This window comes from Cavia porcellus, unplaced genomic scaffold (assembly GCF_034190915.1).
Source record: "Cavia porcellus strain 051 isolate PalLab524CR breed Dunkin Hartley unplaced genomic scaffold, mCavPor4.1 scaffold_38, whole genome shotgun sequence".
Lineage (NCBI taxonomy): Eukaryota > Metazoa > Chordata > Mammalia > Rodentia > Caviidae > Cavia > Cavia porcellus.
Genome location: NW_026947521.1, coordinates 10,214,163 through 10,426,949, shown reverse-complemented (window position 1 = coordinate 10,426,949; position 212,787 = coordinate 10,214,163). Strand labels below are relative to the sequence as shown.

Here is a 212,787-nt window from a genome sequence, read left to right as displayed (position 1 = left end):
CAACAGATTTTTTTTTTCTTTTTGAGACAGGTTCTCACTATGCAGTTCAGGCTGGCCTTGGGCTCACTTTGTAGCCCAGGCTGGTCTGGAACTTTCAAATGATCCTCCTGCCTCAGCCTCCTGAGAGCTGGGATTATAGGAGTATACCACCACACCTGGCTGGTTTTTTTTTTTAACCTTTAAAAATCACAAATTATTTAGTAGAACAAATTTTCCTGTAAGTTCAGCACAAAATAACAAATATGATTTTTTAAAAAATAATTCTTCCAGGCATCTGTCCGAGAACAGCAAGGTGCACACTCAGAGGTGGTCAGGGGGCATTGTCCATGGGGCAGGCTGGTACTGGCTCTGTCATTACAGGTCAGGATGTCCTGGGGTCACAAGGTGGGGAGCTGGGTGGGCCCAGTTCCAGCCAAGACCATGCGTGGCTGGGGCAAGTACCTCTCTGCTTGTCTCCACTTCCCACCTACGAAGCTAAGGTGCTGGACTTGGGAGCCGCTGACTGCTGCAGGGCTAGAGCTCCTGGTTGCATTTCATAGGCAGCCATTTTCCTGTTCTGCCAGTGTCACGACGTGTTTGTGCTTTTTAACTTTCTGAATGACTGAATTGGGTCACTGATCCACAAATCGAAGGCGATCTGTCAGCTGTGGCACTGACTGGGAATACGGGACTGTCCATGCCGAGAACAGCCTTTAGGAGACTCCTGTATGTCACTGGCCTTTCTCCTCCGGGGATGTGCTAAGTGTGGCCCATCGATCCCGCCAGTCACGCGTGACAGCGGAGAGGTGCAGAGCCCCTATCCTCTTCCTGTTAGCACTGTTGACTGCTGAAGTTCATTTTCTTCTGAAATTGGATTTTAACATTTCTCCTTTCTTTTAAGAACCAGCAAATGCTATTTCAAAGAACATTGGTCCATGAGAACCAATATGAGACATTATTATTCTCTTTCCTCACCACAGATTAAAACAACTTTTCTGATTCTGACTAGGCGATGATTAGACTTTCAGTTGTGAACATCAAGCATAGTTCCATTTTCTCAGACCCACAGTACATGGGAGATGCTGTGCAATTGAAATATCAAGGAGCAGCGTCCATCTGGCTAGAGTTTGTCAGTGTTCAATTTAATTTGCTTTTTTGCCATCTAACCTAGTATTTCGGGGCTTTCTCGTAACCGTTCATAATTTTAAACAATGCAATATTTGATTACAAAATCTTGAGAATTTCTAAAAGTATTTGTTTCTAAAAGTATAACTAGAACTTTGACAGCAAAGACACCAGGCTCATGAAAAGCACAAAGTCCTGTGCTCCATTCCATACCTGCCCCCCAGAAGGGGCTGAGATCTGGTGATCCAAATGTGGGACAAATTTCCCCCTTCTAAATGATTTTTATGTGCTTTAAAATTGGAAGGCCTTCCTCACAGGTTTTGTCTTCTCGTTGGTCATCTCTCTTTCCAGTTTCCCATCCTAATTCCCAGGGCTAGTCTTTGAAATAGTTCCCACAATTAATCCTCCCTCTCTTCCTCCTGGAAACGGACTCCTAATGTTCTGTGTGTTTTACACATGAACACACACACGTGTGTGTATCTAGCTTTATGCAGGCAAACCCCGTGGATATTCTCATCACTAATTACTGTAACTATTCGGACTATTTTTTTTGAGACAGGGTCTCGCTATGTAGTTAGGGCTGGCCTTGAACTCACTACATAGCCAGAGCTGGCCTTGAACTCACAGTAACCCTCCTGCCTCAGCTTCCTGAGTGCTGGGATGTGTATCACGACACTCAGCTATTTGGACTTTTTATAAAAAAATCCACTAAGTGCCTTATAAGGACAAAATCAGCTTTATTCTGTTGTAGAATCTAGTGTTAGGGTGTCTTCTTTATCTTGCTTAAGCTTTTCTTCTTCTATGTCAAGAGTAATAATATTAAAATGTCTCAGGGTTGAATAGAGAACCCAAAGATCAAAGAAAAGCTGTGTTCAACCAGCACACCGCAAGGGGGAGGCGGAGAGGAAATCAGGATCTTGGCAACTTCCAGCCGCTGGTTGTGAACAGGACCTAACTATAGGAGGCGGCAGCGGGTGAAGAGCTGTGGCCGGAAGCTTTCTTCCCTGCCCCCCGGAGGGCCACTCACAGAGAGGGGACACCCAGGGAATACAAGCCAGGGCCACTCACAGAGAGGGGACAGCCAGGGAATACAGGCCAGGGCCACTCACAGAGAGGGGACACCCAGGGAATACAGACCAGGGCCACTCACAGAGAGGGGACACCCAGGGAATACAGACCAGGGCCACTCACAGGGAGGGGACACCCAGGGAATACAGGCCAGGGCCACTCACAGGGAGGGGACACCCAGGGAATACAGGCCAGGGCCACTCACAGAGAGGGGACACCCAGCGAATACAGGCCAGGGCCACTCACAGAGAGGGGACACCCAGGGAATACAGGCCAGGGCCACTCACAGAGAGGGGACACCCAGGGAATACAGGCCAGGGCCACTCACAGAGAGGGGACGCCCAGGGAATACAGGCCAGGGCCACTCACAGGGAGGGGACACCCAGGGAATACAGGCGGAAGGACTGCACCCATCTTTGCAAGCCTGCAATTTTTCACCTATTCCTGTGGTCAATGCAAAGTTTTTCATGTACTTTTGTTAACAATTGGTTAGGAAAGCATGAGTGTAATTTTCTTTCCATTGGAGAACTTAATACAGTTTTAAGGATATTAAGCAAAGCTGGGGCTTTCACACTTAGTGAGGTCTAGTTCACTTTACCACTAGAACAGGTGTGCATGTGTATATGTGTGTGTGTGTGTGTGTGTGTGTGTGTGTGTGTGTGTGCACGCGAGCATGCGAGCATGAGTGTATGTGTATATGGTGCCGGGGACCCACCCAGGGCTGTGCACATTAGCAAGCTCTTTGTCATGAGCTCCCCACCTCCAGCCCCTGGGACAGATTTCTCATGCAGAAAACTGTTGTTTGTTCATCTGAGATATTAGTGATGTTTCACCCTTTTTTGTTGTTGCTGTTGTTTTTATTCACAAAGAAGTTATGGGCATTTCTTGAAAAACAGTATCCAACTTTTCAATTATAATGCTTCCATATAGGTTTGGAAAGAACTGCCAAAGGAATATAAAACAAAATAGAACAGATAAACAAAATCCCAACTCTGCTTACGTGAAATTCCTGTATAATGAAACTACTCCAGGACCTAGTATCAGGAAAATGATTTGAAAATCTTCTCCATCTCCTGTAAGTAATATAGGGGAACAAAACATAGAACAGATAAACAAAATCCCAACTCTGCTTACGTGAAATTCCTGTATAATGAAACTACTCCAGGACCTAGTATCAGGAAAATGATTTGAAAATCTTCTCCATCTCCTGTAAGTAATATAGGGGAACAAAACTCCCAAACCACTAGACGTCTGGTACGAATTTGTGTTCTCTAAAATCGAAGCATGAATTTTAGAAGCAATGGAGGTTAAAAACAGAATATATTTAGAAAGAAAGGAAAGCTTCTGTCTGAGAGAGAGACAGAGGGGACGCTGCCTTTTCTAAGGATTTTTATAGAGCAAAACCACGAGGTGAGGCAGATCTAAGATGGGAAAACATGGGAAGGCAAGGCAGGCAGGCATGAGGTGGGACAGAACTACTGTCAATCAACAAGAGTACAAGTGTAATTGCTCAGGTAAAACTGATTAAATCGGGGACCATTAGGGACGCAAGTCACATAGCAAGAAGGTTTGCTTAAGGAGCAGTGACTCTTCCTGAAGGGGGTTGGGTGGCGACTCCTGGCTTCCTCAGGGTGATAGAGACCTACTTAGAATGTGGGTGTCCTTAGGATGTGGGTGTATTTGATCTTTTATCTTGAGCTCTGGCCCACAGTGGGAGGTGTCTCCTTGGAAGTCACAAGATATCTGGTCTTTTACACTGGCTCCTAAGAGGGTCTAGCCCTGTCTGACTGCCTATAACATTTTTACTTCTCAGCTGCCTATAACAAAAGGATCATTTTGTTAGAGTTTTCTGGCACAATAGAGAAGTAGAATATAAGGAAAGTGAAAGTGGGCTTTTTATTTAAAGGAGGTGGAGAGGAGCCCACAACCAGCAAGGGTTTGGCTTTCTCCTCCAACCAGATATGGGGGTGTGGGGTATATGTGACCTTTGACTGTGCGCAGTGATAACACAGAGAGAAGCTGATTAGAATTTTCTTCCCATGCATGGGGCAAGGAAGAAAGAAGTTATAATTGGGGAAGAAGGAGGAAGTGACCATCAGGGTAAGCATCCCTGATTTGGCCTTCCACCATGTTGAACTGCAGCCGTAATGTCCTGTAATTTATTCTAGGGCAAAACTCTTTCACATTTTACCTTCCTGTGCCTCAGTTCCTTAACTGAAAAATGAAATTGTAGCACCTACCCAACAGAGATGTTATGAGGATTTAATAAAAGGGCATCTGGGAGCGTGACTGCCAGGTTCCCCACATATGGTTTTTGGATTGAACCATGGTTACTGAATCAGCATCTCTTTTTTTTAAAGTTCCAAATTATTTTTAAAGTTCTTTCAACAAAACTGGGTGTGATGGTTAATGCCTGTAATCCCAGCACTTGGGAGCTGAGGCAGGGGGATTGTTGAGAATTTGAGATCAGTATGGGCCACAAAGTGAGCTCAAACCAGCCTGAACAACATAGTGAGATCCTGTCTCAAAACCAAACCAAACCAAACAAAAACCAACAACACCACAAATAAATAAATAAAGTTCTTTCAACGAACAGTTACAGCGGGCTGTTCACCCAACTGTTTCCAGTCCTTGCCCCCACGGAGTCTACCACTGAGAAACGGGGAAACAGACCAGCGGGCAGATATCTGTAATGCAGAGAGCCCAGGGCTCTGTGTGAGGAGAAGGCTCAGGCTCACGTTTCATTCACTCCAAATCTGCATTTCTGTCGCTTTCACTAAGGGACGGCTGGGATGTGCTGGCAGCCTCAGGGCAGGACTGTGTCACTGGACAGAGCCAGCATGGAGAGTGACTCGCTCAGGAACATTGCAGGGCCACATCTCACCCACCCAACTGCCACTGCAAAGTACTTTAGGGAGGGTACTTGCCTGAACCCAGGCAGGCTCTGTGCCACTGAGCCAAATCCCCGGCCCGAGATTTTTTCTCTTATGAGTTTTGGGGGGCTAGTGACCCCCAGGTCCTAGGGTTTTGTTAGTTCTGTTTTTTGTGTTGCTGGGGATTTACACTAAGACCTCATACATGCTAGGCAAATGTTTTCCCAGGCCCCTCTATTTTTCTCCCAATTCCTTTTTACTGAGATATACTTTTTTCTGATTTTTTAGTAGTGCATGTTTGCAGTACATATTAAAACATTCACTGTGAGGACCTGGAGCACATACATGCTGCATCTGGGTCCCTTTGACTTCCCTGTCCCTATCACTTTCCTGTCCACCCCATCCTCAGATCCAGTCCCATCCCACCAAGTCTATCTCCCTGTTTTTTAAGATCTATGTTTTTGGGGTTTTTTGTTTGTTTGTTTGTTTGTTTTTGGTTCCAAGGACTGAACTCAGGACTCAGTGTATGTCAAGTAGGTACTTGTGCTGCTGAGCTAAACTGCCAGCCCCTTATCTATCTTTTATTTTGCTCTTTAAATTATTTATACTTTGGACTCTCATGCAAGAGAAACTGTGTGATCTTTAATCTTCTGGGTCTGACTTATATCATTTAGCATTATGGACTCAAGATGCCTCCATTGTCCTAAAAATTCCAGGTATATTTTATACGCCATAATGTTAACTCTGTAGAGTCCAATTTGACCATTTTTAGCAAATTTACAGATTTGTGCCCCATCACCCCAATATTTTTAGAAGATTCTCCCTCATCCTTGAGGAAACCTCAGGTGTATTTGGAGTCAGTCCCTGCCTCCCTGTCCAGCCCCTGGCAGCCTCAAATCTATTTTCTGTCAGTATAGATTTGCCTCTTTTGTTTTTTCTGAGGTTAACAATGGTTAATATACTGCATATTGTTATCTTCAAAGTAGTTGCTCAGATTACAATATGTAGCCCTGGAAAAATGATCAAACAGTGAGAGCACCAACCACGCTTTCTGATGAATTAACAGAGATCATTAGTAAAGATTTGCCTTTTTTTAGCATTTCATGCTACTCTGGTCTGGCTGGCCTCTCAATGGGCAGCACAGGTTGTGGTATTACAGGGCACAGCAGCGCCTCCTGTTGGCAAATCCTGTGCTGTGGCTTGGGTATCTCTGTGTTAGGTACTCACTGGTGAGTGGATGTTCAAACTGGTTCCACATTTTGCTGATTATCCTTGATTTTGTTTGATCCTTCAGGAAGGGGTCAGGTCTCAGTTGTTACTGTCCAGGTACAAAAATACTATGAAATCAGAGCCATCAGCAGCGCTCAAGGCAATGTGGATTGTTTTCTCCTTTTATGTTTGTCATCTATCCACTTGGCGTCTGTCTTTCTCCTGCCTCTCCCTGTCACTTCTCTCTTTCTCTGGCCTTACTGAGTTCTCTCCTAGTAAACAAGCTGTGCAGCTTGCTGGCGAGAGGCGTAAGGGACAAGTGGCACAGCTAGGTGAGAGTCTGGGTTTAAGTCTCCTGTTAACTAGACCATTTTTGAGCCTTTCTTCATGTGAGAGAAAGACAAGAATAATTTTATGCTATCTTTTTAGCAGAACCAGTCCCTAAAATAGCAGTGGACCTGAAACCCTGCTGTCTAACAGAAGAGATTTGCTGTCACAGGTTTTGGGGTTCAGGGGGCTGTATAGGACCCTGTCGGCTCTGTCCCTTTGCTAGTCTGTGCTCAGTGCTCTAGAGTGCTTAATCTAGATCTCCCTGATTTGGTACAGATCTTAGAATCTTGACAGTGGTTTCAAAACTTCAGCTGTCCTAACCCTTTCCCAACATATTCTTAGGGAAGGCACCCAAGCTGGTGGCCAAAGCACTAGAACTAAGAATCAGGCGACCTCGCTCTGGGCTTTTTTTTACTTGCATGATCTTGGGCAGATTATTTCACCTGCGTCTTTAGTTTTCCTGGCTATAAATCAGAAGTGGTAATACATATGATGAAAACACATGATGTGCATGTGTAGCACAGGAATGCAGGGCTATGACCTGTAGAAGGAGGCTCTTAGCTATGGCCACACCTGCTTCTGAGTGGCCTCAACTCTGTCCCTCTCCCTTCTGCTGCCAGCACCTTGGGTCAGGTTGCTGACATCCTACTGTCTGTTCCTACAGACGCTCTTTTCCACGGGCTTTTGCCTTCCACCAATGGGAGGTGCCGAGAGGTGGGGAGGGACGCAGTGGGGGTCAGGAAGAAGGGAGAAGTCCCAGTGTTTCTCCTCCTCTTCTTAGACAATTTCTTCAGCAATTTCAGTCCTCAAATCTGCTTGCAGCATCTTTTCCCTTTGCTTCCAGACAAGAATGGCAGAGGCTTCCAGAAATGGAGACCCACCAGCTTGCTTCCTTGTCTTTCATTTGGCTTCTCAGCCTCCTTCCTCTGAGAAGTCCTATCACCTGTGCAATGAAGAGTGTGCATGAAAGCCCCTGTGTTTTCCTGGAATCCTCTGCTTTCTGATTTGGATGATGACTAATGCAACTAAACACTCGGGGAAAAAAGGAGTGAGAGTGAAAACAGAGCAAGTTGGGCAGATCCACCAGCCACAGCTTGTCATGCCTGCGATGAGGGGCAGGTGGGAGATGGGAGACCCTCGATCAGTCTGAGGTCTTAGCAACTCTTACGGGGCTTAAAATTGGAGAGTTTGTTGGTATATCATGGCTTCTAATAGCAGGCAAATTTGCACAAAGCCTGTGACTATAGACCTTGGCCTTCCATGAAATTTAAAGCTTTTCTGAGAACCGTAAGACGTAGGAAGACCAGATAAAGTAATATGAGTGAAAGCATATCACAAACTGTAAAATTTCAAATAAATGTGGGGCATTCTTATTACTTATACTGCATTCCAATGTGCTATGACTTGTGTCTAGAAGCTCCCCCAAAGCCTCACACAGTCACGGTGAAGCTTTCTGCAGGCGGCTGGGATCTAGATTGTATAATGCTAGGATTAAGGATGTGATGTAAGGAGTGATTCATACTGTGATGCTAGGATTAAGGGTGCCCCACACGGAGTGTGGGTGCCACCCCCTACGGGCTGGTAGCCTGGACACAATATAAGGAACAGAAAACTTGTCACTTTATGCTTGCTGTTTTAGCTTTCTTCTGCCTGCTATGGACTGTTTCTCCTCTGGAATGCCCCTGTGCCATGCCATCCTGCTTTGGGCTGAAACCTCCACAGACTGTGCTTTTCCACGATTCCTTGTTTTCTACAGAAAGGAAGCTAAATGTGCTTCATAAAAGAGACAATATTTAACCTAAGCCAACTATCATGTTCCTTTTATAGCAAAATGCTCTTTAAAAAGTGATATTCTTTTTTTTAAAATTCATAGAAATTTATACATTATAAAATAGTATTGCTCTCTGCCCTAGAAATAAAATTGCTGTGTGGGAAAGTATAACATTTTTGGCTTTAGCTCCTAAATGCTCTATGCCAAATTAATGTTCCTTGGTATTTCCCTACCTCATCCATCTTCCTTCTAATGTCAGCCCTAAACGTGAATTAGAAAAAAGAAATGAAGTTTACAATTCCATTTTATTCTTCTCATAGTCTGAAAGTGATTAATAATGTGAAAATTCTTGCCGTAAATTATAATTTATACTAATGTAAATTTAGTTCCCATAAATTTCTTCCTTCTAGGTTTTGGCTCTTGTGGGTATATGAACAAGCTGGTCCTTTAAATCTTTATTCAAACCTTCTCTCAAATGTTTACTGTCCTATTTCTCTCTCTCTTTTTTTTTTTTTTTTTTTTTTTGTCTTTTTGAGACAGGGTCTCCCTATGCAGTTCAGGCTGGCCCTTAACTCATTTTGTAGCCTAGACTGGTCTTGAACTTACAGCAATCCTTCTACTTTAGCCTCCTGAATGCTGGGATTATGCCCTATCTCTCTGTGCTAAGGACTACACATTGTTTTTTAATTATAAGAGGTAACGAAACTAACAAAACTAAGGGACACTAAGTTGACCTGCTCAGTTACAAACTCCAGTTTTATAAAATAATAATAGTGATGAATTCCACCAGATTGCTATCTTCAGTTTCATAGAGTTGAAAGTTACTAGCCAAACCCCATTAAATTTACATCCTGCTTGGTACATTTGATAGATTTGCCTCTTTAGTGACACATAGCTGCCTGGAACCATAGCAATGAAATTCTTTTCCTCTTGTTGGATTCTTTTCTTCTTCTTCTTCTTCTTCTTCTTCTTCTTCTTCTTCTTCTTCTTCTTCTTCTTCTTCTTCTTCTCCTCCTCCTCCTCCTCCTCCTCCTCCTCCTCCTCCTCCTCCTCCTCTTCTCCTCCTCCTCCTCCTCCTCCTCCTCTTCTTCTTCTCCTCCTCCTCCTCCTCCTCCTCCTCCTCCTCCTCCTCCTCCTCCTCTTCTTCTTCTTCTTCTTCTTCTTCTTCTTCTTCTTCTTCTTCTTCTTCTCCTCCTCCTCCTCCTCCTCCTCCTCCTCCTCCTCCTCTTCTTCTTCTTCTTCCTCTTCTTCTTCTTCCCCTCCTTCTTCTTCTTCCTCTTTTGCCCCTATTAAACGATGCACCTGAATTTCTGTCTAGGTGTCCAGCATCTAGACCTTTATGAGTGGCTCAAGAACTGTAATAAGAACATGAAATAAATTTTTTGAGTAATTTGAAATAATATCTTTTGTTTTGTTGTCTGAGACAGGGTCTGGGTGTAGATCAGGCTATCCCTAAACTCATGGTGCAGCCCAGGCTTTCTCAAACTCTCAATGTTCCTGCCTCAGCCTTCCAAGTGAAGGGATTACAAGTATGTACCACTATATTCAGGCTTTTCTGGAGTGATAATCAGGGGTAGATATTGACAGATTTTTACCATTCTAAAAATATGGGGGCAGGTTGGGAGGGCTGGGGTGGAATAAGCCAGTTCTGTTGTTTTACACAGGGCTGAAATCTTATAATCTATGCCATGTGACCAGGCTGAGGACAAATCATCCCTGGAAATATGAATTGATCAATGTTTCACATGAGACAAAACACGCTTGCAATTAAATGAATTTTTCTCTCTCTCTGGTTCATTAGTTCTCAGCATGCACTGATATCTTACCCGTTTGTCTTATAGTTCATGAAAGCTGCATGTGGAAAAGTGGGAATAAATCATGGCATATGTCTCCTCCCCAAGCAAGGATGTGTTTGTGTGGAGGAATTTTACTGTGCTGGAGACAGGCTGGTTCCATCATGGCTGGGAGACTGAGATGCTGCCTTCAGGTGTTCTGCCAAGGGCTGCGTGCCTTTGAGACCATGGGCGCTTGCACAGGTCCTGACCAGTGGCCTGGGGCTAAGAGCCTAGATTTGGCATGAGGAGAACCCTCTAGGGTGGAGCATGTCGGAGTTCTGAGCAGCAGTGTCAATTAGAAAGGCTGGGCAAGGTGGAGCTCAAGGCTGTCATCCCAGCACCCTGGGAGTTGACATTGCTTTTCCAAACTGCAATCCTTAGACCCCACCACAAACATTACATTAATGCTGTGTAAGCTCCCACATCTATTTGTTATCCAATATTGCTCCATTCCTTAACAAACTGCAAGCTACTTAAGGGGGAAGATTGTGACATATTTTCTTTCCATTTCTTTTTAACTTCTTTTCTCAGGAACAGGCCAGTAGTAGGTTTTCAATATTATTTCTGAATCATTCCTGAATTTGTCATTTGTTCAAAGGTAGATGTCTGACTTGAGGTGCATTAAGCACAAACTTGAAACCCTGTGAAATGTAATTTACTTTTTGTATAATGTTAGAATCAGATATTTATGCCATATCTCCCAGGAAATACAGAGCAAGTCAAAACCAAAAATGTAAGCCATAATGAGGCAGGGGACAGCACCAAAGATGAAGGACCTTGCATGCAGTGCAGCCTTCGGGAGGCAGAAGAGTAGATGCTGCACCACATCCAGTGTGTCAATTTCTTAACCACTGTGTCCAGACAAAAGTGATTTGGTGCAGTAGGTCTTCGTGGCTGGAAGGGATTGTTCCCACCTTGGCTAGAAGCAAGGATGCACACACTGAGAGTGTACTCAGCGCTAATAGCATTTCTCTCCCTAGAAGGATGGCACACATGGGTCTTGGGATTTAGCTTAGTGGCACAGTGCCTGGCTGGCAAGCCTGAGGTCCTGAGTTCAATTCCTGGTAACTCCTTTCAAAAAAGAGAAAGAAATGGCACACACCAGAGTTCACCTAGGGAACACATGCAGTTCATAGCTCTTATTATTTTAACCCTGTTTTTGACCATGGCCCCTGTCTTAATGTGGTAAGACATTATTTGACTATGTTCATATCTGCTGTGTTTTTATAACAAACTTACTTTCACCTTTTAAAAATCATTATGTGGCTTTTCTCCATGAGAGCAGGTCTGAACCTCAAGTTTCCATGACCACAACCTATGTGTGGCTCCTTGCCCTGTCTGTAGCAGTAGCGAGCCAGCATTCTGCTGCCTGGGTACCTCCTCTCTCTGTGCTCCCCAGTTGTCCTCACTCCACAGGAGTCACACAGAGGACCTCAGTGATGCCACTGCCAAGGTTAGAGCGGGTTAGATCCCCCAGCACTAAATGCCAAAGGGCTCATGATAGAACCTTAGCTGAGCAGAAGGATGGGGAAATGAGGAGTAAATAACCCAGGCTAGGAAACAGCCACCCGCAGGAAGTGTCCTCTGCTTTGCTCAGGCCTGTGAGAGGGCCTGGCCTGGCCTGGGACAGCTGGAAGGTGGGGGACTCATGTGTGATGTGTCTGAGGAGAGGGCTCTGAAGGAGGGGCAGGACATAAGGGTTGTGAGGTCCACAAGGGTGCACAGAGGGGCCCACTGAGATCTCCAAAGCCTCACCATTTCATTTCCCAGTTCGGACTAGGGCTGGCCTTGTAGACGGACAGAAGTGAGAAAAACAGGTCTCATGTACTGGAGTCAGGATGGACTGGATCATGTACTCTAAATTGAAAATGTTGGTCCCAGTGTAACTTTCAAGGGTGCACCTGCCAGCAATCTAGTTCCTCCCTTTAGGCCACTTCCTAAGGGTTCTGTTGTGCTAAAAAAAAAAAAAAAAAAAAAAAAAAAGCTAAAATGCATATCGTCCTAGTAACCATGTACCTGGAACACCGACCACATAGTTCTAGATTAATTAACTGACGAATCGCCACAAAACTCCCCAAGATAAGGAAGCCAAAAGCCTTCTACCTACTCAAGTGGGGAAGGGAAGGAGAACTACAAACAGAAATTTTAAAAATTAATTTTTCCAAAGTTTCTCCTGCTGGAGCAGAGCATGAGCAGCTACATGGCTTCTGTTAGAATTTTCTGGGGCAATAAAAGAGCAGAATACAAAAAAAAAGAAAAAAATGATAGTGGCCTTTTTATTTAAAGGGTGTGGAGAAGAGCCAACAACCAGCAAGGGTTTAGCTTTTGCCTCTGACCAAATGTGGGGGTGTGGGATGTACGTGACCTTTGACCGGATGTGGTGCTTGGGGTGGGCATTGATGATGTGTGAGGAGTTGATTGGAAATTTCTTCACACGCATAGGGAAAGGAAGGAGGAAGTTGTAATCAGAGAAAACGGAGGAAGCGGCCATCAGGGTAAGCATCCTCGATTTGACCTTCCATGTTGAACCACCGCCATAATGTCCTGTAATTTATTCTAGAGCAAAACTCTTTCAGCTTCTGCGCAGCATTTCTGCCAAGAGGCCCCAATCCGAATGCAGTACTGAATGGCAAGCTCAGATCATGGCATAGTTTACATGGTGGAAACAGGGTTGTGCCTCAGACAATGTGAGAAAGAAGCCTCTACAGGCGGCTCAGCAGTTCCGCCTCTCCGCAGAGGACAGTGAAAGGTTTGGCCCAGGCAGGACACTGTAGCCAGGAAAGCCACAACCGGAAGCAGGAAGCCCCATTTTGCCCTGCCCCTAGGAAGTTACCTGTGACGCCATCTTCCCGCCCCTGGGAATTTACATATGGCGCCAAACCTAGGACCAATGGGCTACCTGTGTATCCCTAATGCCTGCCTTAGGTTCCACCCCAAACCGAGGCTATTTACAGGCCCCCACGCCGTGTGTCCGCCGGAGAGATCGCCGGACGCCAGCGGTGGGGTTGCCGGTCATCTCTCTCCGTGTTCTCAGAATAAAGGCCGCTTTTTATTTTATATTTCTCATCTTTTGTTAATATTTTTCATCTTTTGGAAATAACTCTATCATTTGTTGCCGTGACTCGATCGGCAGGCAACTAACTCTTGGGCCACATACCCAGAGTTTCCTCGCCGATAAACAGATAACATCCTGGATTAATCCCGAGCTTTTTCCTCTCCCGAGACGCTCCTGTCGCCAGCCGCCTGCACTCCGCATCGGCCAGACTGATTTCAGGTGAGCACTCCCCGGGGAACTTTTCGCACTGGGCAGCCCCAGTGGAATGTTCTCCCCGTCTGCGTGGGTCTGTGCATTTTCACGTCCTTAGGACCGCCCAGGGCAGGGTTCTTTCTGGGCAAACCTGCGCCCACAAAATCTCTCACGTTCTTTGGGTTCGGATAGCCCAAAGCAGAGATTTTTGGGACCGCCCACACTGAAAGAATGCCTCACTTCCCTTAAAGCCTTGCGCTTTCACGGGCAAAACTGTTACTGACCCCACGTAGACTCCATTCGTAAATCTCTCAGTGACGACTGGAGTTTACGGTTTGGAACCGTAGCCGCCGCGTGGTACCACAAATAAGTGACGACTTTTTTCTGGACCTCCGGTTTTTTTCTTGCCTGAATCAGTCATGGGGAACGTATTTTCTAACTCCCAAAAGACGCCTTTACGATGCCTAATTTCTAATTTACGTACTCTAAAAATTAAAGGTACCATAAAAACTAAACAACTAACTTTTTACTGCCAGGAGGTCTGGCCAACCTACCCGCTTATCGGCAAGCCTTGGCCTCAGCAAGGAACATTTGACCCCTGCATTCTCAGGAACTTGTATGATTTTTGTCAAGCTGGCAACAAGTTATTAGAACTCCCTTATGTCCAAGCCTTTCTTATTCTGAGAACACGCCCATCTCTCATTAAGTCTTGTGCTCCAGCTGAGATACTTTTAGCTAAGTCTACTGCGCCGCAAACTTTTCCGTCCTGCCCTCCATTGTTTTCCCGGCCGCCACCTGCCTACCACCAAACTTGTTCCCTGCCGTTACCTCCCGCTGGACCGCACTTTCCTCCCCCTATGCCTGATTCTCTCAGCAGCTCTAATCCCTCTCCATTGCAGATACCTCCCACTGTACGATCGTCTCCCTCTCCGCCTTCCAGGACCCATAACTCTCCCAGCAGCTCTAATCCCTCTGTGTCGCAGTTATCTCCCGATGTTCCATCCTCTCCCCCGCCTTCTCCTGGGACCCATAACTCTCCCAGCGGCTCTGATCCCTCTGTTAGCGCTTCCTCGCAGTCTCCGACTTCCTCTCCTGAGAATTCTGTATCCCCTACAGCATTCTCACCGCCCGCCCACCATACTAGGTCTCGGTCGCTATGTCCTTCCAGCAGGTCGCGTGATTGTTCCAGCTTGCGCGGGAAACAGTCGCCATGTTGCAACCCTCTGCCACATGGCATGGCGCCGCCATGTTCCGGAGGGCCACATGGCGACAGGGCGCCGCCATGTTCCCAGGCGCCGCCATGTTTTGGGTCACGTGACAGGGCGCCGCCATGTTTACAGGGCCCTCACTGTCAACAGGCGTCTCCTTGTGGCTCCTCTTGTGGACTACAACAGCCGCCCTGTTGCAGTGCACATGAGGCTTCATTGTGCTGCCGACAGCAGTCCTCTAGCTGCGAGGCACACAGTGAGACGCCATCTGCTCATGTTTCCCAGGGTGACTGGCAGCAGCTCTGTAGCCGCTCTACAGATGATTGCTCACATGCGCCTACCGGAAGGATGGCTGCTCAAAAGCCCTCTGCTCTGGAATCTCCTCAGGCTCTGCTACCGCTTCGGGAGCAAGCGGGCCCCGAGAGACTTGTTAACATCCATGTGCCTTTTTCCCTTTCTGATCTATCCCAGACTGTCCATAAATTAGGTAGCTTTTCTGTTGTGCTGGAGACCAAGCCCCTAGGGCACAGACCTCAGGATAATATTTATCCAAACCATAGTAAGCTATTTGGGCATATCTAAATTCTAACTGATGCAAAAAAAGAAAATTTGTATAATGTTATTGAAATTTTTTGTGGCTATAAACTTGAACATCAATCTAACTTCTATTGGGTGTCCTTATTCATTTAGTTTCTGGCTGCTTCAGGACCTGTTTTGTACACTAGACAGCTGTATAAAACTGGAACATAAATAATACTCTCAACCATATTTTTATGGGATAAAGGAAACAAACATATCTAAGATCTGTTCATGCTAAAAGTTATTTCTCTCCTACCTAAGTTATGAAGCTTTATAAAACCCTTTTCATCAAATTAGCACTGCAAAGTTTGCCCTTTGCAACAAGTGAGGTTTTTTTCCTAGCAGGAAGAGCCATTTTCTGTATCAGCAGGACAGTGAAAAGGATGAGGAAATCAGCTCACCTGAACAAAGCCATGCAGTTGAGGGAAATATTAATGGAATTTAAGGTTTTGTAACTGGGGAGACAAAACCTTGTAGCATCCACTTGGAAATCACAGACATAGACCCATCAGTCTGCCTATGAGATTGATGCAGAATAATGTCCCAAATAGTCAGTCACAAAGTCCAAATGAAAACAAGCAAAACAGGAAAGGCCTCACCAAATGGACAGAGCTGAAGATGTCCTCATCACTATAACCAAAGGTTACAAAGCGTACATCACAGCTGCATTTCTGTGATGCAGGACTACCTTATGATACCTTATGACAGTACTGATCCTCAGTACTATCTGTACTAGTGTTTAGTGGATCTTGAAAGTCTTCAGTAAAATTGTCATCCACAAATCATGATGGGGAGAAGTAGGGTTATATATTCCATCTTGTCTAAAAGGAGCTCAGCAGTAAGATGAGCCTCCTGAGAAGCCTGAGAAGAACAGGACAACTCCCAGCTCTCTTTGTTCTGTTGCCAAAAATGTCATACATGGGACGGTACAGACTGAGCAAAGCAAACGTGTGGCCATACGTGCCTGCTAGCATGTTCCTGCCAGCATGAGACTTATTGAGGCAAGCTTTATTTTCTAGCTGGAGCTGCATGCACATACACACACGCGCACACATGTACACACACACATACACACACACACACACACACACACCACTTGTAATAACTTTGTTTTCTTCTAAGATACATTGTCTCCCCCAGAATCCAACAGTGAACTGTGATTACCACAGGCTACGAACCTACGTGGTAATTGCTTTGCTTCTTATAATTTCTTTTATAAAATAAACTTCTAAAACCATACCATCAAAGTGGCTCAGTTATTTTACTAAATACTTCGAGATCCATCACTTAATTTCTGATGAAATTAAGTAGTGCACCCATTTATATCATAATGCAGCTCCTTAAACATCATGAACAGCTTAAATTACTTCATGTATTTAGAGACGTTGCTTTTAAATCATTGTGCATTTTCTTAAAAGCAGGCTTCTGTATAATTTTGAAAAACAAGATAAGGCTGTGTTTACTTTTTGTACACATTTCAATTAGATTCTCAGTGCTATTTCTCAAAGACCTGCCATTCAGTAGAGCTCTCAAATCCATGCAGTTCCCTTTGGGGAATGCTTTATTCACACTATCTTTTGCATCTAGTTACAAAAGACAGCCTCATATTTCTTTAGCAATCATCATACTGTGCAAAAAGTACATGGATGATGGTGTGAATTTACCAGGTTACTTTCAAGCTCAAATAGAAAATTGCAATTTCCACTAAATCTTAATAAAAACTAAAAGAGCAATTGTTCCAAAAAATAACAAAAGTAATGACATTTAGCTATAACAGCATTTTGGCATTTATTACTCCCCTCGGGCTTATCACATGACCTGTCATAAAAGGAAAGAATGCACCTGAAAGAAGTGGAACAAAAAAGAAAAAAAACCAGAAGACTTTAATTCAGAGAGAACAATACATACCACCCAAACCCCACATCTTCACAGTTCTGCCTGCGACAGGAACAGAATGTTTGTAACACTTGTGCCCGATCCCAGGCCAGACCTACGAAAAGTCTCCCGCCCCACCCTAACGCCATCTTGCAATTATCAGGTTGCTCTCTAAAAGTCGTTGGATTTCAGGCCTCCTATTAGAATCTCTGAGGAACAAGTGACTTAGTCGCCTGTGTGTGCATCACTGGGCATAAATAACTTACTTTTTTATTTTTCTTTTTTAATTTTATTTTTATGAGTGCATGTATATGACTGTGGCATTAATCGTGGGACATTTGTGCATGTACGTGACATTTCTTAATTCCTTTTACTTCTCTTTGATGATGCAGTTGGTCCTAAATTGTAGCTTAAGGATGTGTTAGGAATTTGGAAGAGTTCTTGTCTTTGTTCGTTTGTTTCTTTGTTTGAAATAAAATATTAAAGATTGTTGCGTAAAGACTGTCTGAAGATACCAGGCCTCCTAGCAATTGTTTGACAGCAGGCTCTCTTACATATATATCCAGGATCATTCATTCCATTGGGCTTACAAAATAGCTCTCACTATCCAAAGATCCAAGAGCCCAATTAGCATAGCCCTGGGAGTGGGAAAGCCACCTCCTGCCTCTTTCTTCACCCCATCCTCTTCACCCCATCAACCCCACACCAGAAGCTACCAGCTAGCTACCTGTGTTTCACTGTAGCATTTGGAAGATTTACAGACTCCCTAAGGATGGTATACCCATGTGTTTTTATCTTCAACCCCACTGGTTTGCATTTGTTATGCTTTTTTTTTCATGGCATCTGCCCACCCCTTTAAATTCCCTCATTATCCTTGATTAATGCTGTCCAGCGATGCTTCCCTTTATTTTCCTGACATCGCAGGTCCTCACTAGACCCCGTGGAGCTCTGGGCTGCACACGTCTCCCCCAGTGCGAGGTGCAGTTTGTAAACACCATCTCTTCCTGTCTCTCCTTTGCCTGAAGCTGCATGTAACAGATTAAATTCCTGTAATCTCTTCTCCCGTGACATTCCTCTAATCCTTTTACCTTTCTACTTTGCCTCTGCAACGGTCCTTTTTACCATTTCCAACTTTCTTTGCTTTGTGTGGGAAATGATAGCAGGGGCAGCACTAGGATGAGGTGTGGCCCTAGAGAGGAATTCAGTAACCCGGGAACAAACGCAGAGTCTCCTCTGACACGCCGACACTCAGTGTGACCTTGGGGGCATGCAGATACATGCTAAGAAAGAATTCCCACTTATGGAAGAGTCTCAGAAGCAAAGGGCAGATGCAGTTGGAAGAAAATCTGGTGGGCACTTCCTCCAGCCATAATTATTTATCCTCAATATTTAATTTTCATTTTTGATATGACCTTACCATTGATTTTTTCATACTGCAATTCGCTCATTTATTTAGCCTGATAATTAATGTTCAACTTGGTGCCAGGGTGTCATTTCTTCAGGAATCGAAGCAAAGGTACCTCCACTAAACGGGGAGTTATTTTACCACCTTTTCCCTTTCTGACTTCATCAGACTCAGCCAGGGAAACAGAAAGGTGCAGAGAACCTCGGAAAGGTCAGCCTGCTTCACTCTCCATAAAAAAATAAAGGAAGAAAAATGGGAGGATAGGAAACCATGCTGGCTCCCTGATAATCCAAGGTTGTTACACAAAGCCTTCCTATCTGCCTCTAATCACTTCCCCCCACATGGCCTCCCTTTCCCGGGGATCAGAGGAGGGCGAATTGGTTCATATATTTGAAACGCTTGGTCTCCTTGTTGGAAAGAGACCATATAAATCCTCTGGGTTGTCACTTTCTATTCTTCCCATGCCTTTGACCTTAGCTCACTGAAAGTAATTTATACCTGGTTGTAAGGGCAGTGAAAACAGCTCCATCTACTCCCTAGAAAAGAGGCCTGGGGCGAGGAGACCTGACTGGTCAGAAGGCAGGTGACCAGAGGACTCCCTCCCTGCTTGAATAAACATAATTATAAAAACAACAGCCACTGTGCTGGCCAAGGCAGTGAGCCATGAGTTACCATCAGAATCCTGCCTCCCTCTTGCTGGTGCCCTCCCCCAGGAAAAGAAAGCAGAGCTTGGCTATCACTTATTTAGGAGCCCCAGCCTGTGCCTGGCTGCATAAGAAAGGGTTACTGTGCGTGCTGTTTCATTCATTCTATTCAGGGAGTCAAGAAAAGAAAAACAGACTCAGGCGCTTATCCCAAGAAGACCCATAAAACAAATAATAAGTAATATATACTCTAACAACAACAAAAAAAGCAGCTCAAGTTCATGTATTGTCTATCTGGCTATTGATCATCAGTTTGCTCTCAGATGTCAAATACAAACATTCATCCTTTCTTGCACCTCTATGAAATCACCATGTTCTCTCACTTGCACTTCCGGAGAATCCTCCAGTCCACTTCCTGCTGGTGTCCCCTAACCCAGGAGCCTTTTGCTGTACAGCGCCTCAGGGGCTCCCTGTGCTGACAGCACTGTTTCTAACACATTTCCAGGATCAGTCCCTTGGGAACTGCAGAAAGCAGAGAAATCCTGAAATGGAGATCCAGATGTGCTTCTTTGGAACCAGGTCTAAAGCGAAGGGTTTGACTGCAGCCTCCCACAGAAGGGCAGACAGCTATGACAAGGTGATAGAAAGCACAGGACTTCCTGCTGGCAGGAGGGAAGGGAGGCAGCTCTGAAGGGAAGGCAGGGGTGGTGGGGTTATCACTACCCAGGTGCCTGCCACAAGCTTCTCCAGGCTCCACTGTGTCTCAGCAGGGACACATTAGCACCTAGAGATAATCCCCAAAGAATTCCACTCTGACCTTTATTTCTCTCCCACAGCTACCCTACACTCTGAGTTCAATTTAAAGCTTATACTCTTCAAGTTTTCTCTGCCTGTGTCCTAATCATTTCCATAAATACTGTTTCATCCTTATCTAGGTGGCAGATATTATAGGGTCTTTATACGGTAATTTTATTAAAGGGCAACTCCCTATATTTAAATATTCTTTCTATCCATGGACTCCTGCTTTGGGCATATGCATCTAATTTTTTATTTAAACATTGTATTTTTTCATGACTGCAATTATATCTTCATGTTTTTATTTCCCTTACTACCTTGGAGTGTTTCCTCTAGGGAAATCCTGTATCTTAAAAATCATTTTTTCCAGCAACCTGAGTGGAATATAACTGCACAGCACCTACTCTTACTTATTGTAAATTAAAGTATGCAGTGAGGGGATTATGAAGTAACAGCAAGTGATAAAAAGCAAGAAAACCAGCATGAACAGTTTAAGAATTAAAGGTTTTCCTTAACCCGTGGTTTCATGCTGTGAGTTGATGTGCCAGTACCATGGGCAGAAGGAAAGTGAAGTTATGTGATATTGGAAAGGAATGATGCTATTGAAATATGCCCAGCATGTTCACCATAATGCTAACCCTCAGATAAAACACTGACCTAACATTAACCTTAACCCTGACCTCTAGCCACAACCCTAACCCTTAACCCCAAGCTCCAACCTTGAACCTGACACTGACCTTGACCCTGAACCTGACCTTTATCCCAAATCTAATGCCAAAATTACCTCTAGACCTAACTTTAACAATTAACACCCAACCCTAGGTCCAACCCTAACCCCAATCCTAACCGTAACCCTATCCTAACCCTAGTGCTATGCCATGTCTGTAATAAACACTCAGGTAGCTCCTAAGCTGTATGTCAGGCACTCTTCTAAACATCACCAAAGCATTAACAGCTTTAGACCTCATAACAGCTTTCTAAGTAGATACAGTGTTTGATCTCCAGATAATTTATATGCTCTAGATTTCTGAGAAACCTAAATGTGTTTGGTTTCAGTGGATTCCATCAATATTCATCCCATTATAACGTAAAATTTTAGAATTTTAAATATATGTTAACTTCTAAATAACCCGTAGCCTCCTATCACATATGGCATACTTTATGAAAGTAACTTAATTTCTAAAGCAGAAAAAAAGTATTGGGAAGAAACGTATTGCTTTATAGTTTTTAAATCTCTTTCATGTGTAGCTTGCTAGAATTCAGTTGAATTCATCTGCTTTTAAATTCAACCCGCTGTGATATATCATTTTAGTGCAGGCACATTAAGAAAATCTGTCTGTCCTCGGGGCTGGGGATTTAGCTCAGCGGCATAAACGCCTGCCTTGCAAGCAGGCAGTCATGAGTTCGATCCCCAGTACTGATAAAAAGGAAAAAGACAAAAAAAAAAAAAAAAAAAAAAAAAAAAAAGAAAATCTGTCCTCATCTAGAAATGTACTAGAAAGTGGAGGAGTTTAATACTGTTCTCACATAATGGTAATGTTTTCTAATATATTAATACTTCATTTCTTAAAGGTAATGTGAATCTGAAGCCAAACCAACAATTTGATCCTGTTATATTAAAATTCATACCCTGTCTTACACTGGAGGTATAGCCAACAGTCACGCTTAAATTTTTACCACAATGCACTGGGTATCTGAAAAGTATTTGTCCATCTAGTTGTGAAGCTTATATAAGTGCTGAAACCTGCTGCATTACGTGGAATCACGAGAAAAATCATACTAACTAATATCACCACTAATCCCATTACAAATATCCCTTAAGAAAGCCGTCAGGTCCATAGACATAAATTTTGTAAAAAATCTTTGGTTTTCACAGGAAAGCTTGAGTTTTTATCACTGTTAACATGTATTGCTGGTTGTTTTCCTTGAAGTAATAGGCTTGCTTTGTTCATTGCTGAAACGACCCCTGCCAAATACCCAAGAATTAAGGGATATTATTCATCTGATCATTTCTCTTTCTACTAAAAATAATGTTCCATGATATAAAAATGCTAGTTTACCTCACAACTGAAAAAAAAATATCACATACATTCTTTTCTAAAGACACCATGGGGCTTAACACTACAGGAAAAATGCTTAAACATACTTCTATTTTTATAAGACAATATTTTTGAAATATAGTCAAGCTATGATTTAACAATGTTTACCATGTGCAACATTAACAATGACAGTCTTAAGTTGGCTTTTTTTTTTTTTTTTTACTGCAAGTGTGTGGTGGTGAAGAATGAGCCCATTATCAGTGCAGTCTAAGCCCACCAGTTTCTTGCACATTCAGTGCAAGGGGCAGCACAGGGAAATAGGTAAACGATGTCTGAGTTGACCTCCTGAGCCCCTGAAAGAGTTGGAGGGGCTCTCAAACTACAGACCACTTGTGACTTAATGCCTCCTTGAAACCATTTCAGAGATGAAGAAATTAGAGCTCAGAGGTTCTCACTATTGCTTTGCAGGTTCCAGATTGAAATTCAGGTATATAAGTGCCACATAAGCTACGCATTTAATCTTTATGTTTCCTCTAGGCTTTATTTAGGGAATTTGCAGGAAAAAAAATACCTCAAACATAATGTTTTCATCTATGAGTTTTAAAATCTAAGCCCCAGTTAGGCAAAACTCCGTTACAAATGCGTGTTGGATCAATGACATGAAGAGCCTTTCTTAGGAGATGCCCAGCCATGCTAATTTTTCAGGAGAAAACCCATAAAGCATAGAGATCTTTTCCAAGCTCAAAGAAGGCTGACTGGTCCACACTGCTGACAACATAATCAGGAACAAACTCTCTCACCTAGGAATCCCAGACAGACCAAACTGTCTCCAGCATGAATCACTATGCTGACCCCAGTGAAGGTTACCACCATGAGAGGCCGAGTGTAGGTGGCATGAAATGGCAAAGCCCAGTCATGACAGAATCCTTATCCTCAGCCACCAGTTCTGCAGGTCCTGTGTGTCGCATTTATCTTCTTTATTCTCATTTTGCTTGAACTGAATTTCCAACTTCTCAATAAATGATGTGATATCTTCCCCTCTCAACTACACATGTTGCTATCTTTTTCTTTCTGTCTCTCTGTCTCTGTCACTGTCTCTCTCTATCTCTCTTTCTCTCTCTGTCTTTCTCTCTGTCTGTCTGTCTCTTGCTCTCTCTCTCTTTCATAGCACCATATTTTCTTTGTCTACGTTGGCTCATTCTTAACAGCTTACAAACTATGTAGTTCCACCTGTCTAACAAAGCACAGAAACTTCTCTTACAATACCATCTCCTCCAGGTACCAGTTCTTCCCTTTTTTTGTACTCATTTTGGAGAAATTATTTATATATCTGCTGCAGGTGTGTCTTAATCTTTTCTTCCCTGTACAACTATGCTCCTGCTCCATGCTCCAAATGCCACTAAAATTACTCTTTCTTGGGCCTCATTTAGCTAATGTCAAAATAGCTTCATCTTAACCTCTCAGATTCCTTGAAATGTCTCAAAATATTTTTGCCACCTAGGGTTCTGTGATCTCAATTTCTACTCTGCCCAATCCCAGCTTTTACATTCTGGCTTTTGTTTTTCTACCATCCCAATAATGCTGGCTTCTCCAGACCTAAACTGGGCTCACATTACATCTCATGGATCTTGGCTGTTTCTGAGTTGTGGAATATGCTCTGAGCAATGATCCCAGACATTCCACCCAACCCTTATCTCCTCAGGGTTTAGTATTGCCTAGTGAGTTGTCCTCTGCACAGATCCGCTTTGTCTTACAGCACCTGGAACTTAACACATCCAATGTTGAATGCATATTTCCTTTCTGAAACCTTTTGGAAGTGCCTTGCCACTCCCAGTGTGCTCTCCCACAGTAAGTGTTGACGTCATCTGCCCAGCTGCTCATCAGAAATCAGTGAGGCATCCAGTTTCTTTTTCTACCACCACTCCTGCATGATGGATGGTATTTCTAAAGAGATGGGCAAGGCGGGAGGCAGATCAACTCCAGTAACACCGCCACCTGAGGCCAGGCCTTCGTTCCGGGACTCTGTGCCTTGTCCTGTTCTATTACATCAAATGTCTAACTGATTTGTCTGCTATCAATTTAGCATTTCTTCCAGCTCTCCTCCATATAACCACCAGTGATCCTATGAGTATATAAATTGGATGCATTTGCTCTGCTGGCGGCACACAAGAGATGTTATAAAGAAGTTTACTGGAGCAGCAGACTCTTACGTAGTAGACAGAAACACGGCTCCCTGGAGCCTGTCCTGCTCTCTGATGCTTCCTGATCACATCACAAAGGACAAAAGATCAGAAGGCCCAGTTCAGTCTGGCTGCAGATCTTCTTACCAACTCACTGGTTAGCACAGGCTAGATTTTCTTCTGGTGTTGGTTTACTGCTATTGTCTGGTGAGTATCGGAAATGCAGAGCTAATAACAACCCAGGATGTCCTGATTAATATTGTAATAAAGTCAGGAACCTGGGCCTGTGGTCAAATGGAAGAAGCAAGCAGCTTATTTATCAAGGGAAGGTCAAAAGTTTTTACTCAAAAAGATAAAATTCTGAGTTGCAGAAGAAGGTAGGGGTGATGAGCCGGGAGAGGAGAAGGGTAATCATTAACATTCACAGAGTACTTCAAGTATAATGTGGAACTAGCTTATTATCTTTTAATCATCAGTTTGTTTTAGCTATGCATTGTTTAGATCAGCACCACAGCTCAGGGAACCAGATATTTTCACCGCAACTTTTTAGAAAAAAGAAACTGAATTTCAAGATGCAGCAGGTTTTTCCAAAGCCACACAGTAGACATCTGTATGGTGCCTCACCTTATCACATGTACCTCTGGCCTTACAGTATAAGATGCATTTGGTGTAAAACAGAGGCATGGAATGCTAGTCAATGGAAGAAACAACTACTAGAAAGATACAGTGACTGGGCAAACTACCACACCTGAGCACAGGAGAAGTTTGCAATGTTTGAATTTTATTCTTAATAAGAAGTGGCAGCAGCAGATGAGGCCTGAGAGAGCTGAAAGATGATGGCAAGAACCTAGCTGTCTAAACTAAACAACAGGAGATGGTGGATTTTTACATATATAGTGGTGAGGGAAAAACATTGCCATCAGACTTGACATCTGCTTCTGGTAGTCAATCTGCAATTCATTCTTCTTTTACGTAATTGCTGCACCGCAATAGAAGTATGTTGGGATGATAAAGTTCCTTATGATTTGCCAGAATGTAAAGTTCAGGAACATTTAAATTTAAACTGGCTGGCTCTAGTTGGGTTCATTATTCAATCACACCTCTTGATCATAATCTCGCCTATTTCACAGTATCTGCAACATGTTGAGATATTATGCTAATACGTCCTATGAAACAGTTCATCTAAAGTTTTCAGTAACATCAGGCTGCATCTTTACATGGGAAAATCAAAGCTCGGAAAGGTGAACTCACTTGCCCAGTTTTGCATAACCAGTCCATGAGAAAACCAAACTCCAATCACTTCTAGACCCAAGTGTATGCTCTTCTCCTTCACATCTCCCTGCTCTAAGAACCAAAGCCAGCACTAGTTCTGTCTTCCCTCTGCCAAAGCCATCATCAACGTCATGATTCAGTTCAACAAGACTGTTTGTTTAAAATTGCTGTCTCCATTTAAAAAAAAAAGACCTTCTTTCCACTCCCAGCCTTGTAACAGTGGTTCAGAACCAAAGTACATTTTTGTCCTTAGTTAAATTAACCACTAGCTCTGATTATGAACACCTGAAAAGATCCTGATCCTATTTGCTTAGCTTTGTGGTTGGAAGACTGGGCCAACTAAATATTTTAGGGATTTTGAGATATGATCAGAAATACAGTGAATATGTACATTAAAAATGGAAGTTTGGAACAGCTCGGTAGGCAGAGAGGTATGGCTGTAAGATGACATGGCCCTGAATCCTCCGTATTTTTGATTTACCATCCTAAGAGCAGTGTCTACAAAACTGAGGCATGGGAACCAAAGATAAAGGCTATGAAATGGGTTCAGACTCAGGTGACAAACAAAGGCTCATGGGTCATCAGGAGATAATGGGTAGATCACAGTAGCACTCTGTAAGTGTTGTGTAATTTATCCAAAAACAGGAATAGGAGTTGTATTAGTTTGTCTTCAAAGCAGAGCCAGAAATCAGAGTTCTTGTGATTAATTAGAGGCTCCCTGAGGACAAGGAGACTGAAGGAAATAGTGTGGAGACATGATTGGTAGTGCAGGTATCAACTTGACTAAGCAACAACTAAAAGCTAGTAGTGCAGTGTTCTTATTTGTGCATCTGAGCCGCTTCTAGAGGAAACCAGTGTGAGAATCAGCAGACAGGAGAAGACTCACCCTCAAGCTGGGCGGGCAGCTCCCTAACTGCTGGAGGCTCGGTCGGAACATACAGGCAGAGTAAGAGGGAATCCGCTGTTTTCTGGAGCCAGATGCTTCTCCTGCCCTTGAACATCGGAGCTCAGGGTCGCCATCTAGACTTCAGGAATTGCACCGTCACCCACGTGACCCTGAAGATTCTCAGGCCTCGGGCCTCAGAGTGAGATGTTCACCATTGGCTTCTCCAGCTCTGAGGATGTCAGGTTTGGTCTTCACTGGTTGTCCAGCTTGAAAACACCTGTCAGAGCACCAACAGTTACCATTCAGCTAGTGAGTCCTTCTCTCAGCCCAGAGAGGATTACAAGGTAGAAAGTCAAAAGAGGCCTGAACAGAACAATTCATTGTGAAGCCAAAGCAGACAGTGCCAGGCAAACAAAGCTTGGAGGGGACCCCAAGGTGCTACCACCAGAGAGATCTTGGCTAGGATTTTTCCACTCAAAAATGACTACATTGTTCCATCGGTTTTATCATGTTGTATCTTATTGGATTTTATTATATGTGATAGTATAAACAAAAATTTTTATAGACAAGGAGATAATATAGAAACTGTTGTTCATTTTCTGTTAGTTGGTTCTAAATACCCTGTAATACTTTTACCCTCTTGAATGGTTTTACACTGTCTTGTTATGTTTGATAGTGTGCGAAGTTATACTCAAATATGTCAAGGAAAGAGACACTATGGTAACTACTGTTATGTCGGCTTATCCTGTGGTGAAACACTATGTTGCTTAAATTGTTCTGTTCTGAACTGTGTTGTTGTGTCCTCTTTTATCTTAATCTCCCTCCTTATATATTTTTTTAAATTAAAAAAATAAAATAAAATAATCAGAACAAGCAAAACAAAGACATGAGAGGGGAGTGAACATCTTATCCCAGGCAGGAAAATCTGAGTCTCAGGGGCCCTTCCTCCTTCACTGGACCTTCCAGCCTGCCTCAGCTCAACCTCCCTAGCCACGCGCGGTGCTCCCAGCTGAACTCCTCCACATGCAGCCTGCATCTCTCTGGGAAATCTTTCCACCCTCTCTCAGGGCCCTTCTCATCCTTTATATTTTCTAACACACATCACATTTTCCTGGAACTGATTGATCAGATCACTGCCGGGAGCCTCTTATAGATTAGGAAAATGACCCCCAAGCCTTAGAAAGTGAGTCCTGGAACCACTGGCACCTATAGGGGGTTCAAGGTTCATGTTCCCTTTGGACTTTCATTATCTCCCTACTTCAATAATCATACCAACCAGTTCTCCTAATAAATTCCCTGTCTGTCTGTCTGCCTCTGTCTATCTGTCTGTCATCTGTGTTTCTGGTTCTGTCTCTCTGAGGATACTAACAACTACTAGGAGGAAGCACTGAGCAAGAATGTGGTTTGAGCTGGTGATGGCTTCAACATGTCTCCACCTAGAAACGTCTGAGCAAAAATCACAACATGAATTCCACCCACCCAGAGAGGAAAATCTGTGTTTGTACTTTCTTGTGGCTGGCTGAGGCCAGTCTTGGGGGAAGTGTCATCTAGGTGGTGTTGTGAGTAGGAGGGCTACAGTGCAATAGGTGACAAAGGGATTGCAATGGACAGCGAGAGTTTCAGCAGGGTCTTGCAAAGCGCATCACTCTGAAACGAATGATAGAAATTCTCAGGCCAAGTCCAGCCAAACATCCTCACTCTCAAACTCTGGGAGATTTAGAGTACAAAATTCAAGACTTACGTAGCTCTACTAGTGCCCAAGGCCACATGACTAGTTAGTTGTTAAAGTTAAACTTACATGGATTCCAAACCTAGGATTTTTCCTCTATGCAAGTGTTTCTCAAACCACAGCCACTGACCATTAGCAATGCAGGACCTGTTAGGTCTCTAGGTCTCTAGAATTTGGTCACAGGAATCAGAGCTGGTAGCCAGTTCCCTATGTGGCTGTGACATAGTCACTATGATCCCTGCAGATTTCTCAGATGTTTCATGTTGCTCCACTAATTCTGACCCCAAAGCCAGGAGCCTGGAGAAGTATGTGTCCATTTGAGAAAATTCACTCATTTTGAGATGAATGGCTATATTCCACAGATGCAGGGCCCAAATGGCTACAGGCAAGATGGGAAGAAGACAAATGCTTGATGAACAATCTCTGAAGCCCTGATGAAAGCTTCTGTGATTTCTTAATGCTGAGTAGCTTTTGTGGGATTGAATTGTGCATTCAAAAAATATATGTTTTAATCCTAACATGCAGCACCTCAAGATATGACTCTTTTGGGAACCAGGTCACTGTACAAGTTTGCTAGTATAATTAATTATGATGAGGTCCTCTGGGAGTATAGTGACCTTGAGTGACTTTACTGGAAAAGGAAAGACAGAATAAACACAGACATACAGGACAAACACCTTCCAATGACAGATCCAAGACTATACTATGCACATAGAATCCACTGAAGCAAGAAGGATTCTACTAGTCAAGTATGACCCAACTGAGATCTAATTTTAGAATTCTGGCTTCCAGAATTATAGGAAAATAAGTATCTGCTGTTTTAATCCACAAATTCTCACATACTAAGAAAACCAGTATAACAGCAAATGAAGGTCATTATAGTGCCTTCCTTCTCTGCAGCATATGCCATCCCCACTGCTCCATTCCAAGCATCCAGGTTGTGGGCTATAAGTGGCTCAAGTGAAGTTTCACCTGCATTTACAGCTATTCTGAGATGATCTTCCCAACCTTGGCATCCTGAACAGAGAAATGAAAAAGACCCACAGGAAAGACTGTGAAGGTATAAAAACTTATTAAAGGGACAAAAGAAAGGCACTCCTGAGGGTGAGACTGAGCCAGGAATAGGCTCACAGCAGCCCTGGAGATAAATTTTTTGTTAAATTCCCAGGTTTTCCTTCAACTCCTGAAAACAAGGCATCAGGATAGTTGCCCTATGGAAAATGCACTCAGCTTATACCACTAAGCAGCCCTATAGAGAAAACTCACTTGGCTTTCCCCTAGATGTAAATGAAGGATCAGAAGCAGCACCTTCTGGTTGGCTGTGCCCATGTAGATTCAAATGAATGACTGAAGATGGTGCTTTTTTGATTGATCCCTGGTACTCAGGAGTTGTAAGCCTGACATCATTTTGGCTCCATGTTCTGCACACATATGCTCCTTTTAGGAGATAGCTCACTGAAACTTTTAGACATGAATTTTTGTAATGTGTGACACATTCTGCACAGATAGTTGTCTGGTTTGCCCCAGCCCTAATTTCCTACGTCACAGCCACCCCCCATAGCTTGCATCACTGCCTGAGCTCCACTCCCAGTCAGATTACTGGGGTATTAGATCTTCCTAGGAGAGTGAATTTTACTATAGGCTGAGCACAAAAGGGATCTGTATCATGTGATCCTTTGAATCACCCTAACTTGTCTTCTATGAAACCAGTTTCTGATGCCAGAAAGGTTGATGACCGCTGCTCAATAAGGACAGACTGGGATTATAATCTCTTAGACTGAGCAGGTGACCTCAAATCCAAAGAGCAATTGTCATTGCTGAATGACACCTGGAGATTATGTATACGTCTCCTGCTGCCTTTACTGCATGGCATATTTCCAAGGACCCAGCTGTAATCACTGCAGGCTAGTATCAAATCACCTCAGCACTAGAAATTCCTAATACAGAAAAAGTTATCAGTTTATGGGGATGGGCATTAAAGTGTGTGTGTGTGTGTGTGCATGCGTGCACATGTGCGTGTGTTTGTGTGTGTGCTGACAATTTTGAAACACTGCCACTGAATGGTGGCTGTCAGTCACTGGGGCCAAATCTCAAGGCCAGAAACCTTTTCATACTGAAAGGTTCCCATTGCCTGACAGAACCCAAACATTTATAAATCAGGGATTAAAGTTAATACAGAATTCAGGAATAAAGGTCAAGTCCACCTCTATTTCTGTCATCACAAAATAAACCCAGGTTCTTCTAAAGCCACATTTTTGAGCCTGAGTCCCAGAGTGAGTCAGACAAGTGTTCCTTCTTAGATAATAATAGTGAAATCGGGCCTTGGGGAATTATTAGTCAGCAAAACTCAATTTTGGTAAGGCTGTGCCCTAGGAAAGTAAATGAAGAGATATGAGACCAATGTAGGGCTGCCAGAGAGCAAGCCCTGCAAGGTGCAGAGGAGACTGGCCCATCTGTGCTCCTCCTGCCCGATGTGAGCAGAAGAAGCTGGGACAAAGAGCTGGAAAGGAGAGATCTGCTCACTTTGCAGAGCTCTGTGAGCTCTGTCCAGTTGAGAGATCAGCATCAAACCCTGTCACACCCACTGTGTCCCTATAAGAAGGCCAACACCCACAACTCTAGAAACACCAAATGATGGTAAGGACCCCAGAAGTGGGAATCTCTTACTAAAACCTGGCAAAATGATGTGGTCCCTTTGGAAGAATTTGAGCTCTTTTATCTAAAAGAAACACACTCCTCCCCCTCAATCCAGCAACTACTTATTTTTTTTTACTTACTTACCTCCAAGGAGCTGAAATCTTCTGTCTCCACAACAACCTGCATGCAGATGCTTACAGTAGTTTTAAAATTAATGGCCAACATGTGTGAATACCGAATAGTTTCCCTAATGTAAATAATGATTCAAATATATAAAAATATGTGGTAATCATGATTCCCCATTAGGTGGCCTTGAAGCCTTATAAAGTTTTCACTCATTAATTAGAAAGGCTTTATTCTGGGCTTCTTGATATGAAAATATTTGAAGCTAGAGTATATGAAGTTTTATCCAAATATTTCAAGGAAAAAGACACTATGGTAACTACTATTAAGTCAGGTTATAAGGTGGTGAAGTACTAGGTTGTTGAAACAGTCATGCTGTGACCTCTATTGTTATATTGTTATGTCCTGTTTTATCTCAATCTCCCCCTTACTGTTTCAAAAAAAATTATTTAGTCATTTCTTATGTTTGTCTTAATTAAAGAAAAAATTCAAAAAAATTAGGATATATAAATAGTAACTCTTTTTGATTTCCTATTAACTTGTTTTGAAGTCCTGTAGTACTCCCACGATCTTGTTTTGACTGATTAGACTCTGTTCCATTCTATATGATAGTATCAAGTTTGAAGACATAGGCAACTACTTTGAAGACAATAAGATTCACTAAGATACCCATTCTGGTTTGACTATTGTCTTCTTTGGAAGTCCTGTAATGTTTACAATGCCTAAGTTTTATTGGTCTTGTTCTCTACTGTTTTGTCCAACTTTATAATATCTAATGAGATAGACAATTCTTTTTAAGGAAACAAGGGACAACGTTGATAACCATTGTTGATAAACTTGTACTCTGTTCTACACCATGTGCTATGTCTATCCTTGGTATTGACTGACAGCTTTGTTTTGCCATATTTGACTGTATTCTTCCCCCCCCCAAAGAAAGTAATAAGCACTAAGGAGTAATAAAATCCAAGATGTGTAAATTTTGTTGTAAAAAAGAGAGGGAAAAAAAAAGAAAAAGAGCTCTAACGGATATAACAGCAAGTGTGTTTGGGGGTGTTAAATAGCTGACTTTATCAATGTTTTTGGAACATTGAACACAGCTGTTTGCAGTCTCCCTGTTTGAATGTCCACCTTGTGTTCTTTGATACCGTGATTTGAGGAACTATTTTCAAGAAGATAGTGTGTAATCTACTAGCAGGTGATTTCTTACTGTTATGTTTTTTTGTTTTGTTTTGTTTTGTTTGTAGTTCTGTATTGCGTGTACCCTTACGCCGCTTTGGTTTGTTTTGTGTTTTTCTCTTTTTCCTCTTAAATAAAAAAAAATAAAATAAAATAAAATTAATGGCCAAAACCTGAACAACCAAGTGTCCTTCAGTATGGAGTGGATTAACCTGGTGCATCCAAACAACAAAGTATTGTTCATTGCTGAGAGGAAGTGAGCTATTAAGCTATAAAACGAACTGAAGGAAATATAAACACGTATTACTCTGTGAAATGTGAAAGGCTGCATACTGCATTCTGGCTATATGACATGCAAGAAAAGTTAAAAATATGGACACTGCAAAAACGCTAGTGGTTCCAAAGATCTTGGGGGAGGAATGAAGAGACAGAATACAGAGGATCTTTAATAAAGTGAAACTTTTCTGTATGGTACCATAATGGTGGATAGAAGCCAATATACTTTTTTCGGTGCTGTAGAATGTACCACAAGACTCAGCCCTAGTGGAATCTATGGTTCTGGGATAACTCTGGTTTGTCAATAAAAGTACCATGGGGACACCAAATGCAGGATGGATGGATAGAAGGTAGGTAGATATGAAAAAGATAGGAACTCTAAAAGGGCTAACATTATCTCCAGGTTTTATTACCATCAACTGTAGTCCCAGTATCTGCTGCTCAATGTGTCATGCTGTGGAATAAAGCCATGTGAAACATCACAGTACTCTAATGTGCCAATATGAGGGCAGGACTATCTCTGGGAGTTCTGTGACAGTGGAGAGTTGAGATAGATGCACAGCTATGCATACAAATTTGCAAAGGTGTGGTCTTGGAGGACTGAGTGCTTCCGGGCAGGTGTGGACATAGCGTCCCACTGGGAATGAGAATGGTGCATGGTGAGAGAGGAACCTCAGCTCCTCAAACAGAAGCAAAGCAAAAGTCATGGCATCTTTGAAAATAATATAAGCAACAAATTTCAGTACAAACAGTACAAACATCACCGACTCCAAATAGGAAGGGGAAAGATATGAAAATAGAGGATGAAGAGATGGAGAGGAGCTTGAGCATGAAGACTATTTTAAAATACAAAATATAATTTTTTTCTCACAGTGGAAAAGCCCTGCGTGGATTTTAAACCCAGAAGGGAAGCAGCAGATAAAGTTTTGAAAGTTTCTATAGCAGCAATATGGAAGGTGATTTCAAGGAGAAAACCCAAGAGGAGAAATGAGGAAGAATGAGGAATACTGTTGCAAATCCAAGCAGGCATTTGAAACTTCATGGTGCAGAGTCAGAAACTAACCGTTTGTGGTATGGCATATTAACAGGTCATATTCTTTTCCAGATATTCCTACTGTTGAAGGACAATTCAAGATGATCCATAGCTTTTCATGCTCTAGTAACACTTCCAGCCACTTGCTGTTTCCAGGTATGGAGCAGGGCACATTTCCATGTCTCCCAGGCACCTGCATTAAGCCCTCCTGGGCAGAGCCTCAGAGGACTCTGCTCTGATGGGTTCTTTGCAGCCAGGAGTCTGCAGCTAACCAATGTCCACCTGGGCAGGGAGTTCCAGTCCTTCTCACTGATACCCTAGGACTCTTAAGTGAGTCTCTGAAAGAACCCTTCCCTATCCATGAGCAAGTCAAAGAAAGCTTCAGATGTGATTCTACTGGGAATTTTTCTTGACCTTTAACCAATTCCTTTGGAATTGCAGAGGTCCTATTTACTGAAGTCCTTTGGGAGGAGACAAAAGGAGTCTCACTTTTGAAAAAGGTTGACTGGCAGCAACTTGTGCTCCATTTAGAGCATCAGAACCTCTTGTTCTCAGGTTTGGGACTTTAGCCAAAATTCAAAAACAATATGAAAAGCCTCACTCAGCATACTATTTTTGAAACCTCTTGAAAATGGAAGACTTTTATCCTTGTCATTGTTGTTTTTGGCTCTTTAAGAAAGTGCAGCTATCAAACACTGGGTGAGAGAGGAGGAATGCTGATCTGAGAGATGTGTCTTTGCACAGAAAGTGAGAAGAGACAGCTCTGCATAGGGTCACTCCTGAGGGAGGCTTGCAGTGGGGATGGTGTCTCTGTATGAGAGAATCAGTAGGAAAAACTTACTGTGTGTGCAATTTGGAGGATCAAAATCCTGGGAGAAAGAGCCAATGGAAGTCATAAATAAGTCTGAAGGATTTCACATCTGAGAAAGACCTCTCCCCCACCCCCCATAAGCTTAGGTCTAAAATTGTCCCCTAAAATTCTCATATGTTCAGAATTAGAGAAGGCAAAAGGTGATTGGGTCATGGAAGCTCTATATCGATCCTGTATCAGTCAGGATGTATTGGTCAGGACATGGGGATCAGGAAGTATACATCAGGACACATCTAAATGCACTTTTGGGGCAGGGGCCTGGCTGGAAGCTGTGGGGCCCTGAGGGGGGCGCAATCAGCGCAAGCATCTGCCTCTCCAGCTCCTCACTTTTCTCTCTGCTTCTAGGCAGCCATGAGGCGAGCAGCTCTCCTCCACTGCACCCTTCCACTATGTTTCTTCCTTGAAACAGGCTCACCAGGACTGAATCCCATGAATTATGAGCCAAAGAAAGCCTCTCCTTCTTTTGACTGTAAATGTTGGCTCCATTAGTGGCAAAGCTGACTCATATACTACACTGTGGCCTGAGACTTCTCCAAACCACTCAGGGAGCTCATGTGCTTTCTAAGGAAACCACAGGTAAGGCAGCAGGAACTCGGGAGAGATGACACCTTAGAGTCTTCTGAAGCCTTGTCTGTCATGGGTGGTGGGCTTTAAAAGGTGTCCCAAAGTGTCAGGATCTAAGGCCCTCCCTAGTAAGAAGAAGAGGACACAGAGGGTGTTCGTGGACACAAAGAGTCACAGTGGACACAAAGATTCTGCAGAGATGAGGTTGATGACCAAGACCTGGCAGGATATGACCACCTCAGTGGTCACCTGAAAGAACACAGAATACCAGGACTGCATGCTGTCCTCCCTCCCCACCCTGTGCCCCACAGGGGCTGCAGTTAATATAGATGTCACCCAAACCTAGTACTGCTTGCAAAGAGCAGAAAAGAGGAGGTGTTGGGAGTAACATATCTGAGTTATTTAAATGAGACTGGATTTTAAATAAGAGTGACTGAATTACTTTAATTTGAAGCATTTGGTTTTCTGCATCAGAAAAAAAATTGATGGTTTATGAGCAGAGTTTAATTTGGATACAGAAAAATTTGGGTATTGGAAACCTTTGGGTAGTCTAGACCTCACATTTAGTGTGAAAGATAAATAAAAATTTAGGAACCTGCTTCAGGTGAGGGTGAAGCCAATCTCTCCTCCTGATTTTCACCATTACCTGACATCTGAGGCGTGACTTCAGGCCACCGTGGAGCGACCGGAAGCATTTAAAGAAGGAAGCATCCTGCCCCCACATCGCCTTTGGAGTCCACGGATCCTGCTCTGCCACACCCAAGCTGTGCAAACAAATCTCTAAGTATTACATCCCTCTCCTTAATCTTCATCTATTTGGACACTGTCCGTGGACTCTGCAATTGACATCAGAACACCAGAAAGACCTGAAATCCTCCTTTGCACACTAAAGTTAGCATGCACAGAGGAAGTGTGACCTGATCACTTGGCAAGGGGACACTAGAATAGAAGCCTGGCCGCGGTCTAACTCTGAGTCTGTAATTGACTCACATATAATCTCAAAGAAGTTCCTTAAATTCTATGCACATCAGTTTCTTTATTGGTTAGTTTAAGGGTGATTAAAGGATGTCTCTCATGAGTTGCCTAAAATCTCAAATGAACTGATGTACATCCAAGAAGCGGTATGGAGTTAGCTCCCCACCCATTCAGACGTCCAGGTTTCGCTTGGACAGCCACAGGGTGGAGGTGTTGCTTTGGCTCGAATCATTCAGTCCTCCCTTCCAAGCCTGAGTGTTCTTTAGTGAAGAAGGCTTAGTGCCAAAGAACACATTCTTCTTTGAGATAAACCCAACCAATGGTTCTCAGTTGAGAAAGGAGGCCAAAGATGTGCAATCAATTTAAAAATAAGACACAAATAGGCCAAGGCATTCCTGTTGCTGACTCAGCAGCCGGTCACAGAGCTTCCCCTGATTCAAGTCAGGAGGCCTTGGCAGCTGGAGTCTTATCGCTGACTCTCTGGGGCGTCAGGTAGAGTATATGGTACAGTCTCTTCATTTGCAAGACAGGTTTTAAAAGTGATTCCCCCCCCCCAAAAAGTACTCATGAAGATTAAATGAGCCAACATGAAATTGCTTTGAAAATGGTAAATCACAGTATGAATATAGGTATTATCATTTGCAGAATCTGAATTACACTATACATCATTAGTTCTGAAAATAAGGTACAGAACCTCAGACCCTGGCTGGGACTAAGCTATTACTGTTAACACTGTGATGGGCACAGAAACAGGGAAAACTGCCATCTCAGAAGTTCCTGCATATTTTCTTCACCACTCAAGGATGGAGACCCTCATTTGCATTTAAGTTGGGAAGACTCTTGGTTTTGGGAAAAAGACATGCAGGTGCACAAACAGACAAGCAAAAGACATAGGACTGGATCACAAAGAAAAAGAGATACTTGCTTGTTTTTCCAAACTTGGACATAAACCTTGCTAATCATGGCCAAAGTGTCCTCATTATTGCAACAGTCCCTTTCTCTTCCTTTCAGATAAATGTGAGTTTGTTTCTTATTTGATAACGCTGCAATGAAAATAACTCATGAGTGGAAATTCTCCTTTGAGACTCCCCCTCCTTTCTGAACCCACAAGTTAGCATCCCAGGGAGCCCTTGAAAAGATTAAGAAAGTTAAAAAAAAGACTATTTGTTGACAATTAGAGCAGCCAGTTTCAAGTTATCACAAGCCTGGTACTGAATATTAAATGTATTCATATTTTAAATTTTGAGAATAGGACACTTGAGTGACACACAAAATGCTTTTTAATAGGAAAGACGCCACAGGTATCACAACCAGCTGGCTTGGAGCAAGTGATTCAGATGTAGGAAATCGCTTTAGCATTAAAATTCAACCTATTATGGGGAATATGCAGTTAAGAAAAAAAATCCTTATCTCTGAAGGCAAAGATTTTGCCTTTGGTAGAACATTGCTAAAATGATTCCTCTTTCCCCAAATGCCAGGAAATGCAATCCCCAAATCTTTTCTCAAAGGTGACCTCAAATACCTCTGACTTGCTTAAAATTCAGCATAAGCTTTCTACTTTATCACTCTTGATGTTGAAACTTCCTGTAATCATTGAAGCCCTGCCAATTTTCAACAAAAACAGCATATTAATTTCTCAGATCTTTTGTTATTGACTTAGTTAAGCATGCAATCCTTCAGAGGAAGAAATGGAAGGAACAGAGAAGTGAAAGCTCAATTTTGGGAGTCAAACAAACCTAGGTTCACACTCAGCCTCTTTAATTCACTTGCTCTGTGTCCTTAAAGGGAAGTTATTTGAAATTAACATGCTCATCATTAAACTGAGAATAGCTACAACTCTCTCAGCTCATTCTTAATGAAACTGATCATATCTAAAACCATTATGAGAAGCACTTGGCCTTAGCTCTCTAAATATTACTTCTTTTCCTTCTTACTTACACTGAACAGATTTACTTTTGGCCAGATTTCCCGTTTTCTCTATCTCAAAGCCAGTGCAGTGATTAAAGTCTGTTATTTCATCACTCTTAAATATTTCACTTACAGTCCATTTAAGAAAGAACAAAGTTAAACTCTAAGAATTAAGAAAACTATTTAAATCCAATACTGAGTCAGAAAGATTATATCTGACTTTTCTCTCGATTTTTAAAAAATTTTCCTTCTTCTTTTACTTCTCTTAAGGCATACACATTATTTTCTATCCCTGCTCTTTCCACTAAGACAGCCAGAGTGACCAATCTTGACCAAACTACAGCCCAAATGGCAGCCAGGGCTGATGAGAGACCAGTGCTGGTATGGGCCATGGGGCATAGCAAGGGACCTGATCGAGACAAAAGAAGTGAGCAAGATTTATGCATCTGAGATGAAGAGGTGGTGGAGGAGATGAGGACACTGATTACACACAGGAGGAATAAGTGTATGAGTGCAGTAAAGATAAAGGAACTAGCACTATGGAAAGAAGAGCATTCAATCAATATGGCTATAATAATTGTGATTTTTTTATTAGAGCTAGAATTGCTGCTATGGACATTTAACATGCAAAAACTGTCTCTTTTTTGTAATGTATTTGTATATAACATATATGCATATTGTATCTGTACATATTTTTAAAATTCTAAATTTGCATTGATGCATTTAATTCCATTGAAAAATATGTAGTTATATATATCTAAATATATATAGATGTTAGTAACATATTTATATATTTATAGTACATGTGTTAATATATACTTAATTGTATAAACATATGCACATATATGTTAGGCAAATGCATATAAATGTATTTATTTACTGATTGTGACTGCTAAGAAGATCTAAGCAATCATCTTTTGTAATAGTAAGTATACTAACCACTCAGAGGTTGGATTCTGTGAATTATTCTTAACCAAACACACCCTGAAAAAATGGCTGACTTGGAGGCTACAACACGAACAAGGCACAGGAAAGTAGGAACATTTTACAGCGCTAAAACCACAGGGATAGTCCTAAAATGGTAAGCATTGCTTAAAAAGATGAAGAGTGACCTTAAAGAGGCCTTGTTGTCTAGTTATTAGATAATTTCAATATAAAAGTCCACATAAGAGTAAACTGAAACCTATTGACTGGCTTTACTTTTCTCTCATTGCTGGAACAAAATATCAGCCACCAAAATTTAGGGAGGAAAGGTTTATTTAGCTCACAGTTTGTGGAGGTTTCAATCCACGATCAACTGGCTCCAAAGCAGAGTGGAATAGCACGGGAGCAACATTTCAAGGCAGCAGCCAGCAAATGCAACAAGAATTAAAATGGAGAACAAGCCTCTTTTCCTCCCTTATATTGTAAGCAAGCTACAACCTCCAAGTCCCCAAGCAGATGTAGCAATCTTGCCACCTCTACGCCCAGGACTAGGATGTTTACAAAGTAAAGATCTTGGCTCCCTGCTGAATCTTTCAGTTAAAATTCTAAACTTCTCAAGTTGACACAGTGTATCATTCATAGCATCTATTTATAGGCATCCATAAATTTATGCTGAAGTAAATAAATACACACTAAACTAACAGAGAAAAATTCTTGTAATGTGCCAGCAGCAAATGGAGAAGGAATGTTGAAATTAGAATATCTCCATTTATATTTTTTATCTTATTGAATATTTATATTTGCTACATTTAATATTCATTAACTCAATTATATTAATAACTGATTCACAAGGAATCATAAATGGATGCTAAATCTAAGAGTAAATGTTTGGTAAAGAATGGGATAATTATATCGCCTCAAAAGATTATCCCACAAAATGCTATAATTACAAAAAGCATCACTGTCATCACTCTTCAGTGTGAATTTCCTTCTAACAGTCAGTTTACATGTCAGACTGAAGGTGTCTCACGCACGCGCACACACGCACCCCAAGTGGATGTGAAAAGGTGCATGATTCACGAACTGAGACATCTTGAGGGAGGGCAGCTAAGCACCAATTACCTCACCAAGCAGCTGCTTACACAGAGAAATGCTATGAACCTTGTTAGACTAGAAAGTTACCCGTAGATGATGCCATGTTGGTGACATCATAGTATCTATGGTTAGATGACCATAGCCTGGGAAATTTTAGAAGCAGACCTCAGCCAAACTGAAGGGTTTCCCATGTTTGAGGTAAAAGCTGTCTGACTCTTGTTGTTGTTGATGTTACTCTATGGGGGATGGAGGAGGAAGAAGAGGAGGAGGAGAGAGAAAAAAGTATGTGACCAGCCACATGCTGATGAGTGAGGGACGTTATGGAAAGTTGATTTGAAACAGGAAAGACTGTGATCAGGAGGACATAGCAGTGTGGGGAATCCTATAGCAGGCAGCAAGAAGAAATAACTCCGTGTGACTTTTAAAGTCCCCTTTCCATTTTTGGATCACATACTTATTATTGCCAGTACAATACTGCTCTAGAATGAATTGATCGTAAGAGGCATTATTACAAATAAAATACTTTAACCTAATTACAATAGAGGAATGGCCACAAAAGCATAGCAGGTAATTAATTGGCATCCAACAGCAAACCCTATTATTCCTATCACCTGACACTGAGCTCATTAGACTCCCAGCTCATTACTACTTTTCCGTCCTCTGTTTCTGCCATGGTTTAGAACCTCCAAGTCTCTCTCCTGGAATATTTGAATGGCCTCCTAATCAGCCCTCTTCCTGGGCTTTCTCTCCAGGTACACATTCAGTGCTGCAGTGGTATTGAGCTGTCTAAAACTGAAATGTAATCACATCATGCTTTTTATTAATGTCACCTAGTGACTTCTCACAATCACAGGCAAACACCCATGCAAGTCCCTCCGTGAGCTGGCCTTTCCCAGCTGAGTGCGCACATGGTAAACTTTACACATGGCAGAATTTCTAGCATGTTATTCTCATTAATCAGAGCCAGATATTAAGCAGATAATACACAATTGCTGTTCCTTGGATGACTAAGTGACTAATAAATAAAAATGTGGTTCCCATCAATGCTATTAACTATCTTGTCTCATTTCTCAAAGATAGGTAGATAGATAGATAGATAGATAAATTGATAGATAGATAGACAGATGGATATTTTTTAAGAAACAGAATTATGTTGGGATCATGCTATGTGACCCAGGTTGGCGTTAAACTCCTGTGCTCAAACTGTCCTTCTGTTTCAGCTTCCCAAGTGCAGTAGCTGACACTACACACATGCATGCACACACCCCCCCCCCATGTATCTGGTTTAAGTGTTCCAGTGATATCTTGAGTTATGTTTAGTTGGCAGCAGCCTTGAAAGAACAAAGAACCTCCTTTGGTTAATGCCCACTCATCACATTCAGTATTCACACGGTAGAGAACAAAGGACTGTTCTGCTGATGTGTAAGTTTCCATGTAGGTGCTGCTTCCAGAGAAACTTCCATAACAGAAAAACCTCGAGGCTAATCCTGTTGCTTAAGTTTCCTTTTGTTCCTGTCTACATTGGGACAGAGATAAATCTGTCTTTTTCCCACATAAACATAAATCCCGGGGAGAAAATGTCCACCTCAATTGGTTTCAAACCATAGCTAAGGAAAGGCTCTACAGAAGTTCATTACTAGAGTTTCCATCTCTCCTTCCCTCCCCATACATCTTGCAGAGAGTAAGAGTTATTTTCCTGAGATGCCAATCTCCCTACCTCCTCTTGCCTTAATATTCTGGCACTCAGTTACCACATTAGCATTTGGATACACACGTCTTCTGTGGAAGATGTGCCTTTGATTCTTAGCCTGCCCTGAGAAAGTACAAAGGGAAATCTAGGGAAATAAAGTGATTTGTGAAAAATAAAAATCAACAGAGACAGAGTGGTCTAAAAAGGAAATATTTCCCTCCTGTTATCTAGATTTTTTTTTTATTTTTAGGACATTTAGGTATTTATGTGCAGTGAGTCTTCTTTGAAAATTGTAGAAGCAGCCTGCCCTTGGTTAGCAATATGAATGGTGTTAACATTTGTGCCTCTGCACAAATGATTCTTCCCGCTCTAAAATATGAGCCTGTTAATAAAATCTCAGTTCTCAGCTATTTAGATTCTCTGGGTGTTGGCATTTGTTTTGAAACCCATCTTTCTGAATGTATTCGGAGCCATTATATCCAAGTATAATAGGGAGTGAGTGCAGTGATACAGCCAGGGTTGATTGCCAAGTAATAGCCATGATTCCATAGACACGAAAGGGTATTTGTAATTTAGGCCTCATAATATGGCCTAATGCCCTATCTTGTGTAACTATTGATTTTTCAATAGTAGGACAGTCCCAGCGAATCTTATAGGGCTAAATTCTGTCTGCTACATCCAGCAAAGAACAAAAATAGATCTTATCTACAGGAGTCTCATTCAAAGAAATGTTTTCTATTGTGAGAAACACAGGAGTCCACTGACTTGTGCACTTCTAGTTCAGATTCTGCATATATCACTATTTCTACTCCTCCAAACAAATGCATGCACAAACTTAAAAAGCAATGTTAAGAAAGGTATTTTTAGCATCTGACAAGAAGCTTTAACATTGACTGCTGTGACTAGGAATGATGTCCTGAAATGTATCATCATCTAAAAACAGAGATACAGAGCAATGGAACAAAATGGAATAGTAGCCAGGAGTAAATCCACACAACTTTTCCACCAATTCTCCAGGAGCTCTAAGTTCTAAGGACATAATGGAGAAAGGGTAACCTCTTTAGCAAATGGTTTAGGGAAGGATTATATATTCACATACTGAAAAGCAAAAATTGGACCCTTAGAGTACACACACACACACACACACACACACACGCATGCGCACACACACACAGCTCAGTTTGGATTAAAGACCTATACTACAAGTACCTGAAAAAAAAATTACTTGAAGATAACATAGAAAAATTATCCTGACATTGTTCATGGCAAAAATTCCTTAGATATGACAGCAAAGACATAAAGCACAAAAATAGAACTAAACAAATAAGATTGAATCAAACCCAAAATACTCTGTAGTGAAGAAAATAATAAAGTAAAAAACATGTTGGAGAAAATATTTGAAAAACATACATTTAATAAGCTGTTAATATTCAAAATACATAAATAATTCACACCACTTAAGAACAAAATAAGTAACCCAATTAAAATGTGGGCAAAATGACAGAATAGATACCTTTCAAAGGATGATGTATATACAGTCATGGGTGTCTAAATTATTTTTCGTATTGCTGAGACAAAATACCTGACACTCAAAAGTTAAATGAGGAAAAGTTTATTACAGCTCATAATTTGTAGAGGTTTCAGTCTGTGGTCAGCTGATTCCAAGGCAGGGCATCTTGGCCCAGGGGCACTGCAGAGGAGAAACAGTCCATAGCAGGGTAGGCAGGAAGCACCAAAACAATAAGCAGCAGCAGCAAGCCTACCTTTTTCTGGTCCTTTATGTTGCATCCAGGCTGCAAGCCTACTGATTGGCATCACCCACTCCCTGAATGAGGCTTCCATTAGTTACACTCCTCAATCCCAGCATCACATCCTTAATCCACAGTCACACACCCTAATCTATCTATCTTCTAAACTCCCCATCTGTGACCACATGAGGCTTTGGGGGGACATCTAGATACCAGCCACAACAATGGGTCTATGAAAAAATGTTAAACATTACTCACCATCAGGGAAATTTAAATCAAAACCAAAATGAGATGTCACACTTGTTAAAATAGATTTTATTTAAAAAGAAATAGATAAGTATCAGTGAGGACACAGAGAAAAGGGACCACTTTATACTTTTTCATTAAGAATGTAAATTGGTATATGTCATGGGTTATGTCTGTGTCCCCCAGGCCTCATGAGTTTGAATTGTTCATTTGTGATGGTTCATTGTATAGTGCTTGAATTGATGGTGTAAGTGCTCCACCCACATAGGGGTGCAGCCAGCATGTGATGTAATGGCAGGAAGAAGGTGTGTCTTGCTCTTTGCCTGTTCCTGTTTGCTGTTTGAAGCTGCCATGTACTGCGGCCCAGCCATGCCTGCCTGCCTTGGAGCCAACTGAGTATAGACTGAAACCTCCAAAAACTGTAAGAAATAAACCTTTCCTTTCCCAACTTGGGCCTCAGGTATTTTGTCTCAGCAATGAGTAAGAAGCAACTAAGACAGTATATATAAACTTTATGAAAACAGTGTAGAATCACTACTCTAAAGTAAAAAAATAGAACTACAGTGTGATCCAACAATCCTATTTCTGGATGTATGTGAATTCTATATACCTAAAGAAATTGAAATTGGTATCTTGAAGATTTCTTTGTACTCCTAAGTAGACTGTAGAGATATATACAATACCCAAAATTAGGAAATTGCCTAAATATTCATGATGAGTAGAGTGAGAGTATGTGTATGTGTGCATGCATTTGTGTGTGCATGCATGTGTGTGTGCATGCATGTGTATGTGCCTGTGATAATGCATGTGTATGTTGTGTACATATTTGATCATGTGTATGTGTGTGACGTGGATACAAATATTATTCAGCCCTGAAAAATAAAGGATGCTCTGTCAACTGTTGTCCTGCTACATCGAAAATGAAGAATTTTACCCTAAGCAGAAAAAGTCAGACCTGATAAAGAAGATCATGCAGTAGCATGATCGCACTTTTATGGGGGAACTAAAAGGCAGACACAGAAAATCAGAGAGGAGGAAGGTGAAGGTGAGCAGAGAGGGGCTGGTAACGGGTGCAGACTTTAGTTTTGTCAGGTGTCATATGGAGATCTAATGGACAGCAATACAAGCACAGTTAACAATATGATGTAGGTGCCTGAAACCTGATGAAAGGGTAGATTTTAGATGTTCTCATCATGTGTAGTTATTTAAAAAGGAAAAAGAAAATGTTAATTTTGTGCAGTGACAGCAAATAATCTGAAATGGAGCATTGAAAGTATATATCAAAACAAGTAGGTATACATCTTAAATGCAGTTTTTATTTCTCACTTATACTTCAAAAGGTGTTGAAAAACTCATCTTGTGATTGGATTTAATTTAAAAGCAGACAGAATTATAAAAAGAAAAATTTGCTATAAAATAAAATGAGTTGTCAGTTGCTGCTATATCCTAAAACTCTCCAAGAGTAATAATCTGATTTTAAACATCTCTAACCCCTTCCTGGGACAATTTCCACAAGCTTGAGAAAAGATTTTCATAGACAAAAGACAAATGCAACTTCCTACTTATCACAGACTGGGTGAAATTTGAGACCACATTTCCTTCATAGAGGAAGAGGCAATAAAATCAATGACTTGAGAATTGTGTGCAAATATCAAATGCCAAATATCATTAGGAAGATTATGTTTCCAGAACTAGAATGCAGAACTGTAATAATCTGTAACCAAACAACAAACTAAAGTAAGTAAATAAACATACAAGAACAGGAATAACTCAGCGACTCAGTACAAGTGACTTTATTGCAGTGGAGGTTAGCAACAGAGAGGGAGACCTTTCAGCAAACCTGTGCTCCTACCCTGTGCTCCAAGAGTTACCGAGGCCTGGCTTTTTCCCTGTTATTTCAGGGCTCCCAGCCTTAACTTTGCTCAGAAAAGATGCTGCCTACTCTTAGAGGATGTGAGAAGTTACAGTATAATCTCACAACTCAAGTTTTTCCACTTCTAATTCAGACAGTTTAAATAAATATTTTCAAGGTGCGTAACTCAGTAATAAACAGCTCTTGCTATGACACCCATGGGGGCCTTCTTTTATGATTTTCCAAATGGGCCTTTGTCCTCCCTTTCTATAGTTAAGCCTCTACTTTTTTCCCCAACCATATAAAAATATAAACTGGTGGGGAAAATCCCTCTGGCAAATAAATGCAGTTTCTGGCACTACTGAGTGAAAACTCTTTGTGACTTTATAACATAGTTTTCTCATTTGTGGTCACCTCTTCTCTGCCTAATCTGAACAGTGAAAGCAGTGATTCTTTAACACTTAGTCTCAGAAACCCTTTAAAAAATCTTAACTATAATTACTGATAACCCTAAATAATCCTTTTAACTGTGACTTCTAATATTTAATTAGAATTACTAAATATTTTAAATATTTAAATATTAACTAAATATTTTAAATATTTAACTTCTAATATTTAATTAGAAGTCAAAATTGAAAATTTTTAAAACACTCAATTACTGATTCACTTATAAATGTGAATAAATAATGCTATGAAAGTAACTACTTTTTTCAAAGCATTAATGAGAAAAGAGACATTATTTTACAGGCTCAGAATGTATTGTTGATCCATGGCTTAGCCAGAAAATCACTGAACCCTGTCTTCTAATTCTACATCCAATCTGTTGCAGTATGCTTCTTGGTTGAAATACTTAAAGAAAACTTGACCTCATCAGACATATAGCTAGAAAAACTGGGGAATTTGAATAGTCTTTTCCCATAATTACAAGCATTCTGATTTATTATACACCAAAGATGTAGAAGTGGTAGGATCTTAAAATATTAGTTCTCACTTTACAATCTGAAACCACACAAATTAACTTTTTGTAATATGCCACACTAAGATCTATTTGTTTGCCTTATACTTTGCATCTTTCTTCCTTTTTAAACTGTAATTTGGATCTTCTGTTCACATATCTTTTTATAATTTTGGCCATTTGGAAAATACTGCATTCTTCCACTGAATCATATGATCTTCAAACTATCGACAATTTCACTATACATTTCAAAATTGCATTTGCTAACATCATGTAACCTCATTAAGGAAACTTCTACTGAGATTCTGTCATAGTTATGGTTGTAGGTACAAGTTTTACAAATTTCAATATTGACCTGAAAATTTGAATTTTATCATTGCAAAGAACAGAGTTATTTGCTGTCCTTAACATAATCATCTCACTTCATTCATTTTGGAGAAAATATTTTCCCAATGCTTAATCAGCAGCCATTGTTTGACAAATAAAAATGCAGGTCCATGGAAAAATGGGCTAATTCAACTCAATTCTAAGGGGCCTTTCCTTGGGACAACCATGTACTAGAGTATGCAGCAGGAATATGTTATTCCCTTAATATCCAAAGTGTGTACCCATGTGCCCATGAGGCACCACCAAGGAGTCACAGGAGTGCTATAAGATTAATTTTAAACATTTCAAAGGAGATTGAGTGACATACGCTGGATATCAATCAAACCACTATCTGGAAATAGTTTCAACAGTTGTTCACACTTCATTTATTTTCAAAACAGCATGTTATTTGTGCAGTTAAGTTTTCTGAAGCTGCTATTCAGAATAAATTACCATACAAAATTCAAAATGCAACAGAAAATGAAGGTGTCATCCAGTCTGATTCCAAAGATTGAGAACCAATATGGTGACCCAACTGTCAATTACACATTCTATAAGAAGTTTACTTCTTTGTACAACTTATTCTATGTTTTTCTATACAAATTACTATTAATTTATCTGGGAAGAGCTACTTAACAGACAGAAATGGGAGTGTGTCAGTCAATGCTTGTTAGCAAAGTAGACTTAATGCAACATACAAAAATACATAAAGATTTACAAGATGGACTTACAGTGGCCACCCACAGAGTCAGGTGAGGAAGAGATCAAAAGGTCTGTCTGTGTCCTGGAGTTCTGAAAGATTCAGTCTAAAAACTGAAGTTCAGTACAGTGTCTCATGGAGTCCATATTAGGAAGCCAAAGGATCTGAGTTGAAAGATTAAAGGATGATGCTAGAAGCCAGGACAGATGTCCAAGGTAAAGGTGAAGAATGGAGCTCTCTAAGGAAATGAAAATGAGCCTTTCTTCTGTGTTTTCCTTTTATTCCAACCAGGTGACAGTTGTGTTGCTGGTGCCACTTATACCCAAGGTGGGTCTTTGGTCTTCAGTAAATCCCTTCACCCATACCCAGAACTCTACTGATCCAATTTAGTTGGGTGTTTCTTACTCAAATTGACACAATCAGTTAACTGGCACAGTGGGTAGGATTGGTTTTTGTTTTTTTGTTTAGTTTAGAGGCCAATATAGTAGAAGAAAATCACAGAGACACAGAGGAGACAATGTAGAAATCTATGGTGTCATGACTTGTATCTAGGTGTTCCCTCAAAGCCTCATGCACTCTTCAATTAGGCTTTTTGAAGGTTTTTTAATCCAGGGTGTGTGATAACTAGGAGAGTTTAGCATCATTGTGGGTGTAGAAACTGGAAGTCCCACCCTGAGTATGGGTGGCACCCATCTGGATTTGTAGCCTGAATGAAATATAAAGGGAGAAATGGAAGGTCAGCTCTCTGCTTGCTGCCTCCTGCCTGACATGCCATGGACTGTTTCTCTTCTATGATGCCCCTCTGCCATGCCACCCTGCCATGGAGCCAGCCAACTATGGGCTGAAACCTCCACAAACTAGGAGCCAAAATAAACCTTTCCTCCTTTAACTTGTGAGTGTCAGGTATTTTGTCATAGCAACAAGAAAAGTATCTAAGCCATATGCTTTATATAAACTTTCTATCACATCACACAGAAGATAAAACAGTTATATACCCAACAATTGAAATATGTAGGCAATAACATTTTTTTACTACTTCATCAAAGATACTCCTTTTTCCATTAAGAGTGCCTAGTGGAGAAAACTACAGTAAGGACTGAAAAAGTTGGCTGCCACTACCTTGATTTGTGCTTTTTACCAGATTGCTTTTGTTGTACCAGTAAATGTCAACACAGTGAAAAAGGCAAATAATTTCCCAGTGTTGCTGCAAAAATAGTTTGACCTCTCAGGACCATTGAACATGGGATCTCTTTACCATATTTTGAAAACTCAATGATCTTTTCTCTGTACTTTGAAAACCACTGGGATAAAGGAAGATTAAATGTAATCAATGCATTGTTTCCTGTACTGCAAATTGCTGTACAAAGTCTGCTTATTCATGTCTTGCCTTTCTGTTTTCTTATTGCGTGAGTCATCACCTTAGAAACCAAAGTGGTTCAGTGCTGATTCCTGAAGCTGCCTTTGCTGTTGGCTCTTCTGAGAACAAATCAGCTGCCCTTGAACTTTAGCCCCAGGTGTCTTGCAAGCTACCAACAGTAGCCCTGATTTTCTTTGTGCTCTCCAACTTCTGTGGAATTGATCTAGTGAAAGAGTCAGTAATATCAATGTCAAGTAACAAAATGCATCAGTTAACATAAACATAAAAGAGATCAGGTAGCTCACAATGCTGGAAGGCTGGTATTGCAGACTCAAGCAGGAACCAGGTGACTGCAGCAGTGCTGAGATTAAAACTGGGTAGCTGTGTTGGGAATGTCACTGTGGCCTTCAAGTACCCCGGCATCCTCTGCAGCTTGCTAGCCAGCAACAAACTGCCCTATGAGAACATTCAGGCCAATGTCATCGAGATGCTGGCAGGTGGTGTGGACACGGTGAGTGGCGGTGGGCACATGTCAGGCCTCCCTACGCCCACGTGTGTTGTCAGAAGCCCTGATATTGAAGGGGGTCGTGCCCAGGTGGGTTCTGCTTTCTCTGCCTGGACATCATTCTAGGAGGGTGAGGTCAGAGGGTACTCACAGGACCATGTTACAGAGCAGTCAGCCAGCTTTTTTAGTGCTGGCACAAAGGAAGTGACTGGGGTGCCCTTTCTCTGGTACCCATGTGGGGCCATGGCTCACATCATTAGATTCTAGACTGTTTATATTACATAGGTCTGGCGTGGCACCCTCCTGGTTACCATGCTGCTCATGGTAACCTAGCATGGGAAAGGGCAAAATGCAACACTCAGAATTCATCTCTCTCCTGCATGTGTATTGCTTCTGTACACATACAGTTGAAAAATCCTTAAATTGGAACGTCCTAACCTGAGGGCTTTTATGCTAGGCAGTGAGGTCCTGGTTCCTCATGGAGTCTTTTTTGTTTTTGTTTTTGTTTTGAGAAAAAAAGCAAAACAGAAAAAAAAATTCAAAATACCAAAAAAAATCACTAGCTAATAAATTACATTTGGGGTGGGTACCAAGGATTGAACTCACAACCTCACACTTGCCAGGCAGGCACTTATGACACTGAGCTAAATCCCCAGCCCCAATAAATTACATATTATCTTAGAAGTAGTTCAAGTTACACAATCAAAGCATAAAAAATGGACAATCAAAAAACAACAGTACAAACTATTGTTTGATGACCAACAAACACTTAGTAATATGGTTTTCTATCTTGCACACTTGATCATACATACAGTCATACACTTCAGAGCACTTTCCCTTTCCTTATGACAATATCTATTACACATTTTGGATCCTAGAGATAATAAACTCTTTCAGCTTATTATTTTTACAATAGACATACAATGTAATATTTACAAATATGAGTGTGATTTATTTCACTTATGAGGATAGCCTCAAGTTGTGTCCATTTACCTATAAAAGCCTCAAAATCATCCTTTTTGTAGCTGAGTAATATTCTGTTGTATAAAATGGAGTCTTTTTTTTTTTTGAAAAAATTTTTTGTTGTTCTTTGAGACAGACTCTTGCTATGTAGTTGAGGCTGGCCTTGAACTATGTATCCTAGGCTGACCTCAAACTCACCGTGATCCTCCTGCCCCAGCCTCCTGAATGCTGGGATTACAGGGGTGTCTTTAAGGTGGGCCTGCATGTGGAGCCCAGATGTGGGAGGTGGTGGACAGTATGGCTTCTCAGATCCAGGGAGATAGAGACAGGCATACAGGGTCCCAGAAGCATTTGGGTCTGTCTTTGGGGTCCTTTTGTCATTTCCTCACCTCTCCTTTGGACCTTGAAGTCCAGAGGCTTCCACTGCAGGGCCTCCCTCCTGCTGTCCACACAGTATCCAGAGACTTCTCTGCATGTGGCAATAGTGATGAAATTTGACCTTTTCTTTTTCTTGGTACTGAGAATTGAACTCATGACCTTGTGCTTGCCAGGAAGGTGTTTTTGCCGCTGAGCTATATCCCCAGCCCTGAACTCAGGACATTTGCACTGAGCTATATACCTAGCCCCTTTTTAAAGGTTTTTTTTTTTTTTTTTTTTTTTTTTGGTATTTCTGAGTCAGGGTTTCACTATGCAGTTCAGGCTGGACTTGAAGTTACTTTGTAGTCCTGGCTGGCCTCAGACTTGCAGCAACTTTCTTGCCTCAGCCTCCCAAGTGCTCTGGGATTACAGGGGCCATATTTGACTTTTTTTTTGGTGGTAAAGGCTTTATTTATTTATTTAGTGTTTGGTACTGGGAATTGAATTGCACTTGTCAGGCAAGCATTTATTCCATGGAGCTATATCCCTAGTAAATGTTTTAATAAGTGACCCAGGTTGGGCTCAGACTTATGATCCTCCTGCCTCAGTCTCCAAAAGTGCTGAGATCCTAGCACATGTGGATATGACCTCCATTTCTCTATTGGGTTTTTTTCTTCTGAGACAGGGTCTTGTTATCTATAGTTATATATAGTTTGACGGCCTCAAACTCAAGACAATCCTCCTGACTCAGCCTCCCAAAGGAGGGGATTATAGGCATATGCCACCATACCTGGTCTGCAACCTCCCCTCTTGACTTCTTGAACTCCTTGGTCCTGGTTTCCTTCTTTAAACTTTCCATGCTAATGTGATTTAATCATTAAGCATTTATGGATTACTAGCTAGGATGAGAGCACTGGGACCCTCAGGTGTCCCCAGACAGCTTAGAGAAGATATATGAGAGTCTCCTGTGGCTGCTGCAGCAGGACAGCCCAGGTAATGGCTTTGGCAAAGCTGAGATTCTTTTACACCTGTGACCTCTTTAAGATTCTTGTCTCAAATGCAGTCACGTTCTGAGGGATAGGCAGGTCAGTGCATAGCAGATGGCTGTGATGCGAACAGCAGGGCTGCAATGACAGAGCAGGCCCTGGTTACATGCTCAGGCAGGACAGGAAGGAGTTGATCTTCTGTTTTGAAGGCCTTGGGCATGGTGGTGGTGGGGGTAGGAGCCACCTGTCAGGACCAGGGAGGGGCCTGGTGTTAACCTCAGCAACTTAGTGAGATCTGGTCTCCGAATTAAACAATCCAAAAGGGCTGGGGGATGGGGCTCAGTATGAAGACCCTGGGTTCAGGCCTGCTGTGCTGCATGCATGCCTTGGGGTATTTAGCCAAGGTATTTTGCTTTGAAGGAGTTAGTCCCTGTTGCTGTTGGAGCCTCTGTGAATATTAGGGGTATAGTTCATTGCCAACTATGCAGAGGAGCTCCCCAAAAAGTGCTCCCCGCACCCAAGGGGCCTCACTAGGAAGCAACATTTATTTAACGCACTACCTGGCCGGCAGCATCTTAAGCTGCTTTTCACGTGCGCAGCCTCATTTACTGTTTGCCAAGGACAAGGTGAGATAACTCATGAACATCCTCTTTTCTTTTAGATAAGGGGTCACAGACAGGTTACATAGCTTGGCCAAAGTCACACAGCTAGTAACTTAATTACCTTACCAAATGAGTCCCTTCCTAGCACCTACCCAGTGGCAGACTTGGGAGGTACTGAGATAAACACCTGCATGCAGTTGGCGTTTTGAAGAAGTACACAATGGCTTCCTGTGTGCGGAGGAAATTGCAGGAAGCGGGGCTAGTGTGGGGAAGTGTGGGCCTTGGGAGCTGTGTGCAGCCCTGAGTGACCAGAGACCAGGTAGATGCTGATAGAGGGGTGACCAGCAGAGCCACAGGCAGGTACCAGGCAGGGGTTCAGACCTTTGTATGGCATCTGGAGGCACTGGGGAGCCAGGCAAGAATTCACAGCTGAGAACGGAAGTTGTGCGGCTGTCTTTCATTGTCACCTCTCCTGGGAGGATGGAAGGGTATCCAAGCCTCCTAAGAAGGATAATGTGCTGACCATTTGTTTTTCAACCTCAGGAGGGGGATGTTCCCAGCTGGGAAACCTCCCTGTCACCATGGAAGAATCTGGGAGTGTGGGATTTGAGGGCCACTGGTCACAAGCCCCGTGTCATGATGTCATATTGACCTTGGCTGGTCTGTCTCTGGAAATCCCACATGCTAGTTGCAGTCCAGACAGATACCCATCTGCTGTCTGGCTTTGGGACCTGTGACCACCACTCTAAGTCTGGCTGGGAGTGGGTGCTTGTTTGAAAGAGTTCAGGAGAAGGGGCAGCAGTGGGAGAAGTGACACTTCCAGAGGCAGGATTGGCTCCTGATGGTATAGGGAGTCCTTTGGAAGAAGGCGCTGCCAGGTGCTGATGCTCTATAGCTCTATAGGAAGGCAGATGGGTGCTGGTGACAGGAAGGCTGGGGACAGGGACAGGGACAGTGAGATCACCTTTCTTGGATGTATGCTTCCGCACATGATGTCTTAGAGATGGAGGTGAAGGTTGCGGAGGGATAAGTTCTTGGAGGGGAGAATTCAGCATGGGCCGGGGATCTCAAGTGAGGGTCCTGCCTGTCTCTGTGTTCCTTCCTCCTTTCCTCCCTGCCAGACATCCATGACCCTGCAGTGGAACTTGTATGAGTTGGCGCACAACCTCAAGGTGCAGAGCATGCTTCGGGCTGAGGTGCAGGCCGCCCGGCGTCAGGCCCAGGGGGACATGACCAAGATGCTGCAGCTGGTGCCTCTGCTCAAGGCTAGCATTAAGGAGACTCTGAGGTGAGCCCATCTCACCCCACCCCATAGTGCCTCCTGCCTGTTCACCCTGGTTGGGGTTGAGGGAGGGGTCCAAGGAAGGGCTGTCGGATATCAATCCAGGGTGTAGAGGAGTCTGCAGAGACTCTGGGAAGCCAGGGAGGAAATAGCCTGGCCTCCTCAGTTCCCGGGGTGGGGAGGGGCTGCAGCTGGGGCCTTGCTGGGGACAGGACAGGATGGAGAGTCTGGCCTGTGTCCCAGCCTTGGGGCCATGCATTTCCGAGTGTTCTCTTCCCCCAGGCTGCACCCCATCTCCATAACCTTGCAGAGATATATTTCGTGTGACTTGGTTCTCCGTGATTACTTGATTCCTGCCAAGGTAGGAGCAGGTTAGAGTTTCGGGTTCTGCCAATCAGACAGGGGCAGCAGGGGGCAGATGAAGAAGGCTGAAGTGGTGACAGATGGTGGCCATGGGCTCTGTCCTGCTTTCTTTTGGGCCCTAGGGGCTCTTAGTGGCCGTGGTCGGAGTTTGAAGAAGGGCAGGGGTAGTGGCACTGCCAAGTTGCTGATGCTCAAGAGTTTGGAAGTAGATCTCACCATCTGCCTGGACCCTCACGGGCTCCGGATGGGTGGGAGGACCACTTGTTATCCAGTATTGTGTTTTCAGCCACCCTCATTTCCTGGGAGGGTAGGACCTGATTTGAGGTCACACAGTGGGCAGAATGTCCATGTCTGTACCTGGGTACCTGGGTACCTGGGCAGCTGGCTGAGGGTCAGGGCTGGGAGTGGGAGCACAGGAGCCTGGGGAAGCTGGGTGTCCTGCTCAGGCCTCTGGCCACCTTGTCCCCAGACACTGGTGCAGGTGGCCAACTATGCCATGGGCCGGGAACCCAGCTACTTCTCCAACCCCATCACTTTCAACCCAAGCCGATGGTTGGACAAGGACAAAAACCTCACCCACTTCCGGTACCTGGGCTTCGGCTGGGGGGTGCGGCAGTGTCTGGGCTGGCGGATTGCAGAGCTGGAAATGACCATCTTCCTCATCTATGTGAGTGGGGTTTGGGGACACTTGGGTACACTAGGTACCCTGTGCCTTGTGAAGTCACCAACCTGTCTCTGTCTTAGTTCCCAGTTACTTTCTCCTGGGCTGACCCACGTGTCACTCACTAGCATCCCCAGGGCCATCATGATATAGGGTGGGGTGAGGTAGGGGGAGCGGTGGGGGAGGGTGTTGTAGCCCAGTTAAGGTCAAGGCCTAAACCCAGGGAACAGGATACCCATGGTGTATTTAAATGAGGAGTTGAGGCTACAGCCCTTGGGCTCCCCAAGGAGGTGGATGGGAAGAGGGTGACCCTGGCCTGGGGAGACAGCCCTCCACCCCTTCCCAAACTCATCCCCTTCTTCAGGTGCTGGAGAACTTCAGGATTCAGTTGAAGCAGTTCAAAGATGTGGGCACCAAGTTCAACCTCATCCTCGTGCCTGAGCAGCCCATCTACTTCACTTTCCTGCCCTTCAAAGAGGACACGGCCCAGGTGTGATCACAGGTGGTGTCCCTGACCTCTACCAACCAGGCTGCAATTGTGTGGGTAGATGGCTGAGTGGGTGCCACTGGGCCTTGCACCTGTGGTGCTGTGTCCCCACTCCTTCAGGGCAGGTGGTTTGGCTCAGTGGCCACCTGGGCCAGCTCAGAGCCGTCTTTCTGTCACCTCTGGCCCACTCTTCTCCATCTCCTGCCCTGGAGTGGGAAGACAATAAATGGCTGAACTATGGGAGTGTTTTTCTTTCCAATGGATCCTATGGTGCAGATTGGGGCATGCAGGAGGGACTATGATGTGACCACCCACCCACAGCAGCTGGGAGGAGGCTGAGAGGAGAGGGTTAGTGCCTTTGTGCAGGCCAGGCATCAATGATAGAGGAGGAGGCAGGTCTTATCTGAGGATAGGGAGGCTTAGGCCAGTCCTGCCCTCTTGGATGAGACCCCCATGGGAGTCCCCTGTGGGGTTGGAAGGAGCTGGTGTGAGCAGCTTGGTCCCAGGACAGGAGCCAGCATGCTTCCTCCATCTCCTGACCCCGCTCTGGGTTTGCCTGTGCTTCCTGCCTGGCTCCGGGAAGATAAGTCCCTTGTCAAGCTCTGGGTGGTAGGCAGGGAACTGGAACAGTTTCTGGTGCATTTGGACTATGACTGTACCTGTCCAGGGCCCTTAAGTCTCTCTGAGTTTCTGACCTCTGGCCCAGAGCAGATAACAGCTCCTTGCTGGCCCTTGGTCCTCCAGATCTGAGTGCTGCCAGCAGGCAGGGGACTTGTCCAGCCAGGGACAGTGGCCCAACCTGCCTGGCCGCTTCTACCAAAGTTCTGCAAGGTTCAGGTCGTCTCTCACAGCCTTTTACTTTCCCTACCATGCAGGGATACAAGATAACTTGTGTCTCTGAGCCAGTTTCTTCATCTGTCCCACACAGAGCTGGGCGTCTTTTTCTTTCCAGCACTGACATTTCTGAGCCAGAGATGACTCAGAGCCAAAGAAGAGAAAGGAAGCAGGATGGAGAGAAAAAGACAAGAGGAAGGGGCCTCCCTTTCTGATCCTCCTTCTCACCAACCTCCTGGTCCACTGTAGTCTTTGCTTTAGCTCTGGTTCAGGCAGGAGGTGGTAAGGCTGTGGCCAAGGGCTGGGGACCCGATGGGATCTGGCAGGAGGCAGCAGAGTCTGGGGCTCAGCTTCAGCATTTAATAAAGTCATCTTTAGGGGCTGGGGTGATGCTGCCAGGTGCACAGAGAAGGAGGAGGCCTGTGCAGGGCTCAGGTCTGCTGGGAGCTGGAGGGCTCCAGCTGGGTGTCTGAAGGCTGTTTGGGCTTGGGGTCTGAGTCGGGCAGCAAGACTTCCTGCTTTGAGGGCTGTTTGAGGTTGTTGGCATGGTTCATCAAGGTATTCTGTGGGAGGCAAAGTGGGCATGTGAGTACACTCCCATTCCTGAACTTCCAATCACACTTCTGGAAGATTCCTCAACTCATCTGATCACAAAAGATGAAACCTAATTTCTCCAGGAGTCCATGGGCCCGGAAGGGCTTGCAGATGGTCTCTGGTGTCCTTGTCAGTCCCTGTGTCCTTGAAAGGCCCTTTCCAGGAATTTGCATCCTTAGCCATGAGTAAAATATTGAGGGCCAAGAGCAGAAGTCAGGCCTTTGGGTTGGTGTGAAGGCCCTGTTTGCTCCTGGGAAGCTGCCAAGATGGTGCTCACATCAGCTGTGTGGGGGCAAAATGGTGGGGGATAAGAGAAGATTCTTGGGCATAATGAGTGTGGTGAGTGGAGGCTACCATTATGCTGTCCATGGGCACAGCCAGTCCTAGAATACAGGTAGTGACAGACAGAACATTCTAGAAGTGCCTGTGTCGGCCTCCCCTCATCCACAGTCATCTCTTTGTGGAGTCTCACAAGCACCTGTGCAGGGGGAGGGGTTCCTGTTCTCCCAGATGGCTGGGGAAACCGAGACCAAGTGACAGCTTCTGTTGGCAGCAGAGCAGGAACTGAGCTCAGGACTTCGGATCCCAGCCCACAGGTTGACCCTGTAAATTTCTCTCAAGTCTAGTGACTTAGAGATGGGGTCCCAGCCCTAACACCTAAACTCTAGTTATGGGGTTACTCATGGGTTGGTCAGTGATGAGATTTGGGGAGCGCCCAAAACCATGTTCTTGCTCCTGCAGCCGTGTGGCCAAGTTCTGCTTCTCTCGGCCCCATCGTCGGGCTGAGTCCTCCAACTGCAGACATGGACAGGGGCAGTGGAAGACCCATGTGCCTGGAGCCCATTAGGATCTGGGCCTGCTTGCTGGGCAGTATGCAAAGCTCCTGGCAGCATGGGCCTCAGACCTTCCCAAGGGACCTCGGGGGTGGCAGGGGAAAGGGTGACAAAAAGGACAGACATGGAGGACCTTCTCTGCATCATGACAACAGTCTGGTCACACACTGACCTCTGGTCCTAGCTTTACACTGAGCCCTGACTTTGGTCACAGACAGAGCAGTGGGCCTGGGCCCAGCTTGGCTAACCCCTGCATTTTACCCACCTGGCTTTTATACGGCTCTGAGCCTGCTCCAGCTTGGCCATGAGGTTAAACTTGTCTGTAGTACTGGCCAGGAGATCCTGTGGGTAGAGCAGAAGTTCGTATTTGGCCCCAGTTGAGGCAGTGAGCCCAGGAACTCTTGAAGACTCGAGGTCCTGGAGAAGAGACCAGCCAGGTCTGAATCCAGTCAGCTCTGGGGGGCAGTGCCTCCCTCTGAAGTTCTTGGGCTGAGCGCCCTTTACAGCTATTTCCCTGCAGATTTGGGGCAGCACACTGTTTTAATGTACAAGGCCCCAAAAAGCTCCCAGTAGTGCTCAAGAGGGAGTCGGGCAGGGAGCCTTGTGCAGAGTGAAGAGTCCGGGAAGCCAGGGTCCCATCTTCATGTTCACCCTGAATGTCCACCATCGGGGGCTTCCAAAAGGAGCCCATCTCCTACAAGTCCTGTCCCATGTGCCCTACCCCACCTGCTCTGATTCCAAGCAGCTTGTCTTTAGATGTGTCCAGCAGTGGGCGCCGGAGCAGCCTGGATAGAGGAGGGGCTTGGGACACCCAGCTGTGCGGACAGGGTCTCTGTCTGCTTGTGGTGGCCTGGGCCATCTGTCTTTTGCATCCTCTCTGCCAAGTCTCCACCTGCTCCCAACTCTCTGGGGTCCACCTGGGTTGGGGAAAAGGGCTCTCCAGGGCTGCACCGATCCCAGGAAATGCTCTTAAAAGGGGTCTGACTGGGAGCCAGGAGCCAGGGGTTAGGGGTCAAGGGTCAGTCAAGGGCTTGCTTTCTCCCAGGCTAATAGGTGAGAGTCAAGGTGACATTCAGATGCATGCATTCCCAGGAGCTTTGGGCACATTGGCAAATCTGGGACACCCAGCTCCAAGCCTAGGTCTTTAGCTTCAATTGTGCTGTGGGTGAGTTTGGACAACTGGTGACTGGTACAGGTGGGATCAGGCCAAGGCATGGTGGTGGCTCTTACTGGCAGGGCCTGCTGCTGCAGAATGATAGGGGCTGGCTGTTGGTGGTTCTTTTCTAGCTCGGCTCATAGCCTTGAATTTTCTGCCAGTAGCACCGAGTAAAGGTCGACAGGCAAGGTTTCTCCTGTGGAACCCAGTGGAAGGCCAGGGGCTGAGGACTTGGGGAAAGCTGTGAACATGACCACAGACATGTGTGAGATGGGCCTTTCTGCCTCCATGTCCCTGCCTGATCAGTCCCAGCATTTTGCTCCTTGCTGTTCTTCTGTTCCCAAGCCATCGATGGCTCCCTACTGCAGTGGCACCAGGCCCACATTCCTAGGGCTGTCCTCCTGGCTGTTGGGAATTGGACTGCAGCATTTTACTCTCCTTTTCCCCAAGCATCTGCCATATGTGTATTTCAGGTTGTCCCCTCCCTCTTGACTGCCTCTCTCTGCTCCTAGCATTCTTGTTTCTCTCTCTGGGCCTTTGCCTGATTACATGCAGCCTTACCCAAGTTCCCGGGGACCTAATGGTCTCTGAAGGCAGGACAGGATTTCATTATTGTCTAATGGCTTTAGATCACCCAGGACCCCTAGCAGAGAGGTCTGAGCCTGGAGCCAAGACACAGAAGATGTCCCCTGCTTTGAGGTTCTTTCCCACTCTTTTCTGCCTATCCAAACTGCCTTGTGATGGGCAGTTCTAGGTGGCTGTGGTTCACCCAAAAGAGGACAACATTGGCTGGTTTGCTTTGCAAACAAAATCTTTGAAAATATGGGAAGACAGAAAAATAATTCAAAGGATTTGGTTAAGGAGTAGGGAATGCTACCCAAGGTGGCTCTCTGTGGGCCCCTGTGTCCCTGCTGTGTTCCCAGTGTGGCTCACACTAGTGTTTTCCTAGGGCCACTCTGGGATGAGGGAGCTCAGGGCCTTGGGGTGGTGTGGGCAGCACGACCCTTGCATCCCAACCCACAGATGTGACTAAGTAGGTTCTCCTGAAGCCGAGGCTCTGGAAGACTGGGCCTCCCTGGAGAGCTGGGCAAGGCCTGAGGAGTGGATCCCCCTCCTGTCCAGAGTAGATCTCGGACCCACCTGCGTGCGGCTTTCCCAGCTGCCTGCTGGGGGGCGCGTGCTCCTTTCTCTCCTGCAGCAGCCGGTCCTCCAGCACCTGCTCCATCTTTTCTAGCACCTTTGGGGTGGAGCATGAGGCGAGGCTGGGGGCACTACACTTTCCCATGTGCAGCCCCTGCCTAGGCGAGCCCGGCACCTGCCTTCTCATGGTGCCGTGCGGTGTCCTCCAGCGCCTTCATCTTCTGCAGCGGGACCTGGAACCGTCTCAGGGCAGCCTTCGGCTGCTGTGCCTGATACTGTTCCAGCCACTTCTTTTCTCGGTCATTCTTCTGCAAGGAGCAGAACGGAGTGGTGGGCAGGGAATGGGTGCCTGAGGGAAAGGATCTGCCACTGCCATCCCTCAAGGCTTCTCCCAGCCCTGCCCACCCCTCCTTCGCCACTCCCGCTTACCCGAATTAGCTCGTTCTTCATGCGCTGCATCTTCAGTTTCAGCTCGCGCACCCTAATCAGCCGCTGCAGCTTCTGTCTCATGGACATTGCTGGGGTAGGCAGGGAGTCGGCTCATGGTGGGCTCTCTAGCTCCCCTCATCAGAGGAAAGGGGAGCAGGTACCTCCCCAGCCCTGGGCTGGAGATAGGCTAGGCACTCCTTTCCTGTCTGAGAAGACACAGCTGGGTGGGGACCATGTCAGTGTCTGTGGGTGGACGGCATGTTTGTGGTCTCCTGCCAGCCTGAATCCAGCTGCATGCACATCCGAGGGAAGTTCCCCACCCACCTCCCTGTCTTCAACACAGACCCCAAGGGGTGTCTAGATGTCTATGGTGGCCTGTGCTTTCTCACCCGGATCCTGGGGTCCAGTGAACCTGCTTCCTTCTAGCTCCCGCTCGACCAGGAGGTGCCTTAGTATCTGGTTCTCCTCCTCCAAGAGGCTGATCTGTTCCCGTGGTGACATCCTCTGCATGGCCCGCCGGTAGTTGTTCATTTTCTGGTGGGTGGTGGGTGGGCAGAGCCAGAGCTGATCCCTGGGCCCTTGGGAGCCCCCTTCTTATACCTGTACCCATGTTTGGGAGGCAGTGGTTCATTTTCCAGGCTAAGTAGCAGCATGAGCCCTACACAGTGTCCCTAGGTCCCAGCAATTTGCCGGGGGGGGGGGCTGACTTGGTTCCCATCCTCTCAGCTGTATTAGGGCAGCTGCATAAATTGCTCTCCTGGCAGCCACGAGGGTTTTGCTGATGGCGGCTCAGAGGGAAACCAAGGGCATGGACCTCAGAGCAAAGGGTATGAGTAAGTAAACTGAAAGGATCAGGGCCACCAGAGCTTGTTAAGTCACAGCCAGTCTCTGCCATCTCCCACTTTCTTTCCCTCCTTCCAGTCACTAAGCCCAGGGGACAAACTCTTAGAAATCCCATTCATTGCATTTAGGAGCTGACCCTGGCATCAGCCTAGTAGTCAGGAAGGGACAGAGAGAAGTCAAGGAGACTCGGGGTCAAGGTCAGATGTTGGTTGCAGGATGGGGGCCAGGACGTAGGAAACAGAGTCAGTCCCTAGGTTAGGACCAGCAATACCAGCATTCTCTGAGCGTTTACTATGGTCCAGGCCTCCTCCTGAGTGTTTTACGTTCCACCTCCCATTCAGTCTTCACAACAAACCTATGAGGGTAGATGCTGCAATCACCCCATTGTGACAGATGAAGAAACCTCAGAGAAAGGCTTAGAGAGGCCAGTAACCTGCTCAGTGACCAAACCAGTGGCAGCAGGCCTGAGTCCCGAAACTAGGCCGTCTGGTGCTCAAGTGTTCTTACCTATTGTGCAATCCTGCCTGATGTCCACACACATAGACACCTCACAGGGTGCCAAGAAGTGACCAAAGCAGGCTACAAGAAGCCAGAAATGTTCAAGTAGAGAAGTCAGGGCTGGGTGGGGAATGGTGTGAGCAGGGACAGACTTGCTTGGCGAGCTTGGTAACCTATGGACTCCCTGAGGCTGACGAAGTAGAGTGGGGACTCACTCCCAAGATCCTAGGGAGTAGAGCTCTGCCCCCAACCCCCACTTGGGCCTCATGCTGTCTGGGGAGGTGGTCTGGATAGCCAGTCACTGCCTCCCACCTGCTGCATGCAGGCCACTGGCTTCTAGGGAAGGAGCCTGAGACAGCAGGGACCCATCAGCCACCACTTGTCACCTGTCACTGACTACCCCTCAGGCTGGACTCCCTCTAGTTGGTGATGCCAGTGTTGGGCCTATGTCAGCAGCTCTGGCCCAGGCCAAGGTCCAGGTCTTGGATTTTCCCAACTTGCCCATCTGGCGTCCTCAGACAGCACACTGGCTGAAATGCTCAGCTCAGAGACCACACAAAAGACTACAGTGAGGACAGGCTGTGTGGGCTCAGGACTTGGGCTCCTCAGAGTCCTCCTGGTGGGGACACCCATGCTTTGAAGTGGTATGTGGAGCCTCTGCCTGGGCAGTGCTAACTCAGAGGCACTGTTTGATCCCTTCCCATTTTCTCTCCTCCTCACCCTTGCTCCCTGCTCTGCTGTGCTCTGGGACTTGATTTATGGACTCTGGAAGCCAGGCAGGCTCACTGGAGAAAGCCCAAGATGCTGCTGCAAAGGAAATTTGCCCCTTTTTTTGCAGCCTAGTACAGCCTCTCACGGTGTCTGCTTGGGACAATGACCTACAGGTGCGCATACACAGTCAGGAAATCGTGTTCAAGAGTGCTCACCGCAGCACAGCTTGGTCTTCTGTTAGTGCACACTTGGCGTCTGCTCAAGTCACAAAGAATGGACCTGGAATTAATCATCAGGACACAGGGACACCCACCCCGCCTTGTGAAATGAAGAGGGTACGGAGAAATGAAGAGGCTCTCCCCATAACCGGTGGGGACATGAAAACCTGAGGGGTCCCAGGATGGGGTTACTAGCTGGACAGCCATCCTGTGGGTCTGACTCACACAGAGGCTGTAAGACCCCACTGTTACCAAACTCCATTATCCTCCTCCTCTTCCTCAACCCTGGGCTTGTGTGCTGTCTAGTGACAGCACTCTCCCTTGACACAAATGACAGCTGAGACCCAGCGCAAGGAGGAAAGTGACCCAGGGGCATCTGAGTTCCTGGGGAGATGGGTGTCTCTGCCAGGATCTCCACACTGTGACAGCCCTGCCTACTGCCACTGTCCTACCTTGGCCCTAGCCTTCTCTCCTCAGTCCCATGTCCCTTGGAACCATGGGTCTGTCCTTTCCTCCTCAGTTGGCTCCACCTTCCTGGTGGAGTGGGGACCTTGGGAGACCTCAGCCTGCGGGCAGCAGCTCTGACCTGTCCCCATAGCTGAGGCAGGGCTCTCTCAGGGCCATGCTGTGCGTCACAGCCTTGAGAGTATGTGGATACTGTGCCCCAGATTCCTGCAAAGGTCCCGTTCCCCCAACCTGTGTCCTTCTCTTGGGGCTGCCACATCCTCCAAGGGCACCAAACAATACCTGACCCTGAGCACCCATCGTCACCCACTGACATTGTCACCTCCAGGACCTTGATCCTCAAAGCCTGCCCAGATGAGATAAGCTGGGGCTCCCAAGCTGTCACCAAGCACTGGTGACCTTTGCCACAGCAATGCCCCCACTTTGGCTTGGGAGGGTGGCAGCTGTGCCCTGAGCCTCAGTGTCATCTTCTGAGGGATGGAAAACCACAGTCCTGGGGTTGCTGTGGGTGGGGGAGCATGGGGACTGGCTGGGCCTTGGTGCTGGTTACCTGGCTGTTAACTTCCTTCTCTGTATGCATTACTTTAATCATTCCCTCTGTGAGTTCTTTAATCATTCTTAGGAGAGTGCTGGGCACTGGGCACAGAGGTGATCAGGTGACGGTGCCCACGATACAGAGTGAGGCAAGAGCACAAAGGAGGATGGCAGGGTACTACTGAAACAGCAGTGGGTGCTTCTCGGCTCCCTTCCTCCGGGATAAGAGGCCTTGTCGTGGCCCTGAGGACCCCGGCCCTAGTAGTCGTTCCGCTATACCCACAGCCACTACCAACCCCAGGGGTCAGAAGCATGCTCATGCCCTCCTTGTATGGATGGGGAAACTGAGACTGGGGGGGTGTGGTCAAGGTCCTCAAGGCTTCCTTATGAAGCAGTGCAGCAAACTCCTGGCCTATCAGGATGTACTGAGGGCACTAATGTTCCTCCCCACAGGGCCCTGCACACCATGGTGGTAGCAGGAGTGTTCTGTGCCGAGAGCTCAGAGGAACCTCTGTCTCAGCCCAGGGATCCTAGAAGGCTTCCTGGAGGTGGTGACAACCTGAGCTGACTCTCAGGTAAATGGTATGAAGGGGTGGTATGAAGGGTCCCAGGTGGGGTGAGAGAGCAGGTGACGGGACAAAGTGGGTGAGTCGCTGGAGGGTAGTGGGGAGGGGACGGGAGAGAGGCAGAGGAGGGTGAGGTGGAGGTGGCAAAACAAGACCTGTCTCACTGCCAGTACCAGGAAAGGATGGGGACAAAGGCCCAGAACAGCGTTCTAGGAGGCACACAGCAGGGCCGTGCCAGTCAGAGGGCAGTGGGCATGGAGAGGGGATGCAAAGATGAGGGGTGAGGGGGAGAGCAAGTGGGAAGATGGCCACAACGGCTGGAGCTTGGGAAGGAGCCAGTCTCCAGGTTCAGATGTGTGGGGTAGGAGGAGCCCCGAGAGGCAAAGGCCAAGGGACAGCACAGGCTGGCAAAGCCAAGGCCACAGAGGGCTTCTCAAGAGATTGGGGTGTTGGAGCCAGGGCACTGGCTTTGCCCTGCCATGCACAACCTCGCCTCCTTCGCCTGTATCCTGGGTATCCCGCTCTATTCCACAGTCCTCAGCCCAGGCCACGTGCATGTCATTAGACATGCCAGCAGAGGGCAGCCGCCTCCCACAGACACTTCCTCTACAGCCCCTGGCTCTAGAGCCAGGCCGGGCAGGTGTAGTGCTGCATGCCTGTAATCCCAGCACTAGGGTGACTGAGGCAGGAAGATCAGCAAGAGCTCAAGGCCAGCCTAGACTACACAGCCAGATCTTGTCTCAAACAGATTAATAGAACCAGGCTGGGTCACAGTGAGCAGGCCCCATCGGAGACAGCCTGGTCTACCTCCTCTTGATACTCCTCGGCTCCTGGAATGCCAGCTGATGTGCGTTACCTACCCTTGCTGCACTGCGGTCTGGCTCAATGTCTGCACCCCACCCCCAGGCCTCCCAGCTCCCGGCCTCCCTTATGGCTGGTTCTCGGTTCTCATTGTGATGCCTCCATACAGGATCTTAGGCAGCTGAAGGTTGACAGCTCCTCACTCCCCTCCCCAGATATGGGCTGGTGGCCTTGGGGACTTGCAGGAGGCAGCTGCTAGCCTGTGGTTCCCTGGACAGGCCAAGAGGTGAGATGAGCCCTGTGTGCCCAGCCCTGAGTTGCCTCACCTCTGCCCATGTCATTTGCAAAGAGCAGGACATGGGGAATAGAGTTGGTCCCCTCTGCTGGGCCTCACATGACATCCTGACCTGACAGAACTGCGACGTCACAATGAAGGCAAAATGATTTAGGTTGTACTGCCCGGAAGTGATTTTTAGGCATAACAGACAGGGAGACTTTGACCCTGGCATCTTGGATGAAAGTCCTCCGTGGCTCCCCTGTGCCCACATCACGCTTCTACCTTTGAAGTTCAAGGCAGCTGGTCCCACGTAACTTGGCCTCCTTGCACAACTGAGCTCTGGCTTCTGCACCCATGGGCCCAGCTTTCCAGGGCCCTTTACTGCTGTGGACCTCACTGCTGTGGACAAGTGGCCATTCTTGCCCCATGCAGCTCAGTACTCATGTCTCTGTGCCAGGCAAAGGCCTCTCTTAGGCAATGTATGGGTCAGCATCACTCCTGCCACACTTGGCACACTGCAGACCTGGGGCATGACAGAGGCCTTTCCTGCTAATCTGTTATGCAATATGTTAAGGAAATCAATCACAGCACTTTTAAAATAAAAACAAACATGTCACCACCAGAGGGCAGGCAAGGGAGGCCTGTGAGCTTCAATGGCAGGGCAGGACACTGAGGCACAGAGCTGGCCAGATGGAGCAGTAAAAGCTGATACAGTGGGAGATGCCATACCCCAAGACAGAGGGCAGGGCTCAGAGGTTTGGGCAGGGCACTCTCTTTGACGGGACCTTGGCCCTGGGAGGGGAGTCTGGCACTAGTGGGGGTCCCCTCTGCCCCAGGGAGTATTATTATAAATTTCCCTTCTACTTCCTCCTGCAGCAAGGCTGGCAGCCAGAAGCTACACTCCAAGATCAGCTCTGCTGGAGTGGAGAGACCACAGTCCTCAGAGCACCACCAGTTTCAGGACGGGGACATGACAGAGGGACTTGCTCACCAAGTATAAAGAAGAGGCAAAGAGTAAAGTCCCTCCCTCCAGAAGGCAGAGCCCATTCTGGATGGGATTCTGGAGGTGGGGATGCCATGTACAGCACAGGCCACAAAGTACACAGGCTTGCATGGCCAGAGAGCTGAGTGGACCTCACCTGTGGGGCTTAGACCCCTGCCTCGGAACAGAAAGCAGTTGGGAGCCATGGAAGTTTCCAGCACCAGGGCCTACCCACCCTAGGTGCTGCCCCTTGGATACATCCCCTCGGATGTGGCTGGGTCTCCCCTGCCACAGCAAATCTGCACCAAGTGCTGTTTAAAACAGGTTCCCTGTTCCACCAGGCCACATGGCCTCCTGGGAAGGGGAGGCGTTGCTTCTTTGTTCAGCCCAAGGTTACATCAAAGAAACAAAAGGCGTGGATTTCCCTTCCTTCTGCTCTTTCTCTCACCTCCTGCAGCCGCAGAGTGGGCAGTATCTAGAAAGCTTTTGTGCTGGGCTGGGCAAGCTTGGAGGGGCAACCTGGCCTTGGCCAGAAGCTGACCCCAGCCCCAGTCTAATTTGGCCCGCAGGAGCCACACCTGCTAATTGGGCCAGGCTAGGACAATGTATCAGGCATAGGTGGGGATGAGGATTCCAGGAAGATGCCCCACCATGTCCAGTTCCCTTCTCCCCAAGCCTCTCTATCCTGCCCAATCTTCAAAGCTTGGCTCTGGGGCCTGGGTCCAGGAAGACCGCAGACACCCCAAGCCCACTCAAGTCCTGCCCTTGTCCCAACTTGGAAGTACAGTGCTAAATTCAAGGGGCTGGAAGGGGTCCCCTCCCCAGAGTGGCTCTGCTCACTCTCCTAGAGTCCTCTTGCCACCTAAAGAGCTTTCCCCAGTGGCCGGGCTCTGGGTTATGGTATGGGGCTGGGGACCCTCTAGGAAGCTCCTATGGCCTTGGGCAGCTAAAAGACAGGGCCTGTTTCCCCCACCTTCCTACAGGCACTGGGAACCTTAACAGTTGCCTGACAACCATTCTTCCATACCTGCTATCTAGTGAGCACCCCACCTAATCCTGGAACCAGGGGTATGGGCAGACTTACAGAGCCACTGTCAGCTGGACCTGGGGCAGCCTTGGGGATCAGATGGGTGTGGGTCCTGGCTCCCCCATATTTGCTGCTAGCCGTCCTGCTCCCCAGGATTGGTCCCCAGGGCCCGTTGCTACAACAAGTGCCTGCCTAGAGGCTCAGCCCAGCCCTGATGAAGGCAGGCAGGCAGGCAGGCAGCTACGGGGCCACTTCCCCTTTGTTTCAGGGTGTGGGGCCCCTGGGCTGGAAGCTGGGCTGAGGCTGGGCTCACTCTCGGGCCAGGGAAATACCACTGGGGAAGCAGCAGTGCTGGGGCATGGGCTGTGGGGACGCTTGAGGATTTGGGGCTTCTGAGTTCCCTGGCTTCGGTCTCAGCAGCCCCAGGCTACCACCCTCCACTACACCTCTCTCTCCCCTCTTGGCTCGTGGTTTTTTTTGTGTATGTGTACCGTAAATTGAAATCAGGACCTTGTGCTTGTCTGGCAGGCACTGTGCCACTGAGCTATATCCCCAGCCCTTTTTCTGTTCTTGAGTTGTTGCTTTTTTTTTTTTTTTTTTTGGAGGCAGGGTCTTGCTGTGTATCCCGGCTGGCCTCAGCCTTCCAAGGTGCTGGGATTACAGGCATGCGCCATTGTGCCTGAGTCAGTCTCCACTTTTGCCTTGCCCTCCATCAGGCCCCCTTCTCTCCCTGTCCCTCTTCTGCTGTTTCCCTCTCCACCCCTCCCCTGTGCTCCCCCCACGCTACACCAGGCTCCCTTTCCTTCCTGCTGCAGCTGTGTGGAGCAGCTTGGGCTCCGCCCGGCCCCTGGGGCCTCCAAGCTCTGCTTTCCTGAGGTCTGGACAAATTCCTTTCCCGTTAGTTCAGCAGAAGACAGGGGTGGATGTTTTCACAAGGAACTCTGGGAAGCAAAAGGAAAACAAACCCAAACAAGCCAGCCCACCCGCTAGAAACCCTCGGCCAGGGTCATGAACTTCCTCAGCCTGCTTGGGGCAGCGGGAGGTTCCGAGGCAGACATGCCTGCCTGTCTGTCTGTGTCTGTCTGTCCATGGGCAGCTGCATTTGGACCCAGCAAAGTGTCTGCCTAGGCCCAGGCTTGCCTGCAGATTTGGTGACTTGATGGCATGGGTAGGTGCCTGTCAGTGTTCTCTGTGGTGGTAGTGGTGCTGTTAGAGTCCTGGCTAGACAGCCAGAGACAGCACCTGCACCTGTTTGCATCTCTACCCTGGGGGCTCTGTCCTCTCTCAGTGCTGCAGGGGGCCTTAGTCTTCTCATTTAGTCTCCCAACCCACTATTTCTTTCATTTTTTTGTTTTATGAGGCAAAGTCTCACTATGCAGCCCAGTCTGCCCTTGAACTCATGGCAACCCTCCTGCCACAGCCTCCCAAGTGCTGGGATCACAAGCATGCACTACAATGCCCAGGCTCACGGTCAGTCTTCCTGCTGTGATGAGGATAGGCAGGCAGCTGGACAGGACCAATGCACACTTTCTGTAGCTCTAGAAGTGGAGAGGTTACCGATAAACTGTGGGGCTCTGGACAGTTGCTTAACCTTTCTGAGCCTCTGTTTCTTCATCTGTGCTCATCTCATGGAGCTGTTGGGGGCACTTTTGAGGCTGTGTGTGTGTAGCTTTGAGCAATGCCTGCTTCCTCCGTGTGAGCCTCATGGGAGATTCTGGGGGTCTTAACTCTCCTCTAGGGGAGTGGCAACCAGGCTTGAGGTGGCACCCAGATGTAGGTCCTAATGTGGCCTGGTCCTTCCCCTCCAGGGACATAAGCTGCAGTATTCTGCTCTCCTCCCAGAGGTTCTGGGCCTGAGGCCTGGGGGACACCCACAGGTGCCCCTCCCTGCAGTGGCCCCATCCTCCTGAATCCACTGTGCTGCCAATCGATAGAATCTGCTTGGTCCTCCGGCGTGACATGAATTTTTCATCAAAGGCTTGTAGACTTTGGGAAACGCACAATTAGGACCCCATCAATAATGCACCAGGTGGTGGCATGGTTGGGCCTAGCAGGCCCCAGACAAGGCCACATTCCAGCTCTCACTGGCAGGAGGTGGAAGGGGTTCTGTGGGAACCCTGGGGGGCCCATCCTTGGACCTGGACAAGCAGCGATGCAGAGGGGGATGGGGAGCCACACCCTCAAGTGGCTTAGGTTCAGGGGTTCATCTACAAAATAGGTGCTAAGAGTCCCCCCATGCCTTCCCCACCTCTTACAGCAGGGGAGAAACACCAGACACTTCCTCTGCCAGGCTGGGGCTCTTTTCGGAAGCTGGGCCGGTGCCAGGCCCTGCTAAGGAAGGAGAGGGAAGGAGCCAAGACCCCAGGGGGCGTTGGGAGCTTTGTGCATACATCCTTCCTGTATGAGGCCATCAAGGTACATGTGGCACAGCTCCCCACCTGAGGTCCCTCCCAGGCTACCCACAGAAGGCCTGGTTGGCTAGCAAATCTGCCTGTGTGCTGTGCAGCAGAACTCAGTGAGGGCAGGATGGGCCTAACCTCACACAGAACTTTTGCAGCAGAGCTGGCCCAGATGCCCCAGCCCTCCAGGATCAGGACCTTTGGGCCCAGAGCAGGAAGCAGGTTGGCTGGAGCTTGCAGTGGTTGGGGGAAACTTCTGGAGGGAGGAAAGGCCCAGAGAAATGTAGGATGGGATGTTGGTCACCAAAACCTTTGGGACTGGCACATCCAGGTGAGAGGTTGCCTGTATCAGCTTTTAGGATGAGTCATCTGCCTCGATGTCCCCACACACCCCTGGGTGCTGAGTTTCTGGCCCTGACCAATGTCGATCTAGGGAAACAGACTTGACAATGGCTTCCCAGTCCCTTCCCAAGACTGAGGCTCAAACATGTCACTGTTCGGCAAGGCCTGGGGACCACCAGACCTCAAGCCTGGGAGCCCTACCTCCTTGCACCAAGGCTGGCTTTGGCTTCAGGGGTCTTGGATGAAGCTGAAGCCTTAGTGTGGTGAGATGGGGTGCTTTGCTGCTGCTCTGGGCCCCAGGGAGGAGGAGGAGGTGGGACCCACACATGCCTTACTCGGATGCAGGAAAGAACAGATGGCACCAACAAGTGCAAATTAATTGAGCACAGCCTGTGTACCAGGCACTGAGAACAGGCGGCTGACAGGTTGGGTAGGCGGGGGACAGGGCAGGGAGCAGGGAAGGCGTAACAAGCACTTATCGATGTCTTGCTGGCTCCGCAGCCGGGTGCGGTTATTGACAAAGGCTGCCTATAAATCTCCATCACCAGAAGCCTTAATTACGGGCCCTCATTACCCTTCACACCTCTGGGTGTGGGAGACCAGCCTGGGCTGAGCCCTTGAAATAAGAGGGGGCACATTCAGGACCAGCAAGTGCCCAGAAGACAGGCAGAGAAGGGACTTGGGAGACAGAGGGCTCTGGGTATCCATTTTGGTTTGCTGGTTACTTTGACTTCGAAGATCGCTCTGCCTCTCTGTGACTCAGTTTCCTCCTCTGTACAATACAGGGAGAGCTGTCTGGGGATGGCATGTGAATGTGGTACTGGCGGTCATGGCCGGAACCCCTTCTCCATGTGGTTCCCTGGAGTGGCACAAGGCTGCTCTGACCACAGAATGCACTAAGCCGCCCCCATTTCTGGCTAATAGGGTGCTGCTGCTGCTGCTGCTTACAGTGACAGTTTTAATCTGTGTCACCACCCCTGCCTTCTAGACATCAATGACCAGAACCCTTGTTCACAGAATTCCCTCCAGTGCACATTCAGGAAGATGGAAACCCCAGTTCCTCAAACCTGGAAAGTCCCAGCCCCCACAGCAATTCCTTTGTCTTTCCCAACCCTGCCTCAGGGCCTCCTCTTGTCTGGGTCTCATCCTCTTCCCAGTCCTTTAGGAATCTGAGGGCCCAGACACTCTCAAGTGCAGGTGGCCATGGGGGAGGGACTTCACAGGGGCAGCTCCCCTGGCCTGGCTCTCCTGGGATGGCCCCACCCCTGCCCCATTACTCAAGGCCTGATAAAGCCAGCTGCCTGCACCCAGCCCATCCAATCCTGCTTCCTTCCAGGTCCAGGCACCTTCCCCCTAAATATGAGGGGTCCTGCCCTGAAACCCCTTTTAGAAACTCAAGTTCCTGGTGCCCTTGGGGTGGCAGATAGCAGAGGGTGCAGGGGTTTGGAGCCACAGTGCCTGGGTGAGTTCCCAGACAGAGTGGCTGATCGATGACCATTCCACGCAGCGTAGTCTTGGAGGGCATAACCTGGTCCCCAGGCCCTGCCCTGAGTTCCTGTAGGTGCTGCGTGGAGCAAGCTTCCCCAAACCCCATCCACACTACCCGGCTTCAGTGAGTGCAGACATACTGAGCACCCACTGTGTGCCAGGCAGATGGCTATGGGTGGGAATTCTGAGTTCAGGCAAGAACTTGGGGTGCAGAGTTCAGAAACCCCAGACCTATCAGGGTTTGGGGCTCAGGTTGCAGATCACAGAACCATGGCAGTGTTCAGAGTGGAGGGAGCATAGATGGAACTGTACCAGGGAGGACAGCCAGGTCCACGTGGACTAATGTCTTCCCCGACTGTCACAAAGATGAGGGTACAACAGTGAGGTCCCCACTCAAACTGCCGCCAGTCTCCCGAGCAGGGTCTTCCCAAACTTAGGTCACCATCAGTCCCATTCTCAAGGCCCACTGGACAGGCAGATTTGCATTTCTGAGAGCAAAAGAAATTCTGTGCAGAGGCTTAGTGCCATCAGGGCTGGGAACACGCTTTTGTCTGTTTGAGTAAGAGGTGACTAAAGGCAGAAGGATAATTAGTCCCCTGTGGGCCTGTGCCCCCTCCTTGAAGATTTAAAGGCACAGCCAACCCTGGCCCCCTTTGCTAAGCCCATGGGAGCCGATGAATGGGCATTTTATCTGATTAAATCAGGAGTGAACTGGCTGCTCTCTATTATCTGTGGGCTTGATTGGATATTTAGCACTAAGTGTATATGCCTGTGTGTGTGCTGGGCTTTTCTATTCTGTGGCAGGAGGAAATTGGATTGCACGGGAAAGCATTTAATCTGAGCTGAGGGGCCACCCTACTCGAGTCACAGAGTTGGGCACTGGGGGAGGGACAGTGTGCTGTCAGCCCCAGACAAGAAGAGCTCCCTTCCTGAAACCCTTAGGCTAGAATATCCTGTTTCAGGCACCCCTGGGGTGAAATTTTCCTACAGAGTGGAGAGGTACCCCCATGTTACAGGGTCCCCGTGGAATCTGAGGTCCTGCCTAAGGTCCTGCCATAGTAGAATTAATAGTCTGTCTCTTTGCCCAATTTGTAATTGAGTTATTTGGAGGGTAGACCTCTGGTGTGTGGGCCTTTGCTCATATTTAAATGTCTGGGGTGGGCCTGGGAGGGGATCGGTACCCACAGAGCTGTCTCCATGTTTACTAGGAAACTGAGGCAGCTCTGCCTCCCAGATGGGCTTGGAGGATGGTGTCAGGCACCCCAGGTGCCCACCCTCTGAGTCACTGAGCTGTGCCCAACTGGAGCCCAGGGCTGGTTGCTCAGGCTTGCCAGGGGCCCTGGGTAGTGGTGGTAGGGTGGAGGGGGTCTTTTCCCTGCTTGCCAAGTGGAACTAACTGTACAAGATGTGAATGAAATGTATGGTAAATGTTTAGAAAAAGTATTAAAGACCCATTGCATCATCCATCCATCCATCCATCCATCCCTCATCCCCCACCTCACTTCAAAGGTACCTAACCCATCCCTCTTGGGACTTGCTGGAGTAGTTCGGGAAGTGCTCTTTTACGCAAACCACCTTTAGTTCTATAATCCACACAAAACACTTCCCTTTCACGGTCATTTTGACTTCAGGGAAATGCCACAAGTTCTACAGTGCCAGGTCCCTTAAATAAGGCAGAGGGGAAGCATGCACCTCCCCTCCCTGGTAAGCAGTGGCGGTGTGGCAGACTGCGGCCCTTCCGGGGAGAGAACCACCAGCAGCTCCTGAGATCTGCGCCATGTTTGAATTTAGGACACTGTGAAGCCAAACAACCAGCCTGCCTCCCTGCTAAGCAATAGTGAACCTACTGGTGCACGGCCTAAAGTCAAACATCCCACTTCCCCTACCCCCTTTTTCCTGTCCTCCCCCCCCCCCCCCCCCCCGTTAGCAAATGGGAACCAGAAATCTGAGCATCTCCTGGGAGGCTGACATAGCAAATAAGGGGGACTTCCTTCTACTATCTATTTGAAGGCAAATATTTTTATTACTGTTTTGCTCTATTCTGATTAGTGGTACTACTCTATTCAATATTGTTTTGATACGTTCTATAATGTTCTGTATTTCATCTCATTTTGATATACGTGATTGAAAGAACAACAATTATAAAGATAACGATATATACTGTGATACCTATTCCTGTTATCCCAGTAATCTGCTGTGAAGTTCTGTACCAATTTCACGGTACGATCTTAGTTGGCTTTATTCTGTCTTGTTCTGTTGTATTTTACCACTTTCAAAATAAAATTAAAAAATCAGGCAGAGGGACACATATTGTGACATTTTTACGAGCCTGCCTTCCTATTGGATGGCGCTCAGCAGAATTCACTGCATTTTTGATCATGCCTTTTATGTTTCCTTTTAGCTATGATGTAACAATTAAGTGAAATTATGTTGAAAGTTCTGGGTGCAAAGTAAGAGCTCACTAAATCTTGCAGGCTTTGCTTAGCATTATTAACAGGAGGCTGGGGATGGCTGGTGGCTGGGAGTTGGAAGATGGGGTGGCCGGCCCAGCCTGGTGCACTCTCCCCATTTGCCCTCATCAGTCAGTGATTCCAGCTCTCAGCAGTGATGGCCTCCTCCTCACTGACCTCTTATTTATGAAAAGCACCTCACGGGTCGATGGTTAATCAAGGGCTGAGCAGAAACACCAGGTATCTGCCTGCACCCTGGCCATCTTACTAAGGAGCACAGCCAGAAAGCTGTCCCGCCCCACACCCTGGTTTGCCAGGATGAACAAGCAAGTCATTGGGGACTGCTCCTTACCCAGGGAGGGGGAGTCAGAGGCCCAGAGGTGACTGTCAGCCAGGGTGACTCTCAGACTTAGGTCCTCTGGGTTTTTTCTTTCTATTTTTTATTTTTGAGACAGGATCTTGCCTTTAATCCAGGCTAGCCTGGAACTTGCAGGGATCTTCCTGCCTCAGCCTCTCAAGTGCTGGGATGTCAGGCATGTGCTATCATGCACAGCTCCCCCTGTATTATGATTGAGCCTCCCAGAGTGGACAGCCCTCCACTGTGCCCAAAGCACTGCCACCTGCACTTGGGTCGCAGTCTCGGGAGAGGATTGGGGAAACTATTTCCTCTGCTTGACAATGAGGACACCAGGTAGGGGAGGCACAGTGATTTCCTCAAGGTTATACGGCCCTTGGGCGTTAGAGGTGGGGCTTCTACCTGCTAGAGCGCCACAGAGGGAGCCTAAATGAATGAATGGGTACCATGCAAGATTTTGGGGGGCAGAGGCAGCTGCAGGTCCAGTTGGTGGGGAACCGTTGCCAATTTTTCCCTCATGTTCCCTTCTAGGCTCCTTGAGTCTGACTCTCATTGGGGTTCAAGTCCTGGCCCCTCTGTGGCCAGGTGGTGATGCCCTTTCTCATGTCCTCCCCAGCCTGTCTTACTTCCCTTGGCCTCTGCAGGCCCTTCCTGTAAGGCTGGGGCTTTTTCCATGGACATGGGATTCCTCCTCCCCAGAACCACCCCAGCAGTGCACCACCCAAACAGCTACCCCTGGGCCTGAGGCTGCACCCCTTGCAAGTATTTGACCCATAGGAAGATGAACTTCAGGAAGGGCTTGCTCAGTCCTTGGCTGGAGGACAACGGGTTTTGGGGGCCTGGGGCCTTGAAAATGGTCTGACATGTGAGGTGTGGGTCCTAGCCCTTGGACCTGGCCAGGTAGGAGAGCCCAGAGCTCGCCTGTCCTGCACTCTGTTCCCATGCTTGGGAACCTGGCCTTGGGGGACCAGCCCGTTTAGGGGCCTGGGCTCTGCACTTGCTCCAGCGATGAGGCTGGGGTGGGGGGACTGAGCTGCCTGGGTGGGGGTGGGGGAGGGGAGCTGGCCAGCAGGAGGTTGGCCCAGCCTCTTTGCACACACCAGGAGACAATAAATTGACAAACACTTAATCTCCCTGCAAATTGAAACGGAGCTGTAAATATCTGCTGATATTCTAGCCGCTGAGTTATGAGTCTCCTTTATTAATCTCTTCATTCCCGGGTGACGGATGGGCTGGAGGAGGAGAATGGCTCACAGAGGAGGCCCAAGTGGGGGAGGGGAGTGGGAGTCTGGGGCAGCCCTGTGGAGAAGGGGTCAGACAGAGGGAGAGACCTCAGGGTTTGTACTTCCTCTCTATTCCTTCTTGGCCTCAAAGGCCCTGTGAATGCTGAGACTATTAATCAGGCTCTTGCAAAGTGGCCAGCCCTTTACACTTTCCAACACACAGCTTTCCACTCTCTTATTAATCCTCCCCACAACCTCAAGAGCTGGGCAGGGCCACAGCATTCCCTCCATGTTACGGTGAGCACATGAGATCAGAAAGGCGCAGTAATTTTGCCAACATCACACAGCTGTGGAGTGATGGAAATGGGCTCACAGCTGCTAGAGCCCCCCAGAGAAGAAGGTCTACAAGGAGTCCACAGTCCTGTGTGGGGTGTGAGGGGGTGAGAGCCTCCTTTCTCCTTCCCTCTCCCTGCTCCAGTGCTGAGAAGCCCCATATGTGTGCATATGTACTGAGGAGGAAAAGGACAGGGACGGGGAGGATCAGGAAGGGAAGGGTTGGCAAAGTTAGTTTTAGAGCCCCTTCCAGGGTTGGGAGCTGCAGGAGCACAGTGGGGACCAGCAAGGTGGCCAGGTCCCTGAGAAGCCTCCTACCTGTGGGAGTGGGCCTGGTGGGCTGAGTGAGGGCCGAGCGGCCTTTGTTGGTGTGCAGTGGGCATGCGTTGCAGGTGGGCCTGGGGGCCAAGTGGACAGACAGGGGCTCACGCAGGTGGTGGAGAGCACTGGCCAGGCAGTGGAGCCGAGGCTATGGGGGTAGGAAGTGGGCTGCGGGGATGTCTGGTGCTCCTGTGGGTAACCTGAAGGGGATACCAAGTTGAGGGGAGCAGTGGCTCTGTTCCCCTGGTCTCCACTGTCTCTTTGTCCTCTCATGTGTCTCTGCCTCCTATGCTGCAGGATCCCCCCATGGGGGATGGGGATGGGGGAGGGCGCAGAGGCAGGGTTGTGCTGCTGGCAGGGGACCTGTGCCTGGGCCTGGCTTGAGCTCCCAGGTCCTGAGAGGCCCTAGGTGTTCTGGTCACCCCAATGCCCTGGCCTGAGCTGATACGCAGATAATCCTGGTACTCCCTGATTGCCTTGTGAGCAATGTGGGATGCTCTGCTCCACCTCAACTCCATGCCTGTCCAGGCAGCAGAGGCTCCTGCTCAGGATCTGCCACCAGGTGGAGCTGAACCCCATGGACCACAGTCCTTGGCTGGCAGGGTCCCGGGGCTGGACCGAGGCTATCATTGAGCATAGTTCATTTGCTGCAACCTCCTTAGTGACAGAGGCAGAATTCGGGGGCCAGTCAGCGGAAGGGGGTGTAAGGTCAGTTCAAGGACTAGGAGAGGCTGGGAATACTGGGTACAGGGTGCCCTGTGCTCTTGGACATCAAAGGACAGGAGCAGGGAGACCATGCAGGGGTTCATGACTACTGATAGGACAACTGAAGTACAGGGACGCAACACACTTTGGTTAGAGGGACTGGGATGGGACGCCTGTCCGCCTAGTATGTGTGGCCTGGGAGAAGCCACTGCTCCCTGGCCTTGCTACCCTGGGGCACAGTTACACAGGGCAGGAGGGATCCTGTGGAGTCCAGCAGGCTCAAGAAAGGGAAGGAGACAAAGCTGGAGCTGGGGGTAGGGATGGTGGAGGAGGAGAGAGGCTTTTGCAGAGAGAATGAAAGGCATGAGTTATTCCAGTGTGGAGAGGCTGGCAAAACTCCACTGAATGTTTAAACAATCCTGTCAATTATTCATCTCCCTGTATGAGCCGCTGGTCTGCAGCAGAGCTCCTCTGAGCAGGGGAGAAAGGAAGGGGAAGGAGAGAGGGAGGAAGCAGCAAGCGGGGAGAGAGAGTAAGAAATACGTACAACTGGAGAAAGAAATGGAAGAGAGGTGTGTACCTGCACGTGTGTGTGACAACCCCATGCTTAGATTTCTGGGTTGGAAGCAAGACTGACGCATACTTCTTGAGCGGCTACTGAGACCTCTGCCTCAGTTTATTCAAAGCACAGCCCACATTCTTCTCCAGGAGGCCTCACTCCCAACTATGGGAGGCTTACTAGGTGCATTCAGCAATGTGGGTCCATGTGGCAGTTAAGACACTGTCCCTATCCTGCTCCCTCACCTGCTCCATGCCTGGAGCAATGGGAACCTGGGGAGGTGGGATGGGTAGGCGGGAGGGGGGCATCTCATAGGCCTCTTGAGTAGAAGCCACTGAGCTCACCTGCTGCAGTGCTGCTGTGGGAAAACAGGTAGTGGCTCAGCAAGAAGAGTGTTTGGAGAGCTGCCGCATTTAGGATGACCCCAAAATCTCCCCTTCACACCCACTCAGCCCCCATGTCTTCAGGGTAGATGTCCTTGGCTGCTTGGAAGGGAAGCACACGCTGCCTCTTAGTACTTGGAACCTGGACCTTGGCATGCCTGCCCTGGGCTGGAGCCTCGCACCACAGAACAAAATGGCACTCACAAGGCCTGCGGCCAAGCCAGATGTCAGGAGATGGGAAGAAATGGCTGAGTTTGGCAGGGACCCGGGTTGGGTTGGTGGGCTGTGGGACCAGGATGGACGGATCGCGGGGGCTTGGCACAGAGGCATAGATGCACCCTCTCTGCTGCCCCTCAAAGTGCTCCGTTCTCCACAAAATGTTCTTTTTCCGCTAAGCAGAAAGAGCCAGTTGGCTTCCTGTGTCCTGTGTCTACATCTGGCATTATGGGTATAAACAGGCAGTACTGGGGAGTCAGGAAATTCTAGGGGCTCATCACCTAGGCTGTGGCCAGGAGCTGAAAGCGCATGTGCTCACTGCTCACCCTCATGTGTCTCTGCACGGCTTTTCCTGCAGGTTCTGCCACATGACCACCCCCAAAGACACAGCTGGGAGCTACAGGCTTGTGGCAGGGCCACTGCTGCTCAGATGGGTCCCGGCTCCTGTGGGACCTGTCACCGCTCTGAAGTCTATGGCTCACATTGAGCTCTGAACTCTCTCTCTCTCTGCCCCATGGTGCAGCCTCCTGCACTGCTGTGCCTTGTAACTTCATACTACATGATCATGTGACTTCTGTGCTCCTGTGCTCCCTGGCCATGTTCTGTTGCTTATCACTCTGCTTCTCGGTTGCAGGAGTCCAGGCATCGCCATGTAATTTTGCTTGGTTGCTATGGCACGGTGACCTGTGGTTGTGCAGTTACCTGTGATTGTCGCAGAGCTGTACACAGGTGCTATCCAACCACATGCTACTACTGTGACAGGCTCTGCTGGCCCTGCAGAAGGATGTGTGTGTGTGTCTGAGTCCTGGCCTGGTCCTTTTGAGCTCTGGCCAGCAGATGGGAGCTGATGTTCAGTACCAGTGAGAGCAAAGTGTCTGGTGGGACAGCCAGCATGGCAAATCTGAGTGTGAGGGGCCCAGAAAGAAGAGACAGGGGCTGGATTTGGGGTAGGAAAGAAAACAAAGGATGGAACTGAGAGTCAGAAGCCAGGAGGGGAGGAAAGGACAGGGTGGGCCTGGACCAGAGGAGGACTGGCCAGGATGGGGGCTACCGCCCTGAACACTGTGGGTGTGTCTCAGGGACCTGATAGTGAAGGCCTGAGGGCCTCTGGAGCTGTCAGGGCTTCCTGGGCTGGACTCAGAGCAGTATGGAAGGCTGAGGTCAGAAAGCCCTGAGGAGATGTCTCTGCTCTGCCACCCCACGACCACCGCTGGGAGGAGGGAGGGCCAGAGTTGGTTCTTCTAGGGTCCCCTCTGATGCCCTTGCTGTCCAGTCAGGGGTTCTGTGACACTGTCTAACAAGTATTTGCCAAAGTGTGTGTGTGTATGGGGGCCAGGACTGCACAGGGCCCCACAGCCCAGAGAGGGCACAGGTGCTGTGTGCCTTAGGTCATAGCTGGGTGGCAGCAGGTGGGGACCCAACCCAGTAGTGAACCAGCAGCCAGTCTTTGGAGCCTTGCCAGGTGTCCAGAAAGGAGGAGAAAGCAGGGGCTGAGGACCTCCCTTTGGATGCATAGCCCCTGTATGGGAGTGCCAGGGTGACAGCCAGGGTGGACATGTTGGGGTACCCAGCATGGGACCAAGTTTACTCTGCAGGGGATAGAGTAGCCTGAGCCTCTGTCTATGTCCTGGGCCGCCCAGAACTGTGACCTGGGGCCTCAGGCCACTTGTTTCCTTCCCACCCAGTCTGTCACTCCCAGGAGTTACTGTTGCTCAAAGACAGGGCCCACTCATGGCCAATCTTGACAATCCCGGCTGCAGTCTGGTCTCCTCTTACCTAGGTTAATTCTTAAGAGAGCCTAGAGACTGATGGTGCACTACTGTGTTATCACACTATTCTTTTTTTTTTTTTGTCTTTTTCCTTTTTATTGGTACCGGGGATCAAACTCACGACTGCCTGCTTGCAAGGCAGGCGCTTATGCTGCTGAGCTAAATCCCCAGCCCCGATCACACTATCCTTTCAGGTAGTTTTAAAATGTGTCTATTGACCACCCATCGCATCCATCCTGTATCTCCAGCCTTTTCCTCCCCAGCTCGATTTTTCCCTCCTCCCCACTCCCATTATTATTCTCATCACATTTGATAAGCATAGCACGACCCCAGACAGCCCTTTCCCCTCAACCAATCCACAGCACTGAGTTGTCCGTAGCTGATATCTCCTGCATAATCCAGGCCCTCAGACCTGTGGCCTCACACAGACCCTGGATCCTTTGCCCGGCAGATACCAGGCCCAGGAAACTAGCCAGAGGGAACTGCGGAAATGGCCTGAGAGCTGTGGCATCAACAGAGGGTGGAAGGGTCACTCAGTGGGGGTATCCCTGGGCCCACTGGGCAGCACTCATCCTTGCTGAATGTGCCGATATGTCCCAGAAGGGCACAGGGGTGAATAGGTGGGCAAGGAGGCTATTGGGGGTCAGTGATAGATCCCAGAACAAAGAGGACCTGGGCTTCCTTTGGGCTGGTGGCCCTGTCTGGGGCCTGTCCTTAGGGGCTGCCAGAGCAGTGTTCCCCATGGGTCTCACTGGGGAGGAAGGGGGGAGCTATGGCTGGAGTCCCCACTGGGGACTTGGGCAGCCTGTTTCTTAGTGCTGTGCACCAAAGGGCTGAGACTCCGCAGTGACCCCTCCACATACCAGCTCCCACAATCAACAACATGGGAAATGTCATCCTCTTTTCTGTGAACCCCAACTTCCTCTCTTACAAGTTCCAGATCATCCCTGAGCACTTCCCATGACTCAGTGGACATAGTTCCGAGGGATTTGGGACAGTGCTGCAGGCACTTATCCCACAAGAAGCTACATGAGAGTCTCGTTTGTAGCTCAGTATGGTGGTGCACATCCATACACCCAGTGCTAGGAGGTTGAGGCTTCAGGCTTGCTGTAAGTTTGAGGCCAGCATGGGCTACATAGAGAGTTCAAGGCCAGGCTGAACTACACAGTGAGACCCTGTCCCAAAAAACTGATAAAATTAAAAAAAAAAAAAAAAAAAGGAAGGACCCTGCCTTCCACCATGTTCAGAGTACCCTCATCCCACGTCCCACATCCATCCTTCAGGTGGCTTCTGAGCTGCCTTCCCCAAGCTTTTGTAAGGGGTGGAGGATGGGACTCACCATGTCATATGATGTCTCTGGCACCTGGGGCTCTTCCTCTGATTCCAGAGAGGTGGACACACTGGAGTCTGTTGAGCTCACGGTAGCGTTGGACCAGGATTCATGGACGGGACTCAGCTTCTTATCTAGGATCTTGAGGTCCAGGGTGGGCAGAGTCTTGCTGTTGTTGGGTGTCAAGAAGTTTTCTGGTCTCTGAGAAGATGCAGAGAAACTTTGACTGGACCCTTTCTCTGTGCCTTTCAATAGCCTGTAACTTCCATTCTTGTAGTTCAGAATACCTGGTTTCTGTCTACCTCTTGCTATGGCCCCACCCTGCCTCCAGCTGGTTTGTTGGGCTCCAGCCACACCATCCTGCTGCACCTGCAACAAGCCACATTCCTGTCTGTCTCAGGGCCTTTGTATCTGCTGCTCTTGACTTGGAAGGCTGTGTGCAACTTATATGCTATCTTCATTGTTTAGACCTCAGCCCATACTTCTCCAAGAAGCCCTGCCCATGAAGCTATAGACCCCTGCTCTACCCAAAGTAAACCCACTCTGTGAGTACTCTATTCATAACATCCCATTTTACCGTGCTTATAGAGCTTACTCTATAGGAAAATTAACTTTCAAAAAATGGGTTTACTTGTTAACTTCCAGCTCTTCCCCTGCCCCTGAAATACCCAAACTACAGTGTAGGTTCCCCCTAAGCAAGGACACTGTTCACCCTACCTGGCTCATGGTAGCTGCTCAACAAACATATGGGTACTCAATAAGTTTGTCACTCTGGACTCCTTCCTCAGGACAGTAACAGCCTCCCAAAGCCCCTTACTCTAGGGCACCCTTTGCTATGTAGAATGTTTCCATTTCATCTCCTTTCATCCTCCAATCTCATTCAAAATATGATCCTATTCAGACCCTTCCCGCACAGTGCCTTCATGCCTCAGCCTACAGTTGCTTGTGGTTTTTCTGGGTTCTTCCAGTGTAGCTGCTGCCTCCTCTTTCACACTGTTCTTTAATCTCAGACTTCCTTGCTATTTTTGGTTTTTTAACAAAAACCTTTAAGGTTCTGGGTTTTAGGGGTGCATGCTTGCTTCCCTTGGAGAGAGGCAACTGAGAAGTTTGCTTGAGATGCATGGTTGGTTCTAAAATCTTCCCATTGTTTGAAAAACCATGCATTTGTAGGTATCTCAAAGATGGCCCAGTCCCACCTCCCAGCAGGGGTTGGAATCCTCTCTTGGCTGCATAGCACACACTATCCCACATCCGGAGCACTGTGCTAGATCAAGGACAGCAATAGGCATGGTGACAACCAGGACAGGTGTGCTCAGAGTTAGGGGTGCCCCAGTGTCTGACCCTGAGCCACCAGCGATGGAATGGGGGCAGTGGATGGACCTCACTTGAGGTGGACATTTGTCTGCACATAGGAACCTGATGAATTGGGAAGACAAAAGTTCTTCAGTTTACCACTGAGACCCTCTAAACAATGCCTTCATGTGCACTGCAATGTACAATCCCTGCATGTGCATGTGCAAAAATGGAGTCTGTTCAGGCTTGGGTCAGTAGAGCAAGGGACAGGTACACAAGGACCGGACCATCCGAGTCAGGTCCTGATTTCTTCCCTGTGACATTGGGGATGGAAAGACAGCAAGGAGAAGACAGTATGAAAAGATGCTGGGGATGGGAAAAGGGGGGCCTGGGGCACGAGGCTGACTTTGGGGGCCAGCTACTACATACCCTAACCAAGACTCTGGGTGCATTTTGTCCAAGTGGACCAGGCCTGGCTCTTTCTTCACTTGCTTCTCTTGGTAGATGTAGGCTGGGGGGTGGGGTGGGATTTATTCAGAGGCTTCCAAGGGCAGGAAGCCTTCTACCCTGTGAATATACACCATTCTGCATCTACATCACACAGGTTGAGTCCCCCTGTGTGTGACATCATCTGTCTCCCAGTTGGAACTGCTGACTTCCAGACTTGGGCAGAGGAAGAGCTACGATATGCATACTGGACAGATGGATGGATGGGTGGATGGAGGAATGAAGGAAACAACAAGAAGCCTGGGCGAGGACTGCCTTCTCATTGACCAGGTGGCCCCTGAGGCCAGGGTGAGATGCTGATTCAGGACCTGTAATGATATTTCTCCTCATTTCCAGGCAGAAAGCCAATTTCAGTGCCCTGGATTTCATAGACTGCCCTCTAATTCAGTTAGGGAAGGAAGTAGAAGTAATGAAATCATGGGAGGCCTCCAGTCCTGTGCCCCCATCAGTCCTGAAAGCAGGGACAATTGTCCAGGGAGTCCCCTCCCCCACACCCAGGCTCCCTGATGTCCGCTCTGCATGGCAATTCAGTGACTCAGAGCCCATGTGCTTCCTGAGCCTCTGGTCAGAGTCTGGTACTTGTCAGGTTCTTTTACAGAGAATCCATTAAATTTCGTCACAAAGCTGAATTAAAAGTGAGACCACCCCTTCAGTGCAGGCCAGTGTCTTTACTGGCAGGAAGGGGAATCACAGTGTCCATGGGCTTCATGTTTTTCAGTTCACCCAACCCAGTGTCCTCCCGCAGCCCTGCCAGGCTCAGGGGCTCTGCTCGCTCTGCCCTCCCTCATCACTCATCCTGGCCTGGCTTGCTTGGTACTGTCACCTCCCACCCCAACGACCTCCCGTGCATATTTCCAGCCCCCATCTCATTCAACTTTCTGTCCTCGGTTGGAGTTGGGAGATGAATTGGATGGAAGAATTTTTCTGGAAACATCTTTATACCTATAAGCAGTGTAGGTCCAACAGGGGAGGCCAGAAGCAGTGACTTTCATGGTGTGAGGTGCGGGGACCAGGTGGATCATTGTGCCACCTCCCACAGCACCCAGATTCTCCCAACAGTTCCCTTCCTTTAGGGCGAGCATTGCCTTCCCTGGCTCTGCAGCATCAGTGTGTGCACGTTTGGGGAAGGAGCTGACCTAGGACCACACGTAGGGGCCAGGCTGCTGGAGGATGAAGAGAGGGCGAGCACTGGAGATGAACCCTCATTCTTGTCTTGCTCCCTCCTTCTTCAGTGCGGATGGGAGCAGAGCTGCCAGCCCACCCTACAAACTTGTTTACGTGCTTCTCTGTTTGGCAGACTGCCTCTCTTGCTGGGGCAGCTTGGGGCTGACAAGTGGCCCCTGGCTCTGTAGCTCCGTGGCTGCAGCACATCCTGCTTCATTAGGGCATTAATTGGAGACTGAATTTGAAAGCTCAAAGCCATGCACAGACATGCGCTAGCGTGGACTCAGGGCCCCGCCCGCCACTCCTTGTGCTGCTGCTGCTGTGCCCACATGCACGGCGATGGGGAGAAGACGCCCCCTTCCCTGCGCCTCCTGGCTCTCACCGTTGCTGGCAGAGACAGACTGATCAGGCCAATGGCATGCTAGGCTGGAAGCTTCTTAGGTCACCTGGCTCCCTCCTCCTCCTCCTCCTCCTCCTTCTCCTCCTCCTCGCAACCTCTGCCTCCCTTTCCTTCCTCCAGCCCCTGGATCCCTGGTCATACAAAATGCAACAGCTTCACCCTGCCCGGGCAATTAGGGAGTGGCCAGACCACAGCTGCTGTCCTTGGTTCTGAGAATACCCGGCTTCCGGTCGGCCCGCCTCTCGCCCCACCCCGAGCCTCCTTGCTGGAGAGCACACTCTCTTAATTCAATTAGCTGGCCCTGAACCCTCCCCAGGGAGTCGGAGCGGAAACTGACAAATTCTGTTTAACAAAGACATTTGTCCCTCGCCCCGCCGGCTTTGGGTTCTGCACTCCTGTATCCTGCTCATTAGGTATCTAACAAAGTGCGTCCTAAGAAATCTGCTTCCAATCGCTAGTAATTCAGGAGACCTGATGCAATTTTCTCCCTGATAAGGGTGTCTCGCCCGCTGGCAAGCGCTGTAATGAGCCCTGTGCAGCGGCTCCCTGATCAGTCATTGCTTTGTCATTTCCTGTGGCCACAGTGGTAGGTTCTTATCTCTTGTGTGGTAGGCAAGGCTCAGACAATGGGATCCCTCAAGAGGACTGCGTCCTCCCCTGCATACTGCAGGCTCATTTAGGGCATCTTGCATGGTCTTGCAGCTGTGGTGAGTCTGTCTCCCAGCCAAGAAGGGCCCAAGTGTTAATTCTCCATGGGGCCATCTTTATTTTCTAGAAGAAGGTGCCAGAGGGTTAATCCAAAAGCAAGTTATGGGGTCAGGGGAGGGGAGCCACTGACAAAGATTTTGTCAGGGATTTTAGGATTAAACAGAGCCTTGAGTGTAGCTCTGTGGATGTGTAGCTCTATGACTCTCATTACCCTGAAACCTGCTCTTTCTGTATCTAATCTTTACTTTTCTTTAGAGACCGCTGAGTCACATCTATAGAGACCTTTACAATCTATAGGCCAGACCACATCCTATGCTGCTTGAGGGCCTTCCTTAGCTTCCTGTCACTTTTTGGCGAAATCCAAATCCTATATCCTAGCACTCAGGGCACCCGCAATCTGGTTCCCATCTAAGTCTCTAGTCTCACTGTTCACCAGGGTCCTCATATGTCCAGGGTCCAGACACTGCCACATCACTGTCTCATTACACATGCACTTCTGCCTGATGCACCTTTGCTGGTTGATTTCTAAACCAGAATAAGGCAGTGCTGAGACCACATCTCTAAGACCCTCTTAGCAAGATGGGTGGAGATAATCTGGTGGAGCACAGCAAAGACAGGTTAGAAATCTAATCCATGGTTGATGAACTGGTTGACTGAAGGCAGGTAAGTCTAGGCTAGGGGCAATCTGGCTTTGTGATGGGGACAATCCTAAGGCCATCCACCACTTTCTGAGAAATCTGGTCTGGAAGCTTCTGCCCCCCGTCTCTCTTCTTTCCCTCTCCCTTCTTCACAATATGCCTTGGGCTTATAAAGAGAGTAGAGCAGGGTGAGACCCAATGTCCCGTCTTAGTCATACCAGCACCTCCTGGACCTGTCTTTGTGGCCTCCGTAAGCAAGCAGCAGGATTACAGTCCCAGGCAGCACAAGCTCTGGAGTGAATGCAGGGGAGTGAGCCTGAACCAGGCCTCTGAAATTCCTAGCAAGTGGAAGCAGCATAACTTTTGGAAGCAGGTCTTCACTTCTCCATCTCCTGCATGGCCCCCCAGTTCAGGGCAGGCTGCTACCCTGGGAACTTCAGACCATCTGACCTCTGAGGGTCACTGTCTGTCTTTTTCCTATTTCTTAATTTTCTGAGAAATTTCTAAAGACCAAATGTGGGGCTGGGGATGTTTATCTCTAGCATTTGACAAGGGCTTCTGATGTCCTTATGGATGCAAAGCTGGTGGGCAGCTGTCAGGAGGGGCAGGTGCTGAGTGATGGATTAGCCAGGCTCCTGTGTCCCCTCCCCCAGGAGACTGTCCTCATCCCTGATGAGTTCAGCACATTTGTCAGCAGCTTATTATTTTATGGGGGGAGCACTGAAAATTGAACTCAGGGCTTTCTGCATGCGAGGCAAGTGTTGTATCTTTGGTGAGTTGAACTAAGAGTGAGTGGTTGTGTACTGGGTGCTGACCCATGTACCCTCATTCAATTGCCATTACATCCCTGGCTGTGTGGGATGACCACCCTTTTTAGGGACCAGGAAAGTGGAGCTCAGAGTCACCTGGATTTCAAGTCCAGGTCTCAGCTTGTGCACTGGGCATTGTAGCCCTAAAAGTATCCTGATCAGTTTGCAGGCAACCTGGAGTTTGGAATAGGTAGAAGCCTGAATGTGTAATATGACACTCTCAGGGTTCAGACTGATGTCAACCCTAAAAGATGGGCCAGGATGTCAAAATTCCACATCCCTGTGAAATTCCACAGGGAAGAGAAATTCTTTTGGAGCTCAAAACACAGCAGTAACAGTGCAAGGTAGGCCGTGCAGCCTCTGCCTCAATGTACCCTCACCACCTCAGCAGGGGCTGAAAACAAACCACCACCTCTTGCTGCACCAAAAACAGTTTGTTTAGACAGAGGGGGCAATGGTCCTGTTCTACCCATCAGTGCTGATGGGATCCTACAACTTCTGAGGACTCCTTAAGAGGATTGTTGTCAAGAGGAGACAACCAGAAGGATAAACATCAGAATGCAAGTACAAGAATGCAAGTACAGAATGTAAGTACAGTGTCTGGGGCATGGGCCTCGATCAGGTTGAGGAGGATACAGAAGTTTGCAAACATTAACAGGGTTGGCATGGGCACAGGAGCTAACTCCCCTGGGGATATCAGCATGGAGAAGGCAGAGCAAAGCAAGGACCCCACGTGGAGACAGGAGGAAGAAGCTTGCACGGGCATTGTTGGGAGAAACTTTCCCAGGAGATAGTGAGTTCCCTGTCATGAGAAGCCAACAAGTACAGCAGGGTCCTGTGTGCATACTTTGGGATGACTGTCCTCTTTCTTGGGAGGAGTTTCATGATATCTAAGAGATTATGGAAGGTATTGTTGTCCTCAAAGCAGCACTACCTGCAGGGGGTCAGGCACTGTGAAAAGAAGATTGGAACTCTGCAAAGTGGGACATGAGCCCTGTCGCACAGAGTAGATCTGCGACCCAAGGCCCAGGCTGAGGCTTCTCACCCATGCCTGTCCCCAGCTTCCTTTGGGTTGGATAAGAAGATCTCCCAAGTGGACCTAGAGCCTAAAATGGAGGGACAGGGACACTTGTGAGCTAGAGAGGGACAGCTTGCACTTGATTTTCAAAACATTTACCAAGAGTCGTTGAAAGCCAGCATGATTCTGCCTGTTCTCCACCCTTCCCTCCTCCATCTACTTAACAGCCTCCTGTCCCCACCTGGGCTGGTCCTCAGAGAAAGCTTTGTAGAGAAGTCCACCAGGCAGACTGCCCCTGGCCTGGGGAGGAGGTCAGACTAGATTGTGACAATTGCCCTCTCACAAGGGAACAACAGGGGACATTGCTTCCTGTCCTCAGATGCACCCTCCTATGTCTAAATCCAAGGGAATCGGCTTAGATTCAGGTCTTCCCAGTGTCTCCTGGGCATCAACGAGGCTGTACCCTGATCAGTACCTTTGCACCATCCCTGGGCAAGGCATCAACCCCAAGTCCCCACAGGCTGAGTACTCAGATATGTACCCAGGTCTTTCTCACCCACAGTGAGCTACATCTCCAGGCAGGAGCAGACATGGATCCAGTGAGCACCTACTGTGTGCTTGTCAGCTCCACACCTCAGGGTTATTTGGGAAAGCTGCTCAGCTGCACTGTACTTCAAAGAGGCTGGCTGAAAGCTGGAGGGCACCCAGGGTGCTGTGGGACCTGACACTGGTTCATTAAAGGAGCCAGGCTGCTTAGCCTGGAGAAGCAGAGCTCCCAGGAGAGCACAGCCCACTCTTCAAAGAGAAAGAGCCCGATCAGAGCGGAAGGGCAGAGACCAAGAATCAACTCCCAGACTCATGCCAGAAGCTCATAGATCCTTGCACCCAAAGGATTTCAAGGCCAACCCCCCTGGTTGTGCATATGTATGTGAAGATGTGCATGTTTTTCTGGTTTCCATGCATCTGTGTGTACTTAGTCACACTCTCACCTATATACCCAATGCCAGCTTAAGGCAGATCACTCCAGCAAGTGCTCACATAGAAGACGCATCAGAGTGTAAAAACAAATCCGTTGGGCTGGGGATTTAGCTCAGTGGCATAAGTGCCTGCCTTGCAAGTCTGCAGTCATGAGTTCGATCCCTGGTGCCCAATAAAATGAAATAAAACACCAAAAAACAAAATAAAAAAACAAAGCAAACCACCTGTGTACACTCATCACATATCAGAGACCAGTCCTGCCTGTTAGCTGCTCTGCCCGAGAACGTGCTTGCTTGCTGGTGGGGATGTACTGCAGCCTCCGAAGGTAGAGCCTGGAGCCTGGGTAGGAGGAGGATGGGGAGGCACTCAATGTGAGAGGAGCAATGTGGGGCCAGTGAACTGCCTGTGGTGGCACAGCAAGTGGAGAGGCCAGGATGACCATTTGGGGTGGAAGTGGCCAAGGACGCGCCTATCTAGGCAAGCTGTTGAAGAAAGCCCTGCAGTTTCTATTTGGAAACCACACCACGTTCTTATTCCCAGAGCTCTGGGAGTGGTGATGTGGAAATGGTGGGCGTGAAAGGCTGTGCTCACCGGTGTCTAAGAAACTAGGACAGAAAGAGGCTGCCCCAGGCGATGCACACAGAGCCCCCTCTCCTGAAGCATTTCCTCTCCAGATCCCCTCAAAGCACTGGCCTGACTCAGACTTGTCAGCCACATGGATCAGGGCCCCATGGCCCGAGTGTTCACAGGACCCTGACAGTTCCAGGCACCAGGCTGTGACTCCTAACATTCTAGGCAGTGTTGGTTTTAAAGGGTAGAAGACTCGATGGAAGAATTCTGGTCCTTGGCTTTACTGCTGCCTCCCAAGGCTACCAGGCAGAGATGGAAACCAAGCACCTCCCTACAGGAGGGGGCAGGCTGGGAATTCGGTGGGACAGTAGTGTGGGAGGGGCCCGGTCCCTTTGTTACAGCAGCTTAGCTTGTGCCATTTCTCAGGGATCCCAAACAGACTCTGCGAAGACTCCCTGTTATCATGTCACCTTATCATTAGCTGAATTGGTTCATGAATGTTCTAGTTTATTGTCTGTCCCACATTCCCAGCTCTCTATTGATGCAAGCTTTATAAAGGAAAGGTTTTTTTTTTTTTTTCTCATTTGTTCAATGTAATATTCTTAGAACCCAGAAAAGTACTGCTGTACAGTGAGTGCACACATGTTTGTGGCTGCATAGGGGACAGGGACAGTGTACAGCAGTGGAGACGGGTCATGGCAGGGGTGGGGGATGGGCTTGAGACTTATCTGCAGGGCTACCTGGCCCCGGCATCAAGTCTCAACATTCTTCTGCCATCCTTTAAGGAGAAGTTGCTATAAGAGCACAGACACTTGCAGAGAGCCAAGTCCAAGCCTGGGCAAGATGACCTTGATCTCACATTGGGTTCCATGGTCACTGGCCCCTCCTCCAACGCCAATATACATGGCATAAATGGGTTTGCTCTGGGGCTGCAAGAACCTTCTGGGAGTTTACTCACGCTAGCGCTTCAACTCAGGCCCCTAGATTCATCTTCAGCATTCTTGGATACAAGTGAGTCTGTTATTGGCCGATTCTTAGATCAAGAAGCAGTTAAGGTACAAAGAGATTTAGCTTTCGTGTGCACCAGTGTGGGTATGAAACTGCCTGTTAGTTTACATACATATGTGAACATGTGTATGTGCATCCTGCAGAGTTGCATGGATATTTGTGCCTACAACCGTATCTGCATAGATATTCAAATGTGACTGCATGTATATGGCTGCAACCTGTGTGTACGAATTCTTGGCGGCTGGATCTGAATTTCTGCTAGTACTATTTTCCTGGTACACACCCAATCTTGATCTCTTTTCTTTTCCTTTCTTCTTGGAAATCCATTAGTAAAAGGCTTTTTTTATCCACCTCCAGGGGGAGGGGGACTGAGGGAAGGGGAAGCTAAAATCACAAGACCCAGATCAAAACACTCAGCAGCTAAATGAATTCGGCAGCATTTTCCTGCATGACTTGGAGGGATAATTTAGTGAGGCCGCCAGCTGGAAGGAAAGGGATTAATTCTGCACTTAGCACAGCTCCAGTGAATAATTCATCACCGGAGACCTTTGTGCCAGGCTCTGGGCTATTGGGCCAGTGTCCTGCCCAGCTGCCTGTTGCCTGCCTGCACCCTAGTTCCCTGAACAGGGTGCACAATGCTCCCTTCAGTCTCAGGATGCTTGTGCCCAGGACAAGGGCAAGTAAGGGGATGGCAGTGGGCACTGGCAGATTCTAGACCCCGAGAAAGGCCCTGCAGGGCTCGGCTTCTACCTGGGAAGTTTGTGGCATTTTCCTCCAAGGGCCCCATTGTCCTCTTTCCTGGGGTCTTTGGTTTTTCTGTGACCTCCCCTTTTAGTGCCTTCTTGTGGCTGTGCCTAGTTTGGTGGTGGGGTGGCTCTAATGAGCTCTCTTCTACCAGGTGCCTGAGGAGAGCACAATGCTAAAAACCCACAGGAGGACAAGGCCTTGTTAGGGATGCTGCAGGCTGGTGCCTTGCAGAGGGAGCCCTCATCCCTGTGATGTAGCACCCCATGTCCTTCATGGGTAAGGTCCCCAGTCCTGGGACCTGTAGCACAGTGAACTGTCATGTGTGGGACTATATCATGTCATGTGATGCCACCAACCTTAAGGAGATTATCCAGTAAGCCTGACCTCATCTCAGTGGCTTTTTAAAAAGCAGCCTTTTCCCTGGTTGCTGGTGGAAGTAGTAGTCAGGACTTTCAAGCCAGTGTGGACTGGACGTGCCTGCTAGCATGAGATGCAGGGCTGCGGTGAGAAGGATCGTGTGTGGTGTTGGGGAGCCGCTGCCAGCCCGGGATCTCGGGTATGGGTCCTGCACCCAGATCCTGCCCAAATGAGCTTGGAATCAGCCTCTTCCCTTAGTGCCTCCAGGAAGGAAGGGACCTTGCTGGTCTGTGGTGCCCAGCTACCTTCCTGTCACAGAATTGTCAGCGAGTATTGCAGGTGGGACTAGAAGCTAAATTTGTCCTAGTTTATCCTTGCAGGATGCAGGCACCATGGAAACCAGCCCAGTTAGGGCTGGATCAGGGACAGACCCCCAGATCTAAGTGGTCCTCTGTTCTCAGCTCTGTATAACCCCAGCTTTTGCTCTGGCTTTCTGGTGCCTCCAGTCACCTGCAGACATGTCTGTCCAAAGCAGCTGTCATAAATCCCAGGCTCCAGTCTCCAAGACAGCTAGCAGCTACAAAAGTGGCTACAACTCACTGGAGGGTCACAGAGCTGGCATGTGTCAGCTGTGACCTTCCAGCCTACAGCCTTACCTTAGAGGAAAGCAGCTGGAGGGAGAGGTCCACCGTGGGTGCCTCGCCATTGATGGTTTTCGAGGTGGTGTCCTGGGGGGAAGTGGAAGCAGTCAGACTGAGCTGGACAGGGCAGATCCCAAACTTTGCTCCTCGCATGATTCTGGGGCCCCAAGACCAGTGCCCAGTAGGGTGGAGGGAGTTGGGAGCTGGCCTCCACCTCTGTTGCTCTCCTGGCTTCCCTGATACTGCCCTTGTTTGCTCTCCTGGAACCTTGTTTGGAAGCTCTGAGTTCATCTCCTGGAATTTATTTATTGAGATCTGTTATGTCCAGAGACCAGGAATAGATTAGGGAAAAGAAATAGGAGTAGAGAACAGTAACAAGAATAATATTCACTGTTACCAAGGACTTACTCAAAAGACTTTCTATACATGTTTTTTCTAACAATCTCATGGAACCGTATGAGAAAAGTTCTGTTACCATGAGCCCATTTTATAGACTTGGAAACCGAGGCTATGAGACCTTAATCTTCCTACAGTCATGAGTGCTGGTAGGTGAGAACCAAAATGTGGGGCCAGAGGTCTGGCCCTAGAGCCTGAGCTCCTGACTCTTGTCATGCACAATGGCTACGTCTGGGCATGCTGTTTCCATCTTACAGATGAGGACTCTTGTCGATGTCCACTCCCGGCCGGCAGGAAGGACACACGACAAAGTCTGGTAGTGGACAACCTTTTCTTTTTATTTTCCTTCTCCGTACAGCCTGCCCTGGGTTCTCCCAGCTGAAGCCTCCTCTGGTCCGCTCCCCGCGGCTCCTTTTGTGCTTCAGTCTGCCCCAAAGCCTCTACCGGTCCGCTCTCCGCGGCTCCTTTTGGGCTTTTTACTTCTGGGCTTCTACCTGGCTTCTTCTTCCGCCCAGGGGTGGCACCGGTATATATACGGGTACAGTGTCCAATCATGTTAAAGTAAGCAAGGCAAGCTGATTGGCTAACATCATCAGTTGCCAGGCAGACTATATTGTTGAGCGGGTTGTTTACGCGGTAAGCAGGAAACTAACATATTCGATGGGAGGGGTAATCTACCTCAGGCTTTGCTCTTTACCACAGGCCGCACGTCCGCCGCGCAAGGCGAGCTATCACAGACGCGGCTCCCAACAGACTCTGAGGTTCAGAAAGGTTAAGTCATGCACCACTGAGAGTACTAGGAAGGCCTGAATTTGAACTCAGATCTTGTGCAAGGCCTGAGCTCTGCCCACTATTTGAGGGCCTTCCTGGGCTGTTTCTCTGGCTCTGTTCTTCATCCTCAGAGGCAAGACTGGCTCTGGTGTTGGGGGTCCCTCATGCCCGCAGGGGTGTGATCACCCAGCAGGTGCCCTGGTCTGAGCTGTTGAGGGAGCCACATTCCTCTTGGAGTTGTGTCAAGATGGAACAGGTTTGGGGGGTAGAGTGGTGACACTAGGGGTCTGATGGGACTCACGGTGATGGGAAGCCGCTCGATGCGTAGCCCATTTAACTTTTTCCCTTTGAGCATCTTCTGATAGAGTTGGTTCTTCAGGGGCAACACGGAGATGCCCAGGGGCTGGCTGAGGGTCCATGGTGCGCTGCCTTGTATTGAAAGGAAGGACCAGCTGGGCTCGGCTCAGCACTGTGCTGCAGTCTTCAGGTGCTAGACTCAGGTCCCACTGGGGTCCAGTTTTCCACTGCCCCCCTCCCCTGCCCGGCTGCCTGCCTCCTGGCTCACACGTGGGCACCCATCCTCCTCCTCCATCCTCAGGGCTTCATGAATCTATCCAGAAGGTGTGGTCACCTTCGTCTCTGTCCTTTGGGGAATTCAGTTTCGGAGTGTGCAAGTGAGGCTTGACTGGGGGTCTCTGAATCCCTTCTCCTCACCCCTTCTTTGTGCTCTGCGAACTCAAAGCTCAGAGGCTCCTCCCTTCTGCTCCTCCCTGATGGCTGCTATAAAAGCATGTGACACAGAATGGGAGCAGGTGTGCTGGCGGTGCCCTGCAGCTTCCCCATGGACCAGAGGCCAGGCGGACCCTCCTGTCTTTACCTGCCCACCCTGACAGAGGGGACTGCTTTTGCACTTGGGAGTCTTGAACCTAAGCCTGAGGAGGCAGAAGCAGGAAGGTGCAGACACCCTTTCCCAGACACTTCCTGATGAGTTGTGGCCCATCGTGGCAGCAGAGGGCACTCACCCGAAGTGGAGGGGTAGTATTCCAGCACCAGGGGTGTGTCCTCTGAGAAGTCAGTGGCGCCATCCTCGCCTTGGAAAAGGAAAGACTGGTTCCACACTGGCAGCTCTGGGGACCCCCCAGGCTTGGAGAGCTGGAAAGAGAGTTGGCAGCAGGTGTGAGGCCACGGCTCCTCCCAACCCCAGGCATCTGTCTATGCATGGAGCCTTGTCCTCATTGTAAAAGTGACACACACTGAATTCCTTTTAGAAAACTCACAAAAGTCAAAAGGAAACCCAAACCCTTATAATCCTATTCCAACAAAACTCATTTGCTCATTCACAAAACTGAGCATCTCTGGATTTTTCTGTGCACATTTTATATACAGTTGTCATTCTAATAGTCTGTCTTTTTCATTTACCACCAAAACCTAAGCATATCCAGGATCACAAAAAACTCCTGTTGCCCACAGCTTTAGTAACTTCAAGATTTCCTGTCAGGTCCCAGTGTCCTGGTTTCTTTCTCCCTCATTTTTCCTATGATAATACTGCACTTCACACCGTATGCTGTATACCTTTGTGTCTCAAAGGCCTAAACAACAATTGGGTTAAAGGACATGATATGCATTTTTTCCTAAATGTAGGCCAATATTCTCAGATGGGGGTACAATTAATATGACATCAGACCTGAACTCTGGCCCCATCACAGCCCCTCTCGGTGCCACATAGGTTCCCAGGCTCTTGGAGAAGGCCACGATAGGTTTGCAGATGCCAGAATCTTGGTGCATCTGGGGCAGCATTGGGCACCCTGGGAACTTGGTGGCAAACTGAACCAACACCTGAGCACACATATTGGGATGACAAAGACAATGCAGTGACAACATTCATACAGAGGCTACAGGAGATGTTTCTATGAATGGTCAGAAAAGCTGCCTTAGGCTGGGGATATGGCTCAGTGACACAGTGCCTGCCTGGCAAGCGTGAAGTCAGGAGTTTGATTCCTGGTAACAACAACAACAAGCTGCCTTAGAGGAAGCAGGGTCAGAGTCTCTGAAGAAAGTTCCAGCAGGATGAAGGCAGGGAGAAAGTTCTGGGTGGGAAAATGGCACAAATGACAAAAGGTAGAGTTGGCACCAAGCATGGCATGTGTGGAAGGTGCCTGGAATGAGGGGCATCCCTGAGGAGACCCAGCATCAGCAGAGCCTAGGAGGTGGGGAGAGAGCTGAGTGTCAGCTCACAGAGGCAGCCCTGCGTGGTCCCAGCACAGACTCTTCTTGCGGCTGGCTCACCCGTGCACCCCGGCAGGGGCTCTCAAAAACAGGGCCAGCTGCTCCCACCTCCCACCACGCTGCAGGAGTCAGTAGTTGCTAGTAAAGGTCAGCACAAATGCGCCGTGGGCTCCAGGAGTTATTGATGCAAGATGGAGGAGCATCAGTAGAGAGCCACTCCCCCGTGGTGGCAGCGCCCTGATGCCTGTCACGCTAATGTGCCTGCTGCGGGCCTCTGAGGCTCAGCTGTGTCTGCCCCATCCCCAGGGAGACAGGTTGCAGTCAGTGCAGGGCCAGGGGTTCCTGAACACTGGGGATGGTGTCCCCAAGATACTGTGGGCTCTGTGGAGCTTGGGAGTGGTCTTTCAGGACTGGTCCCCAGATCATGACCCCTGTATACCAGAACAGTTTCTACGTATGGACCAGGCCAGCTGCCCGGGCACAGGGGGACTGGGAGGGACCTGTGACTCAGTTCCCTGCTGCCCTGTTGCTCGCCGCCACCTGAAGAGGGTATTAATGGATGCAAGCTGTCTGCTCTGGGAGCTATTAAAGTGTCTAAGTGGGGCCTGGAGAGCAAGAGGTGGTAAGTGGCTGCCTGTCCAGTAAGAGTCCCTTCCCTGAGTGGCTTTCCAGGATAAGCCCCCCAGGAAAGACCCTCTCAGACCTGTATTTGGGCAGGGAGTGTCATGCCCTCCCCACCCCCAAACAGGACTCAAGGTCGAATAACTGTGGAGTCAGATGCCAGGCTCTGCTGAAGGTGCTGGGGCTGAGGTGTGTGTGGCTGGGGGTGGGGTGAGGGTAGACATTGCTGCAGATGCTAATGGGAAAGGCCAGGGCAGGCTGCGGAATTAAGGGATGTGATTAACCCTCAGCTGTGATTGTCAGAAAAGCCATTAACCCCCCTGGCCACTGAAACAGCCCTGCCTTCCCTGGGGACAGAGCCTTCATTCCGTGGGTACATGACCCCTCCTCCTGTGCTGCTGGGCCGCCCACACTCACAGCCACCCAGCCTGCTACGCTCAAGGGCAGCAGGGGTATCAGAGAAGAGGAGCCGCTGGCAGTGGGTGCTTCAGAGCCCGGACCTTTTGGTTCTGGGCCTGGTTCTGCCTCAGCCTGGCTGTGTGACCACTCTTTTCCTCCCAGGGACATGGATTTCTCACTGTCCAATGGGAAAACAAGTTGTATGGCACACCTGGAGCCCCTGCTGTGAGGCTGAAAGTCGTGATAGAGAATTTTGCTATTCAGGTAGAAATTCAATTCCACCAATGCTGGCCCAAGGCTTCTCTATGACAGACATCTGTGGGGCGTTGCAGGGCATGTGGGGAGTTAGCGCCAGACCCTGTCCCCACCAGAGCTTACCATCTTCATGGGGATAGGGCTTACACACACTAACACACACATGCACACACACACTGTCCTAGAATCCATATACAGGCAAGCATGTTGTAGCTGTGGCAGCTGGGATGTCTGAGAAGAAAGCTCCACTCTGAGCTGGGGCAAGGAGAGTCTGAGGGCTGAGGCCATAGCGAGGAGGAGCCCGGCCATTCTGGGTTGAGGGGACAGCAGGGAAAAGGCTGCAAGTGAGAGAGGACATGAAGGTGTGAACAGCAAGACCTCTAGTCAGGCTGGGGAATGTCTGTGAGACCTGGAGCAGGGGCTGGGAGACTGGTGGGGACTTGGATCTGGGCAGAGCATGGGCTACCTGCTTCTCCGGAGTCCAGGGGGACAGAAGGAGCCCCATCAGAGCTTGGGGACAAATGGCTGTGGGCTAAGATGAGAGATGGCAAGATGGTGGTGGTGGTGGACACAGCAAGCTCCTTAGGAGCTTGGGTCCAGCCCTACCACATACCTTAACTCTTTAGTGCCCAGTCATCAGTGACTGGCTCAGGGATGACCCAGTTCTGGCCAATGAGATGAGAGGGGAGGTCTACTGGGGGATCATTGGGTAGGTTGGTTTCCTTTCTCCTGAAAATCTCACTTAGGAAGAGGCCCTCATGTCTACCAGTCTTTGGTCATATCTGCATTTTGCCTCCATGAGCTGTTGGCCAGTATTGGTGGCACTTTTGAGGGTGTTAGAAAGATCCTGTGACTCCAAGGACAGCCGATCCTGGCAGCATCCTATGTTGAGAATAATTGTCATGTGTGGCCATCACTATCCTTCGTGTTTAGATCCACCCGAATTGGGGTTTCTGTTCCCTGGAGCCAGATGTAACAAGGACAGTAGTGACACTGGCTGCAGGGAGTATGTGGCACTAGGGGAGATGTGGCTCTGAAGGGGACAGAATCCAGCTAACTTGGCCTAGGGTTTGTGCTCTGTGTATACTTTACATTCTTTGTACAGACCCATAAGCCTGATTCAGTAGGTCTAGAAGACTCGAGCAGCTTGCAAAGCCCACAGGGCTGGTCAGTCACAGAGCTGGGGTCAAACCCAGGTCTGCTGGACAGTCTAGCTCCTGACTATCTGCTTTGGTAGGGTGGCAGCTGGTGGAAAGTCACAGCATCCCAAGGTGGCAGAGAGGACAGGCCCTAGGAATTTCTTAGCCCAGCTGTAGAGATGAGGGGGCTGACTCTCAGAGTGGTCAGGGCAAGGGGACGTGTGAGCTCCAAGGCCAGGGCTGCTGATAGGTGGCCTCTAGGTAGGTCTCTGCCCACCCCCCACTTTCTGTCCCTGTTCTGTCTCTCCTGGCACCTGAGCATCTGTGTGCAGGCTGCCAGTGAGTTCTCAAACTGACTCAGCTTCATAGATGCTAGGTGACCCTCAACAAGTGTCCTGGCACCACTGGGCCCCTGGCATTGGGGGAAGTCTCTGTGGTGAGGGGCACTTGCCCCATTTGGGTCAGTTAGGCAGCAAAGGTGAGGGGGCTAGGAGGAGGCCCCCTCATTAAAGGAGGCAGAGCCTCTTGCCTCTGGGACAGCCTGCTGATCCATTCATAATTTTCTGGGCAAATGCAGGGGCATGTGTGGGATGACTCTGGGGAAATCAGGCCAAGGATTGGTTTGGGTTGAAGCGTCTGTCCCCAGGGTCCCCCTTTGTCCAGCCCCTCCCTGTCACCATCACTCTTGCCTCTGTCTGAGTCTTCTTCAAACATCTTTGTCTTTAAATGAAAGTTGGACTCCAAAGGGGCAGCTCGTTCTAATTTTCCAGAGTCAGGCACAAGTGCTGGTGGGGAAACAGCAGGGGTGACTTCCCAGAAACCCCTTGTCCTCAGAGGCCCTAGAAATGTGGGAGCACCACATAGGGGAAGATCCCCCTGAAGTGTCGTTATGGGAAGAGCTAGATCGGTCTGGACCGAGCCATCTGACATCTTCAAACACTGCCTGTCTTGGGCACTGCCCCACACCATGGCTGGGTATCTGCAGCTGGCTCCATTCCCTTGCTGTCCTTGACTGCCCTCACTAGCCCTCCCCCTACCAAAGAGTCGGGAGTGCTCTTTCCAACCAGCCACGCTTCCTGTCCTCTGACTCACTTAGACATTTTTATTGTGAAAATGTGCATACTACGACATTTACCATCTTAGCCGTTTTAAGTGCCCAGTTCAGCAGTATTAATACACTCTTACTGTGCAACCACCAAAACCATTTCTAGAACTTTCTCACCACCCCATACAGACACTCTGGATTCATTACACAGTAATGCCCATCCTCCCTCCAGCCCCCAGAAACAATAATCTATTTTCTGTCTCAATGAATAAACTGATTCTGTGTCCCCCTGACTGTGGAGTCAGGCAGTATTTGTCCTCTGCTATCTCCTCTCCTCTGGCTTTTGCAGCTCTGAAGTCCCTGCCGATTATTAGGTTAGATGTGACCTGGGGTGATAGTCGACCTCCCGCATGTGAGGGTCCTGTCTTTGGGAGGCAAGGCCAAACCCAGCCCTGGGTATGCAGCAGGGTGGAATGAGTTCTTCTTCAAGTCACATGAACCTCTGGCTCTCAGGTGGATGGTGAGGGTTAGGTGGGAACTCACCCAGGGGAAGATGGGTGAGTTACTAGACCTGTGTGTGAGTGAGTTGGTGACAAGGTGACTGGTAAAGGGCCTTACCTGTGGACACCCATCCTGGCTGGCCTGGGGCACACTGAAGTTCAGCACCGATGAGACAGGCAAGGACCGGGGTGTGAAGGGCAGCCTTTTCGAGGCCGGGTCCCCACTGGCCTGGGTGGCCCTGGAGAGGCAAGGAGACAGGGAGGGCTAGGTATTCTCCATCCTGTGCCCAGCTGGCACCTGGGCTTCCCTTAGGGACTCTGGATTAGTGTGAGGGATGGAAGATGGCACTGGCCACCTGGTTCAGGCTGGACCTTGCACAGTGGCTGGGCCTGGTCCTGTGGTTGCTGACCAAGTCTCAGGTAGATCCTCCAGGTTGGGAGATGGGCTGCAGCTCCCAGGTTTCCTGGTCTGGGACTTGCTGTGGCTTTAGCCATGTCTGAACAGGTCAGCTTCCTCACTTTTAAAATGGTTCTCAGCTTTGAGAGGCTCTGTCCATGCAACTTCCCTGCCCTACCTTGTGAGAATCCTGGCTGAGGATGAGGGGGCGTGGACAGCCTTACACATGTATGTGCATGTGTCCACATATATGCCAGGCTTACTGGGTTGGGTATCAGGGCACCCATCCTCTTCACTCTTCCAACAGTAAAGGGGGTCCCATAGGTCATTAAAACCTCTCAGGATGCAGGTAAGTCAGGGAGTCCTCTTGGGCCAACAGGGGAAGTGATGAGGGAGGACATCAGGGTGCTTCCTCAGGTCACCTGTTCACGGGGGGGGGGGGGACTTCCCACTGTGGCCTGTGGTGGCCAGCTTAACAGGAATCCCCTTCTGAGGACAGTGATCCAATTAACTCCAAAGGAGGTCAGGGGATGGGGGTGGGGACAAACTGGGGCCAGAAAGACCTCTAGGAAGGGGAGGACTTTTGCATGGAATTCCAAGATGACCTCAGGTTGCCTCCTCTGGAGACAGTCATCAACTGATGTCCATAGCCCTAAACTAAAGCAGTGGAAAAGACAGTGGAGGTGATGGTTGTGAGATGTGAGGCAGGTTTGGAGGAGCAGTGGCAGGGAGGGGTCCCCCACACAGTTCCTCACCCAGCTCTACAGGCCTGTGTGGCTCCATCCCCTCCCCACCTGCCCAGAAATCACCCCAGCTGCCCCTCTCCAGGGCCCTGAGGTCACAGAAAAAGAAATGCCTGGTCTGCTGTGAGAAGCTTGTAGGGCCTCAGATGGGAGATGGGAAATGTTGAAAGATCTTGGGGGCAGAGCAGGCTTCCAGGGCATCTGGAACCAGTCCTCTGTCTTCTGTCCCCTCCCTTCTGGCCCATATCCACTTACTTAAACTCCCTGAGGCTGGGAACCACCCGGGCAATCACCACCATGGGGTTGGAGTTGTTGACCAGGGGCTCATTGATTCCCCTGAGAAAGACCTAGAGAAGACAAGAGGCAAGCGAGGTCCATGTGGACCTGGTCCTGCAGACACAGACAGCCCACCCGCCATCTTTCTTTTCCAGTGAGACCGTCCCTGCCTCCAACCTCCAAACTGTTCTTCCTTGCCCTGGATGGACCTGGTTCATGTTCTATTCTCTCTTCCTGGGGCCTGTGGCCCTGAGTGCCTTGGAGCACAGCTGGAGTTCAATAGGGGGTACTCAAATACCAGCTGTCTCTGGGAACAAGGTCTAAGGTGAGAGACGGCCTAGGGGTGAGGGGTCAGGAATGTGGGGTCCTGGGGCAGGATGAGATTGGATGAGGCACTCTGCTTCCTCTGTATTGCTGTCCATCAGAGAGGGTGTAAAGCCTGGTTCTGGGTCCTCCTGGGTCTCCAATTAGATTTTTTTCGTGAGAGGATGCTTTATAAACTGAGGATGTCAAGCCCAGGTCTGGTCTCTCCAATCATATTGGGCTTCCTGAGATCAGAGGTCACAGTCTGCATCCTCCCAACCCCCACTCCAGTGCCTGCCCACCCCAGGTTTCTCTGGCAAGGATCAATTTGGAAGAGAATCCTTAGCACTATCATCTCCAGGCTCCTCTGTCACCTCCTAGGCCTTCCTGCATCCCAGGCCTGACTGCCATCTCCTCTCAGGGCTCCCAGTGGCAGGCAGTAAAGAGGTCACGTGGCCAGGGAATGGTGGTGGCTGAAAGCATTGACTCAACACTCACTGTCACCAGCCTAGCTGGGCCAGAGGAAGAGGACAGGGGTTCTGGCCTTGCATTTCTCCCCTGCCACCCCAGAAGCTCCTGACCCAGCCCCTAGCCCTCACCCCTCACCTCTTCACCTTCATTTGGGCAGCTCTTAGCATGTTAAAGAGAGAAGTGTGGACCCCCAGGTTTGGGGAGAGGGGACAGCAAAGATCTCAGGGAGACCGGGGTTGAACTGGTCTTGGGGATGGGGGTGCTAAGGGAGAAGAGCATAAAGGGAAGGGACTCTGGGTACAATGAGGAACCACACCTAGGGAGAAACGGGAGGCAGAAAAAAAAAAAAAAAAAGAAAAAAAGAAAAACCCTAGAAATAATACATTAAAAAACCAGAAAACCGAGGGCAGGAAGAGGCCTCAGCAGGTCCCTGCAGCTGGTCGCCTGGTATGTACTTGCTCCATTCTGGACCTCACGTTCCCAGTGTGTACCCTGAGGGTTTGGGCTAGGCCCCGGAGTCCCTCTAGCTGCATGAAAGGAGAGGGCCCAGGAAGGGGCTCCTTCTGGATCTGCTTCCCGTCTTCCTTCCCCTCAGCATTGTCCCCTGGGCCATGATGCCATTTGGCTGGTGTGAGCTGATCTGTGTGTGAGTCCCCAGAGCCTCCCAGTGGGTCTGTGATGGTGGCATCATTGGAGGGCTGTCAAGCCTCTTTGCTGACAAGGACTCCAGTAGGTGTAAGGTGGGGGTGGGGGTTGCTAGAAGATATGGGAGCCATGTCATGCCTGTTCTGTGCTGACTTGGTCAGGACCAGACAGTTGCCTGAGCACATCTGCTCACCAGGGGTAAGAGACAAGCAAGCTCTCTCTCTCTACATGCGGTTCAAGTACAGTGCTTGTCCCTCCAGGGTCACAGTGCTTGGAAGAGAAGGGGTCAGATCAGCCACACTGGATAGGGCACCTGAGTCTGACTCCTGTGGGTCATCTCAAGGCCATGCTGGGTGTGACCCGTCATCTACAGGCAGTGTGAAGGCTGCAGAGAAGGGAAGAGGGGCCAGGCCCCTACACCATGTCTGCCTTGAGCGTCAACTGTTCCTCCCTCTCAAGGGCACCTGAAGGCCTGGGATGAAAGATGATAGGTCTGGGATGGAGGCTGAGCCCGAGTTAGACCCAGGCCTCACCTAGCTAATGGAAGAGGTTGTATGTTGATTGATTGAATGAATGAATGAGTTCTTGAGTAGCTAGTGCACAGGCTAGACAAACCTCAGGAAGAGTCAGGGATGCCCTGAGTTTTTGCATGGGTGACTTGGGTCAGGGGTCTCTATGCCAGGAGAAAGGATTGAAATCAGTCAGTGGCTGTGGCCCCAGGTGGGGTGTTCAAGGTTCTCTCTACTTCTGTGACATGCAGAGAGTCTCAAGGTTGTGGGAGGCTTTGGTCCTGGCCCTCCGCACAGCACAGGGTGTGTGTCTGTGGCTGAGGGCATCGGGGGCATCTGACCTATCCCACATCACAGTATCCTCATCAACTGCGCTGGCTATTTTGGAAAATGCTGGCTTCTTTGCTTATCTTGATTTCTTCGCTGGATGCCCCTGTGCTGAACTCTCAGGCCAGCCAGACTTGGCTGCAAACAGGAATCTTCCCAACCCATGGGCCACCCCAGAGGCCCAACCCTCATACCTCCAAAGCCGCGTGGTCACAGCCCATGTAGCGGGGGATGAAGCTGCCTTTCCGAACGATGGTTGCATACGGCTGGGTCTTGGCAGTGGCTTTGTCATGGACCTCAGACTAGACGGGATAGGGACACAGCAGAGAAAGAAGACACACAAGAAGGAGCATGTCTGAGGGGGCAGAGCTTGGCCATAAATCCAGCCTTTTGCAGCCATCACTTGGCATTACTCCACCGGGGCTCTGAATGATAATTAAAGCTCATGGTCCCCACGAGCCCTTCCAAGGAGATCAATATAATAAATCTCCCTTTTCCATCTGAATATTTCATCACCCTTGCAGGGCCACCCAGGCCTGCTGTCTGGGCAAAGAGGTGATAACAAGGCTGGGTTGTAAAGGGACAGAGAGGCGGGGCCTGGCAGACGCTCCTGGAACTGCAGCTCCAGGCTTGAGTGTCCAGGCATCATGCATCTCCAGGATTTTGTTTCCTGCCTGTCCCCGGTGTTTCCTCCTAGAGACTTTGGATCCCTTTGGGACCTAGGGGGAGGTGGAGACCCCTGGGGCCATGGTCAGAGAGTTGCTTGGTAGGCAGGTCAGTACTGGGGCCTGGAGGAGAGGTTGAGGAGGGAATGATGGGAACCAAGCAGCTTCCATAAGTCACTTAGAACTTTGGACTGCTCTGCAGAGCCCTCCAGATGACCCTGCCAGGAGGGCCATGTGGCACCTTCGCTGGTGAGAGATGGGGGTCTGGTGTTAAAGTGGCATTCTGTGAACATCCAGCTGGTGAGTGGCAGGCACGGGACAGGAACCCAGAGAATCTGCCCTTATTTGTTTTACTGCAGACCACTCTGCAGTGCATGGGAACAGGAGGGGACAGTGCCACTGCTGCTTATCTGTGGTCCAGTGTGTGGCACACTGTAGGGGCTTAATTAGCACTTGAGCAATGACAGATTGAGTCCTCTTCTTCACCAATCAGTGCTGGGCAGGGAGCAGAACTAACCTGGGTCAAAGACCTAGAAGCTTCCTGCTCTAGCTGGAGCTGTCCCCAAAGACTGCATCCCAGGGAAAGCTTAACCCCCCGGCTTCTTTCTGCAGCATGGCAGGGGGAGGTGGCACAGAAAGAGCTGGCTTGGGAGCCAGCATGACATGGGCTCACCTTCGCTGTCACTCAGAGGACTCCTGTCAAAGAGTTGCATTCCCACAGGGCAATGCATATAGCTCAGGCCTGGAACACAGTAGGAACTTTGCAAATACTCTTTAATTGGTGTATTCACTCAATATAGTAGTTGTTTCCATAAAGCAGATTGGGTTGCTTTATGGAGATGAATGTGGAGAATTCCAAATTCTTTTTGTTTTTTTGTTTTTTGTTTTTTTTTTTTTTTTTTTTTTTTTTTGAGACAAGGAGTTCAGGCTGGTCTTCAATACAATATGTATACCAGACTTATCTTGAACTCACTGTGATTCTCCTGCCTTACCCTCCTGAGAGCTGGAATTACAGGTATGCACCACCATACTACATACAGAGAATTCCAAATTCTTGGGGACATCATTGCTTTCAGAGGCTATGAGTCCTATGTAGTCCCAGACTTGTCCCACTATAGGGTGGACATGGGATGCCAATCTTGCTCTTGGGGAATTTTTGGGCGTATCAGAGTGTTCCTTACCAATTCTTCCAGGGCCTTGACTCACCTTCCTCAGCTCAAAATGGTAGGGGTGAAAGACACGCAAATACTTGACAGGAATCTCATAAGATAAGAGCTCCTCTTTGTTTTTGTTGTCCACCACCTTGAGGACCACATCTGGAGAGAGGAAAGGAGCACAGGGTCAGGAAAGGACCAGACATCTTCTCTCCCCCTCAGCAATCTGAGTACAGAGAGCACTAACGTTCTTCCTCTCTCGCTTCCCCACAGTCACCCTGAACTCACAGGGAGGGAAAGATACTTGCCAAGAGAAGACTATGGGGTCCATGCTTAAAGCGAAGAGGGGAAGAGGCACCAAAAAGCCTTAAGATTGATTTTAAGAAAGTAAACTGAGGCTAGGGACTTGAATTCAGTAGACCTGGCCTCTCCGACCAAATCTAATGTGCTCTTAATTCTCTCAGCCTCAATACCTGCTCTGCAAAATGTTAACACTTTAAGCAAACAAACCAAACAAGTTGTCTCCCTCCTAGGATTGTTGAGGGAGGAGAATGTGTATTTCAAGCTACAAAATTCTGTGTAATCCTCCTATGTCCATCACCATTTCTCTCTTTGTTAGTAATCCGCAACTCTTCATACGCTTACCCAGCCCTAAGCAGACATGAGAAAACCAGTTGGGGTTCAGTGGCCCCAGCCAAGGCTCCAGTAGCTGGGAGGCTACACCATGGACCTGGGCTGAATCCAATTCGAATTTGCTGAGGCCAAACAGGAGGGCACTGCCCTGGGTCCCTTGGTCCCCAGCAGTGAGCTGTGACAGGGGGACGATGGCTACCCCTCCTGCTCCTGTCTGCATGCTGTACACACGCTTCATCAGCTCCCTGTCTGGGCATTGTGCCCTTCCGGCCCCCTGCTGCTTCCTTTGCGCGGCCAACAAGCTATTACTGCTGCCACCTGCTTTGGCCCTGACCCAGGGCCTGCAGCACCCCTTTCCTTTTCATTAACACATCCTCATGCTACCTCCCACCCTCCCCACCTCTTGGCTTGGTCCCCACTTCCCCACCCCCTCCACAAGCATCACCACAGCAACTGGTTCCCACCAGGTTTCAACAAGCTACTCGGATCTGCAGAGGTGTCTGCCAATATCCCCTGCCCACCCACGTGGCCTCCCAATGCTTCCATCCCTCCCATGGTTGTCCTGTCCTCTCTGGGCTGCACAGTTGGGCCCCCAGAGCTACTGGCTTCACCTATCATTTTCCCCTCACCTTGGATGTCTATAGCCCAGGTCAGGGCTCAGCTCAGGTCTGTGCTCCCCAGCCCCTAACTTCCTGCACACACACATATAGACACACTTATGCAATGCCACACGTACACCATCATACAGATACCAGTACATCCATGCACACACGGAAAACTACAGCCAGACACACTTAGGCACACATGCAAGACACACAGACATGTGTGTCTATAGGCACAGAGAAAGCATGCATTCATGCACATGGTAATGTTCACATGAACATGAGCCAGCATGCAGGCATTTACACACACACACACAAACACACATACACAGTCAGAACTCTCCGTGAAATCCTAGACCAATCTGTCTGCTTTTGTATCTTCTCAAACCATCTCCACAGCTCCACTTATCCCTTTTTACATCCAGGAAAACCAATTCTCTGCCTTGACCCAGAAATGGACTCTTCCCCCTTATGCAGCTCCCTTGGTCCCTCACCCTCCCCGTCTCTGGCAGCTGGTTTGCTCTTTGTGAAGAGAACAAGGAGTCCTGGTCCTACAAGATTCTAAAGAGAGAGGAGAAGCCTGTCCTTTCTGTGAGGACACTTGCAAGACAGCCAAGAGGGTTCTCATCAGATGAGGCCAGGGACCTGCCTGACACCTCTGGTTTGGGCTGCCAGTGGCAGACACAATGCTCTCCAGCAGCCCTGGCATCAGCCAGACAGTCCTCCTAGGTGCCAGCCCCAGCTCTCCCCTGAGAGTGGACATCAGGTGGGCTTGCAGTGTGGAACACAAATGTGCACATCCAGGAAGTACTTGGAGGCTCCTTCTGAGACCTCAGAGGTCAAAGCAAGGAAAAGGATTCTAGGAAAATGAAGAGACCACAGCTGTGCATGGTGCATGCCTACTTAAGGAAGCTGAAGCAGAACGACTGAAAGTTCAAGGCCAGCCTGGGCAACTTACAGAGACGTTGTTTAGAAATAAAAATTTTGAAAAGAGTTTGTTTCATCCCCATTACTAAAACCAGGACCATCTACCAAGACTCACATGGAAGCAACCTAGGACCCTGGTTGCTGAGTCCAGGGCCCCCTGCTTTCTGAGAACTTATTTTTCAGTCAGTTATCAGAGCCCCTGAGGCAGCATGGCTCCTTCCTGAGAGGAAGTGATACCAATGACAAATGCAGGGGACATACCAGGAAGCCATAAAGTGCCATTTCAGGGGAGACGCAGTAATAACAACCATGAAAATAATAACATTGACCATAAAAAAAGATAAGCATGCATTGTCTAGCAAATTCATTTATGTGGAACAAGTCATTTTTGGAGCAGACCAGACACATGAGGCGTGACAGAATTATGATTTGTTTTTTGAGTGCTTTTAACCGAACGGGGGGTGAGGATAGAGGGTGTTCAGGTGGCTTCCAGCTGAGCAGAGAGGGAGGCTGCTTATGCCTCGCACGGCTGGCAGGTCCTGGTTGCAGCCCCCCTCACACACGCGCCAGCCCCCAGTCCCTCACCTTCTCGTTCCACCTCCTCCACAGGGATTTCCACTTGCACTGTATCTCCCCAGATGGGGTTCAAGGTCACAGAGGTGACTGCCGTGGAACTCTGCTTGTCATCTTCCTCAGCTCTGGTCTTCCTGGGGAGGGAAGGGCAGGGTGAGTGTGAGGAGAATCTTGCCTACTTCACCATCCATAAATCCAAGTGACACTCATGTCATCCTGGCCCAGGAGATACTGGCCTTTCCCTTTGGCTGTCCTGCCTGCCTGATGACTACACTATCTTGCTGGCCACAGCTGAGGTTTTGCGGGCCCAGGTCTAGGTTGTGGGTGAACACATACTGTGCCTTCCTGACACCCCCCCTCACTGGAGTGGGGTTCCCAGCAGATGCTTGTATGTGTGGACCCCTTCCAACCTGGCCCCTCCTCCAGGCTCAATTTAGGGGAAGAAGCTTCTGACAGCATGGATGAGTGAATCTGTGATACTCATGCAGCCTGCTGTCCTTGCCTCTTGATCTTCAGTTCCTTAAGTGTTTGTCTGGCCCAGATTCCCAGACTGGGACTCTTTCAGTGAAGCACACTGCTCTCCTGTCATACCCACTGGGTGCCAAGCCCCTGACTGGGCATTCATAGCTGGGCACAGGGGAAGAAGTGAGTGCTCGCAAGTGAAGTGGGAGCTTGGTCCTCTACACTCCTGTACAGCCTGCAGGGTCCTGGGATACATGCCTCGGAATCCAGAGCCACCAGGCGCTCAGTGCAAGCTGGTACAGCTCGTGTTGCAGTATATCCTGTCAGGCTGCAAGCAGCCTGGAGTCAGCCTGGCACGCTGGAAAAGGAGCTGTGGTGCATTCATGGGAACTGGGTGGAAAAAAGGGACAGCATCCTGCCAGCCCTTAGTCCAGTCCAAAAGCCCAAAAACCAGTGTCTTAAGGACCAGTCCGCTTAGAAACCCAGATGCAATCTGCCCAGGGCCTTAGCAACACCAACATGTGGCTCTTCTCTCTCAGCCCAGCAGAGCCCCTCCTCCCGGAAGTCCTCTGAGGTGCTCTGAACCTCATTGATGCCTCTGTCCCTTAGACTTCAGTGTTACTGCAGCCCGACTCCTGGGGCCTGGCTCCTAACCATTCATTGGAGAATCCCATTGCCAAGTCCAGGGGTTGAAGTAAATCCCCTGCTCTGCTTCTACTGACGACTGACAGAGAGGCTATGTGACATGATAATTCCATCAGCATCCTGCAGTCACAGTGAATGGGTCCCAAGTCCTAGCTTTGTCCCTACCAGCCATGTGACTCTGGGCAAGGTGCATAGCCTCCCTGGGCCTTGGTTCCTTTATTCAGAAAATGGGTGCAGCCATCTACACCCCAAATGTCCCTAAACACACTCCTGTATGGGCTCTTCATGGTACCCATCCTGCTGGGTTGTGGTGGGAACGAAATGAGCTGACACTTCTAGTGCTGGCACATCAGTTAGCACAGGAAATGTTAATAATTATTATTAACATGTAGGTATCAATGAATCCCTTGTTACTAGCTCATAGTCTGAAGAGCTTGACCTCAGTGGCCCTCCCCTGGCTGGCCCCTTTCATCCTGGCCTGGTTTCTTCCCAGGATGACCCCCAATTCTGAGTCTGTGACTGGCAGAGGTGGCAGAGGTGTGGTGTATGGGCTCTGGAGTTAGAGGCTGGGTTTTCACTCATGGCACCTGGCCTCCTCCTCTGTAGGAGGCTGGTTGTAAGCATTGTTGCAATGAAAGAAAACCTGTCAGTCCTGGGAAATGGGTGGCCCATCTGTGGGATTCATCTGGGCGGTACAAGACAACTGGGGCTTTCCCTAAAGGAAGGAAGGCAAGCACTGAGGAGCTAGGTCGAAGGGGTGCATCTCCCAGAAAGCCTGAGCTTCTTGGCCCAATGCCTTCAAGCCCTGCAGACCTGGGTGTGCTCCCAACACTTGCAGATGCCCATGCGGGCCAGCAGTGAGGGCTGTGAGTCTGGAGAGAGGACCACATGAGACCTGGCAGTGCACCAGGGCCCAGCCCATCCATCTCCCCCCACCCCAACCTTTCATCCTGGCTTTGTGACCTTGACTGAGGGTGCAATGCTTGGCCTCCCTGCACGGACCTGCATGGGGCAGCAGCAGCAGCAGCAGGCAGGTGAAAGTGCCAGGTGTGCAAGGAGGAAGGCAACCATCTACACCCCAAATGTCCCCAAACCCACTCCTGTATGGGCTCTTCTTGGTGGGATCTTGGTGGCTGCTCTGTGTGCCCAGAGAAGACAGGACCACGGCATGAAGCCACAGGACTTGGGCTGGACCCTGAGCAGCACTTGCTAGCCTATCCCTGCCCTCCTGATGTCTGTGCCCCCGGTTCCCTGGTTTCCTCCTCTTCACCACATGACTCTGTGTGTGTGTGTGTGTGTGTGTGTGTGTGTGTGTGTGTGTGTCTGGGCTGGTGGGCTGAGTGCTAACATATGGGAAGAGCTACGGACCCAAGCCAAGGGCTAATTCCCTCAGGACTACAAAGAGTTAAGTCTCCCCCTTCCCATTCAGACCTGCAGGGCTGGGTGAGGGAGAAGCAGCTGGGTGGGAGGGGTAGGCCCCAGGGAGGAGAAGCTTTTAGCAGATGGAGGAAGCTGTTAGGGCAATGGCTTTTCCTGGCATTGCTGACTCCTCTGGGCCTGGATGTGATTCTAGCCCATCCAGAGACCCTGCCTGATGACTACACTATCAAGAGATCAAGAGGGTCTCTGCTCACAGAATAAGCAGGGGACTTGGTCAGTTCCCTCTCTCCCCACTGCCAGCTAGGAATGAGGCTGAGTTCCACTCCCTGCTACACCTCCTCTCCAGGGCCTGTCCAAGACCCCATCCCTACAGGCTGTCTGTGAGGACAGAAATGTCCCCTCCCTGACCCCGAAGCTCTGCCCTGACTCTGTAGCCTGGCGCCAGGCAGGCAGGGGCAGGAGGTGCTGACAGTGGTGCCTGCTGTCTCGAGCTCAGACTTAATCCAGCTGCAGCAGGCTGGGACTGAGGATGGCGTCGGAGGGAGGGTGTGGGTATCCTGGGCCCCAGCTGCTGGCCATAGGAGAATGTAACCCCAAGGCTCAGTGTGTGTGTGTGTGTGTGTGTGTGTGTGTATTCGACAAGTGCCAAGCCCAAGCGTCTGGTCTCTGGGGCCCCACCCCAGCAGGGGAGAGAGAGACCAGACCCAGGTACAGCTGGAGTGGAAAGGAAGACAACTGAGTTTTGCTTCCTCAAAGTCACAGTAAGGGAAAGTGGGTTGTTGGGTTCCTGGGGCTGGTGCTGTGAGGAGGGAGAAGACGAGGAAAAGCACACGGCACTGATGGAGATGGAGGGAGCTCGTGAAACTTCAGGGGACACACACACTGCCCTTGGAGGGCTCCGGGCCATGCCAGACCCTGTGCAGCCATGCGGTCCTTTATTTACATCTGAGCCTGCTCCCCATTTGTCCCATAGGTCCCCTTGGCCTCTCCCATTCTCAGATCATCAAATGACAGTGAAGGTCTGACCTCCTCGCAGGCAGAGCTTTGGAAGCCCAGGACACAGGTGACATAGCTTGTCTTGGGTGCCAATCTCAGGGAAGCCTCTAAGAATAGATAGGGGAAGGTTGCAATCCAGGTCTTCTCTGGCTGCAGTGTCCTAGCTGGGGAGGCTCCCAAGAGGATGGGAAAGATGAGTAGGAATTTCCCAGAAGCCCCTGGGAAGGAGGCAGCCAAGCAGGTGCCGAGCAAGATGATGAAGGGCAGACTCCTAGGTGGATGGGCAATGATATCTTGTGCCTCTTTGATGTGGTCCACCATGGCCCCACTGCAGCTCAGCTGGGCAACTTGGAGGGAGGGAGGAGAACAGGTTCAGGCTGAGTCCTCTGAGCTAGCTATCCTGAGAAGGCGGGGCTGCTTCCGTCTTCCATATCCTCCATGGCCTCTGAGCCATGAGAACAGCCTCCCTATCTTCCAGAGTCCATGAGGAGCCAGGCTCTGAGGCCACAGGCCTGTCTCCTTGGGAAGCACCAAAAACCTAATGACCTCTTGCCAGAGCCCAGCCTTAAGCATCAGGGACAGGAGTTGGCGGGTGGCCTCTGGAGAGGCCACACCATCAAATGGTGTGGTTAGAGGCTGAATTGCCATGTCTGAACCTACCTGACTGGTCTGGAGAGGGAAGGATCCAGGGAGGAAGCCAGGCACACAGAGATGGGCAAGAAGGCTCCCTGCCCTCCCAGGACAGTGCCTGAGGCTGGGGGAGGCTGAGAGGTGGCTCCTGGAGGGGATGGGCTGGCTGATCCAGTTTCCCCTGGTTTGTGGTAGCCTGGAGAGTTCCCTCTCCAGCCCTCTCCAAGCTACCTGCAATGTCCTGGAGGCCAAGCAGGCAGGAGGGCAAAGTCTCCCATCTCTGTGCTTGGCCAAATCTCTGGGAATGCTGGATGAGATGTACACAGAGGATCTTCCAACAGGAGAGGGGCTGAGGCCTGAGGCAGGGAGGGTCTGGCCCGAAGCCTTCTCCTTACCCTCTTCCATTCTCCCAGATACAGCCCACCATCGAGGCCCCCAAGGAGAGTAACTGGTTCTGCTGGTTCTGAGTCTCTGGAGGCCATGCTCATGGCATGAGCTGAGCATTGCTCTTCATCAAAGTAGTGGGTTCTCTTCCTAGATTCTATTTATTAATTGGACTCTAATGAACCATCACTAATTGCTGAGGGTACTACAAGCCTGTGAGCAGGCCCCAGTTAATGCAGACTGAGACTTGGGCTCAGGATCCAGTGAGGAGGTCAGCATCGATGGTCAGTTCAGTCCTGACTGCAGTCAGGGCTGGAACTCCTGATTGGCTCTGGAAATGGGAAAGGTCACATTCCAGGGAGCTCTGAGATTCCAGAGAGCTCTGAGATTCCAAGGAATTCTCTGGCCAGGGATAAAGTCTCTGAAAAACAGGATTGCTTTCCTCCTACCCACACTGTATCTGGGTGCCCAGGCATTGCCAGAGGACCCCTTCATGGGCAGCACCCCTCACCCCACCCTCAGGACTCAGGGAGGCAGGGAAGCCTCCTTAGGTGACCCAGCAGAGAACCCTGTCAAGTGAGACTCAAGATCCCATATGTTGGAGATTTTTTGTCAAACCTATTTTCCTGGAAGGGGATTTTCTTGTTTTCCGTGTACTTCTTTCTCTGTTTGAGCTGGGACGGTGTAGGGCTTTGTTCTGGCCTATCCTGTGTCACAGCTGGTGAAGATCCCAAAGCAAAAGGCAGGAGAGGCCTCTGGGGATCAGCTCGAAAGCCCGTGGAGTGGAGTGACAGTGCTCTCATAAGAGAAGGCCTGGAGGTCTGGCTATGACTTGGGTCCTGGTAAGGCATCTGTCACACTGAATGCCCATTCTCCCAAGTGAACTCTTTCTCAGGCTCAGCTACCTGGGAAGTCCGTGAACCACAGGGAAAGGAAAGAGTCTCCTCACCTACTCTGCCCTCCCAAGCCTGTCTCCATGGTCCCCACCTTCCTCATTGTAAACCCCACATCCTGTCCCATTTCCCAGGCCAGACATGTTAGTGCTTAGCCCCAGTCATGGTGTGAATCCCACTACCTAACTCTGCTGTCACCCACGGGAGGCTCATCTCTTAGACGTCTTTGAATTTAGCTCCTCCCTGATCATGATACTCTGTGCGTCTCACAGGCTCCTCATGGACAGCAGAGCCCAGAGAAGGGTATGAGAAATGCTAGGAGAGACCTGGACAGGAAGAGGCTGTCAGATATACATGAAAGGAACCCAGGGGAGGAAAATCCAGGCAAAGTAGAGATGCAGAGGACAGGCAAGGATGGAGCTGGAGCGGCCGCTTGGGGAGGAAGAGGATCCCCAGATACTGTCCTGTGGCAGGGGAGGGAATGGGAGAGGGCTGGCCTGGAAAATGGGACAGGATATGGCCCTGCTGAGGCCAGTTTCTGCACATGCAGAGGAGCCTCCCGCTGGGCACTGGCTCTGAACCCACTCATTAGCCCTGGGCAATGGGCAACCAAAGCAGTGGCTGCCAATCCTGGTAGCCTTCACTAGCCCTGGGCCAAGGGTTGGAACCATAAGCTGACTCCTGGCCAGCACCTCCCTCCCTTCCACCCATCCTGCCCACTGCGGTACCCCACCTCCACCTTTTCTGTCAGTGCCAGTTCCTGGTCCCTGCTATGCTGTGACTGGCAGGTCTGTCTGTGCCAGGGAAGGAGGCGGGTGCTGGACACTGCTCAGGCCCCAGGACCTTGAGCCAGGTGCTAAGCAGTCAAGGGAGACTCAGGGCCTGAGTGCTGGCCCAGCTGGTGTGGGTGTGGAAATTTGTCTTGGGTAGCACAGCCCAGCTGGGTTCTGAAGACCGGGGGACATGACCCAGGCCAGAGCACAAGCACCACATAGGCCTGCACCATTGTGAGATATGGGGCAACTGAGGCTCAGAGAGGGGCAGGGGCTGGCCAGAGGTCACAGCAGGAGGCAGGGGCTTCTGGATCCCAATCCAACCTCTGCCCACTGCTCTTGGCTTTCTCCTGTTCAGTCTCTCATGCCCACTGCAGGCACTGGCAAGGCACTCCTCTCCCTCCTATCATGCTGCTCACCTGCTGCATCTCCCTCTGTCTTTGTAGCCCTTCAAAGCCCATTCCCTATGAGGCAGCCAAGCACTGAGGGGTGAGGGGACACAGTGAGCTAGAAATAGTGAGCAAAATGGTCCTGGTAGTTGCTCACGGAAAGCGTGGGACTCAAGAGATCAGGGCGGGCTCTCTGGAGGAGGTGGTGATGGAGCGGAGATCTGAAGAAGGGACCAGATTGAGCTCTGGGAAGGAAATGCAAAGGCTTGGGGTGGGAGAGGACAGGGTTTCCCAGAAAACTGAGAGATGCCCCGCATGGCTACAGCAGGGAGAGGGCAGTGGGGGGACCAGCAAGCCTCCACTTCTCTGGGCCTGAAATCCTCTTTACCCTGGGAGCTGTCTTCAGAAGGGGTGAGTGTAGATGGACCAAGAGCAGCTGGAAAAATAGCACAGAGGGCAGAGGAGCTGGTGGAGAGAAGCAGCCCACTCCAGGAGGCACGAGGGACAGTGACACACTGGTGATGGATTGGATGGGGACAGAAGAGCTGGCTGCAGGAGGGAGAGAGGGAAGGGAAAGTGTGTGTGGGGGGTGGAAGCCTGAACAGGCGCAGCTGGTGCCAGAAAAGGCAGAGGGGCGTGGCTGGGGCGGGAAAGAAGAGTGGGCAACTTGGAAATCAGAGGAGAGTGAGGGACACTGGGGCAGTGCCACTGGGAGGTAACATGGGATGGGGTGCCAGCTGCACACAGGTGAGCACTGTGGACCCTGGGAACCCCAGAGGAAGTTGTTCCTCTGAAGAAGTGGGGTCCAACTTGATGCAGAGCAGTGGCTTCGACGTACACAGGCAAGACTATGGCTGTGCTCAGGGATGTCGTATAACTAGAGGATGCACTCTAGGACCACACAAGCCCAGAGGAGTGGAGTGGTGCCACAGAGGGGTGGGGTGGCTACAGTACCCCACTGCCTTTGAACCTGCAGTCTCTTCCAGTCTCCACTAATGCAGTGGTGGCATAAAAGACTTTGGGGCACTCTCAGCCTGGGATTCACTACATGCCTGCACCCCAACTGTTGGCCCACCTGCTAAGAAGGTGACAAAGCCCCTCTCAGGCTGGGACATCACAGGATGACAGAGAGCAGGAAACTATACAGAGAGCACCAGAAAGCAGGTCACAGAAAGCGGGGGCAATGTTTAGGGAGACTGTGAAGCTTTGTACCTCTTTTTTTCCAACTTTAGTGAAGTATGACTGGCATTTATATTTTAAAATGCACACTGTGTCTATTGTGGATTCCCCACATGCTCAGGGTAGTGAACATAGCTGTCACTACCGCAGTTACCCTTTCTGTGTGTCTCAGAGGGAACCGTAGGCTCACTCTCATCAAATCTCACATACACAACGGTGCTGTCAACTACAGTCACCATACTGCACATGCGAACCCCCAAACTTACTTTCTCACCCTTTGACAGTTTCTCTCTCAGTCTCTCCCCATGTCCCCATCTTCCAGCCCTGAGCAACTACCTTTTTCCTCTTGCTTCTATGGGTTCAGTAACGATTTCATAGTAAGTGAGGTTGTGCACTATTTTTGTCTTTTTGTGTCTGGTTTATTTCACAGAGCAGAATGTCTTTCAACTTATGTGTGTTGTCACAAGTGGCAAGATTATTTGTTTATTTAAAAAATTTTTTTGCAGCACTGGGAATTGAACCTAGGCCCTTAGCACTGAGCTACATACATTTTCAGCTCATTTATTTACGTGTATATTTAGAGATAGGGTCTCGCTGGATTACCCAGCCTACGTTTAAACTTTCAGTCTTCCTGCCTCAGCTTCCTAGAGTTACAGTAATGTACACTTGTAACTAGGCCCAGATAAGAAATTCTTTTTTCATGGCTGAAATCTATCTCTGTCTCTATCTCTGTCTCTACCTTTATCTCTATCCTAGCTTTTCTCTGTCTCTGTCATTTACATCTGTCTCACACTCTCTTTATCCACTCACTGGCAGATGGATGGATGGAGACAGGAAGATTCCAAGCCTTCGCTACTGTGAGTAATACTATAATGACTATGGGGAGGCAGAGAGCCCTCCAGACATTAATTTCATTTCGTTTGACTCTACATCCAAAAATGGCAAGGAGGGATCACATAGTACGTTTAACTTTTTGAGCCACTACCATCCCGTTTTGCAGTACCCCGGTTCCCATCTATGCCCCTGGCAGTGGCAGTCACATGGCAGGGTTCCCTTTCCTCACCAGCCTCCTGTCAGGTGTGAGCTGCTCTCTCTTTCTGACTTTCATTTGCTTCTCCTGATGATGAGTGACATGAGTGGCTTTTCATGTCCTTCTTGGCCATGTTTAACTTATTTGGAAAGATAATCTACTCAGTTTCCTTTGCCCATTTCTCTCTCTGTGTCTCTCCGTCTCTCTCTTTTTCTTTTGAACCAGAGATTGAATGAACTTACAACCTTGTGCTTGCCAGGCAGGTGCTTGTACTGTTGAGCTAAATCCCTGGCCCCCCTTTGCCCATTTCTTAACCAGGTTTTCTGCCCTTGAGCTATGCAAGTCTCTCCTATATTTTAACTCTTTATTAAATATATGGTTTGTATTTATCTCCCCAGTCCCGGGTTGCTTTTCCACTTCATTAGCTGTTTTCCCTGCTCTGTAGACCTTTTTAGTTGTGGTTCTACTTACTTACGTTCATTTTCAGGCTTGCACTTTTGGTGTCCAACCCAAAGAACTCATGGCTGAGACCCAGGTAAGGAAATTCCCCCACCCTGTTTTCTTCCAGGAGTTTGATGGTTTCAGATTTTACACTCTACGTATTTATGCATTTTTTTAAAAAACTTTGAAATATTTATTTAAGAAAGTGAAAACTTTACTGAACTTTCTCCTGCTTGGTGGCTGCTTTGTCACTGTGCTTTGTAGTGAGACACAGAGGGCATCAAATTCTTCCCAGTGCCTAGAGCCCATGGAGGCCCTCTCTCTGGGGTTCCCACCTGCCTGGGGAGCCCTGAAAACCACCTTCAGGTCCTGACAGCTGGGCCCCTCTTGGAAGCCCTCCCTTCTCTCATTTACATCTCATTAGCACCACCTGGAGCTGGTGGCCCTGGGACACAGTCTGAAGCCTGGCCCAGGCCTGGTTCTCAGCTTTGTGCTTTGCCCTCCACCCCCACCCTATCCCACACAGCCATAGGGAGGGTGCACAGACTGGGGCGTTCCCGGCTCCTCACACACCTACTCTGGCTCTGTTGTCTAGGCTCCCAGCAGCATGTTCCCATGGCAACAGGGTGATGGTACAGGGTTATAATGCCTGCTGAGGAGCAATGGGGCCACCCGGCTCCCCACCCCTCTACCACCCAGGCTGGATTGGTGACAAGCAGGGCTGCAATCTCCTGAGATGATCAGCGATAATTGGTTTATGGAAATAGTGGAGGAGTGCTGGCTGGCCGGCAAGCTCACAGCTAGGAGCCAGCTCATGCTCCCTGCCACCTGTCTCTCCCTCTCCACGAGGGTGGAGTTGGGGGAGGGGAGGGCTGAGGAGCCGGGCTGTGCACATGAGGCTCTGTGTCAACTATCGGTCCCCAGCCTAGCATCTCTCCTTCTTTCCCATGGTCATCCTAACCCCTTGAACCTTGGCCCAAAGTCAGCTGGGCCACTGCTGGAGAAATAGAGGGTGGGGCCTCAGGACCCTGAGGGAGCTGCTCCTCTAGGGCAGAAGAAAAGCATAAAAACCAAATCTATATAGAGTCAGGCCAGTGCTGCCACTGCCATGTGACTCCAGAGGAGCCAGCGCTCAACTGAGGGTGCTGCCTGGAGGACGAGGAGTCCTGGGCAAGGCTTTGGAGGTGTGGTTTAGGTGGGTATTGGAGGGGAGAGTCAGGGCACTCCCTAGAGACAGGAGCTCAGTAATGCTGACTCGGAGGAGGAGGGGAGCCTGGCAGGGGATTAGAACTAGTGGAGGCAGCAGGTCCTGCAGGGCTTTGCAGTGAAGGCTGAGCCAGGCTGGCTGGCATGGTGATAGCACCTCTGGGAGCAGTGAGGCTGGGAGGCAGGCAACAGACATAATATGGAGGGAGGCCTTGGGTACCTGCTGGCTGCTGGAGCTGTGGGGAGGGGGGCATGGAAAGGACTGGGGAGAGGGACTGGGGGGACCCTGTCTCCTCTCTGACTGTCACGTTCCACTGTGTCCACCCTAAGCCCTTGCAAGCTGCGGTCAAACCCTGTCCAGACACTTGTGGGATCAAGAGGGACCCCCTTGGGTCCCTTGGTACCTTTCTTCCCCATCTGCAGAGCCACAGCCCCTGTGTGACTCCTCCAATTGTCCTTACAGTCTAGATCCTGAAACTTCGAGGACCTTTTCCAAGTATCAGTCCCCCAGTTTCTGCTCACAGTGCTGGTGCCGTCCCCTCCCCCACTACTTACACCACCACGTGACACCACCACTGTGCATCGCCATGCACAGTGACCACGATGGTTTCCTTATTGGAGGAAGACAGGTGGCTGACGTCAGGTGGCATGTTCTGGGGGGCATTCATGGTGTCCTCCGGGTCCTCAGTGACCTGCAGAGACAGCCATATCTGTGTGGCCTCTTCCTCTAACCTTTATTCCCTGTACAGTTCCTCTCCAAGTCTTCATCACCTTAGCCGTACCCTAAAGGATGGTAGCCCTTAAGTTACTGTCTCCCTTATCTTATCCCACACTCTGTGTGTCCCCCAATGCTCTCCTGCCTCTCCCCAACCCTAGATGTGGCTCCTCTTGTGGCAGGAGACAGGCCACCTCACCTTCTCAACCTGATGTCACCACCTCAGTGCCTCTCCTGTCCTAGTGGTTGGCCACTGTCACCATGGATCTGTCGTGTGCACAGTATTTTACAGTTACAAAGCCTAACCCATCCATGAGCTCTCAGGGTACCCGGTGGGGTCAATTATGGTGTCTGTCTTGGATGCCCATCCTCCTTTTACCCAGAGGCCCTAGTCAAGAGGATGTAGGATCCTGGTTCCCTCCCAGCACTGCCCGGCTCCTGACTCACTCCTCTCCTGGAGTGACCCTGGCTGGATGGCTGCTGGCAGGAGGCCACCTGCCCTTTGCCCTTCTGGTGTGACAAACTGATGAGGGGCCACAGAGATGGTTTGGTTGATGGCACTGTCAGGACAGCGGGGTCCCCTGCTCTGTCTCTCCCCACTGTGGGACTTGAGCCACTGTGCTCTGAGAGTGAGTTTCCCCCGTGGGTCAGGAGGGTTTGGAGCAGCCTGTTGGGACTCTGACCCCTACTACTGGCGAGGGGGAGGAGAATGGAGCTAGGCACAGTGCCCCCTCTGGGCTCTGGTAAGCCTTGAGCACAGGGAAGCAGAGGAAGGAGCACAGAAGTCTCTCTACCCTGAGGACCTCCTTCAGTTCTCAGGACAGTGAGAGGGAGCATCTCCCTGGAGGCATGTACCCCTTGATAGCTCCCCTGGGGTTTCTTGGTAACCCAGAGTAGACGCCCCAAAGGCCACCCGTTGACTCGTCTCTGACATCTCTCCCCTGTGTCTGCCCCACTTGGTGATGGGCACTCCTCTCTTCCGGTCACTCTAGGCCCAAGCCTTGGAATCTCTGACTGTGCTCTCTTCCCCTCGCTTCCTGTTGGGTTGCTGCTTCTGCCTCTCAGCCTTTGTCCTGCTTGATTCTCTGCCTGGACTGCTTTTTTCCAGATGTCACTGGAAAGGAGGGGACTGTCATCCCTGTGGTTTACTTCTTTGCTTCCTTTGGCTTCCCCATGCAGGTCCTCATTAGAATGTGAGAACATGCCCCACTCCAGGCCCAGCAGGGCTGTCACCACCTGCAGTAGTATTGATGAGGGCCCCTTCCCCATTCTTCTGCCAGGGCAGATGAGAAGATAGAGAATCCCTGGCTTCCCACCACCCTCTGCAGGTCAGACTCCTGGTTTGGTGGTCAGCGACCAAGACTTACCTGTAAGGCAAGAGACATTAGTCTCATCTAGCTCTGTCTAACTCTCTTTGTCACCTCTCTGAGCCTCAGTTTCCCTCTCTCCCAAGTCTGGACTGGCTTGTGACTCAGTCTTCCCAATAGCAGGTGTGCCCACGGCTCCTACAGGAGGCCTGGAGAGAGGACACATCCCCCACACCCGACCTTGGCTCCCTTCACTACTGTGAGTGTGTGGGGCCTCTGATGAGCTTTCCCGGTGCCACAGAAGCAAGGGCCCAGAAGCGCCAAGGTCATCCCTGGCACCTGGATACCAGCCAGGCCAGAGCCACCCCCTCTCTATCTCCATGGCTTGTCCCGGGCACAGCTTTCCAGGAATGCAGCCTGCAGGGCCACTGTTGAGAATGGCTCGCACTTCACTCTGACCTGAGGCCAGCTGGCAGGCTAGCGCCTCCTAGGGAGGCCTGCAGGCCTGTGCCCACTGTACCCACTGGGCAGGCTGAGACAGGACCAGGGAGGCTTAGGCCAAGGAGGTTGTCTGTGGTGAGGGCTGTGGGCCAGGCTCCCATCTCTCCTCCTTTAAGCTTCCTGCCTTCCCAGTCTTCCCTCAGAGATCCCTGCATCAGGACAATATCCTCTTCCTGCCCCCTACCCTGACCAGCATGAAGCCCACCAGTGCCCAAATATAGCACCTGGCACCCTGCTGGGCCTGGCACAAGGCAGGCTCAGAAGTTGCCAATTCTGGTGCCTTGCCCATTCTGACAGGTGGATGTGTTGTCCAAAAGCCAGGAGTAGCAGCAGCTATTCTAGGAGGCCCAGGATTCTCTGTCATATGGGGCATTTGGGGATGTGTGTGAATAGGACAGAGGATGGGGTGGCCGTAGAGGGGTTAATAGCCTTTCAGTTCTGCTCCAAGGGAGGCTTGATCTGGGGCAAGGGCAGAAGGAGATGGGCTCCCCTGCATCCCCCAGCCCACATCACCCATTCCCAACCAAAGGGTGAATATCCAGGAGCCATGGAACTAAGGGTAAGTGGTCTGGCTGCCTGGACCTGTCATTTGTTGATTCAGACCCTAGTGGGTTTGAGTTAGTGTGTGGCTGAGCAAACAGGGCCAGGGCTGGGGCCAGGACAGAACCTGCTGGGCCCTGCAGTCTTGAGGCCTCTTCTCTGCCCTCTGCATGCATCTTTGGACATAGGGTTCATTCTCTGGGCTACAAGATCTACTATATAGGCCTATAGCCTGGGGACTCAGTAATGGCAGAATTTGCAGCATCTGGGGCAGGAAAGGCCTTTTCAAAAGATAACCTAGGGCTAGCAGTGTGGTTCAGTGGTAGAGTATGTGCCTAGCATGCACCAGGCCCTGGGTTCCATCTCCAACATGGGGGGGGGGATGAAATTCAAATCATAAAGAATTTGATAGACTTAATGTTTTACTACATTTTTAAAAATTCATACCAATCTTTATAAAGGCCCAATTTTACAATACGAGGAACGGGGAGACAAACAGGAGAAAGTTGCAATAAATAAAAATAATTAATATCCTTAATATAAAGAGCACTGACATCTATAAACATCACCCAATAAAAAGACAAGGGCTGGGATTTGCAGAGGAAGAAATATGAATATAATACCATATAAATTATGAACATCTTTTACAGAGGATTCTATCCAGCTATTAAAATGTTTCCCATAGCTACAAATCAAATCAAATACATCTGGATCCTCTTCAGGATCCTCCACACTCCCTGGGTCCCTGAATATGCTGCTGCTCAGGGCTCCTGTTAAGTCAGTCTGGTCCCAATCCCAAGTGTGTGACAGTTCAGGAGGAGGCTTAAACAGGAGGGTGGGATCTAGACAGAAAACACAAGGACCCAGGGACATCTGAGCCAAGGGTAATAAAGGTGGAAGCTACACTGGCTTATTTATATTTGGCTTATTTAACTTAAGGGTGTAGCTTCAAGTGGGTGTTCTCAGAGAGCCTTTAGTGTTGGCTCTTTCTGTCAACCCTGTGGGTGACACCATCACAGGCTTGACATAGCCATTTAGCAGAAGGTAAGCAAAGTCTTACACTGAACTATTGGCATGTTATTGCCCTGAGAATCTGGTCCCCACCTGGCAGGCCCTCTTCCTCTGCTTTTTATTAAGTACCTACTAAAAAACCAAAACAACACCAACAAAAAAAATCCCTTCTTTCCTGGAGTTCCAGCACCTGTGTCCCAGCAGGGGGGCCTGGGCCTGGGATGGGCAGGGCAGAGGCTCAGTGGGCATGGAGGTCACTGCCAGGGGTGCTAAAGGAGATGAATGGGCCACTTTGGTGGGCTCTCCGAGCCCAGCATTCAGGGACAGAACCCATCAGTGAAGGGCAGTCCCAGTCAACACCTGCAAAAGCTCCATTTCAATTCCCAGAGGGCACAAGGAGACTCAGAGACCACCCTGCTCCCCATCTTGCAGGTAGGAAAACAGACTCAGTGAAGGAACATTTTCATGACACTTTAGGAACCAGCAACACAAAGGCCTATGCATGACTGGAGGGCACACACAGGTGCGTGGCCTCTGTCCCAGGCTTACCTTGCTCTTTTTCTGCCCCATCCTCTCTGGGCAGGTGCATCTAGCCTTGTCTATCAAGCTCTAAGGCCAGTGTCTGGTGTGGGTGGGTGGGTGGCCAGGCATCAGTCCTGCTCCAACAGCTGGCCTGGCCACCTCCGTATCAGTGTGGTCTCAGGACTGTCGTACAGCAGCGCTGGGCCGGGCCAAGGAAAGGGGGATGTAGGGAGGGGCAGTGTCTGGACCCTTTCTCAGCAAGGAAAGGTTCAGTGGGTCAGGGGCCTTGTGGGATCTGTGCCATGCCAGTTGGGAAGGAGGATGGGCAGGTGAGAAGGTTTGGCTTCTCTCTGCCCAGACCTGCAAATGCAAGATTTTCTGCCCAGCTGGGTCGCCCAGCAACATTGTGTGACATCATAGTTGACATCACACAGGCCACTGCGAGGAGTAGAGGGTGGATTCAAGCCCTTCTTGGTCTTCCTGGAACTACTGCCTGCTGCCTGGCATCCTCTGTGCACCCTTCTCACCTTGGTACCCATGGCCTCACCAACTCCACTGTGTGCTGTTCCCTACTCTGCTCCCACTTCCGAGAGGGGACCCAGAATTGCCCTCAGGGCAGTTGGAACTTGGTTTATAAAACAGCTACTTCTGCTGAAGCACCAAAGCCATCCGCCCTCCCCGGGTGCCTATGGTCTTCCTTGTGTTTAATAATGACAAACGCACAAGTCTTGGAGGGTGGGCTAAAAGACTGGGGAGAGAATGTGGAAAGAACACATAAGTGGATATATTTATTAGTGACATTCTGCTTTTGGGTTAGGTGGGGGCTCATGGGGGTCTGTCACAGAGTGGTCCCTCCTGATTGTGTCTTTTGGTTGGTGGTAACCCAGAGTCAACTCCAGTGATTAGGTTTATATCTGGATGGCCCTCAAGAGCCTCATGTGCTCAGAGGCTGGATGTTTGGTGGGTGATTGAATATGGGGGCTCATCACTAGCTTACTGTTAGAAGGTGGGGCCTGGTGGGAAGGGGTGAGTCACTGGGGATGTGGCCTGAACACGTTCATCTCTCTCCCTGGCTCCTCACTCCTCTGCTTCGTGTCCACCATGCTGGGAGCAGCTCTCCTCCGCCAGGCCCCTCTGCCATGATGCTTCTGCTTGAAGCCAGCCAGACACACAAAGACTGAAACTTGTAAAATGCAAGCCAAAATAAGTCTTTTCTCTTTTAAGCTGTGGATATTGGGTATTTTGTCCCAGCAATGAGGGAGGTGATGAAGGCACACAATGTTAAAATATTAAATGGGCATCCCTAGAAATAACAATTCATAAGTTTTAAGTAAACTTTAATTTTAGTACAGTCTATTGTTATGATCATTATATTTTATTATTAGTTGTTATTCCTAACTGTAACTTATTTATAAATTAAACTTTTTCATAGGACATACAGGAAAAAACATAGAGTTTGGTGTGACACGAAGTTTCAGACACCTACTGGCGATCTTGGAATATAACCTCTATAGGTCAAGGCATGGCTACATTATTCAAAATAAATTGTAATTAAAGAGGGCCATGTACGGGGCATAGTGGTTCTAGACTATGAAGCAAGGATGAAAGAAATGATTGCAAAGAAGCCATAGTGGCATGCTAGGCAAAGTGGGAAGGTCAAGACAAGAAGCTGGGGGGCTGCTCGATGGAGAGGGGACAAGTAGGCAGGGCTGGAAAAGGAGGGCTGGGAACCAGCCAAGCCTGGGGTCCTCTGGGGCCTCTAGAAAGCCAACTGCAGTTAAGGGGGACTCGCTGCCAGGCTGTGTGAGCACTCTAGTCCCAACGTAAGTGCTTCCTCACCAGGCAGCCTGCCTGCCTATAGCCCAGGTCCTGCCCCGTCACACCCCCCGATTCCCAAAGTGCTGGGGTGCCCCCAGTTGTACTGCCTGGTACCTGAGCTTCCTGCCCTGGAAGAAGGCAATGCAGCTGGGCACTGGTTCCACGCTGCCTGGCTTCCGGGTGCCCTGCATATATAGCAGCCACCAGCAGCCACTCTGTCCCTAAGTCTTACTGTATCCATCTCCTTGGACCAAGGAGCCCAAAGACCATGGCTCCAGTGCCTCCCTTATCCTCCCCTACCCCAGTGAGAAGGCCTTGTGATCCCAGTTCCCCTCCCCCCTCTTCTTTCTCTGTCCCTCAGGCTCCTTGGGGTGGGAAATGTGCCTGCTCCCCAAGTGTCCTAAGGAATGTTTGTTGCCCTGCCCAGGGTCCAGCTCAAAGCTCTGATGAGTCAGTGTGATCTCGGGTAATGATTAGTCTCACAGCTAATTGGTAATCCTGCTGGCACCAGCACCCCTAAGGAGGGAGCACTGAGGTTAACTGCACCTTTAGGGAACCCAGCTGAGGCAGGGACAAGGCCCTGGGGCCGCATGCCAGGGAAGGAGGGATCTTGCTTCCTCCTTGGATTTGCTCTGGGCCCATTTGGCAGCAAGATGATGCTTCTGTGGACATAGTGGTCCATATCTCTCCTGCCAAGCCTGGGCCTGGACCCCAAGAAAGAGACAACCCTGGGAGTCCATAGCCCAGGCAGGAAGCTCAGGTGCCAGGAAACATCTCTCTCGGGCTTGACCTTCCTCCACCCGTGATCATGTCCATGCCCACCCCACAACCACTACACTCCATTTCTCTCCCTTTACACTGGATGACTGCATTGGGTGAGGTGGGAAACACAGGCTCTGGATCCTACCCCAGCAGGCTGACCCCATGTGACCACCTCACCGGCTTCTGGTTTAAGTTGCTAGGTTGCCTGAGCTGGACTCATACTCACCATTCCCCTGCCTCCAGAATGCTGGTATTACAGACGGGCACCGCCACGCCCAGCCTGTTCTCTCCTCTTGCCCTTCATTGAGGGATGCACACAGTTCCTACCCCCAGGGAGCATGCTTTCCCTCTTGCTCCTCCTAAACCTCACCCTCAACTTTGTAAAAGGTCTTTATTCCCTCAGTCGAAGTCCCCTCAATTCCCTAAGCAAGAACACCTTTCCCCTGCCAGGCCCCTCGCTGTAGGCTTCGACCCTCACCTGATCCCTTAGTGTCGCCACCACCACGCTCACCACCAGCACCTACACAAAGCCACATTGAACTCACTGCATGCCAGACATCCTGTTACAGTCACACTCTCGCCAGCTCACTTGAGCCTCACGTTCTTACCCAGGAGCAACCGCTGTACTTGGGTTGCAGCCCAGGACAGGGATGCACTGCCCAAGGTCACACTCAGCTAGGAAGCAGCAGACCCAAATGTCAGTCTGTCTTTCCTTTCCTTCTGGAGAAAGCAGTTATATTTCCTTTCTTCTCTCCAGAAACTGAAGCCACACATGGACAAGATCAGGTCCTGTTATTCATTCACTCATGCATGCATGCATACCTGGCATGGAATCCAGGGTCTTGCACGAGCTCGGCAAGCACTTTACCACTGGGCTGATCCCCAGGCCCCCTGTTTTGAATAAGGCCAGGCAGATGGCTCTGTGACCATGCAGCCTAGATGCTGGCACCATGGAACAAGGTGGCTTGTGCTGGAGGTGCAGTGGGCATGGCTGGGGAGGTGGAGGGAAGCAAGGACAAAACTGGGGTCTGGAGGAGGCTGGTCCACACAGCCCAATTGGATCATTTGGGTCCCAAAGCTGTGGGGTCATGACCTTGTGCTGTGCCAGGTAACATTGAAGATGCAGGCTGTTGTCCCGGGCCCCACCAGTTTCGTGGGCCACAGGGGTTCTGGGGGTCCTTTTGTGCTCCCAGGTTCTTACCGTGCAGCAATGACCTGGGCTAAATGACTGTGGGCGAAACCCATTGGGGCCCTAGTTTTGTCACAGACTCTATTCTGACCTTGTTCCTGCTGCCCTTGGTTCTCGTGGGCCCTGACTGCTAAGACAACTGCTAATACCACCAAAGAGGCAGACAGGAAGTGGGTGGTGAGCGAAGTAGACTCTTTGGAATCCCACCAGCGCAGGTGTCTTCCACTGGCTCTGCTGGTGAGTAGTAAGTCCTTGGGCAGTCACTTGACAATTTGAGCCTCAGATTCCTCATCTACCCTGCAGGTCTGCAAGCAGCAGGGAGGTGAGGGTTACACAAGAGAACAGATGTATAGCTGTTCCCCAAATAAGCTTTCCCTCCCCTCCCCACCAGTTTATGTCCAGATACCCCTCCCCGCCAGAGCCCAGCCTTGGTGGCATGGCCTGGGGGATGACTGTGAGAGGGTGTCACATTCTTGTTGGCCAGCACTGTTCTGTTTACCTGGCAGCCACCCTTGCTAGATGCTGATGGAAGGGTTTCTCTTAGGGTTAGCAATTCATAAGTCACTTTGCTGAACATGCAACGTGGCTTTGGGGCATTTTGCTTTTTGAAACGTCAATAATTCATTAACAAGAGACTGGATAAAGAAGTAAGCAACAAGATGCCCACTCTTCCCTTCCATCAGGAGAGGGCAGAAGTGGCATCCTACTGAGGTCTCTGAGGTTCGCTCAAGGGGCAGTAGACTCCATCAGTCTTCAGCAAATCTGTGTCCCCTCTTCCAGCACATAAGTCCAGCCAAGTCTTTCCATGGCTTCAATTCTTTGGCCCCAGGTCTGCTCACCCAAGAAGCCTCCATCTTGGCTCACTGATGCCTACCTCGTGCCCATGCTCCAGCCTCATGACACTATGTGAGCAGGGATTGCTCCAGCTCCCGGGTCTTCATATTTACCGTTCCATATGCCTGCTGGCCCTTTTGTAGCAGCCTGAGTACTTCACAGTGCTTCTTCAAGACACAAATAACACAGCCTTCCCCCTGGCCCCACCCTCACCCAGGTCCATTGGATCCACAACTTTGGGGTCTCCCCCTCCACTGGCTCATGAACATTTCTTTATTTCTCTGGCACAGGGTCTATGTCCCCTAAAAGCAGGGACTGTGCCTGGGTGTTGGCCTTGTGTTCCCAGGCACTAGTTGGGTACTTGCTGAATGAATAATGGATAACATCAGTGGTAGATGGTTTTCTTCCCCTTGAAACTGTACTGTGGGGGTCTGCTGCCTGCTCCCCAAACCTTTGCCCTCTGGGCTGCAAACCCGTAGGGCCTCCTCATACTAGGGAGATGGTGTACCTCACCATCATGGCTAATAGTACTAAGCACAGCATTTCACACGTTAGTCCTCACTGCTCTGCACAAGACGATTACTGTGGCAGGTAGATGAGAAGACTAAGGCAGAAACAGGAACAGATAAGACCAGCTTGGGACCCGTGGTGCTGAGCTGTACTAACTTTCTTTCTTACTGAAGCTGCTAACTTATGGGGAGCCTGGGGTCAGGTAAGCCAGCGCTGAGCACCCATTCCATGGAAAGGAATGAATCAGCAGGCTGAAGGGCTCCAGTTACAGAAATCTGCTTATTCAGGCCAACTGGGCCTGGGCTCTCTCTCTCTCTCTCTCTCAGACTCCCAGCTCACTGCTGGTCACCCCTGTCCAGGCTGCCTGCCTGCCATCTCTACCAGAGAACAGAGCCTCTGGCCCTAATCTCATTTGAAGCCAGGAAATCGCATTTGCAGTGTATTAATGCAGCTTGGAGCTGACCCAGCCCTCCTGTCTGCTGGAAGAGAGAGGAGCCTGGAAAGCAATCTCCTGGGGAAGGATGTGTCTCCAGGAACGCCCGCCGACAAAAAGCAATTATGCTTCAAGAGGAAAATTCAAATAATGTCTGCACCCCCATATGCACTGAGGGTTTCAGCTGCATCCTGTCCAATGTGACTCAGAGCAAACTTCCTTCTGGGGAAGTGGAGGTGTCCCCAGGGCTGAGGCTGGACCCTCCCCTGCTCCATCCATCGCTTCCCCTGAATCCCCAGGTTCTCCAAGGGAGCTACCATGTCATGGCCCTAGCTGCCCATCTGCCTGTGCCGCAGCCCCCAGCTCTGTGTCCCTGGCAAGCTGCCACTCACCTGCCTAACGATCAAGGCTAATGGGCTGTGAGCATTTGCCACGTTCTGTAAACGCACTAGATATGCAGTTCAGTGCTCCTGTCAGGGGAGGATGGTTATCACCAGTAACAAAGGAAGTGCCGAGAGGTTAAATCCCACGGCTGGATGGTGGCAGAATGGGATTTAAGCGAACTTTGTGCTAATGTCCTCCCTGCCTCCATCCTGACTCAGGTATAGTTGGCCCTTAGGATCTGTGGGTTACCTGTCTGTGTATTCAGCAACCTTGGATTGCAAAGATTCAGGGAAAAATGGGGGCTGAGGGTGTAGTGCAGAGGTAATTATACACTTATCATGTGTGAGACCCTGGGTTTGATCCTTAACACTGAAAGAAGAAAAGGAGGGAGGAGAAGGGAGGAAAGAAAAGGAAAGGGAAGAGGAAGGAGGGAGGGAATCAATTATACCTGTATTGAACCTGCACAACCTTTCCCAGTCATTACTCCCTGAACAATAGAATATAGCAACTATTTACCTTGCATTTGCTGTTTGCATAGAGTATTAGGTATTTAATCATCTGGAGATGATTTTAAAGCATACAGGAGGGTATGTATAAGTTTTATGCAAATTCTATACCATTTTATATGACAAGCTTGAGCACCTACAGATTGTGGTAGCTGAGGGGGTCCCCAGATACTAACACAACTGTCCTGCCACCCTCCTCTTTATCCTCCCAGGGAAGGCCCAGCTGCGTCCCCTCTTATACCTAATAACTGCCTAAGACCTCCCATTGGTGCTGTTGACTTGAGAACTTTGAGAGGCCAGGCCTGGCACAGAACCAGAACTCAACTCACATTTCCTGCATGGAAGAGTCTGCCACACCTCACTGTGGGTCCCAAGGGGTGGAGGTTTGCATCTGGGTTGGTTTTCCAGACTGGGAGTCTTTGGAATCCCCTTTCCTCCAAGAAGTCCTTCTGGACTCCAGTGCAGCTTGCATATGAATCCCAACAAGCAGGTTGCTGAGTAGACATCATTACCCCTTCCTACAGAGGCGGAGACCGGGGCCAGAGATGCAAAATGACTTGCACAGAAGCACGCACCACAAGACAGAGCACCTTCTTGGCAATGGTAACTCACTGTCCCTCCTCAGATAGGGTAAGAGCTTCTGTCTGGGCTGCAACATGCATGTAATGCTTTTTCTAAATGTCATTCCTAGGGATGGGTGGTGGGTCTGGGGATGGCCCTGGGTCCAGGGCCACTGATAGCCCTACCTCCACCCCAGCCCCGCTTGGGAACCACCTTGCACAATGAGCATTTGTTGCTGGGCTCAGTAGAACACTGCATACCCTGTCTTGGCTGTTTTGGTGTGACATGGGTCCATCATGGTCCTTCCATCAGGAAGAAATCTGCTCCCCCAAAATACTTCCCAGTACTGTAACAGAGCCCAGAAAGCCCAGCATCAGAGCTCTATTCAAAAGGGCAAGGAACAGATTGCAAAGTCCCCAGTAAGGAATACTCTAGGCCACACCTACCTCATGCTGATTGGAGAGTCCCTGGAAAGGGATGCTCTGAGCCATGCCCCACTGTGTGTTGATTGGATATCAGAATGGCTGACTGCTGTATAAGGACCTGGATTCCAGCCTGGCCTTGCTGATTACTCCCAGGAGTGCTTGGGCAATCCATTCCTCTAGGAGCTCAGTTCCTACCCCAAAATGGGCACTGCCAAAGGTACTCTGCCCATCTCTTAGGACTGATGCTCCAATGGGCCTTGCAGGGACCCGGAGGCATAAGAGTCCTGTCTTTGCCAGCATGGCTCAGAGCAGTCTTCACTGCTGAGTGCTCAGAGCTGTCAGAGATGGCACCGCCCATGCATCCCTGGGCATTTCTACCTCTTCCCACCTTGCAAACCTTCAGTCTATGTCCTGATTTGCTGCCTTTGCTGACTTGCTGTCCCCTGCATCCCCATGTTCCATTCTCTACCCCTTTGCCCCCATTGCTTTCTCTGCTAGAAACCTGTCCTCCTGAACCTCCACCCATCCCTGTGATGGCCTCAGCCTCTCCTGACATCTGTGAGCTGGACTTTAACACACCAGGCACCTCCCATCCTCGTCCTCACCAGCCACACAGCTCCCCTGTCCTCAAGCACATGAGAAATTCCAGGACCCAGGAGGAAAGGGACCTGCTCCTCCGAGTCATTGCTGCTCTCTGCTCAGATGCAAGTGGGAAGTGAGGTTCTCCGCCAAAGTTCCTGACTCCTGGTCAGACCCATTTCCTATAGGAAATAGATGGTCAGACCTTGGTGACTAGTCATTTGTCCATAGTTTGCTTTGAAAGGCATCATTTTCTGCTCCTATTCTCTCCCTCTACACAGCCTGGCAGCTCCCTAAGGTTCCAGCTGACAGTAACTAATTCCCCACTTGGGAGAGTGAATAGATGAATGAATAAATGAGGGAAGGAGGGAAGGGACAAACAAGAAATGAGGGAAGGGAGGGAGGGAGGAAGAAAAGAGGGAAAGGAGGACGAGTAAAAGGAAGGAAGGAAGGAAAGAAGGAAAGAAAGAAAGAAAGGAAGGAGGGAGGGAGGGGGCAGGCAGATGGGCCACCCATGCTAAGCCAGTGTGACCACAGAAGCCCTCAAGAAGCCTTGGATCCACGTGGAGGAAGAACATCTCATGCACACCCACCATCCATGCTGGAAGGAGGTTGCTCCCAGGAGGCCTCAGCTGTTCCTGACTCTGGGGCCCTAGGTGACTCCCTTCAGCCCAGTCCCTCTCCAGGGCCAGGGCCCATGGCTGTCAGCTTCCTTCCCCTAGGCCTGCCCTGCACTGTGGAGCTGTGTAAAGAAGGCTTCACAGGGAGCTGTATCTCACATCACCCATTCTTCCTGCTCCTTCGGTGGAGGCTGCACTTGGGATTTATGCAGACATGAACCAGGAGGGTCCCCAGGAGACGCTGGCGCAGCATGGAAGGATATGTGCTTCCCAGCTGTTGCTGAGGGCTTGTTTTTGTGATGAGTCGTGGGTGCTGAGACATTTGGGCCTGTGTGTATGGGCTCATGGGCTCATGCTTGTATGTCCTTGTGGGTCTGAGGCTCCGCACCAGGAGAGCAGCCTCTCCTAACCTGCAGCCACCTCCTTCCCCAGCACAGATCATTCTGGAAATGGGAGCCTTCCTACAATCCCCCCACTGGAGCTGGGGGGGGGGTCCAAGAGGGGGGTTCCAGGTAGGTCCAGGAGGACGCCATGGGCAGCCTCCCTTCCTCTCCATCCCCCCTCACACATAGAGGCCCCAGGAGGTGTGCATCAGGGAGTCCCTGGCTGGGAGGGGGGAGGGGCACAGGGCCATCTGGTGTATTCTGTTCCTACAATCTGCTAATGGAGCCACTTTCCAGACTGGCATTCAGTCAAGGCTGGCCTGGACAGACAGTGCCACACACAAGTTCATTACTCTCCTTCCTCAAGAGACTGGCTGGGTAAGAAGAAGCAAATCTGCTCCCCAGGTACGGAGACAGAGGCCAAGACCCTCCTGCTACCCCAACCCAGCTAGTCCACCTCCCTCATTACTGGAACACCAAAGAGTGCATAGGGCACCCGTGGGGCAGGCTAAGTACAGGCCAGCTCATTTGATCTTCCCCGTACTGAAGACACACCCATTTCACAGATGTGGAAGTAGAGGCTAGGGGAAATGTAAGGTGTACAAGGTAAAGCAGCTATTAAATAAAAGCCAGAACTTAATCTGTACCCAGATCCACTGGACAACCCTGTGCCTGGCTCACTGAGTTCTAAACCAGACCCTCAGAGAAGCCCAGAGGCATTCAGAGAGTCTGGGACTTCAAGCAGGAGGGGAGCTAGCCAGGGCTAGGACGTGAATATATGGGACCCCTCCACTTACGCATTTTGCTTCCTCATGGCTCATGCAGGACCCCCACACTCTACCCTGTCTCCCTCTGAGGGAAGCTGAAAGCACCCACTCTCCACAGGGCCAGCCTCTACTCTCTGCCACTAGGCTGGGATTGCGCCCCTCCCGCATGGTGACAGCACTCTCTGCAAACGCCTTGACAGTGCCTTTGTTCCCTTGAAATAAAAGAAAATCGAGCTACAAAGAGAAACCTCAGGTAGCTTTTAGTGGGGCTCAGCTGCCTGGGGCAGAGTGTGTTTAAGCTAGAGGCAGTTGTCACCGCTGTAAAAGGGGGAGCCCCCACGGTCCCCCTCCCATCTCTTTCTGTGCAGGGTGGTGGGAGGGGGTGCAGGATTGCGTTTACTCAAGGAAAAGGCTCATTTCAAATAGTGGGGAAGAGAAAAATCAATGAAAATTGATAGAGAAGCGAAAAGCAGCTGTCTTCTGTGTCTGGGGCATGTGCGTGTGCGTGCATGTGTGCGCGTGTGCATGTGTGTGTGTCAGCGGTGGTCATGGCCACAGGAGAAGCTGTTGCCTGGACCCAGTGTGACCTGTTTGGGCTCAAGGCCTGGGAGGATGGGGGCTGGGAGTCAGATCCAGGCACGTGCGGCTGGGGGAGGGGCAGCAGCCGAGTCTCTAACTCGAGTTAAGGGAGAGATTAATATATTCAATCTGCTCCGGGGTAATTGAGGGAACAATTGCTGTGTTTTTCTTCAGCCCATAAAGCTGCCTCATTTGCAAGGAGGAGCTGCCTGGCTGCAGGTCTTGAGTTTGATGGAGGTGGGAAAGACACAGAAGGGTTGTCAGCCTGGTCTAGCCAGGTCTTACCTTCCTCCCATTCCACTGCTTAGGAGAGTAGCAGCCCATGTATTGCCTTCCAGGAGTCCCAATCTCCACACCTGTGACATTTCTGGAGCAATCCTGCATCCCCTTCCCCTAGGACTGGGGCAGAGAGTGGCTGAGACTAGAGAAGCTCGGTGTGCTGAGGGCTGGCACCCAGAGGACGGGGCATGGACCACGAGGAGCCCAGCTCTCCATAGGCCGAGCCCCCTGGGATTCGACAGGCGGTAAAGAGTGAAGTTAATGAAATCCAAATTGTGTGCTTCTCCCCGCTTGAACCACTCCAGTCTCCAGGGCAATAGAAATAGCGTATGCAATAGCCAGCAATAAAAGGCGTAATGAATTTAAAAGCAGGGCAGAGGGGAGTGGAGACTCTTTAGTGCTCTGGCCTGAAGACCCAGCATGCCTGCTACCCCGAGCTCCAGCCTACATTAGGAGGCTACAGAGGGGCCGAAAGAGAGAGGGGAGCGGGAGCACAGAGGTCTAGGGACAGAGGGCAGAGGGGACACCAGGCAAGCCACTAACAGCTCCTGACCTGACCGCTCACTGCTCCCTTTCAGTTGTTCTTAATAAAAGCCCCCAGCCTGGCAGGGCCAAACCCACCATCAGAAGCCATGGGCTTAGAGCCAGGTGCTCCATATTCGATGATTACTTTATTAGCTTTTCCTTCTCTCTTTCTTTCCCCCTCCAGGGCAAGAAGAAAAAAAGGTGTTTTAAATGGAAGGAATTTTAAAAAAATCTTAAAAGCACCATTTGAAAAGCTCCTGGGAAACTGAATCCTTTGCAAGAAACAAAACTGCAATTGTTTGGAAAAGGTGGTGGGGGCACCACACCCTCCTCCTCCTCCCTCTCCTTCCTGGGATCCCAGCCTTGAGCTGTGTGGGAGGGAACCCCGGGATGGCTCCCAGAGCCGGGAGCGGGAACGTGTTCATATTTTCCAGCAATTTCACCCCTGGAGGTTTCCAGCCTCTTATAGCCCTGCCAGGGGGAGGTTGTTCTTGACCTTTTGGGGATCTTTAGGAGGGGGACAGGGAGGCCTGGGAGCCTCAAGGCCTCTAAGAAGTATGATTTGTCCTCAGAGGACAGCAGGTCAACCTCTGGGGCTTTGCCCTGCACCTTTCTTTTCTTCTCGTCCAGTGCCAGACAGTCTGCTCTCCTTCCCATCTGCCCCTGTCCCAGTACTGCTAAGAGGGCATCTCAGGGTGTAGGGAGTGAACTCCATTCCACACGCTGTGACTGTGCACGCTGGGAACCTTCCTAACCACCATCCCCAAAGATCTGCTTAGAGTGATGGGTAGTTCTGTTTTCAGAGGCTCTGGGACCTGGGGAATTCTGGGGACAGCATTAGTCAGGCCATCCGTCTAGGACCATGGAATCTGTGGGTCATGGATGAGAAGAAAAATCATTCAGATTCCAAGACAGTCTTGAAGTGCACACAGAACCCTGCCCTGGTCACACCAGTGCCCTGTCTCTGCCACCATGGCTCATTACTGAGCAAACTGATCATTGCACCTCCCATCCCTGCCTCCCACCACCCTATCTGCCACACCATGACTGCCATCAGTTCTGGGAGGGAAAATGACACACAAGGCAAATTAGAGAACAACTTGGGAGTCTAGAGTAAGGATCTCAATTGAATAGCTTCAACTGTTAGAGATGCAGGATGGTTTTAGGGGCTCCCGTGGTTCTGGGTCATTCTGCCTCCCAGAGGAGCTAGCCACAGGTCCAAATCAGACCCAGAATCGTAACTGCCCTACTGGGTTCACTGGCTAAAAGTGCAGCCCTGTTCTCAGGCTCCTTCACTGTCTGCTCCGTCTCAGGGCTATGATTGCTGACCCCCTGGAGGGGGCGATTTCCTTCTCTCTCCAAAGCCATTTTCTTGTCTTAGTAGAAGCAGACATCTGACACTTTAACAAGGAGTATGGCGCAGAGATGATGGCTTTAAATAACAGAAATTAGAGCTGCTGGGCTGCTGCTGTAGTCATCTCGCCAACCCCTTCCCTGCAGCAGCCCCCACCTCCCCTGAACACTTTGCAAACTGCAGCCTGAAACGCGCAGCTCCAATGACCACGTTAAACCAGGACCTGCAGAGCAGGGGACAGCTTGTCCTCCAGCTCTGCTTCCTGTGATAAATGGTAGAACAGAGAAGTCAGGGGCCAGGCTCTGAAGTCAGAGTCCTTGGCAGGACCAGCATATCACAGAGGCACCCAGATGCATGAACAGAGGCTGAAGTGGGCCATGGAGACAGAATGGGGGGCCCCGGAAGAGGAGCCGTCCCTGGGTCCCTAGCACAGGACGCCTGCTCCCTCTGCTTGTACCCTGCTTGCCATCTTGGTTTTCTTCCTGGTTAGAATACTTTCCCTGCCTTCTTTTGCCTCTGTACCTTTGTTTCCTATGCTTTTTGCTTTCTCCCTCCTTGGGCTCCTCTCAGCTCCAAACTTGAGCCCTGCTAAAAAGAGAGGTCCCTCAGGAGCCCCACCCCCACGCTGCTTTTGGGTGGCAAATGTTTAGGCCAGTAGCACCCTTAGTTTAGGGGCTGGCCCTGCTGTGGGTTCCTATAGTGCATGGAGGTCTCCAGGAAAGTCGATGCTAACGGAATCACGATTCCTTCAGCCTCACATGCTTGGCCTGCTTCTCCTCTTTGGCTGTGAGGCCTTTGGGGTCTCCAGAACATGCCACAGTGCAGAACATGGCCACAGTGGGGACACTCCTCCCCATGTATGTCCAACGAGAACTGGCCCCTTACCTGAGGCTGCCAGGGTGCTGGTTTGGGGCTGAGCCCCTACTGGTCATGGTGGGGGCTGGATGGGCTGGAGGGTGGGCACACAGCAGAGACATCTGTGCTGTGGTCACTCAGAGCCTCCCTGGGAATCTGGTAAGGATGAACACCATTGAGGTTGGGGACTAATGGGTCACAGGGGACACTCAGTCCCTGAGCCAAAATATTCCTGCCACATCTATCACTGCTCTGTGGAGTTTTGTTTCTTTTTTTTGGAGGGGAGTGGGATATTAGCTTTTGTTTGTTTTTTGAGACATCTGACTATGTAGCTCAAGCTGGCCTTGAATTCATAGTGATCCTCCTGCCTTAGCCTCTTGAAAGCTGGAATTACAGGCATGCACCACCATGTCCAGCTTGGTACTGTACTAGGGATTGAACTCAGGGCCTGCACCTACTGACCCAACCCTTTTAAGTGAGTGTTGTTCTTTCTTTTAAGACAGGAACTTCCACAGAGTTACTAAATTGCCCAGGCTGGGTTTAAACTTGTAATCCTCCTACCTCCCAGAGTGCTGTATTCCAATTTTGGGTCACTTTAGACCAGGACTCCCAAGGCAATCCTCAGATAGCAGCCTCCCAGAGGAAAGGAATCAGTCCGGGCAGCCACATTGCCTTATTTCTTAAAGGGCTGGAACCACCAGGCTTGTCACAGAGCCTGTAACTTGGGTCTGGGGCACCTGGCATTGAGCAGGGACCCCAAGAGCACCCACCTGCAGTTGGGGCTTTGGATAAGGTGACAGAAGTCCTGACTGGAGGGACCCTAGGCCCCGGTGCACATGGAAGGCCACCTTGTGGGTCAGGCTCCCTCAGTGGCGGGCAGTGGGGTCTAGGCCGGTCCGGAGCAGAGCTAGGCTACCATGGTAGCGGTACAGGTCCTCATGCTCATGTGCTGTGAGGTTCATGGGGGGCTGCTCAGGCTGTGGGTAGATGGGGGAAGATGGCCTGGCCCACACACTGCTGGCACTCCTGGCCCTCTGCTCTGCCCAGCTGCAAGGCTTCCACACGTAGCTGGGCATCATGCTGCCCGTCATTCTTGCAGAAGTCTGTAGGGGAGGGGATAAGCTCACATGGGGGACTCATTCACAGGGCAAGAGGGTTAGGTAGGGCTGCTGGGCAACTGGGCTGCCTGGCCTTGGAGACCCAGTGACCCTCTCTCCACCCTTCCATTAACCATGTGCGGTACAGGCATGCTGGAGTGAGGAGGGGGCACCTAGCATATGAGCCCTCACTCATCCTTCACGGGACTTCAGACTCCCCCCAGCTTCTGGCCACTAAGATTTGGGGCTTGGCTTCCTCAAGTTCCCTGCCCCAAGGCTGCCTGGGGGACCTCACAGTCATAGCTCTCTGCCCCTATCGAGGAGTCCTGCCTCTTTACCTGGTCTGGAAGCTACTGGCAGGGACACAAGGCTGTGCTTGTCTTTGTCCCCCTACCATGGCACTCAGGGCTGGTTCTAGTGCTACCTGGTGTCTCACCTGCTGCCTGTGCCTACTCCAAGCTGCTACATGTTCAGTTCCTTGTGGGTCACATCTGCCCTTCCAACCCCTCCTGTCCTGACCCTGTGTGACCAGCACCAGCGTCCCCATGTCACACTGAAGAGGCAGAGCTCACAGAGGTTGTCCAGGGTCACATAGGCAGGGCTGTGGGATTCAGCTCCCTGTTCTTGAGGCTCCCCAGAATCCCTGAGTTGGGCTGGGGCAGAAGCCTCAAGGACCTTCTCTCTGCCATCTTGACCCCACCCCATTTTGTACCTTTGGGTAAAGATGAACTTGTTCCGGGTGAGGGTGAGGCTCCGCCCAGGATCCCACTGCTCAATGACATCGGTGACAGCAGAGCAGGCTGGGAGGGGGTCTCCATCATTCACCTGCTACTGTACTCCAGCCCCAGAGCCTGCCTGCAGGGGGTTCTCGGCTGAAAGCCGCAGGTTATATCTGCCTTCCTCGTTGAAGCCTACGCTCAGAACCTCAAACTCCAGATCCAGGGTCTTCTCCTCGGCCTGTAGCCTCTGGCTGAGCAGGGATGCAGGGAGCCAGGGCCAGGGGCCCCTGAAGGACATGGTCATGGGGCACTGCCTGCTCCTGCCATGGTCCCAGCCTAGGTGAGTCTGAAAGCCTGCAAGCTGGCTACTCGGCTGTTTGTTTGTAGGGAAACCAGGTAACAAGCCAGGAATCTGGGCCTGACTCACCTGGAGAGCAAAGGCAGCCACGAGCCCCACCCTTGTAGCATTTGTTCCAGCACCTACCGTGTGTGCAGCACTGTTTCAGGCATTTGAAATATAGCAATGGATCCAAAGTCTTTGTGTTCCTGAGAATACTTATCTTCTAGTGGTGGTGGGGAAGGTGGTGAAGACAAAATGAATATGAAATACAGAAAATAAGTAACTCACGATGTGTGCTAGACGATGTTAGATTCTAAAATTAGGGCAGGAAAGCAAGCCCTGGTATACATACCTGTAATTCTGGGAGGAGTTGAATTCTTAGGAGGCAGAGGCAGGAAGATCATCACAAGTTTGAGGCCAGCGTGGGCCACTTAGTGAACTCAGGGCCAGGCTGACCTACATAGCAAGACCCTGTCCCAAACAAACAAACAAATGCACAAACATTAGAGCAGGATCAGAAATGTGTGGCATGGGTCTCTGGTAGTCAGAGTGTCCCGTTTCTGTAGAGCACTTCTCCATGTGCCATGCCCTTCATTACCAGGAGTTTTTATCCTGGGTTTGGGGGCCAAAAGGAGGGGCCTTCATGCCTTCCTCTGCAGCCAGGTCACCAGCACTCACAGCATGGGGTCCAGCTCAGCTCTACCCGCAGGCCCTCATACCAAAGAGTTGTTGAGCTGGAGTCTTCCTCCCTGACCCAGGTCTTCCTGATACCCAGTGGGAGTTGGGAGATTCTGGATCTTCCTCAGTAAGGACTGTCTGCTCCCATGGCCACTGTCACTACTGCCACCACCACTCTCATAACCACCCCCACTGTCACCAGCATGATCACTGCTACTATCATTACCTGTCCTCAGCATCAGCACTACCCACACCACCATCATCACCCTCTCGGCCACCATCACCACCATCACCACCACTGCCTCCTCCATCGTTGTCATCCTTGACAATGCCATCATCGGCATCATTGATGAGACTTCTTGTTAAGTAGCTGCTGGGCACCAGGCAGTTTTGTGCTGGTCTGTGAGGCCGCTATAATTATTTTCTGTGTCTTAACTGGAGAACCCAAAGCTGAGAGAATTAGACTCCTCCCAGCTCACACGGCTAGTAAATAAGAGCTGAGATGACGATCTAGGAATCTTGTCTACACTCGCCCCTGTTAAACATGTCCTGGGACTAGCTCAAGGATAGGAACTCATTCTTCTGGGGAATTTTGTACCAACAATGCATAGTCTGAAGAGAACACTTATGTACAGTGTAGACTGCACTAAAAAGAAGTTCACTTGGAGTTATGTTGGCCAGAACATGCTATCTCCATAAAGGGAGATGCACATGCAATGGCCAGCCCAGCTGAGGCCAGCCCAGCTCAGCATATGTAGCAGGCTTCCTTTGTAATGACTGAAACTCAATTTCTTTAGGTTCCCCCAGGGGTAACCGAGGCTCGGACCTATAGGTGAAAGTTCAACAGATCCCATCTCTCGTTATCCAGGTCCCCTTCCATGCACTGGATGGGAATGGGGTGGGTAAGTCAGCCCTCAGCTCAGTTACCTGAAACTCTAAGGCACACTGAGAAGAGTCACAGGATGGCTATGACAGGGAGAGGATGGGGCCGAGGCTGCCCTGAAACCACTGTGCCTATGGTGGTGCTTGGTTAGCCATGGCCTTCGACATCACGATGAGGGGGAGCAGCACTTTTCCCTTGCATGTTTGAAGTGACCCCCAGAGAGGTTGCAACAGGGGCATCTTCTCTCTCTGCCCTAGGGGCAACCTCTGCACCCCAGCCCCATGCTCTGCAAGCCAAGACTATGCCCAGTGTCTGTCGTCTACAGTAAGCGTGCCTGAGTTCCTCTCCACTCTCCCCTCCCCCTCCACCTTTTACAATGTATTGGCCTTAGTGTGGCTTAGTGCCCTCCACCATCTGGCATATATACCCTGTTCTGTACTCTGTCCCCAAGGAAGCCTCACCTTTTTTGCTCTGTGCCTATGGTTATTTAAAAAACAAAACGGTGGTAAAACAGCACAACATAAAATTTACCATCTTATCCATTCTCAAATGTGAACTCTTTCCACCTCATAAAAACGGAAACTGTATCTAGACTGTATCCATTCAACACTCCTTACCCCCACCCCCACGCCCTTCTCCCTGGCCTGGGATCCACCCTGCTACTCTCCTTCTTCTGGATTCTGCCTGCTCCGGGCACTCACATGTGCAGTCCTACAGCATATGTCCTTTTGGGACTGGCTCCTTTCAGGATGCAGAGTGTTCTGGGGAAGGATGTTTACCCAGGCTAGGCTGCCCTTTCCCCCTCCTGCTGCTCTTCCCAGAGCCTCCCAAGCAGCCCAACTGAGACCCAGGCATGATTCTGCCCTTTTCTCTTCTGTCCCCAACTATAACCTGTGGTTGCTGGATGGAATATTCCTTCAGGACAGGGCTAGGGGCCTGGGGAATGGTTGAAGCATTATGGATGGGTAGGTATGGTGGATGGAGGATGGGTGGATAAAGGACTGGATAGATGGATAGATGGATCAATGGGTGGAATGACTGGATGAATGATTGGATGGATGGATGGATGGATGGATAGATGGATGGATGGGCTGATGGACTGAAGGCGATATGCATTGATAAACAAAACCAGCTCAGCTTCTGCTTGTGGCCATTTCATGAGGATTCCATCCATGAGAAGCATGGTTTTGAATCAAACTTGGCCTCAGAGATGCATCAGGTGCCCCCTGGTCCAGCTGGTGCCCAGGAGAGAAGACAGTGGTAAAGGGGTGAGTATCCGGGCAGGAGGGAGGGGTTGCTGAGGCTTTGGCTGCCCTCCACCTGGCCTCAGTTCCACAGAGAAAGCCTGGCCCCCTGAGGGAATGTCAGCATGCTGGGGCTGGCAGCACCCCACTTTATAGCAGAGGCTGGTGAAGCAGCAAGCAGGACAGATCCCTGCCCCCACCCCAGGCTTCTTTCTGCCTCTAACTTCTTCCCTGACTGGGCCTCGGCAGCTCTCCAGGGGTCTGACAGCACCAGGTGAGGTTCTTGCTGGTGGGGGATGGGACAAGAGGTGGGTGGGGGAGCCCCAAAAGAATGACTTCCAAGCCACCTTTGCCATCCAGCACTGGGAGGTGCAATGGAGCACTGAATTCCTTTCTCTCTTCTGCATAAAATGACTACTGGATTTGTGGAGAAGCCCAGGCCTGTAAATAGGCTGGTGGGATAGGGGTATGTAGAGAGGGGGGGATCTCTTCCTATTTCCACAATGGCTCCTTTCAACCTTCTTTGCTGCCACCTCAAGGGCCCCTGGGGCTCTTAGACCCCAGTTCCCAAGGGCCCACCTACTGTTCCTGGCCTAGCCTCCTTCTGAGCTGGATGTCAATGAGTCTGGTGAGTGCAGCCTTACCTGGGCTGTGACCCTGCCCCTGCCAGAAGGAGGAAGCAGCCTCTAGAGGTGAGATGGGTGGGGACAGTGAACTTGGGGTCACTGCCACTCCAAGGGGTCTATACCCCCTGCTCATCTGCAGTGTCCCTACCCTCATGGGCCTCACCCTTCACTTTAAGACTGAAGGTCAAAGCTTTGGGGGTAACCTCATCCTGGGGCTGGAAGGGTGAGGCATGGTACCTTCATCTCCACGGCACAGATGGGAAAGTATGTGACCAGGAGCCTAGAAGGTCTGTGTTTGTGTCCTTGGCTATTAAGGAACAAGGACAAAGTTAGAGACCGGGGGTCTTCTTCCCTCCACTGAGTCCCTGGCCAAAGGACACCATCCCTGAAATAGCACCAGTCTAGCCAGGCACAGGCAGAAAATTCTGGGGGCTCTGAGAAGCCCTCTTGCCCTAGCTCAGCTGAATATAGCTGTGGGAGGGGCCCTGGGGATCCCCTGGCTCCCCTGCCAATCCCCTCCTCCTAGCCTGGTCCCCAGGGGCTAAAGTTCCTGGGCAATAGGGAGGGGGGCAGCGTCCCTGCAGCGTCAGCCATGCTGGCCTTGGCTTTCATGCGCCAGACAATTGCCCAGGCAGGCTCCCAGCGCTCAACCCAGCTGGGGAAGCCACCCTGGGGTTCTGAGACCAATGCCAGCTGTTCTGTGGCACCACTGGGGACAGAGAGCAGGTAAGGAGTGGGAGGAACCGAGCTAATAGGGCGGCCCCAAGTCAGTCCAAGCTGGCCCTGGGTCAGATTGGAGTGGGGCAGGGGCCAGCTTGGAAAAGGTACTGCCTGAAACTGTTAGGAGGAGAGGAACAAACTTCATAGACATAGAGAAACAGAAAGAGAGAGTGAGACAGAGAGAGACAGATGGACAGAGAAACAGAGACACACAGAACAAAAAGGAAAAGACAGAGTTATAGAGAGACACACAGTCAGAGAAAGAAAGAGATGGAAATTTAACTTGGCAGCACACACTTGTAATCTCAGTGAAGCTGAGACAGAAAGATTACAGTTTAAGTCTAGCCTGTTCTGCTAGACCTTGTCTCAAAATAAAAGGGTTAAAAAAGGGCTGGGAATGCAGCTCAGTGTGAAGGCCCTGGGCTCAATCCCTGGTACCGCACCGCACAGGAAAAAAAAAAAAAAACAACAGGAAAAGACCTGGCAGTTTGAGTCAGACAGAAAGGGTGACAATAATAGAGATAAAAAGAGACTCGTGGACAGGGCAGACAGAAGGACAGTGAAACATGACAAAGCCTAACAGAGGAGTGACGGAGGCCGACAGTGGGCACCTATGCTGAGGCCTGCTAAATGAAGCAATTTAGGGTTTTCCCCTCCACCCCTGCGGAGTTTCTGTGCCACAGAGTAGAGCAGAGTCCTCACTCTAGGAAAGGAGGTTCCTGGGGAGAGGGCAGTGGGCTGTGTGATGGACCTGGGGGCTGGAGAGGTCTTAGGCAAAACTTCCAGCCCAGCTGCTGATCCTGGCACCCAGGGATCTCCCTGGGCTTAGGTTTCCCGTGGCTGTGTCAGAGCTCTGGACACACTGGGAGTCGCAATCTCTTTCTGCTTCCTTTTTCTGTCTCCCTGCCAATACTTAATCTCAAGGCTGCACTAACTTCAGGGGAGGCTAGGGGTTGAACAAGACTGGGCTGAGGGTACAATCTACTCACAGGGCCTAGTGGTTCCTTCCATCAGTCTTCCCTGCAGCCTTACAGTTTCCTTTTGCTTATTAAAAACAATTACACAGGCAACACAAGGTTTCCAACATATGAAAATTCTCCCCGCATAAGGTGAGGCTGCCAACTGCTTGTCACTTGCCCGCCAGGCTCACCTTCTCTGTATTGTCTGGGCTACCATTTTTGGCCAGTGTCCAGGAAGTTCCGCCATATCTGGAAGCTCTTTAACACGTACACCGTCAAAACCAATTGTGATGGCTATCGGGCTTGCTGCCAATTTCTTGCCATAAATAAACAGTTTTGGGCATTTTGTCTGCATATCTAGCTAGGCCTTTCTGTTTTCTTTTGTTTTGGTTTTTTGAGACAAAGTCTCACAACACAGTTCAGGCTGGCCTTGAACTCACTATATAGCCCGGGCTGGCGTTGAATTCTTGATAATCTTCCTGCCTCAGCCACCATGCCTGACCACCAAAGTCTTTCTTGAGGCTGGGTTCCTCAAAGTGAGCCAAACATTATTTCTCTCTGTGGATTTAATCCTTCCTACTTGCAAGCAATTCTCCATGGTGAACATGGCACTCAGGTTCAAATTGGGGACAGGATGGCTTCCCTGCCTTGTCTTGGGCTCTCTCCTGCACTTCCTAAGGCCCTTGGGCTGCTCTTTGATCATGGACTGCTCTTTGATCCACTGGACATGCCTCAGCCTTTCTGCTTTAAAGAGGCAGGGGCAGCCTGCCCAGCTTCCCTCCTCTTGAGAATTTAGCACCCACTTCTTGTCCTTCTCTACCCTCTGGGGTGCACAGGAATGGTTGGGGTGAAGAACCAGACCCTGCTTTTCTAGGAGTGTGGAGGGGAAGTTCTGAGGGGGCCTTTTGGTCCCCTGAATGGATGTACCCAGCAAGTGTACTGAGCCCCCCCCCCCCCCCGCATCAGCAGGGAACTGATTGCCTATTAAAATCTGAGCTGGTGGCCAGCTCTGTGCAATTCATCAGGCTGTGACCCCCTGGGACTGAGGGATGGTGACAAATGTGGGAAGGTGAGGGGGGTTCCTGAGCCCCTCCTGACCACAGCTGGAGAAGCTCAGCCATCAAAGCCCTGTGCAGGCTTCTCTGCTGGGGTGACTTGGAGGACCAAGGGGATCAAGTTTCAGGCAAATGGCTGGGGGGCGGGTGGAGAGGCCCTGCTCAGGGGACCAGGGTCTGTGTGTGGGGCCTCAGGCTCTGGGTCTGAGCTCTAGGGAAGGGGGTGGGGTGGGCTCCAGAATAACAGCAGCCAAGGTCTGGGGGCAGGAGGAGGGGCAGGGCCCAGGCTGCCTTCCTGAGGAGGAGACCACACATCCTTTAAAGCAGGTGCAGGGGTTGGGGGGGGGGGGCGGGGACTCTGCTGGGGCCAGTGACTGAGACCTACAGCCAGCCCTCTCTCTGGGACCCCAGCTCGAGTGGGTGCTGGGGCTCAGGGAGGCGGCTCTAGTATTAGGGAGCACCATGCAGCATCTCAGAGTGATAGTAGAGGACAAGGAAGAGGTGCAGGGTGTAAGGACAGGAGAGTCCTGGCAGAAGTGGGCTGGAGCTGAGCTGAAAGACCAGGTAGGACCAGGACAGGTGGGAGCAGGGAGAAGATGGGGTAGGGGGAGAGCAGGCACTGAGCCTGGAAGAGGCAGGACAGGGTGGGTTGAGGAAGCAAGTGTGGGCCCCAAAGGGCAAGGAAGTCAGGAGACGACTTTGAGTGGGGCCCGACTGCTATAGCATGAGGCTGTCCTGTGTCAGCAGAGATCTGCCCAGCAGCCGGCGCCCAGCACAAAGCCTGCTTTCTAAGGCCGGGCTGTGGTAGTGCCACCCCAGCGAGGATGAGCTATGAAAGGACAATCAGAGCTTGCACAGCTGACCAGTCCTGTGCCCTTTTGGCCAGGGCAGCTGGATGTCACATTTTCTTGATTGCCTCCCGTGAAGGGAGTCTCGCTACTCTATGAGTGTAAGCAATCTGCCTTTGTCTGGAGCTCAAATCTACCTCCCTCCCTTCCTTCCTTCAAGCCAGTTTTAACACAGCCTTCTGGGAAGGAAGAGCACACCACTCCCCTGGAACAGCAGGCTACCCTCCTCCTCCTCTTTATCCCTCTCCTCCTTCTCCTCATCTCTCCTTCTCCCCATAGTGTCTACCTTCGTCTCAGGGTAGGGTGGCCTAAGTTCCTCTTGTCAAGGTGGTGCTGTTGGTGCAACACCATGAGAATCCTGGGATGAGCACATCGCAGATGGTCTGAGCCTCTTGCATGGCACTAAAGACAGGAGGACAGACTCCAGTACACTTCTGCTCTGGGCCCAGCAGCCTTGCTTCCCAGACCCCTTCACTGCAGACCAGACTAGGTGGGCCAGAGCTAAGCTCCGTGTGTGTTAGGTCTTTTGTGGTGTACTTGTGCATGTGGTGTGCATGTTTGCACAAGTGTGTGTGCATTCGGGTGCATGTGTGTGCACAAGTGTGCGTGTGCATGAATGTGTGTGCAGCTCTGTATGTGTGTATGTGCATCAGGCACACCGGTATGTATATGCATGCATGTGTATATGCCTGTGTGCATGCACACATGAGCAGCACCCTGCCTTCCCTCCTGGGGTTGACCTGCTTGGCTACTCACCCACCAGCTGCAAGGGTCCTCAGGCAAGCACACAGGTCTGGTCCTCCTAGTCCGGCTGCTGGCTGGCAGATTCTTGCTGGGTGTCATACTACATTGTGGGGTTGAGGTATGGCTGAGTGTCGGCTGCTCACTGTGGTTGTGGGCCATCTTGCTGTGACCCAGGCTTGATTCACCGCCAGTGGCTCAGCATCCCATGAGTGTTGCTGAGGTCCTGCAGTGTGACACCAGTTCTGTGGGGTTTCTGCAGTTCTGGGGGTTCCTGGGGGACCATGTGGAAGCTTTGGAGGGGTCCGAGGGTGACACTGAAGTTCTGGAAATTTGCTGAACTCCTGCAGGTACTCTGGACATTGGGGATCCAAGGAGTATTTCTGATGTCCTGGGGATGTTTCTGGCCTTCTCTGGGCTTAGCTTTTTGCCCTACAAGGCTTTGAAAACCACAGGCAGCCAAGGGCATGCACGTGGCGTCTGTTCCTGGACACAAACATTCCTTGGGTTTAATCAGCTTGAACAAAAACACATGGAGGAAGGAAGCCCTGTACCAGGGTTTCACCAGCCAGCTGCAGCCGGGGAGCAGGCACCCCATGCCAGGCCCAGATGCCAGATGAGCTTCATTGGCTGAGCGCAGAAAATCTGAGGATTTCTTCTCCCATAGCGGGCAGGGCTTAGCATCCTGTCCATGCCTGGTTGGGGCTCTACTGGCCAGGGATGCTCTGGTGACTTTGGCGTGTCCCTTCTCAGAGTGGCCCAGGGCTTGTGCCAGCCCTGCAGGAGGGTGGCCCGGTCCACTTCTTGCTCCTCCCAAGCTCTCCCTAGATGCTTATTCATTCTTGCTATTCTTCATCCTTGTGAATTATTATTCCTGGCCCTCTCTGCTTCTGTACTCCTTCCTCCAAGTAGCCTTAAAGATTGACTAAGTCCTGTCCTTTCTCCCTCCTCTGAGCCCCTGAAGATATCTCCAAGAGCCCCTGCTTGCCAGTTCCTTCTCATGACCGTGCTGCCCAGGCCTTTGGTGAAGTCCTCCAAGGGTGCAGCCTTACTGTCCCCCTTCCCCCAGCTGGCTCCTTCCTGACATCCTTGAGCCAGACTGCCACTTGCAGATGGATGCCCCAGGCTCAAGTCATGGGTCTGCTTCCCAGCTAGAGCTGTGTGACCATTGGCAACCATGGTTCTTCATCCAAGCTGGTCCCTGGGGTGGCTGAGGGGGGTGGATCTGGGGAAGGGGGGCAGGAGGAAGGCAGTGGGCACCTGGGCAGCCTGACCAACTCTGTGGCTTTGATCTGCTTTCTACCACTGGGTCCCGTGAGCTGGCTCTGCATTCTTGAGCTGTGAAGTCACTGCGGGAGGATAGGGAATGTGTGTGTGCCCATGAGGGTGGTGGGTGCCCACAATAGAAGAATCTGGGGGCTGGAAGTGATAGAGGTGGGGCCAAGACCCAGAGAGAGAAGGACTCACAGGGCCCAGGGCCAGCCTGGAACTCAGATTGAGACAGCTGCTTCTCCCTTGGCAGGCTCCTCCTCCCTACCTGCTCCACCCTGCTAACCCCGCACCCACCTTCATCTCCCTAGGAGGCCCCATGGGTACTGAACTCAGGAGGGGGTCACAAGAGTGGACACTATCTACAGGAAGTCTTTTGCAGGGAACAAATTTGGTCCAGAGCAGAGAGTGACTGTGCCTGGATTTGGGGGGTCTTTTTTGTTAGGCTGCACCCCTAAGATTGAAAAGGCCCTCTCCCCCCTCCTCCCTCCTTCCCTCTGGACACAAGCTGAACATCCCAATGCAGCCTTCCCTGCCCCACCCCCACCTAGAATAGTCAGCTCCAGTTCTGTCTCCTTCTTCTCCGTACCTCATGTCCCTCAGCAAGTAGGACATGGGTTTGTCCTCTCCATGTCATTGCCTGTTCAGTCCCCCTGAGGTGCAGGGTTTGCCCTCTGCTGCCATAGCAGCAGCATTACCTGTCATGGAAGACAGAAGATTTGTTGAATGAATGAGTGAAGGCAGAGTTGGGCAGGACATGGTTCCGATGGGGTATGGGGCAGAGGTTCTCAACCCCAGCAGCTCTGCCTGTACAGGCAGCGAGCGTCCCTGCAAGTGGGAGGTTCCAATTGGTGGAGTCTTGTGATGGGGATTAAAATCAGATGAGAGCTGATGGTTCCCAAGCTAAAATCTGAGACCCCTGAGCAGTGAAGGGCACAGGGGCCCTGGCGGTTAAGCAGAGGACTCTAGAAAGCCTGGCTGGTGACTTTGCCTTACAAGACACGCCTATGAGGGGCTGGGGATTTAGCTCAGTGGCATAAGCACCTGTCTTGCAAGCAGGCGGTCATGAGTTCGATCCCTGGTACCAATAAAAAGTTAAAAAAAAAAGAGCAAACAAGACAGGCCTATGGCCAATGACAGTCACTGAAATAAACCAGGCCTTTGCTTTTCCAAAGACTCCCACAGAGCAGACCCTGTGCTCAGGGGAAGGAGAGGCAGAGTACAGCTGTGTCAGGCTGCTTTGAGTCAGAGAGCCGATTTCTCAGTGGGCCGGAACGGCAGACACTCTCTGGCTCTGGAATTTGCCCTGCTCCCCAGAACAGAACCCTTACCAGTCCCAGGGAACACACTGGGCACACAGTAGGTATGAGCTCATAGTGGGTATCCCATGAGTTTCTGTAGGAAGGAGCAAATGCATGCCCCCCATTCCGTGGAATATTGGAAGGATGGGAACCCTGGAAGTTTCAAGGAGCTGCACCTCCACCCTGATATGTGACTGAGAACTTTCTCTGCCTCGCCTGTTCCTGCAAGGGGTGGCCACAAGGTACCCCTGGAGGAGGGAAGGGGAACCTAGGCCTAGGCAGGAGGATCAACAGGAGGCGGGATGCTGCTTGCCTGCCTGTGGGTCTGTTCATATTTTAAGGACTCATTTCCGCCTTTGGGAGTGAGTTATCTTCTTGTGAAATCAAGTTATAGGAACAAAAAGGTTCCACCAGTGAGAGGCATGTGGCCTCCTTCCTGGACATGCCAGAAGACAGCCCAGCTTCTCTCTGTCTCTGTCTCTGTCTCTCTCTCTCTGTCTCTGTCTCTGTCTCTCTCTCTCCCTCCCTCCATCCCTCCCTCCCTCGGCTGCTGCCATTGCTAATTTTGCAGATTCAGTGGGCAGAGGTGCAGGGGTGCTGGGGCAGGTGCTGAGGACAGGCACGCAGGTCCCGTGGTCAGATGGGGCTTCACTAAGGATGATGGTGTGTGCCTGTCCAAGGGTGCAGGGGTCAGACAGGGAAAGGGGAGACTGGCCAGGATCTCCAGGGACCATGGGCTAAAGGTGGGGGCTCAGGCTAGATCCCTTGAGCAGGAGGTGTGGGAGCCCAGCTGGGAGGGCCTGACCGGGCAGACGGAGTGGAGCCGCCCACCGCCCGCCCACCCTTTCATCTCCGGAGCTCCTTCCTCTCTGTTCTCCCTTTGCCTGTGCCTGTGGGTCCATCTGTGGGATGGGCGGGGAAGGAAGGGGGTCTCTGGGGCCTGTGCACTACACACCGGGAACATCTGTGCAAATGGTCTTTTGAGCAGAGGCCGTTCAGACAGCCAGATAGGTCTGCCGCCAGAGCTCAGGGACCCCGAGGGGAGCATCTAGATAACTGTCTCTGCGGGCTGGGCAGGATTGGGCGGGAAGGGACAGGAGGGGACAGGAGAGGCTCTTCCCCTCCTCCTGTGCCAGCCTTCCCAGGCCTGCTGTCCCAGGCCAGGTTTTCCCAGTGAGCCAAAAGCAAGAAAGTAACCTTTAGGATTAAAAAGAAATCTCTCTTTGTTTGAGTTCTTTCTTTCTTTCTTTCTTTCTTTCTTTCTTTCTTTCTTTTTAAGGCCTCTTTTCACATTTTAGTGACTTTTTCCCCCCTACTCTTGTCTGGGGGTCAAAGGAGAAACACCTGAGAATGTCCTTGTCCCAGGCAGCAGAGAACCAGACCTCTTCCAGGGCTGCAGATGACTACAGCAGCTGGTACATCGACGAGCCCCTGGAGGACAAGGAACTCCAGCCAGAGGGGTGAGTGTGGCAGCCCCACTCTGACAGCCATCAGAGTGGGACATAGGGCTCAGACCCCAGGCAAGGACTGGTTTGGTTATTCCTTTGCTGTGTGACCCTAGACAAGCCACAGCCTCTCTGGGCTTCGGTCTGTATTTGGTTCTTAACAACCCCACCCTGCTATTAAAATGCTTGAGGAGAAGGGAACCCGGGCCAGGCTGGTGGACAGCACTGTGTACCCTGGCCTTGCAAGACTGGGGTGCTCCTGGTGACCTGACTGGCAGTTAGGAAAGAGGAGCTTGGCCAGGGGGCTAGACGGGATCCCTGTGGTGACATTTATGGTATGCGGTTTACAGTAGGTGCCAGGTTTTCGGGCCTGCTGGGAAGGTGGAGAGGCAGAGAACCAGGACAAAAGGAGAGGGTTTGGAGTGGATTTCTAGGCAAACTTCACCACTCTGTTGGCTTTGGACAGCTGAGTCTCAGGAGATCGGCTGCACAGGTCCTGTTTCTGTAGGAAAGGTGCTGGGCCGGGGTACGGTGGGGAGGGAGGCAGGCAGCGAGCTCACCTTGGGGTGGCCTGAGGACTCCTGGCCCAGGTCCTTTCCATTGTAGTTTAGTCTGGGCACTCTGGTGGAGGAGCTGGGCCTTTCTATGCCTCCTACCTGCTGCCAGGGTCACCCAGCCATGTGAAATCTAGAGCCAAGTTTTCCCTGGTTAATTCTGGACCCATCCCCCTGCCTCCCTGCTCTGTCTGAGGGTTTAGGGGACTAGAAAGGTGAGACTGTGTGTGTGTGTGTGTGTGTGCGCACGCGCGTGTGTGTGCACGCGCGTGCACGTGCATACATACATACACATACACACTGAGCCTGATGTGTGTACATCTGTTCTCCATTAAAGCTTGAAACTAGAGAAGGAAAAATGCTCCTACACCTCCTCAGGGCTGGGGCTACAGCCTGGCCAGGCCTGGGGGAAAGTCCTGTTGTTTGGAGAACTTGGGGTTCTGACCACCTGAAAGGCAGCAAAGGTGCACACCACTAGCTTCCTCAGCCGTCCCCGAGGGTACTGGGCTCCCTGGGTCCCTGCCAAGTGTGTGTGGGTATGGGCTGGGAAGGAGTCTGGTGGACTGAGAGCCCTGCCTGGCTAAGCCCTCACAGAAGCCATGTCCTTGGGAGTGCCAGGGCCTAGGCATTAGCTAGGGGCCAGATACCTATAGCCAGCTCTGTGACCAGAGATATGATCTCCAAATAAAATTGGGAGCCTGGGGGCCCCTGAGAGCTAGGATGTGGTAGAGGTGCAGCCCCTCATGAGGGTGGCAAATGGAATTTGCAGCCCCTGTCTTCCACCATGGAACACAGCCCCTGCAGGTAAAGCAGGTGTTCCGAGTCTTCTTAGCTAGCAAAACCAAGAAGAGATACTTGCTAATCCTCCCACCTGCCCCTACCCAAATGGGGCGCAGGAAGCTGGGACAGGGAAATCCCAAGGCAGGGAACAGGGGAATCCCAAGGCTATGAACTTGGGCTCACCTTCTCCCTGTGAGTCAGACACCCCGGGGATGGTGTAAAGGACTCCATGTGGTGATCCACTGTGCTCTTGGCTGTAGCTGGGGTTGGTGGGCACTGGTGACTCTGGCTAGGGTGGGCTCAGCTGCAGAAACCTCCCAAATGCTGGGACACGACCCTGCTTGGACACCCTAATGCTCCCAGGACCCCTGAACCTCCTCTAAACTGGTCAATCTTACCTCTGGGCCACCATCAAACCTGGTGCCAGCTACCTTGTCTCCCACCTGGCTCTCATCCTGCTCCTCATCCTCTTCACCTCTTCCTCTTCCTCAGGGCTTCCTTTTCTCTTCTTTGCCCAGAGAGATGCCAATCCTAGCACACACCCAAATCAAAGCCCATCCCTCTTCCTGGTATCCTTTACCTATGCCTGTGCCTCTCCTGGGTTGGAGCCTCCCTCTCAATCCCTTTGGGAATGTCCCTTCCTGTCCTATGACACAAAACAGGAATCTACACATGGCTACCCAAACGGGGTCTCATGGAGTGAGCACACACAGCTGAGTGTCAGATGGGGACATCAGGGCCCTGCTCACAGTGTGGCTCCTGGTTGGGGCAGAGGCCTCTGGGAAATGGTCCAGCTGTTCTGGGGACAGCATGCTGAGTCCCTACCTGGGTGAACCTGGTAGGACAGGCTGGCAGACCCTGAAGGACAGGGGTTTTGGGTGAGCTAGAGCAGATGGTTTGGCCAGGCTGGCTTCCCTGGGAGCCCATGGTCTTCAGCCCCAGAGCCCCAGTGCCCTAGCAGTTAGTACAGGAAGAACTGGGAACTAGGGCATTGGGCAGCTGTGTCGGAAAGGGCAGAAGGCTGAGGGAGGTGCTGGGTGGAGCTGCAGTGTACACAGCCTTGGCCTCAGACCCAGCTGCGTTCCAAGTGTCCCAGGCTGAGCCAGCCTTTTTTTGCCCCACAGGGAGGTGCCCTCCTGCCAGCCCAGTGTGCCACCTGCCCTGTGCCATGCCTGCCTGGCTGTACTGTCGGTGAGTCCAGCTGGCCTGCTGTGTGTGCCTACCTGGATACAGGGACTGGTGTAGGGGCTCACAGTCCCCAGAAGTGGGTATTGAGGCTGGCCCCAGGTGGGGATCCGAGCTGCATGCAGGCCAAATCCAAAGCAGCATCCAAGATGGCAGTGTGTGTGTGTGTGTGCCCTGGTTGGGTATTGGGTGCTTTGGGACTGACTGGGGCCAAGGCTTTGGAGTCAGGCCCTGGGGGAGGCCTGGAACCCCAGTCTCTCCTGCCTTCTCTTCCAGATGCTCGTCCTGCTGCTGCTGCTCTGGCTGCTGTTGTGCCACCGGCTCCGGCCCGGCTCTGGGCGAGGAGGGCCTCGTCTGCCCAGGTGGGCTCGTGTGCCCTGACTCAGAGCCTTCTAGGAGAATGATGGGCATGAGGAGCCAGCTCTGAGTCAGTGACACCCCGCTTCTGACTGGGGCTTTCCTGTTGTATTCTGGAGCCCCAGGGTGGGCAGGGGACCTGCTGAGGGGCAGGAGAGATCTGACTAAGCTCTCAGGCAGCCCTCAGTGTCTTGCTGCCTGCCTAACCACTCCCTGTTACCCCTGAGGGTGTCTAGGGACCCTGCCTGATGCAGAGAGAGGGAATGACCTTCCTTTCAGTGGAACTTTCTCTTCCAGCTGTGTCACCTCAGAGCCTGGGACAGGTGACCTCAAGGAGATGGAACTGGGCCTGCAGTTGCAGAGGACACCACAAGGCTGGGGGAGGGGGTAATGGAGCCTTTGTAGGGACCGGCAGGGGGCCCTGGCTGAGCAGGGAGCCTGGGCCAAAGCCACAGGGGTTGGGGTCAACGCTAGGGCAGCTGTGCATGCTGTCTGCTGGGGCCTGGTCCTGCCCTGGCAGGGCGGTGGCTGTTACACAAGGATGTTGTGGCTCCCAGCGCTCTGAAGCCCTGCCAGCCCACACAGACAGCAGGGTAGTGTGGAGGCCACGTTTCCTGCTGCTTCCTGGTGGGTGCAGGGAGCAAGGCTGCTGCCGGGGCTTGTCCCTGCTGGGCGCGCGTTCATTGTCCTTTGCCAGGCACAGCCCAGAGGGAGCTGGGAGATAAAGGTGCTGCACAAACAACCCCAGTTGAGTAGATGATGGAGAGGCAGGTGCTCTCCATCTCCCCAGTTTCTACACACATCCCAGGGGTGATCCAGGTACAGGGGTTGCTGACCCCCTCCTGACCTGTCCTCCTCTCGGTGCCAGCCCTGTGGATTTCCTGGCTGGGCACAGACCCTGGGCCGTGCCTGCTGCTGTCTTCATGGTCCTCTTCAGCGCCCTGTGCCTTCTGCTACCCAGTGAAGATCCACTGCCCTTCCTGCCCCTCACCTACACACCTGGCCCAGGTATACCATGCAGCCACAGCCTGGGCTGGGTGATGGGGTGGGCTCCAGGCAGTGATGCCCTGCTGCATGGCCTCTAGAGATGTGGATAGTCCCCTGTTTTACAGCGGAGGGAACCAGAAGCCAGAGAGAAAGCAGTCATCAGTAGCAGCTGAGTTACAGAGTCAGTCCTTCCATGGCCTATGCGCTAAGTGCTATATGTGGAGCTCACCCCGTTCTTGCTGGATCACTGGCTGACGGGTGTGGGCGGAGACAGCAAAGAGGCCCCTCCAGCGCATGTCTCTCTGCCCAGGGCCCTGGAAGATGCTGGCCCTGCTCTACTACCCTGTTCTCTACTACCCTTTGGCCGCCTGTGCCACAGCCAGGCACAGAGTTGCATACCTGCTTGGGAGCGTGCTGTCCTGGGCCCACTTGGGCGTCCACGTCTGGCAGAGGGCTGAGTGTCCCCAAGCACCCAAGGTAAACCACTAACTCAGTGGCTCAGAGTGAAGGATGCACATGGCTTGGACCTGCATGGCTAGTTTTATCTCTGTGTGCCAGGCTTCTCCCTTATGCATGAGTTCCATGCCTCCAGGCACAAGCAGTGCCAAGCTTGGGTCTTCTAGGGATGAGGCAGGGGACAAGGCAGCTGGTGGGGGGGCCGAGGCAAGGAGGGGAAGCTTATGATCCCCATCACTGAGCCCAGCCTCCCTTGGTCAGGCGGGAGTGGGAATGGAATGGGAGGGAAAAGGAGGGAAGAGAGGAGAGAGGGGAAGTCAGGTAGAAGTGCCCAGTGCTGAGTAGGCAAGGGGTTCAGAGGAGACCCTACAGTCTCGGAACTTGATGCTCAGGTTGCAAACTATACCTACACAGAACTAGGCTATCATCTAATTTCTGGAAGACCTGTGTCCTAACATACTGGAAAAGGAACCCAGGTGATGGAACCTGGAATTGGAGGTGGAACTGTGTAGTCTCCTCCCTCTGGCTCTGTCAGGCCTGTGGGCTTCAGGAGTAGGTGTGCTCACAGGGCAGGGGCACGGGAGAACCAGAAGCTTGCGGTGACTTTCCCGTCATCCTGGGGTCCTTGGGGGATGAGAAAGGAAGGGAAGTGGATTTGGTTTTGGTTGAAGGAGAAGGCTGGAAGCAATCAGTCTGTCTCTATCTGTCTGTCCAGGTCTATAAATACTACTCCCTCCTGGCCTCCCTGCCCCTCCTGCTGGGCCTTGGCTTCCTGAGTCTCTGGTACCCAGTACAGCTGGTACAGAGCTCCAGCTGCAGGACAGGGACAGGCTCTGAGGTAAACGGACAGCCTGGGAGGGGTCCCTCATGTGTGTGGCCCTGCATGTGTCCACACTGAGCTCCTGGATGACCTCATAGGTCCCCTCCCCAGGCAGAGGTCCCTCATGTGTGTGGCCCTGCATGTGTCCACACTGAACTCCTGGATGACCTCATAGGTCCCCTCCCCAGGCAGAGCTGTGTCCTGACCCAGCCTTTGGTGGAAGGCAGCCAAAAATTGGCAGATGCAGCCTGAAAATGGGGAGGATGTGCTAAGAAGCAGGCATTTCAGGTGTTGGACAGAGTGTCACGGAGGCCAGAGAGGGCTGTGTGTCTGCTCTGTTCATGTTCACCGTGGTGGGACTGGGCAGAGAGTAACACATAATAAATACTCAGCAAGTATTTTTGATCCTGGGGATGAGTGGATTATTCCTATGTATAGTTTTTGATTTTTGATGTTTCGAGACAGGGTCTCACTATGTCATTCAGGCTGGCCTTGAACTCTCAGCATCCCAGGCTGGCAGGGAGGGTGAACAAGCCTCCCTAGAGGCCCTTGAAGGGCAGAGGGGTGACAAGAAAAGCTGGGGACCCAGGGCCTGAGGACTTGGCTTCTCCTGTCACTTATGCTCCTCTAGGGAGCTCTGTATCCCCCCATTTCATAGTGGGCTCAGGAGAGAAGCACAGCTTCCCTGGATGTGGATATGCCGTGTGCCAGGTTGGTTGCTGCCTCCAGGATCCCCTGCTCACCTCTCCTCCTGAAAGGGATAAATACTCTCTGGATTTGGTCAAAGAGATCTAATCCACAAAGGACCCAGTTAAGCTCAGTTGACCCACTCCAGCCAAGGCCCAGGTTTCCACGGCAACGGGTGACCATGGCCTACATTCTTGGGCTTTCAGCTCAGGCTGCCTGCCCTGGAACGCCCTGTGCTATGTCCTGGTCAGCAGTGTGCTAGGGGACCTCAGGGAGGAGGGGCCAGGATGGGTATGGAAGCAAGACAGAGCTGAGGTGATCTTGGCAGGATGTCTCGGCCAGGGGGCTCTCACAGAGCAGGCTAAGGGGGTCTTAGATTTATGGAAGAGAACAGAGCAGCTTTGTCAGGTGTGGGTCATGTTGCTGTAGGTCAAAGGTTAGCCTTGCACCTTTCCAGCCCTGTATGGCCAGGAGGTCTCTACAGAGATCCGTTTGGTGTCCCCACCAGTGTCCAGAGCCTTGGGGACAGCTCAGGAAGGATCCCTGTCTGTCCCCAGGGGCTGTGGAGCAGCGACACTGAGGAATACCTGAAGAGCCTCCTATGCCGGAAGAAGCCAGGAGGCTGGTGAGGCCCAGGCACCTGACAGAGGCTGGTGGTGGCTGCCAGGTGAGGAGAGATGAGGGGCAGCTTGGTTTCTTCTGTAACCCCAATTACCTGGTCTTCCTGCAGGTCCTGCCACACCTCCAAGCAGGGCTTCCTGTCCCGGGCCTGGGACTGCTCCCAGCGCTACATCTACACTCCGCAGCCAGGTACGGTACCTTGTCACTAGGAGGGACAACTGTCATTTTGGGATAGTGGAAGCCCCTGGCCTAGTCCTGGTGGTCTGGCATCCTGACCTTTCCCCAGGTCCTTTGGAAGGGTGGGCTATGCCTGGTGCTGCTCCTTACCACGCCCCTTTCTTTGGGGACTGCAGGATTCCGCCTGCCCTTGAAGCTGGTGATTTCAGCCACCCTGACAGGGACCGCCACTTACCAGGTACATCTTGTACCCTACAGTGTCATCCACCTCTGGGCCCTTGCTCATGACTGTGAAGTCTAAAATGGCTCTGACCCAACTCAGGTGACAACCAGTTAGTCACAGACGAGGGATAGATGATGAGCAGATGATAGATGGCAGCTAGGTGTTAGGCAGATTGTTGGAGGAAACCTTGCAGGGCACTGTCAGAGCCCTGTCCAGCCCTGCATGCTAATGCTGTCTCTGTCTACACTGTGTGGCTGTGGGGCCCGGGGACCTGAAGGAGCACACAGGACGCCCTGCCTGAGAGCCACAGGCCATGGCTGCACTGCTTCGGCACAGGAGGCTCTCTGGCTCCTCAGGTGGCTCTGCTGCTGCTGGCAAGCGTGGTTCCTGCTCTGCAGAAGGTGCGGGCAGGCATCACCACGGACGTGTCCTACCTGCTGGCTGGCTTCGGGGTGGTGCTGTCTGAGGACAGGCAGGAGGTGGTGGAGCTGGTGCGGCACCATCTGTGGGCGCTGGAAGGTGAGGCTGTTGGGACCATGATGGGCATGGGACTGGTGGGCCAGGCCGGTCCCTTGACATGAGAACTGGGTCTCTGGACACTATCATCACCACTGGAGAAGCTAGGACCTTCAGTCCAGGTCCCTGGAATCTGAGGCACCGTGTCTGGGGAGCCCCCACCCCTTTTCACCTTCAGGGTTATCCCCACCCCAGGCCCAGTGTCTCTGATGCTGTTCCAGGTATGTCCACAGAGGAGAGTGTGGCCATGGGGCCGGGGCTGAGGAGGAGACAGGGGGCACCTACGTGGGAGGTGGCAGGGTACCTCAATGAACCTGCTAGTCTGAGATGTGTTGGGCAGGGCAGGCGCTTTCCTCTCTTCCCTGGCCTGTGTTCTGCCCCAGGCTCCTCTCTCTGGCCAGGCTTAACGAAGGGGATGGCGCTGCTTGGGCCCTTGAGTCTGCTCTTAGCCCAACAGATGTCTTAGGACTGCCTCTACTTTCTCTACCTGCAAAATTGCCACCACTCTCCAGGTGGGGTGGTGCATACTTATAACCCCAGCACTTGGGAGGCTGAGGCAGGAGGATCACCATGACTTTGAGATCCTATCCCACTGAAGGCAAAGCTGAACTCTTATCCTGGGGGTCTTGTGGGTATGGGAAGGCAGCTCTGGCCACGAACAGGGCCCAGAGTGGACAGGATGAGATCAGAGAGGCAGCAGAGGACAGGAAGATATTATGGGTTCCAGATTTGCAGCCAACAGAAGGAGAGAGAAGCAAGAGGTGGGCAGATGGTGAACAAAGGCCAGGTCTGGGGCACAGGGACCTTGTGAACCTGTCACCCACCACTCTGCTCCCTGGAAAGGCTTGGCCAGTGCAGGCATTGTGGGGTCTGATGGTGGGCTTGTCCTGGTGGGCAGATGGCAAGTCATCATGAGAGCACATGGTGACACGGAGATGGCAGGAGCTCATGCCTCCTGGGGTCACACAACTGGAATAGGAGGGCAGGAAGAGACTCCAGGCTGGGGATCGCTGGGGGCTGCAGCAGTGAAGGCCAGGTGCATGGCCTCAGAGCCTCCTATGTCTTAGGGTGGGGGCGATGTCAGAGGCTCTGTGACCCCAGGCCCGCCCTGTCTCCCCACAGTGTGCTATGTCTCCGCCCTGACCCTGTCCTGCTTACTCAGCATCTTGCTCTTGGTCCGCTCACTGGCCACACACAGGTGAGAGGCCAAGCAGGGAACCCGGGGGCCCAGAGAAGCCCTGGATTAAACAGGGTAGCCAGCATCCACCTGCTAGGGATGAGGACCTGTCTTCCTTGCCTCTGTGTTGGTGGCCATGTGTCACCCCCATTGCCACCACTGGTCCCCGATGTTCTGACTTGGTTTGGGTGGAGCCCTTCACCTGGCTTTCTCTCCCCTTTTCACATTCTGCACCCCACACCCTGTGAAGACTCTGCCTGGACATCAGCTCTTCCAGGAAGCCCCCAGAGACTGAGCGGGTAGCCTTTTCCTCCACATGGCTCTAGGTGTCCCTGCAGGTGGCTGTGGTGGCATTTAGCCCTGGAGTATGGTCAGGGGCTGGGCTGGGGAGGGATTAGGGAGAGTGTCCCACCCCTGAGGCCCCTGCCACTCTTACCTTTCACCACAGGGCCAATCTTCAAGCTCTGTACCGAGGGGCCACCCTGGACCTGGGTCCCCCAGCAAGGGGCATACGCCCGTTCCGAAAAGCCATCTTCTGCTGGATGAGCTTCTGTGCCTACCAGTCTGCTCTCACCTGCCTTGGTAAGCTCCTTGCCTGGCACCCCAAGGTGCCTGCCCTCCCGATGGAGTGGGGTGCAGGAGCCATCAGGGAAGGGAGTTCTTTTGCCTGCCCCAGGGCTGGCTGCCACTAGGTTTGAGTACAGGGCTGGCCTATGTCTGGAGGTGGTGAGTTCCAGGGTGGCACATTCCTGCTCCTGCAAGGTAGTGTGGGAGGGTGGTGCTGAGGGGGATGCAGGCAGACATGGGTTTGTTGCAGACCACAGAGAGTGCTCTGCTCCAAGAGAGCTAGATGGGAGGCCTTTGAAGGTGCCTCGAAGTGCATGTCTGATTATCCCTTCGGGCACTGCAGCACTGTGGGAGAGGCCAGTCAGCGTGTACTCCGAGGCCCCATGTCCCTCCCTTCAGTGCCTCTGTCTCTGCCTTGCTGGGGAGGAGATGGGTGATAAGGAGCAGAGGCATCCCTGGGGCTGAAAGCCATGATCTGATGTGCCCACAAGCCCTTGGCCCTATGTTCCATTGACCAGGAGGCCTGGCCATTGCCACTGACCTGGCATCTGCCCAGTCCCTGCTCTGGGTCACAGGAAAGCAGTCACTGATCTCCAAGGGATTCTGGTCCATGGGGATGCAGTTGAAAGCAGAGGCAATAACATTTGCAAAGTGCTTTGGTTTTCCAAGTGCTGCCCCAGACCTGATGCCCCTTGGTCCCCTTTCAGAGGGGGAAACTGAGGCTCAGACAGTTTGCACGACTCAGGCAAGGTGGCACCACTGTAGGAGGTTGAAGCCAGGGAATCCTTGCTCCAAAGCTCTGGATTCCTGGGGGTGGGGGGGATCAGCTCCTGTATCTGTCCCCTGCTGTCCCTGTCCCCCAGGGCTCCTGGTACAGCAGATTGTCTTCTTTCTGGGGACCATGATACTCACCTTCCTGGTGTTCATGCCCTTGCTGCATGGCAAAAACCTCCTGCTCCTGCGGTCCCTGGAATCCTCCTGGTAAGGGGTTGTGATGGGGATCGGCTGGGCGGGGGGCGCGGGGGGAACTCTGTCCCAGGAGCCACTAACTGCAGCCACCCTTCAGGCCCTTCTGGCTGCTCTTGGTCCTGGCTGGGGCCCTGCAGAATGCAGCAGCCCATTGGGTTTTCCTGGACACTCAGCATGGATACCCCAAGGTGACCAACAGGTGAGGTGGCCCTGGGCTCGTGGTCCCCTGGGCTTCCTGTCTCTTCTTCAGGGTCTTTTGCTACCCCCCCGTCCCACCACTGCCATGTCATCCCACCTCTGTCAGAGGCCTGGGGGTAGAAGAGAAGGCTGCCTGCCTGGGAGAAAAGGATCAGTGGCCAAGTCCACATTTTTCTTCTTCGTTTTGCATGGTGCTGGGTAAGAACCCAGGGCCTTTGCACTGAGCTGTGCCCCTGCTCCTCTCTCCTGTGTAGGAAGGAGGGAATCATAAGCCTCAGGGGAGATTTGGGTTGGGGACCTAGAGGAGAGAGGCAGGAGATGCCATGGCCTCGGGAAGACTGGGTGGCTGAGGCCTTCAGTCTTTTTCCTGCCACTGAGGAGTTCTGCAGCCTCAGTGAGCTCACTTAGGCTTTTGGGCCTCAGTGTCTTCTCTCCCAGAATGGTGGAAAGAGAGTCAGAAGACCCGACTTAGGGCGGGGTTTGCAGAAGGTGTGCCTGATACACGCATGGCCACACAGGCATGTGGTTCTCACACTGGCCCTGGGGAAGGGGTTGAGAGAGCCTTGCCTCAGCCTCCACTATCTGCCCCCAGACGAGTGCTTTGTGCAGCCACCTTCCTTCTCTTCCCCATTAACATGCTGCTGGGTGCTGTGGTGGCTGCCTGGAGAGTTCTGCTGTCTGCCCTCTACAACACGGTCCACCTTGGCCAGATGGACCTCAGCCTGCTGCCTCCAAGAGCTGCCACTCTGGACCCTGGTAAGGTCCTGGGGAGGACTGTGACTGGAGGTCACTTTGACTTCAGAGCTGATATGGCCAATAAAGTGTCTGTGGCTACTTTGCAGCAGGTGAGCTGCAGGTATGGTGTGTCCCAGCAGGCTCACAGACACCCATATGCAGCGCAGTGCTGTGTGCCCGGTGTGCCCCATGCTTGGACTCAGAGGTGCACACATGCTCCGTGTGTGTGTGTTCAAGTGTCTGTGCCACTCTTTCCCCAGCACCAGCACCTTGCTCTGTTGCAGGCTACCACACGTACCGAAACTTCCTGAAGCTGGAGGCTAGCGAGTCACACCCAGCTGTCACAGCCTTTTGTGCCCTGCTCCTGGGAGCACGGAGTCCCCGGGCCAGGGCCCGATCCCCCGCAGCTGCTCAGAACAGCCTCCGGCCAGGAGAGGAAGAAGAAGGTGTGTGGTCCCCAACCTCCTTGGCCTCTTCTGGGAAGGGGACACAGTTGTGTCCCTTCTGGCCCGAGAAGAGTGGCTTCCTTGTGGGAGATTGTGCCACTTCTCCCTGGGGAGTATGAGTCCTCTTCAGCCCCCACTGCCCACGACATGGGCATCAGGAGAAGACACTAAGTCAATTCGGTCCTCTTGAGATCCTACCTCTCCCTGTGGGTGACTCCATGGCTCTCCACAAGCCCCATGCTCCCCACCCTGACTATGAGGACTTTTAGACTCTGCCCAAGTCTAGGATGGGGGAGGCTTGGCAGGGTGTTTGCTAAATGACTCACAGAAGGTCTTTTTCTCTCAGGGATGCAGTTGCTGCAGACAAAGGACCCCATGGCCAAGGCAGCAGGGCTCCATGCTGGCCGGAGCTGGGCCCGCTGGGGTGTGGCCTACACGCTGCTACATAACCCAGCCCTAAAGGCCGCCCGGAAGACAGCCTTGGCTGGATCCCGGACCAATGGCTCCCGTAGCTGAGTGCCACCTGGCCCCTCACTTCCCCAACCCTCCTGCCCCACTCCAGGTGGGCAGCCCTCTCTTCTAGCCAGCTGGGTCAGCACATTCAGTGCTGGAGACCATGAGTCCTGGGGCCAGCAGGGGATGGGGATGGCTGAGTTTGGGGGGTCCTGAGAGCACCAGCCCAGGCATGGAGGCAGTGTCTTGTGCTCAGCTTTGGTCCAGGAGCCAGTGGAGCAGGGGACCACGTGCCTGTCTCCCCTGCCTGGCTGGGCTACTAGCTTTGCAGGTACCCCTGAGGCCCCCTGGCGGGGCCTGTGATTGGGGTCAGGACAGCTTGGCCCCCAACCTTGCAGCCTGAGCCTCAGTCCAGGCTCTACCTTCTGCTTCCCCACCCCACCTCACCTCTCCCCTCTCCTCCTGGTGGCCTCCAACTCCACTCCTTGGGTCCCCAAGGCAGCCCAGACAGAAGACCTGAGTTCCAGCCCCAGCAGCAGAACCACAACTTGAACCAGGCTCAGAGCTGAGCTGTGCCTCCTGAGAGCAGACACTTGGCATTTCTTTGCCTTAGAGATGATGAGAGCACTGAACATGTTCCTGGAAATAAACCTGTCCCCAAGATGTTGTGCTCCTAACGGGGAGGGCACAGCAAATCTGCACAAGTGCAAAGGGCTCGTGTGGGCTGGGGAGTCCCCAGGGGTCCCAGCTGTGTCCTTTGGGTGACGGAATAGAGGACCTGTGATGCCACTCCTGAGATGGCTGCCAAGGGGTGGATGGGTGGGGCTGGGGAAAGAGGGGCCCCAGCTGGGGACTGGAAGGGGGCCTCCTAATAGTCAGAGACCTCATGTGCAGAGGGAAGAGGGGAGATGGAAGGTCCTTCCTCTGCCAGGGGCTGGGGACCTGTGAAGAAGGGAGAAGCCATGGCTGTGGTTCCCCAGGGCTGGAGCCACAGGGCAATGGTGGCCCTGCATAGATCTGGGTCAGTAGACAGCACTTTCCTGGCAGCTGATAGGGCCATAGGGCGGGGGACACAGACTTGCCCTGTCCTCTTGCTGAGGACAGGGGCAATGGAGTTATGGGATGCCTGAGCCTGCTCCACACAGGGACAGGGACTCATCCTGAAAGGCTTTCTGGAGGAGGTGAGCCTGATGCACCACAGGAAGATCAAGGAAAGGATATACAGGCTGAGGGAACAGTGTCACCACCAAAAGATGGAGGGTGGTCACTGAGCACTGTGGGAAGACAGTGTGGGAGAGGCTAGAGTAGCTGAGCTGGCTGTCTGAAGGTTGAAGCTTCACTCCAAGCGCAGCAGGACCACTAGTTCACCAGGACATGACATCCCCTGGCTCCCTGACTCAATCTGGGGTCCCTCCTCCAGGAGCCAGAAACATTGGAGTCCATGGCGTTCATCCCCATGAGACAGGCCCAGAGACAGGCAATGACTTACCCAAGGCCGTACAGACCGTGAGAGCCGGCCCTGTCCTTGGTGCAAATGTGGGGTCATCCAGGATCCCTGTGTGTGGTCCAGCCCAAAGTGCGCGTAGATGGAGGATGAAGGAGAGTGAGAGGCACTGGGCTGGACCTGGAGGTTAGGGGAGGCCAGGGCCCTGGGTTACTGCTGCCACCCCAGGCTCCTAAGTCTCCTGCCTGCACTTTGCTGAGCTCAGCCACCAGGGCCCCTTGGGTCCTCGAAGGGCAGATGAAAGGAGAGGGAGTCACTCTGGCGTGACACAGAGCGTTGGGGCTGACCTGTCTGTGTCCTCTTCTGAGAGCCCCTCAAGCCCCCTGCAGCCTGCCCTCCCCTTCTCTGGAGTTCCCCGCTTCCCATGCCCCTCCTTCTGGGTCCTCCCTCTCCCCCTTTCCTCTCCGTTCCTAACAGTTCTCTCAAAAGCAGGACAGGGATGAAGGGCTACAACTCACCTTGTCCCTGGGGCCAGAGTTGGCATCAAGTATGGCCCGGGATCCCTAGAGGCCCCAAAGGGCCCCTGGGAGGGTTGTCAGGCTCCCACCTGCTGGTCTCTGACAGCTGGGACAGCTGTGGCCCCCCTGACTCTCCAGTTCTAGCTCCTCTCCCCTGTAGGGGATTCCGCCATCCAGACACAACTCCAGGCAGTCACAGGAGAGTGTGAGAAATGCAATTTATTCTCTGCCATTCCAGATGGCCCCTTTGCAGGTTGGGGCTACAGACGCAAACTGGGGGGAAGAAAAGGTGGATGTACGTCCAGGGCAGTGGCAGAAGCAGGGAGGGAGGAGAGAGCCCAGGAGGTCAGGCCTATCTGGGAGGAGGAGAGGAGCTCTGGAGCCTGTGGTGTGGAGGACACCAGGGGGCAGGGGAGCACAGGGGCTGCAAAGCCACCACTCCATCTCCTCCCCCACCTTCCTCGGCTCCCTTTGCTTCCTCCCTGCTCTGCCCTGGTAGCCCAGCGCCCACTCTGTGGCCCCCACTGGCAGTCACAGCACCCAGGACCCCAGTGGCTTAGCATCACTCTGCGAGCCTGCTGGCCCTGCTGGGGTCGTGGGTGATTCTGTTAGCAGCAATGGGCACCAAGTTGGTGCTGGGACCCAGTTCCCCACCAGTCCCTCATTTTGAGCAGGTCTAGGAGCTGGGGTGTTGGGTGCCTGGAACAGATTAGAAGGGAGGTAGGAAAATGTGAAGTCACCAGCTCAGAGCCCCTGACACTTACGAAAAATAGGCAGGGTCAGGGCCAGCCTCCGGCCCGTCTGGGGCTTGGCTAGAAGGGAACTCCAAGGAGGAGTAGGCTTGGAACCAGCACCAGGACCAGCCCTGGGCACCACTGCCCTGCAGCCCCTTTTCCCAGCACAGCTGCCTCGGGGTTCCTGGCACGGCTGAGATAAATGATGACCACATTGTCCTCAGGCCCTGATGGTTGTACCTCGTTGTCAACTGTGTAGCACCCCTTGCCCTCCACTGCCTTGCCATGGAACCTGCGCCCCAGTGCATCCTCACCACCCTCGCCCGTGGTGGCCAGTGCCACATTCACCGAGCTCTCTGCGCCGCCCAGTTCATTGGTGGCCAGGCAGCTGTAGGTGCCCTCCTCCAGCTTGCCAAAGTCGGGGATGAGCAGGCTGCCGTTGGCGAAGGCCTGGAAGCGTGGCCGGCCACCGGGCACTGCCGGGGCTCCAGGCAGGACGTGGCCATCAGTGCCCACATTGGGGCTGGCGATCTCCACAGTGCCACCAGGGGTCTGGATGTGCCAGTGCAGCTGCGGGGCCGGCTGCCCATCCACATCGCAGTGCAGCGCCAGCACGAAGCCAGGCCGCAGCTCAGCACCATCCTGGCTGGGCTGGTAGCTGAGCTGCACAGAGGGTGCCGAGCAGGGCAGAGGTGGCAGGCGGCTCAGCGGGGTGCCCTTGAGCATGTGGGGTGATGTGCAGGCCACATTGTCCTGCTCTGGGATGGACACGGCTGTGGCTAGTGCCCATGTCTTGAGCCACACAAGGCCGCAGTTGCAGTCGAAGGGGTTGTCATTGATCTGCAGGTGAGACAGCGCGGTGAGTGGTGCAAAGGTGCCCTCGGCCAGTGTGTGCAGGCGGTTGTGATTGAGCTGCAGGGAGCGTAGGGCACGCAGGCTGCGGAAGGCGTCACGTGGGATGAAGGTCAGCTCATTACTATCCATCTTGAGCAGCTGCAAGGCACTGAGGTTGTGCAGGTCGCTCCAGGCAAAGTCTGATAGGAGGTTATGGCTGAGGTCCAGGCTCTTGAGGTGGCCCAGTGGGGCCAGGGCACCTATGGCCACCTTGCGGATCTCATTGTGTGCCAGCCACAGGGACTGCAGCAGCGGCACCTCCCCAAAAGCACCCTCGGGAAGCCCCGGTAGCCGGTTGGCGGATAGGCTCAGCGTGGTCACGTTGGCTGGGAAGCCAGGTGGCACAGCCTCCAGGTCTCGGTAGGCGCAGTCGGCGATCTGGAAGCCGTACTTCTCACCGCAGTCACAGGCCTCAGGACAGCCTCTCACCAGGCCCAGGAGCAGCGCCCAGCACAGCAGGCATAGCCCCGGCATTGTCCCTCCTGCAGAGGGTGCATGTTACCCTGTGATCTCAGGACCTGCCCAGGGCCCTGTCCCCCTCTCCTCAGGTCCCCGCCCAAGCTTTTCCCAACCAGAGGAGGCCCCATCCCACAAAACTCAAGGAAAGCCCAGCATCCTCTAGACTGACAGCCACCCCCACCCTCTGCAGAAGGTGAAACTGAGGGCCAGAGAAGGACCCCGACTTGCCAAGATTGTACAGCCAGGGAGGGTGGAGACAGGATGGGAGAGAACCCCGGCTTCTCCTCCGCACCGAGCTCTACCTGCCTCGGCCTGTTCCTGGCTGACTTTATGACTTGAAATCTGTTTTCCAGGTTCCCCCTCCCCCAGCACATCATAGAGCCTCCCTCCTGTCCTCCCACATCCTGGACATGGTCCCTCCCACCCGAGCCCCCCATAGGTATGCTCTATCCCAGCCCACACAAGGCCCCTTGTGCAGTGCATGCCACCCCCACTCTTCCTGCCCTGACCACAGTGGACACCAGGCCCTTTCTGTGGAATCACACCCGAGCAAGCCCGCTCAGTTCCAACTGCGCCAGGCAGCTGCCTAAATAAACCCCTCCAGGACCTTTGAGCTGACTTGGGTGAGGCTGAAGGCTCGGCTCAAAGGCAGCTGAGATTTTGGGGGTCTGGGCTGTTCAGGGAGTGTTGTCCTACTCCTTGGAAGGCTCCCAGCAAGGGACTATCCCCAACATCTCGGAGGTGCCAAAGGGGAAGATCCTGAGTCCCATGGGCCACTGCCTCTACCCCCTGGGCAGCGCTTTCTTCCCCAGCTTACCTTCAAACCACTCTCCCTCTTCAGGCTAGGCTCTTCCAAGACAGAACCAGGAGCAACAAAGGCCTGAGTTAGCAGAGGGTCGGCAAGGCCAGGGTGCGGGGAGAAGGGATGATTTGTGTCCTCTGGCAGGACAGGAGCCTGGGACTGTGCAGAGTCTGCAGGCGAGAGCCGTAGCCCACGCACCCTCCTCCCAGAGTACACAGATCGCAGCTCTGCAAGAGGGACGCCTCCTAAGTGACACCAGAAACTTAACTGGAGGGGAAGAGGCCAAATATTTTAGGGTTGTGTTCTCTCTCTCTCTCTCTCTCTCTCTCTCTCTCTCCCCCCCCCCAGCTTCAACTTCCTTAAAGACATAGCACTGCCTGGACAGGACCCAAGAGGAGAGGAGAGCCAGGGTTTTGATGGGGGAGGGTGAGAAATCGGATCTCAGGGAAAGTGGGAAACTTCTATTACCCTACTAGCAACAGGGAGAAAGGAGCTGCTCTTCCTCCCTGCAGCTGTGTGTGTGTGTATGGCTGTGTGTGTGTGTGTGTGTATGAACATGTGTGGATGTGTTTGTGTGTGTTGGTGCAGATTCAAGTAGGGGCCTGTGTGTGGGAGAGAATTTGTGTGTTTGAATGTTGAAGTTTGGGGATGTGTGTGTTTGGGGATGAGTGTGACCTTCAGTGTACGGCTGTGTCTTGTGTGTGTGTGTGTATGTGTGTATGTGTGTGTGTGTGACAGCCTGTGTGTCTGTGTTAGTACATGTGAGTTTATGTGTAAAAGTGAATATATGTTTGCGTGTATATGTCCCTGTGTGCTTTTTTTGTGTTTGTGTGGTACCCTGTGTGCCTGTGTTTGTGTGTACATGTGTGTGTGTATGCACATGTATGTGTGTGTTGTCTCCATGAAAGGCTGAGAAGGCTGGAGTGTACAAAGCAGCCGCCAGGCCCCAGCCTCTGGGCGAGAAGCCAAAGTACTGGCGAGTTTTACTAAGAAAACACAACCAGCCGCACATTCTGTCCAGGCGGAGCTGGGCCCCACTGGGCTGGGAGGAGGGAACTCCAGGAAGCCGGGCTCATCACCCCCAACTAAATGCTTGGGCAGAAACTGGGGGACACCAGTGTCCCCAGCTGCAGTTCTGGACCCCCAGACTCACAGGGTGGCTTCCAAACCCAGGGACAGACCCCTGGCAGCAGACATGAGGCTTCTTCCTGATGTCCTCTGGCAGCCTCTAGCCACCTGGCAGCCTCCCCGTAGATGTCCTGTGCAGTATAAAGCATGAAATCCTGCTGGCCCCTCTGGTCTCACTGTCCCCCTGGGTGTGGGATGTACACAGCCTGTTCATGTCACCTCTGCAGCTCTCATCTATGTCTCGAGAGTTCTGTTTGTTAAGGTGCTTTAATTCTCTCTCAACTTACCTCTTGGCAGGACCAAGGGTTAACAGTGTTGTCCTACCCAGCCCCTCCTATCCCTTCCCTGTCACCAAGCATGACTGTAGAAGTCCCAGGATGCTGCCTGCAGAGACCAGGGCACAGGCTGGGGCTGTGATTAACATCCAGTTCAGAGGGCTTGGCCAGTGGAGGAAGCCTTTTCTTGCCTCATCTTAGCGGGCCAGCAGGTCTCTGGGAAAGCCCTGCATGGGGAGGCTGGACCAGAGGCTGGAAGCACACACATCCAGGGTTCAACAGAGCAGAGGAGAGAATCGGTGACATCAAGGTCAACCAGAGGGGCCTCTTGGTAGAGGAGACTCTGTCTTAGGCATGTCCCATGAAATTGCCTCCTATAAGGAGCCTGTCTGAGACACCTGTGGCTCACATGGACCTCCTAGGTTTCCTTCTTTGCCCTCTCTAGCATCAGCAGTGGCCTATGCTTTCCTGCTGAGCATGTGACTCAGCTGCAGGGAGGACAGGGACCTATCAATCTCCTCTTGATAATGTTGTCAGGAGAATAAGTGAGCCAGGTGGATGGTCATCTGGCACCAGGAAGCAAAACACTTAGAGCCCACCTGTGGCACAGATGAGGAGGAGATGTGACCAAGGTCATAGGACTCCTTCAAGGAGGGCATTTAGAGAAGTCACATACTTTTGTTTTTTGGCCTTTTTTTTTTTTTTTAAATCAGTACCAGGGATCGAACTCATGACTATGGGCTTGCAAAGCAGGCACTTATGCCTGCTGAGCTAAATCCCCAGCCCAAGAAGTCACATAATTTGCCAGAGATCCCGCTCTGCTAGGTAGGAGAATGCATCACAAACCGTTTTTGGGTGGGGGAACCCTGGCCTGTCCTTGAAGCCTCAGATGGAGCCACACACTAGCATTTCCTCAGAACCCCATCTCGGAACAGCCAAGGCCAAGGGCAAGAGAAGTGACAGGGACCAGCCATTCTGCAAGGGTGGAAGTGAGTGGCATGTGTTGGTCACTGGTGGTGGTGGCTCTTATTTGCCCAGGGCCTGCCTCTGCCTGCAGGGAGACCCTCATTTCCACCAGGAAAGACAATGAGACAAGGGTCACCAGGGCCAAGTTGACCTCAGCTAAGAACCATCCATCTGATTCCCAAGGGATCTTACAATGGGACATGGATGGAGACTTTTACCTCCTGGGCAGCCCCTTCACTTAACCCTTTATGTCTCCGGTTGAGACACAATGCAGGGGACAGCTGGGTGTCCTGCTCCTCATCCTCTCCCAGCCAGAGCTCCTTGCAGGCTTCCCATTCTTGCTCCTGGGTCTTCTAGCAGCTAGCAGGATGACAGATCAACGCCCTGGTTTGCCTGGCCCTATGCCTTTTGGTGCTGACATCTGGACTGTCCAAGGCAGACTGAGACTGCTGGTCACCCCAGCAGGGGACATGGCCTTCCCTGTACCCTCTGCCAACTGCCACTGCCTCACCAGGACTCCCCCGCTCCAGAGGCTCAGGGCTGCTGGCTGCCACGTCAGCCTTTCCTGGAAGACAAATTTAACGAAAGATCCAGAAGAGAAAATGGAGACAAGGCACAGAGCCTGGCAGAGACAGAGCTGGAGAGAAACAGAGATGGAAGTAGAGAGACCTGGAAGCAAGAGAGGGGGAAAACAGAACTACAGGCAGCAGAGGTAGAGGGATATGGAGAAAGGAAGATCTAGGTCCATTGTTAACCATCCCCCACCCCCACGACCAGCTTTCCAGAAGATTCCCTGATTTCAGCCCCACCTCTTCACAGAGTGTCCTGGAGCCCTGCACCAATCACAGGCCTGCACTTTGTTTGGACCAATCACAGTCCTGCCGCAGTTATATAAGCAGAACTCGCCACACACTCTCTGCTTAGTCTCCCTCCAGGGTACCACAAGCCCTGCTAACAGCTCATTTTGATGCCTTATAAACCTGCTCTTGATTTATTTTTCAGGTCACATAGGTTCCAAAACTCCTGTAAATCTAATGGGATTCTTATCTGAATCCCAAGTACATTTGACTGAGTGGTCAGTTCAGAAGAAAGGGGATGTTAGCAAACACCTAGGGGATGTTAGCATTGAAGTGCTCAGAGACCAGCAGATCAGGAGCAGAGACCAGCACCTGGCAGAGTCGACCTAAGGTGTCCACCAGAAGCTGGCACAGGATGATAGCAGCCAGCAGCTGGCTGTGTCCACTCTTGCCACCCAGCATTGTCTGGGTGACTTTGCCAAGTCATGATTTCCATCTGAATTGAGCAAAATACCCCAGGCTGATTGGCAATAAGACCAACCCGTACAAATGGTATTTTTGTTTATTTTTCGATTTTTGTCTTTTTGAGACAGGGTCTCGCTGTGCAGTTTGGACTGGTCTTGAACTCACTTTGTAGCTCAGGCTGGCCTGGAACTTGCAATGATCCTCCTACCTCTGCCTCCCAAGTGCTGAGATTACAGGCATGTGCCACCATGCCTGGATCTACAAATGGTTTTTGTCACCCTGCCTGATCTGTCTGGCCTTCTCCCTAATGCCTCCCCTGACGTTTGAGTGTGTTTCTGGCCTGTTTCCCTAATCTAAATGTGAGGTGGGGACCTGGTGCTGATGCTGCTTCCCCCAGGCTCCTGTGAAGAGCCTGTCAGTTGGTAAGTGACTGAAGAATGACCTTGGCTCCCAGATGCTCCTGGGGTCACTGCCCCCTCAGTCCTCTGGGCCTGGGGAGGAGGGAGTGTTGAATGTGTGGACAAGGAAGGGTACGGAATAGATGAGAAGCAAAAGGCCATTTGCCCCATGGAGAAAGAGGAATCCAGGCAGTGGGCAGAGCTGGAGGATGGGGGTGGGAGGAGGAAGAAGCAGAAATGGAGAGAATGAGGGAGAGAGGGGCCTGAAAGGTAGGGACTGAAACGGAGGGAGAGCTGTGATGGGAAAGGCCTGACTCAGGACACAGAGGAAGACCAGTCACTTGCTGATGGTGGAGATGTGGCACAGGGACGCCTGCTACTCTCCGACAGGTCCAACTGTGGCGCTGTCTGAATGCAGCACCGCTCCCCTCCCCTCCCGAACCTGCAGCCCACAGCCCCGGGCTGCAGCCAAGAGTGCCAGGCGGGAGACAAGGAGGAGGGAATTCTGGCAGAGACCAGTGGCCATGGGAAGGACAGGGCTGACCTTGGCTCAGGAGTACCTCTCAGGAGAGACAGAGATGAAGGCAGGTGACCAGATGGCCTGAGGAGATGGCTCTGGCTGCAGAGGCCTCATGGATGGCAGCTTGAGGCAGGAGAAGCATGCTGCACAGCTGAAATTATGGAGGCTCAGAGAAGGGAGGTGGGATCTGGGGGTCAGGAAGACCCTAGGGAGTAGATGGGAGCTGGGGTAGTTTTTCTGAGTTTGATCATAGGACAGCGTATGTGGCAAAGAGAATTCACATGCAGACTCTTAACTCACAGCACCATCCTTCTGCCTCATCTTTCCCTTCCCTCTCCTTCCTTGGAAGCAGTGATTTCAGATGGTTTTTGTGTCTGTTCTGCCATGGTCGAATACCCCAGCATGCTCAGAACATTTGTGAGGCCCAGGGCAAGAGGGTAGTGGGAGGCCACCTTCCCTGTGTCTAACAATTCCAAAGTTATGCATCATACAAGCTGTTTTCACTTTTCCCAGTACTATATAGATAGAGATGCGGGCCTTGCACATGGTAGGCGAGTGCTGTACCCCAGCCTTATAGCCTTATATTTCTAAGTTTATTCTTGAGACAGAATCTCACTAAGTTGCCCAGACTGGCCTCCAATTTGCAATACTCCTGTCTCAGCTTCCTAGGTAGCTGGAATTATAGGTGTGCACTGCTGTGCCCAACTCCAAAGACTGTTTAATATGTTCTGTCTTGGGAAATGTACTGTCATGACAGCAAGCTCAAACTTAGAATGCTTGATGTCCTTACATAAAGGAGGCAGTGGGACACAGAAAATAGTCTGAAGACAACAAGGAAGGAAGTGGGAAAAGGACAGAAAGAACATCTACCAACCAAGGGACACTCAAGACTGACACCAAGATGGCAGATGCTGAGGAGAGGAAGGGAATAGATCTCCCAGCCCTGCTGTCACTATTTCACAGCATCCGGAGCTGTGAGACAATACATTTCTATGGTATAGAACCCTAGATTTTGGTGCACTGCTATGGCAGCCCTAGAAAATGTACTCATTCTCCTATGAAAAGTAAGATTTGAGTTCACTTGCATGGCTCCCTTTCACCCCCTCCTTGGTCCTCTTGGGTTTTGCCAGCTCAGATATTCTCAGTTATCTGCTGAGTCCATTGGTGCCCTAAAGAATATCCCTCCCTTCCTGCTCTCCACAGTGGGTGTACAATCTCGTGGCTCTTCACTGCATAAAATGAGATGCTTATCACTTCCTTCTCTCCTCATGCCCTCTCATTCATGTACCAATTTAAGTCTTGACTCGTTCTTCTTTAATGTTTTAAAAAGAGGATAATATTTAGATATGGTTCTGCAGCCCTAATGATGATGACTGCATTTTGTCCATAGATTGACTCGAAAAGTTAAGGAAAAAAGAAAATCAATAAACCAATATTAGCTCACGGCCACTGCTGAGCCAAGGAGTATCTGAGGATTACGTTTCCTTCACTCCTGATTCAGCATCAGGTTGGCTGGCCTGTTCGGAAGAGGTTCTTGGCTCAAGGTCAGATGTATTCGCTTTTCTTTTGCTCCATCAAATGCTCAAAGGAGGACCTTGTTTTGTTTGCTTTATCTAACTCTCTCTCTCTCTCTCTCTCTGGTACATCTTTTGATTTTTCCTGGAGCTTCTAATCACTTTCTTTATTCTTGTCAAAAAAATAATATGCCTCCACCAAATACTAAAAATAACCTGCCTTTGTGAACACCTCGGTTTGCAGATGTTACCTGGCATTGTTCGAGCACTCCTTTCCTTAATTGCTTGCCTTATTAACAAATGAGCTACTTGTGTTTAATTTGACTTTTCAAATAACTGTGAGCCCTTTGAATTCGCAAAGCCACAAGGAGGCTGGGCTATAGAAGGCATCCAATTAGAGCCCACGGGCACTCCTGCTCCTCCCTGATGAGTGGTCATCCTGTTCCTCCCGGATTCCAGCAATGCAGGGGCTCTTTTTACTCCTTTCTCCATCTGCTTTGGACAAGTTGCGAGTGTCCTCTCCTTAGAACAGCTCTGTCCTACACCTCTGGGGCTGCTGTAACAAAATACCTGGGATTTGGGGAATTTGTGAAGAATAGACATTTATGTTCTCACATTCTGGAAGCTGAGAAGTCCAAGGTCAAGGCGTACTCAGGCTCAGTTGTCTGGTAGGTCCTGAGGCTGCAAATGGCAATGGGGAATCAGGGGCCCGATGGCCTCCAGTAGGCCTCCCTATTCGCCCAGGCCTCCCCAGGCCACCCTCCAGTCACTGTTGCAGTGGGAGTTGAATTTCAGCATGAACTTTGGATGACACACTTGCCTTCAAACCACAGCAAGCTCCAGCCATCACTGCATGCTTGACTGTGCCCCTTGCTCAGCTCATGTCCCCTGTCACTGTACCCTTGGTCTCCTGTGAGCCACTAGGCCAAGGCAGTGTCACCACACTAGAAACCTCATCTCTATACTCAGGCAGTTCCTTCAGTGTCCATAGAGAAATATGCTCCAGTTTTTGAGAAGAAGCTTAGAAAATAATTTATTAATTATATCCCTATTTTTAGCCTTCATTTCTTTTTTACTCCTGGCAGTAATCACCTCCAGTCCTACCTACACTTTAAGTCTCCACTAGATGCCTGGTCCTTGGTGGTCCATACAACCCTGCACAATTACAATGCCAGGCAGATGCTTTTTTCTTTTTTTGCCCATTCCAGAGAAAAGAATATTGAGGCTCAGGTTAAGGCATTTGTCATTGCCCCTTGGTTAAGAAATAGAGAAACAGGGCTGGGGATATAGCTCAATGGCACAGTGCCTCCCTGGCAAGCACTAAGTTGTGAGTTCTAGTCTCAGTACCAAAAAATAAAAATAAAAATAGAGAAATTTCAAACCCACATCTGAGTCTCATATTTTGCCATTCAGTTCTTCCATCCCCGTGAGGGAGATGGAATGGAGTCGGCTTCAATAGTAAAAAGCAATGTCAAAGACACAAAAATCCCACACTTCCCAGATGGCCAGTGGAACTGGGAATGTAGGAAGGTGGGGCCAGACTGCCTGGCCGCTTCTCTCTTGTGGGTGTCAGGGAGTGTGGACCAGTGCTTGGATATGACAGGAACAGGGTGGCATGTGGTGCAGGTGAATAGATAGAAAGTAGGGGACAGAAGAGGACTGGGTGAAGGTTGTGAGGAGAAGGGGAGGGAAACAACCAGGGAAAAGGGACATGAGGTGGCTGGGGTGGCCCAAGGGGGCTTTCTCGGACAGGCAGACAGCATCTGGGGCTGCCGAGTATGACAGGGACAGTCCAGGGAGGCGCTGAAACAGACTGCACTCAACCCTCCTGCACTTCATTCATTCCATGTAGCGCCATGGGTTCCTAGTAGGAGGCCTTGGTTGGGGGGACCTGAGCACCAGGGGGATTAGAGACAGCCATGGATATGGACACCACCTCCGAGAATGAACTTCCCATCCTGCTCCAGTTCTTTCCTTTTGAAACACACAGCAGGACACTGGGACTCTGCCATGAGTCCTGAGGGAAGAGGGAGTCTAGCTGCCCTCCTCAACACACACACACATGCACACATACGTACACATGCACACACACATACCCTGCCCCTCCTCAGTACACACACACCCTGCTTCTCAACACACATACACATGCACACACATACACACACCCTGCTCCTCAACACACACAAACACACACATGCACACACACACATACCCTACACTCCCCAGCACACTCACACACACACACACACACACACACACACACTCCCTGATCTGCCTACTCTGGTCCTCAACCAAGAATATGCACAATGTCACACCCATTCCCAAAGCACTTTCTGCACCTGTTCCCAGTTTTGGGTGTCATGGAAGGAATTCTCTTCTTTTGTGTTTCCCCTCTGCCTCAGTATCAACGGGGGCAGCTGTGAACGCCTATCAGAAGGGTTGCTGGGAGCTTCAGAGATTAAATAATAGCAGAAAGGTTGGAAATGAGGAAAAAATTAAACTCTGAAAGGATCCATTGCCAGCCAGCATGCAGAGCAGCTCATGTATCCATGCAGGAGCGCACAATGCTTCTGCTGCTTTGAGAAATGAAAGAGGAGGTTCTCACAATGCAGCACACGGCACGATCCATGAATACCGCTCTCAGGCAGTTACTCCAGGAAAGGAAAACACACACACACAAAGGAAAACATACAGTCCCATTAAAAACTTGCAGGCGTGAGTTTATTACAGCACATACTTCATCACCTCAAACTGGTAACAGAAGAGGTGTCCACCAGGTATGAACAGGCCCAGCAAGCAAAACCTCCAGGGCTGTCCATGCTATGGGGTCTGCTCGACAACAAAAAGGACTGAACCACTGCCACACGTTTTCTGAAGCACAATGCTGTGTGAGAGGCAGGGTCACCAATTTTGAAAATGACAACCCAGGAAAACGCCACACCAATAAAAAGCCACAAAAATACAGTACATAATGAATAATTGTATTTAAAGTAGTGCTGTAACAATATGAAAAAGAGGTCGCTGCTTTAAAATCATATGTTCTGTATTCTTTTCTGTTATATGAATTCTGTCATTTAAACAAAACAACAATAGGACTACTTGGTGACAACGAGTAGTACTCAGTAGAACCAATTAAATAATGTATGAGAAAAATATAATAGGATTTTGGTAGTTTCTATCCTCTACAGCAGCAATTTATTTTAAGTTTTAAGCATCTCTGATTCAATATTTAAATTCGGTAGACTATTATATATCGTTAAGGTATATAAGAGTGTATAGCTAAAATGTGTGTCTAGGTTTCTAAAACGGAAAACATAAATACACCAGGATTGCTTAAATAACTATTGCATAGATTTAATCATAAAAAATCATAGCGTGTTTCCTTCTGTCCCGGGAGACTCCTGCTCTTACCGCTTCCTCTCCTAATAACACTTCTCTAATGGCCTGTGGCGTCGAGAACATCTGTCTTTTCTTTCATGCAGTGGGAAAGCCAAAGAGGAACAAATGTGAAATTCATTCTGTGACCCCAGCTCTGTCTTCAGACCCATGGTACTAACTCCTATGTCCCATCGATGTCCTCCACGGGACGTGTTTTAGCATGGCCTACTTAGGGTTTTCCTTACTACCAACAGCAAGGTTCCAGACTTACAGGAATTAATTTCTGCTTCTCCGTAATTGTCCTTTTTTGAGCGAAATGATTGCTGTGGACCAGCCTGGTTCTGCAGGCCAGCTGCTATTAGTCAGGTCTTTTATATCCATACATCCACCACACAGCTGCCCATATCTGAACTGTCCCCCTCCCCCCCAACAAAAAAACACTTGAGAAGATTAGAGGTGTCGCCTAAGGTGAGGTTCTTTTTTATGAAAATGGATGTAAAACACAGAGGTAATTTGAACTTACAAAACTGAAATTGGATCCTAAAGAAGGTACAGTTTTAGTAAAGAAGTTGAGAAAGTCCTGTGTTAACTTGGATATCTTTTTCTAGTGATAGTATTTTTTAATTCTAAAGAAGTCTTATTTCCAAGAAATGAGTCATTTTTAAAAAATTTAACACCGGATGAATTTTCTTGTCACAGCCCACATCTACATGAAAAAAGCCAAGGAGCACTTAGTTCATTCTCTTCTCTGGCCTTTTCAAAGATCATGGAGCAGTTTTGAAGAAACAGCACACACGTTTTTTGGAGGGGACAGGCGCATGGTACAGGGGTTTGAGCCCAAGGCAATTTTCATGCATGCTAGGGCCAGCAATCTAGCATGGGGCTACCTCCCAGTCCTTTTAACTTTGAGACAGACTCTCACTGTGTAGCCCAGGCTGGTCTTGAACTTGTGATGACCTGTCTCATCCTCTCAAACTGTGCCTCCTCCCCAGCATATTATATACATTTCTATTTTATAATAATTTTTTCTCCATTCTCAACTTCAATGTATTTCCAAATCAGAGAAACCACATCTCTCTTATTCCACATTAAAAATGTGATTTTTATGGAAAGCCAGCATTTTAACATCTTTTCCACATGACATGGTGCAGGCATATGTCTGAGAAGGCTATCTCCTCCCACTTCTACAAATCAAAAATGTCAGAAAGAGTTCTGCAGGCTGGAGGACACTGAGAAGGGACCACAGATTCATTACGAAAGTGTCAGTATCACGAACAAGCACTTCACACCTCTTTTTTGCAGTGGTGTGCAAAGATTGCAAAAATGTTACATTTTTCTTTGGTAAAAAGTTTATCAGCTGAATGGAATTTTCCAAAGTTTACATTTGCACCATTTGCCAGAAATGCAGAGAGAAGAGCAAAGTCTAGTTTGAGTTTGGCAAGGTGTCAGCAATCTTTTGTTTTATGTAGTCTGTGATTTCATTACAATCTTCACAAAACTCAGGAAAACAACTTGAAATTCCATTTTCCCAAGTCAAAATACCTAAGTGCTGGGGAGGACGTGTTTTGTCATCCTAATTCCACACGTTGCTTGATGGACTGCAGAACGCATGCCTGCTGGAATAACTCACAGTCATCTCTGTACTGTAAAGTGTGCAGCCATCTGCTATCAAACCTTCCCCTTTCTTCCCTGGAAGGAGCCTTGAGTTGCGGCTCTGCGTCAGGAAACGCAACTTTCCTCAATGCCATCCAGCATCAAGGAACCATCATAATAATGAGTGCGATATTCTCGGGCCTGCTCTGTGACTGCTCTTTTCAGCTATGCATTAGCATCTTTCTGAAAGATAAAGAAACATGATTGGCTGCCCAGTGGACTGATTTAGAAGGACCTGTCTCATCCCAGACCACTGAGATCCAGTGCCCCCCTTGGTACACAAGTCTCTCCCACCCACACAGGGCTCTGGCACACAGCCCACGACACATTTCTCCTCACTGCCAGGACAGCAGAAGAATGTGTCATCTTCTCAAACTAGAGCTGGTTTTCAGGGTGACTTTTCTAGGCTGATGCACATCTATTCAACCATGCAGATGGCAAGGTGGGAGGTGACACTGTAATCATTGTTCCTGCGCCTGGGACTTACATGTGACAGAGCACTGGGCTCTGAGTGACCTGAGCTTCTCACTAGGAGAACGCCCTCCCCTCCGTTCTGCACTGGGAAAGGGGTGGGGGATGGGTGAGGTGGGTGGATGCAGTGCCTAGAGTCCAGTCTCCTTCCTAGAAGAGGGACGATGGGGGACACAGGCTGGACACACATTTGTCATCAGCTAGCTGTGTAAGACCCTGATCCCTTCAACCCCACACTGCACCCCAAACAAGAATGTGCTTTATGAGTCTGGGAAAGGCCAGGCACAGATCATCTTTGGTGAAAAGATCCCTGGAAAAAAAGCAGAGGGGTGGGCCACCAAGCCACAGGTTCGTGACAGTAGGAGGACATCAGTAACACCTCAGCCTGGAATCTGGGCCCCAGAGTGCATCCAGGGCAGAGGAGAAATGCTTTTTACTGTTGGATAATTACATCTGTTGTAGCTTGTTTTACTACAGGCAGCAGAAATAATCCACTAAAAATGGATTTAAATGATTCCCTAAGGGGAAAAAAAGAAAAACTACCACACTTAAGAAAACCAGATCATAAAAATGCTTCAAGTTTGCAAAACTTTTCTATGGGGAATAAATTACCAGATGGGGAAAACCAGAGGTTGGGGCCTTTCAGGGACTGGGGACATTTGTATGTGCCCACATTGCTTTTGCCATTGGTTTTTTGCCTCCGTGGGAGGATGGTTCTGTGGGGCAATGTCCTCTTTCCCTACCATGAAAAAATAAACAACAGCAAAGCCACCTAGAGGGTAGGGAGCAGCCCTAGCTGCAGATTCCTGGAGAAGAGTGAGCAGAGTTTAGTTGAGCAGCTGAGGCTCACAGATGACCCTCGTGCCTCAGTAACAGGGTGGTGGCTGGGTGGTGTCTGAGACATGTGGATGCATCTGGTTGCAGGAAGCACAGAAAGTAAACACAGAGAGGGCAAGACAGGCACCTCAGAAATCACAAGAGGCTGGCAGTGCTGTTCGCATTTCAAACTGGTTATTTCAGCTTCATGTGACACTGTCACATTTGAGCATGTGAACTCTATTACTATCACCCAACCACCAACTCCTGCAGGTACCGCTCCTTCAGAAAAGTTATTTCCCTCTGCCCACTCTGTGTCTGTATTCCATTCCATAACAGCAGGCTGTGTTTGAAGAATTCCTGGGGGCTGCAGCTAGGCATGAGGAGAAACTAAACATTTTCTAGCCTTCTAGTCTGTCTCTTGAGCTTAACAGGTCCTTCTAACTATTTATTCATTCATAAAACACAAACTAAGCACCTATGTACCACAAGCACAGCCTCGGGAACAAAGACTAAAGAGAGTGTGGTATTATAAAGAGGTAGACTCTTGGGTGTCTGGTGTTATCCAAGCCTTCGTTCTGAGAAAACTGTGACTGTATACCATTTGTCACATCTAAACTAATGCACACTTTGGTAAGAAGAGACTTCAGCTAGAAACATCATCACAACATGGAGAAACGTCCCTCCTCAGAAATCCGCAAGTGCCTCAAAAATCAAATAGAAAAGGGGTTTTCTTTTCTAGGGTAAAGGAGGAGGGAGCAGAAACAAGCAGATCTTTAGAGAGAGCTGAGCTAGCAAGAGGAGAGGACCCGCAAAGTCTAGCAGGAAGTGCCTGGCTGTGGTCAGGCAGTTCCCAAGAGGAGCTGATAAGAGGTCATGTCCCACATTTTTGTGTGCATGCCTACTCAGCCCTGGAGAAAGCAGAGCCCAGGGGCCTTGCACAGAGAAGCCTGGCCAAAGTGGTCAGCTCCAGGAGGTGATGCTTTGATAAAAGCCAAATGGGTGCCTAGGAAGTCCTTGTCATAAGTACCATTCCACATCAGTTTCCCCAGAACCATCCATTCACACGTCCACACACAGACAAACCCAGAGGGCTCCCTTCCTGCAGTGATTTTGATTGCTTTCCTCTATAACTTAATGAGACCCTGTCTCAAAATAAAAAGTTTAAAAAGGGCTGGGGATGTAGCTCAGTGTGAAGGCCCTGTAACCTCAGTTCTTCCATCAATCAAATTTTTACTTTGGGACAAAATATTGCTAAGTTCCCCAGGGTAGCCATAAACTTGAGATCCTCCTATCTCAGACCTCTAAATAGCAGAGATTAAAGGTATGCACTACAGCGCTCAGTGCTAATAATGTTTAAAACAGGACCGCTTACCACCACATTGAAGGACGCTGAGACCCTGGTCAGCAGCCACATTACCAACTGCCTGACACATATTGAAGATATCTGGGTCTCCCCAGTCCTGCTGAGGGGTTTTGTTGGGAAAGCGTTAGAATTTCCCAGACCGCCAACGTACTAGATTGCAAAAAATGATGCACAAATCATTTATGCCCCAAACCTGAGTTTTGGAATGTGTACCTTGTAGCACTAGATAGCAAAACACTTGTGAATGCCATCTATCTGGATTTTCACAAACCTCATCAGAATCTTTTTTCAAATGCATAACAAGGGACTCATAAACTATAGTTGATGATCTGTCTGAGTTGATTCCTGACATTTTATTTTGTGTCTCCTCTCTACCATTCTCCCCTGTCTTTTGCTTTTGTGATATGGTTCATCCTTGAGCTATTGTTAGTTACGTGTGTGGCAGCTGGCAGTACCTATTGACCTGGGGTCTCATTAAGTTGCCAGAGCTAGGCTTAAATTTGCTATCCTCCTGCTTCAGCTTTCCAGAGTGCTGGGGTTATAGGTGTGTGTGTCATCAGACCCAGATCCAGATACAAATTTTATAAAGGTCTGAGGAATGGTTCAGCAATAGCATGCTTGCCAAACTGTGTGCCAGGCCCTGGGTTTGGGAATACTCCCACCACCTCCCCTGGGTCAACCTGACTTACTGGCCTTGCGTCTTGAAGGGGCAAGAGCGAATGTAATAGCATTACTTGAACTAATTGTATGGCATTTGGCAATGTATGTGAGTAGGGTGCAGACAGCCAAAAGTGGGTCAGAGGAAAATTCTTTGTGTGATTAACTGTACACAAGGAATGTGTTTATAAGTCCTTGAAGATTAGTCAAAGCCAGTCGTCTCTCTCAGAACATCCTCTGTATTGCACAAGGGGCCTGTATCTCAAATTCCTAAGGGAAACTGGCCTCACATCTCAAATTCTATATTCAGACAAAATATTGTGAGGACAATTTTTTTCTTTTTGAGATGGAATCACACAAAATAGAATTTTCCTGAATCTCTATGTTTTCAGGACCCAAAACTGCAACTGTATTGTTCACTTTGAGTCCATTTAGGTGTCATATGGTGGTTTATGAATCAAACTAGAAATAATAAAAATGGATTTTGACCAACTGTGTTGCAGAACAGCTGGAATTATCTTTTTATTCTCTCTGTGGAAAATGCAACCAAGGCGTTATCTCATGAATAACGAAGCAGTGGAGTACCTCTGTCATATGTCCCCTTGGCTGGGCTGTATGTTCTCAGAATTCCCTCTCAGGAATAATTTCAACTGGGAGGGGCCACAAGAGACATTTCTGAAGGCAATGCAGAGGTTAGGAGAGGTACCTGTTTGCTTCTTGAGCAGCTCTACTCCTGGGTGCATGACTGCAGCTGGAGGCAGATGCTCCACCTTCCTCTGGGATCCTCCGGCTTCTGCTGCACCCCAGCCAGGGGTGCATTTACTTCTGGGAGGTTGGCACCAGCATCTCCTGCAAGATAGCCACATCACTAAAGATGGAGACAGCTGCGTTCTGTCCGCCTGGGCCCCAGCTCGTGTCCTTAGGTTCCAGTTTGCCCTTGCTCTCCACCATTTTTCTATCCATCTTCCTTTCCATCCACCCTTCCCTTGGACGTCGAGATCCAGCATCAGGAGCAGACATATACGGGCTAGAGAAAGCAAGCTTAATCAGTTTCCAGGATTGGGCAAGGTCAAGCCCTGTAAAAATCCATAGATCAATAGATGGATGGATAAACGGATGGATGGCTGAGACAGACAGACAGATGGACAGACAGAAAAGAAGGTCCTTTTAGTATGATCTACTTTTAATTGAATCTCAATTTAATTGACACTGAGGACCCCAGAGATACAACTAAAAAAATTCAAGAGAAAATTATTATAAAGGTACATCATGTAGTTTAATGTTAGACTCATTTCTAAGACCTTTGTGGTTTATCCTCATTGTCCTAATTTTCAAAAACTGCAATTTGTTGTCATTTCTTTTCCTTACTAAAGAACTCTTTTCTGCAATGCCAAATTTTCTATTTGTGACTTTTTACATCACTGCACACATTTGGGTCTCACGAAATCAGGATCCTCATCCGCTTCTTAGAGAAACTGCTCCACTAAAAATAGGGACTAAAGCAAATAGAGGAAGACTCAGGATGCAGAGCCCAGGGAGGGTGACCTGGGTGGTCCCCCACTGACAGCTGTGCCACAGGCCTGGAGAGCAAGCAGCTGGGGGTGGGGGTGGAAAGGAGGTGGGGGGGCCCTTGGGGGAATCTCAAAGGGAAGGAGAGAAACCGAAACCGACCGAACATCCAATTATTTAAATATATCAAGAGGAAATGTGCATTTCTGCAACAAGTTTTGAGATACTCAGTAATAAAAATAAATAAAATAAGCAGACAAAAACCCCCAGGTAATTATCAACTCAAGGGAGAACAAAAGATTGTACAAGAAAAGAAGTAAGAAGGTAATTCAATACACAGAGCAGCTGTGAATAATGTGTGCGTAATTATCATAATGAAAACATTGATTTAAGCAAAAATTGCAATTTAATTGCACTGGAAGGATGGAGGGAGGCACAGAGTATTGTGTGTGCATGCGTGTGTGTGTGTGTGTGTGTGTGTGTGTGTGTGTGTGCGCGTGAAGAGAGAACTGACTCTTCAGCCTCCACAGGAAATCAACATATCACATAGAAAATTGAAAAAGTAACAAGAAAGTGTGTTATTTTTAATATGGCAGGAAATAGCAGAAGAAATGGGAAAAGTTGAACGTGGTTGCCCTAAGAAACTGGAATCAGAGTTGAAGCACAATGCTATTTTAATATTATTATTATTATTATTATAACCCTTAGAGGGTTATTTGATTAAAAATAAAATTTAATGAGGGAAAGGATATATTTGGCTTACACAAAAAAGCAAGTAGGAGTTGCAATGTTAACTTTAGAAAAATAAATTCAAGTCAAAGGACATGAAGAAAAGAAGTAGGAGGCTATGTTCTTTGAGTGGAGAGTAGAGACCACCCACAAGCAATAATCAAAATCAGTGTCGCATATCTACTAGTGCAGTTTTGACAGAAATGTAAGGAGAAAACAAATTTGCAATCAAAATGAGACATTTTTAGCACATGACCCAGAAGCCCACAGATCAGGCAGACAGAAAATAACTAAGGATACAAATTGTCACCGGGCATGGTGGCTCACGCCTGTAATCCCAGAACTCAGGAGGCTGAGGTGGGAGGATTGTTGCGAGTTCAAGACCAGCCTGGGCTACAAAGTGAGCTCAAGGCCAGCCTGAACTGCATAGTGAGACCCCGTCTCAAAAAAGACAAAAAAAAAATTGTCTGAGAATAAGTAGCTTGGTCTTAAAATTAATCTAAAATGTTTTACCCAATAACTGGAAAGCATGCATGAAGTTTTTGTCTACACAGCAGTCAATAAAACTAACAAACCTGAAATCCTACATGCCATAACAAGCTCGGAAACCATACCAATAAAATTAGGATTCAGAAATAAAAAAGAAATGACCAAATGTAACGATAGCCACAGTATCACAAAACCATTCGCCTGGAACATTGAAAATACACATACACAAGTTCTTGGGCCAAACTGGAAATTCAAATTCAAATTACATTTTTTTATTATAGTAAAATACATGAAATACAAAAACCACTTTGAAGCATATCGTTCAGTGGCTTTAGTTCATGCTTAATGTGCTACCATTACTGCTGTTCTGTTCTGGAATCTTACAGTCAGCACGCACGGAAACAGACTTTTTGAAGAACACTTACAATGTCACATAGTGCCGTTTATAAAATTTATGTAAAGTAATATGCCAAGAATCTATAATCTTCCATGAATTTATATAAAAGTTTTTAAATTAATTAAGCTCTCAAGGGATTAGAAGAAAGACAAAAGTAAATAAATAAACTCCAAGAAAGTAGACAGCAAAACATTGGTAAAGATAAAAAGAAAAAAAATAGTACACTATAACAGAAAAGGAAGCATCAATCAACATAAACAGAAATTCGGCTTTAAAATAAAAGTCCACAGCCAGACGTGGTAGTTCACATCTGTAATTCCAGAACTCAGGAGGCTGAAGCAGGAGGATCATTGTGAATTCAAGACCAGCCTGGGCTACATAGTCAGTCTGAAATACATAGCAAGATAATGTCAATAAATAAATAGATAGATAGATAAATGCCACAACTTTGGAATCTTATTAGAAAAAAGAGAGAAGACATGAATCTATACATTTGGAGAGTTAATAAGAGCGTGACTTTGTAGTTAAATAGGAATCATCTATAAAATAACATTAAAATCTGGGTGTGGTAGTGCATGCTTATAGTCCTAGCACTCAGGAGGCTGAGGCAGGAGGATCATTGCAAATTTGAGACCAGCCTGGGCTACAAAGTGAGCTCAAGGCCAGCCTGAACTGCATAGTGAGAGCCTGTCTCAAAAAGACACACACAAAAACAAAAACACATTAAGAATATCTACCTAGAGCCTGAGGTTTAGCTCAGTAGCGTAAGTGCCTCCCTGGCAAGCCTGAGGTCCTGAGTTCGATCCCTAGTTCAAAAAAAGAAAAAGAATTTCTACCTACATTTGATTTCAATACATGTGACGGTAGGGACAGCTATTTGGAAGAAAACAAGAGATAATATGGTAGCCATTGTTGATTTCCCTATTGTCTGGTTTTGAAGGCCCGTAATATTTTCATTCTTTTGTTTTAACTGGCTTCATACTATTTTGTTTTGTTTGAATTTATTGTGTGTGAAGGTATGGACAGTTATTTTGAAGATAACAAAAGACTATATGGTAGCCACAGCTATTTCCTGTTATCTTGTTTTGAAGTCTTGTGTTGCTCATATTGTTCTGTTCTGATCTGCTTTGTTCTGTTCTGTTGTGTTTTGTTTTGTTCTCTTTAAAATTAAAAAAATAATTAAAAAAAAGAATATCTACCTAGCAGATCCCAAGGAAAATACAGAAAATTCTTAGAGCTAATAGTGATTTCAAAAGAAGTCACCAAGAAGCAAGCCCTCTCTGCGAATCAACACCATGTGTAGGCCACCGTGGGAAGAGCAGACACCACCCCCTTCCAGGCTGTAGGCTAGGAACAAAAAGAGCCAACCCTCCCTCCTACCCCACCCTCCTGTAAGTGACTGGTTGATCTGGAGAAACACAGGCTGTGATGACAGCTACTGAGGTAAAATACAGTTTAATGCTTGTAGTGTTTAGTGTTTCACTGATTTGCAGGTCTAAAGCCAGTAGTATGATCACTTATTCAGAGGATAATATGCAATGTAGCATCTATGGGGGGTCTCCTTCAGAAGGTGGTGGCCATTGTTAATTCCTTATCATCTTGTTTTGAAGTCCTGTATCATTTTCATTATTTTGTTGGGTTGGGTTTTATTCTGTTTTGTTTTGTCTGATTTTATTATATCCGATGGCATGGGCAGCTATTTCAAAGATAATAAGATATATTATGGTAGCCATTTTGGATTTACTATTTTCTTGTTTTGAAGTCCTTTATTCATCCATTGTTTTGCTTTTATTGGTTCTGTTCTGTTTTGTTTGAGTTTTACTATATCTGAAAGTATCTGAAGCTATTTTGAGACAACGAAAGAGGCATTATGGTAACCATTGTTGATTTCCTATTGTTTTGAAGTCCTATGTCACCTATACTAGTTTGTTTTGATTGGCAGTATTCTGTTTTATTTTTTATTTAAAATAAAAATAAAAATAGTGTGTTCAGAAAAACTATAGATATAAGATCAACATAGAAAAATTCTTTTTATATATTCATAATGAATATATAGAAACCAAAATTTGATACACGTAAACTTTCTTTTTAATGTTTTTTTTTCCAGTACCAGGGATTGAATTCACAACCACTTGCTTGCAAGACAGGTGCTTATGCCACTGAGCTAAATCCCCAGCCCCTTACACATAAACTTCTAGAGTCATACCCACCTTATGAAATACTTAATATATAAACTTAACAAAATATATAGAGGCTATACATGCTGAAAATTATAAAATATTAATAAAAGAAATCAAAGTCAACCTAAATGAGAGACAATATCATCTTCCTGGATTTAAAAGTTCAATCTAGTAAAGATATCTATAGACTTAATGCAATTTCTATAAAAATCTCAGCCATAGCTTTTGTGAATATAGTTTATTCCAAATTATAAATGGAAAGTCACAGCTGCCAGAATAACTAAAACAATCTAGTGGTAGGCAAAATAAAGTGGGAGGAGTCACTCTGGTGACATTAAGCCTCCTACACAGCTACAGTAATCAGTAATATGGAGGAGCAGATATATAATCCAGTGTCACAGAATAGAAAAGACCCCAGAAGCTGATCCCCCAACAGGCTCAACTGATTTTTAACAAAGTGCAGAAGCAGTTGCATGAAAGAAGGATAATCATTTCTTTCTTTCTTTCTTTGAATAACCCTTTCAACACAAGGTGCTGGAGTAATTGCTTCTCCAGCTGGACTTCACAGAAACTAACAGAACATGGATCATAGATGTTGTAGTCAGAGTTTACAAGGGCAAAGATTTAATATAGGACACATAATTTATAGGATTATTTTATAATATTCACCCAAGAGTCAAATGCAAATGAGTGTGGGAGATCTGTCCACATAGTAGAGACCCCAAGTATCCAGATGAGGGCCTGGATCCCATGGTAATATTCTGCTTTAGAGCCCACGACAATGTCTCATGCAAGTCTGTATCAAGGATCTGCGGTGGGAAGGCCCAAAGGTCAGTGGTGGAAGCTGGAAAGTCTGTGCAGCAGGCTGAGGAATCTCTACGGGAGCCAGGAAGAGACATACAAAGTAAGGACCAGGGCTCCCCTGAAAAGAACCTCAGCCACCCTCAGCAATAGCAAGGACCAGAGCTCCTCCCATGATAACAGTTGCGTTCATATAGGAAGCCAGCATGAGGACCTTCTCCAGGAGAATTAACAGCTCCCCATCTTCCCCTCTAGTTCTCTTTTTTATGCTGTTGGCAACAATCCTCTGGCGGGCCTTCCACAGCCAGCACCATGCTGACTCAGTTCAGTTGGGTGTTACAAGTTGACTGTTAGTTAATCTATCACAATAGATACTGACATAAAACCTATAAAACTTTTAGAAAACAACATAGAGGAAAGTCTTTAGGATCTAGGGTAGGCAAAGAGTTCTTAGGCTTAGCACCAAAAAGTATATCTATAAAAGAAAACAGTAAATTTGACATCATCAAAATTGAAAAAGGCTTTCTCTAAAAAAGACCCAGCTATGGGAGAGAAAAGTCAAACCACAGCATGGGGGAAGATATTTCCAAACCATGTGTATAACCAAAGACTGGTATCTAGAACACATAAAGAAGTCTCAAATTTTAATGATTCAAAAAATACAGGCAATTCAACCAAAAAGCGATCAGAAAGTTTAAAAAGATACTTTGCTGGTTGCAAAAAGCACAAAGACATTCAACATCACTAGCACTAGGGAAATGGAAATTAAAACCACAATGAGATGTCATTACACACTTATTAGAATGACTAATATAAAAAAAGTGGTGACAACATCAAGTGCTGATGAAAATGCAGGGAAGCTGGGTCACTCACTGTGGGAGGTGGACTTAGCCCTCCAAAGATATACAGCACAATCTGTGAAAATGAAAGGTTACATGGCAAAAGGAGTTAAGATTGCAGACAAGATTAAGGTTGTTAATCAACTGACTTTCAAATGGGAAGGTTATCCTGAATTACCTGGTGGACTTCCTGTAACCACAAGGAACTTAAAAATAGAAGAGATCTGAGGAAAAAGAAGTCACTTAACTAGTGACACAGGTTGCAAGGCAGGGGTGGGTGGGGTGTAATCTTTTCAATAAAAGGTTTTGGGTTAACTGGATACAGACATGGAAAAATAAAATGAGTCTTGACTCAATTCCATGCAAAAAAGAAACTTCCAGGGGATTCTAAGTCAAACCAAAAAAATGATGCTTTCAGAAGAAAACATGGGACAGTGTTTTCATGAAATTAAGATAGGCAAATATTTCTTTAATGTAGCCCAAAAAATTACTAAACATAGGGAAAAATTAATAAACAAAAATACATTAAAATTAAAAGTTCTTCATTTAAACGTTGAAAATGTGGAAGGAGAAGCCAAATAGAGGGAAAAGGCATTGTAAATACAAATGATTCAAACCCAGAATATGTATGTAATTTCTAAAAATCGATAAGAGACAGGCCAATAGAAAGAGGATGCTGTATGAAGACACACCAATGACCAGTGAGTAGTGGTATCCACTTCATTCACATCACCAGGGCAATGCCAAAGAAGCCACAGCAGAGTCCTGTGCTTCATGCAGCTGAATACCCAGACTGAAGCCTCACAGTGCCAAGCATCAACCAGGACCCTCATGGCTGGCACAAACACGAGTGGGTACATTTGGAAAATTCTTTGGCAGAGTCTGCTAAAACTGAGTATAAACACATTGTATGTCCTCCAGATCCCCCCACTCCTACTGAAATGCAGATATTCCTCCAAAGACTTGTTGGGTGATATAAATAACAGCATGATTTATCATGGCTCCAAACTGGCCTAGTACCAATGTCCATGCACAGCAGGATGCGCGAGTGAGGCGTGATGTCTCCATGCAATGGGGCCCTAGAGCCACTAGCTGGGCTGTGTGCAGTTGGTGAGTGACATTCACAAGCATAACAGTGAGCACCAGAAGCTAAACACAAAGAGCACACACCATGTATTCTATGACATGAAATTCAAATACGGGCAAATGAATCTATGATGCTAGAAGTCAGGAATGGAGAAAGGTATTCTGGGAATAAGCACCTGGGTGCTATTAATTTGTTGTTAATCTAGTATGGTACAGGTGTTTTCTTTCTGTGAAAATATTATTTGTACATTATACTTAAGAAGAATATACCTTATGACATGATTTTAAAGCTACACAGCCAGGCATGGGAACATATGACTATAGTCCTAGCTCCTTCGGAGGCTGAAGCAGGAAGACCACAAGTTCAAGACAGCCTGGGCAATTGATCAAAACCCTGTCTCAGAATAAAATCTTACAAAAAAGCTGGGAAGGTAGACAGTGTCACAACACTTGCCTAGCATATGTAAGGCCCTGAGTTTAATACTAGTAACACACACACACACTAGCAACACACACACAAGACATACAAAATGATAAAATAAATGTGCAAAGGTGAAGAAAATTACAAAGGAACATAATCAAGTCTAAAGTCAGGACATTTTAGCATTCCTATCTCAGAAATTAATAGGCTAAGCAGATCAAAGATTAAATGAAAAAATAAAAAATATGTAATCATTGAAACTGACAAACAAACCAGGCATGGTGTTCCACGGATACAGTGCCAGCACTCGGAAGGATGAAGTAAGATTGTCCTAAGTTCAAGGTCAGCCTGGGCTCCACACTGAGTTCAAGATCAGCCTGAACTACATACTAAGATCCCAACTCAAAAATAAATAGTCCAGGGATATAGCTCAGCTGCATAGCACCTCCCTGGCAAGCCCGAGTTTGATTCCTGGTATCAAAGAAAAATAAATAAAATAAAATAAATAAATTTAACAGATTTGATCTAATAAACACAAAAATCAAACTCGACAATTCAACAACATTCTTTTTTTTCTTTTAGAACATTCTTTTCAAGAAATATAAACATTTACAAAAATCAATTGTATACTATCCACAGAACAAGTTCTAGTATCATCAAATAAGTAGCATAATCGTCTCTAGCAATCATGCCATGAAAGCAGTATCAAAAAACATCACAAAAGTAACAGCAGAAAAAACTCCATATACATTTGAAAATCTAAAAGCGTGTGTTTAAATTATTCATGAGCCCAAGAACAAAGCTTGTGGAAATAAAATATTTAAAACTAAATGACAGGGCTAACACTACTTATCAGAACTTGGGGGAAGCCACTGAAGTGGAACATCAGGGGACATTAATAGCTATAAATGCACATATTAAACCCGAGAAAGTTTAACAATTCATGAGTTAAGAGCTGTCCCCAAATGTAAACATGGGGAGGTGTACAACGTGATCAGCGCTCAGTCCCAGCAGTGCCACCAAGGGACAGCTGTCACGTGAGTGCAAAGGGAGACAGGACAGCTTCAGGGAAGAGTGTTGTGCAAAGCAGCAAAGCAGAGCTGAGTCAGTGGGTCTCCGGACCCATGCTCGCCAGTGTCACCTTCAGGCTGGCCCTGGGCCACCAGCCAGTGCAGCCTTGCAGTCAGCCTTGGCTGCGGTCAGTACCCTGCTCTGGGGACACCCATAGTGGTAGCACCCATCAGTTTTGTGCTTGGTCCTTTTCTGAGCTTTCCCAGGTGACATCTCCTCCCCCAATACTCCAGGACCACAGTAGCTCAGGATTTGAAGAACAGTAGGCATCCAACAGGCATGGGTGGTGGGGATAACACCTTGGAGACTGAACTAAACAGGTGGAAACTCTGTGAGCTGAGATGGTGTTAGTGATACACACTGCTGTGTGTTGCATGCCCAGATGCTTCTGTTTATAGGAGACATGCAAAAAACAAAAAAGGCCCCAAAAGACACATGCTTTAGACACATGGTAATCTAGTAAACATGGTTTTCTAGTTGCTGCTGGGGAAAGCTCTAGAATTACAGATGGTGGTCAAGGAGAATTTCACTATATTGATTATTAAATTTAATTATTTTAGGGCAAGAATGTGACTCATGCAATGTAATAGAAATTATTTGAGAAAGATCTTGGGCAAAATATAGAATTCTAACTATGGTTTTCATTGGATGGAGGAATTATAAGTAATTATTTTTTCAGTGCATTTCTATATGCCCCAATTTTCTTTTTTTTTTTTTTTTTTTTTTTTTTTTTTGGTCTTTTTCCTTTTTATCAGTACCGGGGATAGAACTCACAACTGCCTGCTTGCAAGGCAGGCGCTTATGCCGCTGAGCTAAATCCCTAGCCCATGCCCCAGTTTTCTACAGCAGCACTACAGTAGAATTTGCTGTGATAGCCGGGCATGGTGGTGCACATCTATAATCCTAGCACTTGGAAGGCTGAGGCTGGAGTATTGCTGCAAGTTTAAGGCCAACCTGGGCTACACGATGAGCTCGATGCCAGCCTTGAGACTCAATCTCAAAAGACCAAAAAAAAAGGAAAGAAAGAAAGAAAGAGGATCAGGGATATAGCTTCGCCACACAATGCCTGCCTGGTAAGCTCAAGGTCCAGGGTTTGATCCCTGGTACAAAAACAAAATTGCTGCGATGATGAAAATGGTCTCTGTCCTTGCTATCTGCACCCAGCAGCCCTGGTCTTATGTGGAGACTGAGCATGTGGTCAGTGTAATTAAGAGGCTAGATTTTAAATTGTATTTAATTTTAATTAATTAAAAGTTGAACAAGCACATGTAGCTAGTGGCTACTCTCTTGGGTGGTACAGTGCTATAATATACCCATACAACTTGTCACCTTATTCTCAAGGGTAATTTTTTTTCCATTTGGAAAAATCAAGATATAATAAATACAATAAAACACAGATCTTGAGTGAATTTTTACACCTGATACAGCCAAGTGACCACTTCTTAAATCAAGATCTGGGTCATTTCCAGCACTTAGAAGGCTCCTTTGAGTTCAAAGCCAGCAAACCCCTATAGTCCCAGCATTCTGGGAGGTTGAGGCAGGAGGATTGCAAGTTCCAGCCCACCTTAGGGCAACCTAGCAACATAGTGATACTATGTTTTAAAAAAAAAAAAAAAAAAACAAAGACTGGGGATCTAGCTCAGTGCAGAGGGTTTGGGTTCAATCCCCAGTCTAGTACCAAGGAAAAAAGAGAACTCAATAAATATTGGCTAACATTGGTATTATTTACATTATTAATTTTAGGTGGAAATCATTAGAATACTTAGTCTAGATGTACAATAAGCCACCTTTATTAGGAAGCATTTGAGGGGCCAGGGAGGTAGCTCAGTGGTAGAGCACCTGCCCAGCATTCCTGAGGCCCTGGGTTTGATCCCCAGCACCCCCCACACACTGACTGCTATTATGTTCCCATTCCAACTCTGGTCAATCTTTACAAAGTTCCTCTCTAATCTCTATGATCATGGCAGTTTTTCTCTCAAGTGGCTAGATGCTTTCAATGGCTTTTAGACTCAATTTGAGGACTGCTTTGCCAGTGTTGCTAAGAGAAAAATGCATCTAATTTGCCAAAACTAAATTAACTCCTAATACACAAGAGGATAAGCCTAAGCCATAAACAGTTGATAAAAATATAAACACTTTTATTCTCCTTGTTCCATGTGGACTTAAATTTAATTATTAAACTTACATTCACATGTCCAAACAAAGCAGACACAATTAGTACAATTTTTAAAGTCCTATCATCTTACAATTACTTATTCAACCAAGGGACAATACAAAGCCTTTCTAACTAATTTAACCCAACAAGTTGGGTGGTTTTTTTTCCCTACCCAGCACGGGGTCTTTAAATAGCTTTTAAAAAAAAAGAAAATCCATATCAAATGTCCTTTGGAACACTGGTTATATTTTGAGCTAAATGCTAATATTGCAAGACATTTTCTAACCCTAGTCTATGCTAGTCACAACGGGTCTTTAATTTTCAATATAACATTATTCCCTCTAGAGCCCTAAGGGAAGCACTCATCATTGAACATAGAGGTGTGGGAGGTGTATTTCAAATGCAATCAGTTAATTGACATCTTACAACTAAAATGCCTCTGCTTGTTCCACGCCTGGTTTTCTCGCAGTTTCTCTGGTCAGTGTCTTTATGTGGCAGATATGTAAGGCAAAGGCATTTTATTTGTTAGATCGAACTTAGCGATGAATGGCCTAGGCCTGAGCCTTTCTTATGTGCTCACACATGGGTTTGGCATTCTATTAAACACACATCCCGAAAAGACCAGGTCTCCCACCTCTCCTTGGTCAGCATTCCTGCAGCACAGTCCTTTCTCTCTCGGTCCCTCTTTCCTTGGGTAATGTCTCCTAACAGCCTCAGAGTGAGGTGGTCATGATGCCACCCCCCTTACCTTTACTTAGCAAAAAGTCTCTCCCTGAAAACTGGAGAGGAAAATAGAGATTTGCATCACCCTCTGGGAGTAACAACCCAAACGTTCACTGCCTCGCCTGACCTGTGGCCATGTCGGCTTTAGCTGTGGGCATTTCGGAGCACGCATGGGTGGAGAGCTATATTCCTGACGCCCATTTGGAAGTAGAAGACCCCACAGCAGCTGTTTCCTTCTCACAGAGGCCCTGCTGTCTTTTGTTCCTTTGCATTAATGGATTTTCTCTGATGGTCCCCTCCTCGCAGCTGATCTTTAGGAAGCATTTCTGTCTTTTCCAATCACCTTTCTGCAGACAGGTTTCTGATCAGATTCAAGGCCACATCCTGGGGACCTGGTTTATGTCGCTCAAACAATTACTGTTCCTGACAAACTGCTGTGGGTTCCCAGGCTACTGCTGTCATATTGCATTTCCTGAGCATTTTCCAGGTCCCCCAATACACATTCAGAGATACACAAACATGCGGCCATGTGATGTGTATACAGGGACACACTCTTCAACCCCACTGTGGTAACCAAGCGAGTTATGCCCTCTGGGAAGCTAAGCCAGCACAGCACCAAATGCAAAGCTGGGGAGACCTAGAATAAGGGATGGAGAAGGGATGACACCTCCAAATCTGTAGGTTCTGGAGACAGGGGTGGCATAGGCCAATGGCAGTCCTGAGGAGGGACAGCACAGACACATTTGAAACCACTCAGCACTGGCTCCCAAGATTGGGGGCGGCAGTAAATGGTGAGCTCCCTGTCTCTGGATAAATATAAGCCAGGGTCGTACAACTCCTGATGGGGATGCCATAGCAAAGAATTAAACCTTAAGTGGGTCAATGAATTGGGGCACTGGAAAGAGAACATAAAAATGAGGTGAAGTTGGGTGGGGTTTACAAGAACAAAATTATAAAAGAAATAGTAAGAAAAGCCAGAGGCTGGGGTTAATTGTGATCATGAGCTCAACCTGTAGTCAGAAACCAGAGGATGTGAGAGGCTGAGTCTCAGAACCCAGCCCTTGGCCTCCAGCTTCTACCCCTCCCAACCCCAGGGCTTTAGGCCTGGCCTTCCCTGGGGAGCACAGGGTCTTGCTGAGCAGTGCCTGCTCTGGCCCAGAAAAGAAGAGGGTTGAACCCTCAGCTCTCCTGCGCCTTTCCCAGTAGGCACCCAGGATTCCTGAGGAACTTACGAGGGCCCCCAGTCCCGAGGGCAGGAAGGAACAGGAAGGAGAATTAGGTTGGGCTCCAACTGCTGAGTACTGGCTGGTTGACAAAGCAACACTTCCTGAAGGAGGCTGTTCCTGGCCAGGGAGCAGGACCTCACTGGGACCCTGGCAGTGCTCAGGTGGTGACCCTTGGAAGGAATTTTTCTCTAAAACAGTTACTGGTCTGAGAAAGGAGCCTGGCTTAGGCTCTGAGAAATGTCACAATCTTGGCCAGGAGACTAGCATGGAGAGAGAACAAGATGTCGTCGATGTCTGACCTGGGCCACATAGGAAGACCTGACACCCACAGACAGGCTAAGGGAGGAAAACAGAGGGAGGCAGGAGCGAGGGAGGGTCAGCATAGAATCCTCATCTGCACTACTCATTTCCTTTCCTCCTCTGCTCCTTTCTTGGCCACTTCCTGCTCCTTGGCTGGTCGGAGCACATGCACACAAGCAGCCCGACCTCAGCACCTAAGGCTGTTCTAGAGCCCGGGGTCCACTTTTGGGTCTCATTTCTGCCCTGACCCATGTCCAGGACTATTAAATCAGTGCACTTTCATCCCTGGCTCCATGGTGCCCACCCCCATCCCTGGCAGCATCCGGAGAACATGCCCCACTCACCCCACAACACACACGCACAGAGTAAGGAGCCAGCTTGTCCTGTGGACTCCATGTTCCCAAGTTTCATCCTGCTCTCATTTTGCCCGCTCTGAAATTTGTGTTGATTTCTCCTGTGCCAGCCACAACAGCCCTGTCCCTGCGAATCCCCTCTGCCCCATCCCCAGCTTCCTAGAGAATTCAATGGCTGGTGTTGTTGACTAGAAAGGAGACAATTCACTGCTGCACCTCATGGAGGGTTGGTGCACACAGGAGTACATGCACGCACATCCTCCCGGAGGAACTCTCCGCTTTCCCAGCCGGGCCTGCATGCATTCACCCTTTCCATTCACTTGCTGTCTCCTGGCACCCCAAGAGGTTTCACCTCTCATCCCAGACTCAGAGAACAGAGGTGCAGGGCCAGGTGCAAACACCTGGCAAAATCACAAGGAAATCACACAAACATGGAATCACACAAAAGATTCCAAAGGGAGCCTCCTCCCTTCCTCTCTTCCTTTATCCCTCAGGTCTCCTTCTTTGGTCCCCCTGCAAAAATCACCCCCTACAAAAGTCACCGAGCCCAGTTCAAAGCAACCGTTTTATTGACAGTGTACACACAGACGCGTTTAGAAAAGGACGCGAGCTCCGAGGGATTGATTACTCCACCCCGAACCACGCTTGTGCTGCGCTTGGCCTAGAGAGTCGCTCCCGAGGCCTGAAACCCACCCGTGACGCTTTCCTGTAAAACCCAGAAACGAACCCCGCCCGGCCCCCGCGCCCCTTCCCCCTTCCCTTCCCACTGCCCGCCCCCTGCCTCCCGCCCGCCCCACTACACTACACCATACAGGACACAGACTTCTACAGACCACGCTCCGCTAGGACCACACGCGGCAAACACTATTCTCGCGGAGAGGGGGCGGGGCGGGGACAGAGCGGCTCCCCAGTCTCCACGGCTGACTACAGGCTTTGTGCGCTCCAGGGCGCCAGTCCCCGAGGACCAGCAGCCCCTGGAGCCTTAGTCCGCGCCTTGCGCCCGCCCGCGCTTGCTGCTTGGGGGCGCGCGCCCTCGTGAGCTGCAGAAGTAGCTAGTGTGGGCGCCCCTCTCCTGCTCCTCCCGACGCGGACGCCTGCCGGCTCTGCAGAACCCGGGAGCACGGTACCCGGGCGCTTTTAGTCAGGAGAGGGGCAGAAGGAAACGGATTCCTCTCCTTGCCTCTTGATACACGCACACCCAGTCTTCCAAAGATTGGGAAAGGGGTGTTAGCACCAGACCCAGAATGTTACTCTGTGTGTGTGTGTGTGTGTGTGTGTGTGTGTGTGTGTGTGTGTGTGTGTGAAAATAACGAAAGAGGAAAATCAGAAGGCGGAACTCCAAGGCGCTCTGGGCACCTGATTGGGCTCCAGCTGGGCAGGGATAGAGATTTGGCAGAAAGATTTGTTTTCCTGTCTGGAGGGGGGATTTGAAATTAGAAAGTAACTGCATTCTGGTATTTGCACACCAGAAAAGGCCGAGACCCACGCGCTTCAAGCCCAGGAGCCACAGTAACCGCCAGCCATTTCCTGTCTTCCCTCAGCTCCAGGGCACACAGATGGGCCGACTGCCCTGCGGATTTCGTAGAGTTTAATAAGCCTAAGAATGGAGGGGCATAGACTGAGCCTGCCTCCAGCGGATGGCGCTTTGTGTGGGGAGGCTGAAGCAGAACTGTGTGCTTGGGGAAAACAGGGAACAATCCATCAGGAGAAAGACGCCCACGGGTGACCAGGGAGGGAAACTCGGCCTACTTTTTAGCAGGGGTTTCCAGTGGTCATGGTTAGGGAGGGGTGAGGAGATTGAGGGGGGACAGGGGGCGCATAAATTCTGCCAGCCCTAGGCTTCTGCGGCCGGGCACACCAGGCGCCCAGAGTGGGGTGGGGCTGCCGGGCTGGGCTCACTGGGTGTCAGCCCGCTGTCTGCCTGTAGTTGCCGTTGATCTCCTGTGCCAGGTTGACCGCCTCCGCACCCAGCGGCAGCCGATCGCTGTACTCCGAGCCTGCCTCGAACTCCTCCTGGTTGGCCTTAGACTGCGATTCCACCAAGGAGCAGGCAGCCAGGCCCTCCTCCCACTGCAGGTCCCCGTGCAGGTCCCCCTGCTCCGGGTCCTCGTCGAGCTCCTTCCCCTGGGCCTCCTCGACACCCTCTCCACCGACCGCCTGGTAGCTCTTTTCGGACTCCAAGTAGGAGGCGCGCGGGTCGAAGTCCGCTGCGATGTGCTTCTCCATGGGGTCCGGAGCCTGCGGCCGCAGCAGGTGACAGCAAGTGGCACCTAGCAGGGGCACGGTGGCCAACATCAGCAGGAACACGCTCACTGTCACGATGATCAGCAGCGAGGGCAGTTCCTTCTTGGTGGCAAACACCACTTGCACGTGACAGGCCTCGCCCGCCAGCGCCAGGCACACAGAGTAGTTGGTACCTGGTCTCAGGCCACGGAACCAGTACGTGTTGACGCCCTCCTCCACGCGGGACCACTGCACGGCCGCACCGCCCCCAGCTGGACACAAGTAGAGCAGGCGCAGGGGTCTTCTCCCGGAGTGCCCGGCTCCGGCAGCCCCACCGGGCCCGGGACCCCAGCGCGCGGCCAACGGTGTTAGTTGCACCCGCGCTTCACGCTCCGCCACGTCCAGCGCGATGACACCCAGCTCGAAGACATGCGGCTTGAGCTCTGAGCTCTGGTTGAACGCGTGGTTGGACACGTACCGAAAAGGGTTCCCGTGGCCGCAGTGCTGCTCCTCGGCTGGGTTCCCCGGGATCTGGTCTTCCACCTCGCCTCCTCCATCTGCTTCCTCCTCCAGCTCCGCCTCCAGGGTGCTGACTCGAGCTGTCCCCTGCCCTTTGGCTTTGCCTTCAGGTTTGGAAGGCAGGACGCTGTTGCCTCGACCCTTGGCGGTGACTTTGCGCTCAGAGGTTGGGACCTGCCTGTCGGGGTCTCCCCCCACACCAGAAGCGTGCTTTGGGGGCCCAGCGGCAGCCACTGCCACACGTACTGACGTCGAGTTGACGCCCAGCTCATTGTATGCACGGCATGTGTAAACGCCCGCCTCCTTGGCACTCAGGAGCGGGACAAATAAAGAGCCATTTGCCAGAGCCAAGAAGCGCGGGGTGGCCGGGGGCGCGGGCCACGCAGGTGCTGGCGTCGGGGTTGGCGCCTCCGTCTGGGTGGGAACCTCCCCATCTCCGTCCTCTGCCCCATCCTCTGCTCCTTCCTCATCGTCCTCCTTACTCTGGGCCGGGACCTCTAAGACCACCGTGCCGCCGGGGATCTGAAGTTGCCATTGCAAGCGGGGAGTGGGGTGGCCTTCAGCCACGCAGTGTACCGTGAAAGCCAAGCCAGAGCGCAGAGGGGTACCAAGCGCCTCGAGCGGGGGCTCTGCGCTCAGCCGCACGCTGGGCGGCGCACAGGGCAGGGCGGGCAGGCGGTGCACCGGCACCCCTTTCAGCGCAGGGGGAGAGGCGCAGGCAATGGAGTCGGGCTCGGGCAGCGAGACCCGGGTGCTGGCGGCCCAGGCTTGCAGCCACAACAGGCCGCAGCCACAGTGGAAAGGATTGTGGTACAGCTGCAAGTGGGACAGGGCGCCGAGCGCGTCGAAGGTACCAGGCTCCAGCGTGCGCAACCGGTTATTGTTGATGCGCAGCGAACGCAGGTCCGGCAGCGCGCCAAGCGCATCGCGGGGCAGGGAGCCCAGGCGGTTGTGGTTCATTTTAAGCAGCTGGAGAGCGCTCAGGTTGCGCAGGTCGCTCCAAGGAAAGTTGGTGATAAGATTATGGCTCAGATCGAGGTTCTTCAACTGACTCAGCACTGCCAGGGCCCCCGGCTCCACGGTGCGAACCTCACTGTGTGCCAGCCACAGCGACGTGACCTGGGTGACGTTGACAAAGGCCCCGCGCCTTAGCACAGTGATCTTGTTGGCCGACAAACTCAGCGTAGTCACGTTGGCAGGCAGTCCTTCGGGCACCTCACGCAGCTCCTTGTAGGCGCAGTCCGCAAACTGGTGCGCGTACTTGTCCACGCAGGCGCAAGGCTCGGGGCACGCTCGAACCACTGCTGGAAGCGCCCAGGCGAACCATAGGGCTCGAAGGGGCACCATCTTTGCTCCTGTGAAGGAAGTGGAGGAGGGCATGACTTACCGAGCTCAAGCTTAGCATAGGCGCCAGTAACCTCCTCTGTGTCCAAGAACTTTTCTTGGACACGATTGGAGCTTAATATAAGTCTGGGAATTCTATGAATGCTTCCTCTCAGGGCCTCCCCTTCCTTTCCCAGAGGACACGGTCCATACTCTTTTCCCTACCTACCCCTCACCCTGTAACTGCCCTTCCATTGGCTCCCCATCTGTGGATCAGCCCTGGGCTCTGCACTGACCTCTCCGTGTTTGTAAGCCTTCATTTAACCCGGTGAGATGCATACACAGAAAGGATGTTTTTGCTTTTGTTTTTCTTTTGGCAGTACTGAAAATCGAATTCAGGACCTCAAGCTTGTCAGGCAGGCACTGTGCCACTGAGCTAAATCCTCAGCCCTGAAAGGATGTTTTTATCCATGATTGGCTGTCTTCTCTAGAACCCTTTGTCCCACCCAGGCACACAACACAAACAGAAGCTCTGGCCGGGCCAGTACCCCCCACCTACAGGACCTGCTGCTCTCTCAGGAGATTGGAAGTGCCTTTCATGTACACAGACAAATGTACCCAGACACCTACACAGCGCACTCCTGCGACCCCATTGTTCTCAGCACTGAAACCAGCACTTGTACAGTGCTTTCCAGCGCGGCACATAGCACTTTCCTGTTCTTTGTGAGAAGCGACCCATGCACAAGGACAGGAGAGCGACTTTCTGTGTATAAGGTCCTCCTCTGAGACTGGAATCAGAGCAGCGGAGCAGCGGTACAGAGGACTGCGCCCACCCACAAACCCTTCTCCACCCTAGGTCAAGTCGCCTGTCCCCAGGAAAGAGCCAGGGCTGCTCTGGGGAGAGAAACCCTACCCCATGCCTGGAAAAGATGTGTTCTGGTGGCAGTCACCAAAGCTTTCTCCTGAGGTCCTACAGAGCTCAGGCAGCCCCCAGGGTAAGGACCATAGAGGGGGCCCCCCAGCACACAGGTTAGGGGACAGCTACTAGCTAATGAAGCTGAGGTTCAACATTCTGCACGGTCTCCAGAATCCCCAAAGGACTCTAGGAAACCTCACTCCCAGCCACACAAACACATTTACATAGACCCCCCCCCTCCTCCTTTCAGGTTTGGCAGAGCCCCTCCCAGTCCTGTCTGTGGGATCTTGTGTCCCCTTCACTGCCTTTGCCCCCAGGGGAGGGCCCCTCCCTTCCCAGTTCCTCCGGGAAGACTGGGCGGGGTGCTGGAGGCTGAACCTGCCCCACCTCCACCCCTCCCCGGTGAGGCGCTCACCCGAAGCTCGCAGCTGCCCGGCGCTCAGCCTTTGGGGGGCAGCCCCTTCTCCAGACTCGATGACAGCCCAAGGGCGCCTCACGCATCTGTTGCTTCGCTGCAGGGAGAAGCCGGTGTAGGGGCACAAAAAAAGAGACAGGTAAGTTGGAGGACTCCCCTGGCCCCGAAGTCCCACTTCAGTCTTTCTTTGCGACCAGTCGGTTAGCCCCACTTTTCTCCGGCTGCAGGTTAGAGTCGTCGCGCGCCTCCGGGCTCCGCGGGAACGCGCACAGCCTCTGCCACCTCCTGCCGCGTTTACGTTTGGTAAAGCCGAAGAGACCCTCTCCGAGAGGGGTCGATCGCAAGGGACGCTACACGTCCCCCGCCCTAGGTTGGGCTCTTCCCAGCCCACCGCACCCCGCAAACCTACGGCCCCCCTACACACCCGCGGACATTGTCACTGCCCCCATCACACAGTCCCCCCACCCACATGCTCAAAAGCATGCACACGCGCACGGACGCACGCCACACAATCGACCCTCCCAGGTTGGAATTATCCGTCATCCTGAAATAATAGCGTCGATGTGTCGCGCTCCTGCTATGTTCACATGCATTTTCACAAGCACACCTTTGCAGGCACGCTCGTCCCGTGCGTTTCGCACCCGCAATCCATTCATTGCTCACTCACCCTCGCGCGCCCGTCCCGCCAGCTCCCGCGAGCTTCGCTGCTAATTGAATGCAAGCCGCTTTTACACCCCACAACACGTGAGACCAACCATCTTTGAGGAATTTAGGGGCAGACAAGGCGCACAACGGAAAAGGGGGGGGGGGGCGTGTCTCTGCCCTGAAATACTTTTTGCAAATACAGCGGGTGGCACAGAAAGACCTCCAGCGGACCGCAGGGGCCGCGCGCAGCCTGGCTCGCGCGCACGGTTCCCTTCCGCAACCCCTGCTAGCCGCCTCCTCCCCGAAGCCACGTTCAACACTATGCATAATTGATAGTGTTAGCAGAGCGCCTAGCCCTCCCTGCCATTTTTGCCTGGATCTGGGCAGATACAAATCCCGCTTTTCCCAGCCCCCTCCGCCAGACGAAAACGCGCAGCCCTGCAGGGCGCTCCGGGAAGAGCCGCCCCTCTTCCCAGCCCACCGCAGCCCTGCCCAGCCAGGATTCTTTACGTCTGGTCTTTGTGGCAAAGTCGGTGCTGGCAGCCCACCGTCCACAGTGCTGACGCGGGGTAGGGTGGGGCGCCCTGCCACTCAAGCACCCCCACAGTCAGATCCTGCCATTCCTGACGGATGGGGCACTGAAGCTGCTGGGGACAGAGACAGGGACAGGGATGGTTACAAAACGTCTGCTCCTCTTGAACACTGTGGGCGAGGGATGTAAAATTTGAACATTTCCACCCCCACCCCACACACCAGCCAGTATCTTCACAGCCTTTCTAGTGCACACACACACACACACACACACACACACACACACACACACTGTCCCCCAAGCTGCAGTGGCATTGCCACCGCCCCGCTGTCTCACACCCTCACACAACAGCTGGCCTCAGCAGACTTGGGACTTGCTGTTCCTGCTCTCCCTAACTGGCAAAACCCTGACACTTCACTTAGTGACAGGGAGGTGGAGACACAGGGATATCAAGGCATTTGGCTGGACCCCGCTTTGGACCTTAGTGCTGCCTATGTAGACAGAGACGGAGCCTACAAGGGACTGAGCTGCTGGCAAGAACCAGACAGAGGTTTGGGCTCATGGAGAACCAGAGCCCCAGCCCCTTTCCCGTTTTGTAGGCATCGGGATTTTGGGGTGCACATGGCCCCCAGCTCACATCCAGGCAGGCAATGGTCTCACTCAGCAGTCGATGGCTGGTGTGTCTGGGGCCTCTGCAGAGATCAATATCCCGATTTGAATGTTAAGCATTTTAATGAGCCCAGGAGGGAGTTGAGGCGAGGGACTGTGTGCAGCGTGCTGCATCTAAAAAGACCACCCGGCTGGCTGGGGTTCTGTGGCTGCTTTGTAAATTAAATATGAACAGACTGAGTGGGCACACTAGGAGTCCCACGCTGGCCCTAATCCTTCAGTGGCAGCAAGAGATCTGGTGAGCTGGGACCAACACATCTCAATCAGCCAAGTTCCGGACCCAGACTTCAATAACATGCTCAGCCCACCTAAGGGGAGGCCGCTGGGGCACCACCCTCAGAGAGAAGATGTGGAGAAGGGCTGAAAGGTGAGAACACAGGACCGGCCCAGCCTGGGGACCCTGCATCAGCCTCTAATTTAGGCATCAGACCTAAGGTTTGGCCCTGGCTGGGCCAGGGAATGACTGGGCATGCATGGACACCTTTGTCTGCAGAGCTCGGGGTCATCCTGGGTGAGTTGTCCTCTACTGGCAACCCAGAGAGAGTGGACCTAGGACCCCTCCCCACCAGAGGGATCCAACGAGGCAAGTGCCCGGCAGTGGAACCAGGACTTTCTGAGGCTCAGGGTGGGCACAAAGGGTGGGGACGAGTGGGGAGGCTCCAGGCTAGGAACTCAAGGCCAGTGGGCCCTCTCCCTGGTTTTCACCTCCATCTGGTTTTTTGTTTTCTTGGAGGAGGCCTGGACCAAGGGAGGCGTTGGAAGAGAGGGACGGGAAGACAGAATTTGGGCGCTGGATGGAGAATGGGCTGCCAGCTCTCAGCTCCCAGCTCCCACGACCACGGGGGCCCTCTGCCAGCCTCTGGGGAGTCTCTCTGCGCCTCTTTTTTCTTGCTCTATTGTTAGGGATGCCGAAGTTGGGGATTCTGTGGAGGAGACAGTGCCTCAGTCACAGGGGAGAGGTAGATCTTGGCGCGGGGGCCTCCCTGGCGCTGGTGCCGATCCCGGCAGCCCTGGATAGCGCGCTCTCTATAGCTGGCGCTTTTGTTCCCGATCCTCCCCAGGGGGACAAACACCCCTTACCCCGCCTTTGACCTGCAGAGCCCTGTGCCTATCCGGCGGGGCTGAAGCCCGAGTCGCCCGGGCGGGAGCCGCGACCCCCGGTTCCACCTGCAGACTGAGCTGGAAGGCAGCGCACACCCTCCTCGTGCGGGAGCCTTTGGGCTGCAGCGGCGAGCGATGTTCGCGAGGATACGGTTACTGCAGGCCGGAACCAGGACCCCACCCCGCTGCAGCCTGCACCGCCAATCATTAAAGAAACAGGCGTCAGTCAGCTGTGTGGACTCAGGGGTGGAGAAAGCGGAAATCCAAAGTTCCAAAGCGTGAGAGGGCACAGGGCTACAAATTCACAGCAGGGTAGCGAACTCGCTTGAGTGTTTCTCCAGGCTCAGTTTCCTAAACCCAGACAGACCCCGGGGCCGATAGCCTGAGCTCAGGCCCGCTCCTCGCGGACTGACTTCTGATTTCAACCTTGTGGACGCGTAAGGCTGCGAAGGTGCGAAGGGCTGAAATCTGCAGGATGTGACTTGCTAAATCCTGGGCTCCGCGCGCGCTCAGGTTTCCGGCCAGCCCTGGCTCGCGAGCGCCCCCCCCCCCCCGGAAAACCGTCTTCCGGGGCTCAGAGGCGGGCGGGGATCTGGAGAGCCTTTCGGTACCGGTGCACGCGCTACAGTGGGGCTCGCTCTCCCTGCCCAGTCAGCCTGCACCCCAGGATCTGTAACCTCGCCTCCGATTACAGGAATGCAGTTTCGCGTGCGTGATATTCCCAGCTCGGAGAGCTTACGAGCGCCCCCTGACGGCTTCTTAAGAAAAAGCTCTCTGTGACCACACTGTCACCGTTAGGACGGGTTCTAGAATCAGACTCTGTCGTGTATGCCAGCTATGCAGCCCTGGCTAAGTTACTTAACCTCTTTGTGCATTAAGAAAAAAGGGGCATAAATTATAGAAGCTACATTCGGGGTCTTTTTTTTTACCGGTACCGGGGGATCAAACTCACAACCACCTGCATGCAAGGCAGGTGCTTATGCCACTGAGCTAAACCCCCGACCCCTACGGTTGGCGTCTTTGTAAGGATTTAGTCAGTCAAGGTATGCAAGGTGCTTAGTGTATGGCCCTTTGTGCTCAGAATGGAATTTGCTAGTATTATTACCTTGCAGAATCGGGAGCAGGAAACTAGAAGTGCAGGTTGCACACCCCCTCATGCTTCTGTCTTGCCTCTGGCAAGACGAGGACCTCAGCTCTGACCCCAGTGACCTGTCTTCACTACCCTCTGCACACAGATGCCATTGACACAGGCAGCAGTGATAAGTATTATTAATAAATAAAAATGGTTGCCAAGCAAGGTGGCACACACCTGTATCCCAGCACTCAGGAGGCTGAGGCAGGAGGATCTCTGCAAATTTGAGACCAACTTGGGCTCCACAGTGAGTTCAAGGCCAGCCTTGAACACAGTGAGACCCTGTCTCAAAACAAGACCAAAATAATAACAGTAAGAGTAAATAATAATTACAGTTATTGTTTGTCATGACTTCTAGTTTCAGGTACTTAAATTTGTCACCCGCAGCCTTGTTTGCGAAGAGGACTTGCAGCTGCAGGCTTGGGGGGAAGGTTTTTAATTAAAACCACGTTCTGTTTAAGTATTTATTGTGTTCTGTAAGTTTAATTATTTCCTAGGGGAAAACAAAAGAAAAGCTCCACCTCTGCCTCTGAGAAGGAAGACTCTTGATTTCTGAGGGAAGCAGCAACTTGTGGCTAGTTGCTGGAGGTAACCAGGAGGAATCTTCTGAACGGGTCTGATGCAGCAAGACATCACTGACCCTGGATACAGCCCAAGGCCTTTGTCCAGTGCTTCTGTAGAATTAGCTGAACATGCTGGCAAGGCCATTATTGCCATCAGAATTTACAACAGCTCTTCTAGAGGCAGCTTGAATAATTATTCAGTCTGTGCTCCTTTCATGAAACCTGGGGCCTGGTGGGAAAGACACAGGGCTCCTGTGTGCAAGGCCAACACGCTCACAGATGCGCTCCTGCCCAGCCAGGCACCCAGGCTGCCCAGCCAGGAGAGGTCTTGAGGCTGCCAGCCCTGAACTGACAGGACTTGCTGTAGTAAAGAGTTGAGACAGGGAGGTGTGGGAGGATGGGGGTGCACTACTTCCATCTACAAATAGCAAAACCCTACTCAAAAAGTGAAGAGTGTGCCCCTCAGCCATGGGGTTCTGCCATCATGGCTTCAGAGCAGGATGATTTGATGGCTCAGTGACAATGATAGTTGCAGTTGTGTTTCTCTCTCTCTCTCTCTCTCTCTCTCTCTCTCTCTCTCAACTACTGGAGATTAAACCCAGGGTTTTCACACTGAGCTATACTCCCCAGTCGTTTTTGTTTTTGTTTTTGTTTTTTTGAATGATTTCTTTTTTGAGACAAAGTCTCACTAATTGGCTAAATTGCCCAGGCTGGACTGGAACTTGCAATCCCCCTGCCTCAGCTTCCCAGATCACAAGTGTGAACCATCATGTCTGGCTTCTCTGTCACTCTTTACTTAGGGTGATGACCTAAGACTTGTGTCCTTTGATGTTGCTGGACAAACTCAATAGCATTAGGGGATATGTGCTTATCATCATCAGGCTACTGGGATAGAGAGATAGATTCTGTTTCCTGACACCATAACTTCTCCTGGGCTCTTATTGACACTTGGTGGCTTAGGACACTGCATCTCTGGCTAAGAGGGTGGAATCAATTGACTTAAAATAATCTAGGCCCGAAATGGATATTAAAATCCCATCCCAAGATTCCCTATATGCAACATCCTCTTTGGACAGCAGGGTTTGAGAATGCATGCTCAGAGTATCCTAGTAGTGTGTCAGAATGAATTAAATCTGGGCACAGTGGTGCCTGCCTGTCATCTCAGCAGAGGCAGGAAAACTGCCATGAATTTGAAGCCAGCCTGGGCTACATAGTTCAAGGCCAAACTGGATTACATAATGAGACTCTGTCTCAAAAACACAAAACAAAACAAATCAACAAAAGAAATACATTGCAGTGAGAGTGACCATAACCCGAACCAGACCTCTGTGTCCTAGTGTGGAGACAAGTCTAGCCAGGCACAGGGGCCAGGGTGGTGTCTGGGGAACTCTTCCTGCTGGCACATGCCCCAAAGGATCCTCTGCTTTCACAGAATTCTTGAAAAGACTCCAGTCTGTTCTTGGAGATGCCTCGGCTGGGATGCAATGCTATTTTGGGAGTGCAGAAGCTGCAGTCCTTAGTTGGAAATTTAAAAGCAGGATGTGTCTGTGAGCTCAAAGACGTTCCCTCATGATGCGACTTCCCATCCTGAGCATGTCCCAGGGTGGCGAAGGGAGGTACAGTGCTGTCAGCTGGGGCTGGGAGGAAACTATCTTGGTCTTTCTTAGGATTCACAGGCAGTAAGAACTGAGACCACACAGGCTTGAAGCTTGTTGCAGCTACGACCTAAAATGTCCCCCAAACTCCCACAGAATTGAAGGCTTTTTTGCCAGTGATGGGCTTTTGGAGTGAGCTACCTTGGAACCACTTTCTGGGCTGGGTCCATCTTCGGAGTCAAACATTAGCCCAGGATCAAGGGGGACAGGAACCCAGATAGCTGAGTGTACACACAATGTGCCCCTAGGCATGTGCCCAGGATCTTCTGCAACCCTTGGTGACCCTACCCACAATTACCGTGTCATTGACTACGCAGATTTGACCCCCACCTCCCCACACTGAGAGCTTTGGCCACCCAGACAGCTCCTCCAAAGGCCATAAAAAGCCAAAAACTCCACAACCCAACAGAAAGGCTGAGCTAAGCCCAACATTGGCGGGAGTTGTCCCTCAGATCAACCCCTCAGCCCCACCCCAAATCCTAGAGATTAAAACCCTCAGCACAAACCCCCCTCAGCACAAGCCCCTTGGGACTCTGAGCTCTCCTCACTGGCTGCTCCCACCCTGAGGGGTAGATATTGTCTTTTCTCTTTTAATATAAGTTATTGGGCCAGGTATATCAGGGCAACCCTGTAATCCCAACACTCTAGGAAGCTGAGGCAGAAGGATCTCAAATAAATCATTGATCTTGTGACAACTTTGGGGTATCCTACTCAATTCTTTCTTTAGGACATCAGGGACCTAGATAGGATGCCAACCATGTAACACCCAGACAATGGAATAGAGGTAACCTAGTCCCTGCCAGTGCTGTATCCCCCAGACTCTGGTTTCTTGGGTGTGGTGGTTTTAGGGTAAGTGGGCTTTTGGGGCCATCTAGGGCCACTAGTCCCCTCCAGGTGCCCTCAGCTGGGGCTATCTGCCTCCTGTCATGCTGTACCTTATTTCATCTATTGAGATCGCCTACATCCTTGGGCCCTAGGAGCTAATTCACCCTAGAATGACTGCAAGCTGCTCTGGGAATTGAGGAATCTCCTGCCTCCAAACACATCCCAAGCTCCTCCTACAGATGAGCTGAAATCTGCTAAATCATTTGGGGCACTGAACAAGGAAGGAAACTGAGGCTGCCCCTCCCTCCATTCTCCATTGTCTGCTGCATTAGATAACCTGGAGAAGGATCCCAAAAAAACTCAGACCAAGACACCCCTGCACCCAGTAGGCCCCTAGAGCAGGGCCTGAGGGCCTCCTCTTCCTCCTATTCCTCCTCCATCCCCTGGCTTCCAAACTCCTGGAAAGCCAATCACAGTGGTGCACGCCTGTAATCCCAGCACTCTGGGAGGCTGAGGTAGAAGGATTTCATATTCAAACCCAGCCTGGCAAGAGCTTTTATCAAAATTTTAAAACCTGGGGGGCTGGAGATTTAGCTCAGCAGCATAAGCGCCTGCCTTGCAAGCAGGCAGTCGTGAGTTCGATCCCCGGTATTGATAAAAAAGAAAAAGACAAAAAAAAAAAAAAAAAATTAAAAACCTGTTGGGAAACAGGTTCTCAGAAGTTGACCTGGATTGATGTGTTTTCAAATTTTGTTTTAGTTTTTCTTTCTTCTTTTCTTCCTTGAATTAAAATGGATTTGAAAATAAATAATAAATAAATAAATACCAAAAAAAAAAAAAAAAAGAGTTGAACTGAATTCAGGTTTTCATGCAAGTGGTTGAGGAAGGAAATACCAGGCAGACACCAGCAGGATGAAGAAGCAATGAGAGGGAGGAAAGCAGTGAGGCAAGGGTGTGATCAGGGTTGAGTCCCAGGGTGCTCTGGGGCTAAAGTGACCCCTGGGGTGGCTTGGGAGCCCAGGCACTGCCCCCTCTCTCTGTGCTTCAGCAGTCAGGAGCCTGCAAAGGTGGCAAAGCCAGCGCCTCGTTAGAGGAGGAATGGACAAGGATCTGTGATGACAGCCAAGAGGTCCCAGAGTCACTGAGCAGCACTGGTACCCTGGGTTGGAAGTCCCCTCCGCCTGCCTTCCCCTCACTAGAGAGAAGCCTGTGCCGCACAATGGCCTAGTGTGGAGCTTTTCTATGATACTTTCCTTCCATGGACAGTCCAGATTGGGGCGTGACCCACCTGGTAGCCATGGGACAGCTCACTGGTCAGAGGCCCTTGAGATGTGGGCAGATAAAGCCTTTCCAGTGGAATCAGACAGGTACTCCCTCTTTGGGTCCCCTGTACCCACTCCCGGGCTCACAGGCACTGGAAACAGAGTCCCACCCATATTTGGCAGGGACTGATTACACCCCTGAATTTGAGTATCTGGATCAGAATGCAGACCCCAATCAGGCAGTGGGCTGGGCTGAGATCTGCAGTCAGGAAGGCCCTCCCCAGGGGGTCTCAGAGGACTGCAGCGACCCCACCAACTCCATTCCCAGGCAAAGGGTTGCTGTAATGGGCTCAGCTTGAGGACAACCAGGCCCAGTTCACTGGAAAGTGTCCTAGAGCAGGTCACGGGTTGAGGGCCGAACCTCTGTTTCCATGGACTTTGGTGAGACTTTGGAGAAAACCTCTTGCCCATCTGAACCTCAGTTAACCCTCTTGATCTGCAGACCTAAATGTCCCTCCCATGCAGCCTCCTCACCTTGGGCTGGGCCTGTCGTATTCTCACTCCTCGGGCCAGTCCTCCTGAAGGCAGACTAAATAGGCCCCCTCAGCATAGAGCCCCCAGAAGACTAGCAGGGTCCCTTTGATGTCCTTTTGAAGTGAACTGTGCAGGCTTTGCTGGGAAGCAGCCTCTGTGACTGCTTCAGCCTCATCTCCCAGCGTCCTTGTCTCCTTGTGTCTTATCTCCAGACCCAGCTGGGAACTCAACCATATTTATTTGTTCCTCCAAGGGAGCCCCCTCCATCCTACCCACAAGTCTGTCCTGCTGTGAGAAAGTGACCTTCATGTAGAGGGCTGCTTCACAGCCATGCAGGGTACAAGGAGGAGGGGACAGCTATAAATCCCTCCAGCCTGCAGCCAAAAGGTGACCCTGTCTGGTAGAGATTGAAGTCGAAGAGGCTTGGAGAGGTGGGAACAGAGACACCTGAAGAAGTAGATGGGCACAGAGCCACCTGGGTCCTGACTGAACTGGAATTTGGAGAGAAGAGGGAGGGAAGCGGAGGGATGAGGCCAGGAGGAAAGAGGCGGGAGGAGGGGCAGGATGGGATGGAGCTGCAGAGTCTCTCCTTTAGGCTGTTGGATGTTGAGTTACTATTTTTATTGTGTAGCTGATTTGCTAAGTTTAGAACTTTACATATGTTATCAAGTTCAATCCTCTCCATCTGTGTTATTGCTCCTAATTTGCATATGAGGTCACAGAGACTTAGTTTATGCAAGGTCACGAGGTAGTGTGGGGATTCAAACCCAGGTCCTCCAAAGTCCAAGTTTTTACTACCATGCACACCTCTAGAGGGTGCCACTGCGGGCCCAGTCTCCCTCCCTCCCATGGCTTCTTGGCCTGACCTAGGGTGAGCTTCCAGCCACACCCCAGGCCCTCCACACTAGTCGGTGCTCTGACCACAGTGTCCCACTCTCAGACGAGTGACTCCGGATGTCCGGATTAGCTAGCATTTGCATTCTGCTGAGCTATCAAGTTTGGGATATTTATAATATTTATTAGCTGATGTTAGCATATTCCAGGCAGCTGGTCTCTGGGAGAATTCCTCTGGGCTGAGTTTAAGAAGTTCCTCTAGCCAAGTACAAAGACCTTTTTCCTTTCTTTGATAGCAGATGGACGTTTGAAGAGTGGCTTGAGTCGTTCAGACTTCCTGCTGTTGTTTATCTTATTTATTTATTTGTCCTTTTTTGAGGGAGGAGGGGGAGTCTGTGGAAATCCTCATCCATCTCTCAACAGGCTTCGTCTGCTATAGTCAGGTCCCATGTGTCTGGAGCTGATACTTGGATGCTGAGATGAGAACAATGTGGCAGTGTCCCCTCCATCCCTAGCCCAGGCTCAGCCTGGCCCCACATCTGTCTGTGTACAAAGAAAGGTTTTTTGGTTCCTCAGCTGTGTGATCTTGCACCTAGAAAAGCCAAAGGAATCTGCAGAGTATCTCTGGTACTAAAATTTCACACAGGAAAATACAACCAGGGGAAAGCATCTAAAAATGCTTTGGAGGAGGAGCGGGGTGGGGGGTGAGAAAAGAAAGTTCAAGAAACATGGTCCTGAGAGAAAACCTTAGAAGTAGGATATATTTCAAGGATGAGGACTGGAAGGTTGGGCAGCTTTGGGGAAGCTGCCTTTCCCATCCTTGGGAGCAGGAGAGCACAAGAAAGATTAACTAGGAAACCCTCTCTTTCTCCAGGGCCAAGTAGCCTGTATTACCTGGTACAGATGGTGCCAGTGTAGACAGACTCCTGGCCTCGCTTCGGACAAACCCCAACTCTGAAGAGACAGAGGAAGGGGGCGGGAAAGGGGACATCAAAATTAAGATGTGCACCAACTCTTTCTGTATCCACAACCATAAACCAATAAAAATAAAATAAAAATGGACTGATTTGTGCAAGTACACATACCAACTTCTCCTAATAGGTCCATCATCATATTAACATGCACTAATAAAACAGGAAAATAATTAAAATGAACACTTTTTAATAAAAATTTGAAACATAAAAAGCAATCCTATCTCTGTCACCCACAAGCGTACTGCCCTTGGATGGGATCCCCAGCCCTGCGGCCTGCATGTCTCAGGGTAACAGGAACCAGTGTGTGACTGCAAGGAGCAGCTGGGAGGCGTAAGGCAGATGGCAAATGCCATGTGGTGACACGGCTTCCAGCGCGTGGTTTTCTCCCTATCTGGCAGTTGGGTTATGTTTACCTGGTGCCCCAGGGGTCTCCCTCCCAGTGAGAGTGCCTAGCTCTGATGGTCAATCCCCAAATGTGGCCCTAATCGGGTCCAACCCCTAATCCCTGGGATCCTCACCTCGACTTAGTGCTAGCACTCTATCCTAGCTCCAGGGCTGACTTGGGCCCTAACCTGGCTCTGCCTCCCTCCATAACCCTCTTCCTCATTCCCCAGCACCCCAGCATTTCCCAGACATAAGCCACTTACACCATGGTCACAAGCTTTGCAATATCTGTCCCCCTGATGAGCCTGTCCCTACTTTTGTCCTCAGTGAATCTTTGAAGAATCCCACGTGAAGCCTGGTGTGGCGGTGCACCCTATAATCACAACACTGAGGCCGAGGCAGGAAGACTGCACGTTTCAGTCTCTCCCGTGTAACTTATGGAGACCCTGTCTCAAAGTGAGAAACAAAAAGGGTTGGGGGTGTGGCTCAGCGGTAGCGCCTTGGATGCATTATATATATATATATATATATATATATATATATATATATATATATAAAGATCCCACCTAAGCATCATTCTGAGCAGCTCAGAAACTAGTTTTGATGTCTGGCTACATGGTTTTAAACAGATGTTAAAATAAATATAAAAGGTGCAACATTTAGAAATTGTTCTTCATCCGTACATCTTGATCTCTCCGGTGGCTTGGGAGACCAGCAAGGTGCTATAGGAAGGGCTGGATTCTCCAGCAACCAGCAACTGTTTCCACGCACAAGGTCAGCCCAGCCCCAGCGTCAACCAGGCGGGTGGGCCGCGGCGCCCCCTGCTGTCCATGTCCGGAAGCGGCCCTAGTTTGGCTACCCTAGCCAGACTGTATGAGTCTAGGGATGCCGGTAACCGGTGGGAGGAGAGTGTGAAGGGTGAGAGGATCCACCCCTACCTCACCCCGGCCGCGACACCACGGCAGCAGCTGGGCATCCTAGAGAGTTTCGTGACCTTCGTGGAGATGTGTGTCACCAGAGTAGGTGCTGGCTGCCACACGGTGGCTGACCTCTGCTCCAGGTCTGTCTCCTCTGATGCATTGGGAATACAGAGCCACCCCTTCTTTTCTTTTCTTTTTTTAAGCCTGTCAAATTTAGCAGTGTGGGGGTGGTGGTATACCAACTTTAGTGACACTAATGTTAATAAGTTCTGATAACCCACTGCCATCGGACCAGCCCACCCCTGCTTTTCTTGGCTCCTGTTGATCCCAGAGCTATCTGCTCTCTCCCAAACCCAAGCTTTATTCCCTGGATGCAAAGTACATGCCTTCCTCCCCTTTTCCTTTGAGATGGGTCCTAGTTCTGCTATCCTCAAACACACAACCCTCCTGCCCCAGCTTCCTGTCTTATATATTTTTTGCTGTTTACTTTTAAAAATCCTTTATAAAGCTACCATACTGTCATCAGTTGTTTGTGAAAGATCTATTTGTGTGGTCTGTACATATTAGCTATTTTCACAAATACATGTTCTGATTGGTTCACATGAAGATCCTGTGACAGATACAGTTTGCACTGACTCATTTTACAGAAGATTGGGGAGTTAAACACATCAAACCACAGC

General features: G+C 50.1%; 5 protein-coding genes and 1 long non-coding RNA gene across 20 annotated transcripts; 3 read left to right on the top strand and 3 right to left on the bottom strand.

Annotated features, from left to right (window-relative positions):
• Window positions 1-47,209: 47,209 nt before the first annotated feature.
• Window positions 47,210-54,991, top strand: LOC100721940 (cholesterol side-chain cleavage enzyme, mitochondrial-like). The gene is made up of 6 exons (XM_063243420.1): window positions 47,210-47,240; window positions 48,875-49,056; window positions 53,080-53,246; window positions 53,523-53,601; window positions 54,073-54,270; window positions 54,629-54,991. Exons 1-6 carry the CDS (start codon window positions 47,210-47,212, stop codon window positions 54,758-54,760), a joined length of 789 nt encoding a protein of 262 aa, XP_063099490.1. The 3' UTR covers window positions 54,761-54,991.
• Window positions 54,992-55,931: 940 nt separating this feature from the next.
• LOC100721656 (coiled-coil domain-containing protein 33) lies at window positions 55,932-146,987 on the bottom strand. Of its 4 annotated transcripts, XM_063243560.1 has the most exons (20): window positions 145,240-146,977; window positions 137,823-137,941; window positions 137,615-137,693; window positions 121,979-136,417; window positions 117,911-118,047; window positions 106,960-107,081; window positions 104,265-104,374; window positions 102,588-102,695; window positions 100,118-100,209; window positions 98,841-98,961; window positions 93,560-93,689; window positions 92,839-92,966; window positions 91,386-91,457; window positions 80,542-80,733; window positions 60,127-60,271; window positions 59,738-59,826; window positions 59,488-59,616; window positions 59,309-59,405; window positions 57,278-57,354; window positions 55,932-56,148 (listed from the first exon to the last, which is right to left on the bottom strand). In XM_063243560.1, exons 4-19 carry the CDS (start codon window positions 121,997-121,999, stop codon window positions 57,323-57,325), a joined length of 1,725 nt encoding a protein of 574 aa, XP_063099630.1. In that variant the 5' UTR covers window positions 122,000-136,417; window positions 137,615-137,693; window positions 137,823-137,941; window positions 145,240-146,977; the 3' UTR covers window positions 55,932-56,148; window positions 57,278-57,322. The 4 variants fall into 4 exon arrangements, with proteins under 4 accessions (XP_063099630.1, XP_063099627.1, XP_063099628.1 ...); XM_063243557.1 differs by lacking the exon at window positions 121,979-136,417 and having other exon boundaries at window positions 57,278-57,429; window positions 145,240-146,987; XM_063243558.1 differs by lacking the exon at window positions 121,979-136,417 and having other exon boundaries at window positions 57,278-57,429; window positions 137,615-137,690; window positions 145,240-146,987.
• Window positions 141,477-161,810, top strand: Stra6 (signaling receptor and transporter of retinol STRA6). Of its 6 annotated transcripts, none has more exons than XM_063243552.1 (19): window positions 141,477-141,627; window positions 149,093-149,254; window positions 151,698-151,764; window positions 152,035-152,120; window positions 152,984-153,123; window positions 153,413-153,579; window positions 154,274-154,396; window positions 155,623-155,690; window positions 155,796-155,875; window positions 156,040-156,101; window positions 156,443-156,605; window positions 157,725-157,800; window positions 158,228-158,361; window positions 159,210-159,327; window positions 159,413-159,514; window positions 160,106-160,269; window positions 160,533-160,694; window positions 161,041-161,256; window positions 161,650-161,810. In XM_063243552.1, exons 1-18 carry the CDS (start codon window positions 141,494-141,496, stop codon window positions 161,208-161,210), a joined length of 2,178 nt encoding a protein of 725 aa, XP_063099622.1. In that variant the 5' UTR covers window positions 141,477-141,493; the 3' UTR covers window positions 161,211-161,256; window positions 161,650-161,810. The 6 variants fall into 6 exon arrangements, with proteins under 6 accessions (XP_063099622.1, XP_023416435.1, XP_063099623.1 ...); XM_023560667.2 differs by having other exon boundaries at window positions 161,646-161,810; XM_063243553.1 differs by having other exon boundaries at window positions 141,504-141,627; window positions 149,074-149,254; window positions 161,041-161,810.
• A 1,503-nt stretch (window positions 161,811-163,313) lies between these two features.
• Window positions 163,314-166,286, bottom strand: Islr (immunoglobulin superfamily containing leucine rich repeat). 2 transcript variants are annotated; one of them, XM_003462204.5, is made up of 2 exons: window positions 166,014-166,286; window positions 163,314-165,219 (listed from the first exon to the last, which is right to left on the bottom strand). In XM_003462204.5, exon 2 carries the CDS (start codon window positions 165,209-165,211, stop codon window positions 163,922-163,924), a length of 1,290 nt encoding a protein of 429 aa, XP_003462252.3. In that variant the 5' UTR covers window positions 165,212-165,219; window positions 166,014-166,286; the 3' UTR covers window positions 163,314-163,921. The 2 variants fall into 2 exon arrangements, with proteins under 2 accessions (XP_003462252.3, XP_063099631.1); XM_063243561.1 differs by lacking the exon at window positions 166,014-166,286 and adding an exon at window positions 165,425-165,541.
• A 28,946-nt stretch (window positions 166,287-195,232) lies between these two features.
• Islr2 (immunoglobulin superfamily containing leucine rich repeat 2) lies at window positions 195,233-203,684 on the bottom strand. Of its 6 annotated transcripts, none has more exons than XM_005000084.4 (3): window positions 203,004-203,684; window positions 200,078-200,174; window positions 195,233-198,778 (listed from the first exon to the last, which is right to left on the bottom strand). In XM_005000084.4, the coding sequence occupies exon 3, from the start codon at window positions 198,768-198,770 to the stop codon at window positions 196,587-196,589; it is 2,184 nt and encodes a 727-aa protein (XP_005000141.1). In that variant the 5' UTR covers window positions 198,771-198,778; window positions 200,078-200,174; window positions 203,004-203,684; the 3' UTR covers window positions 195,233-196,586. The 6 variants fall into 6 exon arrangements, with proteins under 6 accessions (XP_005000141.1, XP_012997157.1, XP_005000140.1 ...); XM_013141703.3 differs by having other exon boundaries at window positions 203,016-203,684; XM_005000083.3 differs by lacking the exon at window positions 203,004-203,684 and adding an exon at window positions 200,685-201,426.
• LOC134474800 (uncharacterized) lies at window positions 200,069-204,619 on the top strand. Its single transcript, XR_010045646.1, has 2 exons — window positions 200,069-200,216; window positions 200,305-204,619. It is a non-coding gene; the product is annotated as an uncharacterized LOC134474800 (long non-coding RNA).
• The last annotated feature ends 8,168 nt before the right edge of the window (window positions 204,620-212,787 follow it).

Excerpts from the sequence above, each read along its gene's own strand:
- Stra6 (XM_063243552.1), top strand. The coding sequence starts at position 141,494 with ATGCTGGCCTTGGCTTTCATGCGCCAGACAATTGCCCAGGCAGGCTCC. Across the intron at positions 158,362-159,209 it reads GTCTGCTCTCACCTGCCTTG|GGCTCCTGGTACAGCAGATT; the intron begins GTAAGCTCCTTG and ends CCTGTCCCCCAG. Across the intron at positions 159,328-159,412 it reads CGGTCCCTGGAATCCTCCTG|GCCCTTCTGGCTGCTCTTGG; the intron begins GTAAGGGGTTGT and ends GCCACCCTTCAG.
- Islr (XM_003462204.5), bottom strand. The coding sequence starts at position 165,211 with ATGCCGGGGCTATGCCTGCTGTGCTGGGCGCTGCTCCTGGGCCTGGTG.
- Islr2 (XM_005000083.3), bottom strand. The coding sequence starts at position 200,729 with ATGGATTGCGGGTGCGAAACGCACGGGACGAGCGTGCCTGCAAAG. Across the intron at positions 200,175-200,684 it reads GGACGAGCGTGCCTGCAAAG|CGAAGCAACAGATGCGTGAG; the intron begins GTGTGCTTGTGA and ends TTCTCCCTGCAG. Across the intron at positions 198,779-200,077 it reads CGGGCAGCTGCGAGCTTCGG|GAGCAAAGATGGTGCCCCTT; the intron begins GTGAGCGCCTCA and ends CTTCCTTCACAG.
- LOC100721656 (XM_063243557.1), bottom strand. The coding sequence starts at position 118,023 with ATGAATGCCCCCCAGAACATGCCACCTGACGTCAGCCACCTGTCTTCC. Across the intron at positions 92,967-93,559 it reads ATACTACCCCTCCACTTCGG|GCAGCGCACCATGGACCCTC; the intron begins GTGAGTGCCCTC and ends TTTCAATACAAG. Across the intron at positions 59,406-59,487 it reads CCGCACGGCACCATGAGAAG|GTGCTAGAAAAGATGGAGCA; the intron begins GCAGGTGCCGGG and ends TCCACCCCAAAG.
- LOC100721940 (XM_063243420.1), top strand. The coding sequence starts at position 47,210 with ATGGACTTACAGTGGCCACCCACAGAGTCAG. Across the intron at positions 49,057-53,079 it reads TGGCAGGTGGTGTGGACACG|ACATCCATGACCCTGCAGTG; the intron begins GTGAGTGGCGGT and ends CCTCCCTGCCAG. Across the intron at positions 53,247-53,522 it reads AGCATTAAGGAGACTCTGAG|GCTGCACCCCATCTCCATAA; the intron begins GTGAGCCCATCT and ends CTCTTCCCCCAG.